This window comes from Mchenga conophoros, linkage group LG1 (genome assembly GCF_057382185.1).
Source record: "Mchenga conophoros isolate Kocher_MC1m ecotype Shallow Benthic linkage group LG1, M_conophoros_male_GT1.1, whole genome shotgun sequence".
Classification (NCBI taxonomy): domain Eukaryota; kingdom Metazoa; phylum Chordata; class Actinopteri; order Cichliformes; family Cichlidae; genus Mchenga; species Mchenga conophoros.
The window spans coordinates 28,190,687-28,419,895 of NC_140526.1; the positions used below are offsets into that span (position 1 = coordinate 28,190,687).

At 39.8% G+C, this 229,209-nt stretch overlaps 10 protein-coding genes and 1 long non-coding RNA gene across 31 annotated transcripts; 6 read left to right on the forward strand and 5 right to left on the reverse strand.

Moving 5' to 3' along the window:
- The first annotated feature begins 2,100 nt into the window (after positions 1 to 2,100).
- Positions 2,101 to 58,524, forward strand: nhsb (Nance-Horan syndrome b (congenital cataracts and dental anomalies)). Of its 6 annotated transcripts, XM_085272933.1 has the most exons (14): positions 2,101 to 2,702; positions 47,723 to 47,875; positions 47,961 to 48,097; positions 50,027 to 50,074; positions 50,305 to 50,349; positions 50,475 to 50,516; positions 50,877 to 50,939; positions 51,755 to 51,947; positions 53,005 to 53,136; positions 53,489 to 53,641; positions 53,921 to 55,570; positions 55,664 to 57,109; positions 57,323 to 57,464; positions 57,622 to 58,524. In XM_085272933.1, exons 1-14 carry the CDS (start codon positions 2,423 to 2,425, stop codon positions 58,253 to 58,255), a joined length of 5,118 nt encoding a protein of 1,705 aa, XP_085129059.1. In that variant the 5' UTR covers positions 2,101 to 2,422; the 3' UTR covers positions 58,256 to 58,524. The 6 variants fall into 6 exon arrangements, with proteins under 6 accessions (XP_085129059.1, XP_085129035.1, XP_085129042.1 ...); XM_085272909.1 differs by having other exon boundaries at positions 53,921 to 57,109; XM_085272916.1 differs by having other exon boundaries at positions 53,921 to 57,109; positions 57,341 to 57,464.
- A 6,226-nt stretch (positions 58,525 to 64,750) lies between these two features.
- scml2 (Scm polycomb group protein like 2) lies at positions 64,751 to 91,667 on the reverse strand. 3 transcript variants are annotated; one of them, XM_085272969.1, is made up of 14 exons: positions 91,582 to 91,667; positions 87,896 to 87,969; positions 87,562 to 87,630; positions 87,069 to 87,139; positions 84,917 to 85,151; positions 84,280 to 84,368; positions 83,742 to 83,985; positions 70,571 to 70,875; positions 70,169 to 70,301; positions 68,896 to 69,102; positions 67,971 to 68,144; positions 67,481 to 67,696; positions 67,062 to 67,216; positions 64,751 to 66,785 (listed from the first exon to the last, which is right to left on the reverse strand). In XM_085272969.1, exons 2-14 carry the CDS (start codon positions 87,915 to 87,917, stop codon positions 66,660 to 66,662), a joined length of 2,046 nt encoding a protein of 681 aa, XP_085129095.1. In that variant the 5' UTR covers positions 87,918 to 87,969; positions 91,582 to 91,667; the 3' UTR covers positions 64,751 to 66,659. The 3 variants fall into 3 exon arrangements, with proteins under 3 accessions (XP_085129095.1, XP_085129103.1, XP_085129087.1); XM_085272977.1 differs by having other exon boundaries at positions 67,062 to 67,213; positions 91,586 to 91,654; XM_085272961.1 differs by having other exon boundaries at positions 91,586 to 91,654.
- A 2,353-nt stretch (positions 91,668 to 94,020) lies between these two features.
- Positions 94,021 to 136,005, forward strand: cdkl5 (cyclin dependent kinase like 5). 6 transcript variants are annotated; one of them, XM_085273005.1, is made up of 21 exons: positions 94,021 to 94,561; positions 97,259 to 97,628; positions 102,360 to 102,394; positions 113,053 to 113,098; positions 113,177 to 113,313; positions 113,700 to 113,820; positions 114,102 to 114,161; positions 115,063 to 115,153; positions 117,550 to 117,652; positions 119,981 to 120,067; positions 120,530 to 120,610; positions 120,748 to 120,923; positions 123,299 to 124,137; positions 124,360 to 124,700; positions 125,988 to 126,089; positions 126,416 to 126,521; positions 126,671 to 126,803; positions 128,481 to 128,586; positions 128,977 to 129,138; positions 130,571 to 130,828; positions 132,276 to 136,005. In XM_085273005.1, the coding sequence occupies exons 2-21, from the start codon at positions 97,592 to 97,594 to the stop codon at positions 132,684 to 132,686; spliced, it is 3,432 nt and encodes a 1,143-aa protein (XP_085129131.1). In that variant the 5' UTR covers positions 94,021 to 94,561; positions 97,259 to 97,591; the 3' UTR covers positions 132,687 to 136,005. The 6 variants fall into 6 exon arrangements, with proteins under 6 accessions (XP_085129131.1, XP_085129124.1, XP_085129115.1 ...); XM_085272998.1 differs by having other exon boundaries at positions 94,021 to 94,537; XM_085272989.1 differs by having other exon boundaries at positions 94,021 to 94,357.
- Positions 136,006 to 136,044: 39 nt separating this feature from the next.
- rs1a (retinoschisin 1a) lies at positions 136,045 to 141,558 on the reverse strand. Its single transcript, XM_085273042.1, has 6 exons — positions 141,342 to 141,558; positions 141,097 to 141,122; positions 140,754 to 140,874; positions 138,588 to 138,729; positions 137,913 to 138,108; positions 136,045 to 137,205 (listed from the first exon to the last, which is right to left on the reverse strand). The coding sequence occupies exons 1-6, from the start codon at positions 141,430 to 141,432 to the stop codon at positions 137,053 to 137,055; spliced, it is 729 nt and encodes a 242-aa protein (XP_085129168.1). The 5' UTR covers positions 141,433 to 141,558; the 3' UTR covers positions 136,045 to 137,052.
- An 866-nt stretch (positions 141,559 to 142,424) lies between these two features.
- Positions 142,425 to 142,961, forward strand: LOC146583533 (uncharacterized). The gene is made up of 2 exons (XR_014893155.1): positions 142,425 to 142,614; positions 142,710 to 142,961. It is a non-coding gene; the product is annotated as an uncharacterized LOC146583533 (long non-coding RNA).
- A 982-nt stretch (positions 142,962 to 143,943) lies between these two features.
- Positions 143,944 to 166,448, forward strand: ppef1 (protein phosphatase, EF-hand calcium binding domain 1). Of its 5 annotated transcripts, XM_085273084.1 has the most exons (19): positions 143,944 to 144,075; positions 144,339 to 144,493; positions 145,775 to 145,957; positions 150,239 to 150,366; positions 150,449 to 150,509; positions 151,903 to 152,066; positions 152,157 to 152,271; positions 152,712 to 152,758; positions 153,082 to 153,248; positions 153,358 to 153,394; positions 153,515 to 153,664; positions 162,535 to 162,686; positions 162,804 to 163,044; positions 163,149 to 163,334; positions 164,358 to 164,500; positions 164,660 to 164,766; positions 164,874 to 165,037; positions 165,446 to 165,530; positions 165,622 to 166,448. In XM_085273084.1, the coding sequence occupies exons 2-19, from the start codon at positions 144,439 to 144,441 to the stop codon at positions 165,849 to 165,851; spliced, it is 2,415 nt and encodes an 804-aa protein (XP_085129210.1). In that variant the 5' UTR covers positions 143,944 to 144,075; positions 144,339 to 144,438; the 3' UTR covers positions 165,852 to 166,448. The 5 variants fall into 5 exon arrangements, 3 of the variants coding, with proteins under 3 accessions (XP_085129210.1, XP_085129200.1, XP_085129180.1); XM_085273074.1 differs by lacking the exon at positions 145,775 to 145,957; XR_014892422.1 differs by lacking the exons at positions 143,944 to 144,075; positions 144,339 to 144,493; positions 145,775 to 145,957; ... (13 more) ...; positions 165,446 to 165,530; positions 165,622 to 166,448 and adding an exon at positions 154,506 to 161,094 and having other exon boundaries at positions 161,297 to 162,677.
- Positions 166,449 to 174,113: 7,665 nt separating this feature from the next.
- On the reverse strand, positions 174,114 to 191,375 carry phka2 (phosphorylase kinase, alpha 2 (liver)). Of its 4 annotated transcripts, XM_085273097.1 has the most exons (33): positions 191,078 to 191,375; positions 190,868 to 190,957; positions 189,055 to 189,213; positions 188,190 to 188,237; positions 187,843 to 188,011; positions 187,614 to 187,696; positions 187,154 to 187,234; positions 186,956 to 187,054; positions 186,724 to 186,870; positions 186,566 to 186,619; positions 186,294 to 186,416; positions 186,085 to 186,180; positions 183,062 to 183,169; positions 182,774 to 182,852; positions 182,232 to 182,366; positions 182,030 to 182,139; positions 181,776 to 181,920; positions 180,484 to 180,562; positions 180,259 to 180,410; positions 179,996 to 180,166; positions 179,270 to 179,379; positions 179,033 to 179,169; positions 178,778 to 178,940; positions 178,222 to 178,301; positions 178,061 to 178,139; positions 177,847 to 177,976; positions 177,627 to 177,728; positions 177,279 to 177,397; positions 177,016 to 177,039; positions 176,506 to 176,559; positions 175,449 to 175,682; positions 175,172 to 175,372; positions 174,114 to 175,091 (listed from the first exon to the last, which is right to left on the reverse strand). In XM_085273097.1, the coding sequence occupies exons 2-33, from the start codon at positions 190,943 to 190,945 to the stop codon at positions 174,918 to 174,920; spliced, it is 3,723 nt and encodes a 1,240-aa protein (XP_085129223.1). In that variant the 5' UTR covers positions 190,946 to 190,957; positions 191,078 to 191,375; the 3' UTR covers positions 174,114 to 174,917. The 4 variants fall into 4 exon arrangements, with proteins under 4 accessions (XP_085129223.1, XP_085129242.1, XP_085129234.1 ...); XM_085273116.1 differs by lacking the exon at positions 176,506 to 176,559; XM_085273108.1 differs by lacking the exon at positions 177,016 to 177,039 and having other exon boundaries at positions 191,078 to 191,374.
- A 2,292-nt stretch (positions 191,376 to 193,667) lies between these two features.
- LOC146583536 (AP-1 complex subunit sigma-2-like) lies at positions 193,668 to 199,494 on the forward strand. The gene is made up of 5 exons (XM_085273147.1): positions 193,668 to 193,854; positions 194,308 to 194,486; positions 196,350 to 196,458; positions 196,602 to 196,739; positions 197,447 to 199,494. Exons 2-5 carry the CDS (start codon positions 194,308 to 194,310, stop codon positions 197,492 to 197,494), a joined length of 474 nt encoding a protein of 157 aa, XP_085129273.1. The 5' UTR covers positions 193,668 to 193,854; the 3' UTR covers positions 197,495 to 199,494.
- Positions 199,491 to 206,275, reverse strand: zrsr2 (zinc finger (CCCH type), RNA-binding motif and serine/arginine rich 2). The gene is made up of 11 exons (XM_085273133.1): positions 205,968 to 206,275; positions 205,416 to 205,495; positions 205,234 to 205,321; positions 205,017 to 205,125; positions 204,063 to 204,149; positions 203,631 to 203,669; positions 202,032 to 202,162; positions 201,068 to 201,281; positions 200,899 to 200,954; positions 200,698 to 200,807; positions 199,491 to 200,613 (listed from the first exon to the last, which is right to left on the reverse strand). The coding sequence occupies exons 1-11, from the start codon at positions 206,009 to 206,011 to the stop codon at positions 199,835 to 199,837; spliced, it is 1,737 nt and encodes a 578-aa protein (XP_085129259.1). The 5' UTR covers positions 206,012 to 206,275; the 3' UTR covers positions 199,491 to 199,834.
- A 673-nt stretch (positions 206,276 to 206,948) lies between these two features.
- Positions 206,949 to 213,248, reverse strand: LOC146583538 (transmembrane 6 superfamily member 1-like). Its single transcript, XM_085273180.1, has 10 exons — positions 212,820 to 213,248; positions 212,606 to 212,709; positions 212,287 to 212,388; positions 212,105 to 212,204; positions 211,840 to 211,922; positions 211,544 to 211,662; positions 210,787 to 210,891; positions 210,597 to 210,689; positions 210,381 to 210,500; positions 206,949 to 208,336 (listed from the first exon to the last, which is right to left on the reverse strand). The coding sequence occupies exons 1-10, from the start codon at positions 212,909 to 212,911 to the stop codon at positions 208,145 to 208,147; spliced, it is 1,110 nt and encodes a 369-aa protein (XP_085129306.1). The 5' UTR covers positions 212,912 to 213,248; the 3' UTR covers positions 206,949 to 208,144.
- A 1,900-nt stretch (positions 213,249 to 215,148) lies between these two features.
- On the forward strand, positions 215,149 to 222,073 carry LOC146583539 (BTB/POZ domain-containing protein 1-like). Of its 2 annotated transcripts, none has more exons than XM_085273160.1 (8): positions 215,149 to 215,737; positions 216,938 to 217,094; positions 217,937 to 218,042; positions 218,134 to 218,331; positions 218,486 to 218,678; positions 218,771 to 218,858; positions 221,027 to 221,173; positions 221,268 to 222,073. In XM_085273160.1, the coding sequence occupies exons 1-8, from the start codon at positions 215,322 to 215,324 to the stop codon at positions 221,424 to 221,426; spliced, it is 1,464 nt and encodes a 487-aa protein (XP_085129286.1). In that variant the 5' UTR covers positions 215,149 to 215,321; the 3' UTR covers positions 221,427 to 222,073. The 2 variants fall into 2 exon arrangements, with proteins under 2 accessions (XP_085129286.1, XP_085129295.1); XM_085273169.1 differs by having other exon boundaries at positions 215,150 to 215,737; positions 218,549 to 218,678.
- Positions 222,074 to 229,209: the final 7,136 nt, after the last annotated feature.

The following is a 229,209-nucleotide window of genomic DNA, read 5'->3' on the forward strand; positions in this document are numbered from 1 at the left end:
ATTGATTGAATTGGTCGCCATGACAAATCCTGTCTCATTATAAATAATAATAAAGGATATAATGCATAACTGTATAGGGAACAATTGTAGCATTCTTGTCTTCTTGGCAGTTCGGAGAGAGAGGCCCGTGACAGGTTCCTGTTAATCTGCACTGCCTCAAATTTGCAGCAACAGCAAGTTTACTGCACACGTCCATATACAGACTGAGCCTAGAGGCTATAGGCTAATCACTGTGAATGAAACAGACAACGGGCAGGCTTAGCATCCTGGAAACAGAAATTCAGCAAAAAAAGAAAAAAGGAAAAAGAAATAGGTTGACAGAGGATCTGCTGTAGTTAAACTTTTTGGTGAGGTGTACAGGGTTAACAGTTTATGAATTTGGAGCCTCAGTGCATCATGAGAAGATACTGTGCAGTGACGTGTGCATTGCAAACATGGTCACACAATTTAATTTTGTAGTTTGTGAGTTTATATTCATTACCTACTATGTCCACATCATCTATAATTGTGGTTTTCAGTCTTTGCATGCATTTTTTTCTTGGGGGGCGGGTATCAGAAAAACAAAGCTTAACTGTAACTTAACAACAACTCCAGATTACAATGACATAACAAAACACCATGTTCTTTGTTTAATGGGAAATATAGTTTGATACTAATTTAAGACACAAGCTAGCAGTGTACAAAGAGACACCCAGACCTCTCTAGGTGCACCCACCTCCTTTGGCTATTCTGGGGGGACACGAAGCTGGTCCCACACTAGCTGAGAGGTATAACCTCTGCACAGAGGTCTTCTTGTGATAGGATATCCCAAAACACCTCAATTCAGAGGCGCATGCACCACGTCTGCCGGCTCCGCAGGAATAGCAGCTCTAGCGCCTCTTCACAAACAGGAAGCTCATTTCCGCAGCTTGCATCCACAATCTTATTCTTTCTGCCAACATCTAACACCAGTGGCCACAGGCAAACGTGGCAGAGCCTCAGAACTGGTGCTAATTCTCCCCCCAGCCGCTCCACACTCAGCTGCCAACTGCCCCAGTGTGAGCTGGAGTTCACTACCTAATGGCACCAAGAGACAATTATATTCCAGCTATATTTGGGGTTTAGAGAGTTGTGAGAAACATTGTGTTAAAAATCAAACGCAGCTAAAGTGCTGAACACACCTCAGTCAGAGGAGCTCCATCCAAGCTTCAATTTTACCACCACCTCCAGTGTCAGATCCTAAATCCTATCACCACTGAGATTCTTCTCTGCCATGATGGGTCATCTGAGTCTAATTGCCAAATACATTAATTTCTCTATCTCAATAAATCGAGTTCAATTCTTCCAAGTGATCTCTCCTTATTGAATTGCTTTTGGCCCGTTTAATGACACTGTATGTAAATGAAACTGTTTGCTCAGTACAGTATAGATACTTAATTAGTTATTTAAGTTTGTAAGATGTTCTCATAAAATTAGAAAAAGCTGTTTTCATGAATAATTAGAATTGTGTCAGTACACCGGAAATTCTATTAATTAAAATGAGTTTAGAAATTATATCAACTTGTGTCCCCAGCTCCGAACATCCCCTTCAAGAAGTTTTGGATGCTGAAAACGATCTGTTTTCCCCAGACTTACCTGATCACCTGCATTTAGGCCAAGTAAGACATTAATATTTTTCAGAATTATCCTCTTTCAGTGTCTGCTGACAGGCACGACTGTCACGACCATTCCCCATCTACTCATATCTGTATCTCCGGGTTTTACCTCAGTCTTCTCCCTCATCTTCTCTGCCTGCACATACTTCAGGCCACGGAGCCAGGTTGCATCAAATACCAGAAGAATTACCGCAATATGGGCGGAAAAACAAGGGAAGGCCTAAAAAATAAAAGCTCCAAACGCGGAGATCGGTTATGAAGTAACCTTTGTGTATTTAAATACAGGGCTTTGCAAGACATGTTTTCACTTTTTGTCGTATCCACCTCTGTATCCTGTGTAATTACCATCAATTTTGACGACACCTCTTCAGTGATTTTCTATTACCGTCGTTGTCCCAGATTCTTATTTTGAAACCTTTCAGCGGCATTTCCTTTTCGCTCTGGCTGATTTGACGCTGGACGGAGGCAACCCATGATCGCAGACGCAACACGCATCCTCACACCACTGACCTGGGCTTAGCTGTGTCCTGCATGTGTGTGCATGTGTGTGCGTGTGTGAGCGGGAGTGTGAATGATCCCCAGAAACCAGCAGCAGGATGGAGGATCTCAAGGAGAATCTGGGAACTTTGGATTGACGCCCGGGGATAACGCGCAGACGGCCTGAACCTCATCGGGCTTCTCGTGGATTTATATATTTGGATGTTGTCCGTTTTACCCTTTTACCTTTTACTTCTAGGCAGCGGGATTTTACGCTTGGCTTACAACCCTTATCATCTTTGGCGTGCAAAATGCCATTCGCCAAAAGGATTGTGGAGCCGCAGCTTCTGTGCAGACACCCGATCCCCAATGATGATGGTCTGCTTTTCGAGGACCTGTGTGCCATCAGTAATGTGGTTCTTTCCCGGACCTTGCGACAGCTCTCCGACCTGGCCCGACACGCCTGCTCCTTATTTCAGGAGCTGGAAAACGACATCATTAGCACCAACCAACGGGTCTGGGTCCTTCAGAATAAAATAGGCCAGATACAGCAGACTGCCAGTGCCCTAGACCCCAAAAAGGAGGCTGTGCGTAAGTAGACGAACACATGTGCATACCCCCATATTATGGGGAGAAATCGCTCCATGATTTAAACCTGAGCGTTTTGGCTTTGGTTTCCATACATTAACATCCCTCATGTGCCCCCTAATGCTTCTTAGTGTCCCTTCCTCAAAAAAAAAAAAAAAAATATATATATATATATATATAAATTTTTTAACACAGCTGCACGCGCGCCCGTCGTAGACTCGGTCGCGCTCGCACCCCCACCTTCATTGAAATGTGTCACACGAGTGCGTTTGCACATTTGCCCATCCAGATGCATGTTTCACAACGCAAGATGTGTTGACTGCACATTTATGTGGCGTTGGAGACTCGGATGCGCGCGTATGTGTGTGTGTGTGTGTCCTTCGACGTGGAGGGGAATCTGTGTGTGTGTCTGTTGACAAGCAGGCAGCGAGAAGCGGAGCGGAGGGGCGTGTGTTGCCGCTGCATTGGCTCAGCATCGCAGTCTCGCTACTGCGGGAAGCGCACACCTGAAGCATGTTCAGGCCGTGTTTCCCGGTCCCCCAACAAGGCCTCCTTCTCTTAGAGAGGGTGTGAACAGGCCAGTCTGCATGAAGTTAAGGTTCGAGTATCTGTTAAAAAAAGGGGGGGGGGGATACGTGTGTGTTTGTCTGTGCTTTTCTATCTGTGTGTGTGTGTTAGAAAGAGAGAGAGATGGGTTTTTCGTAGACGACTCCCCGTGCGCCAAACCCACCCTTTCCACATGCAGCAGCACCAACACAGCATCAATAATGAATCCAGATGTCCATGTTGCAGGGTAAATGTGGAGCGATCGCGCCTATATGTTTAGGCGTCGCATTCATTTCCAGCTCCCGCGGATCTCACAAGAAAAAAAAAACAGAAAACAGAAAGAAAACCCGCCTGATTGGCAGCGATGAGAGAGCCTGCAATTGACTGTAACAGAGCGTTCTGTGCAGCAGCTACATATTATTTATGTTCTCTGCAGTGCCGTCAGTATACGTCTTGAGATTTTAGAGGTTCGTTTCAGAGATTTTAGGGCAGTTCTGTACGCTGGGACTCATCACTGCTGCATGTTATCATAGTGTGGGGACAATAAGAGCTTCTTGGGGGTGGGTGGGGGTCTGATTGTAGGAACATAAGCACCCCTCTTCAGATATAACCCCCTCAACACACATCTCTGAGCGTGTGGTACGGCGGCCATGTCTGTATTACATGGGAATCTGTTCTGCTGTGTTGTTTTTGTTAATAAGGGTTGGTTGTCTCACATTCAGCAAGACAGAAAATATGTTCAGTTGTGCCACATGCAGTAAACAGTAAACTCATCTCTCCATAATGGAAACTCTTCAGACCTGACACAAGCAGCACTAAACCCAGAAACCTGTCACATACTTGTTGGGCACAGAAGACTGATTTGTTTAGTGGATTGGGCTTTTTTAAAAATCCCCCTATCCAGTCAAGACATCAAACACAAGTTGTTGTTTTTTAAACATGCACCACCGTCAGAGTTTTGAAAAGTCTTTGCACTCATGCTGTCAACTAGAAATTCTCTATTGTGAAATGCTGTTTTACCCTTTCTGGCCCTTTAATGTTCTTTAAATCTGACAACCTGAGATGTTGACATCAACTTTTTACATGCTGCAATTTTAGGCGTCCAAGAGAAAAAACTAAATTGCTGCTCATATGTGCATACACTATAATAAAAATATAACTTGAGCTCCTCTTCCCCATTTGAATTGTTGTTGTTTGAGAATTCCAGTGCAATGTGGACAACTTTGGCAAAACAGGAGAATGATGCCATGCCGTATTCTATTTTTTCTTTAACTGTCCTTCGTACAGTGTTACATGCCTACAAATCTATCACACAATTAAAATGTTAAAGATATCTTTCCCAGTTATATACACTATAAAACATTTTCCCCTTTCTGATCCTTAGATATTTAATTTCCCACAAGAGTATTGTTTTGAATTTACCTTTCACTGGCATCATTTATGATCATATTCTTGTTATGGAGAGAGTATGCAAAGAAGTGGCTCCATGGTCTGAAAACTCCCCCCGGTTCAGAACTGGGAGGAGACACAAATCTACCCTCTGGGTGTCAAGCTACTCTTAGTGCTGGTCCTAAGCCTGGATAAATGGGAGGATTGGATCAGGAAGGGGCCCTGCGACAGACTGGCGACCTGTCCAGGGTGTACCCTGCCTCTCGCCCTATGACAGCTGGGATAGGCTCCAGCGCCCCCCGCGACCCTGAAAAGGATAAGCGGAAGCGAATGGATGGATGGGTGGATGGATCAGGAAGGGCAAAATATGCGCCAAATTAAACGTGCAGACTCATTTGCTGTGGTTAACCCTTGGGAAATAAGGGAGCAGCTGAAAGCACCTTCTAATATGGATACAGAAAGAAAACTTTGCTTTTTACGGTGTCTTTTAATGCAAAAACACTTAGTGCTGGAATATCCTGTGAGTGGTGGGGATAGAGTTAATGTGGCACATTTTGAAGACAACTGACAAAATGCTCTTTGACTTCAGATTGGTTGCAGAGAGAGTCCGACTTCTCTTTGGTGAATGCTCATTGGATGAACACCAAAAATGTTGCTATTTTTATTCAGCTATCAAAAGGGCTATTATCTTCCTGTGTGCTGATAAACAGAAGCAATAACCCCGAGGATGTAAAAGTCACTGTTTAAACACAGACGGAGATTCAGTGTCGCTGACAACAGTTTCCCCACCTGATGGTGGAGCGTATCAAGATTCCAGGGAGTCAATATGGTGCTAACTTGGATTGATCCTGAACATAGCAGTGGGCAGTCTTCAGACGGCGTTCAGACCACCTGCGTTGTGTGAGACACTGATCAAAACATAATTAAACAGTCTGTACTTGTTGTCATCTGTTGGCACTAGCACATGGTGTTAATGTACAACTTTCTTTTGTTTGATAATGCGTAACGAAAAGCAGGTGACCTACAGCTCAGTGCTGCTTTTCCGCACTGATAGAGGACTGAAAGTCCCGCTGCTCTGATAATGCGCTTATGATACTCCTTCTCTGTACATATGGACTGAGGGATAAGCCAATCATGCAGGGGAACCTCATGGCAAATGTATGAATATCATAGAGGAGGAAATCAGTGGAGATGTGACAACCAGAGATAACAGATTGTTGTGAAATTTGAGGATTTGTAGCAATAACAGGACAAACAATAGCTAGTGATGGGAAATGGGCACTTATCACTTATTTAACTTTGAGGTGAGCAAAACTAGGCGTGAGAACTACTGTTGACTGACATGTGACAGGCTGCGAAATATACCAGAGGGTTACGTAAGCACCCACGCCTGGAATATCCAGTAGCAACTAGATGTCAGCAGCAAAAGGGATATCACTTTATATGGGAACACGGTTTAAGGCTGAGGGATATTTTTACTGTTGGCCATCAGGATGTCAGATTGGAGTAACGGCTGTCTGTACTTTCCTGGGACTCAGGGTGCCAGATTTAAGTATCTCACTGGCAGCCCAAGGCTCAGTGATACTCAGTGAAACTCAGATACAAACAAATAAACACACACACACACCTCTTTGTGACTGCTTTCGTCAGTAGCAGATTGATGTAGTCACTTGTAGTTTGTATGGAAGACACTGCAATCACTTGGCAGATAATTTCCAAGTCTGAGTGAAACTGAAAACTCCAACACAAACAAGAGATGGAACGCACTGGTTGCAGCGCTAACACACAACTTTTACTTTGAAGGCAAATTCTCTTATTTCTGGGTTGTGTCTCATTTTTTAAAGCTTTAATAATCTTTGGCTGGTAGTTACTAAGTGTTTGCAGACAAATTGGTGTCTTCCATAGGAATTTATAGGTGACTACAGCAATCTGCTACAAAGGACAAGGCAATTCATGGTGCAGCACCCTCTTTGCAATTGATTTCACCTAGTGACAGCCAGCAGCCTCCAGGAACCCCATTTTGCCCCCATGATCAGTGGTTGTATCTGATCTAATATGCCAGACAGCTTTTGAAAAATGTGCACATGATGTCATGTGAGAAGCCAATATAAATTAAGTCCCCTTTCCTATACATTTTTATTCTATACATCTTACACTTGTCACACATTTTTTTAATACACCTTTTTGAGGGGTGGCAGGGTAAGGGTCTTTAGTGGCATGATCGTTCAGCAACTATATTCTGTTGACAGAATATAGACTACCTTTAATTACCAGTTAGCAATAGCATAGTAATTATACAACAAGGGTCATCGAAATATCAAAAATATACTGGTCAAGTAGCTGAAGAAGTATTGCCTGTCTTAGTCCAAAAAACACTAACACATTGTTTGTATATTGCCTTTTACAAATCAGTTATCATTCCTTGGTAACCCCCCAAGCAAAACACACTTCCATATCCAGATTCTTACTCTGGATGGCATTACCTTGGCCTCCAGTAACGCTGTGAGGAACCTTGGAGTCATTTTTGACCAGGACATGTCCTTCAATGCACATATTAAACAAATATGTAAGACTGTGTTCTTCCATTTGCGCAACATCTCTAAAATTAGAAATATCCTGTCTCAGAGTGACGCTGAAAAACTAGTTCATGCATTTATTACTTCCAGGCTGGACTACTGTAATTCATTATTATCAGGATGTCCAAAAAACTCACTGAAAAGCCTTCAGCTAATCCAAAATGCTGCAGCAAGAGTCCTGACAGGGACTAGAAAGAGAGAGCAGATTTCTCCTGTTTTGGCTTCCCTTCATTGGCTTCCTGTTAAATCCAGAATTGAATTCAAAGTCCTGCTCCTCACATACAAGGTCTTAAATAATCAGGCCCCATCTTATCTTAATGACCTTGTAGTACCATATCACCCTATTAGAGCACTTCGCTCTCACTCTGCAGGCCTACTTGCTGTTCCCAGAGTATTTAAAAGTAGAATGGGAGGGAGAGCCTTCAGTTTTCAGGCCCCTCTTCTGTGGAACCAGCTTCCAGTTTGGATTCAGGAGACAGACACTATCTCTACTTTCAAGATTAAGCTTAAAACTTTCCTTTTTGCTGAAGCATATAGTTAGGGCTGGACCAGGTGACCCTGAATCCTCCCTTAGTTATGCTGCAATAGACGTAGGCTGCCGGGGGATTCCCATGATGCATTGAGTTTTTCCTTTCCAGCCACCTTTCTCACTCACTATGTATTAACAGACCTCTCTGCATTGAATCATATCTGTTATTAACCTCTGTCTCTCTTCCACAGCATGTCTTTTATCCTGTCTTCCTTCTCTCACCCCAACCGGTCGCAGCAGATGGCCGCCCCTCCCTGAGCCTGGTTCTGCCGGAGGTTTCTTCCTGTTAAAAGGGAGTTTTTCCTTCCCACTGTCGCCAAAGTGCTTGCTCATAGGGGGTCATATGATTGTTGGGTTTTTCTCTGTACCTATGAAGCGCCTTGAGGCGACTTTTGTTGTGATTTGGCGCTATATAAATAAAATTGAATTGAATTGAATTGAATATCCCATATCTAACTCTGCCTTTCTGCAGTAGTTGTCTTCTACTTTCTTTGGTACTTGTGGGCTTTAATCTTTTTCTTCTTCAGTATGTAAGGATAGAACACTCTTTTAGTACTGGAAGAACTGCTGCCTTGATACATATGCTGCCTGATATAAAAAAATACAGTTACTGTTGCATTTTTCTATTAAACGGTACTGTAAGCATTGGCTATGGTGACATCTCTATATACAGCAGGTTGATTATTTCCCTCAGTGATCACCTTCGTCTACATTTTGATGCCAAACGGTGTTATCAGCCAACCAATGACGCTCTCTGTGGATATATATCACAATAAACAAGATGTGATTGGCTGATGCCTGCAATGGTGCTTCAACAGTTTTCAACAGTTTCAAGCAAAGCGACGGATCCTTAATTCACTTCAGCATTGTGAGACACCCCCCCCCCCCTTTTAAAGTGAATGAGAAGCAAAAAAAGTCAAAGCCCAAAATGCTTTTGTGTGAATCCTCCCTGAGACAGTATTATCTTTCTAGCATAATGATAGTGTACTTCAGGTATATTGTTTATCACTCATCAAAGCTTCCCCAATCAAATTTTCACATTAAAAAAATAACTCAAATGTCCGTGTGAAATCTCTCACAGCTTCCACAGCCAGCTGAGCAGCTTCGGACCTCTTGTATCTAATTTTTCAGATATTGCTGTTAAATAATTCTGTATGGTACAACAGTCTTACTCTGATTAGCCCCATTTACAGTACAGCAGGTGAAGCAAAAGGCACTGAAACTCTTTAATACTGTCAATGTAAATCACCTGCCCAGCACACAACATCAGACTTAATCAGTTATTAAGAACTAATATAACTGGTCAGAAAAGTGATATTAAGAACAGACAACATCTATACAGTATTTTCAGTTAATGGACTATTTAACAAAATCTGTTTAAAAAAATAACAAATTCCAAATTAACACTTACATATTTGATACAAGTACAAGCATTCGGGGTAAATAATGGAATAATGTGTGAATGCTGGCAGACCAGACTTATTAAATAATGCTGTGAGAATTGCAGTTAAGTGCAGTTCACCTCTGTAAGGCTCACATACCCTGACTGGTTTGGATTCAGGATCTTCTGTTAAGTAGTAATCTACACCATACACTCTCCACTGAACACACACACACACACACACACACACACACACACACACACACACACACACACACACACACACACACACACACACACACACAAGGTGGAAGGGATTTTAATGTGAACATATTGGACTGTGGGGACTGTGGCAAATATATTGTACTGCTCTGGCAACACTAGTTTCTTTGTGGTATGCCATTAAAGCAAATTTGACTTTGAGTTTCAGAGCGTATGGCCTGTGGCAGCGGGAGGCTGCTCTATCTCTCGCTAGTCTGCATAGTAACAGAGGACAGAGAGGGAGGCCTGCTTTAACCTTTCAGCTGAGTCAGTCCCTTTCTCTTTAATGCGTGTCGTACATTTTAAGTCGCTAGTCGTTCTAACAACTAAAACTAGGATCGCTTCTGAAGCAAACAGCATCTCTTTGTCTGAGATAAATTGAGGAGAGCGATTGACAGAGAGAGAGACTGAGAGCCTGGCAGTACACAGTAATTCTCAGTGGTTTGAATGTGTATTTATTATTAACCAACTCATAAACAAACTAGCAGAATGAACTATTATCTGTGGAGAAAAACATAACCAGTCTAGGAGAGGTATGTCTTAGTACGATTGGATGAGTTCTCAGCAGGGCTCAACATTGATTGGTTCAACTTGGAAAAAGTGCCATTTTTGAAAACAAGCAATCTATCAGAAGCTAGATGATAAAAACTGCCATCAATGACTGAAAACTTGGCTCCATTGTCTTGTTTGCTGATGTTGTTGTGGTCTAACAGATCTATGGTTACAATCATGCACTGTTTTGAGATGCATCATGGTTGAAACCTTTCTTAAAGCTATCGTCACCCCACAAGTCCGGTGGCCTGAATTCCTACAATGGAAAATCACCTACTTAGAGATATTGACCAACGTCATAGGGTGCTACTGGTTTACAGGCTTAATCCATTCAGTGTGTGGTTCTCGGAGCTGTGCAGGTATTTGGTTTCAAACACGCATTGCACATCAGAATACTCTGCGTCTAGGCACCGTTTGTCTGCCTCACACCTTACCACAAACAACCCAAGTCAGATGCATCAATTCAGATGTTCCCAGTTCAATATGTGTGATGATTTGTGTGCAAAGCTTTTAGAGACTGTCTCCTTGCCTCTCTCATTCCTTTTTTTTCTGTCCTCCATCTTTTCTTGTCTGTATCCATTCTCATCCCCCTTCTTCTCCTTTGCTTTCTCCACTCCATCTATACCTCTTTCCTCACTGCCCTACTTTCACCATCATCGGCAGCATGGAGAGTCTTCTGCCTCTTGACAGCATATTTAATGTTTAATGCACTTTGATTTTCACGCAGACACTTACAAGCCGGAGAGGAGAGGAGAGGAGAGGAGAGAGTTTGATAGCTAAAAGGAGAGATGAGGAGAAATCAAAGAAAATGATGACAAATTCTTAATAGCATTAATTAAGAGTGTCCACAAAAATGGGAGACATGAGTGGTGTAAAGTTATTAAAGTCACACTTTTATTATGGAAGTATGCTTGTATTGACAATGCCGGCATGTTTATGAGCGTAATTTTTAGCATATTCATATGGTGGTTAAGTCAGAGATAAGCTACAGTTGGAAGCTGGCACATTGTAAGAAGAGGGTACTAAAGATGCTGTCCAGTTGCTTGAATGAAAATTGTTTTCCTGTTCCTTGGTTTGCATCTATGTTGCAAGATCCACTACAAGTGTGCTTTAGCGTGTCGGCCTTCTACCCCAACCAGTCCTGCTAGGGTCCAAATATTTTTCATACAAAATTCAAGTTCTTAGAAGCAGAGTTTATTTATGGGGCAGGCGTAGTGTAGCATTAACTGTTTAAACTAAGATTGTGACATTAAAAAATGTCATTTTCACAGTCAAACCAATTATTGCCAATATGCATTCAAAAGAGATTATTCTGGGAGAGCATCCAATCAGTGCAGCAGAAAGACAATGATCTGTATGTGCTATGGATAAGCAGCTTCAGCTGAAACAAACAGGCCTACTTCTGTAATGTTTAAGAGTTGCATTTGAGCATGCATATGAAAATAGTTCATCCCTCTCGTTTAATGCACATTAAACGAGAATCACTGTGCTCGTTTAATGTGAATTAGTGACACAGAACCTACAGAAAGCTCATTTTTTTTACACATGGACACGTTCATTTCAATCATCAGTGCGAGGACAGGTAGAAACATAAAAGATCTTAAGTGAAAAGGAGGCTTCAGAGAGGGAGGATTTCATAAAATTACTAATACTGTTAGATAAAGACCTTACAGTACCTTACAGAAAACCCCAACAGTTATGTGACCTATGAGCAAGTGCTTTGACCTCAGTGGGAAAGAGAAATTCAGTTTTGACAGGAAGAATCCTCCAGCTGGCCATCAGCCACGACCTCTTGGGACTGAGGGGAGGAAGACAGGATACACACACGCTGTGGAAGAGAGCCAGAGATTAATATTAACTAATGATTAAATACAGAGTAGTATAAAAACACATGGTGCGTGAGAATAAAAGGTGAGTGAGATAGGAAGAACTAAGAAAGAGAGTCAGAGATACACACGAGCTACAACAAGTAAACCAAAGCATATGGTCAGCATATGTCCACTTATGTTGCCACAGAAACATGTGGACACGACATGTGGGGAAAGCACGAGAAAGGGATGTGACGCCATACTGTGTTGTTATTACTATCTGCACAAGACAACAGAGCGCCCGGCTGTCCTCGACTTACACACGCACACACAGACACACACACATACAAACACAATGTATTTTATTCAACTCCTCAGAGTCTCTTATGTCATGGAGAGTAAAATCACCACTGCACATTTTCTGTTCTCGTGGCCCAATTACCTCTATGCTAATTTTGGCTGGAGTGATTCCGTTGCCTCGCGCACAGTAGCACACAAACACACACAGACATCTGTCACAGTTTTGGATCAGCCTTCCTATGCTAGCTGGTAAACACGCACATACAGCTGCATACAAAAATAAGCACAATTAAACATGAAAATACATGCACACTCTCTCTCACATGCACACACACTGGCATAACATACACACCTGACCTGCTGAACTCTGAAAGCCTCATCGTCTTCCCCTCATGTTATCATTTAAAATTCTGCTTTAAGTGCCTGTGGCTCTGCTGCCATTGCAGCCGGCGATAAAACATGTATGTAGGACTTCTAGGTCTATACAACCCAGGAGTCAGCCAAGTGGATTCCTGGCATGCCGACTTCATGAAGGTGATTCTTCACATGTGCACACTGATCTCTGGCGTATTCATGTTATCACAGTTATGCCTGAATGTGGACATGAATGGTTGTTTATCTTCATGTGTTATCCCTGCAACAGACTAGCAACCTGTCTAGGATATACCCCACCTCTCACTGGGATAGGTTAGGGTTGGATGGTTGGATGGATGGATGGATGGATAGATGGAAGGATGGATGGACTTATTCACAGATATTGCACATAGAGATTGGACTGTAGGGTAGAATGTAGAGTAAAAATGTGACCCAAGCTAAAATATTTTTTGCAGAAAATAGAACTATTTCCACAAGTGAGCAGACACTATACTAACTTGATGCCATTAGTTATCAGTCAAAGTAAATGTTAATATTGTCCCAGCATTATTTAAATCAGATCAGATTAACCAGTTTCCTTCAACAAATGACAACTGAAACCTCAAAGGACTGTTTTCTTTTTTAAAAAATGTTAAAGCGATCATTACAGGGAGTGCAGAATTATTAGGCAAATGAGTATTTTGTCCACATCATCCTCTTCATGCATGTTGTCTTACTCCAAGCTGTACAGGCTCGAAAGCCTACTACCAATTAAGCATATTAGGTGATGTGCATCTCTGTAATGAGAAGGGGTGTGGTCTAATGACATCAACACCCTATATCAGGTGTGCATAATTATTAGGCAACGTCCTTTCCTTTGGCAAAATGGGTCAAAAGAAGGACTTGACAGGCTCAGAAAAGTCAAAAATAGTGAGATATCTTGCAGAGGGATGCAGCAGTCTCAAAATTGCAAAGCTTCTGAAGCGTGATCATCGAACAATCAAGTGTTTCATTCAAAATAGTCAACAGGGTCGCAAGAAGCGTGTGGAAAAACCAAGGCGCAAAATAACTGCCCATGAACTGAGAAAAGTCAAGCGTGCAGCTGCCAAGATGCCACTTGCCACCAGTTTGGCCATATTTCAGAGCTGCAACATCACTGGAGTGCCCAAAAGCACAAGGTGTGCAATACTCAGAGACATGGCCAAGGTAAGAAGGGCTGAAAGACGACCACCACTGAACAAGACACACAAGCTGAAACGTCAAGACTGGACCAAGAAATATCTCAAGACTGGTTTTTCTAAGGTTTTATGGACTGATGAAATGAGAGTGAGTCTTGATGGGCCAGATGGATGGGCCCGTGGCTGGATTGGTAAAGGGCAGAGAGCTCCAGTCCGACTCAGACGCCAGCAAGGTGGAGGTGGAGTACTGGTTTGGGCTGGTATCATCAAAGATGAGCTTGTGGGGCCTTTTCGGGTTGAGGATGGAGTCAAGCTCAACTCCCAGTCCTACTGCCAGTTTCTGGAAGACACCTTCTTCAAGCAGTGGTACAGGAAGAAGTCTGCATCCTTCAAGAAAAACATGATTTTCATGCAGGACAATGCTCCATCACACGCGTCCAAGTACTCCACAGCATGGCTGGCAAGAAAGGGTATAAAAGAAGAAAAACTAATGACATGGCCACCTTGTTCACCTGATCTGAACCCCATTGAGAACCTGTGGTCCATCATCAAATGTGAGATATACAAGGAGGGAAAACAGTACACCTCTCTGAACAGTGTCTGGGAGGCTGTGGTTGCTGCTGCACGCAATGTTGATGGTGAACAGATCAAAACACTGACAGAATCCATGGATGGCAGGCTTTTGAGTGTCCTTGCAAAGAAAGGTGGCTATATTGGTCGCTGATTTGTTTTTGTTTTGTTTTGTTCTTGAATGTCAGAAATGTATATTTGTGAATGTGGAGATGTTATATTGGTTTCACTGGTAAAAATAAATAATTGAAATGGGTATATATTTGTTTTTTGTTAAGTTGTCTAATAATTATGCACAGTAATAGTCACCTGCACACACAGATATCCCCTTAAAATAGCTCAAACTAAAAACAAACTAAAAACTACTTCCAAAAACATTCAGCTTTGATATTAATGAGTTTTTTGGGTTCATTGAGAACATGGTTGTTGTTCAATAATAACATTATTCCTCAAAAATACAACTTGCCTAATAATTCTGCACTCCCTGTATACCCAAATAATAAAACTGCATTCTCCTTCATTCTTTTAGCACTATGCTCTAACCGTGCTGGCACCTGCCATTGTTTTCATTGCTTTGCATTATGTGTGTGAGTTCATTATGATAGCAGCCACATTTGTCCAGCAGAGACCTGCCATAGCAAAAGCTGCCACGGCAGCTGTTTTGATTGTGTTGTATCTAAAAGTCTATTTACGACAGAGGCGGTCAGCATGGCAGCGTCACGCTCTGCAAGGTGGATTCACAAAACTATACAGCAGATTGATATGAAAATGAAGGATTACTTTAAAGATCGGTACTCACGAGTACTGAGTACTAGTATAATAATGTAGTAATGACAGCATCATTAATGGATGAGCATTACAGCTGATGTGCCACGTTGCAAAATCTGCTAAACTGAACCTCTTTGCATGATTATTTTGTCATAAAGTATAGTGATGGCAAATGCTGTCGTAGAGACAGCCCATGTGTAACAGACAGCAATTGTAGCAATCTCATGTCATTGCAGCTCAGTCAAGAAAAACTCGCCTGTGTGTATCCAGTAGCTCTGCCCATGCATAACTCTGTCCCTGATGTGTGTATGTGTGCCAGCCTCCTGTGACATGCTAAACTGAACTGTGCTGACCTGTTGTCATCTCTGTCTTGAGACCCCATCATCACCACCATTCACCCAAAATCTTCGAAAGATGGCCGGGGACCAAAAAAACAAACAAACAAAAAAACAACATAGTCAGCAATCACTCTCTGCTCTGTGTGTGTGTGTGTGTGTGTATTTTAGCTTTGTCAACAAAGCTAAAATAAGTGGACAGGCATATCTACCAATGACAAACCTTTATTTTTGTGTAACATATAAAACTGAAGACAGAGAAAGTTTCAGAATGATCAGATTTATAAAGTGTTAAATTATCAGTTTCAGTAGTTTTTTGCTACAGAAGGCAGGAAAATTTTATAGGAAATATATTATTTTCTTATAAACACTGTAAATAGACCTGTGATAATCACTGGGTTTCTTTTCTGAATTTAAATATTTTCTGGCATCCTTGCTCTTATACCACTGCGAACAGAATTTCTTGACACTCGACAAATTTCAGTAGGTGCTTGTTGACATCCTACCAACCAATGAGCCATCATAATGGTAATATGTAAAATGATATTGAAATAATTTGTGATCAAATTAATCAGCAAGAATGTGAAAAGGAAAAAGTCTCTGTTTAAAACGTATCAAATTAGGTTTTGTTTTTTGTTTTACACCACAGAGAATTTTGTCTTTGGTGTTATTAGTATTCAATGGGAAGAGAAAAGTATTTCCATAGATATAACATCAGCAACATAATGTTTAATATTTTATCTGCTTTTAAAATAAAATAACAGTGATCGTTTCATTGTAATGGCTCTAATCCAACAGAGGAAAAATAGGACAGCAATCTCCTTGCGACTAGCAAGCAACCAGGTGGTCACCCAGAAGTTAAGCATGCAGTACCTTTAACCTCTAAGCAACCACTTTCAGTTGCAAGGCAACAGGCCCGATCGCCTTCCAGGAAGACTGACTGACTAACTGACTGACTCTCTGGTGTAGGTTTGCAAACGATCACCATCTGATTTATAAATTCAGACAGACTGTCAATGTAGCAATCAATCTGAATGAGTCTGCACCAGTGAGTGAAACTCCTCTGCGTTATATCTCGTTGCAATAGACCATTTGACTCATCTGGATGCCAACTGGTTGTATTCTGGTTTTATTCCTGTTTAAAAGAAATGTTGCTGGGACGTTCGCCATTTTGATGTTATGCAGCATCTTTTTCACTTTTTGTGAAGAAATTTCTGTTTCAGATGTATAAGATTCTGGGTAAGTTCATAGCACACGATTTTCCCTGGTGTCACTGTTACATTAAAGATTTCTCTACATGCTGTTGCAGATCATTTGTTCAATTAACGTCAGTAAAGGTGTTTGAATTGGGAGATCTTTTTAGTGTTTTAGAGATAGAGTCAGTTATTGCAGAGCTTGTGAAACTCTTTCATTGTCTGCACCACGCTTTTCTATGCCGGGGCTCTTACAAACAGGTGTGGTATTGGGTTGGGGTGTTACTGGAGGAGCTGCCATGTTACAACACAGAAATAAAAAGATAGCTGGTGAAGAGATTGGGGAATATGAGACTATGTGGGGAAAATTTGTTAATAATGAATGAGCAGAGTTGAGGGTTGTTCAATTATCCAGAATGCTCTTATGATGAGAATTGTTAAACTGAGCTTGTTTCATGTATACTGCTACTTTCACCTACAAGTTTTGGAGAGTCCCCAAAAGAGACTTGGTTATTCCTTCCTTGGCTCAGCGGGGCTGTTAATACTACTATACAGCTCCAGTGATCAGAGCTGTCAGTTGTTGTAGTCTTGTATTATCAGATGGCAAAAATAGGATGGGAAGCCAATTATATCAATAATGTTGTGACCATGTGCTTTACTCATGCTCAGAATATGGACAACAGAGATTATGGGTATCAACTTGGGATTTAGGGGCAAAGCATGGCAGATGATTTTCAAAGGAAAAACTTCTGGAGAGACTTAGTTGAATATCAGCATAAAAATAGAAACAGATGGAGTCAGAAAAAGCTTAGTAAAGGTTGCCTGGTGCTTGTTTTAAGGACTGATCTGCTCTTAAGGAGCTCCCTAGAAACAGATTGTCTCTGTAAGAACCTTAGCACACCGTAAAGACGAACCAGCCTAATTGGACTATAAGGAACCCCTGCCTTGAAGTCAACATGCTTAGCTTCCTGTGTGCATGCTCATGTATGTGTGTGAGATGTGGAGCAAGCATTAGCACGACAGGTAACGTCACTGAAATATGCAGAGAAAATTTTAAAACGCGTCTATAAAGAAATCTGTGCTCTGTGAAACAAACTTGCTTTTGGTCAAATTCCACAGCCAATGCGGTGCAATCGGGTAAGTTAAATTAATCCAATTTCACAGCGGGCTGGTGAGAGGTGAGGACAGCCCAGCCATAGCTGCACTAATTAGCCGTGTATCTGTCACTATCAATTGTATCAGAGAGCATACCAAAGTCTACCGTTTTGCAAACACATGCATATCTGTATGCAAAAAAGTGCAGTCCCTCACAAAGTGCTACTTGTCTTCCTTCACAGATGAGTTCTCATATTCTTTAATTTTTAAGGAGTCTGTGATATTTCATATAAGATTGAAAGAAAAAGTCACCCTATAAGCATAAGAAGTTCTTGTAGGTTTTGCATGCACGTTGTGTGTTCTGTGGCTTGCTCGATGAGTGTGCTAATGTACCTCTGGATGACAGGCCAGAGATGCGTTAGCTCAACGCTGCAGGCAAGCACAGCTGTTACAAGGGAGAGGAGAGCAGAGGAGACGAGAGTAGAGGAGATACGGGAGAAGGAAGATGGACTGCTGCTGAGCATTGAGTAATGTAATAAGATAAAGAGACTGCGCACACAATACCTTCTCTGTAACGTCCTACTCTACTTTTATCGTCTTTTGTAGCTTAACAAAAAGTAGAGCTAAAGAAAACATGTCAAATCAGGTTAATTGTTGCGGTTACATAAAAAGTTGAACACTGACCAAAATTGTTACAGTTAATCCTGAGTGAAACTCTAATCTTTGAAGTAACAGTTGTAGTGTATCCAAAACATGTCACCCAATTATCCATGTTTTAATATCCTGAGAGGAGACATTAAGTCACCAAAGCCAATGGGATCCATCTTTAGGGAATCATTGATGCCCGTACCAAATTTCACAACGATCGATCCAGCAGTTGTTGAGCTATTTCAGTCTGGGCCAAGTGTTGGACCACCTATCAGACAGAAGCACTGTCACAGGGAGAAATATACAATAGGAAGGAAAATTGATGTTGTTTATCCTTTTTTTTCAGTAATAATACTCCACATACAATATGTGAAAAATAATTACAGTACGCTGACAGAATCTGCTCCCTGTAATTATCACCACACAGTCAAATAATTACAGTGGCAAGAAATTACAATTAACCAATTGTTTGACTTACAGGGGACTCCTCACGACGACTAGTGTGTGTGTGTGTGTGTGTGTGTGTGTGTGTGTGTGTGTGTGTGTGTGTGTTAGAGAGAGAGAGAGCCAGAGAGAGTGATTGAGCCTTACCCAGAAGATTACTCCAGTGAGGCCAAGTCCCTACAGATGAATTGTGATAGCAGATTAATAGCCTGTTAACATGTTAAAGCCACATTTCTTATTATTTTCCTTTGTATCAGCACCTAATCAATTATGCTACACTAACACTATGGAACACAGACATTGGAGACTTTGGCATGAATACAATTATTCTGAGCAATTAAGGTCCAGTGAACTTGTGTGTTGTTGCCTTAGAAATGGTTCCTTCGAGCACGGGGACCAGGCCTGTGACCACTCGCAGTCAGACGCCGTCTTCGAGTATGAGCATCATCTAGCTAGCCATAAAGCATAAAGGTAGAATGTTTTTTAAGTGTCAGGTAATTTCAAATCCAAACTGTTTGTGTGCAGTTTGTCGCACAGTGTGTTGCTAGCTAAAGATCCAGCTGCTGTATTTCACAAGTAGAGAAAGGAAAGAGAGCTAACTTCACTCACTCAATCCTGTACACTAAGGAAATCTATCTGATTCTTTTCCCCACACTGAGCCACTACAGCTGATTTTTAGGGTTCCCCACCTGCTGAATCCCACTTTAACCGTTCATTCATTTTCCTGTTTAGACACAAAGTCACCCTCTACAATGTAGGCAACAGAAACAAGCTATTTTTTCTCTGCTTATGTTCTACTTAACTGATTCAAGCTGAGTAATTTTATCAGAATTAAAATATTTAGACTAAAATAAATTTGAATTTCTGTCTACTAATATTATTTTATTATTACATTAAACACAAGGTTCGGTTAGCTTTGCATAAAAGTATGTGGTAGAAATGTTCTTAGTTACGTTTCCTTCCTGTACTTTTTCATTTTTACTTGAGTAAAGAAGTTGAATCAGTACTTTAACTTTTACTGGAATATTTAATATCTGTACTTGAACTTAAGAACAGAATGTCTGTACTTTTGCCACCTCTGCATTTAATCCATGCGTGTCATCCAAGCAGAGCCATATGGTTTGCAGTGGATCACAATCACAGTGATCCTGAGGATGAGACTGACCCAGCTGAACCTTTGTAGAGATCATTTACACAATCAGTGTTTATGATTGCCACATGGTCCCTGATGAACAGCTCTGATGTCACACAATCACACTGCTTGTTACTACAAGCAGGAAGCATGTCATGCATGTAGCTGAGGCTCTGTCAAAGATTTCACCAGCAAGAAAACATGAGACTAGTAATGTGCTTTTTCCTTGTTTACTAGTTTTAGAGTTAGTCTCTTTTTCTTTCTGCTGCATAGACTCTCTTCTTAAAAAATACCAGATGCTTTCTTCTCAGTCACAAGCATGCAGATAAAACATTAAAATGCAAATACACTTTAAATTAACACATCCACATACGGAGAAATGCTTGTATAAAACATTAGACAAGCACACGTGCACGAATCCATGACCAACACTTGGATGTCCCACAGAAACTGTCCCTCCTCTCATCATCAGGATGAAAAGGGAGATAATGCATTATACATTTTCTCCTCTTTTTAACAGCTCATTACGGTACTCATTTAGAGCCTTTGCCTAAAAACAGGCCGTTCCTAACGAGACAAGGTTTGCTATGTAAACCATTTTTATTCAAGTGTCGTGCTTGTTCTGGCATCAAACTGTTTCTGTTCAGCTGCAATGACCAAATAGTTTATTGTATTATTCGTATTTGTAAACCATTCACAACAGTGAGCACATTATTTGTTAACACATTAAGCTAAGTCTATGGACTTCCTTCTTGTTCGTTAAAATCCACTGGTGAGGTGAATCTAGGTGAATGCTAATAACTCGCAGTAAATCCATAGACATCAGCAAAGTCGCTGAATGAGGGATGGATTTTTTTTTTTGCTTTAAGATTATGTTAATGTAGATTATGCAAAAGCACAGACGATTAATTTTTTGTAACAATCTTGTGCTTTAAATTTGAATTTTTTTATAAGAGAACTGCAATCTGGACTGAGTTCTCAAAGTTGTTTAATGTCTGATATCTCTAAATCCAGCTAATCTGAAACCCTGGAGTTCAAAGTTTTAGGTCTATAGATAAATGACAGAGATTTATTAGAGGTTTGTTTAGTACTAAAAATATTTTAGGTGTTTTTGGGGGGGGTTTTCAAGTTCATTCATCTGTGAAATTGTCTGAACAAAATCTCCTTGGTAGCATGGTCAGGATATGTTAAAGGGGTATTTTTTTAATGAACATGGAAAAATAGCACCTTAAACAATTAAAGTGGTTGCCTGTAAATTATTCTGTAATTGCTGCCGCCAAGCTGGAATTTTCCCACGCAAAATCAGATTTGCTTTACAGCAAAAAGGAAAGGAAACTGCACAAACAAGTGCTTAGCAGCTAGCTAGTGCTAACGATTAAGATAAGATAAGATAAGATAATCTTTATTAGTCCCACGCGTGGGAGATTTGTTTTGTCACAGCAGTGCACAGTGCAAAGTTGCATAGAAAATACATTACATGAACAGTTATTGAAACGCGTCCTCCCCCCAAAAAAGAGCTGCTTTATGGAAGGAAGTGAAGCAAAAAAAAAGAAGATATTTTCACATTTTCTTAGTGTTTGTTTCTATTAGCATTAGATATGCCAGCTAATGCGACCATGAGGTTAGCGTTTTACTGATCCCTCTATGTGTTGAACATAGATAATTCCTGTGTGCTAATCATTCAGTGTGCTCTGTTGATAGTTGTGGCTAGGTTAATACACACACACACACACACACACACACACACACACACACACACACACACACACACACACAAACAAAACAGGAAAGTGAAGTGTTATGGTGCAACACTACATGCCGTAACATCAGTTAGAGGGCCAAAGATGATCTATTATAGGTCATAGCTTCTTTTTTCTATGATAAACTAAAAAACACGCGAAAGGTCATATTAAGGTTTCTCATCGCATTGCGATTTCCTCAAGAGTGGTTAACATCACATGATTAGTGGTCATTTTCCATTTGATAATGAAATGCTTTTAATTTAAGCTGCACAGAAGCAGGTTATTACCGAATATGACCGAGTATTCTTTCTAACAAAATACCCAGTTTTGCACTACAATATCTACGTGCAGTGACTTCAACAATATCAGACTTTTTATGATTAGGTTTCAGCAATTGCCGTTCTTAAACACAAACAAATGCATTGTGATGTTTTCCTGATGTCATCCAAGTTGTTTAAAAATAACCTTTGATGGGACTTTATATGTGAACCTGTCTGCCCTTTGTATACCTGCTATCCATCCCAAACATGCATTCAAAAAGTTGCCTCTAAATGCAAAATGTATATGCCATCAGTTACCCTCTAAATATACCCTGCAACTTGGAAAAACTATGCAAAAATAAAGACACGGTGAAGTACTGGTTCTTAAAGGTACAGTAATGTATAATGAGGCTATAGCTTCAAAGCCTTTAAACAGATTTAGACAGTAAATACCTCTCTTAACCCCATGGTAAAGAGATAGATTGGATACGACTAAAACTGATCTTGTTATCTCGTGTCCTGCTGTAGCAGATGAAGCTCCATGAAAGTCTATTGTGGGAAGTCTAGATTTTTAATTTCGAGAAAGAGCAGTCAAAATGTTTTGGGTTTTTTTTCATATATTTTCTTATTTAAACTCTTAGAACAAAGGAACACGAATTCTAATTTATACATGTCAGCACAGTAAGCACTATGTTTAATTCCTGTGCAACAAATGGTACCTATTTTAATATATAACTCCACCATTCTATAATAATGATTTTTTAAATGATGTAATTTGTGCTATATGTTTTACTAAATGATGCCCAAAAACCTGAAATGCATTCCATCAGATTATGGACAGAAAATTATTTAGGAGTTTCTCTCTCACAGGTCTGTGTTTACACACCAATATGCTCACTCTTGAGTCCAACACTGACATGATCTCTCACTTGCTGCTTGTAGCAGCTTGCTGGCCGTCACTAGGTAAAATCAATCACAGAACCTCTTTGCTTTGGTTTCCATTTTTATCAGTTTGCATTAAAGTTGCTGACTCGTCTGCAAAAACTCACCATTAACTCTCCAAGCGATAGTGAAACTTGAAATGGAAAAACAGAGTGCTCACCTTCAAAATAGAGATTGCGCCTTATTTTCCACTGCAGCCAACATATTTCAAAAGGCACACCATGTGCTTTGAAGGTCTCAGTCTCCATTTGTGATTTCTGTAGCACTTTTCACTGTTTCACTACAGCTAGCCAAGTCATTTGGAAGTGTTTGCAGACAAGTCAACATCTTCCTTGCAAACTGCTGGTGACCGTAGAAATTTATTATTAACCAAAGCAATCGCAAGAAGGTTTGCTGTACTGCACCATGTACCTTTTTACATACAGAATACAAAGATTTCCCTAGCAACCTGTTGTTTCTCGATGGTCACAGACTGGTCTCTAGTCCTACATGACTGGCGCCTAACATGCTACTGATCAAAATTTAAGCATAAAAGCCTTACACAATGTCAGACCTCGTAAAGTCTTTGGGCACAGGAGATGAACAAATAATCCTTAAGCGGGCCATGATAAAGAAATTCTAAACTATGGCATGTATGGCAGGTGAGAACACTATGAAGACAATGCCTGAGACTTTTAGGCGAATTCTAAATGTATGCATTTAAGCAGTTTAATAGCATCAAATGTTTTATCAAAACATTTCAAGCAGACAGCAGATGAAGACAGTTATAAAAATAAGTATTTCACTATAAATACACAACACAAATTAACTGATAAAATAAGAGACGCCTGCCCTGTGATGCCCGTGTGCTTTCTTTTTTATTTATATGAATCACCGTGGATATTGACATATACACCTAACCTGGGAAATACTTATTTATAAAGCAGTTTCACCACTGAGTCTGTTTAGTAGCTGTACAAAGCTTTTAGTTGTATGTTCTTCAGCAGATTGATTTTGCTCAGAAGTCCTGAAAGTTGTTGGAAAAAACTGAAAACTAAATTGAAAAGTTAAGTGAAAAATCCGGGTGATATTTTGGATTGTTCCTAGGCAGAAAAAAACTGTTTTGTTTTTGTGAGTGGTGTATGTCTGAGTCAAGCATGTGCTCCTCATCGTAACACCCCGACAGTTTGAGAATTCTGTGAGGAGCTTTGCTGAGCCTTGGCTGAGATTGGCTGTTTCAAACACGAACCGTAAGAGCCACAGAGTTTATTTGTTATAGATTATATTTGTTATATATTGTTATATTTGTTTTATGTTCAGTTTATTTTAAGAGTTGGGAGCTGCAGACAGTGTAAATTGGCAGAAGTTTTCGGTAAAGCCAACATACTCATTAGAAAGTCAAAATCTTAAATTTAGTGACAGCATGCTAAAAAAAATAATAGCATTTTAAATAGAAGCTCCACCACAGTCTGCTTAAACTCTGAGGGGATTAAATGCAAGCAAAATCCCCCACTGGGGGGTTAAAATCTGTGTGAGTATCTCCTCAATCTCTTCCCAGGCTCAAACTGCTTTATTTTCTTTTTAGCTCAGAAAAGTTGTGTTCTCTGCATAAAACAGCGAAACCTTTTAAACACTTGCCAAATAAGATCTGGCACAGATGAGGTATTAATGTTTAGTACATTGAAATTATTACTAAAAATTGATAATAGATTTTTTTAGGGATTATGTACTTTTTACTGAATTTGTCATTATATTATTGCGCTTGCTCTTTTTTTCTGCTTCACTTGTTTTTAATAGCCACAGAGATATATTTGCTAAAAAGCCTGTTAGCCCAGTAACTTGCAGAACACATCTGCTAAGCTTATGCTTCTAATAACTTTCTGTACACCTTAATCTTTATTAACAAGCACACATGGCTATGTATGTGATCACTTCATCAGTCGTGATGTGTGTTCTGACTTGACACACACCTCCTTAAGACTAGAAATTTGCATCAGGCCTAGAGCAACTGCAGAGATACTGCATGGACACCATGAGACATCCATTGTTGTTTGCATTGCTAACACCAGGATCTCCACTGCAAACAATGATTCTCTGTCACAACAAGTGATGAAAGAAAGCTCAAATATAATTACAAAGACGTCACTGTAGTAGTATCTCATTCATAGGAAAGAAATAAACTACAGTCATGCAAACAATTTTCACAGAACTCTACACGCCATGATTCAATACCCCCTTTTAACAGCAATAACTTGAACTAATCGTTTTCTGTATGGCTTTATCTGTCTCTCGCAGTCCACTCTTCTTTGCCACATTGCTTCAGTTTATTGAGGTCTGAGGGCTTCTGTTTGTCTGCACAGCTCTCGTGAGGTCCCCAGCATTTCAATCAGGATAAGGTCTAGACTTGGTTTTCGCAAAATCGTAATTGTTTTCTTTTTCGGAAATTCTGTACATAAGCAGATGGCTTCACACTTGAGTCTAGAATATTTTGGTATACAGAGGAGTTCATGAGCGAATCAGTGACTACATGGTGCCCAAGTCCTGTGTCTGCAAAACAAGCCATGCGTTGTACAGTTGTTTTCTTATTGTACTGTCCTGAATTTGAGCTAACTGAGATCTGTAAACTCTGGCATGTAACGCTGGTATTTTTTTTAAAAATTATTTGCAGTTCCTGCAAATAAAATCACAGGATTGTGCAGGGTCTTGTGAAAAAACTATGGAAAACGTCGAGAAATACTTTCCCTGGAAGAAACAGTCACTGTGGTCAGTGGTCATGAGGTCAAAAGGACTGTTTTTGAGATTCCGTGTTTAATTATTTTCATATTATTCTAAAATCCTGCAAGATCTCCAGATGCTTTTCACCTTTACCTAGATGAAAGAGGAAATCTCCAAGACAGATCTCTCATAAGAAGTCAGCTGAAAAATCCACAGAGGTAGCATCATCATCATCATCATCGTTTATTTGTATAGCACTTTAAAAACACACCAGGCAGACCAAAGTGCTGAACAACACAGATTATGCTAGTAAAGACATAAGGAAAAGCCAGACAGTAGCTCCTGGTATTTCTGGTACTGTTCTGTAGTTTACTTGTGCCGGCCGACATTTATTCTAGACATTGCTCCAATCAAATTTTCCATTTTTTTATTTCTTTCATAATAATTATGACTCAAATGGCAACATAATTTTCACCTTAGACTTCAGCTTCTCATGGCTTTACAGAGCTATACAGTTGCAGATTTCCCTATTTGCAGATTACAACGTAACTCCAAATTATTCGTGAAACATTTGCTTATGCACTGATTTTTTTCATAGACCATATCTAAAATATTTGCAAATTACTTTCATCAGGATGATAGTATGAGATATATTTGGTGTTTTTAGCATTTTTAGAGGGGGTCTCAGGTATTTCAGCTAATACCAAGGGTCATCTGTATTGTGAACTTAACCTGATTGTTAAACTACCAGTGTCTGTTTGGCTGCTGCAAGCAGCTGTTTTCAAAGGAAAAATCCCCAAAAGACACTACCTGCACAGCAGCAAACATCAGACACACAGTCTTCCACTAATGCATATGGCTGAGTCGAGCCTTCCACAAACAGCTGTTAATAAAGACTAAAGTAGAGTTTTCAGATTGCCGAATGATTTGATTTCCATTCATTAGGTGGACAAACTCAAATTCCATATGAATGCTTATTCAATAAAGACATCCTTATGGTGCAAATAATCATGTAACCAGTGATTTAATCTGCGATTCTGAGACCACTGGGTGCTTTGTGTCTTTTAACATAAACGCTAGTTGTTCTCTGTAAGCCCTGGATCATTGCCCTGAAGTGTACAAAAATGGATTAAAAGGTTTCTATAGAGCTTTCTTAATCTGTTAATCATTTTTGTTTTTGCTTGCCTAGTGATCAATGTGTGAATGAAGAACAATCTCTGTCATTACATGATCACATATTTTTATAAAACCAGAGCTAGTGCCATTCCCCGACAACTCACAGTTTCAGAAACTGGACTTATAATATCAATACTGTAACAATTTCTGCATTTCTACATGGAGTGCTCCTCCTGTTTGAATTTGAAGTAAAAGGTGTGATAGTTTAGATGCTGAATGGCTGATAGTGACCAGTATGTAGTCAGCGGAGAACATAGAGCTGTGAGCCCGTGATAATTAAAGCTAGCTTCCAAGATTCAACTGTGGTGGAATAATGGGGGGGAAAAGACGACAGATGGAGGGAGAAGGAAAGAAATCTGTAGTCATTGTACAATGTTGTATATGCGTGTGTGTGTGTTTGACAGTGAGAGACAGAGTATGTCATGTGTGTGAAGGGACAGCGTGGAAGAGAAGAGCAATAAGGCCAAGCTTCTTCGAGGAGACTCACTCTCACTGTCACATCGATCAGACTACGGCATCGTACACACTCATGCAGCCGACACCCTGCTCTTCTTGCACTCTCATTGGTGGAAATACAACATGGAAGTAAGGACAGGATTTTCTTATTTATGTAGATGTACTAGTCTAGTGAATAATAGCTATAAATCATTTATATACCTATAAATTATAGGTATAAAAGCTGCAGATTTTATTTACTAAACATCAAAACTATAACCTTGCAGCTAGTTGGTTTGAAGCAGGGTAAAAAAAGGTAGCCTCGTGTCAGCAGGAAGCAGGATCTGTAACATATCTGCCTGGTGGACTTCATGTGGCTGCAGAGATGTAATCAGCTGTGGAAAGTTTTCATCCAGTACAACAACACTTACTCTAGGAAATATATCTACATAGATGTAGTGCAGTCTGCCTCCTCAACGAACTGCTGTAATCACATAAAATTTTAATTTAATTATGCCAACTTATATTAATATTTGATTCATTTATGAATATTTTAAGCATTATTCTGTACATAGTGATGCATTTCCACGATGTACTTTGGTCCTGTTGACAAAAGTACACATATTGGCCACAGACACCAGACACTGAAGGGATAGTTAAAACAAAAATCCTTCACAAATAAATTGCATTAGCAAAAATAACGTCCTCATGTCACCTTCGCCATGATGTGTGGGTATATGATTTTATTTTTTTGACTCTACTCTCAGTGTAAAAAATAATGTAAAACCACAAATTCATTTGGTACAGATCGAACCCGTTATTAATTAGTCAGCTTGCTGGTGAGATGTGCTGGCAAGCAGATTTTGTTACTTTTGCACAGAGCCAGGCTTTTTGTTTCCCACCGTTTACAGAGAAAAGTTGAGCTATGCAGCTCCTGGCGGTATCATTATTCTCAACTACCTCGCATCAAGGTAGTAAATAAGTGTACATATACAAAATGACCCTGGAAGGCAAAGTAATCTGGCAGGCTAAAGTCAACAGAATTAGAGCAAGTAAATGAAGAAATAAGTGCATCAAATTTAAAGGCGCACACAGGTACACGGGCTTATAGAAAAGCTGCAGAGGTGCAGCGGTTATTTATAATGCAATGACAATATGGATGCGGAATGTATTGTTGTTGTTGTCTTTGTTCTCCATCGGCTCCCGGGAGCAGATTTAAAACGGGGGCAGGGTAGATGTAAAATAATGGAGGCAAGAATTTTTAGTTAAAAATGCACTAAATATATAAATAATCATAAACTTTGTATACACATTAATTTTATAGGCACTGGCAGGGACATGCACGCACACACACACACACACACACACACACACACACACACACACACACACACACACACACACACACAGAGGGCTACAGGGTGTGCCCAGCGTCAGCGAGAGTACTCTCTGTGTGCCTGCTCTCTTACTCCCGGTGCCCTTATTGGTTCTTGCCCAATCTGGCCATCCAATCGCAACAAGCGGAGCGATTCTGTGCACAGACTTGCAAATAATCTGCAGTTTTACACACAGCTCTCCACAAGCACCACAATTATCTTTGTTTTTTCCAATATTCATGGCTCATTCTGTTACCCTGCAGAAAGTCATGAACGTCACGTGATGAATGCAAATTACCTGCCAAGTTCCACTTCTCACAGCGACAAGTTACTTACATCTTTTGCCAATCCCTTTCCAAACTATTTACACTTCCTTTAATAGAGTAGTTCCTATACTACACACGTTATTCTATTTATGTGGCTTTCCAAAACACATCTGTGAAAACTGCTTTTTTTTCCCTGAGTCTGTTGTTTAGTTGAGTAGAGGCTTATGAAGCTGTAGTGAATTATTAAGCAGGGTGAATTATGGGGCTGGAGTGAGTGAACAAGAGAGAGAGAAAGGGAGAGAGAGAGCGAGGTCTGGACAAAAATAGGTCAACCTAGCAGTGGCAACCCAGGGAAGTAGAAATGATTCGTTCTCTGAGGAGGAGCTTTGTGTGTATGTGTGTGTGTGTGTGTGTGTGTGTGTGCAAGTGTGTGTGTCAGAGATGCTGTATATTTGTCAGCCGCTCGTGGTGTGATTCTAATTCATATTCTACAACAAAGCAGCTTAAAAGAAAAGGTTCACCCCTTGAGCCATGAAAGGGAGCCAAATGTCAATTCACATGTGAATCTGGAAAGAAATAGTGGGAAGTATCAGTTGACACAAATAATTTAAGGTGGGATACAATTATATAGTTTTTTTTTCTTTTTTTGGGGGGGGGGGGGGGGGTGTCTGTGATGGAAAATAAGCAGTCAGAGCATTTCTATAGCTGCCTGACAGGATTTAGTTTCAGATTTTTAAAAGTAAATGAGGCTGATTGTTAAAATTTCACCAGCTCCCTCCGCCTATCACCACCAGCACCACCTCTTTGCTACCTTATTCAACAGCACTGTCTTGCTGTGGCTCTTTGTCTCATGTCAGATGAGTAACTTCCCCTCTAGACATAGCTCTTCATTCAACAACTGACAACTTGTAAATCAAATCCTCTGCTGAGATGTGAAAACAAAAGTCAAAAATATGAATACACTTCTTTGTAGCACAGCTTTTTTCTTCTTTTCCTCATGTTTTTTTCTTTAATGTCTTTTTAATCATTACACAGTCCATCACATTCATCTTCTGAACCTTGAAAGAAATCCAATCCCAGGGTCGTGAACCGCTTGCTCTGACAGTCTGTGCATAAACGTATTCATTCATTAGCAGATGCTACAAACATTTTAATAATACCTATTGATATGTGATATGTGATTTGCACATGTCATTACTCTTTCATCCATTTTTGGCTTATATGTCCCTCCATCTGTATGACTCATGCACATCCATATGTATTTGTGTCCATCTACCTATCTCTTGAGGGAAATTCCTTCAAATACAGCTCAGACTTTCAGTTGAAACGATGGACTAATCAGATCTTGAAAGTCAAAGGTCAGTGATGAAGGTCACTGTGCGTGCTTGTAAATGCCATATCTCAAACACACCTGTTGTTCAAAGGTCACAATTACCCCTGAAATTAACTTTTGGCCATTACTCTAAAAATTCACGTGTCAGTTATTGCAAGATTTCACACACATTTTTGCTAAGTGGGATGAAATAATGACAATGATAAATGATGAGATTTTAGTGCAAAAGGTCAAGAACATAAAATTGTGCTGCAGAAACACATTTCTTGCCATTTTGCAGCAGCTTAGCTCGGGAAACGAATGGGAGATGTGGCCATGTTATTATTAGTCTAAACAACAAACACAAGTCTGGACAGGCAATGCAAGGCATGCAGCTTCAAGTTGGTCGATATGTTCATGACTACTTTACATTACAGATTCATTCTTTTAAAAGGTTTTGTTTTTTGTTGCTAAGGTGGGTGATGTTGCACTGTGGGGATGCAACAGCAATGCACATCCCTCTTCCGGGATTTAAACAATTTGATTTCTTTAATATGACACACAGCTATTGCATTATTTCCTAAATCCATTCAGACTGCTCAGTTTAGGGCTCTGATTAGTGCCTGGTATAATCTGCGGACTCCTACCGCTGCTCTTGACTTTAAAATCCTGCTTGTGTTATACAGACAGAAGCAGTTCAGCAAGAGTTCAGGATAATGTAAGTTTAATCATTTAGGTTTAGATGGATCTGGGCATCTTATGAAGTGTTCATCCTGTAGGGAAGAAACCCACCAGTTATTAACAGACAACCAAGAGCATTACCACCGAGCACAGCGTCACCCTGCCTCCAGTGAAAACCCACGAGAGTGTTGGGATGAATTCTGCATGTTTGCATTAGTGAATGTACGAGTATGAACACCTTTGCGTGTCGCTGTGTGCGTGTCTACTTATGTGATGAAAATACACATTTATCTATTTCCCGTGTATGTGTTCATCGTGTATGTGTTCATGTGTGAAGGGGTGAAGAGGTTTATGTGTGTGGAAAGGTAAGAGAGAGGGAGAGAGAGAGACAGAGAAAGAGAGAAGCATGACCTACATTTGGCAAAGCTCATCGTATGAAACTGCCTAACATCACCCCAGAGCTCCTCAACGCAGAGCCACACGATTGGCTGCTTTTAGCTCCAGCCTGACAACAGCACTGGCATCACCCAGGGGGAGGGGGAAGGGAGAGAGAGGGTAAGAGAGGGAGAGGAGGACATGGGGAGGATTCACATACATTAAATCCAAAAGAAGAATCAAATTGATGTAGTAATAGAAAGAGACAGAGAGTGAGGAAAACACTCTAATTACAGACAGCGATATTATTAAAGTTTGTGTGTGTGTGTGTGTGTGTGTGTGTGTGTGTGTGTGTGTGTGTGTGTGTGTGCGTGCGTGTGTTTTCTTCTTTTATTTAAGAGTATATTTGACATGGTTAGTGACAGTGTGATGGTCTATTTCATCGACGGCCAAATATTTTTTTCCGAAAAACTCGATAAATAGGGTTAGTAATTTGGTTGTAGTGGCCCTTTAAATAGCCCAGGAAGCCCCAAATCCCTCAACACAATAACACTTTAATAATTTTCTGCCATAAACTGATATATCTATGTAGGTTTTCATTCGGTCAGGTCATGGTAGCTTTAAGCACTTGAGCTAAAGGCAATTGGACTTCTTTTGTTTGGTTTACTTATCCTCGAGGCCTTGGTCTTTGATGCTGACAAAAATGTATCATTTTATGTTCAATTTCTCAATTTCAGAAATACTAACATTTCTGCCAATATAATGACAATTTATGTAACTATATTGTTTTCCAAAATTCCTGCAAAAATACTCCAGCAATAAAATAAAGTAGAGTAATAAAGTAAATTACCTACCAGTATGACCAAATACTTCAGTAATACAAATAAGCGGCTTAAATTTAAAGGAAGATTCAAGCATTATTTGGGTTTTTTGATCCAATTTTATGCAAAAAATCTTACATTTAATCCATTTTTAATGTTATAAAATGATATACGACCTATAAAAAAGTTCAAACATTATAAGACTCAATGGCTCAATCTATTATAATATACCTAAGTGTTGACACATAACTCTCCATAAAAAATGTTGTAAAAATTTGTGATTATTATTAATTGTTACTGTTTAAAATGTACATTTACGTATACATATAACGGATTACCCTTTTAGTTTAAAAGGTGATTTTGTTTTACAATTACAATAATTAGGACACAAAAAATTACATCTAGTAGTTAAGTGAAGGATACCTAAAACTTTAGAATGACACTAAACATGAAAGACGTCATGATCCAGGCTCAGAATGTAATTCGGTTTCCATGCATCTCTTGATTTGTGTTTGATTTGTGTTTGTTTTTATAAGAATCTCAGGGTTCTGTGTTTACGGTTAGTATTCTTCTTTATGTTATGTTTTTTAGTTTTTTATTCTTCGTGGTTAGAGTGTGATTTCTGTTTATTTGATAAATCGCTATGGTTCTTGGTTTCATTCTTGTTTTTCATTCACATGTACTCAACAGTATGTGTGCTCAGTTCCTATCTGGTGTTAATTACTTTAGTTTTCTGTTGAATTTACTGGATTCTTCCTTTTTTCTTCTCCTGTTTTTCTGCTGTTAAGTTCACCTGTCTGCAGTGTTTCGGATTTGATTGTCAGTCGCTACTTTGTTAGTCACTGACTCTAGTGTCTGGTATCTACTTTGTACTTTCTGTCTCTTGATTGAGTCCGACTGTCTGACGTCTCTACTTCAGGTGTCTCCTTTTCCCTCATTACTTCCTTTGTATTTAAAGTTTGTGTTCTTTGTCAGTGTCTGTTTCCTTGTCTACTTTCATGACTTGAATCCTGCTGGGTAACCCTGTGAAGCTGGAGGTAGTTAATGAACTTAGAAGTAAGATTTTTACAGCTAGTACCAACAATTACACTTCAGTAAACGTTAGTGTTTTCTCTGTTCTTATAAGTATTAGACTGCAACTCAGACAAGTTAATTAAATAAACTGTATTTTGTATTTCATTGGGATTTTTTATCGGTTAGTGTTGATGCTGAAAGAACATGCCTCATGTTCAGACTCTGTGCAGGTTTAACAAAGGTCCATGGACACACATATTCTTTTATATGTTGCCAGATTTGCTGGCAATATTGGAGAGTGGCAGAATAATGAGAGCTTGAAACCAACAATTTTTAAATCTTGTATGATTAAAGGGGCTATAAGTAACAAAGTCTACAGTGAAACACAAGTCTCTTTGTGTTTGTGAAATTTCAATGCCAGACAGGCATTTTAAAACATTAGGAAACGATGACAAAACACTGGAAAAGTGATCTCTAAAAGCACTCCAGGTGGAATATCTCAGAGCTTATCAGTTTAACTGGGTAGCAATGAATTAGTATAAATAGGAACTCTTGTCATTCTTCCATAAAACTGGACTAAGAGCGATGTTACGAGGTTACTGGGTTGGACTTATAATATTTACATAGTACTTTCACTTACAGCACCGCTAGCTCTAAAAGTGAGTCACTCTCTTCCTTCCCTTTCTCTTTTCCTTTCCTTGAGATCCCCAGGCACAAGGCATTATGGGAATCACTCTGGCACAGCTCTCACTCTTCGCAGATTTAATCTTTAAGTTGTTTCCATAGAAACAACTAAATTCACTCAGCTGATAACTGTTGGATCATTTCTAAAGCCATAAATGAATGTCTTCATCTAACATAAAGCGCCTCTACAGCCCAATAGCACAAGATTGTCTTAGTCACTGTTATTCACTGATTATAAGGAACGGAGAGTCAGTGCTGATGACGGTGTGTAGGACAAAAAGAAGTCCAGTTGTTAAGGGTTTTTTGTTTTGTTTTCTTGTGTCTTTTGGGGAGATTTTTTTCAACATTTCCCAGTATGACCACTGCCATATTTTTGTAATTGGTGAACCCACTTCCTTAGATTTGGTTATTTCAGGTTAACATAGCTGCAGCAGAATCCCACCTGTCGTCTTCTACAGCATGTTGGTGTTTCTTCAGTCACCTCAGAAGCCCTCTCCTCTCTCCCTCAGTATCTGCCTGTCTCTCTTTGGTCTCTTCTTCTGTCACACTCTTAGACTTGGCATGTCATTAGAATTACAGACAGACAGAACACTAAAAAGAAAAAGAAAAACATAGCCCATTAGTGTGACTGGAATAAAGACCAGTTGAAAACAGACTCAGACAGACACACACACTTGCGCATGCATGCACACAGACACATACCCATTCACGCTGTGACCAGGGTAGGAGTCTTCCTCGGCACGTGCACAGCAGGAGATCACCCACTCCTTGCAAATGTGCCGGTTTCCATGGAGACACACAGTTAAAAATAACATGGGCGATGGCTTGTCTTGTGCCATTCCACTAACATGGCTGAAGCGCTCTCACACACACACACACACACACACACACACACACACACACACACACACACACACACACACACACACACACACAGAGAAATGTTGGCAGCAGTGTGTCTGACAAGCACACAGAGAACAATATGAAATCACACACACATACGGCCACAGTTCTTACAGTATGATAGTGGCATTTATTCCCACCCTCCTGCCGCTGGCCTATACAGAGGTGATCTCTGATATTTTTGGAGAGAAACAAAGACACACTTAACTATGGTTACTGTATAAAGCAGATGGTATGAGTACACCATTATAGTATATAAATCTACCTTTACATTAACAGTTAACTTTAATTCTTTGGGGAAAAGTCATTCCGTTACTCATCCAGCAGATACACACCAACATAAGTGTTTATTGTTTTCTTATTACTTGAGGAATCTCCAGTATTTGATCACTTTTTAGAGAAATGTGACTTTGTACCTGATGACACACGGTGCTAACAGTGTGTGTCTCCCACTTGGTAATGTGCAGGTACTTTATTAAACATTTATAAGAACTTTTCTCAAGTTAAGCAGTTGCCTGCTTTGCCAAAAAAACAAAAACAAATTATCTATGCATAATTTTCTCTTGATAATTCTCTATTCATGTCACATCAGGTAATTTCTCCTAAAATTAAACTACCTGTAAGTGAAGCTTTACAATTGTTTTTTACAGTTATAACGAACGTTTTTGTCCCTAGTCTGGTTAGGGATGCATTAAGGTATCATGGATCACTAGACACAGTGATGGAAGATGGAACAACAGACAGCATTAAGACAGGAATATGAAACTAGGATACTAAACAGCATCAGTAAATTAAAAAAAAAAAACAGTCAGATGACACAATTTGTAAGAGAAGTTCAGAGAGTCTTGAAACAGAGTCACTGAATACAAATTATTCTAAATGACTAACATCAGTTAAAAAGACCACTTTCCTTTCCTAGTTGCTGTCTCTTACACAAGTTCACCTATCTCCAGTCTGCACAAAGGACTCAGCCAATACTTTTGATATTATAAAATGACCATCTTTATTCATAAAGGTCTTTATAAAAAACATGCAGATAACATTTTAAGCATGTCAGGTGTTTGGTAGAAAAAATACAAAACATGTATTTACTTATATATTTACTGAGGCACCGTGTAGACTGCCATGTGATAATTGCCAACATTAAGAAACAAAGCGTACTTGGCGTCTGGTATAGAAATCCTTTGATGACATATATCTTTTTTATGCCTTTATAACAATTGTGCATGAAGTGAATGTTTGTACAACGCACCCCAGTAATAAACTCACCATAATTACAAATACACAACATTGGCTCTCACTCTATGTAGTGTTCATGCAGTACCACTAAGGGGCAGCACAGGAGCTTTCCACTGGTGTCTGTTAATACTGAGCAAACAGCAAGTACAGAGCCAGGAAATAATCCCTTGAACATTTAACCTGCTGTTATATTGTTGATATTTTCTCTGGCTCGTCTGACCCATTGTGACGTAGTGGATGCTATAAATAAGCCTACGCCTGTATTGACAGATGCTCTGCCTCATCTCTGTTTGCCATTACGGCCAAGTCCCACAGCCTTATAGAAATGGGCATGTAGCTATGATAACATGAATGTTGTGCAGGAGGGAAAGAACAGAGGGATTGAGGAGGAGGGAGACTGAACAATGGCGCAGGTGTGCAGCTTTTGAAATAGGAACAGAAGCAGAGAACAGCAGTAAATGTAATGATTTGAGAAGATACACACTGGAAGCAAGTCACATTATATGCCAGCGCATTGAGATAAATTACACTACAATTCCATCAAAATTTTTTAAAATCTAGCTTTGGAAATCTTATCAGGGACTCATAATTCAATTTCAAAGCATTTTGTGAAGTCCAATAAATTCTAAACTAGCGACCTTTACTATTTTGTTATAAATTCAGTGAAAGGATCTTAAAAAGTCTACCGAGCAAGATGGTTCTTCGAACATAGCTGTTCAGCACTTTTGCCTTTGCAAATGACTTTGGACATGGAAGAATTATGACATACAAAGTGGTTTATTCTTAACCTCCTAGGACTTGGCGTCCACATGTGGACATCACATTTTGGGTTGTCTAGACCAAAATATAAAATTTTGCTCTACAAGGGCCCGATTTCCACTTACGAGGATGTTATACTGCCACTGTTCTATCGAAATTTAAAATGAATGTCCTCATATGTGAATAGATCTTTTCTCAGAAACAAAAATCTGGTAAAAAAAATAATCTGTTTTTACATTCATCAGGTCCCAATCAGCCCAAATAGCAAAGAGAAATTAAAAATACATGCATGTCTTAGGAGGTTAAAGGTAGCAAGTACATTAGTGAAAGGTCGGTAGTGCTTACTGTTTTATTTTAAATTTCAGCTTTAAAGAACTTTTAGCAACATGACGTTGCTGCTGTTGATCATACATTATATTAGCAAGTCAGTCTCAAAAACAGTGTGTATCTTTTGACAAAAATATATACAGAAGTAGTCATTTATATGGTATCAGAGTTACAATCATAATCATCAAGCTAAGAAAATGCAAGAGAAAAATACCGAGCGTGATCCCTCCATTAAAACAAGTCTGTAAAAGCTTGTTTTATGTGACTTAAAAGATGAGACTGATAAAAGTGATTTGGTTAAGCTTCTCAGGCAGAGCAACCCATTAGGGTCCTATCTGAGAAGCTCAGGTTACGAAGCAGTTAATATGTGGTTGAAAGGTCTCTGATCTTGCACTGATGTTTCATAGATCACTCAGTACCACAGCCCCTGACAAACAACCCCAGGGACGCCAAGCTATTAAGGACTTCCCAGCAGTCCTGTTTAGGAAATGTGCTGTAAATAACTGAGGCAACCCACGAGCAATGTCTGTACATTTAATATTCGGAGCCATGTGCTCTCTTTGTCTGCATATTGACCACTGCGGGGAAGCGTGCAGGGACACGTGGTGGCTTTAGATGTGTGTTCAAATATTGCTGGTGTGTCTCCCGGGCATGGCAGGAGGCTGAAAGCTCCTTGATCAGACTGCCAGCTCCACCAGCTCTTCTCCAAAGTCAGAGCTCCAGATTACAGCAGATTACCAGGCGGGGTGCGCTTACACTCTCTCTTTCTGTGAGTGCGTGCTGTTTATTTTACACCCACATGGGGATCATGACCCTGATAGTCAGTTCAGACAAAGACAAAGTTTCTCTAAAGAGGACACTGCATTATTGAAAAAAAGCAACAAAAAAAACCACCATTGAGCTCAGATTTTCAAACTGTAAACTCAATTTTTTCCCCTCTTCTTCAGTGTTGCAAAGTTCTTCAAATATTTGACTGCATCAATGAGAGATGTTATAACCGCACAGCATGACTTTTAGATCACGGCCATACATATTCCCAGCATGTGGTGGATTAATACATTAATACGTTGACGCTGAAGCCTCCTTCCACATATTACCGCATCATAAAGAGATTATGGTCAGGGACAGCCCATGCCCAGGCAGGAATCTACCATCTGATACAGGCACATGGGGGTGAATCACAGGGACAACAGGGATGGCATACAGACGTGTAGTCCTGTCACTCTTTGTTAGTGTCATGAGGCTGTCAGTAAAGCAGTGGAACAGCCACATATTCTGTGGACAAGAAAGAAATAGTCCTTTATAGTGATATGTTGGGTCAGCTGAAGGGAGGAGAAAGCAGGGATAGCAGGCAGGTGGGTGATGATGAGGAGGAGGAGGAGGGAGAGGTCTGTGTATGCAGATGTTGTTAGTTGTTGTTAGATGTTGGGCTTGCACAGGAATGGTTTATAAAGGTCTGTAGCTTTAAATAAGATGTTATTACTGAGAAACAGATGATAAGGAGTCTAAAAGAGAAAGGAGGACCAACAGACGAAGACACAGAGGGAGAAAAGAAAAAGAGGAACTATACAGCTGCTGACTATGGCTTTGGCTTGTCTTGGTCTAGGGTGCGTCCCTGTGCGATCCAGAGGTACTGTCTCCAACGTCAAGTGTATCTTAAACTTCTTTCTTCCTGTTTAGTCCTTATTTTGATTGTCTAAAATATTCATTGGATTTTTATTAGGACAGGACCATTCTCCTGTGTTGATTTTATATCATTTGTAGAATCAATGTAGAATATTGCCGTATCCATATTTTTGGGAGGGAGTGGTGTATTAGGCTGTATATATAGAGTGCTCAAACACAGATATCCATTTAGTGTTAATAATGCATAACTTTAAACCTTTGTGTATACTGTATTCGCAAATTAATTTATCTGCCTTCAAATTCATATAAATTTGAGTGACATCCCATTCTTAATTCAAAGGGTTTAATAGGATGTCGGCCCAACCTTTGCAGCTATATCAGCTGCAACTCTTCTAGGAAGGTTAATTCAAAAGTTTTAGGAGTGAGCTTAAGGGAATTCTTGACCATTCTTTCAGACACTGATGTTGGATGAGAAGGCCTGGCTTGCAGTCTCCACTCTAATTCATCCCAAAGGTGTTCTATCAGTTTGAGATCAGGGCTCTGTGCATGCCAGTCAAGTTCTTCCACACCAAACTTATTCATCCATGTCTTTATGGACTTTGCTTTGTGCAAAGTCTATGTTGCACAGTCATGTTGGAACAGGAAGGGGCCGTCCCCAGAATGTTCCCATAAAGTTTGGAGCATGAAATTGTCCAACATGTCTTGGTATTCTGAAGCATTAAGAGTTCCATTTCTTCTGGAACTAAAGGACCCACCCCAACTCCTGAAAGAGAAACCCACACCATAATTCCCCCTCCATCAAACTTTACACTTGACACAATACATTCAGACAAGTACTGTTCTCCTGGCAACTGCCAAACCGAGACTCGTCCATCGGATTGCCAGATGGAGAAGTGTGATTCGTTCCTCCAGTGCTCTAGAGTCCAGTGGCGGCGTGCTTTACAATGCTTTCCATTGCACTTTCATATAATGTGATGTAAGGCTTGGATGCAACTGCTCGAACATGGAAACCCATTCCATGAAACTCTTTATGCACTATTCTTGAGCTAATATGAAGGTCACATAAGGTTTGGAAGTCTGCAGCAACTGACTCTGCAGAAAGTTGGCAATTTCGATGCGCTATGCACCTCAGCATCTGCTGACCATGCGCTGCGATTTTACGTGGCCAACCACTTTGTGGCTCATTTGCTGTCACTCGCAAACGCTTCCACTTTGTTATATACTATTAACAGCTGACTGTGGAATATTTAATAGTGAGGAAATTTCACAACTGGACTTATTGCACAGGTGACATTGTTTCACGGTACTACGCTGGAATTCACTAAGTTCCTGAAAGTGATTCATTCTTTTACTCGTGTTTGTAGAAGCGGTCTGCATGCTTGATTTTATAAACCTGTATTGTCTACCAAGCATTTTGTCACATAGTGATGCAGTGGTAGTACTGTTGTTTTACAGCAAGAAGGCCCTGGATTCAAATCCATCAACTGGTTGGGGACTTCCTACATAGAGTTTGCATGTTCTCCTTGTGGGATAAATGGAAGAAAATCTATGCATGTGGTTAGAAAAGAAAAGAATTAAGTCCTTTTCAGTTGTCAAGATCAGGGAAACTAGCGATTAGAGAACCAGGAAGAGATAAAAGCAATTTTTTTGTGCCAAGGTATAAACATGTTTATTTCTGCCATGAATTTTTTGGCATAGAAGTCAAAGGGACTGGCTTTTAAGCACTTCCATGTTGGAATCTAAGTTGCCACTTTGTATAAACATTTAGTTGATTGAGTTTTGTACTGTTGGTCACAAGTTTAAAAATATATATTGTATGCCATTGTATATTGTTTAGATTAATAGACATTAATCAATAAGTCAACCTAAAGATGAACTGATTCAATTAATTAGTTTTTATAACAATAAGCCTTGTACAGCAAACGATTATACTGCCATTTTATAGGGGTTGGAAAAAAATTGATACAGCATATATAAGTATATTTTGTCTGGCAATATTGTATTGATACAGTCACACAAAATATTGATATTTTATTCTAATAAATTAAAATATTCCAGGAATACTACAAACAAAAGGGCCCATCTTGCCAATCTCTCAGAGAGATTGGCAAAGGTTGGCAAATAATTGGTACCTCATTTATAAATGTAGACAGACTGCCAACATGTTGACTAAGTATTTGTAAAATGAGCGCAACTTGAGGGAACAGGGAGGTTGCTTTGAGTAAATGTTAAAATTAAATGTGAATTTTTGTCTATGTAGACAGCAACAGATATGTGATTTTTGATGATTAATCACTGATATTTGCTGTATTATCAGAAGCTGATTTAATTTAACTGCAAACTTGATCCCATTCAATCGCAGACTGGTGGCAGTCTTATGACAACATTTACGGAACCTTTTAGTGACAAAGAGATATGGAAAGTTTAAATTGAAGGACATCATTTTCCCAAAAAAACTTTGATTAAAAAAAGTTTGATAAATTGCAATAAATGATGATGCAATACTCATATAGAAAATCGCAAAATGTTAATATTAATTAATTGCAATAATATTGTATCGGGAGCAGTACTGGGGTAAAGACTCAAGAAAAATAATGTATTATACAATACTCGTTATTTAAGTAATACATTTAAGTTAAGCAGTATGTTACTTGGTTACTCACCGCAGAAAGTGATTCATTACACTACTTATTATTGTATCATTACTCTATAAAATTACCTGAAATTATTACATCATTACCAGTTAACAATATAAACCTATAGGCTACAGTCCCACACACCAACACAAATCCCTACCCTAATGGTGACACACGTAGGATCTTTCTTTAGTATTTGCACATGAAAACACAGCCGGCAACACAAAGCAAAGATGAAAAGCAGCCCAAAGAGACTTTAAAGCAATCGCCACAGTGATTCTACTTTAGAAACATGAAAAGGTAGAAAGAGACTACAAGTCTGAGTTCTCATTCAATTCAATTCCACTTTATTTACATACAGCGCAAAATCACAACAACGTTCAACTCAAGGCACTTTATACTGTAAGGCAGAGAGCCTTCAATAATAGAAATCACTCCCTTTGCTACCTGGTGAAGATCAGGGTCTGGCTGCTGGGCAGGAGACAGCAAACACAGCGATAAAGTCACTCTGGATTCTTTGCTAGCTTTGTGTTAGCATGCTGTCTGTGCAGCTGCTTGCAAAGGGCTAAAGTTGTATGAGCAGCATAATGTAGCTGGATGCCACTTCAACTTTACCATCACACTCTCATCCTATTGTGCAATAAAAATTAAAGTAATTTCCGTATCTCCACTCCTCAAAAGCTCTATTGCTGTACCACTGTGCCATTTTTCTCTTTCCACACATGAAATAAAATCAGCTGATCGTAGCTTGTAATTGTAACTGTAATGTAAATACAGTAACTCTTTACATTACTGTGCTACTGAAAAATATCATGTAATCACAGTAACGTGTTACACCCAGCAAAGATCCTGAGTGAAGTATTGTGATAATATCATATCGTGGGGTGTCTGACGATTCACACCATTTACATCTTTATAGTCATTTGTACTTACACTGACCACTCAAAATACTTTAATACAGTACACTATTCCATGCATGAGCATATTATCTACCTCACATTCTCAGCCGGCTCAGAATCACCAGTTACCCACAGAGACACAAGGAGACCATGCAGATTCCACAGAAAAAGGCCACAGTGGACCAGGAGGAGATACAAAACCAGAATCTCAGAAAATATGAGATGTTGCACCGTTTGAGTTGCCATACGCTCACAGTGCAATTTTCCTAAGCAGAACTGGCTGGCTTGTGTTTCTTATATAACAGCTGTCTACTATGACAAGATTCTGCAGCTACTGCCTAGGGTGTATACTGCCTGACCCAGATACACCCTAATACATTCTACTAATGACTTACATTCACTCACATCTGCACAAGAGAGATTGAAAGAGATTTAAAAAAAGAGAGATACAAAATCTGTATATATATATACAGTGGGGCAAAAAAGTATTTAGTCAGCCACCGATTGTGCAAGTTCCCCCACTTAAAATGATGACAGAGGTCAGTAATTTGCACCAGAGGTACACTTCAACTGTGAGAGACAGAATGTGAAAAAAAAATCCATGAATTCACATGGTAGGATTTGTAAAGAATTTATTCGTAAATCAGGGTGGAAAATAAGTATTTGGTCACCTCAAACAAGGAAAATCTCTGGCTCTCACAGACCTGTAACGTCTTTTGTAAGAAGCTTTTCTGTCCCCCACTCATTACCTGTATGAATGGCACCTGTTTGAACTCATCATCTGTATAAAAGACACCTGTCCACAGCCTCAAACAGTCAGACTCCAAACTCCGCCATGGCCAAGACCAAAGAGCTTTCGAAGGACACCAGGAAAAGTATTGTAGACCTGCACCAGACTGGGAAGAGTGAATCTACAATAGGCAAGCAGCTTGGTGTGAAAAAATCAACTGTGGGAGCAATCATCAGAAAATGGAAGACATACAAGACCACTGATAATCTCCCTCGATCTGGGGCTCCACGCAAGATCTCATCCCGTGGGGTCAAAATGATCATGAGAACGGTGAGCAAAGATCCCAGAACCACAGGGGGGACCTGGTGAATGACCTGCAGAGAGCTGGGACCAAAGTAACAAAGGTCACCATCAGTAACACACTACAACGGCAGGGAATCAAATCCCGCAGTGCCAGACGTGTTCCTCTGCTGAAGCCAGTGCATGTCCAGGCCCGTCTGAAGTTTGCCAGAGAGCACATGGATGATACAGCAGAGGATTGGGAGAATGTCATGTGGTCAGATGAAACCAAAGTAGAACTTTTTGGTATAAACTCAACTCGTCGTGTTTGGAGGAAGAAGAATACTGAGTTGCATCCCAAGAACACCATACCTACTGTGAAGCATGGGGATGGAAACATCATGCTATGGGGCTGTTTTTCTGCCAAGGGGACAGGACGACTGATCCGTGTTAAGGACAGAATGAATGGGGCCATGTATCGTGAGATTTTGAGCCAAAACCTCCTTCCATCAGTGAGAACTTTGAAGATGAAACGAGGCTGGGTCTTCCAACATGACAATGATCCAAAACACACCGCCCGGGCAACAAAGGAGTGGCTCCGTAAGAAGCATTTGAAAGTCCTGGAGTGGCCTAGCCAGTCTCCAGACCTCAACCCCATAGAAAATCTGTGGCGGGAGTTGAAAGTCCGTGTTGCTCGGCGACAGCCCCAAAACATCACTGCTCTCGAGAAGATCTGCATGGATGAATGGGCCAAAATACCAGCTACTGTGTGTGCAAACCTGGTAAAGACCTATAGTAAACGTTTGACCTCTGTTATTGCCAACAAAGGTTATGTTACAAAGTATTGCGTTGTATTTTTGTTATTGACCAAATACTTATTTTCCACCCTGAATTACGAATAAATTCTTTACAAATCCTACCATGTGGATTCATGGATTTTTTTTTCACATTCTGTCTCTCACAGTTGAAGTGTACCTCTGGTGCAAATTACTGACCTCTGTCATCATTTTAGGTGGGGGAACTTGCACAATCGGTGGCTGACTAAATACTTTTTTGCCCCACTGTGTATATATATATATATATATATATATATATATATATATATATATATAAATAAATAAATATAGCTGGACCAGTAATAGAAAAGTTAATGCTAAATCTGGGACATGTGTAGTTGTCACAGATGATTATGTCTGGTTGTAGTCCTGCTTCATACAACCTTGATACAAGTATAGTTGTGACACTGTGTAAAATGGTAATAAAAACACATTTTTAGATCATTTAGCACATATTGAATCAAAAGTAGCACAAAAAACAACTTAAAAAATGTTGATTATTTTTGACAGATATGTTGAATTTGCTGGTAAAAACTCTTAAATGAAACAGTGATATAAAGGCAACAAACAGTTTTGCAGTTCTTAAAAAAAAACACCTGGTGAGACATCTCACAACTAGTTCATTAATAAAGCTTACGGATCAGTTTATTAAGCCAACAGACTTAATAAACTGATCCGTAAGGCCAGCAATGTTGTGGGGATGGAGCTGGACTCCCTCAAGGTGGTGTCGGAGAGGCGGATGCTGTCCAAGATAAAGACAATGTTGGATAACACCTCCCACCCACTCCATGACATGTTGGTCAGTCACAGGAGCTCGTTCAGTGAGAGACTGAGATTACCGAAAAGCACCACTGAACGACACAGGAAATCATTCCTGCCTGTGGCCATCTCCCTGTACAACGCATCCACTTAACACACTGTTTGCTGCTACAACTACACATGTTTCTTTTCCAAATATTTATTTATAAGTGACTTATGTATGTATGTATGTATGTATATATATGTATATATTGTACTATTCTTAGTTAGTGTATTGTCTGTCTTGTCTTAATGTTGGTTTAAAATGGAGCACTGTAACAAAAAATAATTTCCCCCAGGGATCAATAAAGTATTCTGATTCTGATTCTGATTCTGATTCTGAAGCTCTATTAATAACATGACTGAGTCTAAAAAGAGCATCCCAGATAGGCATGGCATCCTCTTTCCATCCCTTTTGTTTCACAGATTACGAATACTATTGCCAAATCTTTGATCAAATCTATCAGAAGTGGGAATAATTTATGCTGAAGTTAAACATCTGAAGTTTACATCAAGCAAAACTGGGAAGACAGAAAAGATCTTTTTCAACTACGGTAAAGCAGCTCTGAAACAGAGTGCTGTTAAAAAAATGATGCAACACTGAGGTAAACATGACTTGAATGAAACATGTTGCCAGTATCAGATTTAAAAGCATGTATTTCAAAGAGTTAAGTTTCATGATTTCTAGATTAATAAGCTCTGTTTGTTCGATTTTCATTTGAATTCAATTCATTTTTAATTTACTAGGATTATTTATATTTAGAGTTTTTTTTTTTTTTTAGGTTTTTTTTTGGAGTGTGCCCCAGCTCTCAAGCTGTTATAAGTGCCACCAGACCTCCTGCAGATATTCAGCACACCCAACATGGCGAGAGAAAGGAAACTGCATGTGGCAAAACTGTGTTCATCCAACACTGTCAGTGTAATAAAAGCAGCTGTTTGACATATAGGTGCTTCAATTTGCTGTTTGGTTAATTGCAGTGTTACAGCATTGCAACTGGGTTGCCAATTTTGGGGTTGTAACATCTGAACACACAATAATTGTCCAGTTGAAACAAACTGACATTTTTCTGCCTTTAAACTTAGATACTGTTGATCTAAGAGTTGATACAACATAAAATGCTATCTTTTTCTCATCTGTTTGTTTTCTCTGTTTCTCATCAATACTTTTTTTTTTGGGGGGGGGGGGGTATTGAAGTTGTTCAGCAAATCGTTTTGAGATCTCTCTTTACCGTCTGCATGCATTTATCACAAAATTTTGTTTGATATTCTCAGGCATTTACTCTCTTTTGTACTCTACTTTTTTCTTTCATACTTCCCCCTCTGCAAGTTGCTGACACTGCATCTGCAAATGTCACAGTTTGGGGAAACAGAGACTTAAACGTAGAGTAAAAAAGAGAGCAATGATGGATAAAGAGAGAAAGTTGGCAAGATACGGGACTTTAAGTCAGCATTCATGCTTTCAGTTTGTTCAGTTTAATCTGACTTGATTAAGATCATACCACACTTTATGAGTACTCATATAGAAATGCTGGTTGTACTAAACAGCAACAATGTACCAATTTAATGGACATAATGTGGTCAGCAATGTACAGACACTCAACTTTTCTTCCAGCTTTGGTCAATATATTTTGCTTGTCTGTCCTACTTGTAATGAAACTAAAATATATTTTCGTTTCTCTTAAAAAAGTTCAAGTTCTTTTCTTCGGCTGTGTGAAGTCTTGTTATATCTTCAAAAACATTATCTTTATGAATTATACAGATGTGAAATCTAAAAAAGTGACTTTGTCTGTAACTGTAATTTGTAATGGTTTGCTTGATGTCACTGAACGGACTCTGTGTTTTTTAACCTTGTAGTTTACATGAGCCAAATGCTGTCTGATTATAATTGGATGCAGGCACATATAAGGAAGGTTGCGTGGCTACTGACATACAGTGTGGCTTCCAAGGATGCAAGTGCATTTTGAATTATGAGTTATAAGACAATTGATTGCATAAGTTAAAGAGCTTAACAGCCCGTATCGGTCATTCTTTCACTTCTTGTGTGAACATCAACTTTGAGAATTATATACAAATTATATATATATATATATATTTATTTATATATATATATATATATATATATATATATATATATATATATATATATATATATATATATATATCTTTGTTGCAATAAATACATGAAGGACTGCAAAATTTACAGTGGTCTGTTGGTATGTTCAGAGTTTAAGGTGTGGGTTTAGCTGCCACCTGCTGGTGTGTCAGGGCTTTGTCTCGTGTTTTCATCCACAAGACATACAGACTAGAGACTGGCAAATTCTGTCTGTAAACAGATTTGAAGAAGGTTCTGGCTGAAGTCTTTCAGTGTGGAGCCTGCATGTTCTCCCTGTGCCTGCGTAGGATCTCTTCGGGCACGCCAGCTTCCCCCTGCAAGCATGTCTAAAGACTTACTTGTTAGGTTAACTGGTGATTTTAAATTGGCCAAAGGTGTGAAGGTGGGAGTGAATGATCGTCTTTTTGTCTGTGTTAGTCCTGTGATGGCTGGAATAGGCTCGAGCCTCCTAATGACCCTGAACTGAACAAATAGTTAAGAATATGGATCGAAGGGTATACTTGTATGTGTGTGCGCAAAGCACTCTGCAAAAGCCCTTTCTTCTAAAAGTAAATAGATATTGCCTTCAAAACTATTTAAAATTCCAAAAGTGAAGTTATTTATGAATTAATGTCATATTGATTGAATGAAGACTACATTATATCTACATTTATTGTGCTGGCCTTCAGCACAACAGCAGCTTTCCTAATTTTATGCTAAAGTATTTTATGGACAGGTTTTTCAAGCATCTTGGGGAGCTTGTCATAGTCTTTCTGTGAATTTAGTGCATCTCTCTCCTGTTTCTTCACATGGTCCTCGATGATGTTGATCGCTTTTCCTTCTTCTCCTCATCATCAATTCATAGAATTGTTGTTTTGCTTCAATTTTTTTGGAGACAATTTTGATTTCTGCGCGTCCTGTTTATTTATGATGTAGAAACCATATTTTAGTTTGTGACTGTACATGCAAATTCAAGAGTCCCAAGTTAAAACTTAAACATGGATAGTCATATCAAAGATTCTATTTAAGAGAATTAATTCTGTCTCTCTCCTCTCATCTTAGCGGTGTCAAACCTCGACATAGAGAGCAAGCTGTCGGTTCACTATCAGGCTCCATGGCACCAGCAGCACAATGTATTTCATCCTTGCACCCGACCGCCGTGTCTGGAGGAGCTGCACAGAAACGCTCAGCTCAGTCTCAGAGCTCTGCACCGAGGTGAGAGAGGCAAAATCAGGGGCAAAGTTGCATTATGTACAAAGTATGGATTGGAAATTTGTACTCGTGTGTTCGGTTTTCACAGACGAACAACAGCGGCAGCGGTCCACGAGTCGGGAGAGAAACAGGGTGACCATCTCTATCTCAGTGGCGCCCCCCATGCCCACCTTCCCTTCGCCCCACACCATCCGGCGGCAACAGAGGAGTCGCCTGGCAAGAGCGGTAAGGACTCACTGAGAGTAACATGAACTAAGAGTATGTTACGTTTAACAAACAGGGTGGAGTTAAGATGCGGTTCACCGTAAATTACAGCAACTACGCCAGGGACTTCCCTTGCTTCATAAATCCTCGTTTAGGACTGTGCATCTTATCAGTGGTCAGTTAATATCTGTAGCAAAAGTTGTGATAAAATTTGGTATTTGGCATCAGTATCTCCAAGATTCTTCTTCAGTCAAATGCATGTATTTTGATATTGCACCTTAACACTTATTGTTGACTCCTGTAAAACAAAATAAAAGGAGATAATATTTTCATATACTTACAGTGTCAGAGTTCCACCTCCCTCCACCCATATTTTGATTGCGATTCCTATGCAACACAAGTAATCAAACACACAATAAAGAAAGTTAGAGATTAATTAGATTGATATAATTTTTGCTGCAATCACATATTTTTATAGCGTGATAAAATTATCATTGTGAGTTATTTTGGCCATGATAGTTGTGTAAACCAGTCTTAAAACAATTCTGCCGTGTGGCTCCAAGTAGGAGAAACTACTCCATGCTCTGAACCAATATAATGTTTGCATCTGTGAATGTTGTGTGTGGAGCTCAGATGCAACAGATCCACTTGTCAAATCAGTAACAGTTTTGACAATTTTGAAAACATAGCTTTTAAGGGAACTAAAAAAAACTCCTAATAGAACTCTCAGGTCAGCTGATAAGTCTAGTTGTCCCTAGAAGCAGGCTAAAAACCAGAGGAGATCGGGCCTTTGCGATTGCTGCACCCAAACTTTGGAACAATCTGCCTCTTGAAACTAGGATCTCTTCATCACTTGACATTTTTGAAAACCCGTTTAAAAACACATAATTTAATTGTGACTGAGTTTTGTTCTTTGTGTGTGTTTGATCTACTTTTTACTTTTTTGTCATGAACCGGGCCTTACAGTCATGACAACAACAACAAAAAAAATCCAGACATGGTTAGGAATGTATTCCAAGCTGCTTTATTCTTTTAAATAAATAAAACAGAAAAGAAACCCTACTGTCAAAAACAAACAGTGGTAAGTGTAATCAGTACCATCAGTAGTGTGTGAAGGGATGTATGAGTGGAAGATGATGCATCTAATAGTGTCAAAAGTAAAACACCAAACCTAACGCAGCCAAAGTCCAACCTGATGTCTCAGAGCCAACCAAAACTATGCCCTAAAGGCTTTTTATATAGAGTCCTGGCACACTGGCCCAGGTGTTGCCAGTGTCACTGATTGTAAACGGGAACTCTGCCTCTCCAGTGCCTGCAAACAAGACACACATGAGCCAAAAGGAAGGCAGGGTGCAGTGGGTCATCACAACTATGTACAGCACTTTGGTCAACCTTTGTTGTTTTTAAATGTGCTCGTAAATGGCCTGTATTTGTATAGCGCTTTACTAGTCCCTAAGGACCCCAAAGCGCTTTACACTACATTCAGTCATTCACACACTGGTGATGGCAAGCTACATTGTAGCCACAGCCACCCTGGGGCGCACTGACAGAGGCGAGGCTGCCGGACACTGGTGCCACCGGGCCCTCTGACCACCACCAGTAGGCAACGGGTGAAGTGTCTTGCCCAAGGGCACAACGAGACTGTCCGAGCCGGGGCTCGAACCGGCAACCTTCCGATTATGAAGACGAACTGCCAGCTCTTGAGCCACGATCGCCAACATAAATATTTATAAATAAATTGATTGATTGATATGAAATCAGAAAATTGCTTACTTTGAATTCTGTGTACAGGTGACAATAAGCTGCTTAGATAAACTTAAAGTGTTTCCTTAACTGGTTCAAATTGTCGTGTGGTGCTGTTTGCACAACTTTTTGTTGGTTTTTATGAAATCTGTACTTCGTGTCTTCCAATAAAATGATAAAATATCTTATTCTAACTTTTGCATGCAGCAAGAGAGAGCAGAAAGGGAGCGAGACTTAGACTATCAACCCAGGAAGGTAAAACAGAAATTTGTTTGTGATTTTTCTATTGACACATGCTAATGTGAAATTTATGTTATATGCACATTTGTGCACAGTTAAGGCTGTGTGTCTGGAACTACATGTTATCATGCTACATCTTTTATACCACTTCTATTTTTTTAATTGCTTTGGAACTTTTTTGTGTAGAGGTTGTGTGTTTTTAATTACACTCGCTCTACTCTTTCTTGTTTTGAAAACTCTTGAAGGAGAGGCCTGTGAAAGAATCAGAAATCCAGACCATACAGAGAAAAGTAAGAAAGAACATTTACACTTGGCCAAAAATTGATCATTTTCAGTCCTGACAGACTTTACAACATTTGCCTGTGTGTGTAAAAAAAAATGCTTGCTTTTATGTGCGTGTTTCTTTCTACTACAGGAGAGGCCAAGAGAAGCAGATGTTCAGACGATCCAAAGAAAGGTAAGAAAGATGTGTCAGAGTGACATACCTGACATCTGATGTCAAATATTTGTACACCGTTTTTTTTCTTTTCTTTTTTTTTACAGCTTTTATGTTAGGAGATAAATGCAGGATTGTTACTATATAACCTATGTTAAAAAAATTTCCTGGGTTTTGGGTTGAAGAACAGGAACATGTAGCAGCATCGATTAAATATCTGTTGGGGAGAAAAGGTTGAAAAGAGTGCACCGCCTTGTTCAGTTGTCACCTTTTGATTTTCCTTTAATCTTTTTTATGTGGAATTACTTTAAATCTTTTGGATTTCACATGTCACTTCATCGACTTAATTAATTTATTTTTTGTTATATTTTGTGTTCTTAGTTTGAGTGCTTTTACTCACTTCACCCTATTGAAAGTTGCATCTTCATTCCATGGAATAGAAAGGTACCAAGCTTTTTCGTTTTGATTTCTTTTTTTAATCTTCCTATCATATTACTTGTTTAGTAGTTTGAGTCATTCAGCTACAGCTTTCAGTGTGGAGTACTTTGAATTAGACTTAGCTATTGCATAGATTCATTGGACACATCATTACGTACGCCTTACTAGTACTGGATTGGACACTTTTCCCCTCAATTCTTCATATCATAGATTCAACATGGTGCTGGAAACATTGTTCAGAGGTTTTGGTCTGACAAGCTAAACTCACAGTTGCTACAGATTTGTCAGCTACATATCCAGGATGTAAATCTTCTGTGCCACCACCACATCCCAAAGGTGATCTATTAGAATGAGATCTGATGACTGTGGAGGTCATTTGAGTACAGTGAACTCACTGTCATGTTCAAAAAGCCAGTTTGAGATGATTGGCGCTTTGTGACATGATATGTTATCATGCTCAAAGCAGCCACCAGAAGATGGGTACACTTCTGTGACCAACAACCAAACCACATTCAAAATCACTTCCCCATTCTGATTCTTGAATTTCATCTCTGTTGGGTAATTTTGACAATGTCTACAAACCTAAATATCTTGAGTTGCTGGCATGTGATTGGCCGAATAGATATTTGTGTCATTCATCATTTGAACAAAGTGTACCTAATGAAGTGTCCATGAGTGTATATGATATTGTTAGAAAAATTGTAAAAAAAAAAAAAAAAGATTCACCTCACCAATGTAAGTAGTTACTGTTAATCTGTAACTTTCTCAAATTAAATCCTAACGCACATTTAATGCTGCCAATATCTGCCTGTTTCTTACAGGCTACCTCTACAGGGGAAGGTGAAGGCGGTGAGGTCTTGGGAAGCAACAGAGCCCAGGCCTCAGCCCCCAGTGCACCTTCAACCCAGGATAAGCAGACAAACTGGTCAAAGGAAAACGTCCCACCATCAGATCACAAGTCATCTGGCGATTCTCATGCTATCTCTTCCTGTATCATCCCGATCAATGTCACAGGTAAGTTAAAGAAGAAAGAGAAAATAAAGTTGAAAAATAAACAGCATTTAAATCAGTTGATAATCTGAAACATATAATGCACAGGCCTTATTCGGTATGTGCTACAGCTCATTCATGGGTTGTTACTGTTAAACATATCTGTTCTGTTATTTGTAAATGTTGGGATCATAAGCTTTAATAGCTTAAGCTCTATTTAAGAACTACATACAAACTACATAGTTACTAGTAAATATGAATTTCAACACTGTTTTAAAGTACACGTTTGAACAGTCACTAAAAGAGGAAAGGGCAGTACTTTTACCATTTGCAATAGGTCAAACGCTTTAAACCGCACATTAATAGCAATAATAGGAACTTTTAATTGTAAGCACAGAAATTAAGATGCAACTGAAGTGGCAAAGAAATATATTGCCTCAAAGAAAAGAACAGCCAAACCTGCTGTTTGCAGCAACTACTTGCGGCCTTTTACAACTATCACGGTTCTTTGGCCATACCATGCACATGTCTGGAAAGATTCCCCTTACTCTGCAATCTGTTGTGACCATCGCTCACCCATAATGGTATAGAATTGTACCGGATAGAAAATAAAAACTTGACAATTCTTATGGCTTAAACTCTACGGTGACTATTAAAACGCAGGTGTAAGGAGCATATGAACGTGCAAATGTTAGATTCTATTTACATGCATAGAAAAGGTGTAACTGGCCTCGATTGTGCAGTTTCTATATACACATACACAGAAAAAGAAACAGTGCATTTTATTTGAAGTAAATATTCTAATCAATTGCCATATAGATGTTGTGAATCTTGGTACCCTAGGCAGTTTATAGGGTAAGTTTAATCAAGATTGAACCAGTCATCTTGGAGGACTTCAGGAACAAACATACAGCCTACGCTAAAATCATTATAGCACGATGATGATGACTTTTACTGGCCTTTGTCAGGACGCAAACAGAGACTTTCTCATCTAGATATTCCCGAACCTGGGATCATACCAGATAGTTTCTTTAAAAAGATTATTAAACAACATTTTATATATACATTGTTGTTATTACAGGAGTTGGGTTTGACAGGGAAGCAAGTGCTCGATGCTCTCTAGTCCATTCTCAGTCAGTTCTTCAGAGGAGAAGGAAGCTAAGGAGGAGGAAAACCATAACAGGAATACCCAAAAGAGTACAGCACGATATGGGTATGTTATAATAAAATCCTTCTCACATAGTATTTTACTATACTATGTATTTTTGTACTTTTGGCAATAAAAAAGATGACATGTATTTTTTGCAAACAGCTAATTTGGTTCTCCATTTTTAAAGAGGCTTAAATGTGAATTATTTTGATCATGAGTTAAAAAACTTCACAATTATGTGTAAAGTTTAAAGATGCGAGCCAAAAGGATATTAAAAAACAAAGTTGTTGTTTATTTAAGGGTTCGTCTTCCTGCGGGGTTGTTTGTGGATATCACATTCTGAAGAAAAACTCAGATGAAAAAGTTAGCGCAGGATATTTCCGAAAGTAAAGACACTTTGATTCTTTGCTTTCAGATTCCGATGAATCACCTGTGGCAAGAGAGCGCACAGTGATTATCCATGCCAATCCACATCAACTCTCGCTCTGTCAGGAAGAACTCTCAGTCAGTGGTCGCCTCCATCACACTCGTGACTCTGGCTGCCAGACAGATGATTTTCTTATAGCATGTAAGTTTCTGATACTGGAGGAGGTTCTTTAGGGTGAGCACTTTTACCACACATTACAGCACGGTTCCTCCTTGATTAATCTACTCTGTTTTCAAAGACCCTCTAGATCCCATTGCATGAAAATTATCTCGAAGCTGCTTATCTACTTTCATCCCTAAACTTGATTAATTGATCTGGAATTATAATTAATTCTTTTTTGCAGTTACAATCTACAGGCCACATGCATTAAGAAATATCTCCATCTGTTCCCCTCTCTCTTTTCTGTTTTTTCATTTTCAGGTACAGCTGCTCCCTCCAGAAGGCGTATTAGAGCTCAGCGAGGCCATCAGGGAATTCCTGCCTCTTTGTCCCATTCAACAGGAAATATTTCTTCTCTTGGTGACCAATCAGACTCAACATACACCACAGCCACATCCCATGGTGGGCGATTGCGCTCCCGTAGCCTTCCACGAGAGGGTGGACGTCTGATGGATAGTGATGAGGATGACGATGACAATTATGACGATGATGATGAGGATGAAGAATTGTCACCTTACGAAGCAGAGGACTTTATTCCAGCTGGCCCCAGTCCAAGAATGAAGATGATGATGATGAAGGATGAAGAGGAGAGCACAGATGACCAAGCAGCTCCAGAGCCGCTACAGCTTGGAAGCCTAAAAAGGCTGCAGCGAACTGGGGAGAGAGACAGAGGAGGTGGAGGAGGTGGAAGCCCAGAGCATAGCTGGATGGAGAGGGGTCGTTCACGGTTACCACGCAAGGCTGACATGGGCAGCTGCGAGATCTCGTCAAGCTCAGATACGTTTAGTAGCCCTATTCATTCAGTGTCTACAACAGGAGTCTTAGGCAGCCATGTGGATCACAAAGAAGACCACCAGTCATCCAGCGGGAACTGGAGTGGTTCTAGTTCTACCTGCCCCTCACAAACATCTGAAACCATCCCGCCACCCTCTTCTCCACCCTTGACAGGCTCATCCCACTGTGATTCAGAGCTGTCACTCAACACCGTGCCCAATGCTATTGATGAGGGATTCTCCCTCGATCCCTCATATCACTCTGACCTCAGACCCCAAGGCCAGGGTCACAGATCAAGCTCATTCACATCCTCAGCCACAGACCAGCTGGATGATGCAGGGGTCAGTACAGCCAGTGAAGGAGAGTGGACATACCCTCCAGACCAAGATCAGACTGACCAAGATCAAGACCCTGACCAGACCCAAAACCTGAGCCAGAGCCATGGGGTAACCCAAGAGTACAGCTCTAAACATAGCCTTGAAGACCAAGCTGGCTTCAGTGACAAAACGAGCAACACTGAAACAGAGCCTGGCTCTCATTACCCATCTGATACAGAAGGTTTCTATTCCTCCTCTGTGCATATCAGAGAGTGTAATCAGAGTTATAGAGGATACATGTATAACTATGCAGACCAAGGGCCTGACTGTGGTCAGTCCAACACTGTGGCAGCACCACTATCACATGGAGTTTACCCTGAGCCCTCAGCTGACTTCAGAGCAGGCACTCTAACCCTGGGGAGGACATCTCGTTCATTAAGGAAACCGAAAGTCAAACCTCCACCACCCAAACGAACCTCCTCACTAAAGGAACCCAGTGGTAGTGTTGATGTCGGAACGGACACACAGGCAGATCAGGATCAACCAAAGATGGTTATTGAGCAGGAGCTTACTTTGTCTTCCACAGATATGAAGCTGGAACTGGACCTAGAGCTTGGAGTTGCTCCAGAACCATTACAGACATCCTGTTTAGTGGCAGAGCCTTTGGGAACATGGGGAATGGGACTGGGGGAAACCGTGGACATAGTAGAGCCCATGTCTTTCAGCTCTGCAGATACACACTCATTTAAAGATGAAGGTGCTGTGCAATCTGACTATGCAGACCTTTGGCTTCATAACAGTGAACTGAAGTCCAACAATGGTGAGTACACATCCATGTCCAACTCAAGCACCGCCACAGGCACTACTGTCATGGAGTGTATCAAGTCACCAGACAGCTCTTCCTCTTCCACAGAAACCCAAACCCAGGCCCCTACCCAGGCTTCAGACACCGTGGCAACTAGTTCACCACTCCCACCTGAAGACTTCAAACTAGGGTCTCCTGAGAAACTGGCTGGTCTGGCTTCACCATCAAGTGGTTATTCCAGCCAATCAGAAACACCTACATCAACCCTGCCCACATCTTCGGCAGCATTTTTCCCAGGACCATTGTCTCCTTCAACTGGCAAGAGGAAGCCCAAAGTGCCAGAGAGGAAGTCTTCTCTCGCTTCCCTGCAGCATTTCCCCAGAGATGGAGCTTCCATTTCCTCTTGCTATAAGAGAGACCCAGACTTTCCACCTCCACCTTCTCAGCTGGATCTCAGTATCCTTCATGGTGGCTATGTCAGACACACGTTATCCCACCGGACTTACCACATGCACACATTGCACCATAGCAAACACAGAGCTGCAAATGTTTTAGCCACTGGCACAAAGTTGTTGGCTCCTGAAGCATCAAATACCAACCCACCACCAAGTTCAAACTCTACATTAACAATTCCTAGTTCAAATCTGTCAGCGATAACACCGTCTGCTCTTCGATCAGTGCAGCTTCATTCTGTTAGCCAATCTGCAGATCCACAAATTACTTACACTACAGACCAGGAAACACCAAGTGTAACAGAAACTGCTACAAGACCCAAATGTCCTCCTAGTGCTTCTACTCTGGCTCCGCCACCTCCTAACACTAGGCCTCTCCCTCCTCGCAGACCTCCTCCTAGACCACCAGGTCACGAGCACACCTCCTCCCCTGAGCATGCACAACCAACACCTCCTGGCCGTCATCCTGATGGGCCTCCATCTTATGAAAGCCTGCTACTTAGACAGGACCGCTATGGACCTGGAACTTTCTGGGCTATGACTGCCTTCCGAACCCGAATGGACCCATCATCAGACCTCTCTGAGGACAGCTCACCTGTGCATCGACCTGTCCCACGTGCTCCCCATCCATCTCCTGTGGATCTACACACACATATCCATTCTCATAGAGAGTTCAGAGGGCTCACCCACTCATCTCGTGCACATCCTGAGTTTAGGGTTTTAGGAGAACGCTCCTTCTCCCAGGATGATGATGATGATGAAGATGAAGAGGAGGAAGAGGAAGAGCACGTGAAAGAACCCCCTAGACCTGTATGTCCCAGAGGAGGTATGCGATCAGATCATCCTCCACCCCCAGCATATGAGTTTGCTGGGGGATCCCACTCAGACTCAGGGCCCTGGGCTAGTCCAATCAAAGTGCCTGGTACCACAATGGAGACATTGCATTCTTACCTAATCAGTGACCCAAGAAATAGAGGACACGAAGAACAGGAAGAAGAGGAGGAAGTGACATCAGGTGCTACCAGAAGTGCCCAGCAACAACAGCCACAGGAAAGCAAAGATGACTCCACGACTCCTGACACTGAGGATTACTTCAGTAAAGGTATGTTTCTAAGCAAAATACCACTTCCAGAAGAAGTAGGGTATTATTTTGTAAAAAATAAAGAAAATCTCACAAAATGCCATGATGTTTATTAATATTAAGCTGTTGTATCACAAAACAACATTAAAATTCTAAAAAAAAAAGGCAGTTTAAGGGATGGCTATTTCATCAACTGTATACTAAGTGATCAGACAGCCAGATGACATGTGTTAGGGATGTTGTGTGCTACAGATTCCACACCCAGTGATAATTCGCTCTCCCCTCTGATGGATGACACCAAAGTGGATGATGACATCATTCTCACGTCACCCAATAAGACCCGGACAACTGAGGACCTGTTTGCCATGATACACAGGTACTGGTCAATATACTTAATTACAATGTCTATGCAGTGTTTGTAATATATCTATTTTCTAGATTATTTTTTGTACTGACTCTGCTACATGTTTATGTTTTCTGTTTATTCCTTGTCTTTACTTTAATTGTGACTGTATTGTGATTTCCTTATTTAGATCCAAGAGAAAGGTCCTGGGTCGTAAAGATTCTGGCGACTTAAATGCTAAGTCTCGTCTCTGCCCTCCAGTACCAGTGACCCCCAGCAACGTGTCCACCGTCATTATCCCTCCAGCACCTCCTCTCAACATTCCAGCTACCTTAGCCACTGCTGTTGGGTCACAACGAGCCCCTGTACCAATCTATCGCAGCGCCAAGAAATCAAGTACGTCGAACGAGGAATTTAAACTCTTGTTGTTAAAAAAGGGAAGCAGAACTGATTCCAGCTATCGCATGTCAGCTACAGAGATTCTGAAAAGCCCTATTACCCCTAAAACACCAGGGGAGTCTGTCCAGGAAGGGCCCATTAGACAGGGAGAGGAGCCACCCTCTACGCTCCAGGAGAGCCCCATTTCTGGCCTCGACCCAATCCAGATACCAGGTCTTTTTCCCAGAGCCAACTCTGAGAGTTTTGCATCGAAAACCCTGCCTATGTCAGCTGCATCTCGACAAGGACGTTCTCGGATACCCCCTGTAGCCAACAGTAGTCGCTACAGTACACGCAGTCGCCTCTACACAGCCCCCATGCAAGCCATTTCTGAAGGGGAGACCGAGAACTCAGATGGGAGCCCCCATGATGACAGATCATCCTAAAGCCACCCGATGCGTGATGTCCTCTATTCTTAGCTGTGCCCTGCATTTCAAACGGTCCCTTCTACTTTTCTTGGATGGCTGTGTCATCGAGGCCAATGGTGTAATTCTTATGACACACAAAATCTGACTGTTGCAGAAATAAATCCGGTTGTGGATATTTTATTCTATACAAAGGTGTCAAACTGTTGTGAGGATTTGAACCATAAAGGTTATGAAAAACTATGAAAAAATAGTGTATTAAATAAATAATTCCCTCATCGAAAAAAAAATGCAAGACTTATTTTGATTGAACTATCTTTTTAAAAAAATAACGAAAGAAAGAAATAACGAGTTCAAAATGTTTGAAAAATTATAAAAAGAAATTTTGTGGAGTGTAGACAAGGTGCGTTTGTGTTTGCATGAGCAAGCACATGCAACATCCACTGATATTTCTACTTCTTGTGTTGTGAATGATGTGGGTGTGTGTATGTCATTGAGGAACTGCTTTCTTATTCAATTTAAAAATTCTTATGACAATTAATATTCTTTTAACTTGTGGTGCCCAAAGCATCAACTTCCTAGACTCCATATTCAATATTCCTGCCAACCAGCAAGGTTTGTCTCATTGTGGAAGTTATCTCTCAAAACAGCATTGACTTATTAGACTGGATTTCCATCTGCAGACCTGGCATAGAGAGTATATCACACAGAGCCAATCATATATTTCTTCACATAAATTATATCCAAAAAGATGACATGATGCATGTATTTTTGTAAAATTGCTTCTCAGAACATGATGATAAAGTTTCACCATGTTGCATGAACCTATATGGAAACATCCCCTGGATCCTGGTTTCTGTTGACATTTTTGTGGTTCTTTTGTATTATATGAATCTTTCTCTGCAGAAAGATTTGGTTGACATTTGTACCACATTGCCGGTGATCTAAACTGATTCGTCTTGGATTTGAGTGTTTAATAAGAAGGAGCAAGGGCTTGCGCCTATTTGTCTAAGATACATGCTAATTCTGGACAATCGCACAGTGGCCTTTCTCTACCAGAGGTGGTTTTAAGCAGGGAATTTGTAAATCTCTGCATGTATACATGGAGCTGTGCCATGTTTCACCAAAAGTCAACCATGAACCCAACCCTGAAATCTAGTATGCTTAGACTGATTAAAGATTTTCCAGCTGCTGGCCAGTCTTGCTGTGCTGACTTAAGTGGAAAAAAAGGTACATTTCAACCAGATTTAAATACACCACTGAGTGCAGATGGTGAAAATGCTTTAGATGGTTCTCAATCGGTTTGACTAGAGGTTCATTTGGAAAGGTATCAACTTCGCTTTTGCACTTCATGATTATTCAAGAATATTCCTTGAAAAGAAAATATATCTTATAGTGAAATGCATATGTATATTTGTACTGAATATAAAGAAAACTCATATCTATATAAAATGACAAACAGAAATTTTATAAGGAATCAATCTGAGTGTAGCAAAGAACAGGTCTCACTGAAAACATAACACATAAATCTTAGCAATGTACACTGTTCTCCTCTCCTTGTTGCCTCTCCTTCATTTGCACTGACCCAGTGTAGCATTAGACAGGTGAAAGCTCAACCCAGTGTCAGGTGTACACCATTTTGTCTTGCACTCCAAACCTCATATATTTCAAAATCTGAACATAAGGAGGCAAGAGGAGGAAAGGACTGCATACATCCAGTGTTCAACAGTCAGCAGGGTACCGATTGCCTCGCTGCAGCCTTTTCTCTCCCACACCCGGTTTCGAGTGTGCTGTGAACTCTCTCTCATCCTTCAAATAAACATTACACAGTGTTTTACAGAAGCAAACTATCATCAGTGGAAAGCTTGAACTCTCACCTGCCTACCACAGCAAACGCAACACATACACGTCTTACATTCAGAGACCGTACTTCAATTGAAACCACTCACTGTATTCTGTGAATACCTCAGCAAGCATATTACTGTTTTATTGTAAATGATAGATAGATAGATAGATAGATAGATAGATAGATAGATAGATAGATAGATAGATAGATAGATAGATAGATAGATAGATAGATAGATAGATAGCAAACCACAACTGTTTGATACTCAGCGAATATCAATTGCAGAACTGACACTGTGTAAGATGGAGAGAGTAAAAAGCTGTGAACTGATTACTTTGACATTTATCATACTCATACTGCTGAAGCGCACCTGTTCCTGTTCACTGTTTTATTTGTTGTGTTTTCTGTCGCATGCAATAAGCAACAGTGGGGGGTGGGGGGGGGGGGGGGGGGGGGGAGAAAAGGACACCGCCAAATCATTATTTTTATCTGAGGGATGTCTCCATGAGAAGAGATTTTTGTATTTTCTGTTCAAACGTCAAGTTCAATAGTGTGTTCTATAGATGTACAAACTGTCTGGCTAATTCTGTTCTGTATAGTCGTGAACACAAACAGGGGTTTATCTTGTACTGTATATCTACTCACTGGACAATCATAGGTTATAAGAGACTGTAAAGAAAATTATCTAGAATCTGCTGGGAGGGAGAAATCTGAACACTTTCGGTGCTGGGTCCTAGTCCTGGTGGAGCTGTGGAAGTGAGAGAAATATTTTCCAGGAGAAACTGCTGATTATGTTTAAAGTGCATATGTGTACACGCCAGTTTCAATACAATGTACAAATAAAGAGTAAGCAAGGAAAAACATGAATTCGTAAATACAAAAAACTAGTTTGGATTTGATCAGAGTGTCACCATCTACTTTTGACTAATAGCTAAATATTTTGTTTCCCACTAATATTATTACTGAATAACTGAAATAAAGAAATAAAATCATTTGTAGGGCTGTAACAGTATTAAATGAAAAATGCAACGCGACTGTGAATTGCCATGTGAAATTCTCCAAACACTCAGTATTTGATCAGTTAAGTATTTGGCCTTTAGTTTAGTTTGTGATTTTTCCGTACTGTACCTGGCACTGATGCCTTAAAGGTATTCCAAGACTGTTTCTTTTATTTGTAAGGAGTGGACAGAGGGGTTGACACATTTTGTAAGAAAGAGAAACTCTTGAGGTTGCCATGCAGACTCTAGTTTAACACTCTTTTCGCCCTCTAAAACCTCAGCAGCTTGGGAATACAACAAAACAAGAATCTGTAACCTTTATGGATTTTTTTTTCAATCTGTTTCCAATATCTGCACGCAAGGGGAAGTTTGATGACAACCACTTGATATTTTTATTCAGAAGTGTACAGTATGGAATAACACTAAACAGACTTTTAAAAAAAAGTGACATAGAGGAGAAAAAATAAACACTGAAAACAAACTGTAAGTATTTAAAAGATGCTCCATGCTTAAAACTAGCTAGGACTTATCAGATTTGAATCACTTTTGTATTTTTGTATAAAAATGTAAATACGTTTTTAAAGGAAAAAAAATGTTGCAAATTCTTTCTTTTGTAAAATAAACAAATAAAAAAATTAAAAACAAAGAAAGTTTTTTTTTTTCAAAGTTTACATGATTATTTCCAAGCCTTTGTATATTATGGAGCTGTGCAACACCTTCAGTCTTGTATTTATTTTGGGGGGACAACATTGTGAAAATTCCATTACTCTATATCTAATTCATTTTAACAGCTCATCGGGCTGCTTAGTAACTGTGCGTAGAAAAAAAGCCAATAAATGTGATTGCAATGAAATGAAAGGCCTATTGTGTGACACTTCATTTCAGCCCCGTCAGATCCAAAAGCACTGAGAGACTCTTCCCACTAGATGGTAGTGTTTTAACGTTCAGGCTCCTAGCTGCTATTCAGATTTTTCATGAGAAGGACCCAGCATTAACTAACTTTCCTTCACTATGGTTGGACCTCATGCTTGAATCCAGTCATACTAAATTAGGTACTGATACTTAGACAGTCTTCATTTTAAAATGTAAGGAGTAAAAAAAAGAAAAGAGAAAAGAAAGAAAAGAAACATTGCCATATCTGTTCTGACCAGTAAACCTGACCACACTTTCCATACAACAGACCTTGAATATTTAGTTACTAACCCAATGCAATAAACCGGCAGTCTCAGTCTCGAGTCTGCAAATGACTATTAACACAGCCGTGAAGAAAAATATTAAATTTTTAATAAGAATCTTAGACTAAAGGTGATGTACACAAGCTGAGATCATTTAATCAAAATTTGCACTTGTTCAAAAGATTTTGAAAGAGTAACTCAATACATTTACTGTATTTTTCGTTTGTTTGCTGGTTTGTTTTTCGGGGTATATAATTGTACATTGTCACGTCTCAAAATCTACCAGTTGTTGCCTACTGTCCATATTTACAGTGTCTCTGGTTATAAAGAAATACATGCATTATGTTATTTTATTTATCTGTTTAAAGAGCTTTTATTTTCTCCAGGGTTTTGTTTTTTTTTTTTTTTTTTTTTTTTTGTCTTCTATCCCTGGTCCACAAATAGCCTGCTAATTATTGAATAAATAATTAATATCTTATCTCTCTCTCTCACTCAGACTCCATATATTACCCATTTTCAGTCCCTCCAGCTGCTCCTTTCACATTTATGAAGCTGTTAATAACTAATCGTCATGTCTTTATGTAGCTATAGTTACGATAGCTTAGCTATCTGACAACTACAAAGAAAGTTTGAAAAAACAAACTGTGGCCTTGGAAGGGGTATTACCACCATTTATATACCACCTATTTACAATTACTGTTTCAAAGGTAAATATTATAGTTTTACTTTCACAACGAGTTATAGTTGCTTCTAAATCTCATACTACAGCACATTTTGTCAGTGAGTGCAGTGTGAACTGAACTTTCTCTTAGGGACCCAAGTCTCAAACAGCTCTTTGTTTACATATCTTGAAGCTAGCTGTTAGCCTCTGCAGTTAGCTAATGGTTAACTACCCATGTGCTCCTTCCTAACCAACCCCCGCCGTTACGTTATGTACTTAACAATTTTCCCTTTACACAAAAAAATAAATGAAATAAGATGATTTAAACTTTAAAAAAAATACCCGTATTGACGAGAACTATACACTGACACTGACTACTTCAGCCCAACTGAATTAGACGGTAACATAAAAAAATAAATACATACATAAAAACACTCGATATCATTAATGTTCTCAGTGTGATTTATGAATGTTACGTGATTACTAACACGCAAAACAGACACATCACCTGTCGGGGCACTGTTTGGGTTCAATTTGAGTGTAGGAACACTCGACGTCGTCAGGACTTAAGCATTCCCATTTTAGCGACCATGTTTAGCATATGCGTGTATTTCTGTTTGCAGTTTCCAGCAGCAATGTGAATTGAATGTGACTAATTCAATTTGCACTAAATAAAGAAGAATTGAAGTGTTACTGAATATTTTGAAGTCAATTTATCTGAGTACACACTGTTCATATTTATGATCTCTGTAATTATGAGAAAACCTATTACATTTATCTTCAGTGAATTATTTGCTTCAAGCCAAGGGCATTTGTTTTGGGGGTTTGTTTTGTTTTATTTTTTTAAACCCTGCTCCACAAATAGCCTGCATATCTGTTTGATTCACTTTAGGGAGCAAAGTGCTCTCTGAGGGCAGTAATTTATCTCTATTGCTAATTTTTAACTGTTACTTCATATTAAATATATTGACTGATTTCCCCAGATAGCCATGAGAAGAATATGATGTGTGTGTGTTTTTGTTTTTAAAGATTGTTTCTCACATAAATAACTGTGAATGTGAGACTGTAGCCTCCATAGGGGGTCATTGGACTCTGAGCACACAACCAGGAAGCAGCATGACTCCTCAAGAAAGAGTACTGCTGTTGAGCTATTTGAATTTCTTGATCTTTTTAACAATGACTCCTATTGAACTGTCACTTTGCCTAAACGAGACATCCATGACCATTTGACCCTTAAATCACACTGCTTGCTAGAAAGACACATAAACACAACCAACCAAATCTAAAAATGTTTCCATGCTGTTTGGTGTTTTCAGTTATGGATTATTTTTTCTGTCTCTTTATTCCCCACATTTTTATCGCAGGAAGCAGCTGAACTTACTTGGAGATTGGTTGAAAATATGAAGGCCAAAACACGCTGCAGTTTCACATGAGGAAAGTGCAGGGCTGCAGGATGATTAACAAGATGGGAGCAGGAAAATGCTGATATCCTACACAACAATTAAAAAATGTTGCTTTTCCTGATGAATTATTGACAGTCTTCTATGCAAAGTGATTCAGAAAACAAAACTAAAGATCTCTTGGAACTGCTGGTCGGGAATCACCAAACTAGAAGATTTAACCCTCTCAAGGCAGGCGTTGCAGATTTGCAACAGTTAAACACTAACAACCTGATTACCCCACATACATATTTTATGAGTTTTTTTTACTCAGAAGTACCACTGCAGGACGTGGTTGTGCATTAGCAACTAAAACTTAATTTGAGCCTGAGAGGGTTAATAAACCTGTGCTTGTAGCTGCCCTGCAGGCCTTGTCCTCAGACCTCAAACACTAAGATGATGTAAACAAATGTTTAATCGTGTGAATACATATCAAACATATTTAACAAACATCTTTTGTTGAACATACAGTAAAAAGTCGTGTATATATCTATATATATATATATATACATATGAAATGCTGCAAAGCGAGATGACAAGGCATAGAAAATATACATGGTTGTTGTGCAGTCCCTCTATGCTTTAGCAATGAACACAAAATTCTAATGATGTAAAACATCTAAGAAGAAACAAACCTTACTAAAAACCTGAGTTTCACATTAAAGCAAGAACGGTTTCAAGTATCAACTTGTTACCACTACAGGAGAGCAACAGTGTGAAATGCAGCTACAAAAGACATGATTTGGTTCGAAAATTGTTCTGAAATGTTCAGAAAATGAGGATTTCTGCCATCAGTAACAGATAAATACTTTGAGACTTGTGAATAATTACTCAGACACAATATCTTCCCGTACGTAGTTATTTGACAGTGCACACACACACACACACAGGAAAAAATAAAAAACAACAACAAAAACTGTCAGGCAGAAAGAAATGATTACACTTACGCTTGATACACTTTGTTACAGTACAAAAATCATATTTTAAAAATCAACTTTTTAGCTCAACTTTATACAAAACAGTTTCTCCATCTTGTGCTCCACCAGGAAAGAGCACTTTTGACTCCCTGTACAGCGCTCAAGCTTGACCTGCTTGCATTTCTATGCCAAAACACTTACAGCCTTCCAGTCATTGTATGTCTTCTGTGTATTTAATGGGTTTGACTGTCCAAGCATAATACAATCATATAAACACATCAGTGTTCAAGCTGAGACTAACTAGCTTGAATGTCCTGCCGCATACTGACAAACACAAATGAGAGAGAACTAACTCCTCGGTAACCGTTTCGTCTTGATCTACAGCCTGCGCTGTAAAAAATGAGAGTCAGCATTTAAATAGGAAGTGTACCCGCTCTGCAAAAATGATATTGTTACCTAAAAGATTATAAATGAGGTGTTTAATAACTTCAGAAAACTGGGCTTCTCCAATATTTCCACGTTAATTTACATAAACTAACTAGGGCGCCCCTGTTGATCAGTACCCATCAATAATGCTCATGACTTCCTACATTCACTACTGGCATGCACAAAACTAAACCCGACAGTCTGTAAGAGATGCAGTCATTCAGAAGCTTTTATTGCCTTGTTAGAAATTATGCAGCGAGACGTTCACTGCCAGTACCTGAACTAACCTTCCACGTCTTTTGTGCAGAGCAGCCACCCTGAAAACCTGACCAGGGAAAGAAAAAAAATAAGCCAGACAGTAAATAATAAAATAAAATAAAAACAAAACCTATAGTGTACATCCGTGTGTATCTGTAGAGGTAAGTTAATAAAGACTGACAAATTATGGCATCCAGTTATTCAAAATAAGGCAAAAAGGACATAAACATAAACACAATGATCTATGATCAGATATCTGACACTAATTACAGCTATGTAAATGTTGACTTCATGTACTAAGATTAACTTCATGTACTTTGTAAAGAAGACGCCGATTTCAAGTTAAAACAGTCCACTGGGGGAGTTTTACTACAATTCAGAATTGCTTCGTTTTTTTTTTTATCATTTTTCCTTTAAGTGTTTAGACTTTTGCTAAAATTTTCCCCCAAATTCACAGCCGCTCAAATGCTGCTTCAAAGTGTTTTCCACAAATCCTGAAGTTCTGACGGTGAAATCCTCGGCACTTCCATTTTTCAGGTTTCTAAAAACGCCTCAGAATTCACAAGACGTAAGGCTAACATGATCTCAGTGTCCTCGTTAGTAGCTACAACCGTGGCTCGTGTGGACTTCACTGCATCCTATCACTGCAGAATAATGCTTGTTTGTGTGTGTTTGGTTGACAGTGATCAAACAGACGTTCATCCTCTACTGCTTGGTCTGCTTCAGCTTCTCGATGTGATGACAGAGCTTTAGCGCAGGGCCCAGCTTCAGACCCATGTACTTCATAATGACGTCACTGCGCAGCAGCATCAGTGCCTTCCCATCAATCTCCTGTAGGGATAAGAGGATGTTTTCAGCTTGGTACGTACTTCATACTTTCTCTAAAACCGTCTAATAAAAATGTTAATGACTTTAACCAGACAACTTCCTTTAGCACAGCAAAGTAATGTATTGTGTATACTACTGTAGACCACAAGAGGAAGATCAGAGGTCGTCTTCGTCCATAATGTATGTTACTTAACATTTCAGTGCATGGCTGTTTGTTGAATTAAAATAAAATGAATTTTTATAAAAAAAGAGTGAGGTTAATTTAAATGAAATACTCACGTGTTTCCTGAACAGTTCCACATGCGGCCCGAGAGTGTGGGGATCGGCTTCTTGGACAAACCGTATGACATCATCAACCGACCAGGAGGAAGCGCCGTTTCCGGAAGCATCTTTGTCCTGTTTCATGTGGTCTGGACCTGTTGTTGAGCTAGCTGCTGCGAAGAATGAGAGCAAAAGGAAGGAAAAATAAATGAAGAATTATCAGAAAGGAAAGAAATGATCCCTGCAATAGTTTGATGTTAGGGTGAGCTGTTAACACGGCCTTGATATTTGTCTCAAAATTTGTAAAAAAAAAAAAAAAAAAAATTGGGTTCACAATAAAAGTAAAAGGGAAAACAAAACCCACGAGGCGAATATTTGTCTGTGTAGTGGTTAAAGAAAAACCTGGTGTGTCTGTGACTGTGTGTAATTAATCCTACCCTCCACTCGTCTGTGTGCACACACTGGGCCAGGTTCAGTGGGGTTGGAGCTAACTCGTCGGAGAGGCGGCGGCGTCTGTGCGTGTCCGGGGTAATACGGACGCTCCCTCTTGGCTGCTCTGTAGTCTGGCGTGTTGTGAAGAGGGCGGGGGCTCGGAGTGGGATCCTTAGAGGGATCGTTGTTAGGCAGGCCGTTCTCAGCAACACACAGTGGTTCTGTTTCAATAAAGAAAGAGGAGGAGATTAAGACTTCATGAGTGCAAGAAGAAAACTGGGGGAAAAAGCACGATGTACACAATGACACGTTGACAGACTCATTAAACAGCAGCGTGTCAAAAACTTTACACTACAACACACCACACTCCATCAAAGCTCGTAATAAATTTGAAAGCTTAAAAGCTCACAACCTTTAATCTTTCTCTTTAAAAAAAAAAAAAAAAAATTAAAGCTCTTCACTTTTACAGTCAGTACATGCACACATTTCCCCCACCTGACTTGGCCCTATTGTAGAAGCGAGAGTTGTTGGTGTAGGGGCTGAAAGGCTGCGAGCTGAAGAGACTGTCACTCTCCAGATGTTGGCACATGTTCTCCAGGAACCGCAGCACAGAAGAAGCACTGGAGGCAGAGGGCAGCTTCACATAGCGGATACCATGCTCTGACCGCACTGGAGGCAAAACATGGCAGCTATTAGTTTGCATCTGAGTGTGCGTGCGCGCACACACAAACACACACACACACCACACAATATGCATTCACAGCTAAAGAAAACAGCAGATGGTTTTGGGTTAGCAGCACTCTCCATTTATAAACCTGCATATTTCACCCCATCCCACACGGCACAACACCCTCCCATCCAAGCCAAGCCTGCACAAATCCACAAATTAAAACCCCTCTCCCCACCCAACCTCTCCCATAGCCTTCCCGATCCGACCCCCCGAGGGAGACTCAATCCCAGAATCCCAAACCAGGTTAGACACACATGTCACTTCTTATTACAGACACAGTGCTCACATCAGCTGCTGCCACAGGCACCATCTTTTATTCCACCTCTCTCCTGCCTCTCTCTCACACACACACACACACACACACACACACACACACACACACACACACACACAGTACATTCACATGTGTTTAAACCAAGTTCACTGGGCTGATTGCCCATCTAGGACGCACAGTGTTGGAAACTCGAAATTAAAGGCGCTGTTTTATAAGATGTGATAATGATTGTGAAAATATGCTCTTGACAATTAAATACTTAACCATCATTTTTTTGTCACTTTTTGTAACAATTACAGAAAAAGGACAAAGCATTTTACTCAAATACATGTTAGATGTGTCATCGACCTTCAATGATATCGATTATTAGATATTATATTGTTCACATATTATTCCATGGTGTTCTCCTGATTTACCTCTAATGACTTCTCCTCCTGTATGGGACTGGCTCTGCAGAAATGACAGCAGTACAGAGGGCTGGTATGTGCAGTCGACGCAGGCCTGAACAGCCTGCTGAAGCACTGCGTTGACTGGAGCTGGACCGAAGTGGTCTGGGAGTTGCTGCACCAGTTTTCGATCAAGATGCGGGCCGTAGTCACCGTGCTTGTTCACATAGACACACACTGAGATGGCACAAATACAGGAAACATTTGCAAAGAACACAAAAGAATTAGACTTAAAAAAAAAAAAACAGATAGCAGAATACAAATTTTAATTGGAGTTTGATCGAGGCTGTTGTTACTAAAACTTAAATCGACAATTTATATATAGACTTTAATTTAAAACAGATACATTCGTTTCCACTCCGTAGCACATTATGATTGGCATGTTTTGACAATCTGCAGTCTCTCATGTACACAATCCTTGATTTAGTCATTTGTAGGAACCTATTTGAGTATTCTTGGTTAAAGCTCTACACGTACAAACTGCAGACAGACATGCCCCAAAGCTGCTTTAGCATTGCATTAGTTGAAGGCTCAAGGGCATTGTAATCCTGAAAAGTGAACCACTGATTCACTCTGTTTTTTCCAAGAATTTCTCTGTATTTGGTTGGATTTTCCTTCCCTTAGTTCCATAGTCCCCTCTTAGCATGCTGAAGCATGCTTCCTCTGAAGGGATGGTAACCAGATTAACCAGGTGATGAGTAATGGCTATGGTTTGTAGAAACAGAGAAGAGGTTTTTGGCAAAACTTCATAATATTCAAGGTGCATGGCAAAGGAGCATAAAGTCTGAAGTGGTTCTGTTGTATAAAGAACAACGTGACTACCTTCATCAGGGCCAAATAATTTTTCCATTGGTGGCTCATCAGAGAATACTCTTCCTCTTACTTACATCTTCCTCTTCTTTGTTATGTCCTTTTAGTGCCATTTGGTCCAATTTAAAAAAAAATCATGAGAATAGATAATTCATGCTACAATCCATCAAAACCCCAACATACTCTAATCTCTGTAAACAGAGTAAATGTAATCAGTTCTGCTCATTTCAAGCTTCTTCCATTTCGCACAAACCAGGTTAGACCCATTTCGGGTTTCTGTTAGAAGTATGATAGGGAAAGAAAAACAATCACAATTTCATCTAATTCATGTTAACGTCTACAAAAATAAAGCACACAAAATCATTTGATCAACCTTCCTATAAATATTTAGTATTGAGGCATTAAAATCTGTTTTGGTTTAGGTTTTTTTTACCTGTGCAAACTACATTTGTGCTGTTGTTAAGGTTGTTGTTGTCCGCTGAGACGTGGCTGATACTCAATCTGGTCTCTGGAGGTGGAGCTGTAACTGATGACGCCCCCAGGGACTGTACCACCCGAGGCTTCTTCTGAACCAAAAAACAAACAAAGCCTTTCTCAGTAAATCTCAGTAACCTACCTACAAAGGCTGTTAGATAATCATTTATTAACTGTCTCTTTTAACTCTTCTTCACATGGATGGCACTGCATACAGTGGCTTTTAAAGTAAGGACATTTTTACTTATACTTTCTTTTTTTTTTATCAGTAATCAACTTTTGACTATTTTCTCTTTCTCTAAACCATTTCTGACATGGCAGAGTCACTGGCCAAGAGACTGTGGCTCTGGTGACATCTCACCTTGTTCTTAGGCTTAGGTCCTCTCTTCTTGTGTGGTCTGGGGGCCAGTTGAGTCTCAGTGCTAGTTCTGGCCGGGCTTTGTGACGCTCCATTTACCGCTGCTGCTGCTGCAGCTTCTGCCGCCGCTTTCAATAAAGCGATAGTCTGGGATTTGGGACGACGACCGCGGACACCCTTGCGTACAGGGAGGGGAGGCAAGGGGTTTGGCAGTCGGTACGAGGTCTGCATGGAGGAGGAGTTAAAAGACGAGCGACGTGTAGATGAGGTGGAAGAAACAGGGGCAAGCAGGGCACCAGGGAGGGTAACTGGAATAAAAGAGGATATGGAGAGACAGAATAAGTACATGGAAAAGATCTGAGAGATATAAGAAATCAAGATACTTCTCATTACTAAAAAGATGACATTCTAAAAGCTATTGGGCTGCAATTAGCTGCATCTCTTTCAGTTAACTTTTAACCCCGTAAAGCCTGAAACATGAAATAATTACTAGAATATCCTAACTTTTTAAAATTGTGTTTATTGAACCTTCTGACCTTTGAAAAAAATGAAGTGAAATATTAATCAGCATATGTGACTTTTTGTGCACATTTTTGTGCAATTCATTGCTTACAGTAGTTCATGTCTCTTATTGGATGCGTCAGGTTTTTTAAGGGGAAAGAAAAAAATCACACTGATGATGTAGAGGTGTCAAAAACTCATGTATCAGATGAGCTCCGTTTGGAATTACAAGGTTAACAAAGTCATCTTTATTCAGATTACTTATGAAAAAAAGGAAAAGCATCAAATAAGAAGCTAGAACCAGCAGATTTACGGATTTTGTTTGTTGCTTAATTAAAATGATTATTTAATTATCAAAATATTTGCAGATTGACTTTTATTCAGCTGGCCAGCTAATTATTCAATAACTGATGGTGCTTTACACACAGCAGCGCCCTAATCATATTTACTCTCCACCCATACAGAGGCTTTAAATTAAGATGTGCAGAGAATCCACTTTGCTGTAGGTCGTTGAGCCAAAGCGTGGAAAGCAAAAGTTAAAAGAAACACAAAAGCTGCGGGAAATGAATAACTGAGTCCTGCAGAGGAGATTTGTTTTGATTTTTCAGAGTCCCCTGGGATTGACAGGTCCTTTGTCTTCAGCTCCTCCCCGTTCTGAAATCAAAGTCAAAAGTCACGAGTCCCCAGAGAACCGCCTGAGTTTCCATTTTCATTTCAGTTTCACTTTTCAAACAAACAGAGAATTGTATGATTCTTTGTTATTTTGTGAGTTGGGACCATAATCTTTTGGCTACTTTCTCAAAAAAAAAGAAAAAAACAAACAAAAATAACAAACGCAACGATACATCTAACCTATATCTGAAATATTAACCTTAGGGGAAAAATAATTAGCAAAGAATACTATATTAATAAAAATAAGACATATATAAATATACAGTTGTAATGTTTAAGGTTTTCAATGGCTTTTCTTATTACTTAAGGATGTTGTCAGATGTTGTGTAAACTGTAAAAACTAGTCACTGACATCAGTATTGTGAAATGTTAGTACTGCACACAGGCTGACATCCAGCATGGGATAAGCTGGGGTCACGTATACGTGCTTCCCCAGAACAGAGACTCATGATCTGGCCTTCATCCCTTATGTCAAAATAAAAGACTCCACCTCCTCCAACCCAAAACAAATGAAAAAGAAATGTTGAAAAACAATCTTAACAACTCACATACAATTTCCAACTTAAAACGCTTTATTTGAATATACCTGAAAGAAATAACAGGTACTTTAAATTCCAATCAGCAGGTGTTAAAATAGTAATAAAGTGACAAGGAAGTGAGAGGAAAGGTAACAGCCCCTGGTACACAAAAATATGACTATGCAGTGGCACCAGCAGCCCTTTTTCATTTTTCATTAGCCTCAGCATGACACTGTGATAAAATCATATAATTATCAGAGTAAATGTGTGAAAGAAATGTAGCCAGATAACAGAAAAAGAAAGAAAGAAAGAAAGAAAGAAAGAAAGAAAGAAAGAAAGAAAGAAAGAACATCTCCTATTTCAATACAAATGTATAGCTTAGTGAGAGCAGGGGCTTGAGAGTGCATGTTAAAGCTCTCAAGGGGCGAAAGCTTTCATTAGAGCCCTTGACTGAAGCAATATGGAGCGACTATGGAAGGTCTACGGTATTCTCTGAGGGGCCAGTCTGGGCGCCCTGAAAGCTGCTTAATTGGGAAATGACTGAAAGTGGGCGTAGAAGAGAGCAGTGTCTTATTTCAGGGGGCGAAGGCTCACTTGCTCACCAGGAGCGGTCACACAAAGCGAGCTCAGAGAGCGGCGGCGATACCAACCTGCACGCACAGCGGTACGCTCATTCACGCTGAACTCAGAGTAGAAACCCTACAAAGGCAGATCAAAATATCTTTGCAGGGTACCAGTCAGTATCAGCGGGTTTAATTCACCGTAGGGAATCTCGGTTGGGGCTCTTCTCTGATCTTTCCCCGCTGCAAAAAAACATAATCCGGTCACATATGTGACAGCTACCGACGCCACACGTAACATTTCCACACTAGTGATTAATGTCATATCCTAACACATCCTGGTTTTGTTGTCACATTAAAAAAAAATGATTGAGCTTTTCAAAAAAATTTAAAATCTGCTTATGAAGTACTTTCATTTAATGCTGTCACTGTGGCAGTATCGCATCATATTGGCTGTCTCAGTCTGTTCCAGCTGCACGGTGAAGCTATATGTTTACACTGAGCAAAGCTAACCCGATACCCTCACACTGAAGGTCATTTCACACCCTGTGGATTTGAAGTTTCACTGCACAGACTTAATGATGCTTCAAATTTAGGAGGCTGCATGCAAAAAAGGCTTAAACAGTAACTGCTGTATGTCCACATGTGAAGACAATTCAGTGCTGTGCTGGGAAGCTGTGGGTCCTTGCCTTTATTCGGATTTAACTTTGACTCGAGCAACTCGCGTAAAATCAGGAAGGAGTCAACAGATTACGATAATTAGCCCAAGTTATTCACCTAGCCCCAAAATCTCCCAGCTCAAAAGCCTAACCCACAAAACTCAGACGACTCAATGAGCCAAACTACAAACACTACAGGACACCACCAGAGGTCAGAGCTGTTTGGGTGATCCACACAATATTAGACACGTGATCTTGAGGCTAATCTGTGCTGTTAATGCATCACAAATCTATCAGATGTGTCTGTAACAAAGCACTGTTCCTAGATCCAGCAATCACATTACAGCCACTAATCGCACATAATCACATCTCCTGCATTACACCAATTCTTTAAATATCTGCATAGCAATTAAAAAAAAAATCAGTGTACCTTTTCATGTGCAATCAAAATGCCTTTATCTGGGTTTGTGTACATTTTGTAAGTGTGTAGATTTGTATATTTTCTCAAATTCATTCCAAAAAGAGACAAGAAGATTTTCATAATATAGTTCCCTATTTAGTGGTCTCATAGTGGGCATGTGCAAGAGTAAAATTATACTGTTAGTTGAGTTTTACACCTTAGCCAGTGATGCAAAGCAACACAAAGCGTAATACAAGAAGTAGTGTCACGGGTTAAATATGTAAAATAGCACTTTTTTCATTGGTTTTAATAAGTAATGTGTATGAATACATTAAAAAACCTGCGACTGGTAAAAGTCTGGCTATTCTAAGGTGACAAATCTTAATGAGACAAGGAAAAACCTTTTTTTAATTTGTTGTTTCGGGGTTTTTTTTGTTGTTGTTTCTGTATCATATGAAAATCAGTAAATAATAAATACATAAAAAGGCAGGGACAAAAAAAGCAGCATGGCTTGCACAATGGCTAAAAGGGATTTAAAAATAAGACCAATAATAATTTTGGTTAAAAAACAAAGGCAAAACATCAATTTCAACAAACAGAAACAATAACAACAAGCAAAAATAAACAATCCCAAGTTTTCCAAAAAAAAAGCAACAATTCTTTTTAAAATGTCTGAGCAACACATGACTAGCATGTATACAATGTAACCAAACCGAGCCATATGGTACTGATCATGACTATATAAGTCCAGCTCGACCCACTGACCTGTGTAAGAAACCGCCTGAGGAAACACGCATGTTTGGCGAGAGTGTGTGTGTGTGTGTGTGCGTTCGTGCACGCATGAGAACGGCATCACGGAGCGAGAAGTGTGTCTGCTGTCTGGGGGGTGGGGGAAGGGGCCCCACAGAGTTCCCTCTCATCTAATTACACCACAGACACACACACACACTTACATGTAGAGCACCCTCAAAGCAAACAGTCCATTCACACACGCACACACACACACACTTACAGGCTGTTCCTTTGAGTGAATTTATTGCAGTGTAAAACTCATCGGCTGCAGATTTAACTGTGATACTGTGTGTAGAAAGCAGAAGGGGAAGTTGGTTGTGTGTGTGTGTGTGTGTGTGTGTGTGTGTATAGTCCCAGAGTCTTTGTCCACACACACACACAAAGTCTTCATCTTCAAAACACACAATATAAAACAATAAAATGAACTGACTGCATGATTACAAAAGTCAAAGACAAGTGCACATATAACAGATCTGATGTGCATTAATCGTTCCCGGAGCCTTCTGCAAACAAAATCCTGATGCCTTGCACACAGAAAGACATGATCAAAAACACATGGAGCTCTAAACTTAATTACAGCCAACAATACTGTTAAATCCTCAGACTCTTAGTCAGTCTGTCTGGCAGCAGTCACTGGTCTCTAACAATGAATGTGAATGAATGCAAAAAGACTCAAAAAGTCATCAAGCTAAACAAAGAAAGCAGCTTGAACCCCTCACACCAAACAAGTCCTCTACACTTGTGAAACAACTTTTCTGTGAAATGTAGGATCACTTTTCACTTCCTTTTTTTTTTTTTTAGCTTTCGATACAGCAACACCATAAAGGGAATCGGGAGTTTTCTAGTAAACTACACAATCATTTCAATTATATTAACAAGAAATTATATGAACGCACTTCTACTACCACTACTTCCTGTTTTGAGGAAATTCATGATTGTGTCCAGCATTGTTAATTTGTTAGATTCTCAGACATGTTTCAGTTAGAAAACAGCAGATTTGTAAAACACAGTGAAGCACAGCGCACTCAGAAACATGTTACTGCTCCAAAATCAGACAGCAGATCACTATGTGTGTGAAACTGTAGCTCACATCAACCTCACAAGAAGTTTTTCTTTCATTTGCACAAGCGCAAAAAGAATATTAACTTGATAAACAAAGGCGACTCACCAGGAAATCCTCGGCAGGGAAACGAAGAGCTTCACTTCTGCAGTTGTGGCTTTCGTAGTAGTAGCAGTATTAGTAATACTGGAAGTTAAGGCAGCCGCTAGCCGATAGTAACAGTAGTGTGTATAACAATACTAGTGAGTGAGAACAGCTGCTTCCTGGTTCTCTCTTTGAAGCAACTCTTTATTCTTTCAGCCTGTTGTTGATTTCTGTCCCAGCCTGTTATTTCCTCTTCTTAACTTTCTCTGATATCCTGTCTTCATCTGTACTTTGTTGTCTATTTTTTGCGCCTCTATCAGCTGCTTTCTCAGTTTGCCTCCGTGGGTCTTTCCTCTCTCCGTCTCTCTAGCTTTCTCCCGGCAGAAGCCCACAACAAAGCCCACGCTGCTCCTGCTTTTGCCATTGGTCGAAGCTGCTGCAAAGCTTCCCTCCCAATGAATGAGCAGGCGGGGTGAGGGGTGAGGGAGGGGTGGTAAGATTTGCATAGGGGTTTTGGGAGGAGTAAAGAAAAGGAGGGAGGGAAGGAAGAGTGGGTGTGTGGAGGGAACTGAGTTGAGCCCTTTATTAGTGTTATCTGTAGGCTATATCGACAGTCTACATCAGTCACCTGCTTCTAAGCAAGCCTCTCGGGGAGGGGGGAGATGAGGGAGGGGACAGGGGTTAATGGTGGGGCTCCGGAGCGGATGGGGGATGGGAAAGTAGGGGTTGTAGGGGGGGAAGAGAGGTTAACCTGGATCAGAAGAGTCCTGATTGAGACGGGTGAAAAGGGGCAAACTCTTGGAGTTGGCGCACACACAAGCAAGCTCACACTCAACATAGAAACACACACACACATACACTGTCGCAACCAAGGAGCACCCACACCCCCCACCAGTGTAACCCTAGCCTATTCAGACATTCCCTGATGAAAGATGGTCAGGTCCAGCATCAGGAAGCAGTGGCATAGTCGGATAGCACCCTCACTCTGGAACAATGCGGAACAGAGCAGCCAGAGGAAGCCAGCATGGGAAAAGTCCCTTCAGAGACAACTTAATCTGTTTCTAAAGGGAAAAAAGGAGTGCTGATGTTGCAGATTCAAGAAAAAAATATTTTCTTAACTCTACAGCACTAATAGACCTATGTTCATTTGATAACATCATTGTTTTTTATGTCTGCTTTTGCAAGAATGCTTTCTTTCCTTTGCACTGATTGTTACTGAATGTCTAAGTCCAATATCTTCCTGCTTGTGTGCCCATTAAGCATACTGCGGGTATAAAGTGAGACTTAGAAATAATTAAAGATGTGTAAATCCTGTGCATAAGAATCTAAGACGACGAGAAGTATTAATTTGCCTCAAAACAAACAAAAGATGACTGCCGTGTGTCAACGTGTGTCAACGTGTGCTAACATGGCGACGAGCTCTACCCTTCATGCATTATTCAGAGAGAAGAGACAAATAAACTAACACAAAGACGCATCACACCAAAAGTTTAAAAAAAAACAGGCATAATGACAAATACTTACAGTACAAAAAGGAAAATAATTACACCCAATCTTGGCGTCCCCTGTAGCTTCTTTCAAAAGTATGTAGCAGGGTCGCAACAGGAGAATTTTGATGAAAGCTAATGAGAATTTTTAAACGTAGTAGTAATTACAGAGTCTCTCACTCCTGTTCGCACATGCACAGATAATTATCAGCTCATTAACACCTCAACCAAGCCCTACTTATTCACTTATTCGCATCCAAACATGGTAGCTGTCTAGTGGTTTACATTATTCTTTTTTCTCCCCCTCTTCAGAGTGCACACAAAGGGAAAAAACCTCACGCACACACAGACTTGGAGATAGTTTCACAAAGAAAGGCTGAGACTCTGGTTTTGATCACACTAAAAACAGATGTTCAAAGCAGACGTTTTCTCTCTAAATACCTTTTTTTTTTTTGTTTTTTAGTTTTTGTTCTTACCTTCTGTTTTCATTCATTTTTCTAGCATATCCTGTTCTATTTTAGTCGCTGGTTTAGATTGTTTGTGTGGGCTTGTTAGTGTCACTGTTTGCGTAGCAGCGTTTTACCATTAAAAAAGCAGCACTAATTCACTACAAACCGTGAGTAAATCAGGAGCTTAAACAATGGCTGGCGGAGCAGCACTGTTAAATCACTCAGCTGTATTCATTTCAGATGGAAAAAAGAAAAAGTCATCTGGAAGAATTCAGGAGTTACAATGACATTTCACTGGAAGAATGCACAAAGTCTGCAGATGAGGCTTTCTCTGTCCTTCTGTTAACCCGTCTGTCACACTCAAAATTGCTTCCAAATGGAATAACTAACAATGGCCTCATTGCTGTAAAACTGAAGGGGACTGCTGGATGTTCACTCACTTGCTTAAACACACTAAACCACGTAATAAAAAGCCAGGTTTTGTCAGTTCGGGAGGGGGGGGGTGTCACTTTTTTGTCACTTTCTGCAACTTGTCAGAGTTCATATGAATCAAGACGATTGCACACTGGCTGTTTGAATTCAGTTCAATTCAATTCAATTCAATTCAATTAGCATCATTGTCAATGCCACAAAAACGACGAGACAGCGCAGCATCTCCATAAATTACAGCAGCAGTTAGGTGCGATATTCACACCTAAGAGTTCACGTTATAGTTTCCAGTCTTCTGAAGGTCTTTTTAAGTCTTTGGACATTGGCCGCTTTTCACTCATTTTCCATCTAGTCCTTCTACCTGAACATTTTCACATTTATGTTTCTTTTGTCATTGTTTAGTCACTTAACTAACCAGTGAATCATTCAAGCACCTAACTCTAACCTAACCAGTTTATGTAATGTTTTTCTACACATAACATAAAACTTAATCGAATTTAACAAGTTTTCTGTTATGTGTAGACATAAGACAGGTGTGTTGTGGTTATTGTAGGTACTTTGTTACTAGCAGGCTTTTATTTAAAAAAAAAAAAAACATTTCTTTGGTTGAATTAATGAAAACTGCCAAAGATAACACAGTTTGACAGGAATAAAATAGCATTTTTGGGCCATCAAAGTGATTCCCGAAGAAATTTTGACTGAACATGTTGCATATCTAAGCATGGTGTGCAGTGTGTCCTTAAACAAATTGAGGAAACTGTTCAATTATAGGACAAAAGAAGATGTGGTAGGCCTAACAACTACCTACAGCAGATAAACAATATTTGAAAGTCATGTCATTAAGACATAGGAAACAATCCAGCAAAGACTTCTGGCCCTTCAGTTGATCCGTCCAGAAATGGTCTCAAGAGTGGCTGCCAAAGAAAGCATTATTAAAGAAAGGAAATGGGGAGAAAACGATGAGGTATCCAAATTACACAAGAACTGGACTGAAAATCATCGGCAGCAGATCTGAAATTTGATGGTAATTCCATGGTTCTGCCATGGTGTGGCTCTGTATTTCAGCCTGTGGTATTGGAAAGCTTAACAAAATTGACAGAATTACGCACACAGCCAAGCACCACCAGATTCTGATCCTCCACTCAATACCATCTGGAAAGCATCTGATTGGCAAAAGCAGCTGGCATCCAAGAGCATCAAAGGTCTGGAAATCTCCTTCAAGAAACCTGGAGAACTATTCCTGAAGACTAAGAAATGACAAGCTTACCTAAGAGAGTTGAACAATAAAGGTGATCATACCAAATATTAAATTTCAAGCAGATATAGAATTGTACAGACTCTGTTTTTGCCTCATATACTGTATTTTCATTAACGTCTACACACATTTCAATAAATTGCTGTGCCCATTTCACACTTTTGTAGCAAACTATGAAGAAATGAGGGGGTGGCTTTCCCCAGAAATAAAGACTGTGGAAAACTCACATGGAGAACGTTACGTAACGATGCCATTTCTCACCTTTGGTGATTAATATTTTGCCAGCTTGAGTGTAATTCACAGAGCTACAGTGAGATTTAATATCTTTTTAGTGGACAGAAACACAAACAAGCTGCAAACGTCCCTGCCCCAGGACTGCAAACATGCTCTGACATGGCACATAACTGTTGTCATCCATCAGTTATGTGGACGACCCACAAAAAGACAAAAAAGAAAAAGACACACACATGCACACACCTCCCTATTAATCAAGATTCTTGCTTTATTCAGTACCACAAGCTTCTTCAAACAGGGAACACCAACAAGTGGCTAAAGGCGAGGAAACTGCTAGATGGGAGCTGATGACCTTAACAGCAAACATGGGGAGGATTGATATTTATTACACCTGCTAAACTTTGTTTAGAAACCCCAGTTTCAGAGTCAACAGACTACCTCAAGAGCCATTCGTCAACATGATTTTGATGGATGGCAAGTGTCTAAATAGCAGCCAAAGAAACTAAACAGCTGAACTCTGAGCATTTTGCACTGGATAAAATCACATGGAAACATGCTACGTAACTGCTGAGTGTAATTAGCACGTAATGCACGCTGATTGATAGTTAATAGCTCAGTGCTGCCCTCACACTAATAATAGGAACGGAAGCTCGAATTCCCACAGACTCACACTAGGACTGTTTTGTCCCACATGCCTCCACAGAAAAACGACACAGTACTTAAAGAAGCAGCACAGTGTTTTTCTGTCTTTAGATGTTTCACACAAGCACGCGCATTTGACAGATCTTCACATAGTTGGCGAAGCATTTATAAATATTTTAAGTATTTTAACAGATGAATTTCTTGCCAAACTTTGCACATCATTAGAGCAGTCTGAAACTTTGGTCTATGCCTCTCACTATCTCGCGGCCATGTCTACTTTGCAAAATTGTCACAGGGACTTACAGTACCGGATTAAATGCAAATGTTTTCAGATTTAATCAAACAAGCTTTCTAAGAAGCTCCCAGCAATTGAAAAAGCATTTTTAATAAGAATAAAGACTACACAAGTACTGAAAACTCATTAACAATAAAAATAAAAAAAAGCTACAAATCCACAAGATAGATCTTTAGTTTAAGTGGACGATTAAAGACACATAATTATTCAAACAAAAAATAATTATAGGCTTTGATAAAGATCTTCAACATTAATGATCTTTATGTTGTCATCTCCTGTGATATTTTTCCTCTCCAGTGTCCAGAGACATAAGCTCAATTTTCTCCACATACGCTGCACTAACGTTTAAGGCATTAGGTCTCATTGTACATACTTAATTCAGCAAAACAGGACAAATAAGTTCCCCCACATACAAAACCTTTCAGAGGATTATAAACTGAAATGTGTTCTTTCCGAGCGTACGTGACCAAAAACTGTATCTCCGTGGAAAAAATCAATGATTGCCGTTTTGCTCTAGCTGCCACACAACTTTGTCACGTCTTCAAAAGGGCAAGAAGGAGGAAAGAGCAGACCGAGCTACCGCACATTAAAACAGCCTGCAGTTATGGAAAGCAGCGCTAATGTATGATAAAAAGATCAGAAACTGGAATCTGCTTAAGCTGAGTCTTCAGGGAACTCTGCAGACTCTGTGTGGAGGTCAAAGCGGTGGGTCATAACCCCGCCAACCGAGCCAAGTCAACACACACAAAGAACAAATACAACTGAAGCCTTGACATTCCTAAACTGGTTAGCTTTACAGATTTTTTGCACTTTTGTTAAACAACCTTGACTACGGACCAAGACAGTCCATTGTCTGAAAAGCTTCTGGTGCTGCATAAACTATATTGATTACATTCTTATATTTATTTATTACAGTTTAATACATTATTTCCAACTCCTGCTGCTTGGAGCTGACTAAAATAATTATTGTGAAAAGGCTCTGCAAGCACCGCCTGCTATATGATTTTAGACAAAGAAACCATCTTGAAATATTTGACCTGTTATAAAAACTAAATGAGTAACACTTAAGAACAGGGAGCAGTGATTATGACATCTTTTACTGGTAATAACATCATCATAATAGTGATACTTAATCCGAGTATTTACATTTTATTTTATTTCAGTTATTTTTATAATCTCATTACACTTTAACTACAACTTAATCACACCATATGAGGCTAAAGCTTCACCTCAACTGGCTCATTAAAACTAATAATAGCTGATTAATAATGAATTAACTTAAAGCATTTTGCTCATAATGCTTGTGTAAAGTTACTAGATCAGGAATTATAAATATTGGACTGTTTTAAATTAGGTTTTGTTGTTTGTTTTTGTGAAGTATCTGAATATCCTTATCATTATATAAAACACTGTAACATCCTTAATGTAAATAATCAACCCACTGAAGGGAGTTTTTTTGTGATTGTTCTTAACTTCTGTTTTCAGCCATTGTGCTTCTCATATCCTGTCCTGTTTTAGTCACTGTTTCCGACTCTTTGCGTTGGTTCATTTGTCTGTGTTTATTTTACTGTTAGCCTCACTGTTTTACCATAAAAGCCTAACCGGGGGCAACATATACAAACTTGTGGCTACAAATCCTACGTAGCCTACATAGCACAGGTCCATTTATTTTCTTGCTGCTTATCCGACCAGGAGTGCAGCGGGACTGCAGTCTATCCATGCTGACACTGGGCAAAAGGCATAATTCTTAATTCCCTTATATGGTTTGCAGCATTTGAGCATTTGTGAGAATAAATAATAAGACACACACACAGAAATGCATATTAGCTGTAATACAATCAACACAAAATGCATCTATTCCTCACAGAGCTGAAGCTGACGGACCAGCTCACTCTCAACGTTCACACCACAACAAATTGAGTAACTGAATAAACGCAGTTAATTTCACTTAATCAAGTAAACGACTCGTTGCAAACTTAGCACCCTCACAGTTTGCCACAGATGATTTTTTATTCAAGATAATCCTGTTTGCGTCCCTCTGCACGTCTATGTAAATGCAGGGTACTGTTCCTGTTGTACACAGTGAATCTCTTACTAACCAATAAATAAAATGTCAGCAGAAATATGAAGAGAATATGACGCTAATCTGACTGAAAGAGTTTCAAATGTTTTCTGATGCAAAGTAAAAACTGAAGCTCTGACAGAAAAATAAGGCACTCCTATTTTAAGACAAAGCCTGTCTGTCTTTAAAATGGCGAGAGCGAGACTCGCGCTTCTTCTCTCTATTTAAGCGAAGTAAAAACCTCAAGCCTATTTAAAGAGAAGTGAAAGCACACAACAACTAGGTCAATACTTTGGTTTTTACAACCATGTTTCACGCACACAGTTATCTCTGCCACTCTGATCTCAATGTAATGCCACAGCTCCGACACACGTCAGCATTTATGCTCTGCTGCTCTCTAGAGGCCAAAACGTGTAGTGCCCGAGATCTGACCAAGATTACCAACCAGGAATAAATAATAGAAGGCTTGGTAATTAATTCCGTAAATTTGAGCCAAACTTCTCACATAGGAACCTTCCGTTCCATAATAACATGAATCCCATTGCTAAGATAAAATTACTGAACACAACAAACCTCTGCCTGCGTTTGTTTTTGTTTTGTTTTTTAATTTCACAAAAAAAAAATATAATTACAGTGAGTGTTCAAAACATCTGGAAATTGTCCATCTGAGGACCATTCACAGAGAGCCAATTTATGGTGTGAAGTCAGTGGACACAAAGACACTGAAAGCTTCAGTGATCCAGTGGCTTTGAAACCAGGACCTTCTCGCTGTGAACTGTTAGCATCTCCCCCCCCCACCAGCCACCTAGTAGATACACCTATGGTATCAATTTCAAAATCCTACGTAGCCTTGTTCTAAAGTTATCGCATTCACAAGATTTTCAGGAAACTCAACCTCTGACCTAGAGGTCGAGGTCACTGGCATTCAAATAGATATACTTATGGTATCAGTTTGAATATCCCATGTCACCTCATTCTCGAGTTATTTATTTTAACTGTTTATTCACATAAACAGATTTTTTAAAAAGCCCTAAAAATGCATGAGAAAAAACATATGAACCAAAGCAGCACTCACAGAAGTTTCCGGGTGGCTGCAGGTTGTGTTTCGTCAGGGCACACCAGCCGACAGGGAAGATGTCTCTGGAGTCGAAGGGGCACCAGTAGTCAAAGGCGCCTCGCCAGCCGTCGAACATGACAAAAATCTCCTGACCTCTGACCTCACCCACTGTGGCGGGACAAATCAGGTAAGGGTTCTTCCTGTCCACTGCCTCTAGCTTCATACCAGGCTGAAAGTAGTTTTTGGCAGGGCTGGCAGGTTCCTAAAGAAACACGTAAATATACATGCAAATAAAATGAATCCTGCAAATCTAATGGAGCTTTATTTTAATGGCAGATAAACTGTGCAGAAGGTGAAAGTGAACCACGGAGCCCACATACGGAGTAAGATTTCATTGTGTGATTAAAATGGACAAAATTAACTTAGTAAAGGCCGTGCTGTTGTTTGAGCATATAAAAAAAAATCCCTAAAAAACTGTTTACTATTACAAATTTCTATCCAGTTTTTAAACATTATTTTCACTAAACATAGCTGCCCTCTTCTTTTTTGTCATTACCTTCTTAAAAGCCGAGGCTGGGGCCATCTCTGCACCGCTGAGCGTCCGTAAGAGGAACATGGGCCAGGAGGAGGCATTCATCCTGAAACCTGTACACAAGGCCAAAACAATTCAGTTTAACCTGATTGTTAATGCTGCAAATTACTGACCAGGACTTCTCTTCACGTTAACACTGGATTTCTACATGGTTCTTCCACAAATATGATGAAGCACCTTTAAGTGCAGGATATTTTTATTCTGTTTATTTTAAAATAGGACTCAATGTCACCAAACTGCACTTAAAGACGAAAACATTTTCAAGGAACACTTGTGCTTTTCCTACTATTACAAGTCGAAACACACATACAACATAACATACACCCTTTTCCAACATACAGTCACTGGGAGAGTTCAATTAGGCAAATTAAGTACAAAATTATTTTGTGTATGCTCTAAAACCAAATAATACCGATCATAATGTTATGTTTTCAATGCATTATGTACATGCTTCTCATATTTTGTTAAATATATTTGAGTAAGTTTTTAGTTTCTAGGAACTGTAATCATTCAGATATTTCAATTTACAAACAAACACTGAACGTTACATGGAAGTCTTAATAATCCAAATTGTTCCCGGTAACAGCAGGAAGGCACCCACCGAGCGGCGGCTGCAGCATGTCTCCGTTCCTCTCGCAGGTTCCTATTGGCTGGATGTCCAACGAGTCGACCAGCCGCCAGAAATCGTTGGTGTTGTCGCTACCATCCAGACGCAGGCGTAGCCGAGTGCCCATCATCCCCATCACCGTTGCGATGCACACCGAGTTAGAGTTGCGAGGGTCCCGTGCTTCAAGTTTCATACCTGCCTTGAAGTCATTGGTGGGGGGGACTCTGGACTGCAAAGGGATACCAACAGACCTTCAGTCATCGCTCCTTGAACATGAAAGATGAGTCTGCTAATATTCCTCGAATGTGTACTGGCAATAACAACTACAAGAAAAACAGTTGTTAGTAACCGTCTTAGTTTTTTGTGACTTTTGCAGCCTGTGTTATTTAGCCCATCTGATTATATTTGACGCGGTGCCCGAGAACCACTTTATGTCGTTCAGTATACAGTACTGTGCAAAAGTCTTGAGCCACTTCCATTTCTTTTATTTTTCCTGGAAAACAGGAAAGAGGTGCAGCAATTTTTTGAAACATGTGCACACACACAAATGGAAACACAGTATATAAGACAAAAACGGAGCTTTTACAATTCTACCAAGCTGGAAAGCTAATAATTGGTATGACCACCTTTATTCTTCAGTACAGCCTGAACTCACTCAGGCAGCTTGTCATTTCTTTAAGTCGTCTTCAGGAATAGTTCTCCGGGTTTCTTGAAAGCTCTTCCTTGGATGTTGGCTGCCTTTTGTTCTGTTCTTTGGGGAAGGCAATCCATGACTGATGACTGAAACACTCATTGTTGTACCTCTCTGCTGAACTCGTCTGTACATGCTGTAAATGAGACCTCTTGCCACTGATTTTCAGTCCACTTCATGAGTAGTTTGGCATACCTTCTCCCTGTTTCCCTATATTAAGAATGGCTTAACAGCCATTGGATCTGAAGGCTCAAGTCCATCTCTCAGGCTCTATGTCAGGTCCAGAATACAAAGAAATGAGAGGCAGAGGGCTCAGGAACAATCCTGTTGCACACATCCAGGTGATATGGATTGTGTGTTGCATGTAGATTGTGGTGTTTTGATCCTCAGTGACGTTGCTGCTGCTGCCACAGCGCTCTTTGATATTAATGCATGTAATGTTTGTAACTGTGATGTCTTTTTAATTATGGATGTATTTACTGACAGCTGAGGAAAAACACAGAAAACTTTCAAAAAGGATAACAAATGTTACAAACTGAGGAAATATTTAAGGTAAAAAGCCAGAATTAACTATTAAGGTTCATATTACAAATTGTGCTCATATGTTTGGGAGCCAGTCAAGGTTTTTCTTACAGTTATGTCTGGAAGGTTACTTTCAAGATGTAATACTTTACCAGTTTTTCATTTTTCTCAGAATTTTACTTATTAGATTTTGATAACTTTTTATTTTTCTAACAATTTAAACCGATGACATAAAGCTGAAAAATCCTTAAACCAGTGGGGTAAAGCTCATAAAAATGGGAGTTGTGCAAAATTCAGCTCTTTACTGGAAACCAATTCACTTGTCATGCATACGGCACCTTAACATTACATTTCGAACAATTCTATACTTTTAACTTTGTGGGAACAGTCTGGAGAAGGCCCTTTTCTTTTCCAGCATGACAGAGCCCCATTTGCACAAACAAAGGCCTTTAAAGGCATCGGTTGAAGTTTGGTGTGGAAGAACTTGAATGACCCTGACCTTAACCGCATCAAACACCTTTGGGATGAACTAGAACAGCCAGGCCCTTTTGCCAAACATCAGTGTCTGACCTCAAAAATGCTCTTTTGGATGAATGGCACAAAGTTCCCACAAAACACTCCAAAATCTTGTAGAAAGCCAGAAGAGTGGAAACTCTGCAAATAGGGACCAACTCCATATTAATGCCTATGCTTACTTCACAACACTGTGGATCATTGCATATGAAACAAACTCCACTCACAACACCGTGTTGACTGAAATGTTTCTTGTAAACAAATACTATATGTGGGGGTTTTTTTTAAATACACTAATCAGGAAGTACCTCTTTTGTCTGAAATCATCACAGAAAGTTTTTGTGCCAGGAAAGAAGCAATATGCTGAAAAGGGAAATTAATGATATGGCATCTTAAAAAAGCTTCTTAATGATCAAGTACCTGTTTGAAGCAAGAGGGCGACGCTGCAGTGGAGGACGTTTCTCTCAGATATTCCTCCCAGCTGAACGGTTCTGGCACAGAGGACGGAAACAAAACGCAGATCAGTCAGATACAGAACAGGTCAAAAAAGTGTAAAAAAAATCACGTGTTAAAATAAAACCAATCAACAAAAAAACCCTTGTAATAACACTAAGGCTAATTTAAGTGAAAGGAAAAGAAGCAATCCCCACTTTATATTTATAAAAGCAAAGTAAAGCTTAGTCTGCGCAGGATGTCAGAAATACACAAAAGAACGTGAGTAATACTGTTAGAAAAGCAGGGGTGCTTTTGTTAACCTACCCCGGAAACTTACTAAAAAAAGACATAATGAGTTACTAACTGTGGAAGTGGTGACACTGCAGTGGCTGGATTAATTAAAAAAAAGGTTTAAATTAGACTGATAATGAGAGGGTTAACAAAGAGGAGTGACAAGGCAGAGATCTGCACAGCTAACCATTAGACTTGTCGAGAGCAGAGCCCGCTGTGATGCTGCTCCGTCTCTCCTTCTTCTCCTCCTTTTGATCTGAAATCAAAGCGGTGATTGAACGGCTCATCAGAATTATGGAGCTTCTGATATACAGACTTTAATTACTGTGAGAATGAAGGCATTGTAACAGTTCTCAAACTACCTCAAACATACCAAACATAAAAGACTCCAATCGTGTCTTTGTTAAAAAAACAAAAGAAAGAAAAAACAAAAGAAAATCAGCGAGGATTTTGTTTTGGGATGTACCTTCTAGTTTGGGGTTTTTGGATCAAATTGGCACAAAGGCACTGTGCAGGCTTACCTCTGTGTGGCGTTCGGCCCATGATGACTGTGCTTCTTCGGGTCAAGTCAGGCAGGCAGCTACCCAAACAGATGCTAGAAATAACACAGTCAAAAGAGTTCATCTCAGTAGAGATCAAATGTAACCACTTAATAACCACAAGCAATTTCCGTTGAGGGTTTTCATGTAACATAAACTTATACTTACGACAACATTAGAAATTTGATTATTTCAGATAATTAAATGGAAAATACTCTGTACTAAGCCCACGTAACAACATTAACAGATTATAAACTTATTTTAAAAATGCGTCCACTTGTTTTTCCACTTAGAAAGCTGACGTTCCTCTAGTTTCCAGAATATTGGAGAATTTACTTTGGAATACTACTGCAGCTTTATAAAGCACTAAATAGTTTAGAGCTAAATTACATTTCAGATCTGCTGCTACATTATGAAAAGTCCAGACCTCTCAGATTGTCTGGAACATGTCTGCTTGCTGTCCACAAGATTAAAACTATACACCGCAAGGCAACATTCAGTTTCTATGAATTACAAACTGAGGGGGAAAAAAGCTTTTTTTATAAAATTTTCTGTCCGTGTAGTAGTCCACTCTAATGTGTAATTTCCTGTTTAGTCTGTTTTATTTTATCTTGCACTCTGTTTCGTCTAAATCTTGTTGAAATGTCTTTTTAAGTCGTCTTTCGCCTTTTCTGTCATCTGTAAAGTACACCCATTTACCTCGTTGTTTAAAATTACTTCACAAATAAGCCTGCTTGACCTTTTTCAAAAATGCTGTGATATTTTGCTCACTCTCAACAAATCTCAGGGAAAAAGACCAAAAATGAAAAATGACTCTATCCAACTGTGTAGCCAAAGCCTACTAACTTACTCCTCTTATTGTGAATTACCTAAAAGCATAGTGAGCCGTGCTTTTGCACCAGGCGACCGTTTGTAACCATTACTTTGAGTCAAGTGCTTCTACAACCAATTGAATCCAAACATGGCTAAAAATAGTACCTACCAAACATAGCGTCCACACTTGTTTGAGTGCCAATTGTGGCACAATACAGACAAGTTAGGGAAGTACTGACAGAGCTGGATTAACATGTTTTAGTCATTTTATAGGATGAAAATCAGCCATTTCTCAAAGCCCTCTGTGTTATTTTTCTAACTGTAACCTATAATTTAACTAAACTTTCCACATTTAAATTTCAGGGGTCGTAGAGGATGCGCAAGAGCTGTTCATTGTGCAAAACAAACAATGAACTTCAAGCAGAGGCAAAGAGGTAAAACATGTCCAACAAATGCTCACTACCACTCATTTTAACTAGTTCAATTCCATGTGAACTCATCTGCTAGCAGCTTTTCAACCATTATTACTCCTTTTTCAAGAAAATCAAACTGTTACCACACTGCTTAAGCTCCGAATCTGGTCCAAAACCGAGGATCAATTTTAAGAGAAACTTCAGCACAGTGCCACTCCATGCAAATTCTGTACATAGCTACAGCTCAAACTGAAGAGAAGAAAAAAAATAATCCACAGCACACAAAAGAGACAAAAATACAAATTAAATCCACAAATCCAAAGGTTTAGATGTCTTCAGAAGCCTCACAATGTCTCCTTTCTTTGTGCTTCAAAGTTTTAGCATCTGCAATGTATTGTGGCCGACCCTCCCTCTGAAACCCCCCTCTCTCTAACCCCCCCTGTGCAATGAATCCCACTGAGTCAGAAGAAGCCATAAAGATTCCAAGCTGCCATAAAAAGCCATTAAGACGTGTGGAAGTGGGACGTCTGCTGGCAGACATGAAAAGGATTCCAGCTCCAGACCAGTTCAGTGTTTGCATTGGTTTGTCCGCCTTCCTCAAGAGGGTCAGACAAAACTGCCCCGCAGACCAGGAAGCACTTAATTTTTACAATCTCCATTTCCACTCATGCAGCCACTGATCTGGGATTAGTGCGACGTTCACAAAACGGAACAGTGAGAAGACGTGAAAAAGCCGTAACTCTCACTCAACAGGAGCTGTCAAAGTGTTTGTCACTGATTTTATTTTTATTTTTTTATAAGGCACACATGTTTAAATAAAAAAAAAATCTTTCTTATACTACAAACTGATTTTTGACTGTGTTATGTTCACTGGTCACTAAATTATTGGGATTTCCAGTTGTGGAAGAAAGCTAGCAAAGCAATAACAGAGGAACACAGAAAGGTTGTTTTGTTTCTTGACCAAAGATAAAAGAGGCCAATAAAACAAATCTCAGTCATCTTCCCCCAAAAGCTTTTTCTGACTCTTAATTAAGAGTCAAAGATACCTTGTTTATTTCTATTAATAATTAATCTAACTTCTTTTTTTATTATTAATATTTTTGTTGTTCTTTTTAGTTTGGGAGTGAAAATGTGGGAAAAAATGCTAAAATAAAAAACAAAGAAATAAAAAGTTTAAAACCAAAGAGTAATGTGGCGTAAAGGTTTGGGTTCTTATTGTTATTTTACTTTTAATTTTGAAATAAAATTTAAAGCATCACAAAAGATAAAGAGGAAAAATAAACGTGAGAGCAAAAACATAGTGGATTACAGTGCAGTACAGTAACGCTACACGTTCTTAACTGTAAACTGAGCATCTGGTAGTTTTGATTATTTCAGTTTTAACTGCATTTCAGAGACAAACAGAAAAAAATAAAGTGAGAAATTATTTATCTGATGAAGAATGAAGACGGTTGCGTGGACTCTCAACGACCAAATGGGGGAAGGTGACTTGCTGATTATTAGATAACATAATAACACCTTTACTCAACTGTTGAATAATAACTTGGTTTTTTAATTATGAGGGATGTTTATTGACGCTGCATCACTGTCTTCGCTTTTTTTTTCTTCAATAAAATGTTACAAGAGTGAGACGAGCTTCCAAAACCGGGTTTGAAACCACGCTCTCGGCCTGGCCTGGTGTTTCCTCTGTGAGGCAGGACAGTTGGGAGACAGGACGGTGAAGGGATCACATTACTGCTGCTGGGAGGCTGAGGGGTGTGTGAGCCGCTGCAGGGCGTCACCTCCGCGATCATAACTTGGGATTCTTTCAGACCCCATAACTTTAACAGCAAAATATTTCTTTTCTTCTTTTTTTTCCAAGTCAAACTGTTTTCGCAGCACCAGCATTAAAGATGAGTCGCATAAAAGCTTTGAAATGGAACAGCATGCAGGTTTAGAGGAAACAATAAATAAAAAAAATTAAACGTGCATTGCTCTTTTTTTTAAATTTGCAGCCTGTGAGGAGGGAGGAAGTTAAATAAGCTGAAGGTAGAAATTTAAATGTGAAGAAAAGTCTGTGACGCATTTTCATTTGGGTTATGGTCACATTTAGTGGGCGGGACAGAGCTCCTCACACGGGCTAAACACTGCTAACGATACACTGTATCCACAGCGGTGTAACTACAAGGCTGCAGGATCGCGCTAAACGGGTGTTTTTCTTTTCCTCCTCAGTTGCAGAGCAATCCTCTGCATTAGTCCAGTAAACAGAAAGCAAAGGGAAAGCTGCAGAGTTCTATGTAGCTACTGTAGGCAGCACCGAGCTGCCCGTCTGCACAGACTACAGTATAAACACGCTCCGCTGTCCGACACTGCGTGCGCTAATAGTAGGAAAGCTGAGCGCTTTTGACCGCAGCACGGAAAACAAAACAACACACGAGACTAATAAAGAGGGATGAGCCGTACCAACCGTGTCAACTGGGTATTTTGATGCGAGACTCCTCACTTTCTATCAGATGCAAGCCGCCATATTCGCTGCAGCTTCGCGCATGTCCACCGCGCAGTGCTGTAATTCATTTTTTCTTTTTTTTCCCTTCTTGTTAAAAAAATAACCAGGTTAGAGCAGGGGAAATATTAATTAGGCCTTGTATTAAGTAAGTATTGATTCATGTTGGGTATTTATATTAAACAGCATGTCACGTGGAAACGAAAATCTTTTTCTTTATGTGTATTTTTGTTATTGTGGCATGCTAATTATCACACAGGGGGTGATGAGAATAGAGATGACATGAAATGTGAGTGACGGAAGGTAAGCTGTGTTAATAATTAAAAAATGTTTTTAATCAATAAATTAAATTAGCTGAAAAAACAGACACGTAATCTGTGTTACAGTAACAACAGAGCAGTTACATTCAAAATTTACAATTTTGAATTTTGAATAATTTATTAATGTAAAACTATAAATGCGCTTTCGCGAAAATCATGCATTTTAAATAGTAAAATCAGCAAATGACAATGATGTGATTTGTGGTATATTATCAAAGCTGATATAATCATGGCTGGTTGAGAAGGAGTTCATTTTGTTTGCTTTGTTACTTCAGTTGTAACAACGTGTCTGTTTCAAACAGTTCAGTTTTCTAAAATTGCATTTTAATTGATTGTAACCAATATAATTAGGTAACATTTTGTATGTTGTATTTATTTGTGTAAAAAGTATTTCTAATAATGCTAATTGAACATTTGTCACTTTTTTGTTTTGCTTTTTTTAATTTCATGGGTATAAAAACGCCTTTTGGGTTAATTCTAGTATATTTCCCCCCTTTTTTTTTCCTTTCTCCATTTATTTATTCAGTGACTATAACAGCACCATACTATATAGGAGTAATGAATGAACTGTTTCTACCTGAAATGTAATGGAATAAACATCCAAAGTAGTATAGAGTAACAGAAATACTCAACTAAGGTTCCTCAAGTATGTTTTGTGTACAGTATTTCAGTTAAATGCATTAGTTATGTAACACAGCTACAGATTTAAAAGATAGCTACATAATAGTCTAGAAATATTGTCACATGGCAGTAGTTTATAAGTGAAGATCCTCTTCCAGTTGTGACACTGTGGCAGAAAACAAACTCTTTCAAATCTCAGTATATGAACAGTAATTACTTTTCATAGTAATTGTGGTATGAAATCCAAGTGGCAAAGTGTTTTTTTTCCTTTGTAAAATGGTTATGCACATTCACCAACCAAATGACACCACACAACATGTAACATAATAGTCAGTTGGCTACTGTCCATTAAAACATTTATAAAACTGTACTGTTTGAAACTGACACTTTGTCACATATCAAGCAACAAAGTAATTCAAATGTCATCTTTCTCCACAGTAATAAAGCCCATGTTAATGACTGGGGTTACTAATCCAGTCATAATGTGCTAAAACAATGTAATGTGTTAAACCAACATATACGGTGCTGCTGCAGCAAACTGCAGGGCTGGAATTTAAAATTGATTTCATGTTTGCACTTTTACTTCTTTGTGTAGCAAAAGAAATGAGCTGGCCATTTATCTGGATGCTATTATGTATTCAGATTTAGTATAGACATAACAGTACAGAGAAACCTGTTTGTTTGTTTGTTTTAGTTTAATAGTTTATTGTAATATCTTTTTCTTTTACATAAATTTAGAAATAATCTCAAGCCTCGTGCTATAATTATTGTGGTATCTTGTTGCATTGGGAATTACTTTAATAGGTTTAGATTTTAATAAACAATCACCCCACACACTGTGATGCACTGGCAGACAAAATGATCCAATACAGGCACAGGTAGAGCTCTCAGTCTGAAAAAGGACAACTGGGGTTTGTAAGTCATTAACTTTTAGTATAACAAATGTTGCTCAGACAAAAAGGTAAGTAATTTTTTAAGGTACATTTAGCCTATATTTGCTGATATTTGCTACAGTTTACATAAATACACGCCTTAATGGCATTCCTCTTTCTCCATAAACTATTCTCCTAATGGCTACTGGACGGAAACTGAAAAAAACATTTATCTTATGAACACGTTAACCACATTTCCTCAGAAAAGATAAATCACACCTGCCAAAATGAACTCGAGAAGGTCAAACCGAGACCAGAAGGAGGTGTGTGTGTGTGTGGGGGGGGGGGGTCACACACAAACAAAATAATGCAGCATTTAATGTGCACCATCTTTCTAACACCTGCTCTCATTACGAAGCCGGTCGATGCAGTGTCCGTGAGTCCAGTGGATTCACACCGATTTCGCCAATTAGTGCATTGGTGGAGGGGAGGTGTAGGTGAGAGCGAGTGGAGAGGAGCTGCAGGAACATTTTTAATCAGTGACACAACATGGGTTGACCAAAGGGGAGGGGAGGGAGGCAGCAGCAGTAATTAACAGTGTAAAAATCTGCGTGCTGCTGGAAGGAGACGATCACCGGGCTTATCAAACGCTCAACAAACAGTGCGCTGGACTGCATTTCCATCCCAAAGTTTTATTTTATCTCGACTCGCTGTGGATCTTAAACCACTGCTGGAACGCGCAGACGTCCGTGTTTCTATTGGCTGTGCGCAGCGTCGCTCAGAGGAATGACGATTTTGCTGCTATAACCAGCTGATGCTGAGGCTATGAACGCGGAGCCTCTGAAGAACTGTTGACGGTACATTGACACCCCGTCATCGGCGTTATGCCTGCGGATTCGGTCTACCGTCCGTCCAAAGACTGAGTGAGTAGGACATTTGATCGTGTCACGACGCACAGGCCCGGGTTTCCCCCCTCCTCCATCTCCTGTCGCTCCACATGATGTTTCTTCGTCTTCCCACATCATCATTTTCATGGGCATGATGCTCCGTGCTTCACAGATTGAGCTTTCTCACCTCGTACAGGCGTCACATCGCATCTGCAGGTAAACCTTCGCGTGGTTTAAACGGTGAGGTTTTTTACTCGTTATCTCGTCGGATTTGATTTGATTTCATTTTTGGTATGTGTTGGGAATGATGTCTTACCACGGGTTCATGAGTGAAGGCTTTTTTTCTTCTTGAATTGTGGATGTTGTTGTGCAACATTGTCGTGAACGTGGACCGTTATAATGTATGCACTGGTTGCTGTGTAGGCTGAGAATCGCGTGGACAGCGATGGAATGGTGGTGCGCTCTGCAACGCAGCGACGAAAGAGACGCAGTTTCGGTGCAGAGAGAGCAGCATTACTATCCTCCCCCCACCCCCTCTCTCACCTCACGCAAACACACATAGTCTCGTGCACGCGGACGCACGCACCTGCCTATTAAATTTACACTCCCAAACTCACTTATTGCCGAGGTTTCTTTGCAGGCAGACTCCAACGAGCCTCAGTTGCAGTGTCGTGTTGCCGTCCATTCTATATTCATTCAGTATTTTCTGGACCTTCACGGTGATGTTTTCACCTTGTTTCCATTTCGTTTTGCAAGGAGAGGAAGCAGCTTATCAATAAACCGAATGCATGCTGTATCCATTTTATTTCCTCCCTAAAGTATGAGCTCTAATGTCTCATAGATCACTCTTGTCGCTGGCGTATACCTATTAAAATGTGCACTACGAATTAATTCACTACCCACTGTCCTTAAATGACAAGCCATGGGTGGCCTTAACGTCCACCTTATCTCTTCCCCTGGAAAGACTTAGCTGTGTGGAGCGTACACTGCATAGGAAAACGCCCACACAGGCACATGAGCCAAGTCAACATTAAAGTGTTTTTTTGCACTGCTGAATAAATCAAGTGTTATACAAATGAAGTTGGACTGATACCGTGAGAAGCTTTGATGGTTCCTGTCCAGCAGCATTCACATTACAAAAGAGGCATTTAATATTCGTGGTCAGTTTTTGGATGTGTGACAAGAGACAGTCTGCCTTTAGATGTAATTGTTCTGGGGCTTTTTTTTCTTTGCTTTGCTTAAACAAAATAATAACAATATTACTTGTACATAGATGTATAATAACCTCACAGAAAGATTGAGGGGTAACTATAAGCAAAGAGGGAGAATGTTAAATCTTTACATCAACCATCTCGGCTTGACAGATTCAGAGTTCTGCAGAGACAGCGGTCACTTCACAAAGTGTAACTGTTGCTGATGTGAGAGTGGTTTTGGAAAGTAAAACAACTGTTTTTGACCTAATGATCCTTTAGCTTAAAACCCAAGAGGTCACCGGGATTGTTCTAAATCCTCCTGACGCAGACGTGAATTTACACATCCGCTTTCCTTGATTGAATTTCACCCAATAATTCTACAGATGATCTGGGTGTTGTCACGCTGTGTGATCGAGTGCTCGGAGCTAAGTTCAAGTCTGACGCCACACCTGAGAGGGTATTGCTGAGGTGTAGGTTGTAATGATGACCCAATTCTTACCCTAATGCTATAGTTTGGAGAAAGACAAAGCAGACCTATTTGAGGAACTAATGAGAGTAGATTTTGATGTTTGTCATTTAGAATGATTATTTTCTTTGTTCTGTGATTGCTAAAACTGGGAGAACAACTCATTAAAAACCATAATTACATATTATTTTTGCTTGTTTGAGTTGTGATGACTTAGACCTCAGAGGGTTAACTTGCTAATACCAAGAATGTGTCATTTTTACTGTGTTCAACATCCAGTTTACCTTGTTAACACTTCCTTGTTAGCCCAAACACAAAAACTGTTAATAGTTTTGCAATATTTAGGTGTTATGTAAAATATCTTGATGCATGCATCCAGGTAAGGAAATCCCAGAAAGCTTGATCGTGTTCACCTGGATGTCGTGTTTACAGTGGGAGAAACGTTTAATCACTCATCCAAGTGACTTCTTCAGTCACTATCACTCAATTGGATGAGTGACGAAACATTTCTCCCACCAAGATGATGAACACAATCAGCTTTCTGGGATTACATAAAGTACTTGACAAATTTTTTTGGAGTTGACGACAGGAAACACGAATGACGACACAGAATGTGATGGTTAATCAAGTAGAGACCTTTCACTGAAAACCACAAACATCACTCAGCTGGCGCCTCCAGAGGGAAAGTCAGGCCGAAATCTGTGGGCTATATCATGCATCACTGTTTGTTACCAAAATTGTGCCAACCCATTTAGTAAGTGCGGAGATGTTTTATCGGATAAGTGGAAACTTTGACCTGCTGATGGTTGCCGAGTGCTGTAGGCAAATTAAAGAGGATTCATTCTCCTCGCACCATGGATATTAAAGCACTCCATCCAATGGCTGTCAATAACTTTATTAAATAGCAAAAATCCCTTTTTTTGTAGGGACGGTAGAGAAAAGGGTAGGGGATCACTCAGAAGAATCCTCTTCTGAGGATCTTCTGAGCACCTATGTTGTTGACATGCTTCCTGCAGCATCCTCCATGTTGATGTATAGCTAATTAGAATAGATGGGATCTGTGTGGAAGTCATGCTTAAGCCATGAGTTATTTAAACATGTCCTCAAGGAAATATTGTCTTTCTGTATATCTACATGTCCTACTTATTCACTGTCTGTGTCAGGAAGACTAAGAGCATGCAACTCCCTGTGCAAGGAATGATGGGATATTTGGACCTTCAGAGAGACCCTTTGACAACATATTTAATTGCATCTTTGTTTTTGTCTCTGGTCTTCCAGGTTTGCCGGCATGTAGTGTTGGATGGAAGTAGAAGAAGGACATCAGCACATGGAATAAAGGGAGCGCAAAGGACATCTGAATACACTCGACTCAGATACCTAATAATTACAATAATAAGAGATATTTTTAAAAAGTCCAGAAAAGAGGCAGAGAGAGGGAAAGAGAGAAGCTATGGTGTAAAGGGAGTGAAGATGGGCTGTGGTCAGACGCTTGCAATGTTCCTCCTGGAGTCCACAGTTCACTCCACCGGCTGGTCAAAGCAGGAGTCTCCTCGCTAAAAACCCGAGCAGCTCATTTCACCCGCTGGAGGAGCCCTCACTCTCGGTGATGTAATGAATAAGTTTGAAGTCCTTGGCATTGTGGGCGAAGGTGGGTGGATTTTACACGGCAGATTTCACTGCATGCTTTAAAACTTGAAGACTTTATGTACTGTTGCTGGTAACACTGGGGTCATAACCAGTGTACATTTTAATGGGATTCAGGTGTCTTACACTGCACAGCTGAAACCTACACACATAGCTGTTGACAGAGAGTATATATCCTACTTTAGCATTTTTGAGCACAGGCAGATTTTAAAGGGGCGCATGAGCCTCAGAGTGTGGTGAAGTCTCCCATGGAGTAATGTCTAATTCGTTATAATAATAGCTTTGGTCATTAGGTCGCCATATTTATCTTAAAACAAAATTGTTTTGGGTTTTTTTGTTTGCATGTATGCCTGTTTGATAAGAATGCCTTTAAAGGTTTTACTATGAAGCCTCGCTCTTTCCCGTTTTGCAAATTGAAAACATCCCCTGCATATACCTGTTGTTTGGATCCTTTCCACAGCACTAATTTAATCAGTATGTTAACAGTCAAGCATGCTCACCCCTCTGCTGCTCAGTTTATCTTCTCTAACAGTCTCTGTTTTTATTCCTTAATCACGTTCAGTTGCTTCTATTCTGTGTGATTATCATCATCATCAGTGCAGTCCAACCCTTCTTGGTCTTGGTGCAGCAAACAAAAATATGAGTATGAATATGCAGAATCTGCAGGCACGGGGACAAGATTTTTGTTTAGACCAAACATGTTTAAGAAGGTGTTGTTTGCATACAGGTAAACAGCCAGTCCAAAGAATTGCACATTTTTATTCAATTAGATTTTTTCTTTGAATTTGTCTGCATTGTTAAATGATAACTTTCATGTGGGATAGGAAGTCTGGCTACTCCGGAAGCCCCAAAATGTTATCAGATGATAGCCAATGGGTTCCCATGCCTAAAGCCTTTAGTTCAAAGGGTAGGATCAGCGCCTTCCTGGCCAGAAAGAAGTGCTGAGTTTGATAAGCACTGCTTAGAAAATCTAGTTTCAATTAAAATTACTTATTGAATTAAAAGACACTCCAAACTCAAGAGCAAGAACTGATTTGTAGTGCTGATGAAACTAATATTGCTTCAATCTATAAAACGCTGAATTTGCCATGTACAGGTAGTTCTAACTTTCAATGCTACTCTAGCCTTACTTTGTTCTTGGTTAGTATGAGATGATTTAATATAATCACTTGTTTTACTGCTTAGGATAAAATTAGCAGTGCCTGTCTGACAAAGACATCCTGTTTATAGATGAGAAAAGCACTGTATATGGTTTTGGTTGGAAGTGTTTAGCTTGGAGGATGTAAAATGCCTTATTAAGAAATCGTAGAAACCACACATTTTTCAGCACCATATGAGTATTGCTGAAATGTTGAATATGCATGTAAGTAATTCTTGCAAATCAACTTTGTGAAATTTTCAACAGCATAAATTAGTCTTGGTTTTTCGGAAAAGCTCATCCTTGATTCTGCTATTTTTATTCCTAATCGTACTTTTCTTTAAGGTTTATATAAATAAAATAAATAAAATTGCACTTTTAGCTGTGAGTGACTCTTAAGTGAGCCACACAAACGCCCTTTAATTAGCAATCCGTGTAGCTTCTGCTTCTTGTAGCCAGCAGCGTGATTTGCAGCTGATTTGACTGAGCTGGATCGACATGTATTCCTGCCTTACTGTAATGTGAGAAGACAGAGTAGCCAAGTGTTTATTCTGCTGTTGGTAATTCTCGCAAACTGTGATCTACACCAGCACTCGTTACTACATCTATCAAAAAGTTATGTACACAACGAACCGCAATAACAGTTTTCATACAGTTTTCTGTTTGTTTGTTTTTCTCATGTTAAAAGCTCTGTGTGTACACATTTTTCATACTTTACACAGAGTATGTTTTATATATACAGTGTAACCCTGGCGGCATATATTAAAGTTAACTGTTGTCTCTGCCAACTCGCTTTTTTATTGTATTGCCATTTTTCTTCAGCGTTGACACAGATGGGTTTGCTGTATTTTAAATGTATGCTATCACTAAAAATTGTTTCATCTTTTTCTTCCAGTGAAATTGTGTCTTTTTTTCTCTAAATACATCCTAATACCAATGTATTAGGGGTGCGATGGTACTCGTGTCGATGTTGAACGTTCGATACAGTGCTTTCGGTTCGGTAAGCATATGTATCGAACAATACAAAATTTTTAATTTATTTTATCAACTTTCCTTCTGACGATGCTGTCTGTGTTGAGCGCTCGACAATGCAGCCTAGGCAGAGTAGTCGAACGCAGATTCACTGAGCGCAGGGCAAGCTAGCGAGACAGAAGTTAAGCTCTCCTTGCAAAATGGCAAATTGAACCTCCCCCACCCTCATTTAGATCTGGCGTTTGGAACTATTTTGGTTTTCATGTGACGTATGACCCTGAAGGTAAGCGTGTCATGGACTAAAGTAAAACAGTATGTCGGATGTGTCACGCAATGCTCAATTACATTTTTGGGAGCTAGTGTGTTAGCACAGTTTGCTGTTAAGGTGTTGGCCGTCCAGCCCCATGCACAGGGCGATCCACAGTAGCTCGTTAACGGAGATTTGCGGTGTTGTGGAGTTAAAGTCATTTCAACGAGATTAACGCTGACAGCACTAGTGGGAACACAACGAATATGACTGCACATTTACTCTGACATCATCCTAGTGCAAAGACAAGTGGAAGCAGACAAAAACAACAAGCACTGCTACAAACTTTACCGCTGTTAGCACATGATTCTCCTTATGGGGACCTGATATGTTTAATATGCTGCTGAGAATATAGCCCAGAAGAAGCGTATAGTATAGCTTTTATTTTGAAAGAGCCATTTCTCTGTAATAAACTCTCTTTTCCAAAGATGAGTGATTCCTCAATCAGATATATTTATTTTTTATTACTTTTTTGTTTCAGCAACATTAAATTTAAAAACTGTACTTTTGAGTTAAAATATATATTTATAATTTTAATAAATGACAAATTAAAAAGGCATGAACATTTTTTTTTGTATCGAAAAAATATCGAACTGTGACACCAAAGTATCGAACCGAACCGTGAATTTTGTGTATCGTTGCACCCCTACAATGTATGTAAACTTTAGTCAGCAAAACTATAAAGAAGATTTTTTGTCATACTCATGAATCAGAGGTAAAGCAACTTCAGAACATTTTGTTCTTTGTAGACAAAACTCCTTCACAGTTGCTACATGTTTTTCAAACGTGACAGAGAATTTAAAAAAAAAAAGATCTGAATAAACAGCTGCTGCATTTTTAGCTTCTAATATTTTTTAAGTGTTTCCTTTTAGAATGCAGTTAGCTAAACAGGGAGTTTGAATGTTGTAAGGATCTTTCTTAAGAATCTCCAAAAGTTGATTCTGTTCATCTGGACGTAGCGTTTTGTGGGAGAAACTGCAGGTTTCCCCGATCTTATAAACAGTACATTTGCATAATGACTGAAACCAGCCCAGTGAAGGAACAATGGGTTTAAGAATGTTATTTAGGAGTCACCATTCTCTCCTTACTGCTTATTAACACATTCATGTTCCTGTGATTTATCAAAGAAACACATTTGTACGTGTACTTGTAATACTGCTGGGACATTAAATACTCTAACTAGCACCACTCACCTATCGTTGTCCATGGAGAAAGTAAGAAAGGAATTATGAAACAACTTAAGTGGGTTTTTGAAATTCCCATAATCATGTAACTCATGCACACGCTTGTGAGAGGTCTGTGCCATTTATTGCCAGCAATTTATGTGTATTGATAAAATGTTTGTTTTACCATGTAAGTAAATCAACTTTGTAAAACTCTGGAACTGCATAAATGTTACCACAGAGACCATTTCTACAGTTTTTCTGTAAAGACAAACTATATTTCTACAGGCTTCTCTTCATATCTGCACCTCTTTCTGCCCCTATAGCAAACAGATAAATATTTGAATGAATCAAAAATCTTATGATAAGAAATATCATTATAAAAAAATAGGTTTTAATTGTTGTTGTTTTTAATTTCCTTTCACAAAAAAAAAAGAAAAACAAGAAAAAAATAAACACTGAAAGTAACTCCGAAAGCAAGCTAAGTGACAGATGGTGTCAAGGCAAAAGGGCATCATTCTCCGTAAGACTGAAGCTATAAAAATCTCTAAAACTCTGCACAGAAATCAGGCCATTGCCACAAAAACAGACCGATTCTGGCAGAAAGACAAGCAGCATTACCTAACCCATTACGTTGCATATGTGATCTGAACAGCAAAAAGAGCAATTTGGAAAGACGTGGAAAACATTAACTTCAGCAAATGCGAGTCCAGCTGACATCCTTGCAGGACAGAGCCAGAGACTCGACTTCTGAAATATCAGCCATCATCCCAGTCTTGTTAAACTGACACAATCATCTGTCTTAGTAAAGACAGGAACAGGGACACGGTGTGTGTGTGTGTGTGTGTGTGTGTGTGTGTGTGTGTGTGTGTGTGTGTGTGTGTGTGTGTGTGTGTGTGTGTGTGTGTGTTACTTGTGAAAGGTATAGCTGTGAGTGTGTGTTGTGTGTGGGAGAGCGAGTATGCATGCCTCCGCCTCACCTATTAACGGCTGTTTCTCTGGTGGTTCTCACCTACTGTACTTCTTTTTCATGAACCTGTTTGTTTGAGGTTTGGAGGTCAAAGCATAATTAAGATGTCAAAACTTTAACACCACATCTGAGTCTCACTTTTTTATTGAGCGTTTGCATCTTTCTCTCCATTTCTTCTTGTCCAGGAGCATATGGAGTGGTGCTCAAGTGCAGGCATAAGGTAAGATAGTATTTCTGATTTCTCAGAGTCTTACAGTATGCCTGGTTTGTTTTATTGTGATGTAAAGTGTTTGGATGGTGGCAAACTTTCACTGAGAAGAATGGTACGGTGATGAAGACTGAAACAAATGTGACTGGTATGATGGTTAAAATACTCAGAAAACTACAATGTCAACAGTGATGTTTCATCCCTATTTCATCCCTGAAATGTTAGCTAGCGTGTTTTAACCCATTGTAAAAGCATACAGTAATGGAGGAAATCCTTTGCTTGGCTCTAAGTCGATATACTATGTAGACAGAAGTGCTGAGCCACCTACACATTATCAAGAGTAGCTGCTCAGTAATGGAAACGGATACCCTGAAGCTCCCAGCTCCCAGTTTTGTGCAGATGTTAATGCCGGAGAAGGTTTGGATGTCTGTAGAGCACTAGCAACTTTTACATACTATGCATCTCAGCATTCAGTGACCCCGCTCTGTAACTCCAGTGGTCTGACCCTTTGTCGCTGAGTTGTAGTGGTTCTTAGAAACTTCTCTTTTGCAATGTTATCATTTACAATTGAGGGAGGGAAGAAATTACAACCAGTGAGCTCTGTAGAACAAATCATTCTTTCACAAATGGTTGTAAAGCCAGACTGCATGGCTATGTGCTGGATTTTATACATCTGTGGCAATGGGACTGAAAACAGCTGAAAGATTACCACTACTTTTTTTTCCATATAAAGCATCTGGTCTGTATTTTAACAACCATATTTCTGTAGCTTACAGTAGGGAGACAAGCTGTATAAGTACAGCTTAGACTTACAGGTCTAATTCATTTAATAAGGAACAGATCTGCTGTTTTCATAGAGAACATTTATTGATGGCTTAGTTTGGAAGATTCTGCTATTGCACAAAATCGACCAGCGAGCAATTATAATGCAAAACGAAATAAAGTTCATTTCGCTTTTCTAACACACCCACAGTTGGTCCATTTGTTTTGCAGACAATGTGCGTGGTCACAAATTTTGAGCTACAGACCACTGTGCTCATTGGCAGATGGCAAAATTTACCTCATGCACACCAACATTTGCAGCCTCACCAAAAGCACATCTCAAAGCTGTGAGGCTATTTGTGCTAGGGTACTTATACTTGCAATGCCAAGCAAGTGTTTATCATGCAAGTTATTATCATTTGCCAATTGTTATAAAACACAAGGTAAAGCTGAGGCAGATGGAACCGTTAGTATTGCATTTATGTCCTAAAAAATAGTGGAGAAAGTGGTTTATTTATCGGATGATGGGATGGATGAATAGACAGGGAATCCCTTTAGAGTGAAAGAATGGTTACAGCCACCTTAAAGGTAGATTAGAAACTTTAATGTCACCACTTGTACATGTGCACCCTCATATGAATCACTTACTTGGTGCTTACTCACTGTGTCACGCTGTAAGCATGAGTCTGAATGTTCTCTGACAGACATTGTTAGATCACGTTGGATTTTAGCGGTGACTCTTAAAACAAAGTTATTAAATGTGAGCCATTAATGTACTTTGTATGCATGAATGAAAGGGCTGAAGGTGTGACTCATCCAGCTGTGTCTTACTTAATATAACGGTGCGGTTTCAAGCTTATCTTTAGCTGTTATATGGTCCTATTACTTGTTTCTCTGCAGTCTGTTTATAAAGTAAATGAATTTTCTCAACATGTGAGAACTTTCCAAATCAAAATGATTACATTACATTGTTTGTCTTTTTGACTTGTAATGATTGGGAATTCTCAAACAAAGCTCAAAGACCTTTTTTACACTGTTGAAATTTTGGACTTTAGTCCAAATTTATTAAAACTGCTCTGCAAAACACTAGTGCACATGCAACCAAAGACCGCCTGCAGCTGAAGGACAAATTTTCACAGTGTGACTTCTAATAAGGCTCGCATGTGAATACCAACCAGTCAAAAGGAAATGAGGCAAAATACAAAGGGCCAGTTTTGTAATATTTGAATAAATTTTAGGAATGAAACATTTCCTTCCCAACCACGTCAAATCTCTCCTTTTTCTCTTACTGCCATCATGTGTTTAGACTCTCTGCATGGGCTTGTGGGCCAAACAGAAGAGTTGTGCAGTTGGATATGAGGGCAACTGGGTGACTGGGTATTTTGTCGCCATGTCAGGTGGGCGACATACACACCTAAGTTTGTGAATGTGATGACTCAAGAACAAGGCGACATGGGATTTTGAAAGTGATACCATAGGGGTGTCTGCTCGTAGGCTTGGTGGTAGCACTGGTGGTTGCCAGTATATTTTTTAATTAATGCCACAATTCACTGGAATATACGACATGCCTCAGGAGGATATTGTCTGATAGATTTTATTGGACCCATCCTACACAATGTAACATTAGGTAAACTTGCATGATGATTGCTGCTACGCTGTTGAAAGTTATCTGCAAAATAAGTTGTAAGCTAACACACTCATTCAGTTAGCACCTTTTATCTCTACTGGTCATGTTAAACGTGTGCAGTCAGTTATCTTTATTAGAGTTTTTATATTGTCAAATCTGAAAGGCCCCCACGTAGTTCTGTGGTTTGGCATCATGCATATCCATTCAGCATTGTTTCTGTTGTTTTCTATTAGCGCCAAGAACAAGTATAGCCTAATAGTCAAGAAGCGTGAGCAGGTCACAGTGACAGCACAGCACGCTGCTACCTGTGCATGTTGCTTATATGCTGTGAATTTTGAGGGTAAAAAAATGTAACAAATTTACCAAAGACATATTTAATACCTTATTAATTCAGTTAGTAGGAAGTAGGTTGTTATTTCATCTTTCAGAAATAACAAAGCTTTTTGCTACGTGATCATAATTAGCAGCTAAATGTGCTTAAACTTACAGAAGGTAGTTGTGTAGATTAACCCCCTTCTAATGAAATTCTGTCCATTTTTGCAAAGTAATATGTAGCTATAGCTTTCAAGTCAACGTAGAGTTGTTGTCCGAAGTTTACACACATGGACATAGAAGTCATGGTAACTTTTAAATTTGAATGATTTCTTTAAATTGTTTTTTTTCCAGGGTGAATGATTGTTGTTGCTGTATGCTTAATGACTTTAAAAAACAATTTAAACTTTCTCTAATTGGCTGAAGGACAAAAGTATACATACAGGCTGAACTATAGGTTTCTGAGTCATTTCTAAACAACAACAGAGTCCAAGAAATTCAGTTCAAACAGTTTACATAAGTACAACTTATTTGGATGTGTCAACACTTCGCCAGGGTCTGAAAAAGGACCCAGACTTTTACCCTCCAATGAGAAGAAATGTGCAGATGTTCAAAAACAACCCAGGAACTGCTGAGTCTCAAGGCTGCTATGAACTGGAAACTGCTGAAACACCAGCGTCGCTGTCCACAGTAAAGCCAACGAAGAAAGAAGCTGCTCAAATGGACAAGCCAAATACCTTCTGAAGAAAATTTTATGGTCACACGAGACAAAGACTAAGATTTTTGGACACAGTGACAAGAGTAAAGGTGAGTATCTCAGGCCTAAGAAGACTATAGCAACTATCATGCATGGTGGTGGTAGCATCATGCTTTGAGGGAACAGTGGATGGAATAATAAAGGCAGACTACCTCCAAATTTTTAAACTTCAGCCCAAATCAACAAAACTTGGACATAGTTGTATGTTCCAACAGGAGGACAATGATCCCAAACACATCAAAACGGGTTCTGGAATTAATAAATCATTCACGTTAACATAGGCTTCTGGAATGACTTTCCCAAAGCCCTGACCTCAGCTCTACTGAGAATTTTTAGAATATAACCAACTAACTGTGCCAAGAAGAGTGGTCAAATATCCAGCCTAAATATGCAGCGTTATTGAAGGTAGTTTATGGCTACCAAAGCGTCTGCTTGACTTACAACTTGCTAAAGGATATTTAACCAAATATTAATGTGAGTGTATCCATATATATGTGTGAGCCTGTATGTATACTTATAACCCTTTGTGGAGGAAATGCAAAAGAAATTCAAACTGCACTCAATTTCTTTTTTTTCCTTTTTTTGGTGAATGTGGTGACTGTGAATGTATGACTGCAGCTGTAGTTAACGAAAAAAGTTCAATATTTGCCTCTTAAATAAAGCAGTACTTAGTGTAAAAGCAAATTTTGTTACTGTTAATTCAAATGATTACGGTAATTTCTTATGAATGACAATTGTGTTACGTAGTACTTCGTTCACAACCACTAGTTATTCATTTATAAAAATGGCACCTAATGTCTAACCCAACTTTGTCTAAAGTGATGAGCTTGATGTTCAGAAAACATGATTTTCAGTCAGTGGTTTTAATTAGTTTTAGTTAGTGTGATTGTTTATTTACGATTTTTATTTATTAAACCTTTAAATTCACAATATAGTCTTCTCCAATAAATCTCACCTCTTTTTACATGGTGCAGTACAATAAACCAGACAGCCCATGTGAAAGTACGATACAGACACAGTGGTTTGGATTGATAGTCAAGTATTTTCCATTCGTCTTTTCAGATTTTTGTATTTTATGTGTTCATTGATCAGGCTTATTTAGGGCTTTTCCAGGCTTTTGAATCAGTCTTAGGCAAGTTGACTGCCGGTATGCTGAGTGGAGCACTGATGTTTTAGAAAGCAGGAATAATGCTGTCAGCTACAAACAATGCAGCTATTCAAGCACATTAGTCAATAAACTTGGAAGCAATCTTGGAATATAAAAACATCTGTGGATGAATCAGCATGTTACAATTGAACACACACACACACACACACACACACACACATTGGTATCCTGGCTTGGTCAGAGAGGAATGGGGTTAATGGCGGATTACAGCAAATATGAGCCCCTGTATTCAGACATTCATTAATAAATAGACCTTAACGAAGAGCTTAATTACACTGAAACTAACAAAGGGGGCCCTTTTTGATAAGCACTGATGTGGTTTACATGTGAAACAGATTGCTCCACACTGTGCCTGTTGAAATAAATTTTCGGGGCTTTCTTCAATATAAACACTAAAGCAAATTTAAAGATTAAAGAAGCTAAATTGCACATTGTTTTTAAAGACACTTTACGCTTAGATGTGCAGAAACATTGAAATTGCCATCTGTTTAGTGACAGTTTAAAGTTACTTGACCTCCTTATGTGTTTGGATTCTATGTGTCTATAATTTGTACTTTTTTGATATTGTCAGTGCACACAGAATAGGTTTGTGGCTATTTTGTGATTTTTATTTTTGTTTTAATTGTCCTCAATGTTTCGGTTGTTTTTAACAGACAGATAATTGAATGTTTTTGATAACTGAATGTTTAAAGGCAGACTTAGCATTGAGTACTCAGGATTGGTTGGTGTTTTCCCTGTAGTCTATTTTCCTACATACCATACAGTCTGAGCATGTTTCATCCAATATATCCTATCATTATGACGTCCTTACTTTGCTGTGCTTCATAAAACTTTCAAAAAAGCCATAAATTATACATATTGAGTGACATTCTGAATATGCATATACTTGCATTCTGAGAACATGAACAAAATGACACTGTAAGTAGAACACAGTGGTTAGGCAGGAAGTTGAAATTCAAAGAGGGACAGATAAAAGAGAAGCTAGAAGAAAAATCTGGGAACCAGATGTATTAACATGCAGGATGCAGCTGAATGTAAATTTGGACAGCGCCTCATCTCTTAAGCATATTGGCCTGTTGTGGAGGAAGGCTTAAGTTTTTTGGCTCTTTGTACTGTCTTTGTGCTCTAAAGATAAACCCTGCATTTGTGAGAGAAATGTTTGTCTACCCGTTATGGCAGAATCCTAATATGTCTAAGAGACACAGAGAAATGCCAAAGCATAGTAAATCCCAGTCAAATTAAAATAAATCTTTTTGGTGGCTGTAGCTAAAGAGGTAAGGCAGGTAATCTACTAATCAGAAGGTGACTGCTTCAGTCCGCATGCCAAATATTTTTGAGCAAGATACTAACCCCAAGTTGCTCTGATGCATCCATCAGAGTGTGAATGTTAGAAAGAAAGCACTTACGTATAGAAAAAAGCGGTTGGGTGAATGAGGCGAGTTGTATAAATGTGCTTTGAGTGCTTCAGTAGAGTAGAAAAGCACTGCATACAGTAAGAACCAGTCCATTTACCATTTACCAGTAAATTACTTTCCAGTGGTTATTGGTACTGTTTGTATTATTGTATGCACTTTAGTCAGACACAAAGTGAGAGACAGAGCAGGAGAGCAAAATACCACTAGAGCATAACCATTACTCTCCAAGGTTTATTGTACTGTATTGATTACTCCATAAAAACCATTCTGAGTCATTAACTTTTAATTAAATATGATGTGCATAAAATATCTGAGGGACTAGTGAGTGATAATAGTGACTTTTAAATTCCAAGCGTTCGATATGCATTTTTTGGGTGGTAGAAAACAAGATATGAGCTTAACAGTAAAGGTGACCCTAACTTAATGCACAGAGGTGAAAATACCACCTAACTTAGCTAATATTTTAGCTTTACCATCAGCGTACTCGTTCTGCTGTCGAGTCTCATTGGCAGGCTTGTTCAGTAACAGAGCTCACCTCACAGTATGCCTGCCTACATAGGCTATGACAATGTTCAGTCTTTATATTAATTTATTATAGCCATGATTTTAAAAGATGACCTTTCTTTACACTGTGGTGTGTGTGTGTGTGTGTGTGTGTGTGTGTGTGTGTGTGTGTGTGTGTGTGTGTGTGTGTGTGTGTGTGTGTGTGTGTGTGTGTGTGTGTGTGTGTCACAAAGTCCACTCTGGCACAAGAACAGTTAATATTTCCATGCTTGCATAGCACAAATGAAACAGCTAATAACATAGCATATCTTTAAAATTCAGTATTTTTCTGTCACAGACTTTTTTTTTCTTTCTCTGGACCACAGATTTGTTGTTTTCAGCAAATCTCCATTTCATAAGAAATTAAATACCAGCTGTCAAAGTGTGGGTATGTTAAACTGGGTATTGCTTCCCTTCCTCTGGGTTACTAAGAAGTGACATGTGACATGTTTCTCATTTATATGACAGTGTAGGGATTCATTTTCACACACACTTGGAGCCAAAGATTCAGACCATTGCAATAAAAGCTTTTTAGCTTTGCTGCAAGAGAGCAGTTATTTTTACTTTTCTCAGCTGGAAGCAGGGCAAAAGAGAAAAGGGTAGCTGAGGGAGAGAGACAGAGAAGCAATGTGTGAATGTGTGTGCGTGCACGATGGAGAGGAGATGCAGAGGGATGTATCGAACAGGGAGACTACGCTGATGGTAAATGGGTCACCCTGTTAGGAGTCTTCAGCAGACCTGCGTGTAGTTAAGAGAATCATGCCTGCAGGCTGTATGTGCTGGGCTAAAACCTTACCCGGTGACACAGGAACTGTACAAGGAAGGAATTAAATGCATTTTAAATGTATGTTCATTTGTAAATTATATATGCTTCACCTCACAGTATGCATTTGATGGCACATATAATTAGTCTAGTGAACGTGCGCCAGCGTTTGTGCAATGTTCCGTCACTTTATGCAAGTGTTTTTATTAGCGTATGTGGGTGTGTGCATAGAAGCTTGTGTTATCTTGAATTTGTGTTTTTGGAGTGACAATAGCACAACCTACACAGCCAGTGTTTCCTGGTGCCTATACAGGATCTCAGTGCAGTGCTGGAGGGCTGAGAGGACTTGTTAATTAATTACTGGTAGGCGACCAGCAGAAAATTCATCAGTGACTCTTTGATAATTGATTACTTGTTTAAGTGGTTTGTCACATTACAGTCCCATTCATTTACTGGTTATAGATTCTCACGCAGGTTTTACTTGAATTTCTTGAATTTGGTTATTGAGTAGGTCTTATTTTGAAAGGCCAAATTTTTTAAACATATCCTGCTTAAACCACTATGGCATCCACACAATAGTCCATTATATTCATGCATTACTGTAGCGAGTTTACATCACAAAATGAAGTACCTTGAGCCAACTGTTGTTGTGATTTGGTGCTATATAAAAGAAAAAAAAGAATTGAATAGCTCATTATATACAGAAGAGCCAGCATCATTTATGAGCCCCAGCAATTGGCTGCAATATTTGTTGTTTGCAAGCTTTTATTATGAAGGACACACTTTGCTTAGAGTCTGATTTTGAAGGTGAATCAAAATTTAGACAGTCTGGATCATCTTCCCTCTCTTTGCCATCCTTACAGCAACACTTATTCAGTCCAAATGACATCCTGATGTCCTTGCTGTAGATCCTGATGAGATATATCAGTGAGTCAATGTCTCACTTGCTCCTGGCATACAGCTTGATGCCATCCATGTACAGGAGGTGGCAGATGGTCATTCAACTCCTGAATGTGTTTCTATAACCACTTGCTGTGATGAGCTGGCTGAGGGTGTTGAGGCCTATACAGCACAGCAGCAGGAACAGTGTATCACCTTGATGTAATCTGAACTTTGATGGTGACTTGTGCAGTTAGCATGGAGTTGTTGTCTTCCAGAGATTCATTCAGTACCTGATGAAGGCTATTAGTACACCATTAATCTTTTATAGCACCAAACACTCCCGTAGTCCATGTAAGGCACAGGCTTTCTTGCAGTCAGTCCAGGCAGTGCTCAGGTTGGTCTGCCTGGTCTTAGAGTCTCTGACTCTATCGGTGAAAGGGTCTTTGGAGAGCAGGCCGTTTGTTCTTTTGAACTCTGCTTCTCTGCTTTATCTCTTCAGACTAGTAGCCAGAGGTGTGAGACTCTGTTTGGCAGTTTTGAGAGCCTCAGTTACGGAAATTTTGTACTTATCCATGGGCTGCTGGCAGTGGAGATAGTAACTATGGCGGTGTTAACATCGTCAGATAGGATTTTGTTAATGAGCCCCAGATGTTGTACAACTGTCTTGAGTCTGGCTAGTCTCGACTACTGCTCGGTATTGTTCCTTTTGAGTTGTCTCCTCGGGATCCTCAGCTCACTAACTGCTTCCTTCTTTTGACGTTAAAGCACTGAGCTATCGGCTGCTTCTTGGTCAGCATGACCTTCTGCTGATCCATAGGTTGTACCTCTTGGGTCAGGGGGGCATTTAAGCTTTGCTTTTTTATGTACTTTGTGTGACTTGTTTAAATCAGCAGCAGCAAATTAGCAAAGGTGAGGCTATTTTGGAGTGTGCTGACATATCTGTGGTTTCAAAGGTAAATCAGTGCAGGTCAAAGAGCCCACACATGAGCACAAGTATCATCAGCGCTTTAGATATTGCTACCACAGAGCTCGAAATGTCCCATATGGTGCATGGCTGCTGGTGTGTGTGTTTTTGTCTGTCTAGTAAACACTGTAAAGCTCCCAGTTTGCTCTTCAGATTTTTCCCCCCTTGGCTAAAATCTCTAACTTTACTCTGAGGATTAAGTGCTGTCAGAGCTGTAAATCCTTGTTGTTTCATTTCATTTGCCTCTCATGTAAAAATCTCTAAACAGACAACTTTGTACTGAAAAAACGCACAGGCAGTCAAACGATTTGTTTGTGTGAGCAAAAGCACTACAAATGACGCGTAGCTCATCATCACGCTGGCTTTTCCCCACACTGAGGCCGATTCTGTTGCCTATTCCACAGAAAACAAAAGAACAATAGCGGGACACAAGAGCGGCCAAGGACACTGCCCAGTATGTTGTAATTCTCGTAGAGCCACTGGGTATAGCATCAACACCAAATAGACAAACAATGTCATGTTGACTGCAACAAGACTTTTTGCTTTATGTTGTGACATGCACAACATTTGCTTTGTATCATCTTATATGAGGTAACACATGTTGAGAGACACTGTATCACTAGTAGCTTTAGCTTCAACACAGACGCTAAATAAAACAATTAATGCATGCAGCGAGAAGGACTGTGCTAGAGTCATGGAGATTCCACTTAGTCCTAAAATTGCTACTTTCTTTCAACAAAGTAGGCCTGGTGTTTGATTTTCAGTGAAAAAAGTCAGGCTGTTGCATTATATGACTGCAATATTATTGTATGTAGGGGAAATGTAATCACCTAGCATCAAACAAGCTGGCACACATGTAAATCACTGCGTTTACCTCTGAAAAATCATGCATTTTCCATCCAATAGCATGCTCCAGTCCATACAGTACAGAGTCAAGTTCCTATGGTATAGACTGAGGGTCCATCCTTTTGCAGTAGTTGCTAAGAGGCTTTTTAAAGTGTGCTTCTGCTGGGCCATGGCAGTCTAGCAGCAGCAAAAATCTGCGCTTGTGTTGTAAAAATTCAGCAAGGTCAATCAAGCAACCTGCAAGAAGCTGAAGGAGGCCTAAGAGCGTTTTAGCTATGCCAAAGAAGTGCTGTTTTGTCTGTCCGTGTGTATGTGCGGACTTGTGTGCATGTGTGTGTGAGAGAGATAGCCCTGAGTAAAATAACTGAAATGAGAGCACCAGCATCGCTCTTGTTTTGGCACTGCCACGGCAACTTTTCCTTCTTAATGTTAGGAGTGGGCAGGAGTGGAATTTAAATGTCCTCTCTCTTTCTTTTTACCCTTTTTTGTCGTTGTTGTTCTGCAGATACTTTCTATTTCTTACTTCTTCTTTGATCTTAATGGTCTTGTGTCGTATAGGTCTGGTTGTTGAGGTGTTTGTCTTTGTCTTGGTAAGTGGCTTGATTTGACTTTTATCCTCATGTCTTCACAGGAAACCAATGAGCTGGTGGCGATTAAGAAGTTCAAAGACAGTGAAGGTGAGTGGAGTGAGCCAGGAAGTTAGGAGAGAAGAGAGGAGCTGCTGTCTAATTTCTGCTGCTTTAATTTCCGAACAGAAAATGAGGAGGTCAAAGAGACCACTCTTCGGGAGCTGAAGATGCTTCGGACACTGAAGCAGGACAACATCGTCGAGTTGAAGGAGGCTTTTCGGAGGCGGGGGAAGCTCTACCTCGTCTTCGAATATGTTGAGAGGGTCAGTTCAGCGACTGCGTCGTTATCATTTGACTTCGCACACGTTCCTCCTCTCTGCTCTGCCGTATCTAGATTCCTAGCCTACTTCTAAGTTTCAGGATTTTGAGACTGCTCACTTAAGCATTAAAAAGTGTCGCCATGGCAACATATGAACTATGCTGTTGGTGAGTAATGGTATTCCCCACTGTGTTGCCAGGGTACCCGGCCAAGTGTTTATTTTATGACAGGTTTTATTTTCATGCTGTACTCTAGTGATTTAGCATGGTGTCCCCTCTCACCCCCTGTCAGGGCTAAAATAAAAAAAAGAAACAAAAAAGAAATTAAAGGTTAACACCATTAATATTTTTAGAGCACACTTTCTAACAGGGAATTTCTTGCACCTTGCAGAATATGCTGGAGCTACTAGAGGAAATGCCCAACGGTGCTCCACCTGACAAAGTCCGCAGCTATATTTACCAGCTCATCAAAGCCATCAACTGGTGTCACAAGAATGAGATTGTGCACAGAGGTGAGGAAGTGTCACCCGGTCTAATGTCACATCTGGAAATCACACTTTTGTGATTCAATAAGGATTCAAAAAGGAGGAATTCAGTTCAAATTATGTGGTGTACATGAGCATGTTGGTTGAGCCTTTCCACACATCAAGAATAGTTTGCTAAGACAAAGTACTGTCATAGGAGGGAAACTGAAGCTGTAAAAAATGTATATTGTTGTCTTGTATTCATGTTACGTATTCATGTAGTAGGACAGCATTTGAAGCATATTGTTAATGCCTCGTTTTTCTTCCAGATATTAAACCAGAGAACCTCCTTATCAGCTCTGAGGATGTTCTCAAACTTTGTGACTTTGGTGAGTCTTCTTCGGTTTTTTACAGCAGCCAGCCATGTGTCACGGTGCTGTAAGGATTTAGAGTCTGTGTGCAAGGCAGTAAAAACTCCCAGACCATGCACATTTCGCTGCTCGAGTGATGATAACTGCTTTTAAAATCAAGCAAACTCTTTAACACAGTAAATCGCTTTCAGCTGCCGATTGATTGTGATTATTTGAGTTTTTGCAGTTATGTCTGTGATTGCATTGTGCCCATTTTGGTTTTTTGGGCTTAGTTTGGTGTGAAAAATCCCACCTTTAATTTGTCACCTTGTAAGTTGTATATCAGAAGGATCAATTCTGCCATTTGGGAAGCAGCCAAGCAGCATTTCAAAGTGCAGCCTGCTGGGTTTTAACACAATTAATCCGCCAAAGAAGTCCAATTAGTGAAGCACCTATTTTCTCTGTAAAACACTAATAAAGTGCATTGATATGACACGTCTTTGCCATTTTACTGTTTTCCAGGTGTGTGTTTTACATTAGCGTCAGTATCAGCAGGGTCACATGGTTAGTTAGCGTTGCATAATTGGCTAATGCAATGCTATTTAGTCAGCTGGGGTGAGATTTGTTTGTTATTCACTGTTGGAGCTGGCGTTCTGTTTATTGTGACTTTTTTATGATTAAAATGGACTCTCTGTACGACACTTTTCCAAAGCACAGTCTCCAACTGCCTGCAGTGACATAACTAATTAGTTTGATCACATGGGAAGACCGTGTTGTTACTAAGCTGTCCAAATTACTTGAACACTGAGAGTCCTTTTTTTGTTTTTAATTGATCTTTGAAAGAGTCTAAATTGTATATTATCACACTTCAACGTGATGGCTGTGTAACATACAGAATCAGGTGTACGTGATTTATTGAATATCTGTTACTCTGGCTCAGGTTTTGCTCGTAACCTGTCTGAAGGAACAGATGCCAACTACACTGAGTATGTCGCCACAAGGTGGTACCGCTCACCTGAGCTGCTGCTGGGGTGAGTTCCTGTGTGTGCATCTGCGTGTGCATGTCTGTGCATACATGTATATATGCAGGAGCTGAAGTGAGAAACATGAAGTGAAGGAAAGAGCACACAGCACAAGATATGTTTCTGTGTTTTTCCACAGAGGGTATCAGCTTTTCTCTTGTGATACCACCGTACCTTAAACAAAATAACACAGTACTGGTCTCATTTTCTCAGCTAATACTCATTCATTTTTGCATTATATGTTTAATGTATCCGCTCGTGCCTACAGCCTGACACGAATAAATGCAAGTTATAGCAGAAATCTTATTATATCAAAGCAGCTTTAAATAGAGATCTCATCTCATTACAAACTGAGGCCAAACTTTCCAAAGATCCCAAAAATGTCCAGCTGCATTTTCTGGAATAACACGAAGAAGAAGAAATGAACACGATTTTAATCTGTTTAAACAGGAGGCCAGTAAAAATAGACTTAAAGTGTCTGGGCTAATGTGAGACTTATTTTATTGCATATGTACCAGCATGCATTCATCAGTATAAATAAAATGTACCAAGAAAATATCCCCGACACCATTGACAGGTAGGAAGGATCCATGCTTTCATGATGTTTATGCCAAAATACTACAATCTGAATGTCACAAATCAATCTTCTGTTCTAGTGAGTTCATGTGAACTGTAGCCTAATTTTCTTGTTCTTAGAAGAATGACAACCAGTGTGGTCTTCTTCTTCAAGATTCAGCATATTGTGAGGTGTTCCTCTGCATACCTTGTTTGTGGTTATTTAAGTTACTATCAGCTCTAAGCAGCCTTGCCGTTCTCCTCTGGTATAAACAAGGGGTTTTTGGTGAGAGAGCTGCTGCTCAGCATTTTTGGACCACTCTGTAAACCCCAGAGATGGTTGTGTGGCAAAATCCCAGAAGATCAACAGTTCCTTAAACATTTTTCCCCCATTCTGATGCTCAGTTTGAAATTCTGCAGCTCGCCTTGACCATGTCGACGTGCATAATTGCATTGAGTTTCTGCCATGCGATTGGCTGATTAGATATTTACATTAACAAGCAGTTGAATAATTTTTTTTCCTAACAAAGTGGCTGATGAGTATGTGTAAAAGACACTGGAACTATAGATTTTTTTCCTTTTAGAGTGAATCTATTGTCCAAGCAGCAGGCAAATCAATAAATATGAAAATCTTGTAAAATTACTCTTAAAAGAAAACTATTAATGGATGTTCAGAAATGAAGTCTGTGCTTTCACTGTGTCTGCAAATAGGCTGTTTTTGTTTCCTTGTAAAAAGCGGGCTTTCTCTCAAACAGCTCAAAAACCGTACTGAACACGATTTCATCTTTTTAATTCGTCCTATATTCTTTTATAATTTAATGAAAATTGACAAACCAATTTCATTTTTAATTAGTTCACTACTGAAAGCGATGTATTCATTCCGTTCAGTCTAAGAGACCTCAGCTGTAAAAGCTAGTTAAATATGATTCGACATGCTCTATATCTGGACTTTTACATGACACAAACACTCCCAAATCCCCAGTAAGTCTAACTGGATTGTGTTTATTTGGGTTTTATTACATCTGGGCAAATATAATAAACATTACTGCATTATGCTGAATAAAAGTTGACAGAACACAAAAGTTGACTGATTATTGCCTGTATGATAACTGTCACCCACTTAGTGAGCTCTAACTGCATCTCTGTGTGTTTTTGAGCACGAAATTAAGCTAACAAACCTTTTTTTAATGTAATTTCACTGTAAAAATTTTCATTTCATTTCATTTCTTTAATTCAGATGGCTGGAAAAACAGTCAGTGATTCATCTGCTGCATTATGACATGAGCCACCATGCACACACCATACCCACAGATCAAATTTCACTTTCCTCGTGGACTTCTCTTGCCGATGTTGTTTTGGTGCTTTTGCTGCATTTAATGTCCATTCTAGCTTGGAGACAGCTGAACGTCATCTAGCCTCGGTTCTGTAGCCTGATTTAGTAAATGCCCTGGAACATTTATTGAGACAGCGTTTGAATGCCGCCCACTCAAATACTCTCTCCCTCCAACACCACCTCTCCTCTGCTTCTCTGCTGCCAGATCTCTCACCATTTCTCACCAGACTTCTCAGCTCTGTTCCCTCAGAAATGACCATCTTCTTTATGAGCTTCTCCATCAGAAACACAACATCGATCGTTTTATTTTAATTGCACCACCTCCGTGAATTCTATCACCCCCGCCTCGCTGTCACCCCTCTCATAATCGTCTCCTCTTCATTCGGGGACTTGGTTTTTACCCTTTTTCCTCGCCATTTTCATTTCCTCTCTCATTATTATCACCCTACCGTCTAATTAACGAGGTCTTTTTGCTGTATTTGATGATTACATATTTGTCTGTTTTTCTCCGTCTCAGGGCTCCTTATGGAAAGGCGGTGGACATGTGGTCGGTGGGGTGTATCCTCGGGGAGCTGAGTGATGGACAGCCCTTGTTTCCAGGGGAAAGCGAGATTGATCAGGTTGGTGAGCCGAAACAAGGGTGAAGCGTATAGCTAATTAAACAGGCTGACTGAAAAACAGAAATAGCTTTTGATGTAAATAAATCAAAACCTCACATTTCAAAGTCCTACTGTGTGATGTTTAAGGTGGGCTGACAGGTTTTATCTATTTATTTCAGATTGTTATAAAGGGAACAGGCATTCATAATATTTGACGCTTATGCACCTGACAGAACGCCCACTTTGGTTTCTTGTCTGATATAATAAAACAAAAGAAGAATTACTGAGAGTCCTCGTGTAAAAATCACAGTTACAGGGGCTTTTTTGGACTTCACACCTGGGCAAGAGAAATTTCAATTGTGTTGTCGGAAATAAAGCAACTGGGAGACAACAGAGCGAGCGGGGGGAGATCTCAGAGATGGTGATGAGTGCTAATTTTGGAAATTTAATAGCAAGTCAAATTAAATTTTATTCATCCCCAAATCACAAGTTTGTCCAACAGAGCTCTGAGATCTGAGATCTGTGCACCAGAAGAAACTGTCTCTCTGTTAGCTCGCACACAACCCATCGATATATCGAAGAAAGAAAATGTATTAACACAAATAATCTGTCTCAGGCCTGCCCTCAAACACTTTATGGATTATGTGCCGTTCCAACAAGTTTAGTAGGAAATTTATGGAAACAATGTGCATCACTTTCAGGTCAGTGCACCTGGGCTGGTGCTCTCATTTAAAGCACTTTCGTTGATTGGACAGCATGCTGTGTTTAACCATCCAACAACAGGTGTATCATTTATGACACTGTGGTTTTGAGTTTTTCTAACCTCTGATGAAGATCTAAATAAATTGTACACAATAATTCTAAGCAATAACACCCAGAAAGAATTGTAAACACACATATATATATATATATATATATATATATATATATATATATATATATATATATATATATATATATATGAAGTGTTATACTGTGTGAAATTGAGACACATATAACACAACAGATGACCATGTCTTAATGATAAATTTCAATCACCAAAAATGAAACACGGACTTCTTGAACAGGTTGTTCCAGCCAGTGTGTTTTATAATTTATGCAATAGTTCCATTGCTCCGAAAGGCACCAACACCACAAACATGGCCAACAGGTCAAGTTCGGTGAGTTGAATTATCAAAGGTGAGGCTTAGCAGAACGCTATCAGCTGCAGCTGTTGCCTATGTTAGCAAAACAGCTATCATTTATAAAGTGGACGGTATTTTATCCAGCTCCTTTATTCACCGTAACCTGACACAACCATAAAGGGATTTGTCTCCTCCCAGGATTGAACTGGGAAACTGTGCTTATTAGACAAATGAGTATATTATTATACCACTAAATATTTACCACACACAGTTTTTAAGAAAAAGCATTTTTTTTATATCAGGGTGTCAACATGCTTTTTTAAAAATTGCTGTTAAATTGAGTTTTTACCCAGGACTGAAGAGAAACTAAGATGCACAACTTGTTTGCAGATAGGCAGGTAGGAGAGCAAGGGGCAGGAAGAAGAATCACCAGCACCATTATAGTCTGGGAACACGGGGCCCCGGGGGCCCAAAGTTTAATCAGGGCCCAGAGTGTCCCAGCAGATCATCATATGCGTCAAGATGATCAAAATGATTCAAATCACCTGTCAGCTGTATTGCAGTTGAGCAGTGTGTCATTTAAATGTATGATACTGTAAAATATAAATCCATGATATATGGCTTTACAGAGTGTTTCTCCTGTCGGTTTGATTTTACAATTCACATCTTTAATGTTTCGCTTTCACCACTCACGTGAACATTATTTTACTCGGCAGAAAGCAGCTGCTGAAGATTGTGCTGAATCAGGTTGACGAAGAGTGTGATTGGTTTAGCAGAAGTTCACCCCTCCAATGAACGAAAACGTTCCTCCTTGTCTTAAATGTGCACATCGTCAGATTTGTTAGGTAATAAAACATCGCTGTTGGAAATGTGTAACAATAAAAAACTATAATGGAGAACAAAATGAGCTCATCATCTGTTCCCTAGTTGTTCTGCCACCTTCGATCGTGTTACATGATTTTCATCAGTTTGCCCGGCTGTCACAGAAATGTGCTGTAGATGCTCTGCACTTTTTCTTTTTCTTTTTTTTGAAGCTTTGGAAACTCCTTGTCCACAAATACATCTTGAAGTGAGATTATTTGAAGTGGGATTAACTGCTGTTTACAGAATCAAGAATGAACTTTGATGCTTGAGATCTGCATATATCTTTTACAAACTTGCGTAAATATTAAAAGAAAAATAAAAGGGTGTTTTTAATGATATTTCTCTCTTTTTTTGTCTCCAGCTTTTTACCATTCAGAAGGTTTTGGGGCCACTTCCTGCAGAACAGATGAAACTCTTCTACAACAACCCTCGATTTCATGGAATCAGGGTACAAAATATTAACTGTGCTTGAATTCTTCTCTACTTTTTCATCTCCTTTCTCCTCGCCCTCCTCTTCTGTTTTTTTTTTTACCTCCTTTCCTTCTATCTCAGCTTTGTGTCAAATCTCTCTCTCTTTTGTGGCAGTGTTCCCAGCACCATGACTGAGTGGATTGCTATGACTCATGAGATAGGTGGTTGGTGTTCAGTTTAGCAGCAAGAGAAAATGCCCCAGAGGGACGATCAGGACTTGTGTGTGTGCTTGTGTGCATGCGCACGCTTTGTAGTTTGTTCAGCGTGATCCGCTGATAGATTTCTGTGTGATTTGAAGTGAGAGCTCCTTTTATTTATTTATTTTACTGGCAGCTACATAAACTGTGCATTGGAAATCACAATAGTAGTCTTTAATGCACAGAAAGTTTGCGTTGGTTATGAATTTGATCCAGTGTTTGTGTCTTTGTGCTTCTGCCAGTTTCCATCAGTTACTCATCCTCAGACTTTGGAGAGACGTTACCAAGGCATCTTGAGTGGTTTGATGTTGGATTTGATGAAGGTAAAATGCCAAGAAACATTCCAACTCTCACACAAGAATAAGAATTATTGATTAGACTGCTATATCATATATGAAACCTGAGACAGGGGTCACTAAAATGCATCATTCCCTTTACGTGCATGCCTTTTTCCAATCAGAATCTGTTGCTGCTCAACCCTACTGAGCGTTACCTAACAGAGCAGAGTTTGAACCATCCAGCCTTCCAGCCTCTGAGGCAGGCAGAGAGAGAGAGGCCTCCGCCTGCTTCTCCCAACCCGCCACGCTCCTCCAAGAGAAAAACACACCATCATGGAGAGAACACGGTTCCTACAAGGTTAGAAAGCAATCCTTTATTTCAGGCTTCTGCCAGAGTGTCTACATGCGGTCGTCTTACAAAGCCCAGATTGGATGTCTCTGTGTTAACACTGGAACTAATGCTGTGTTATAGTGACGGACTTTTCATCACATCTAATGTCAGATACTGTTTGTATCTGATTACATCAAGATTTAGTGTTTCTTTATTTTTTTAAAACCAATGCCATTTTAGTGTTTGTTTTTGTTTGTTTTTTTCATTTTAATATCCCAGCCCAAGTTGAAAGCTGCAAAGCCAGTTTAGCTCACTGAGTTGAGCAGGCAACCACATGCCATATGGATGAGAGTGACCAGCCTGGGTTCGAGTCTGACCTGTAGCACTTTGCTGCATGTTTTCCTCCTCTCTCTCTCTCCCTCTGCTTTCCTGTCATTTCTTCACTGTATCTGTCAATAAAGGCCAAAAATAAGAATTTGATCAGAACCACTGACAGCAAATGCAGTATTAATTTATGCACAACTCTCTTTAGTTCCTGCATTCTCTTTTCAGCCATTCTGCTGAAGATTTGCTGCTGTGCTTGTGGTCGTTGTCATGTTGGTTGACCAGGTTTGCATCGGGCTTTAGCTATCAGACCTCAGGTTTGACTCCTGATTACTTTAGTATACAGAGGAGTTCATGGTTGTTAAGACTGTAAAACAAGCTCAACAAGCTCAAATCATCACCACTACACCACCGTGCTTGACAGTTAGCATAAAGTGTGTTTGGTTTTCGTCAAATGTGGCGTTGTGCGTAACAACTAAACATCTCCACTTCGTTCTTCTCTGTCCAAAGGACATTGCTTCAGAGGTCTTTGTTTAGATGCGACTTTTCAAAGCAAAGCTGTGCTGCCGTGTTATTTTTCGAGACAGGAACCTCGATCTTGGCACCATTTCCTGTTCAGGCAACTATTCAGTCTGTCTAATTGTAGTGTCGTGAACTTTAACCTGCTCACAGAGGGCTGTAGAGTCTAAGATGCAGCTCTTGGGTTTTCTTGAAATTCTCTGAGAACTGCACAGTCTGACCTTAGAGTGAGTTTGCTGGGATGTCCACTCTTGGCAGCCATCTGAAATGTTTTACACTTGTGAGTAATCTTTCCCACTGTGTAGTGATGAAATTCAATTAGTTTGGAAATGGCCTATAAACTTTCCAATACTGATGGCCAGAAACTGTTGTTACTCTAAAATAACGCATACGCTTAAATGCTCGCACCTTCTGATGTTCAGTTAATCAAGTGCATGTCATTAGACCCCGGCTGCTACTTACCCTACGAATTCCTATGGAAGCAGTTCGAGTGTATTTGGCTTTTTGAACACTGTATCTGCATTTTGATTTAGTTTTTCTTAAACAGATAATGACACAGTGTCATAGGCCACATGCTCTAGTTCATCTGGGTTGTATTTATCTAATTTTAGCTATTTTTTGCTGTAATTTAATATGTTTGTCGAAAACGCGTCTCTCTCGTAAATGAGACATTGAGTCTCAACCTGTGTTCATAAAAGTTCAATTAAATAAGTAAATGAAAACCTGTCCTGATATAAAACACTTCACTGGCTTTCATTTTCACATGACTGTATTTTATAACTATATAAACAATGCTTTTGTGAGATAACAGAATATTTTCTTTCAACGCGTCTGCTCAGATTCTTTCCTCGTTGTTCTCTTCTGCTTCTTTTTTTTTCTTTTTTTCATTTGGGACTCAAAAAGATACATCAAAAATAAGTTATTATCATTATTTTGACTCACTTGTAGATGTGGAACTGAAAAATATTAAACAAACTGTTGGTCTCAAATTGTATATTTTAGATTAAAATGCTCATCTAAGGCTTGATAAGCTCGTAACATTTTAATGAAAGAAAGGGTAAAAAACAGAATCAGAGTTTGCAAGAATAGTTACACTTTACGTAAACTACTTTGGTTCTGACACCATGCTGACAGGAAAATCATATAGATTGATTTAATAAGATGCTTTCTCTGGTGCTTGAAAGTTACACTTTTAGTTCTCTGACCAAGATACAGCTCTCGATGATGGATCATCAAGGCTTGTAAAACTGCATCAAACTAATAAGCCACGAATCAAGGTCTTAGAAACCGGACAGATCAGTGTTTTTTTTGGGTGGTGGGGTTATTAAAAAAAAAAAAAAATTAATATATTTTTAAAGTAAAATACTATAGCTATTTTAACTTTTTGTAATGTCATATAGGAAATGCTTCCACAAGCACTTTAATAAACGGTTGTAATATTTGTATAAGAGATTATTTTCAATTTAAAAACATAGACTGTCATATCCAGATGGTGTTTTTGGTTTACAGCAGTAAATATTAGAACACCATGCTAAACGGCCCTCCCTCTGCTCCTACAGGAGTCACACTAAGAGTTCAAGCCGTCGTTCCAATAGCAAAGAATGTTCCAGCCTCCCTCGCCACGGAGACCTCCATCACCTCGGGAATGAGAGTTTCCTCAACGGCAACAAACCGGCACCATCCAGTTTAAGTCCGACTCTGCACCCCAAGGGCCAGTACATGTCCCAGACTCTTAATCGTTCTATCTCCTCCAGCAAAGATCTGGTTAACAACAACCTGCCACACCTGCTCAGCCCCAAAGAATCCAAAAGCAAAACAGAGTTTGATTTCAACTTGGGACCCTCCCCGAAGTTGCCGGACCAGGGACATGGGGTAAAGTATGGCCACGGCAAACCCAGCTCCTCTCGCTCTCAGCAGCAACAGCAGCAGCAGCAGCAGGTCAGTCGGCACACTTTCCTGGAAAACAAAACTAACACCCTACAGTCTGGGGCAGAAAAACAACACAGTCGACACGCCCACAGTATGGCCGACTCTGCCCACGGATCCATGTCCTCATCCTCTAAGAGCTCAGCGTCTTATCTCAGTCTGTCCAAGAGCCACAGCGGACTGAGCGATGCCAAATCTGTGGGGAATCTCAGCGACGGTCGACTCCACCCGGATGACCCAAACTCTAACACGACAGCTGGGGTGGGACCCAGTGCCCGCTTCTTCCCTGCCAGCTGTTTAGACCTCAACACCCCTTCAGGTCCTTCTGGGCCTCCTGGCAGCCCCTCTACTCGACACAGTGATCGATCTGGACACAGCCCCGCCTCTCGTAGCAGCGGCAATGCCCGCATGGAGAGCAGCACGCTGGACTCTTCATCCAGGCACAAATCCAGACATAAATCTTTAGTGCCAGGTAGGTTTCATTCAAGTCTATTCATTTTACACTTTAAAAGCTTTATAAAAAAACAAAAAACAAAACACATCATCGCAGTGGATTCCAGCAAGAAGAACAAACAAGAAAATAAAAAAGATCGGCCTGATCACTTAAATTAGTTTGGACAGTTAAATAGTAGAACACTTGTAACTGTTCACTTCTTATCGCTCTGCTAACTTTGACTTCTTTTCCCGTCTCCAGAGGACGCTGGTGCGCCGGAGCTCTTGGACCCAGGAGGACCTGGGATGCCCTCCACTCACACTCTGCCTTCCCCTCACGAGTCTTATCATTACGGCCTCGGCTATACCTCGCCTTTCTCCTCTCAGCAGCGGCCACAGCGCCACTCCATGTACGTGAGAAGGGAACGCCACCGACCACACGGAGTGGAGACGGCGATGGCGGGCTTGCCTCCGCCGGGGCAGGCGATACCAACACGAGCCAGTAGCCTGCAGCTCCTCTCCCCACAGCTGCAGCACAGGACCACCCTCGCTGGACACTCAGTGAGTTCTTCGAGGGAGGACTGCACGGACGACATGACGAGGGTTAGTGGCAGAAAGTGCCTCGAACGTGGCGGGATTGAGTCTAAAATAGCAACAGACACACAATGAAAAGCTTAAATTAGGGTGCATTATGTTGAATGATGACAGCAGTTTTTGTAGTTCCCCACACACTTCCCCACCAATCTGAAAAACCAACACCAGTCATCGCTCATAAGGATTTCTAAACACATTGCCATTCTTTTTGCCAGAATTATCTGACCAGGATCTCTCCACATTTTAACGACCCAGTCCAGAGTCCTCCAAAATTAAAAAGAACTAAAATTGTTGTTTGCCCCACTTTTAAACCCATTTGTCCTCATGCTAGTACAATTAATTAAACAGCAAACCACAAACAAGGTCAAATGGTGCATTTCAATGACATGAATTAGTTCAGAAGTCCGATCCAAGTGGCCATTCGAGGAACTGTTTTTGGTGTTTCCAAACAGGCTGCCGCTTACTCATGCACAATAGAAATAAGTCATAAACACAAGTAAAATTGCTCAAAACACGCAAAATTTCAACCTCCACAGCAATAGTGGCACAATAACGCATAAATGATGTGTCAAAAAGTCAAAGGAGCTTGCAAAGAAAAGCGTCTGGACTTCTTTAAATTGCTTGAAGACGTCTTCAAGCAACTTAAAGAAGTCCAGACGCTTTTCTTTGCAAGCTCCTTTGACTACCTGGATGACTGAGAACCTTCACAGACGATGTGTCAAAAACGTTTTAAAAGGGATGTTGACGGTGATTGGAAAGCACTAAGGTCAACAGAAAAGGCAGGTGAGGTGTTGCTCATTCGTAAAAGACATTTTAACTGAATTTCTCGTGAGATAATGGGAGGTGGGTGCAGCGTCAATGTTTTAACTTTTCAATAAGTGCTTGAAAACCTTTTTCTGTTTCCCAAACACGATCACTAAAGCTCTGCGTCTGCAGTTTAAAAGCCCGTCTGAAGGCAATAATAACTGGGGCTGTTTTCTTGGAATTGTTCTAAGTTACAGAAAGATGATGGAGGATGAGGCAGGTTGGTGAAAAATCACACAGAGACAAAATTACAGTTCCTGAAATGTATGAAAGCTCATCCGCGGAAGATATTAAACAATGGAAGCGGAACAAAGGGTGAAATGTTCCTTTGTTATGTGCACTGACTGTCTGTGTGTGTTTGTGAGTATGGGTGTTTCATGATTTGATGTGCGTGTGTGTGTAGGAAGTGTCACTGTCTCGCATTATCATTGCCACTGCTTCATGCTGCTTCTCCAGTCTGCTTTGACCTGCAGCTGTCCGTCTTCTCAACAGAGTGAGCAGTCCCCTAAAGACATGAGCCACCCTTGTGCCCCCATCAAAGACTCTACGCGGGACAACACTGCTGCTTTTCTTACACAGCGCTCTAAAAACGAGGTCCGACCCCCCGACTCCTCCCTGTCTCCAGCCAGTTCAGCAAACACAGAGAGTAGCTCTTCTGACTGCTTTTCTTTTTGTGTTCCTACTTAAGCCAACAGCTTCACTGCACGTTGTCGCTGGTATAAATGTAGCCTCACTGAAAAGCGCTAAGATGTCCTGAATGTTTGTGTTGTAAGCCAGAAAAGACTGCGATAGCTAATGATAAGGGATGAAGTGAGATTAAACAGGAATGTCGCTTAAAACGATAAAGGCTGAGAAAAAAATTGTATGTTCCTGTTTCCCTGTGTGTGTTCGTGGGTCTGCACGATGTGTGCACTATTTAGGTTGGCATGTACCACGACCCTCACGTTGAGGACGGAGCTTCCTCCAAGGAGAACCGGATGATCTTCACTGAGTCCATGCCTCGGAGAGTAGGGAGCTTTTATCGAGGTAAGGAGCAAGAAATAACAGTAAAACCTGTATGGTTCCTCTTTCTTTTGTTTATTATTCCTTTGACACAAAGAAGATCAAAGATCACACATTCATCATATTTAAATGATCAAAAACAGTCATTTCCACCTCTCGTTGTTTCTCCTCAGTCCCTTCTCCCAGGCCAGATAACTCCTCTTTCCACGACGGCGTCGGCCAGGGTCGAGGGCCAGTCGTACCCATTGTACCCGGAGACCCTGTCGCCATGGCCAACCACTCCAAACGCCAGACAGCTTTTGACTGGTGAGAGTTCATTTGTAGTCTTTATGTGGCATGTTGAGGCAGCAGTGCAGTAAATGTAGGAACAACAGTGGATTAAAGAAACATGAACAACTTTTAAATTGTTAAGCCTGCTGTTAGAATTGTGCACGTCCAGTACAGAGTGTGTCAGACGTGCAGGACATTTATGGATGAAGACGTTTTGTTTTGGTTTTTTCTTCTTTATAGTTTCCTTCCCCGATCTGAACATCATCCCTGCTGTTAAAGTGTCTGACTTTTTTTTTTCTCGCTGTGTCATTAACACCAATTAAGATCTATTGTTCAGACTCTGTGCTGCTGCACTGAATACATATAAACTCTTTATATATATATATATATGATGGGTTATTCCATAGATAATAAAATCAGCCAATCACATAGCACCTTAGTGAATTTAGGCATGTAGATATGATCTGCTTAAGTTCATACTGAGCATCAAAGTGAGGAAAAAAGATGATTTAAGTAACGTTGAATGCTGTATGGTTGTTTTTTGAGCATTTCAGAAACTGCTGATCATCTCAAGGGTTTACATAGATCCAAAAAAGAGAAAATATCCAGTGAGCAGCAGCCTCTGGGTGAAAGAGCCTTATTTGTGTAAGAGGTCAAACAGCTTCAAGGTTACTGGAAAGCAACAGTAAATCAAAAAAAAACACGCTTTACAACCAAGGCATGCAGAAGAGCATTTCTGAACCTTGAAGCAGATGGACTACAGAAGCAGAAGACCACACTGGGTGCCACTCCTCCCAGCTAAGAACAGGAAACTGATGTTTTCATAGCCTTACAGTTGAAGAGTGGAAAACGCTGCCTGGTTTGATGAGTCTTAGTTTCTGCTGCAACCTTTGAATTTTAGGGTCAAACTTTGGCATAAAAAGATGAAAGCGTGGCTCTATCCTGCCTGTCAATGGTTATGGCTGCTCATACTGGTGTAGAGATATACCAGATACTAGTATAGAGATATTTTCTTGGGACCCTTATTACCCTGAACTAAGCATTGTTCAAATGCCACAGCCTATCTGAGTAGACCATTTCCATCCCTTTATGACCACAGTGTACTCATCTTCTGATGGCTACTTCCAGCAGGGTAATGTGCCGTGTCACAAAGCTCAAAAAATCACAAACTGGTTTCTTAAATATGACACTGAGTTCATTGTACTTAAATGGCCTCCACAGTCACCAGATCTCAGTCCAATAGAGCATGTTTGGGATGTAGTGGAACCATAGATTCTTATAATGGATGTGCAACCAATGAACCTGTGATGCTATCATGTCAACATGGACCAAAATCACAAAACTGTGTTTTGCTTTGTTTATTCTTCAAGTGGACTGTATGTGGTGGCAGTGGCTGCAGAAGAAGCCTGAGTTCCTCAGAAAGAGTATATTGTTTTTTACGTAATGACTTTTTTATTCAGATTTTTTATTACAACATATTTTTTTAGATTTTCTGTTTCAAAGCATGAATAGTTTGATTAAGTGTTTCCATTTTCACATGCAGCTGGTTTGAAATTGTAAATCATGAGGATTATTAAGTTAGACTCCTTTACTGTGCTGCATGTGTTATTTCATAGTGTATGGTTTTTATGTATTACTGTATTATGTATTTTGTTTGCTCCCATGCACGTTATAATCCAAGTTAAATGAAACGTTTCCACATTTGCCATGCAGGACTACTGCAGAAGCAATGGTCATGAATCCTCCAGAGCCCGCCAAAGAGAAGGAAAAGCAAGGCTTCTTCAGAGCCATTAAAAAGAAAAAGAAGAAGTCACAAATAGTAAGATTATTAATGACTTTTTATTAATAAGATTATTCTTGTCACCTGGTTTTTCAAATCAACTATTTGTATTTTGGTTCCATGTGCTGTGCGCCTTTTGAGTTTAGCACGTACTGTTTGTAAGGCAGGATCTGCAGTGTCAATATTTTCTTGCAAAAATTTTTCATATGAGCTTAACACTGACATCTAGTAAGATTAAAGGGAAATTCGATTTTATTTGAAAGCTCTTAAAATTGTCGAGTATATCTTAAAGCAAAAGTTGCTCTGAAGTTTCACCGTCTCTTTTTTGCTTCCTGTTTATCACATATTCCTCCTCCTCTGCAGTTGTTCTTCTCTTAGATGTCAGAGATTTGTGTTTAGAGTTGTGGCTGTGCATCTTCTGCTCCACAGACCGACATGGAGGACGGGAGGAATCCCAGCATCAAGAAAAGTCTTTTCCCCCTCTTTAGCTCTAAAAATAGCTTAAAGCACAACTCAGCTGTCAAAGTCCTACCTGTAGTCGCCTCGCCTATGGTACAACACCAGCCTGCCGCGCCCTACCCTGCCTCACCAGTAATCTAACCCCGACGCTGTGGCTGCATGTTGACTTATTTTGCACTCACTGGAATGACCCAGTTTGAAATCCTCTCAGTTGACTGATTGATTGGCTAAAGAAAATTTTTTGCTGAAAGGATTTCAAACACAAACATATATATATTTATATATTTAATGCTGCACGCTGTTTTCACATCCATTTTGTCTTGCTATAACGTTTGTCAAATGCAGTCACGTTGCACTCACATTGCATCGTGAGACATTTCAACGTGCAGTGTGCTGTTTGTCAGGCCAGCGTAAGGCATCATTTCATCATGAGAGGGTCATTAACATGTTCAGCACATGAACACACACTCCTGCTGTAGAAATTACTGGTCTCTTTGCTATGTTGTGTAATAATGCTGAAATCATGAATAGTTATTTCATAAAATGTGCTCCTTTAGCTCCTTTCTGAGAGCTAGATTAGGCTAACTAGCTAGCTTAGCAAGGCTGGAAACAGGGAAAATGGCAGATAATTCAACTTATCAGCACTTCCTAAAGGAAGCTGATTATGCTTTTCCTTATTTTCTGTTTCTTTACTTGTAGTGCACCTGGTTACATTTTCTGATAATGATGCTGCTATGTGCAAATAATCCCTATGAGGTAAAAGCTTAGGCTAAACTTCTTTAAACAAATACTTATAGAATGTTTTTTTAAAATTGTTTGATCTGTTCTTCTTAGTATGGTCAACTCAGCTAGACAGATCTGGCGGTAAGCACAGTAGCCCCACCCATTTTTTTTTTTAAAGGATTTTTGTTTGTAAAGGGCGACCAATCAGATGAAAGTTGTATTAAACTGAGGCGGAGTTAAAGAAGGAGGAGCTAAAACAGATTGTTTCAGACAGTGGATGAATAGAAGGGCTGCACGAGTGTACAATATACAATGAAATACTTTGAAGTAACAGTGCAAAACTACTCCTTATATAGTCCAAAAAATACAGAACTGGAATAAGGAAAAGAAGTACACTTTAAGTAGTTCTTATGTAGCCAACTGGTACATGAAGCTGAGTAATTGTGTATGAAGCGAAAAGAAAAAAGGCCAAAGATTTACTAGTTACATTTTACCAACAGTAAGAATTTGCTGTTTGTCGCTGGTTTGTATCATTTTTCTTTTTGACCTTTTATGCAAACAAATGACCAACTATCAAACTGCCCAGTGATGATATTAATTATTAGTTGCATCTCTAGTTTATATTAAAGCTTATCTAAACACACTCAGACACCAGAGCAGAGAGTTAAGCATTTTTTAATAAGACAATCATCATCGCCACTTTCTTGTCTCATGTCTGTTTCTGCCAGAGCAGTGCATGAAGGGCTTCACCGGGATTTTAGTGAGATGTGCGATCATCATTTTTATGTATTTGTTTTGGATTAAAAATAACACTTCCATATTTCTATTTCTGAAACGTCAGGTTCCCGGGAACGGACAGGATCACTTGTCCCTGCAGAGGAGCTCCAAGTCGTCCTCTCACCACAGCAGCCGGCGGAAAAACCGCGAGCGATCCCGAGACAGAGATCGAGAACGGGAACAGAGCCGGGACAGAGACCGGGACAGGGAGAGGGAACGGGAGCGAGAACGAGAGAGAGAAAGGGAGAGAGAGAGGGAGAGAGGGAGGGAGAGAGAGAGAGTCACTGACTGGCCGGACAAACAAGTGGACTCACACTCTCAGGTATGTGCCTACTTTAATCTGCAGTTTCGATTTATCTGCAGATCACAACCCAGTTTGAGTCTTTCATCTGATTTTTTTATTAGATTTTTAAAAAGAACAATACTTTATCTTGTCATACATACTTAAGTTTTCCTATAAATTATATACTGAAGTCACAAAACTAGAATATATAGCGCCGTGCTCATAAAAAGTGTCACAATAAAGCTCCCAAGACTCAAGGCCCAAAGAAAGGGAAACTGTATAATCTATAAAAGGTCAAAGGTTTTTATTAAAACTGAACCTTAAGAAGAACCTTAAGAATGGGGGGAAAAAAACAGGCCTTATAGAAGCACATTTAGTATTAATGCCATTCTCGCATTATTCCTACATTTACTTTCATGCTTTTAGGAGTACGAAGGAGGAAGCTATTTTCACACATGCAGTGTAGACCTGAACTTTTCCAGACATTACCCAGCAGTAGGGCGCCCAGGTGTCCCACTTTATGTAGGACAGCACAGTGTTTTATCCTCCGTTCCCCCAACCCACATAGTGAGACAATGCCCCACATTCTGATTTAGTGGAGTCAACACGTGTTAGTCTCAAAGGAAGCAAGTGGTTTACTCAAACCCAAAGATGATTAGCAGGGAGAACAGCAGCTGGAATAACCATTAAGGTTTAAATGTTATTGGGACAGAAAGGGAATAAATGAGTGAAAGAAAAGTACTCAACAAAATCAAACCTTAAGCTTGAATTGAATTTTTATTGCATTTATTTATAATGGGACTTAAAATGTTGCAATTTGTTCTTCACAAACCACTAGTTAAAATCAAAGTAACCGAAACATTAGTAGCATTTCCTGCCTTGTCCCACATAAACATACAGTTTGACCCACAGTTAGCTTTTGGGATCTGGTCACCCTACCTAACAAAAGATATATTAAAACACAAATGTCTGATATTAAAATCAGTTTTATCCTGACAGCTAGTTACTATTAAAGCAATTGTTTAATTTAAGAATATAGCTGGTAATGTTGCTGGGAAAGACTATCTCCTGCTGTATAGTGCATGTGAGACTGACCTAGATTCTCCCAACAGTGTGTGAGACTGGCTTTAGTACTCGGCAGACAGAAAACATTGTTTTCACCCATCAACTCCAGACAATGTCAGGAGAATCAGGTCGGGGTTTTGTCTGAAGTTGACCTTTCTTTCATGTGTCACACAGCAGGAGATAGTCCTCCTCAGGTCCATGCTCACTAATCGAAATGCACATTTTAGGCAAGATAGCTACCTGGGGATAGCATCCTTGAGCCAATGTGAATTCAACAGACAGTTACCTGCAATACTGTCACATGGCCTCAGCACATGTGACACACTGTTGGGCTTGGTCATGGGATTTGTAAACAATAACAAAAATTTTGTTTTATTTTTTAAGATAATTCATCAGTGGTGTCTCTTTCCCCCCCTGCCAGAGCCAACCACTCAAGTCACTACGTAGGCTCCTTCACCTCTCCCCTTCTTCCTCAAATCAAGGACAGGCTCCCCCTCCTCCTCCTCCTCAAGACCTGCGCTTCCAAGCCCCCATGCCCAACCCTCCTCAGCCCTCCTCCAAAGCAGGCTACCCCGAGGGTCGAGGTCATGCCGACAGCAGGGGGCACACTGGGGTGAGCAGCTCCACCCAGGCTAAGAGCCGCAAGGCCAGCTACCCCCTGCCGGGACAGATAGAGTCCAGCTGGCACGTATCTGCTTTACAGCGGGCAGAGGGGGCTCAGTTCACCCCTGAACAGCTGGGCATCAAACCGGGTCAGAATGGACCCACTTTTACCCGAGCCTCCCGCACCAGGATGCCAAACCTCAACGACCTGAAGGAGACCGCCCTCTAAAACCTCTCAACCACACCACCTCCGATGCAGCTCCATCCCGGAAGCACCTGCCAGAATGCAGACATCGTGGTACTGCAGTAAGGGTCTACACAAGAGCCTTTTTCACTGGATCAAGTCCTAATTCAGAAATGTAGTAATCTGTTGATGCTCATGCCTCTGAAATCTAAAAGCCTAGACGTTGATCGGCCAAACACCTGGGACAGTGTGGTTTAGGGAAGCAAAGATAGGGAAGGGCCCATCCTTTCTTGAGATGCCAGTACTGTATCAGCTCTATATTATTGTCTGTCTCTACTTGCAAGGTTACATCAGAACAAGCTGATCATCCCTGTCAAGGAGACACTGCCCATGTGGCCTCTTTGCTGCCATCTTCTGTTCACAGGACGCTACTGCAACACATTAGACAGCCGCTGTCACAGCAGTGGCCAATAAACTCAAATGTTTTTCAAGCTCTGATATTTGATAAGAACATAAAAAATGATTTATATTAACATTATTTATGAAATATTTATTTGTTTTAAATTCAAGGATATAAGCTATAAATGACACAGTATGTAGGTTATATGGGAATATTATAAGGTAATATAGAATTAAATGTGTAATTGCAAGAGCTTTAGTTTCGACACAAAGAAATGCATAGATATTTATGTGTTGATAATACAATATGTCACAAGGAATATTTAATAATGGTGAATGTCTTTTTTTTGTTTGTTTGATTTGATATGTTATTAGCAGATTATCATGTTATGTTGTTTTTACCCTTTTTTCTGATTGTTTCATCAAAATGTAAAAAGAAATACTGACAAATATATAAAATATCTGATATTACAAATAGTGCAAATCTGCCCATCACCCTCATGACATCAGTTTTGACGTTTTGTGACAAGTTGGGCTATTTGTTAGCAGGGTTTGGTAGCAGAACAGCCAGAGTGAGACTGTTAGGCTCTGTGCTTCACATATTGTAATTGTCAGGTCATTTTATCTTACATTCCCATTGTCGCAGTTTTCAAATTTGCCCATTTTTCAGTCCCTCAGTTCGTTTAGTGACAAACAGCTTTCCAGCATCTTGTTGCTGCCATGTTGGTTTTGTCCACAGCCTTAAAAACCATTTAACGGGCATCTTCGCCCACATCACCACGCAGCTCTAGTGAGGGAGGTTTACCTAACATGACATTGAAAATTTAAAGTGTTTTGAGACGGCAGGGAAGCTCTCTGCAAAAAGGCATACCTCACCTGCAACCTTTAAGATCTTAAAGGATAAGTCTGGTAATACTTTATCTTTATCCATTTATTTATTTATTTATTTATTTTGTCAGAAATTCCAAATGCATTGTCTGTGCAGCCAAAGTGGGGTGTATGTGCTCTAAAAATCTTTAGATTCATTTTAATTTGTTATTGAAATTTGTTATTAACTAAAGTAGAGAATATGCTCATTTTAATATAGTAAGTACAGTACTTGAGTGAATGTGGTTACTTACATTCCCCCACTGGCTGGGTGTGGGCTTTTCATAGGACTTTGCTGACGCCATGAATTATATGAAATAACACCAGACTTATCCTATAATATGTGTTTACATTTCCTGTGTGCATTTTAAAAGCTTGTGTTATCAAGAGTTTTGTAAAAGTCTTTTGTAAATCTGAATTTGATTTTCCAGTTTGCATTACTATTAACATTAACAGTCATAATCAGGGATGATTTTACTTAACTTGATTGTTCATTAAAGCATTTACTAATTGTCTTCTGATCTGTGGGCAATGTAAAGCTGAGGTGTGTAGAATGAAAAACATTTTGTGGCCTAGGGGAAGTATACAGCATTGTTTTCCCCCAGTTTTTCCATTATTCTTCATTCTGTCCTCCTTAATATAAAACAGTATTAAGGCCGCTGGGGGGGAACAAAAAACAAAATAAACAGTCTTGTTGCATTATTCTCAGAATTCTGATTTTAATTTGAGAATTCTGGCTTTTTCTCAAAAACCTGACTTCAGTTGCATAATTCTTTAATCTGACAATTCTGACTATTTTTCCAGACATTTTGCTCAAACATCTGACTTGTTCTCAAAAATCTGGCTTTAATCTAAGAATTCTAACATTCTCCACAAAAATCTGAATTCAATTGGGAAATTCTGACTTTTTTTGTTTTTCTCAAAATTCAGATTTTAGTAATTCAGGCTTTTTCCCAAAATTCTGGATGTAATCTAAGAACTGTGACATTTTCCTCAAAAATCTGACTTTAGTTGCAAATCTCTTTTTTTTCTTCTTCTTCTTCTTTTTTTTTTTCCTCAAAATTCTGATTTTAGCAATTCAGGCTTTTTCTCAAAAGTCTGTCTTTAATCTAAGAATTCTGACCTTTTCCTCAAAAATCTGATCAGTTTTCTCAATGTCTGTCTTTTCTTCAAAACTGAATTCTTCTCAAAATTATGATTAACTCTCAAACAAATCTCTCCCTCAGAGAATTCTTAGTTTAAAGTTAGACTTATGATTTTGTTTTCCTCAGGATTTTGAAGGGAAAAAAAGTCATGACCTCAAATTTCTTTCTTCAGTGGCCTTAATTCCCTTTCATACGTTTGTGATTTGAAAGCATAAAGCAAAAAAATGCATTCCAAATGCCATTACAGACAAAAGGAACAAAGAACAGAAGAATGGTCCATGAAAAGTTTGGATCCCCATTTGGTGAAAATAAGAATCAATCACAGTAACTTGATGGTTGACTGAAAGCAATAACACTCACTAAAAGACTCGGAGTGATGCAGATTGTATTAGCCAAATCGGCAGCTAGATGGATTTGAGCCAAATATAGCACAAAGAAGGATTTCCTGCAGGAGACTGTGATTACAGCGTTGGCAACTGCTGGTATGTGACATCACATCATTCTGCAATACATTTTTTACATTTTTCTTAAGTTTATCCCACAGAAGGTAAAACTGTCCCATGTTGTGGGCTTGTGTACAAAATCCTCATTGCTAATGATTGTAAATGACTGCTGACATGGGTTTGTTTATATCACTAATGGGACAAAGTGATGATGAAGTTTACCTTGCTAGTGACCCGAAGCCTTACGTTAGTTTATCGACTCAACGCGTCAGATGGAAATGAAGGCTTCAACCCTCAGCAGGTCGCACACGCTGAAAACTGAGATGAGAAGAAGACTTTTTGTTCAGAAATATGAATGTGTTTCCTATAACATCAATTCTCTTTTTTTGTCATTAAGCTGTTTCCCACTTCTGACAGGGTGTAAATAAAAAATAACAGAGTATCTATACTGACCGTTCTACTTTAAAAATGATAGGGTCTCATAATAAATGCCAACTGTACATTTTTGAATGTCTCAGAGTTTGTTTTGGAGCACAGACGCAACATAAAAACAGACACATATTTGTTTATTCAAGGACATGGTTTAAAAATACAATAAAGAGAACATCTTCAGAGCAATTCAGCTCTGCAATGTATTCCTAAGTGTAATGGGAAATTCAAATATAACATTAAAGAAAGCAATCAGGAATTTTTAACAACAGCACCAAACAACAACAAAAAAATCAAACAAGAAAACAGTAACTCAAATGAGGCAATAAGACCAAAATAAATAAATAAATCCATATTAACAAATTCATTGAAAAGACTAAAGACAGCAGTCTGTTACACCTATCCGATTATCTAACAGCTGTGCACAAAATCTGGTGGTAACTGGTGTTTAAGCTGCAGAATAATATGCATTTGTTCTAATTTGACCCACCAGATGATAAATTATGTATATATGACTGTTTACTATATATTATATTTGGACAAATAATTAATTAGAAATGTAAAAAAGCAAAACAAACATTCAAAATTAAATAAAGAAAATATGAATTTTAAAAAATGCTGTAAATGCAAACAGTAATTGTAATTAGGATGACCTTGTTGTTGTTTTCAGTCTTTTCATGGGATTTGCTGAAAATATGAAAAATGCAGACTACTACCACACCGATTCATTAAGGTAAATAAGGAGGGGAGACTTACTGTGTAAATTCCCAGCTACGCTCAGATTATCAGGAGAAGCAGACAGAATTTTATTGACCTATCACAGAACGATTTGGATTTCTAACATGAGCGCAGATTCAACCGCCATAGCAACGCTACCTCTCCCTCTCCATGCCTAATTACTGCTTTCAGTTTATGCCGTTTCATTGCAAATGGAGCAATCTATTGAGAACTCCCCAAATTGAAGTCCCCATAGTGAGACTGGTTTAATACAGACAATGCAGAGTGGAGTGAATGAGAGCTCATTGTACATATCAAACAAACCTGGTTTAATGCATTTATGTAAGTGTGTTTTAGCTGTTTTGTTTGTATTTTTTAAAGGGGTTGGGGGGAAGTGGGGGGTGGGGGGGTTTACATGCATTTGTTCATGCAGAGCAGCAGCTCCAGGCGCAGAGCGATGCGTGTGTGCCATCCCAGAGGGAGGATGCGAATGTAGCGAGCAACGATGGGCGGCCGCAGAAGGTTCTGCACAGACGAGGACCGGTCAGAGTTCCCATAAAACACCTGAGGAAAGACAGAAAGGCAAGATTAAGGTGTAGATTAGTTAAAACCGGCCATTGCATTAAAGCTACTATTTCTAGAACCACATGGTAGTTGACTTGCAAACAGTTAACGTTCAGTTGGTTTTCAATGACTGATTAACAGTTTAAATCACTTCTAAAATATGACTTCTCATGATGTCAGTATCAGGCAAATATAAAATGCCTAATGTTTCATGCAAAGAGGCATGGACAAAGAATTATGTAGCCTCATTCTTAGCCTAATCAAAAAGAAACCTCCGGTGTCTGAGTATGAAGGGCATTAAATAAAAACAATTTCAATAAAAAGAATAATAAATGGCTCAAAAAATAAATTTAAAAACCATTGAATACATAGAAAAAATATATTTAAAAAATGTTGGCAGCAATTAAATTCGCTGACATAAATGTCTTTTGAATTAGGTTACTGTTATATTGATTCCTCTGTTTATTTGTGTTCCATTTAATTTAGTATTTTATTTATATGCAACTGTCAAATACTGCATAAATACATTAAAAAAAAAAGATGAAAAAATAAAAGGAACTGTAGGTCAATTAATACACACTCCTTATTTTTATATATTATATTTTCATACATTTCATGTCATATTATTTATTGATTTAGGCACTTTCAGGCCTCCATACTTGAAGTGCTGAACATTATTCAGTGTATCCAAAGTGCACTTAACTGACCCTGTTGTTTCCAGTCTGGTCTTTGTAATAGATCCAGTTGAGCTTCTCATCTGTTCTGTACTGAACACTGTACTTGGTAATCCACTCATCGGCATCACAGCGGCCCTGAGTGAGAATCCCTGACACCACCGTCACTTCCCTTAAGTCAATCTGCAGCCACTGACTGCTGTCCTGGAACTTAGACAGCCAGGCGCAGCTGGAGGAGAAAGAAAAACATTTAATATCAGCACTGATTTATACAACAAATATCATAGTTGGTCACGACAGTTTAGCACAACGCAGGACAGAGAAATTTACTGCTGTTTTTACAATATCTTCTCTAAAGATAAAATCCTGTTGTTTTGTGTTCTGAGGAAACTGACAGTTTTTAACATCCGATATGATGTTTTGTTTTCGGAAAGAGAGAAAATGAAAGAAAGGATTCAACTTAATGCTTAAAAATTACAATATTTAGCATTTTTAAAAAGTCCTACTAGATTCTGTATGTTTTTTTCCCCATTTTGTCTCATCTATATGGTTTTTTAAGCAAGAGCATTTTGGTGTGTTTAAGTAACAAAATATACATAAGGAGTGTGTTTACTACACTTTTCCTCACAGATGATAAGAGCCATGATCTTTTTTTAAAAGAGACACAACAGTTGGCTGTGTGGTGCTGGCCTATATATATATACCTACCCAAAGCCCTGGCTGTTGAGTCGCGCCTTACTTGGTACCCATGAGGAGAACCAGCCAGTGTACTGGTCCTGGTTGGAGCAGGTAATCTGTTCTTGACTCACTGATCCAGCCTCAAAGCCAAGAGGTCTGTGGTAGGGACACTCTGCAAAGGAGATCGGAGACAACTTAACATGAGCGCTCTTAGTTTCAGGTAATATTTCTTTCGCTGAAAGTTCTCGTGGCCATGAGATTTTAATATCGTCACCCTGAGAGAAGAGAATACAAACGGCTAGCTTAAGCCAAGCAGTGCATCACAAAAATATATATATATATAAAAAGACCATCAAACCACTAAGCCTCTCCTTAATTCTCCATTTCGGCATCCTTTCCTCTCTCCTAACCCCTGCAGATTCCCATAATCACACCCTCTCGCTCCCATGGCCCCCACTGTTAGGAGCCTCTGTGTGACCCATATCCCATCCTAAAATCCTGCAGTTTAATTCTCCGTGGTGAGAGATCAGTGATGTCCATTAGGGCAGCAGACGGACAGATGGCCATGTTCTGCTCTCCGTGGCTTTGGCTCCGTGTTGTTCTCTCGCTTCCTTTAAAATCACACGAGAGCCACTCCTTTACTTGGTAAATAAAGCCTTTAAATATGTGAATGAGAGAGAGAGAGACAGTGGTACATGAGTGAGAAAAACATCAGCTGTGGACACATGGAACAGAAACTGTAGTAGAAGTAGCCTGCTGCTCTTTTGTTTACTACTGGCTTAAGCCTATCTGGCACAGGGTTGCATCCTGTCTAATCCCAGCATTACAACACACCCGGCAGAAACGTCTGTGTGAGTCAGGAGATAAGTGTTTACATAACAGTAATGCAAATGCCTCTGTAGTCCTCCCTAATGTGTTTCCTGACTAAAACAACACATATTCAGATGGCTGAATCAACAGGCAAACTGCGAGGTGAGACTCAGTGGATTGAGGAACTCTGCGAACCCTGACGCAGAGCGGGCAGGAAAGTCTTTCTCACTCATCAGTTCTCATCCACGTAGCGGTAATTGCTGGTTTCTGTAATTGTGAGATCAGCATGGTCTATTATGAGCCCCGTAATCTCCGAATCATGCTCTAATATAATGATAGTCGGCAGAACTTCTTCCTCCTATCTGTTTCTGGTTGCCATGTGATTTGCGGCTCAGCTCAAACACACTGATTCACTCGTTTGTCAGCTCCTCTCCTCATCGAGTCAGACGTGATTCAGATCTGATCTTTAGCTCTCAGGCTCAAGTGAGGCTGTCAGAAGACCTTTTTTATAGTTTCTTTGTAGGAGGTCCAAAAAAACAGGAAAACAAAACAGGTTTACAGATTTCACTGGGATTTAGTTTAAAAGCTAAATCCCAGGCTAAGTTGGCAAAGTGAGAGAGCGTTCAGTTTGAGGATGAATATGGTACGATTCAAAACTCAAGATCAGCTATTATTGGGCGCTGCAGTGAGATTATTTTTTGAGTGTTTCTGACAAACATCCAAATGCAGGTTTCCTGTTACTGAAACGGGAATTCTGGAGGACTGTGCAGTGTTATCACAGGTAGCTTCTGTTTCTTCACATATCCCCCCCTCTTCTTCCCTTTCTCCAAGGATGTCCAGTGAAGCATGTCCATCCACCCTGCGGCGTCAAATCTGGAGCCTAATGCGCTCATTGCATGAACACAAACTATAGACACACAATTGTGCACACACTGAAACTGTCCATCTACTTGTATCAGCAGTGATAATCGTTTGAGCAATTTTCAAGCAAGAGTCCCAGAAAATTAAAGCGTTCAGCTCCTCAAATATGAAGATTTGCAGTCTTACTTTGTCTTCAGTTGAATTGGCTTCAATTCTCTGATTGTGCAGCAGATTAATCAGTAATAAAAATCACTGTTAAGTACAGACCTTTCAGTTTTGAGCAGGTTAAACAACAGTTAATTCTTGTCTATCTAACACACCCTTCCCTTCTCCTTTTAAGAACTATTATCACTTTAGTGGTGCAATTGTAGATCAGCAAAAGTCACATAATAAATCTCATTAGTAAATAAGTCTTGACACAGGGGGTTAAAGCACACTGATGTTATGAATAAATTAAGTAGTGATTGAGATTTAAGCTACTTATATGATTCATGTCCACTCAGAGTGACGTTTAATGGCTCTCACCCGGCATGCAGTCCACTCCTCGCACCAAAGATGAGCCAGACCCAATGGAGTAAACCTCCGTCTGCGATTCGCCTCCATCACAATCACATTTGCAGGACTTGTTAGTCCACGCCCCAGGGTTCTTATACAGACACACATAAACAACATTTATTAGCTGAAAATTGACATAGAGCTCATTTACAAATGATAAAAGGAGAATAATTTAACATAATAACTCTGGTCTGGCTGTTATCTGTGTTTTGCTGTTGATGTTGTTTTTCTTTCTTTTTCTTTACAAGCAAATCCTGACACTGTGACAGTTAAATCATCTGACATTTTGCTGGGTTGCTGAGATTTTTCATACCTCCTGAGCATAAATACCGATGAACACTGTTCAGCCAGATGGACAGGAGGGAAAAAAAGCCAGTTGATGAGGCACAGAAGAAGAAGAAAAAAACAGGACTGTTAGGGCATCATAGTCACCCTTTCTGGATACTAAAATCTGTGAATCAATCTGTTAGTTTAACCACATTAAGAAAAGGTAAATAAACACAACACACACTGGTAATAAAATATAATATCAGTGCAACTGTAAGAGTGAAACTGTACCGTTTGTTCCCAGGAGAAGGAGGCCCAGCAGGAAATGTTGTATGATGAGAGCCATCTTCCAACCCGCTCCAAACCAGACCAGACTGACCATAGACTGAGCATTCAAGCTAGTAGTGATAGGAAGGCTGGATTACAATAATCCACGGGACACTAATGGCCTTATCTAATGCCATCCTTATCTAACAAAGCTCCTCCTCCAGCTATTCACCCATCACCATTAATGCCATCATACCTGGAAAATCTCCATGCGGCCACAGAGGTCAAAAAATCCTGCATTAAAAAAAAAGAAGACACCAGCGCACCCAATTGCCACACTAGAGTTGTGTGTGTGTGTACAAGAGTGAAAGCAAGAGAGATGGTTGCTGGTGGTGGCTGATGCTGGGCCTAGTGATCCATATGATTGGACAGAAGGACCTGCAGTTGGATGTCATCCTCAAATGTTTGCAGTTCTCTTCTATACTATCACGTTAGGTTTGAAGGAAGGAATGAAGGAACCTGGTTTTTAATACTTGGTTCTTTGCTGTGATGTAGTGACATAAAATTGTATCATATATATTGTTTTATTTTATTTTTATTTAAAAAATGTTTAAAAAAATAAAAAACAAATTTAAATTAAGAAATTAAAAAAAAAAAAAGAATTTGATTAAGAGTCTAAGTACAGAGATGATATTACTATTTCACAAATGTATCAATGTACTATTGTTTAATCATAAACCATTTTTCTGTAGGCAAAAGTCTCTCATAAACATACTCTGTTTTATTAAAAATGAATGCATGCATTGTATATATTGCTTATAGATCTATTTTATTTCATGTTATTTAGTTATTTTGTTTTTGAGGGGATTTGAAATGCTGCAGGTGACAGGCACGTGGATAATTATCATCAGAAGCAACTTTTAAAAACAAAATAAGCGAGTGTCCTGTTCCTGTGTTTGTTTGAGCGTGGCATTTCTCCCGCCTCCCACTGAGGGTTTTAAAGCCAGGTGGGTAAAAATAATTAAGCCTAATCAAGCAAAGCTGTTGCCAATTTGTGCTGATTAGAGCACGAGTTTCACTCCCTGCGCGCCCTTTTGCTTTCACCAGTGGCCTTATAAAAGAGATTCTGCATGTTGCACTAGGTGATTTTGCTTCATGACAATTTTTTTTTCCCCCCTTCTAGGAACTTGCCACAGCAAACATGAAGGTGGCTATTCATGCAACGCGTAGGATCCCTCCATGCACCAAAAAGAGGATTCGTGCTTACTCCACTCTCATCTACAGAGCTCATAAAGAGGTCAGAATGCACACTGTAATTGTCTGGCCTGTACATGTTCCTATGTGATGAGGGACTGGTTTCACATGCACTTTCTTGGTATTCTTCTTCTGCAGGTTAGTCCTGTTGGACTGAGAAGTCCTGAGTTTCTGACCAGGAGGCATGGTGTCCCCAGACCGATCCTGCTCAGGCTTGTAGGCTTAGAGGCTTCTCGGCTGTCCAAGTCAAACAGGTTGAAAGTCATCACTCGGCGAGAGCTCAGTGCTGCTGTTGCACACGTACAACGGAGGATTCATGCAAGAGCCGCTGCATGAAGATATAGACTTTAAAACAAAATTTTATTTTTATTATTAAAGGGTTTATTTTAATCTTTGCCTCTTTATTAAAGTAAAACTATTAGGTAATTAACCCTAACAGCTGGTAGATGAAAGACTAGGACTGACAGAAAGTGTGTACGCTCAGATTTATGGTTGGAAATGTGGTATGTCAGGGGTGGGCAACTCCAGGCCTCAAGGGCCGGTGTCCTGCAGGTTTTAGGTGTGTCCTTGAGCCAACACAGCTGATTCAAATGGCTAAATGACCTCAACATGTCCTGAAGTTCTCCAGAGGCCTGGTAATGAACGCATCATTTGATTCAGGTGTGTTGACCCAGGGTGATATCTAAAACCTGCAGGACACAGGCCCTCGAGGCCTGGAGTTGCTCACCCCGTGGTATGTGGCGAGATCACTATAACACTATCAGTGTTAACGGGCTTCAGGATCACTGACTACAAAAACAAAATGATACTGTTTTGTATGAACATCCTCACACTGAAGCGGCTTAGAAACCCAGAAGTAGGTTTTTACAGCTGCTTTCTCAGCCCAATCTGAAGTTTCAGGAGAGGCTGGATGATTCAACAATATGGTTCAAACATCAGTAAACTTAAAGGGAAAAATCCATCCTTTGAAATGGCGAAGTCATGACCTTAACCCTGGGGAAATGCTTTGGCATGACCTTAAGTGCAAATGTGTCTTGGTGGGGGGGATTTTTTCCAGGCTGCCCCCAAATAAAGGCTCTCTTGTCATAACTAGGATGAAAACCAGACTATTTTGAGTAAATGCATGTTTGTTTTCAGGAGGACAGAAGTTAGAATACACACTGTTTTCTTATCATACTTGGTTAACAAGCTAATTAAACTGCATCTGAAAACTTAAAACGCTGTCAAAGGAAAAACGAGACTTCCCACTCGTCAAACACCGGCCCCTCCCGGGTTGAGGTTTCACTCCACCTGATGCCTCCGCCTCTTCTGTGAGCTCTCCTCCTGCACCAGTAGCTCCTGTTGCATGTAGAGCTGCTCCGGAAACGCTCCAGTCCTCATATCGACCTGTTTTTACGCTCGAATCGATTTCATAAGCTATTAAGGAAATTTAGAGCGCAACCGTATTTTATTATTATTGGTATGAATGAACTGCATGACCCTGTCGCGCGGATAAGAGCTACAGGTAGGTTTGAACTGATGATTTTTGCCAAACAAACACCTCGTTGGAATACGATGCTGTCCTAAAAGGTAACGCGCAGTAAGACAATGAGCAGCGTTTTTATTTTATTTTGGTATGATTTGACTCGATTAACTAGCAGGATAATTCCTACTGTCGCTTTTTTGTATTGTTTTATTTTTGTAAGTTGAAGCCAATCCTGCACTGTTTGAATACATTGAAGGCAACGTGATAATCGAGTACTGCTTTAACAATGTGTCTTTATAAAGGGAGCACGTTCTCATATCAATCAGTGTCACCAAATGCCACCAAACAGCTTTGGAAGAAGCGGCTAATGTGAGCCCTTCTGGACCCTCTCTGTTAGCCATCATGGGATGTGGCACCTCTGTCGCCACAGAAAAGCAAGGGGAAACACTGGAGCAGGGTAAGCATGTGTAGATGGTTTAATGCTGGAGTACACCGGACATTGGGATTTTTGTTGCGCCCCCCCCCCCCCCCTCAAAAATATACTGTAAATGGACTGATTCTTATATAGCGCTTTTCTACTCTCCCGGAGTACTCAAAGCGCTCTATACAACATGCCTCATTCACCCATTCACACAAGCGCTACATTCATACTAAACTAATCATCTAAACTACATTCATACTCCGATGAAGGCATCGGAGGGCAACTTGGGGTTAGTATCTTGCCCAAGGATATTTGGCACGCAGACTGGGGGAGCCAAGGATCGAACCACCAACCTTCTAATCAGTAGCTGATCTGCTCTACCACCTGAGCCACAGCCACCCAATACTATCCCCAGAGAGATTTGTTCCTCCTGTGAAAGGTGGGAAAAACCCACATGCAAAGACGTCACACACACAAAACACTAATTGGAAAGCAAAGCTCATGTGATGTTAAACAGCATATTTATTCGTGCTGTGTAATACTGCAAATTTTGGTATAGATCCAATACTAAGTAAACACTGCCAATGTTACCAATACTAATACTTTTAACTTATAAAGAGCTTATGTAGGGAAAAGCAGCGACTTAGCAAATGATTAACATAATTCAGTGAGCTACATACTGAACAAAGAAGATTGAAGCAAAGTATCGATCCCATCGTGCTTGTACCAATACCGATACCAGTGATGATATCGATTTTTTTTCTTTTAATGGATCCACCCACCTCTACTGTTTCTGGGCCCTTACAGAGACTTTTATTTCCCCTTACTCGAGTACAGGATAGTGTAATAAAGGATTACACATCAGGCACATACAGTTGCTCCTTATTAAAAATGACTGCAGTCAGTTCACCTAAATTGCAGGGTGTACTCCAGTTGTTACTGAGTGCTTGTGTTTATGCAAAGGCATTTTGTAATGCTAGTACTGCTACTACTATGCTTTAGTAAGTTGCTAACCTGTTCTGCTGCAGCAAGGTGATGATAGCTATTTTTTTGCTGCAGTAAATGTGCCTCTGATTTTGACAGATGATCCTTTCCCTCCTTTGCAGTCTGTCTTTTCTTCTCTTTAATGAGTGCTGCTGCTCCCAGAAGCTTGTTTAATTTGCTTAGTTTTCCCAATCCCACTGTTGCACACGACCTCCCTTGTGTCTTGTTATTTCTCATACCGTGTGTGTGTCTGTATATGCTCATTTGCACACAGTTTTATTCAATTACACGTTTCACGTTTTCTCGCTGAATTGTAGTTTTCCCTTCATGCAGATGAACCAGTTAAGACTCCCAGCCCGGCTCTGAGTAAGACCCCGCTCATCCTTAACTGCCAGGCTTTTACTTATGTGGCATCTGTGTTTGTGTGCTTGTCTGTCTGCATTTTTACATTTTGCAAGAGTAACGGAGGATTCCTGTGGCCTGTGGAGTTCTGTAGAACTAAAAAGAAAACAATGGGTAAATAACAGCTAAAGAGTCATAGGCATCTGAGGTATGAGTTGTTGAAGCAGTAGTATGGTTTCATGCTATGAGTGAGCGCTACAAATGGGATGTTTGCTTTGAGTGTGCTGGTGGAGATGTATGGGGAGGTCAGAAGGAGCTTCACTTTCTCTTTGTGGATCTAGAGAGGGACTGTATGAGGAAGTAAGGAGAGGCAGAGAAGTATGTTAGGGTGGTGTAGGAAGGACAGTGAGATGTGGAGTAGGAGTGGCACAAGGGTTCAAGGTAGGGGTAGGATTACAGTGGGGCAAAAAAGTATTTAGTCAGCCACCGATTGTGCAAGTTCCCCCACTTAAAATGATGACAGAGGTCAGTAATTTGCACCAGAGGTACACTTCAACTGTGAGAGACAGAATGTGAAAAAAAAATCCATGAATCCACATGGTAGGATTTGTAAAGAATTTATTCGTAAATTAGGGTGGAAAATAAGTATTTGGTCACCTCAAACAAGGAAAATCTCTGGCTCTCACAGACCTGTAACGTCTTCTGTAAGAAGCTTTTCTGTCCCCCACTCGTTACCTGTATGAATGGCACCTGTTTGAACTCATCATCTGTATAAAAGACACCTGTCCACAGCCTCAAACAGTCAGACTCCAAACTCTGCCATGGCCAAGACCAAAGAGCTTTCGAAGGACACCAGGAAAAGTATTGTAGACCTGCACCAGACTGGGAAGAGTGAATCCTCAATAGGCAAGCAGCTTGGTGTGAAAAAATCAACTGTGGGAGCTAGAGCAGGGCGATATGGCCAAAAATATTTATCACGATATATATTTGAAAATTTGCGATAACGATATAACCGACGATATAATTGATGCGAGACAAAATACAATTCCACAACATTACTAGCGCAAAAAGACAACCTTCCATTTATTTTCACTTAAACAAGAAGCTGGTTTTTATGTACATTAAAGCTTTATAAAAATGTAACAGTGCAAATGCAAATTCCTTGCTGAAAGTTTAACCAAAAGGCATTTCCAGTAGAAATGGGCTGACATATCCTGAGCATAACCATGTATAATATCCACTGAAGTTAAAAAGAGGTGCTTTGCAACATTAAACTGCAGTGTGCAGTACGCATTTTTCGGACCATAAGGTGCACGGGATTATTAAGGCACATTAAGCGAAACAAAGCAGTCAGATAAATCAAACTTTATTAAACTCATTCTTCTTGCTTCCTCCACTTCTGTACCATTGATTCATTAATGTTGAATTCTCTGGCAGCTGCTCTATTCCCATGTTGTTGCAGTATATTAATGACTAACCTCGTATTGTGGATGGATTATCTCAGTTGTTCTCCTGACTGAAGTTTGGTCCGTTTACAGCATCCTGCCATGCGATTGCATTTGTCTCTAACCATGAAGAACCTTCACGTTAACTTTTATAAGTGGAAAAGTGTTAGTGTTCGTCCTCCAGCTTCACTGTTTATGTTATGCTAACATAGCTGTGTCGCTAGCGATCACGTAGCACATCATTATATACCAGCTAGCCCAACTTCAGTAACCCTACAAACGTCAATGCTGTTTAGTTTCCTGTCTTCGTTTATGTTGGAAGTGATAGCAGAGCTGCACGTTTGATTTTTTTCAGAAATCTCTCCGTCAGAACATGCTATATCATGCTTAGGTAACTAGCGAAACTAGCGAGCTAACTTCCGCTAGCTTCCTGCTAACTTCTAACTCCGTTAAATGTAATAACTTTTGTTTTCATGGATGCCTGGAAGTTAAACTTTATAGTTACACCTGGTAAAGCAGCAATGCTGATCGTTTTATTAAAGATGAAAGAATTTAGACAGTTTTTAACTCTAAGTGATGCTGCAGTGTTGTTTGACCTGAAACATACGGAGTTTAGGACCCAGATTACTCCCAGATTTAAGAGCATCTTAGTCCGACAAATATGACAATAACAACGGCCGCTTGCATGTTCTGCAAAAAAATGTGCTTTGTCGTGTATCTGACGGACAAACACCAAACCAGTTCCACATCACTGAAGTTGCACCATTTTTACAAACCAATTCTGGTTCATCTGTTTCACTCAACAATCGGCCATGTGCGTATGAAAACAAAGGCACTGCGCATGCGCGTTTTACTCCCATTCTATCGCGATATTTCATTTTCCTATCGTTGCCTAACATTATACCGGTATTACCGTGAACGGTATAATATGGCCCAGCCCTAATATGAACTGTGATGCGATATACAAATCGGTGAAGTCAGGCTGACATGGTGTTTAGACACGTGTTGCTTTCTTCACTGACACATGCACCCGTTACAATTTTAGACTGCAGCAGATGTTTTCTGGCATCTGAGTTGCGGCATGGCTACAACAGGTGAATGGATACCATGGCAAATATAGAGACTGTACTTCAACTGCTTAGAGGTTAGCGGGTCAGCAGTCAGTGTTTTTCCATTTGTGTGTGCTTTTTACATTTGCATGTAAATTATTTAGTGAACAAAACTTTATTTGTAACTGGGGAATGAAACGAGTGAGTTGAGAGAGGCAGCGGTCTGCAACTATTTTATTTAAATCAGTATCACAAAGTAGTGGAGGTCTTTTGCGTGGAGCTGAATATGCAATAAAGACTTTTGCAAATAGCTCAACCTGATTGCTGGTGTATGATAAATCCTTAACCAAACCTGATGTTAATAAGCTTTAGGATAATTAATCCTGGATAAATGGTAGTGTTGCATCAGGAAGGTCATCCTGTGTGAAATCTTTGCCGAATCAAAGGTGCAAATCCATCTTCTGTTGTGACCCTTTAAACATTAAGGGAACACATGAATGTCCCACACAGGTTATTGGAGTGTATTAAAAATGGTACGTTTGATTCACGCGACAATGTCGAAACTTTAAAACTCTGGGTTGACAAAGTGTTTGCTATTCAGCATCCTAAATTATAAATGTGGAAACCTTGTATGCCCTCTGGTTTAACAATAATCAAAGATTAGTACTCTTTAAGCTGTGAACACATAACTGTTATATATTTCAGAGACATGCTTATAAATCTGCTTTTTATATGATTTAAGCAAAGCAATGGACAGCGCACAATGTCAGGAGTGATTTGTGGCCTGCTATGATGTATGGTTTGGAGACGGTGGTGCTGACAAAATGACAGGAGGTGGAACTGGACATGGCAAAGTTGAAGATGCTAGAATTTTTATTAAGAGTGACAAGATTAGAAATGAGTACATCAGAGGGACAGCTCAGGTTGAGTAGAGACAAGGTTGGAGGTGAGGATGAGATAGTTCAGACATGTTCATAGGAGGGATGGTGGATATATTGGATAAAGTTGAGTATGGAGTTGCCAGGCAGTAGGAAAGAGGAAGACCACAGAAGGGTCATGTATGTAGTGAAGGAGGACATCCAGAGGGTTGGTGTGACGGAGGACGATGCTAGGGATGGGGTGAGATGGAGACAGCTAAAAAAGACGTTTTCATTTTCATCTGTTTTCATCTTTGTTTGCTACTACATACACTCACTGGGCACTTTATTAGGTACGCCTTTTGCCCTCAGAACTGCCTTAGTTCTTCATGCCATAGATTTAACAAGGTGCTGGAAACATTGCTCAGAGATTTGATCCATACTGAGATGATAGCATCACACAGTACCTGCAGATTCATCTGCTACACATCCATGATGTGACATTTCTGTTCCACCACATCCCAAGGGAGCTGGGATTTGAGCATTTTGGTATGGTGCGCTGTCTTCCTGGAAGCAGCCATCACAAGGGTACAAATTTTAGCCCTACAATTTGAATGTTTCAGCATGTAGCATGTTGCTATCATACAATTTTTGTGATCCTTGAATTGTAGCCTCAGTTTCCTGTTCCTAACTGACAGGAATGCCACCTGTAGCCTGTCTATTTCAGAGATGCTCTTCTCCATACTTCGATTGTAACCAGTGGTTATTTGAGTTACTGTTGCCATCCTATCAGCTCAAAGCAGTCTGGCCATTGTCCTCTGAGTTCTGGCATCACCCAGAGATCAGCAGTTTCTTAAATACTCAAACCAGCCCGTCTGTCACCAACAACCATAGGATGTTACTTACATCACCTTTCTTCTCTATTCTGATGCTCAGTTTGAACTTCATCAGGTCATCTTGACCTAAATGCACTAAGTTGCTGCTATTTGATTGGTTGATTAGATATTTGTGTTAATGAGCAGTTGAACAGGAGTACCTAATAGAGTGGCTGGTATTTTCTCACATGCTTAGCCTGTAAATAAAAAATACAACATTTTGTTGCAGCTATGAAGGCAGCTGTTTTGATCCAGCGATGGTACCGGCGCTACATGGCCCGTCTTGAGATGAGACGCAGGTACACTTGGAACATTTTTCAGTCTATTGAATACGCCGGGGAACAAGACCAGCTGCAGGTGTCTCTCACTACAGGCATCTATTTTGCAAATTTCAGAAGTATCATAAAGCTTAAACATGCGTTTCTTTTTGGTTTTTCAGCTCTCTAGTTTCTTCACTTTCATGCTGGACAACTTCACTCAGCTGAATGGGAATGGGCCAGGTTAGGGGAGAGAATTCTCATATCTACAGCGTAAAAGGGTGTATTATTATTATTATTATCATTATTATCATTATTATTATTATTTTGCATGTCTAAAACTTAGATTTTTGCCTATAATATTTGGAACTGCTGAAGTAATGTTTGCTTCCTTTTGAAATAAAATATAATTTCCTAGTCCTGCTATGTAGACAGGATCTCACTGGGTTTTAATGTATGCAGAAACGACAAACTTATCACACTGTAGCAGCTAAATAAATGTGCCTAATTTTAAGAAACATTCGTTTTCTTATCAGTTGGTGTTTAATGATTGTTCTTTTTAACTTTTCCAACACCCCTATTGTTTAAATTAACACCATTTTGTTTGTTATGCCACTGTACTTTAGATATTTTGATCTAGACGAGGAAACCCATTGCGTATACCCTGTTGCTTAGCAACTACTGTGAATGTGGAGGCCAATGTGTCGGTGTGGTGCACTGAAACAGCTGTGGCTTAAGTGTGTATTGACCCGCTCTTCCAGCTCAAAAGCATAATGTTTCATTGACAAGCTAATCCTCAGGGAAACCCTTTTTTTGCTCATCATCTCCTGAACATCCTCTTCATGGGTTTTACGTTAAGTCTACATAAGGGATGCAAAGAGGCCAGACTCTGCTGTCTCTGTTTACTACGTACAGGATCTGTGTTTTTATATTTGTTTGTCAGGGACACTATAGAGGAAATAACACAATAGGAGAGGGACATGGGCCTCTGGGTAGACATCTGTCCCAGCACTGCTTGTTTGCATAATTTAAAGGCTGTTGGGATTTGTTCTTATATTTGAAACTTCAGTGAGGTCTCAAATATGAGAAGAATATTTAGTATAGTATAGCACCTGTATATGAGATTTTTGTAGTTTAAGACTACAAGAGAGAGGGGGAAAAGCAACAATACACTCCCAGTACAGACAAAATAGAAATTATTGATGATAAGCTTATCATTGATTAAGTCAGAAAAAGAAGAGCTGTGTGGTGGGTGGGTTGCAAAGCAGCTTGCAGATGTGCTGCACCTATAGTCGTGTTAAAGCAGGTTAAAAAGCGCCACCTAGAAAACAGTTTGCACTGGGGTGCTTAGAAGGGCATCAGCTAAGCCATCATCTCTCGTGAGCTGGCATTAACAACAGTGGATTTACCAGGATTGATAGCTGAGGTTTTTTAAGCTGTTATATAATTTTTTCATATAACCAAATATTGTGCATTCCTGTTTTGGATTTAAAGGATGTAAAGGTGAGGATAGAGGAAAAGGTACAAGATATATACCATTTACTCTTTTTTTTTCTTGACAAAGATAAGATTTCATGTTTGTGGACATCTAGCTTTCATTTTAAATAAATTATATGATATGTAAATTGCGTTTCAGACTTGATCTCCCAGCTGCTGGATCCAGTGGTGGACCCATGGTTAGACAGAGAAACCTGCTACAACCTGATCCATGTTCCAGAGTCCTACACCGGACCTAGACTATCATTTCCTCTCTCCGTCGCTGATACAAATGCGCTCCTGAGTGCGTTTAAGGATCAGCAGGTACCAAATATGAGCCTTTCACTTTGTCTCTTAAACATCTGATTGTCTGGTGGTTTAGATTTGGAGTGCTCACTGCTTTTTTCCACACAGACTCTCCATGCCAGATATGTTCTCCAGCTGCTGTATGAGACCAAAAAGCTCCTCAAACAGATGCCAAATATAGTTCACTTGTCGACATCCTACTACAAAGAGATCACTATATGTGGTGGGTCTCAGTGTCTCTTGTTAATTTAAGGTTCAAAATTTTCAGGACCATAAAAAAAATTAAAAAATATATATTTTAATCTCATTGTAGCATATGCTACACTGCGCAGACCAAATAAATGATCTCTGTAGTTTTTAAATGAGAGATGGTGCCTTGTGGTTGTTTAAAAACAGTTGATTGTATCTTACTGGCAGCAAGGTAAGTCCTACTTATTTGCACACTGATCAGCCACTTGACTCCTCTTGCACAGCTTTCCTCCTCCTACCTTTGCATGTCATTAAACTCAAGAATACTTGAGTAACAAAAATGAAAAAACACACACTCATAAGGCTGAGGTGGAGCAATCCTTATGATTAGGGAGTTTTAGTCTGCTTCTGTAAACCCATAAAGCAACAGGACTTCAGTTTCTTGATTGCAGTGACTTTTTTCTTTTGGTACAGGTGATCTGCACGGGCGACTTGATGACTTACTACTTATATTTTATAAGGTAAGGCTGCCCGTACAACAGCTTTCTTAGGCATCATTTGTGCATCATCTACCTCATAGCAATATCAGATTTCATGTAGATTTTTTTATAAATAAAAGACTGAACCCTCTGCAGTTAAATCCTAAGCAGTCACTATATGTAATTTTTATTTTTTAATAAATTCTTCTGCCCGTCAGAGAGCAAAGAACAACTAACTGACACGCATCAGTCATTTTTTAGACTGTAGGGTCATTGCAGGGGGGTTTTCTATGACAACAAACCTCAGATGGTTAAATAAGTAAAAGCTGAAGGTCTGACTGTTTTCATGTTTTGGTTTTTCTCAGAATGGCCTTCCCTCTGCAGAGACACTGTACGTGTTTAATGGGGACTTTGTGGACCGTGGAAAAAAGTCAGTTGAAGTGGTTATCCTGCTGTTTGCCTTCCTTTTGCTTTACCCAGACTACATGCACCTGAACCGAGGAAACCATGAAGACCACATAATGAACCTCAGGCAAGTTTAGAAAAGGGTGAAGTGAAAAATATTTACCTGTCTAGGTTCACCACGAACACGAGGAGAATAGCGTATCAGGGTTTAAAGGTTTGTGGTTTTCTTTTTTCAGATACGGGTTCACAAAGGAAGTCATGCAGAAGTACAAGGTAAAGTCCAAATACATGCCGTCAGTCTGATTTTATGTCCACAACTCAGTAAGCACTTTGCAGCTTGGTGACTGTCACAGCTGATTGTTATTTTAAATTACTGTTCTCGCCTGTTTGCAGACTCATGGCCGTGAGATCCTTCAGCTGTTTCAGGATGTTTTCAGCCTCCTGCCCATCGCAACAGTTATAGACGGAAAGATTCTGATCGTTCACGGAGGGATTTCAGACCAGACTGACTTAGACTTCCTGAGCTCCATAGAGAGACACAAGGTCAGCGGAATCAATCAGCTTTGGCCACCAGGGGTCAGAAAAAACAACTTTTTACATGCTGACACACTCATACCCACCACACAACAATGTAGCTGTGTGCAGCGTGGAAAAAAGTGGTTTGTAGTTTTATCCGGCAACAGGAGTCAGATTCCTGAGACGCATATCGAGACATGTTGTAGATTTGGTTCAGCAGCTTCTCGGTAACAGCTGCAAGGCTCAGTTATTGAAAAGTTATTAGAGTAGCTTCTTTCTAGGTCTGCTACTGTGTGAATAGGGGTTAAAATGGGATTTGGCAGGTGGGGAGACCCTAAGGTTGGGTGTCGGAGTGCGGTGTGGGGAAAGGCATCACTTTCCCTACTTCTCAGTAGGGGTGGCTGTGGCTCAGGTGGTGAAATGGGACTTTTACACACTGGAAAGGTAGCGGATCGATCCCGGACTCCTCCGGTCTGTGTGCCAAAGCATCCTTAAGCAAGATGCTAAACCCTGAGTAGTGTGATTCTGTGTGTGATATGTATGTTAGATATCAGTCACATAAGCTCTAGTTAAATTTTATTTGTATGCTACCTATAATCAGCTGGCCTCTGCTACTGTTCCAATATTCACTGCTCCATGTGGATTTAGCCAACTGAATTCATTAAGATCTAAGCAGATGTTTGTGAGCTGGTTGGCTGATTTCCAACCCCTAGACAACATAAAGCTGGTAAAAAGTAGAAGTTAAAAAAAGTGGAATTTGGTGAGTGAATCTAATCAGCACCATAAATCTGGTGTCCTTGATGAAACCAAACACTGAAAACAAAAGCAAAGTGTGCTTTGCAGTCCAACATACAGCATCATTGTGGCTGCCGTCAGCAGCAGTTATGCAATTTGAGACAATTTTATGGTTCAAGTTACAATGAATAAGTGAAATACCTTATTGTTAATATATGTGTGTGATGTAATGTATGTTGTTGGCTGGAAATACATTTACAAGGGTTACAGAATGTTTCCGGGGTGGAACCAATGTTTAGTCTGTTGTTTGGGGTGACAATATTTTCAGTTACACGCCACACTCGGTAGAGCGCAGCATGCTTTTCGTCTCTCTCTGGTGGTGGTAGAAACATGTAGACGTATGCAACGGAGTGTTCGACTATGGGAAAGAGTGACACTACAAGAAGCGTTTCATTTAACCCCTGCAAGTTAATGCGGCCAATGAGGTATGCAATTTGTATATGTTGTGATAGAAAATAAGATGTTTGTTTGTGATAGAGCGAGCGAGTTTATGGTAACCACGTGTATATGTTAGCATTTTGTGAAGGTAAATTGTAAGCATTTGTGTTGTTTAATGATGTACCTTATTGTTTATTCTCTATGAGAACAATGTACGGCGGAAATTGATTATTTTATGTTGTTGTACAGTTCTCACGGCATCGTTACGGCATCTCTGGTGGCATCGTTGGTGGCGCCCGTGTGCAATAAATGCCAGTAAATCAAGAACGCCTTGTGTTCGTTTTTCAACTTGGAGGGAGTTACAGTGAGAACTCAGTCTGCTCGGCATGAGGCGAGGAGACGAGTAGCGGTGTCGTCATCCACTGAGCAAGAAGAAATTCATCGCACGCTAGCATCAGACAGATAAGACTATGCATACGCCAGTTAACCTAAGCAGCAAACAGTTGAAGTTTACATGGACGATCCTTTAAGTGATGCATTTAAAACAAGTTAAATGTTAAGAAGTGGGTCAACTTTGACGACTGTTTAACGGAACACTGTAAGAACTGAAAGTAATCTGGTGCTCTGCATATCTCCTTTCTAAGTTCATGGTTCTGTCTAATAAGATTTTTTATAGGTGAAGTCATTTTACCTATTCGTGTTATTTGGATGCTAGAAGTGTTGTAGAATTAAGTGCTGCGTCGTATGTGTTGTTGGTTTAGGAACAAAGTTCACCATATTTATACGACTCAAGATGGTATTCATTCAGATATTTTATTAAGGTTTAAGGTGTTGTAAAATCTTGAAGGTATTATCCATTCTTGATGTTTTGGACAAGTTCACCTAAAGACAAGGTTAAGCTTGTAGCTATTAATATTTCAGGCAATTGAGCTGGTCTGTTGTTAAACCGCATGTCTGTTAAAGGTATAGCTAGAATTTATTTTGTGCCAAGTAATAAGTAAACATCGCAGAATGGATCAAACAACTGAATATGAAACTAAGAACGGCGACGTACTTGAGGATAGTAGTGCCACAAATGTACAGCAGTCATGTGAAGAAGAGCCACGAAGAAGTCAAAGACCTCGAAAGCTTACTGAAAAGGCTCAGCAACTGCATGATGATAAGTCAAAAAAACTTCAGCATCGTTTCACTACAACTTATGATAAATGGAAAGCAAACGCCAAGCAAGCTAAGAAAATGATAAAGGGAGCCCCCTCTGTTGAGGTTGTGAAGGATTTGATGTGTAAGTTAAGTTGTGCATCAGCAGATGTGAAACACGCATATGAAGATTTGCGCAAATGTGCTTCCCCAGACAGTGAGATCCGTCGTAGGGCAGACACCTGTGACGCGGTATCCAAAATAATCTTGGACAATGCAACCACTTACCTTCAGAATAAAGATAACGAAGACGTTCAGATAGAGGATTTAGTCTGGCCTGAGTCTAGTTCAGTGTTTTCATCTTCAGCTTCTCAAGGCATAAGTAAGGGCTCTCAAAGAAGTCTAAGCTCTGCAAGCAGTTCCAGCATAAAGTCACAAAAGTCAAGCCTTTCCTCCATTAAGAGACAAGAGGCCGTAGCAGAGCTAGCTGCTACACAAGCTGCACTAAAGGTCCTGCAAGAGATAGAATGTGAGCAACAAGAACTTGAAAGTCTTGAAGAAGAAAATCGAAAGAAGATTGCATTACAAGAGGAAGAAAATGTGGCAAGAAAGAAAGCACTGGAAGAGAAACGCAGACAAATAGAGCGCTTACAGACTGTTAAGGAGCTAAGTGCGGCGAAGGCACGACTCCAAGTTTATGAACAAGACATAAGCTCGGATGAGGAAATAACAGAGTTACTTCATAACCACGCAGCTCAACAACATAGATCTCCAGGAGTTGTAAGGAGTCCACGTGAGCATCCCGTGATACACCAAGCAGATAGTATCACAGTCCTCGCTGAAGCAATAGCAGAGTCTATTAATGTAAGCCGTCTCCCAACACCTGAACCATCTATCTTCATGGGTGATCCACTAAGGTATAGCGATTGGAAGATGTCATTTCAAACCCTGATAGGTAGGAAAAACATTCCAGTAGGGGAAAGAGTCTATTACCTTCGTAAATATGTTGGCGGACCTGCAAAAAAGGCCATTGAAAGCTACTTCCTATTAGGAACGGATACAGCTTACAACTCAGCATGGGACATCCTGGAAGAAAGGTTTGGAAGTTCATTTGTGATAGCTAAAGCTTTCAAGGATAAGCTTGCCGCATGGCCCAAAATCGGACCCAAAGACAGTGTTGAGCTGAGGGATTTTTCAGACTTCCTTAGAGGCTGCCAGGCTGCAATGTCCCAGATTAAGGGTCTGGAAGTATTGAACGACTGTGATGAAAATCAAAAACTTCTAACAAAACTGCCAGATTGGCTGGTGGCCAGTTGGAACAGGAAGGTGACCGAGGTAGAAGAAACTTGTAATGTGTTTCCTACTTTCAGTCAGTTCGTGGAATTCATCACAAAGGAAGCAAAAATAGCTTGCAACCCAGTGACTTCTCTTCATGCCCTGAAGTTTAATGATGGTGAAAAGGTAAAGATAACAAAGGCACGAAACATTGGTGCAAAGGTGCTTGCGAGCAACTCTGAAGAGAATGCAGAACGTAAGAAATGCACTTTTTGTGAAAGATGCAATCATGGCATACAGACATGCTGGAAGTTCAGGGAAAGACCAGTTGAGGAACGCGTTAAGTTTGTTCAGACAAGGAAGTTGTGCTTTGGATGTTTACAACCAGGACATCTCTCAAGGACCTGCAAAAGAAGGAGTCTTTGTGAGACATGTAAGGAAAAACACCCAACATGTTTACATGAAGACCGTGAAAGAGCAACCAGAAGAGAGAAAGGCAGTGATGAGCATGGGGAGAGTGTAAAAAACTCGAAATATGCTAAGTCAACGGAAGGAACAGAGAGCAAACATACTCCTGAACCATCAAATGAAGCCACGTCAAACAGAGTAGTGCAAGGTATGGACAGCATGTACTCCTCTACGGTTGTCCCAGTTTGGCTATCTACATCAAGTAACCCAGAGAATGAAATTCTTGTATATGCACTACTTGACAACCAAAGCGATACCACATTCATTATGCAAGATAAGGCAGAAGCTCTGGAAATGAAAGGGGAGGCTGTGCAGTTAAAACTCTCCACACTTTCATCCAGAAATACAATCATCCCGAGTCAAAGGTTAGTTGGACTGCAGGTGAGAGGTTTCTATTCATCAAAGAAGATTTCTCTCCCTGTAACCTATTCAAGAGAGTTCATCCCTGCCAATCTAAGTCACATTCCTACACCAAGAACGGCAAGAGCTTGGACACACCTAGAGCATCTTGCAGAGGAGATCGCTCCATTGATTGAGTGCGATGTAGGGCTTCTCATAGGATACAACTGTCCACAGGCTTTGCTGCCCCGAGAGGTCGTCCCAGGTAAAGACAATGAGCCATTTGCTCAAAGGACAGATCTTGGATGGAGCATAGTCGGTTGTGTTAGCCCATGTGTCGACTATGGTGATGCTATAGGAAGCAGTCACAAGATTGTCATGAAGTCAGTGAAACCTCACCTCCAGACATCTAAGAAGCTCACAAACGAAGTGAAATATATATGTCGAACCCAAGTCAAGGAGTTCATTTCACCGCCAGATGTGCTGAGGATGCTTGAGTCTGACTTCAGTGAGAGAAGAGTAGAGGATGCTAATCTATCTCAGGAAGACTTGCGTTTCCTAACCATCATGGAAGAAGGAATCAAAATCAAGGCGGATGGTCACTGTGAAATGCCGCTCCCCTTCAAGAAAGATCGACCAAATCTCCCAGACAATAAGACGTGTGCAGTCCATAGGCTTCGATGTTTGAAAGGAAGATTTGAAAAGAACAAACAATATCAAAGGGACTACACGACCTTTATGAGTGAAATCATAACAAATGGGGATGCAGAAAAGGTCCCAAGAGGAGAAATTAACAACAGTCCTGTGTGGTACATTCCTCATCACGGGGTGTATCACCCACACAAGCCAGGAAAAATACGGGTTGTATTCGACTGCTCAGCAAGATTTGAAGGCGTGTCACTAAATGATCACCTTCTTACCGGACCAGAATTAACGAACAGCCTGATAGGTGTTCTCTGTCGCTTTCGCAAGGGACAAGTTGCCATAATGTGCGATATCGAGCGTATGTTCCATCAGTTTCACGTCAAAGCAGAGGACCAGGACTACTTGAGATTTCTCTGGTGGGACGATGGAAACTTCCAGGCTCAACCATCAGTCTATCGCATGCGAGTGCATCTATTTGGAGCTGCCTCTTCCCCTGGTTGTGCAAACTTTGGGTTGAAACATGTTGCTGCCCAAGGACATGGTCACTACAGTGAAACGACCATTCAGTTCATTGAACGAAACTTTTACGTGGACGATGGGCTCACAAGTGTCGCAACCAAGGATGAAGCCATTAAGTTAGTAAAGGAAGCAAGGCAACTCTGCAGTGCTGGCAAACTGCGAATTCACAAATTCATTTCTAACGATCATGAGGTACTTGCATCCATTCCAGAGAGTGAACGTGCAGATTCAGTACGAAACCGCAACTTGGTTCTTGGTGAGTCCCAAATTGAGAGAGCTCTGGGAATCAAATGGTGCATTGTTGCAGACCAGTTCCATTTCAGAGTGATTGTGGATGAACGCCCACTTTCCAGAAGAGGAGTCTTATCAACTGTGGCATCCATCTATGACCCTCTCGGCTTTGTGGCACCATTTGTTCTGGTTGGAAAGCAAATACTCCAACAGATGTGTCAAGACAAGGTTGGATGGGATGAACCACTGTCAAAAGAGCTCAAACCACGGTGGGAGTCTTGGCTATTGGATTTAAGGAACCTGGCTGACATCAAAATTCAGCGCTGTTATCTCCCAGAAGGTTTTGAGAAGGTCGAAAGATATGAACTGCATCATTTCTCAGATGCGAGTGTTAAAGGGTACGGTGAATGTTCTTACTTGAGAGCAATCAGTGTTTCAAACCAAGTCCACTGCTCTCTAGTTATTGGCAAAGCCAGGGTGACTCCTACAAAGGTCACCACAGTACCCAGGCTTGAGCTATCAGCAGCAGTTATTGCCGTGCGAACGAGTGACCTGCTTAAAAGGGAGTTGGAAGTTCAAGCCAAAGAATTCTTTTGGACAGATTCGAAGGTTGTTCTTGGATACATCAACAACGAGGCTAGAAGGTTTCACATATTTGTGGCAAATCGCATTCAGCGTATCCAAGAAGGTTCCGATCCAGACCAATGGAGATATGTGACTTCTGAGAACAATCCCGCTGACCATGCATCACGGGGTCTGACAGCAAAGGGACTAATTACTTCCAGCTGGTTCACCGGTCCAGATTTTCTCTGGCAGGATAAACTTCCTGCTGATGACATTAAGGTGGGAGAGTTGGGAGCTGAAGATCCAGAACTTCGTAAGACTTTTGTCCATAAGACACTGACCACAGAAGATTCGTTGCTCAATCATTTCTCAAGATTCTCAAACTGGACAAGGCTAGTTAAAGCAATTGCACGACTCAAGCGATACGTCAACGAGCTGAAAGGTCTGACGTACAGAACAAACGAAGTCACCAGTCTTGAGGAGAGGAAAGAGGCAGAGCTTTTCATCATAGCTACTGTCCAAAACGAACTGTTTTCTGAAGAAATCAAAGATCTGAAATCGAAGCAGACAACAACAAGAGATCGTGCAAATAGGTTGCACAAACTGAATCCTTTTTTGGATAAAAGGGGTGTGTTAAGAGTGGGAGGTCGGCTGGAGCATGCAGATTTACACCCACACATCAAACATCCAATGATCTTGCCTTTACAACGAGGTTCAGTTGAAAAATCATTAATGATTTGGTGGGAGTGTGGCTGCCGTCAGCAGCAGTTATGCAATTTGAGACAATTTTATGGTTCAAGTTACAATGAATAAGTGAAATACCTTATTGTTAATATATGTGTGTGATGTAATGTATGTTGTTGGCTGGAAATACATTTACAAGGGTTACAGAATGTTTCCGGGGTGGAACCAATGTTTAGTCTGTTGTTTGGGGTGACAATATTTTCAGTTACACGCCACACTCGGTAGAGCGCAGCATGCTTTTCGTCTCTCTCTGGTGGTGGTAGAAACATGTAGACGTATGCAACGGAGTGTTCGACTATGGGAAAGAGTGACACTACAAGAAGCGTTTCATTTAACCCCTGCAAGTTAATGCGGCCAATGAGGTATGCAATTTGTATATGTTGTGATAGAAAATAAGATGTTTGTTTGTGATAGAGCGAGCGAGTTTATGGTAACCACGTGTATATGTTAGCATTTTGTGAAGGTAAATTGTAAGCATTTGTGTTGTTTAATGATGTACCTTATTGTTTATTCTCTATGAGAACAATGTACGGCGGAAATTGATTATTTTATGTTGTTGTACAGTTCTCACGGCATCGTTACGGCATCTCTGGTGGCATCGTTGGTGGCGCCCGTGTGCAATAAATGCCAGTAAATCAAGAACGCCTTGTGTTCGTTTTTCAACTTGGAGGGAGTTACAATCATTGTGAAGTTCACCTGTTTGTGTGTTTGTTAAACTGTTTGAAAAGTTGCATTTGAAATTCCCTGCATGATTACTCTGTTTATGCTCACTCCTCCTCTATAGCGCTGATTAGATTCTGAATTAGGCCATCATGAACAAACTTTATTCACATCTGCACCTTAAACACATCACAGAGATGAGAGGTAAAACAGGTTGTGTTGATGGTGTAAGCAAGGCCATTTAATTGCTCATTAATCTAAAGTGCCTCAATGCCTTTCCAGACACTTCCAGCCCACTTTAACCCCAGTTTGTGGGCTTTTATTATGGTATCAATCTGCATTCAAGATTGCTACTCCAAGTCCGATTAATGGACTCCTGCTTTATAAAAAAACAAAATATTTATCCTGACAAATTTTGAAGGTTTCTGTGACATTGCAGTGTTTCACGGTAGGATTAGCTGAATAATGAAGCAGCAAACCGGAGGCCAGGTTTCCAGCAGAAGGGTTACAAAAGTAGGAAATTCATGCACAGGGATTAAGAGAAACAAATTGTGAGGGTTCACCTTATTTTGCAGGACCCATACAGAGTAGTTTGACTTTGCTTCACTGTTTGATGCTCAGGTGATGTTCACTAAGTTTCAGTTTCACAGAGCTTTTCTTCTGGCGTGTCTCAGACAAATGCTAAAAGATGTTTAAATGCGTCTAATATGGCAACCTTCAACACTCTGTCCTGTACCTATGCTATTTTATTGTTTTATTATTATTTATTATTTATTTTTATTTTGAATGATGGACTCTTGGTTTTGAAAGAAAATGACACAAAAATAAAATTGTATTTGAATAAATTATTGCATTTATTCTCTTAAAATGCAGAAAGCACAGAGCATGAATGGTCATCACAGGTATTTCAGAGAATGCTTTAATATGTATGAAAGTTATCATTAAGGTGGATTTTATTGATTTATTTGTTTATTTTTTACATTAAAATACTCCTTTAGTACTTGCTAAGCACTGCACTAAAGATGTGTGTATACCTTTTTTTTCACCCTTTTTTTTTATGTTACTTTTCTGTCTTCACGTTTTGCTGTTTGTCAGCACGATGTTTCCACCTCACTGCTACCTCCCATTCCTTCCTCTTGTAGGTGAAATCAGCCCTGAGATTTCCCAGGTGCAGTTTGGAGCACCTGGACATCAGTCAGTCCTGCAGACAGACCAAAAGAACGAGATCCACAGACAGCTCTCGTCCCAGCAGCAGTCGCAGTCAAAACAAGAACCAAAGGACACCCAACACGAGGTGTGACCGCAGCCCACAGACACTTACATGTGTTTTTATGTAGTAAGGTCCGTGTGCAGTTAGCTCCTGTTAACAGCTACAGGGCCTCTTTTCTACCGCCGTTTGTTTTTTCTCTAGGAAGAAGCGATGCAGGCTCAGCAGACAAGACAGCGCCGCCTCCACCTCTTCCTCCTCCTCGTCTTCCTCGTCATCCTCTTCACTCTGCTCTCCTCGAACCCCATCCTGCCTCTCCCCGCATGCTTTTCCATCTTCTCCTTGCATGCCTTACTCTGTTAATGTCCTCCAAGTGCCTTTCCTGGACTCCCTGTCCTCCGTTCCCCTCCCATCACCTTCGCAGCATGAGCAGGAATGGAAGCAGGTGAGAGGAGCAGAGAACACATTAACACTGTTTAATAATCCACTCATTTGATGAGCTCCTTCTTTGTCTTGGTCAACACTTTTATCTGCTTTACTCTGGAGCAGATAGTGGATATATTGTGGAGTGACCCTAAAATCCAAGATGGCTGCAGTCCCAACACCTTTAGAGGTGGAGGCTGCTACTTTGGCCCTGACGTCACCCAGAGACTACTGCTCCAACACGGACTCCAGCTGCTCATCCGCTCACATGAGTGCAAACAAGAAGGATACGAGTTCTGTCACAGTGGAAAGGTACACAAGGTGCAATCATTTCATTTAAATGTGTCACTAACACTTTAAAATACGGCCAAGACTAAGGGCTTAATTCCCCTGTAATTAAATGGAATTTCACTGCAATTACAATTACAGTTAAGTGTAGGTACCCTCGGGTAAGAGGATAATAAGTAATATTTTTACACAAATTAAAGAAATAATTATACTCTAAGCAAATATAAGTACTCTTTAAATAATTATAATGAATGTCTAAGTAATTTTAAATAGCGCATGAGGAACTTTAAACTTTGTATAACGTAAGGTATTTTATATTAAAGCAATAATTACAATGTAATTACATTTAAGTAGTGCATAAGTAATTTTAGTAGTGCCTAAATTCTAGATATAGTACAGGAAAGGAGATATAAATTACACTGTATGTTATTTTAAGTACTTCTAAAGTAATGTTGTACTGCATCATTTCTTTAATTTTGCTGAAAAACAAACAATATTTTCCCATCTTACATTGTACAATTTAGGGGAACCAGCCGTGTTATGGAGTGGCTTAACTCTGGCTCCATCATAAGGTCACGTAGGCCTGAGAGTTTTCCTTGTAAGTCGTTAAGGCGGAACAGTCATTTCATTTATATTGGAAAAGTAAAAGGACAGTTGAATAATAAAGCATTCATCATGAGCATCAACATTATGAATACTGAGTAAAGATGTAACAAGACGAGATTAATCCACTTCATAATACCGCCAACACCATGAAAAATACAACATATTTACAATGTAAGATGAGGAAATATTGTTTGTTTTTCAGATAAATTTAACAGTACTTACATTTGCTTACAGTATAGTAATTTCCTCTGAAGCACTGACTTGTTACCTCTTATTCTAGTGTGCCTACCTTTAGGTATTTGTAGGTAAATATAATTACATTATAATTTCAAAAAGTACATTGAAATTCCAATAAATTAAAAAAGAAATTCTGAAAAATTCTAAAAAATGTTGTTCACTGTCTAAAGGTTTTGCCTTGTTGAGTCTATTTCCATATTGTAGGTGATCACCATCTTCTCTGCGTCCAATTATTACGAGGAGGGAAGCAACCGAGGAGCCTATGTCAAACTGGGGCGAGAGCTGGTGCCCCGCTTCTACCAGTACCAAGTCAGCCGGACTACTCGCAAACTTACTCTGACACAGAGGTAACACGGGTGTCTGGTGTGTCTGTGTACTGTGGGGGCGATGAAGCAATGCTCAGAGTAGTAGCACTGAAACTAATCATGACAAAATCTTGTGCATAATTATATAATTCTATTAAATGTGTAAGAAAGGTTGGTCTAGGTTAACGTTTGTGTCTGCAGAGTGCGAGCCGCTGAGGGCTCTGCTCTCAGAGCCTTAAAGGAGAAGCTGTTCGCTCACCGCTCCGAGCTGATGGCCGGCTTCCAGCAGTACGACCAGAATAACACAGGTGCTCTCTTCTCACTCCATTTTCTTATAAATGTCATGTTTTAATATTCAGGTTTGATTCCCAGGCTGACATGGAGAGTTTTTACATTTGCACACGCCTTGCTTCAGGTCGTGTGTCAGTCTGCGAGTGGGCTCTGGTTCTGGAGTCTGTACTGAGACTGGACCTGCCGTGGAGGACGCTTCGTCCACACTTAGCCCGTCTGGCACCAGATGGCAGCCTGGAGTATCAGTCCTGCTTCGAGGATATGGGACCAGGCATTCCTCTGCCGCAGGTCAGAAACAAAGGGGTACAAAAGAAACACGTACATTCGCTCGAGAAATGACCTTAAAGGGAAAAGGAGATGAAGGAAAACCCTTAAAGGTCACTGTTTTCATCTGAAGTTATACGCTTAATATAAACATCCCTTTGTCTTATTATACAATACTCCAGTCACAAACATCCAGATTATCGAAAGGCTCTTCACAGCATTTTTTTTTACATAGCAGTTCTTTCTCATTTGCACTTTTAAAACGAGTCCATTTTACTCCTGATCCTGTTCTTTTGTCTACAATGTCGAACTTGTATCTGCGAGGAGGGATTTTGCCCCTAGTGGTACAGTTACTTCTAGCTTCGCAGTACATATTCCCAGCGCTGCTGCTGTTAAACACAGCTGGAAGGACTCCTGTTTTTTATCTTTCAGGTCACTCCAAATTTGGCTGAAACTCTGTTCAGATACAGGACAGACATTGAGATAATATTCAACATCATAGACAAAGATCATTCAGGTAAATGAAAAGCAAAATATCTTTTTCGAGATAATGTTTCAAATAAGCCAAAACTGACTTGTACGTGAGTGATGTTTGTTTTAACCTGTAGGTCTGATTTCCATTGAGGAGTTTCGTCAAACTTGGCGTCTTTTTAGCGCTCACTTGGGAGTTGCCATCGACGACAGTGCCATTGATGACCTGGCCCGGAGTATTGACTTTAATAAGGATGGCAGTATAGACTTCACTGAGTTCCTAGAGGCATTTAGAGTGGTACACAAACTGGACAGCAAAGATCAGCAACTGCATGAAAAGATGGATGGAGAGAAGAGGACAGGCTGAATACTAAACTGTGGAAGTACCAATGTAGGATACTGTAGGATATAACAAAGGACAGCATATACATCTCAGAATACTTGAAGACAATACCACTGGAAGTGATTAGGTCATGATTCATTAGCAGATTTCTCAATTGTGGTTTGTGGGTTAGGGTTAGGGGTATGGCTCTGGGAATGCCGATATCTAAGGCTGATTTAAATAAAGTGATATATCCCTAATTTTATTATGTCTTTTATTGCACCACCAGCTTTTTAGAGGGGCTGACTGTGGAGAAAAAAAAACGTCTTAACAACTGCTGGCTGTAGTAAAATGAATATTTCAAAGAACAGCACAATAGAGTTAAAAACCTTTACAGTGAGCTGATTAAAAAAAATCAGCTACAAAATCAGAAGAAGCTCTGGAGGCGTTGTGTACTTCAGGCACTGTTTGATTTACTTTTATTCATTTTCTTCCACAGAAATTAAATTGAAAAGTATGCTGCGATTGAAAACGATTGTACAGCTAATAAAGTTGACTGAATGTAGGTTTACAAGTATTGGTGTAAAAGATGCTTTTTTTTTTTTTTTTTTTTTACTTAACAAAATAAAAATAATATCTGTGTGTGTGTGTGAGTGTGGACAGGTGTCTAAGACAGAGTGTATGTTCAACTCTGTTTGGCTCATAGCTGATAGAAAGTTCAGCTGTTGAACTTTAATCCCTGTGCTCAAGAAATACATTTAGAAAGAGGAAGAAGTCCCTGGGATTTTCAAAGTAAAATAAGCCCACTGAATGCACTATGGAAAAATGTCTGAACCTTTCTGTGTTGATTGTTACATCAATTTAAAATTCCTCTAAAGTACCTAAGTGCTTTGGAGAGAGGCGCATTTACATTCCAGGTCTCCAAAGAACAAAAACAAAATACACAAGAAGCTGAAAGATGTGTTTTGTTATATTAAATAATTATTGTTGAAAGTAAAACCCACTAAAATGTTTTCAGAATTTGCAAATTGATGATGATCATTCATCTCATGAATCACAACACACTGTTCTTCCCCCACACAAGGTTCTCTTCTAAGTTAAAGATCTTGTTATTGGCATTATTGGCTGTTTTTATGTGGTGTGGTATCAATACTAAATTTTTCAGTAACACACAGCACTAATTAGAAAGTCTTGATGGTCACTCTAGAGCAGGCCTCAGAGATTTCAAATCTCCACTGATGTATTAATAATACACATTTGACTGGATTGATAATACTCCAGGGACCAGGAGATAAAAGGAACCGAGATGTCTTGACTGTGGTACTTGTGTTACTGCATTAAAGTGGACAGATTACAAGCACCTTTACTGGAGAGTTTTGGCTGTGGGTGGGAATGCACAGAAATATATTACTTCTAATTCCTGACCTTGCTCCCTGTCACTTATAGAAAATGGATGTGAACTTGTTGACGTCACCTTTGAAATGTTTTCCTGCGAGTGTCTTAAGGTTTACCAGTGCAGCAGCACTTTAGATTATATTTAGCAAGAAAACTAAAAAGTTGAAAAGAGAGCATGTTGAGTATACCGGAAGGATTTGGGACAAAACATGAAGCTCTGATGGGCGAGTAGTTTGTGTCTCTATGAGGGATTGGAACATTGTTACTGCCTACATGTTTAAATTATTCACTCATGCTCACTGGAATGACACTGGCTCCTGGCTATGTCACAAAATGAAATGCTGAAAGGAGCTAGTACCACACCCCAAATTTAAATTAAGACAGATTTAATAGTGTCCACTTGTAATAAATTAGCAGGTCTCATTGTTCACCTTCAAGACTGACATTTTTCAATACTGTTAGAGTAAGAAAAAAAAAACAGTTGTTTTACTGGCTACAATGTCCTTATTTGTTTGATTAACAGACTACTTTTGGCTGGGCTCCTCCAAAGCAACCTTATAAATTTATGATACGAACATTTTTAAACAATTTGCGTTTCAGTTTTGTTAGTGTGTGTTTTTTTCTAATGGTTATGTTCAATGTTCCCTCTAAGCTGCGCGCGTGCGCAATTGCGCACTACTGGCACGGTCTCTGCGCACAGAAAAACTGTGTTGCGCACACAAAAAAAAATCTAACCAGAACTGAAATTAAGATTAAAACTTTGCAGTGTTAGTCAGTAAGTGACTGGCTGCTCCCGTCCAGCCAATGATGCGATTCACATTCGTATATACGCAGCTAATCAACGTCGTTGACAGACTATGACAGCGTCCTTATGTGCCGACATCAGTGTTTTAGCTAGCAAAGCAGCGTGGCTGATGTGGTGTGAAGCCACGTTAATGACAACGTGTACAACCATTGGAGATGTGAGCAGGACAGACGGAACAACTGACGGAAAAAGTGTGGACTTTATACCAGTTGTGTTGATAGCAGGGGCGGAGCGTGGGGGTGGCTTACTGGGCTTAAGCCCGGGTTGTTTTGTCAGAAGCCCGGGGTCTTTTGGAGTGTAATTTTTTCATAGATGCCTGGCTGACAACTGTATAAAACAAAAAGTACACACAATATTCGAAGCACATAGTGCACACTTGGGGGAATTTACGACTGTGCGTGAATCCCCCCTGATATTGGTATGATCTGAGCTCAGGCACTAAGCGACTGAGCGAGGGGGCGGGGCAGCTGCTACCTGTGTGCGCTGTTGGAGAAACGGAGCCAGCCATACCAAGGAGAGCTTAAGTTTGACCAGGTACCAAAGCAAATCATTCGTACCGTACAAATAATGTAAATATGACGGTGCATCACGAAAGATTGATATCAAACTGATCACTTGACCAATATTACGTTACTTGCTCTTCGAGTGAATCAACAAATGGCAAAATGAAAAGCCGAACAAATGCTATTTTTTTAGAGAGTCTTAGCTTACGTGTGTTTATTTCATATTTTCAGTTCTTACCCTCCCCGACTAAATCGGTTTCAGTTATGTACTGAAATATAAGAATGGACATTAGAGGGTTCTTTCAAAGAAAAAACTCTGATTGATGTTATTTTATATATTATGCTTTGCATGTTGTTCAGTATATTTCTATGCAAAACAAGAGGGATTTCAGTACACAGCAGGATATTCACATTTGTAACCAGATATTTACATACACTTTAGGGAGAAAACATAAAACATTTTTACTGTACAACATCAATTTAGAGTAAACTTTTGTTTTAGATAAATATTGAAATATATTTTGAATTAGTTAAATGTCAGAATAAAGAGAGACAGAGATTTCTGTTTTTTATCACTTTCATCAAATTTAGGAGTACATGTACACTAAGTTTATTGTTAATTAATAAGAAAACTCCAGACGATTCCATTCTGAGCTGAAGAAGCTTCTGATAGGTTAGTAGAGTCCATGTGAGTAAACTGGTGGCACAGCTGTGGATGCATATAAGGCAAAACACAGAGTCTGTTTCTTTGACATGGGAAAATCAAGAGATGTCAACCAAAACACCAGGAAAATAATTGTGGAGCTCCATAAGTGTGGCTCAGTTTGAATACAATTTGGTGCCATTTACAATTAAGAAATACAGATAGTTTCTCTCTTTACTCTTAAAGTTAACAAATATGTTTTTTATATTTATCAATCTAAAAAATAAACATTTAGTCTGATTTGATGTTACAATTATAAAAGTGTTTTGATCTGAAGAGTTTGTAAATATCTGGTTTCAACTGTATATTTGATGATTGTCAGCACAAAGAGGGAGAGAGAGGAACAGAGAGGGAGAGAGAGGAGAATGAGGACAGAACAGAGATGAACAAGAGCAGGTGAGACACACATGTTAGTCAAATGGTTGTTTACCAAAAGTATCACTGTATCATAGGTCCTCATGTATCTCGTACCTAGTGTTTCTTTTTAGGTTTGTTATTTTTCAAATTCTATATTTATTATGTTTTGCAGGCTTGTTTGCACAACAAGGCTAAATAATTATATAAACTTTTCTCAATCTAAATAGTGGACTTTGGTAGAATTAAAAAAATAAGTGTAGTGCAGGTCTATGATGATTTTTAGTGCTGCTATCATCTAGTTCTGATTCTGGTTCTGTCTTGGTTAAGTCCTCAGTAGTCCTGATTTTGAACTGTTGTAGTCCTGTTTTAATTCTGGATCAGTTCTGGGTCTGGTTGAATTGGGGTTTAGTCCTCGTGTCTTGATACAGCCCTGACCTTGTTCTGCCTTGCTGCCTAATTAAAAAACTAGTTTTAGGTGTCCTGCATATGATATATATTTTTCCCTATATGAAGTCATTCTTCTTTGAACAAAACTCAAAACAGAGCCAATTAATCTTTCAGTCATTTCTACCCCCCCCCCCCCCCCCCCCCCAAAAAAAAAAAAAAATCCCACATGCATACTACACTTTTTGGCTAAGCCCCGGGTGTTTCAAATGTCTGGCTCCGCCTCTGGTTGATAGGCCACGTAAAACCAGAGTTATGATAAAATTATATGCAATGTTTGGTTTTCTTCCTGAATACTATCATTGTTTATATTTACTGTGGGAAGAAACAGTAAAAACGGCGTTTTATACGGAAAACGCTCGAAAGCACTCCCCTTATGTGAGCAAAACATCCCCAACCCTGTCGTATTGGTCGAAAAATGTACCATGTCAACCAATCAAAAAATGATATGGCAACATGGCATTTAGTTGTTTAGGGAGGGGGAAGTTTTAGGAGTGACGGCGGTGTTTTGAGATGTGAGAGATTTGCGATGTTTAGCGCAAATCTTGTGTAGTTAGTGTGTAGTGTAGTCAATAGTTTTGTTGTGTGTGTCAGAACAATGAGGCGACTACTGAATGTTACAGGTGTTACAGCAGTGATACATCTCCTGTTGTCAGGCCTGCAGGTATCAGGCTGTTGTTCTCCTTTATCTCATAGTGGACAGAAATTATTTTTTGGAGTGGCACAAATGATTTGTGTGGCATCAGATTTGATGCAGAACAGCTGATTGTTCTGTAAATAGTTTGAAATGTTTATTTAAAAAAACGCCTTGGCTGCATTTTTAGGTTAAACAGCTGCAAAAAACTTTGTTGTTTGCAAAACTGAGTTACTTTTTTGAAGAAGTAACTATATAATTAATTGCCCAGCATTGGTCTTTATATACTGTATTTTGCAGAAAGAGAGTTACAGGACTCTCTCCTAGACCACAGACTCATAATACAAGTCAGAGCAAAAAATAATAATAATAAAAAGTTGTGTTTTCAAAGTTGGAGTTCAAGTTATTTTTACTTCTAATAGTGTTAACATACTACACAGGTCATGAACAAGATGTTTTTAAATTTTCATTGTACGTGGGATAAAGCAGTTAATTAAAAGTAGTCTAACATAAATGCTGTAATTTGATTATTTTAATAAACCATGTAACTTGGATGGATTCGATGCTGGCGTGACCACAGTGCACGCATCTGCTGTCGCTCACAGTGGTCCACGGGATCGCTCAGGGAGTTTGTGTGTTCGCTCAGACACATAAAAAATTAGAGGGAACATTGGTTATGTATTCGTTAAATGTCACCTTGGCACACTATAATACTATGTAAAAGTTATATGAGCGCTGTTAAGTAATCAGTATGATTTGATGATTTTTTTATTATTATTTCTTAAATTGTAAAATATAAGTGTCCAGTGGGAGGTCCCTAAATTATTTGTCTAAAACTATAAGATGTTTAGTTAAATGTATTCTTGTCTCCACCAGAGTCCAGAGATGGAGAGTACGCTAGAAACTGATTTGGCATCAGTTGTATACACACATTTTCTCTTCATTTACTAGTTGGTCTAAATAACTATTGTTGGGTTTATCTAGACACAAACCCCGCTGGAAAACGAGACACTCAATAACTGCACGACAAAAGAAGTCAAGACAGAGCTCTGTTGTCTTTGTGGCTCGCGAGGGAAGTCAGCCCAGGCCTTCACCTGTCCTTAGCCAACTTTGACTGATTCCTTCGCTACAGCCCTTTTTATTGTCAACAAGCAATCATTCATGAATATGCAATTACAAATACACGTGACATTCTTAAGCAGTCATATCTGAACAACATCAGTGTCTGTATTCTGTGTGTGTAGGTGCATGTATGTGTGTGTGTGTGTTTCCAGCCATACCATACATACACATATGACCTTTCAATGAACTTAAACTGTGTGTATGAGGTATGCAGAAAAGCAGACATAAGCGTCTTGCTAAACATAAAAACAGGGACTTGCAATAGGTCATATCTCAAATGAACATTTAAAGGTGTGAAGTCTTGCACCTCAAGAAACAGAACATGGTCCATTCCAAATGTAACATAGCTCGTCTCTGCACTAAGCTGCACTCTAAATAAAGAAAGCACATTTTGTCAGCACAGACACAGATAAAGGAAATGTTAGATGGTTGAAAATAAATCCTCTGACTGTCCGGCCTTTTCTTCATAATGATAGCCATATTAGGACACATAAAGGCAATGATTATATATCTATATATTTTAGCACAAATGACAATATAAGAAATATCAATTCCAACAACTATAATTATAGAAAAAATAAGGAGTGTGTATTTTTATCATCATAATTATAATTATAATAAATTATTATTATTATCATACTTGCTTAAATTTGAAGCAATTATATGGTAAAAGGAGAGCGCTTGAACGCACCACGGTAATTTGACAGATTTTACACACAGTATTTGAAAGCAGCACAACTGTGTCGACAGAGCAGCGTTCAACTGCATTTTAGAAGCAAACAACACACAAAAAAGCTAATGTTGGTGAAGAAGAACAGGGACACAGGCCATAGATCTTTTCAGATACCAGTGACATGGGATTTGTAGTGTGCTTATCAGACCGGTGCTTATCAGACCGGTCTCTGGTAGCAGTTAGCGAAAACCTTTACATCACAGTAGCACTGTTATGCTGCCATCTTTCGGGGAAATTATGTCATTACACCGGTATGAGGTTGGGTATAGGTGGATTTGTTTTTTTGCTCGTGAGTTTTTGCAAACAGTCAGAAATGTCCACGAGCTGCAGTGAGTTAACATTTTGCACAAATGTTATTCAAATCCCAATGTTTGTTTGTTTTTTTGTTTTGTTTTTATCACATCTCAGGATTTTAGCCCCTGTCTGAACAACAACATCCTGGTAACGTTTTTATTTTTTATTTTATTTTTTATTTGAATCAAATAGATTTTTTTTTTAACAAATGTTTTTAACTTTTTCTTGTTTTTTTAATGCTTTACAAAATTTCAGTTATGAAGCACTTTGCAACTTTAAGAAAATAGCTATATGAATATAGCAATTTGTAATACAATATTTATATTTTCAGTTAATGCTTTATCTGGCAAGGAATCGTAAACAGTTCCTTGATTTGCATCTTAACAATGACCTTTTTTTTTTTTAGGAAAGATAAAAGGTAACAGTCTTGTAATATCCTCCAGTAACTCTCTAGGGTTGTGAAATTTGCCGTGTGCAAGCATTTCAAGTTCCCAGTAAAAGGTTAAAAGCTGCAAAATAACAAACTTAGTAGGTCTGAGATGGTCTGACTTATGTCTTATATTCAAATCGGGCCTGCATATGACTAGGACAATTTTGTAAGTCTCTAATAAAAGATGGGACTGTTTTGGAAAATGGATATGGTTCTGGACATGCACACTTTGAGTCTTAGATCTTTATGATGCCAAAATGCATCAGCAGCTACACTCCCTTGCTGTTCAATTCAATTTTATTTATATAACGCCAAATCACAACAACAGTTGCCTCGAGGCGCTGTTCAAACCTGTTTGCTAAGAGAAGTTGCTCAAAAGGAAGTTGACTTGGAGGGTGATATAGAAGCTTGTTATAGAGAGTGAATGTGCACGGGTTGCACCAAAGTTCAGTACAAAGAATTACTGTCAAACGTGAATCATGTAATCATGATCTAGTAGTCCATGAGGATTTTTATAGAGTTGGAAATTAGCACAATAAGTCTCCCTTAATCTTTAATGTAGTTTTTTTTTAGTTATATCAGTTCTTCTGTTATACAGAACTGACACCCTAATAGTGACACTGAGCCATCATTAACTGCACATGTGGTTACTCTACTGCGCTACTATTGCAGATAAAAATGTCAGCAAAAAGAGGCCTACTATCATTTCAGCAGCTGGGAAAACAGACTAGACACCCACTGCTAGTCTATGCCAAGGAAAACACCTGGCCAACTTCCACCTGTTGGGTAGTCGTTAACTTACTTTTGCTGTAAATTAATTACTACATTGCAGTCCTTTCTGTGAAACAGGAAAATGGATGTGCATATTAAAAAAGACACATGAAAGCTTTTTTTTCTTTCTTTATTTCACACTAAATGAACAAACCTTTAGTATATGTTGAGGTAAAGTTGACCAGACATATCAGTAGCATAACCCTGGAGATTTGCAGAAATAGACTGATTTTTATCTTTATACACACAACACAGATTTTTAAAAAACTGTTCCCAAACAGAGTATTGTTAGTACTAAAACATAATTGGCTGCAATGAAAACAAAATAATAAAGAACATGGAAACTATCACACTTAAAAATAAATACATGTGTTGTTATGAACGTGGTCATGTGTGAGTGAAAAGCTAATCTGTGGCACAAGTTGTATATTTTACTTGTTTTTCCCACATATCTGGGGAATTATCTCATTAATTACAGCAGAACAATAAATTACGATGTTACTAAGTAAAAAATAGAGAATAACAGCAGAAATTGATTTATGAGGAATAAGTAGTGCACATATGATTGACATTCCTCTGGTAAATGCTGAGCCTGAATAGAACTGTAACATACGATAAATTACAAGACAGACAACAGAGTAAGATTGTAAATGTCATAAACATACGTCTGAGCAGCACGTTCACAAAATAAATAGGTTTACGGTCTAGACTCACAAAGACGAAATAAACTGAAATACAGAGGTCTGCACTGGCAGCTAAGGCTACGATGTTAGAACAGTTATATGAGCGCTACACAGCTTATTAAAGAGTATACTTACAAGCACCGCATGAACAGTATGAGGTGATAAAAGTTAGTTTTATGAAACATGCCTCTTCGGGTGTTTATAGAGTCTGTTAGTAAAACACACCAGTCTGCCCATTCACTGCATCAGGCAGCTGGAACTTGGCAGGAAGTCCTGGACGTAAGTGACTGCTGCTTTGGAGAGATAGGTCATGGTGCCATAGCTACCACTAGGAGCGCTGTCGTAGAAAAAGTTGCAGATTCCGGTTGCTGGGTCCTTCTCAAGGAAATACTCACTGGCGCCGTGGGATTTCTAAAGATGAAGAGGTAACGCAGAGTGAAGCTCAGTGAACGAATACTTGCAACAGACCAAAAACCTTTCTCTGTTAGTACCTGGTCACTGAGGAAAAGGTCATTGGCCAAATGCAAGACGCGATCCACGTGGATGATGCCGCCGATGTTGTCCACGTCTACGTCCGCTATCAGGCCCACAACCATCACCGTCTCCACTAGCAGCTGCCGGTACTCTGGCTGAGGGACGTGGTTCAGCACAGATTCAACCTGCACTGCAAACTTAATCTCTCCTGCTGTCATCTAAACAGAAAACACAGAATTTAAACACACACATATGCAGGAAGTCCAAATCTGCAGCAGGTCTGCGAGTATCTACCTCTCTTGTGGTAGAAGAGGGTAACACGTATCCGTCGATGGACAGACCGTGGCACTTCTGCAGGATCTTCCACACCTTTTGGTAGAAACCCATAGGTACTCTGTTGATGGCACCATCTAGCCTGCGTCTCCTCAGCCACTGGCCTTGCCTCTCCTCCCAGTGCAGCTGGCCGTCTCCTGGACAAGTGCTCACCGGGGACAGCATTCCACTGGGAGTGGAAGGGCTACTGCACCGCTGTGGCGAGCCAAAACATGTAAAAAAGGTTGAAATATTGGAGCACTTTTTTTTTAGCTCACCAGACCACGAAATGATAGCTTTTCCACCTTTCATGCAGTTATCCATGCATACTGACACTCCATCAAACTTGGCAAAAAAGCACTTTAGTATATATGCTGAAGGACAAGGCTGCTATTATTATATTATTGGTGTTAATGATAAATACTCTAAAGAGCTTACTAACTAGTGTTGTAGCCGTAGTAACAGCCTGATATAGCTTGTGCCTTTACTAATTATCTTCCAACCAGAAATGATACAGTATAATGTTGCAACAGCTGCCACATTGCTTCATTATGATAAACACACCCAGGGTTATTTTTGCCAAGCTATTATAAATGCAGACGTCTCCCAGACCCAGAGATTTATGATCACAAGCTACCCCAGGCTTCGGCCACAGTAGAGCCCGTGCTGATATGAGATCAAATAAAAACGTTATGTTAACGTTGTTTTTAACATAATGCAAAGAATTGGAATCTTGTCTTGATATGTACTGTTTCATCATTTATAAATAGATGAAAGTTATCAATTGAGCTCTAACACACTATACTTGTTAGTTGGGTACATTTGTGAGCGCTTGCTTTCTCATTAAAACCGTTGTTAATAATAATAGATTACAAAATAACAGCATCCTCATCCTTAAATAGGTAAAGCCACGAGTAAACTGTAAGATATCTACATAAACTATGAAATCCGAATGGAGTTTGCTTGGTCTACACATACTTCCTATTGCAACCTTAAAACAAATAAGGTGACATGAAGCAGGCGAGGTGAAATGGTTTACCGTAGAGCGAGGCGATGTGACATTGCTACTCAAGGAAAAACCGCCACTGAAGATCTACACATGGATATGGATGACAGATGACAGAGAACAGTTTGAGATGGTTCACACGGCTGTCGCACTGCAAATATGATGGCGCTGGAGCCACACAGAGCAAGGGCATGAGTAAAAATGACAACAGAGCTGCGAAAATCAGCACACGAGAAAGACTGCTGTAAGCAAAACGATAGCTGGACAGGGCTGATCACAACAGAAATCCTTTAACAAACAAACCATGCCAATCCATGACCAAATGCTATAACAAGATGGGTTATGGGGGTGGGGGGAAAACAGCTTAATGAAGGTCTGGACTGGTTCATCAAACTGCAGAAAAGTTATCTGAAGTCCAAGTCTTGTTCTCCTACTGTCATGGGATGGGATGAGAGTCACTCCAGCTATGGATTTAGACTGATTTAGTCATTTAGACCAAGGTCAGAAAAAGTCACATGCTAGATATTATTAAAGCCAACCCACACTTGTAGGGCGAGAGTCATCCAGCTGCAAAAAGAGAAGAACAGTGTCATTATATTCACAGATAGATAGATAGATAGATAGATAGATAGATAGATAGATAGATAGATAGATAGATAGATAGATAGATAGATAGATAGATAGATAGATAGATAGATAGATAGATAGATAGATAGATAGATAGATAGATAAAAAGGCACTTGAAGCAGATTAAATATATATACTTAAATTACAATACTTAGAATTCTATGTCCTATTATTCCCACCTGTTTTATCTCACTCTTTAGCTTGTGTATTCCTGTGCGTTCAGTCTTTGTAGCTCCTGTGTGACCTAGTTCATGGATGGATATCGCAGGGCTAGTGGCTGCAGACTGGATTGGGCGCACTGATGGGAAAAAAAACAGGAGTCACAGATCAAAGATTCAGGATTGTTTAAGGGGAAGTCAAATAAATTTTTTCCTGATTAATCATTTTAAGTAACAAGGTTCCTGATCTGGTGTAGAATACATAGACTCTGTGTGAGAGCAACAAAATATATGACCATGATTATTACAAAGGTGTTCAGCTGTTCCTGAGGGATGAGGGATGGATGCATAGGGAACAACAAAACTCACTGCTTCTCTCCACCCCAAATTCTTTGCCACTGAGGATGTGATGCAGTAGGTTCTTCATGCCAAATGGACTCAGGCTCATCAAACTCTCTGACGCCTCCTCCCCTACAAAGACATTTCAAGCTTTTCATATTGCACACTCTGCAGACTTAATTCCTTTGCTCAACCACTCGGTTATGCGTGCATGTGCATGTGTACGTTGTGTTTGGGTGTTTTTTCCTACCAGAACAGTGCAGGCTGCGAGCTAACTCAGTGGCCATCACTTGCATGATGAGTCCTATCCTGAGTCTGAGCATGTCCCCGAACAGAGCGGGCTGGGAGCGCACATACATGGCTAGATACACCATGATTTCCTACATGACAGACACACACAGTTCAAGGCTGTAAGATTGGTGTGTGAAAAAATTATCAGTCAGTCCAAACGGTGACTGATTTACCTGAGTGACCACTGCTACACTGATGTCCTGACCACTGGCTTCGTAGATGAGGTTGTTTAACTCATCTGGCGGAAGAGGGCTGAAAAGAATCAGGACAGAGACCTTGGATTATTATTGGAAGATTTCTTCAGCCACACTGTTTTACTGCAATAACGGCTTACACTGTGATCACTCTTTCCCTGGGTTGAGGAGGTAGACCTACAGTCAGCTGCTTGTGATGGGAAATCAGATCTGTGCAGGCCTGCAGAAAGGACAAATACATGTGGAATGAATTATTAATAAATGGCCATGGACACTGTTGATCCTGTTCAAAACACACCTATTAGGAACTTCCTAAATCTTACTTGTAGCATGAGTGAGTGACTGAAGCTGTTTGTTGCAGGAGGAATAGGGTAGGTCAACAAACAGTCAGCAATGATTCAACAACACTGGATCAGAACAAGTCCAGATATCTGATCACAGTGACTGATCCACATGGAAGATACCAATGACATGGATAAAGACTGAATATATAAGTATACATGATTTATGATATATGTTTGTAAGGTCAATTTGTGGCTACATGTGGAATGGCATCATCATGCTGTTGGTGGTAGTGCTGTCTTACTACTTAGGTGTCCAAGTCAAGCACATAATCTCTGCTGCAAGTTGCTGACACACTTTGTTTAAAATAATCTCCAACCAGGTGCTAAGCCACCTTTTTCCTAAGACACTGACCTCAGCGAGGACCTCCACCCTCTTGCGCAGTATTCCAGAGATGTACCTAATGAGCCCCCACTCTTTACAGGCTCCGGCTTCTACGTACAGCTCCTCCAACAGTGATCGCACACTGACCCCACCCTGCCCAGGACCTGACAACTCCACCAGCCAATCAGCTCCTCTGCTCAAGAGAACAAAAACACACGACGGGCAATTACAAAAGCAGCATTTTTTAATCAAACGTTTGCTCTACTTTTGTCTTGATAATCATACTTCATCACATAGAGAATGTAGAGGATGTCAGCCTGGTCCTGAAGAGTGGGGCATTCTTTTAGCTGCCTGACCAATGCTTCAAAGTCTGTGTTGCCCTGAGAGTCTCGCGGCAGATGAAGATCAGCAGCAGAGTGTGACTAGTAAAGGAAAAGTGCCAGGGTTAGACAAATGTACTCATAGCAATACTGACGTCATGAGAGAAGTGAGTTTGCTGGTGGAAGGATGTGCTGTGCCTACCTTGTGCTGTTTCGCCTGTGGGCCGTGCTGAGGATGAGGAACATCAAGAAGGTTGAGAGATTTGCGATGTTTGCTCTTGACCGGAGTCACAGGCAGATACATGGAAGACTCTGAAAATACGTGTCATTAAAACGGAGCATTAAAAAGAGAGTCTCTGCTTTTTAACACACTGGCAGCTTATTACAAAAAAATGCCTTTTAAGGTCTCTGCTTTGCTGTTAAACAGGGACCTTTGCTTATTACTGGATTATTATTAGAAAATTCCTTCAATCACAGTTTTTACTGCAGTAACAGCTTGCACTGTGATGACTCGTCCCTTGGGTTCAGGAGGTAGACCAGACCTGTGCAGGTTTGACAGGCTTGACAATGGCTTAGTGTCAAAAAAATCTAACATCAGTCTTATTATATCATTACAGACTCCTTATAAAAGATGGCTGTGATAGGAGGGTGAAGCCAGTGCTCGAGTGCCATAAACCTGCCTGTCCTTCTAATGGCCAGCAGGGGGTGAAAGTCCTTGCTTAATGTGTGACCTCAGCAAACATTTTCAGTCACACTGACACTGTGCTTGTCTCAAATAAACAAAACAACCAAAACGCTCAAGACAAGGCTTCACAAAACAATTGGTGGCATTGTGGTGACCACATCCATCTTTTAAATACACACTATGGTTAGTGTATCTGCACTAGCATGAAAACTAGCATGGTCATTACATTGTTGAGAAACTCACTGGGAACGTTCAGGCCCTGGACCTGCGCCATAAAAGACAGGATGTCTCTTGTGGTATGTTCTGGACTGAAGACATGGTGCTGCCCCCTCTGGATGGGAGGAAGATGGCACTTGGTAGTGGTGCTGTGAAGGAGCTGGGTGAGGTACTGGTCAAATACATCTTCTGAGTCATCTAGAGTTAAATCGAATTGAACCATGTTTACAAACAGGACAAATTAATTGTGCCACACAACTGCTGTACAGTCTTGGACAATAAGTAATTACCCGAGGGACGACAGATATTATACTCCTCTCCATATCCATCATCATCATCGCCTCCATCCTCAAGCAATATGTCATCATTCTCTTCATCCAGGAAGCTGAGACGAGTGTGAAAAGAAGTGGTCTGGACACTGGAGACGTCTGACATCTGCACCCTGTAGTGGTCAGCCACAAACTTTATACAAAAGTCACATCATCTGTTGTTTTAAGCTATAGAGGGAAACAAACCTCGCTCCAGCAAAATAGCCATCCTGTAGTTTCCTTAGAGTTGACAGGATACATGAATCAATTGTTTCTCCATCTTCATCTAGACAGAAAAAAGATGGACATTCATCAGGTAAAAAATTAGGAGCTACTCACAGTTCATGTGTTCAGCAGTGACATCTCCTGTTTGAACATGCAGTCTAAACATCTAAGTTTATTTTTTATATTAGCTTAAAAATACAGTACATTATTAATAGGGGCGGGTTTTGATGATCGATTTATCGATTAAAATCGATTCTGGCTTGGATAACGTGATATCGATTCATTCAAATCCTGAATTGATTTTTTAATATAAATTTATTTTGCCCGAAATACCAGAATCTCAGTTTCAACAACCACCAAAGATGAAAACAGTAACTGAGAGCAGGAACAGGCTTCTGCACAGAGACATAAACACAAAGCTCGACCCGCCGACGCATCAGGATCAGTGAGCTGTGACTTTCTCACCGACGGCACGGACACGGTCGGGGCTGAAAGCCGACAGCTCGCTGACTCTGTCGGCGGGTCGAGCTTTGTGTTCACGCCCTTTTTGCGCTGATTCTGAAGCTGTTAGTTTGATCTCTCTCCAAACAACATTGACCGAACCAGCAGCAAAAGAAGATCCAAACTACGCTTCACACAAACATCGTCATGGATTCACTCTGACTTTTGCTGTTTTGCTTCCACCAGGATAAAGTCACACTTCATGCACATTCTCTGCCGTTGTTTACAGGCTGTCGGACGCTGTTTGTTTCCTTTTACTTACTTCCGAAAAGAAAAACCTAATTTCTGCCGTTCAATACTGAACAAATTTAAACTTTTTAAAATGATACAAAATGCAAAACGCTGTGTCTGTAATAAAACCGCTGTAACTTCAGAGGTGATGTTCATGTGCTGATTAATTGTTTTCTTTCGTTTTTGATCGACTGCAGAATATTTTTATAAAATCCAGAACAGGAAAATCTGCTTCATGTTTTTCTGTTTTATCTTCAGCTGCTTTGACACAAACGCCTCTGCTGTGACGCTCACACCTTTGATAAAGTCTTGCGTGTGTCAGCTTCCTTTTTATAGGTACAAAAATATGTAAATGTGCTGATCTGAATTATAATATTTCTGACTGTCTGAGGCAAAATTTCCCAGATTTAAATCGAATTGAATCGATTCGGGACCTTGTGAATCGGAATCAAATCGATTCTAGAAATCAGTCACGATACCCAGCCCTAATTATTAATTATATTATGTAGAACAATTACAGACTGATATGCTTTGGTTATTACCCAGCATGCTACGGGTGATTGGGAATGTGAGCGTGGGCCGCCCTGTCATCCTCCAGCAACAAGAGAGATAGGCCAGTTCGGTCCGTAACATCTCCACAATCATCTGGTTGTCCAGAGCCAGATAGAAATGGTGCTGATCCAGAAACTGAACAAAGGGGGGGCCAAGCAGAAATATAGAAATTCAAATATTTATTGTTCAATTATTAATGTTAATGTGGCTAACATAACAAGGTCACAACATGCCCTAGTTTTACCTGAGGGGTGAATATGTAAGAGCGATTTCGGATCTCGTAGAATTTGGATGTTCCCAGGACACCAATGTGTCTGTACGGCCGCCCACTCAGACTCAGCTTCTTGCTGTTCCCTGTGGCAGAGACACCAGATGGTACTCTTATTTATTTTAATATGAACACACATGCACAGGTGTACACTGTAAGGAAAAGAGTGCTCGTTTACCCAGTCTAACATAGACATGGCTCAGGATGCGAGCTGGCATGACCCTGATGGGCAGAACTTCTGCCATCGTTTGTACCTCGATCCCCAGATCTCTTAACAACTCCTGGATCTCCTCCGACTCTGCTAGAACACAAACTAAAAAAAAAAAAAACATATAAAAAGCAATTTAGATATTTAAAGATTTTTAAAATATATTAAAATGTTGGTAGTTCAATATCTGGCTGCTCCAGTCTGGATGCCAAATATCCTGGGGCAAGTTACTAAACCCAAGTTGCTCTCCGATGCATTTATTGGAGTGTTAGATAAAAAGCATTTAAGCATAAAAAAGTGCTTGCATGAATTGGTGTGCACAATGGTGCAATGGTGTGTACAAAAATATGCTGACTTTAGAACATCAGAAATGACTAATTTCAGAAATGTGACATTGGTTACTGAAGCTGAAAGTCCCTCTATTTTCAAAGCAGTGTTTAGTTAATATCTTGCTTAATGTACCAGACTTTAACTCTCAGCCCATATCAGTTTCCTACAAATTAATCACCAACCTTGTACCACAACATCTGGTTTGAAGCTTGTAGAGAATCTCCTGTTGAGCGGATCTATCTCTCCTGGTGCTAAAAAACCCTTAATCCGAAAAGAAAAGGCAAGACGAAGCAGAAGATTTATAACATTCGTTGAATGCTTATACGTATAAAAAGTGAGGTGGTTTTTGTGTATTGAATGTCTGTTCGAATACTGCATTATTCCCAATTTGTCTGCCATACACACAATGATAACAAACAGTTGCCTTGTGGCTAGCTAACATTTAAGCTAGTGTGTAGCTCAGGACCTACCTCAGCCAGAAGGCACCCCAAGATGTAGAGTGACTGTCCCCACATGTGTGGCAGCTGACCCATGGCTACCCTGTCTACTGAGTGAGGATTGCTATACTCCTCCTCAACCTGCAAGAGGTACATATTTTTTTGGTATCTTAATAAACAGATATATACACTGAAACAGTCCCTGTCTTTATCACAACAGGTAAACAGAACAGCAGGGAGCAGACAGAGTCTGGAGCTAATATTTCTACCCAACAGATTGACAATGTATGAGTAAAATTAGCAAAAATAACCCTTAGGTGAACAAAACTACAACTTTATAGAATATAGATGATGACAAAAAACAGGGAAAAGAGTATTAACCGCAGCAATTAGCTAATTAGCAAATGCTAGTATGCTAATGTTCCCTAATTAGCGCTAAACCATCATTAGTTAGCTAATTTTTCCACTTGTCTAAAATTTGTCATTAAACAAAGTTTAATGACTTCTACAAACTATATAGAACAAATAGTAAATATATAAATAATAAATAAAACTTTTTTGGCACAACCATTTTTTTACCTTTTGATTTTTAGAGGACAATGCAACGAATTATGGTTAAACTTGATACTGAAAAAATATAAAATAATACACTACAATAGCATTGCACATGTAAAAGCTGCTCCTATGGCATATGTGTCATATTACAACAGACATTTTAAAAGTATTCTTCATGAAAGACTCAATTTTGTATCTTTGATTAAGTTTCTTTAGACTAATTTACAGCACAATCTTGAGTCCCCCATCATTTTGTATATTTCACTAGGAAAATGGGAAATAGGTGCAGTGATTTAATTGAAATATATGCCAAAGAAATGTAGTAGACAAAAAAAAGCTTCTTTCGTCCTCCCCAGATAGTAACAAAATGCTTCAAGATATAATTTATCTTTCTTTTTTTTTGCCAAGTTGTCTGTTATGTGTTGATACAACACAGGTTCATCCCTTGAGTTATTTGCCTTTTTATGCCAGAACGATTCACAGGTCAGTAACAACAAACCATAAAAAGCATTTCTCTGAAAATGGTCAGGTATGAGGACTGGACTGAAAAAGAGGATGCCAATGACCAAAGACAAACTTCGAAAGATCTTCAGAAAGCTTAGAGAATTACTGCTCAAGACCGCTTTAAAAAATTACTGGTCTAACAAAACAAAGCAATGAAAGGTGGATTAGGTCAGACCATGACACAATAATGTAGCCCTTACTATGAGAACGGGTGCATACAGTGGGGCAAAAAAGTATTTAGTCAGCCACCAATTGTGCAAGTTCCCCCACTTAAAATGATGACAGAGGTCAGTAATTTGCACCAGAGGTACACTTCAACTGTGAGAGACAGAATGTGAAAAAAAAATCCATGAATCCACATGGTAGGATTTGTAAAGAATTTATTCGTAAATTAGGGTGGAAAATAAGTATTTGGTCACCTCAAACAATGAAAATCTCTGGCTCTCACAGACCTGTAACGTCTTCTGTAAGAAGCTTTTCTGTCCCCCACTCGTTACCTGTATGAATGGCACCTGTTTGAACTCATCATCTGTATAAAAGACACCTGTCCACAGCCTCAAACAGTCAGACTCCAAACTCCGCCATGGCCAAGACCAAAGAGCTTTCGAAGGACACCAGGAAAAGTATTGTAGACCTGCACCAGACTGGGAAGAGTGAATCTACAATAGGCAAGCAGCTTGGTGTGAAAAAATCAACTGTGGGAGCAATCATCAGAAAATGGAAGACATACAAGACCACTGATAATCTCCCTCGATCTGGGGCTCCACGCAAGATCTCATCCCGTGGGGTCAAAATGATCATGAGAACGGTGAGCAAAGATCCCAGAACCACACGGGGGGACCTGGTGAATGACCTGCAGAGAGCTGGGACCAAAGTAACAAAGGTCACCATCAGTAACACACTACAACGGCAGGGAATCAAATCCCGCAGTGCCAGACGTGTTCCGCTGCTGAAGCCAGTGCATGTCCAGGCCCGTTTGCCAGAGAGCACATGGATGATACAGCAGAGGATTGGGAGAATGTCATGTGGTCAGATGAAACCAAAGTAGAACTTTTTGGTATAAACTCAACTCGTCGTGTTTGGAGGAAGAAGAATACTGAGTTGCATCCCAAGAACACCATACCTACTGTGAAGCATGGGGGTGGAAACATCATGCTATGGGGCTGTTTTTCTGCCAAGGGGACAGGACGACTGATCCGTGTTAAGGACAGAATGAATGGGGCCATGTATCGTGAGATTTTGAGCCAAAACCTCCTTCCATCAGTGAGAGCTTTGAAGATGAAACGAGGCTGGGTCTTCCAACATGACAATGATCCAAAACACACCGCCCGGGCAACAAAGGAGTGGCTCCGTAAGAAGCATTTGAAAGTCCCGGAGTGGCCTAGCCAGTCTCCAGACCTCAACCCCATAGAAAATCTGTGGCGGAGTTGAAAGTCCGTGTTGCTCGGCGACAGCCCCAAAACATCACTGCTCTTGAGAAGATCTGCATGGAGGAATGGGCCAAAATACCAGCTACTGTGTGTGCAAACCTGGTAAAGACCTATAGTAAACGTTTGACCTCTGTTATTGCCAACAAAGGTTATGTTACAAAGTATTGAGTTGTATTTTTGTTATTGACCAAATACTTATTTTCCACCCTGATTTACGAATAAATTCTTTACAAATCCTACCATGTGGATTCATGGATTTTTTTTTTCACATTCTGTCTCTCACAGTTGAAGTGTACCTCTGGTGCAAATTACTGACCTCTGTCATCATTTTAGGTGGGGGAACTTGCACAATCGGTGGCTGACTAAATACTTTTTTGCCCCACTGTATATCTGTCAAAATGTGGGACCATGTTTAAAAATGGCTGTAATTCCTACATAGCTAATGCAATACTTTTGTTAATACTCTTAAAACACACATTCATTTTAAAATATAACCCATACTATGGTGGTGTACAGAGGTACTAACTGCACTAACTGTATCTTGTGCTCTCCGTGAGTCTAGGATACCTTGTCAGGAGGAACAGAATAAAGTTCAGGCACCAACTTAATGCCATTCTTCCCTCTGATTAAAACACCCTCCAGTGCTTCACGGTACTCTTGCACCTGTACAAAAGCAAATTTGTTGTTATTGTTAAAAAAGCCATATCCAAAGTGACTCAATGATTGTGTGAGTACAGCAGAAAGTGCATATGGACCAGTGTCTTTGGTTGCTTTACCTGAACTTGATCACCAGCAAAAATACCATCCAGGATGAGGTAAGTCCAAAACACAGGCCACTCACACTCAATATTCTCAAATAGCTTGAGCTCAGCAGGATCATAATGCAGCCGAGATGGATCCTAGAGAGAAAGATCAGGAGCTTACATAAGCTTTCCTGCAAAAAAACATAGACATCTATACTCTTCACTAAAAAAGAGCACCTCCTCCCTGGGTTCGCTGCTGTAATGCATTTACATGTCCCATGAGCCTTAATACTAGAATATATCACCTCTTTGGGACAACGATATCCGTCCCTGATAAAGCGACAGCAGCCATAGCGACCCTGAAATAAAGCAAAGAGTAGAATTTAAAGAGCGCAGGTCAAAATACCAAACAATATACTTTTCCTTGGCAGAAATGTCCAGCTTGTTTATGCTTTGACTTCACCTGCAGTTTGCTTATGATCTCTGACTTCGTCACGGCCACCAGGTCAGCATCCTCCACAGCAAACGCAGGGAAAGAAGTAATGGACAGAAGACCAGCATCTATTTCCTTTGAAGTTGAAGCTCTTGGCAGCATGGAGCACAGAATAGACTGAAGGGGAAAAACAGCACGCTGAATACAAGAAAGACAAACAGAGGTGATGCTACCATAGCTAAAGGCTAATTAAAAATGATACCTGACAGTGTTCGACTTCATCAGGCAACACATGGATTACTGACTTTGGCCCTCCATGAGCACCAAACAGATCCAGCTCATCTATAGCTTCAAGCGCTGCCTGCAACGTGCATATGCAGATGAATCCCTATATCCATGAATGGACAGTACAGTGTATCATAAATGCTGATAATTATTAAATATCACATATCCTTTGTACCTTAGCCATTCCTACAGAGCTGGCATTGAGCTCAGGAATGCCCTGGTTAGTCTTGTCACCTCGTTCCCACATTCCATAGTCCTGCAGTGGTAAAAATGGTCATGGCTTCATTTCTTTATAGCAACTCTCCAGTACTGAAACTCATCATGGCACTGAAAAGCCTATTCCACTAATTTATCATTAAACTATGATAACAGAAACAAAACAAACAAACAAACAAACCTCTGACTTTTTACTAATAATTCTTTCATTCATTGTTTCAAAAACCTGTGGTTACACTCCTCTGAAGTCAGTCCAAAACCCAGAAGTGTTTCCAAACATCTGGACGTGTTACAGTAGAAGACTCGACATGCACATACTTTGGGAGCAGCTTTTATTCTGTGTCTTTTCATTTAACTACTCATATGTCACCCTCCAGACACCACATACCCAAACAAGACCTCTAAAAAACATTACCCACCGCTACTTTGTAGGCAGCCTCTATGTAGAAGACCAAGTTTTGGATGAAGGCTACCTCGTCCAGGTTGGAAATGATACGAAGACCTGCGGGATAAGATAACAACTATGTTCAGTTCTGTTTGAACAAAGGAAAACTCATTCTTTAATAACATGATGTTACAACACCAAGGCAAAGAAAAGGCAAAAATTATATATATACATAAAAAAAGCAGTCTGCATCACTATTGTACCTGAGGCTGTCATCTGTGCCAGCATCAGCAGGTAAATCGAGGTGGCGTCCACCTGGAGATGACCCCACTGATCATCTCTGACCACTGTGGCACAAGTGGGAGTATCATATTTGGCATGCAAGCAATCTTTTGTACTCTGGGTGTGTTTGAACTTCTCCACCTTGGCCACCTGGAAACACATGACCAAAGACTCATTGTTTTTTGTCTATAGCTTTAGCTAAGTTTATAATGAGTTTCTTCATAAGCTAATCAGCAACGTCAATAATTCCACAGTACAAAGCGACGTCATCAAGTTGTTTGTTTTGTTTGCCCAGCAGTCCAATACTCAAACCCAGGGTATATCTTACCTGTCTCATCATGCACTGCAGAAGCCCCTGCATCAGTTTCACCACACTCTGCCAGCAAACAAAAACAGCTCTATCAGTAAACGGCAAAAATCTCACCGTGATGCAATTTACTTTCTATTTCTAGCAAGCTGGAAAGGAAACAGTTACAATCATCTCTTGTAGCTCTGTGTATTTATTCTCACATTTCCCACAAGAACCCGTGGAGGGGGGCTCAAGACTTTTGCAATCTGCTGTATTCTATCAAACAGGTTAGCAAATTTATCAGCTTGGACTATTAAACACTGACTCAAAGTTACAAGAGCTAAAAATGTACTTAAAAAATTCTAACAGAACTATGAATTGGGGTTTTTTTTCATACACATTAGATAATTTTTAGCAATTCTTTTAATGAATCTTAATCAGAAACTTTTATCAGTGCTGGCCTGATTTTAAAGTTAGACATTATAACACCTTACTCTATAATTAGGGGCAGAGTGCTACTTGTTGATTGATGGCACTCAGTACATGCACTGTAGGTTGTATGTATGGGTGAAAGCCTGTGCATGTTCAGCATGTGCACTATGTTATGTCAGAATGAAATAATCCTTTCCTCTTTCTTTAATCCTCTTCTTTCTAAAGCCTACTAAAACGTTATGATCGCAGTGCTGACCAAAACAAATGTGATTCTTTTATATTCACTTTCACTTTAAGCTATTTAAGAGTAAAACAATATTTTATGTTGAGCTAATGTGATACTTTAGCTTAACTACAGCCCACATTCATTAAAGTTTTACTAAGTATTGCTATCCTCAAATATTTAACCCATCATAACTGAAAGAATGCACAGGCCCCTTTTTCACTCGCTCTATTTATGTTGCAAACACACCTGCTCCAGTTCATAAGCTTTGGCCTTGTCTTCATCGCGGTCTGCATTCTTCCGGTAGGCCATTCCCAGCCCCCACACCGCCAGGACACTGTAAACATTATCCCTCACCCAGGCATCCTTCTTCTGCGCACTGGCAGGAAGAAGTCCTGTCACTGGATTCTGAAACCAAGACACATGTGACATGTTAACTAATAGTAAAGACAGGGGTGGTGTGAAGGATACAGTTGTGGTCAATAGTTTACCTGCACTCATCATGAGCCTGAATGTGATCATAATTGTGATTTAGGGTTTTGTTTTGTTTTGTTTTTTGAGAGTTGAATGATTGTACCACAAACACAAATCTTTAACATTTCTGAGGTCAGGGCTTTGGGAAGGCCTTTACAGAAGCTCCATTCCAAAACCAATTCTGGTGTGTTTGGGATCATTGTCCCGTTGGAAAACCCAACTGTGTCCAAGTTTCAACTTTCTAGCTGTTGATCTGACGTGAAGCTGAAGAATTTGAAGATAGTCATCCTTCATTATTCCATCCACTTTGTGCAATGTACCAGTATCATAAGCAGCATTACAGCTACAGAGCATGATGCTACCACCACCATGCTTGACAGTTTGTAAAGTGTTCTTAGGTTTGAAAGCCTCAGCTTTACTCTTCCAAACAGCTCAATGTTTGTCTCATCTGACCATAACATTTTTCTCCAGAGAGTATTTGATTTATCCATGTGGGCTGGTGCAAATTTTGGTCAAGCTTGAAGGAGCAGGAGCTTTTTTCTATAATCCATGTGTGAAAGATCCACGACAAGACACACAGCTGCAGCTTTTTAGCTAGCTGCTGAACACTCCACCAACGATTACAACGCACAGACAGGACCCAATACACACTTTAAGTCGACGAGGCGTGATTCTTCTTTGGCTATCACAGATTCATAGCTATTATTCTTATATGTGTTATTGTGATCTCCTATGAGCAGAGCTGAAAATGAATGAAAGCATGGTCCCACTGATTACAATTCAAACTGAAATTGTTAAAAAGTATCAAAGTCCTTTGACTGAAAGTTACTGAAAGTTCATGTGTGCCCAATAACAATAATACAGCAGTTGCAGTTTATATTTGGAGGAGCCTGAGACATCAGTGTGTCACCCCCTCCTCTCTCACTAAACATATACCCCGACATATCAGTATATGCTATGCCTGGAAAGCTGATGCTGTTTCCTATCAGCTGAGTACTCTCTGGGTCACAGTTTAGCATAGACAGCTGTTGATGGTGCCTCAATGTGAGCTCAAGAGCCAGGAGATAACAGTACATAGCTTTCCAGTCCTAAGCCTGTTCCAGTGCCTGAACTTTGCCCACACTTTGTTTATTTCTGTGCAGCTCACTTTTGGCTGAACTCTAACCTATATGGGCTGCAAAACATGTCCATACCTAGAATGCTTCTGAAGGAGAAATCAAGGATATGTGCATAACTGAAATCCATAACACTGGGTCCTGGTGTTGTCTCGTTTAAAGTTTACATGACTTAAACGTTCAAATGGACTATAGTGTCTGAAATAATGTATGAAAGTATTTCATATACAACCACGTACATTCTGCAACATCTAAACTAGTACACGGGTAGTAACGCATCAGTAACTGTAATCACAGTATGCAACATACTTCATTTTGAAATAAGTGCTTCCACATTTAGATCTTGAATTATTGCTTCATTCAAACGTTTCTCAGTAACATTGCGCAAAAAGGGGCCCTTACTCCACTCCACCTTTGCGGAAGTGCTCCAGCTTTACTGCGCTGCCTCGTCTCTGGTGCATGTCTGAACTCACCTGATGGCACAGGATAGTCTCCTGGACCAGCCGGGCATAGCCGTCCAGCCGCACTCCTGAGTTACTGCGACTCCTCATCCTCTCTGATCACTGCACACAAAACGACAGTTTAAGTCTCAGCGACCGCTTAAAGCTCGGCATTTACTTCTTTGTAAACGAAGCTTCGAACACCACCGGCTCTCGCTTAATAAATTAGGTAGGCTGTCTTACCAGGCAGCGACCCATCCTCCCACTCCTGTTTCGCCGACTCGATCCCCGCAGAGGCTGCTCTGCTAGCGCTCGCTAGCCGGGTAGCATCCAGCTGTTTTTTTGACGATATCAACACGTAACATTAAGCTTGCAGCATGAATTTTCAGGCACACAGGACCACACGGCCCGGTCAAAGCGCCTGATAAGACGAGTCAGGGCTCGCAGAAGACAGGACGTGAGGTCTCACAAACACAGAGAGGTTGGAGGGCAGAAACGTCTGTGAGCGGCTGTACATCCAATCTGTAAAAGAAAAATACATTATGTTCTTGTTGTTTCCCTGCTCGACGACAGGGGGCGCCAGATCACTTTCGTTCCTTCCACTCCAAGGCTTTAAGCCGCGTATTCACTTTATTTAGAAATGGGGAAAACTGACCGAGTATCCTGCTAGTTTATATGGCTCGTATCACAAACAATAGATTTATTACATGTACTGTTGGGTTTTGGGGGGTTTATATTTTATATACAAAATGTAAATAGTTTAAGTATCTAGCTATTAAATGCATTCAGCTAGAGTTTCCCTTTATTTCCCTCGATTTTCAAGCAGCATTAAATGAAAACACTCGTTGAGTACCACAGAACTGTACTTTTGCACATTGCTTAAAATGTAATTCATGCATTGTTCTTTGTCCTTAAAGTCATCATCACTATAAAGAATATACAGTTGGTGTATTGGGTAAATGTTGACAGTATAGACGACTTTTTACGTATAATCTGAGAAAGATATACCAGCAGAAAAAAACACAAACAGACATAAACTTCCCTTGTTGTTTATTATTTATGTATACCAGGACTATATTACTGTGCTGTAGTGCAGATTCAGTATTTTAGTCCAGTACTCAAGTAAATGTATCTCCAGTATATCTTGATTTCAAAATCAGGGAAAGTAAAGAACAGTTAAAAGTACCATTTAATTGAAATATACATAGTTAAATGCATAAAAATATGTGGTCAAAAGATGTCATGGTAATTTGAGGCTTTTTATGATTTCTTCAAATCATAAAAAGTTGTTTTTCCAGGAATGATTGCATAGCGTATGTCTCTAATGGCTGTTAAAAAAGAAAAAGAAAAAGAAAAAACAAGAATTGGGTGTACAAGTTCATAATGATTTTGGATTTTCTGGGGGGACTGGAGTCTATCCCATCTGCCACAAGGCAAGGTGGAGTACACCCTGGACAGCTCACCCATCTGATACACAGAGACAGAAAACCATTCACACACATATAACACCTGTAGGCAATTTAGAATAACTTATCAACTTAAGCCACTAATTTGCAAACCAGCATATCACGCAAACACCAGGATAACATGCAAACTCCACATAGAAAGACCGAGACAGATGATGGATTTGAACCCCTTTTGAACATGTTTTACAGAAAACTGCTCCAACTGTCAAGCATGGTGGTGGTAGCATCATACTCTAAAGCTATTTTGGAATAATGAAGAAGGACTACTTCCAACTTTGTCAACTTCACCTCAATTGGAGATAAATTTATCTGAATTTCAGGACTGGGACCACATCTCCATACACCTCCCTTCTGGATCTCTGTCTAAATATGACCCCCAGACACTACAAGCTGCATTTTGTGTGCCTGACCCTCCCTTCCATTTTCAATTTATATACTTGTCATTAGTACATGGACATCTGCGTGGCTCAGGAGCCACCACCAGTTCCCTCTGAGGCAAAACAGTTCCCCAAACTGCAGCCTCAATTCATGCTCAAGCCATCTGCCATTATCTATTAGAAATGCTGTCAAAACTAAAATGAGGATGTAGTTACAGATAATGAAATCAACAGCTAGACACAACTGGGTATTCCAACAGGACAATTACCCAAACACACATAAAAACTGGTTTTGAAATTAATAATGCAAGCTAACATTATCCTTTTAGAGCGGTCTTCCCAAAGCTGTGACTTCAACCCTTTTGAAAATTTGTGGACTATGCTTAAAAGCTGGATCCGTGACAGGAAACCAACCAATTTAAATTAACTCCACTATTTCATATATATATATATATATATATCTTCATATATTTGAAGAGTGTTCAAATATCGAGCCAAAATAATGCCGCATTGTTGAAGCTTGTTAATGGCAACCAAACGCATCTGGTCAAGCTGCAACTGGCAAATGGATAACCAGATATTAGTGGGGGTGTAAGTATGTATGTGAACATGTATGTATACTTTCCACCTTGTGTGGAATTGAGAAATTCAAAATAAATTAAAACTTGTGCACCAGTTCTAGTTTTTTAAAGTAATAAAAGATGCACGCCGTACAATCATTAAACCCTGGAAAAAGAAAATTTCAAAGAAATCATCAAAAATGTAAAAATTACACCGAATCGCAACTATGTTTAGAGTTGGGTCATATATATCGTGAAAACAGTTACTTGGATTAATATACGCTCTTTACTGAACAAGAAGTAAATTTGACTGAGTGGTAACTTTACACACACAGGCAGCCATTGCTGTTTCCTTGTAATAACGTAACGAATAACGGAATCTTTAATCCAATCAAATTTCAGAGCTGTGGCTTTTTAAACCAATCACAGCGCAGCCGTCTCAATCGCTGCTTACCATCGACCACTACCCGCTAGCTAGTTTAGCAACAAGCTGGGTGAGGGGCTAAACCGCAGATACACAGAAGCAGCTTCTTCACTCGTTTTTTTTTTGTGTATTTCGCTGGGACATAGTGAAGTTAGCAGTCATCCGAGTGATTATCTTCACGTTTTGGTCGAAGGTAAAGACTGGTGTTTACTTCTTGTGCATGCTTTAGCTAGATAACCCTTCGCAGGATGGGGCGCAAATGACACGAGACGCGTTGTTGAGGTTATTATGTGGCCGTCAATTAAGATTAGCTGATATTAGCTAATGCAACTTTGTATTAAAACCTCTTCAACGTAAAATATTTCAAGTTGGACACATTCTTAACGGGCGGCTAGGCGGTCGTGTTATCATTGTCAAGAATGTGTGTATTTCCTGTTTGGACGTCTCTCCTTATTGTTGTGACTAAGTCAACTGGGTTATTCAAAGTTTCATACCATGCCAACGTGTTATTCAGTAGTTGCCACAGGCTTGCTGATTGCACCCCCTCTAGCTATTTTAATTTCTCCTCATCTTTCTCTCTCATCGTCAAATAACTCCTTCAGTCGGTGTTTATCTCACTCTTGTATAACTGGACTTCCTCCCGCAGATGCAGTTCATGCTGCTGTTCAGCCGGCAGGGAAAGCTGCGGCTGCAGAAGTGGTATGTTCCTCTGTCAGACAAGGAGAGAAAGAAGATCTCCAGGGATCTGGTCCAGACTATACTGGCCAGGAAGCCCAAAATGTGCAGCTTCTTGGAGTGGCGAGACCTGAAGATTGTGTACAAAAGGTAGGTGTATAATGCAAGTTGTGATACAGCTGCACGCTCTCCCTTTCTATCACAAGTGGCATTTGCACTCAGCTTTTGGTGCAGTAGGTAAGAGTAGATCAGATCCTCAAATGCAACAGCACAATATTGCCCTTAAAGATTAAGTAATGCTTATTAGCACCAACATTTGTTTTCTACAAAGTAACTTGTATTGGTTCACTTGAGTTGAGAAATGGTCAAAAAAATTATTTATTGGGATTTTGTTTTTTAGTGTGCCAGTCGTCGGTTCTCCTCAGGAGGGAGGAGAGTAGTGAGAGGAATTAAAGCAAGATGCGTGCTCCTCTAAATCCCAACTGGTGGGAGCAAACTCCCACTCCCTTCCAGTGCTTCTTCCCTTAGGTTGTGGATTCCAACACACTACACCTAAAGGAGAGAGAGTAATTCCCAACATTAATTACCTGTGTTAATTAGACTCCCTCTCGCTTCTCCCCTGCTGCCTCAAGCAGCACCAGACTACCTGTTGCCATATTTTGAAGCAGTAATCCGTGCACTACAAGTTGTGACTTAAATAAACAGGGGAAAAAAAGTAAATTTGGTGTGAATATTTGTGACTTAAATAAACTGAAGTAGAAATTCATTAGGGAAGTCAGGATTGAGTGCTTTGCCAAGAGATGTCCATATTGGCACATGTGGGATGGGGACAGTTCTTCCAGGGTGAAACAGTGGTGCCTGATATGTGGACTCAGTGCGTTCCTGCTCGCTGTATCATAGCTGATCAAGTGTACTGTTCATGTCAGGCCAAAATGGCTCTCGTCTGACGGCTCCTGAATGGTTGTCCCTCCTTGTTAGCAATATAATAAGGGCTGGTACTTGTGAAGTGCCAGTTTCCAGGTGCACATACTAGTTTTTTTTTCATTGTTTCAGTTTGCGTCTCAGCAGCAGATGGAGTTGGCTCGTGGAAAGGTGTTTTAACTTGTATAAAACACTGTTCACATGACAACAGACGTTTATAAGGAAGAGAACTGCGTAGTTTCAGTTCCCGAATTCATGATGACTGTGGTGTGGTTGAAACCTTCAAAAGCCATTAGGAAGAGGATCGTTGACTTCAGGCATTTATGTTTAACTTGTAAATGGCCCAGATAAGCTTCACTCCGACTGTTGTGTAATTTCTTTAGGTCAGGGTATGATCTTATCAGTAGGATGTGTTAACGTTTGGTTCGTTGCATCACTGGTAAATCTGTGGTGGTTTGTTGGGGTGGTTAATGGGAGCTGGTGATTCAGTGATTATTTTGTCAGGCGCTGAGATTTCTGGCATCTAGAGCTCACCTTCTGGTGTGTCGTGGAAGCCAAAAACACCTTCTTTTCAAATAATAACTGCCAAAAATCAGAGTAGATGGGGAGATTGCCTGATTTGTCATGAACATATGACTCATAAGTAATGTAAATGTCCACTTTATCAAGGCAAAACAAACAAACAGTTCAGCCACATGATAGTGCAGTATTATACACACACATGCAGTTCAATACACAGGCCTAAATGTGTTGTATTCGTAACATGTGATTGTCTGATCAAATATTTGCATGACGGAGCATTTGAACAGGTGTATCAAAAGAAAAGATTGTGAGTGTATTATCTCAGCATTAACTTCCTGCCCATTTTTAAATGCCCTGCAGACACTTGCTGGGTTGTGATATCGCTGCATGCTCTTTCTATCACATTCTGGACCAGACATTAGACATTTTAGCTTGGTGTCTATGCTTCTTTCTTTTTTTTGTGACTGACTTTTATTACCAAATATACACTTAACAGTCTTAATGCATTCCTTAATACTGCTGATGTCACAAATATTGATGCTTTGCATATCTTCTTTCTTCGTGTACTAGATACGCAAGCCTGTATTTCTGCTGTGCCGTCGAGGATCAGGATAATGAGCTGATCACACTCGAGATCATCCACAGATACGTGGAGCTGCTGGACAAATATTTTGGCAGCGTAAGTCGTGTCAACATCACGCACATAACATGCTGATCGATGGTATCAGAAGGGGAAATCTGTTAAAATGTTACTGCAAGGATTTTTAGTAGGGACAGTGTCTCCTCTGATCTGCTGCTATTTGTTGTTTTGTGGACTCTCAGGTGTGCGAGCTGGATATCATCTTCAACTTTGAGAAGGCTTACTTCATCCTGGATGAGTTCCTGCTGGGCGGAGAGGCCCAGGAAACATCCAAGAAGAATGTGCTGAAGGCCATCGAGCAGGCTGACCTGTTGCAGGAGGTACGCTCAGTTCTTCTTCAGCAGATAAATAAATCCATTTGACCTGTAACTATGAACAGGGGGTTGCAATGACGAAGTGTTGATAAACCTATCATGTTTGTTTGGTTTTTGTGGGGGATTTTTTGTTTTCTTCAAAAATCTAAAGGTGTTATCTTTACTGCCAAGTAAGACAAGGAAAGCTAGCAGTTCTTCACATTTGATAAGCTGAAACAAAAACAGACATAAATCCTTTCAAAATGAAACATTGCCAAAATTCAGTAACTTTCTGTTGGTTGCTGGAGCACTGACTTTGTGAAAATAGAATTAATTTTACTCAACAATTCAAGTGTTGATCCAAACAGAAGGCTGGCTTTCTCCACCTTACACTCACCTGCACCTGCTATCATGTTTATTCTTAGGCTGCAGGACTTGATTAATACCTCTTTCTATCTCTTGTGCCAGTGCACTAAAGAACGTTCTGCCTAGGTGGCTGTTTCCAGTGGACAGATTCAGTGCTCTTTGATTTATTTAAAGCAAAGCATGCAGCACTATTGTTATAACAGGACTGGCTTTGCATGCCTGTAACTCACTGTAAAGCCCCTCTGTTCCCATCTTAGATTCAGCAGCTAGTAATTATGACTCATGCACTATTAATTATGTTTTGTAAGAGGTACTTAAAGAACCTGACATAACAGCTTTAAAGAGCACTTGTCTGTCTTCTTCTGCAGGAGGCTGAGGCACCACGGAGCGTTTTAGAAGAGATTGGGCTGACATAGATCAACGTGTTTCTGCCTTGTTTGATTCTCACCTCCGTGTGTCGACTAAGTCCTCTCCTGTTTACCGTGTCAGTGTTGTGTGTGTGAGTGTGGTCACCATCTATGTACTGTACTATCCTGTATTGTCCTTTCAGTGTAGTGCCAACTGTGGTTCTGATGTGTTCCCTATGTGCAAGCTCCCTCACTGTATTCAGCAGCACTTGGCGTACTTCACTCCCTTAACTTAAAACTCCACAGAGAACAATGTAGCACTGACATGAACTCCAGCACCATTAGATAATCCATCATCACCCACTGCAGAGCTGTACATGTTTGGCCTCAAGTGCTTGTTAAGGTGTTGTGGCTGCAGCTGGTGCTTCTCATGTTTTACCATCACATAGCAAAGAATCATGAAAATACAGCACTGCAAAAAATCTTGAACTACCCCTCGATTCTTTATGCTTTGCTAGGAAAATTGAATATGGGTGCAGTGGTTTATTGAAACATGTAAAAACATATGTGGAAGTACAGCCTGAAAAATTCTGTTTGGTCTAATCATCTTGAGTCTGCAGCCTGAACTCTCTTAAATCAGCTGTGCAAGAAACTAGTGTTCAGGAATAGTTCTGAAAGGACATTTAAAGCTCTTCTTCAGATGGTGCTGTAGATCGTTTTGTCCAGTTTCCTCAGTTTTAAGGCTCCACTGCACACTACGCCAAGATAACAGCTCTTTGGGAATTGACTTGTTGCTGCAAAAGTGCAGTTTTCTGTACTTCAGACTGTTATTTCTGACATTTTTGAGATTCAACTGAAGAAATGGCGAAAAATGGTGTTTGGGTTTTTTTTATGGGGTTACAGGCTCCTAGTGCTTAAAGATAAAATTTGAAATTGGTCCTTTGCATAGTTTTTTTTTTTTTTTTTTTTTTTTAACACGTGTAGAGATGATGCTGGTTCATCCCATGATACCTTTTTATGCCTCATTGTCTCACAGCCAGTGTTAAGTGGCATAACAAGTTTAAAAAAAACAAAACATATTCATCTGAAAATGTTCAGGTACAAGGGTTGGACTGAATGAGTGAACAAATAACCAGTTCCTATGTTGCATGCTCATATGTAATGGTAATGCATCAAAGCCACCAGCTGGGGCCAGTGCTGTTAAGGGAAACACAGACACTGTTACAATCACTTATTCATGGCTAAACTGAACCCAGTAACTAAAATTACACATTTAATAATCATTGTGTCTGTGTTAACACTTAATACAGGTTTATTTTCTGTGATTCTTCTCTTCAAATGAATCATTTCATATTCACATTTCCAGACTAATTGTTTGCTATATGTGGGTGGTTTCTGTGTAACTAGTGTCACGTTTGCTATACTGTATTTCTGTAGTGTTTTTGACCATCGACTTATTGTCCTTACAAAAAAAACAAACAAAAAAAAACACTGAGGTTTGTAAAAGCCTCTGAAAGTATATCTTAGGTCCAGTTCCTCCCTTAGTGCTGAATTAGGTTAGGATAGTGACCCAAATAAAACCACTATTTTGTGTATTATATAGCTCTGGCTTACTCTTAACGACTAACATATGACCAAAGAACACTGTGTTTTACCTTCTCAGTGGTGTCTATAGGAGGCTAAAACAGCAGAAAAAAGGGATTTATAACTGCAGGTTGATGTCACTGGATGTGGGAATTATTTGGCTACAATAAACCAGTATTATGGAATTACTCCAGTCTACCCAGACATGTTGATCATGACTTTCTTCATGGAGTGGGAACATAAAAACATGAACTGCAGATATCAGGTATATCATTGTAATGTGCAAGGAAACAACTTCTAAATAGTTACTCATCTCAAACTGTATGGAAGTCTTTTTTTCTTATCAAGATCAAAACTGTTGTCGTTGAACACTCGTATTATCAAACTTTGATTTGTGCAAAAGAAATCAGTTTTTGTATTAAACACTGACAACACATTTTTCTTATATTTGAAAGATATTAAAAATAAATGTATTCAAAAAGCAAGGGTTTTTTTGTTTTTATATTTTTACGTAACATGTAGTGCCACAATGAGCATCTTGAAAATATTCACATATGTACACAAAAGGTGTTTACAAGTGCCAATGTTGAATACATTAAAATCATTGCATTTTAAACTGGATTAACGCATACAGTGATCTCAGGACTCACAAACTGCAATGCATCCCTTTTTATTCATTTAAAATCCAGATCGGTAAGGCGGAGATGTATCTCAGTGTGCACAAATTTCTAGAAGTTATTTTTAGGAAAATCTGATTTGTAGATTTTAAAATGTGCGCTACAAAAAGAGCATATTTTCAGTGAGGTCACCTCACATTTCCTCGGACTATTCACTTTCACTGTTTTTCTGCGTTCGCTCCATCTCATTTCTCTCTCCACCGGGACTTGATGTTGAAAGGTTTTCCACCGTCTCCTCCCCTGACTCCTCTTTTTCTGACTCTCCAGATGAAGCTGTCTCTTCAGGCAAATGGCTTTTCTTCTTGCTCTTCTTCTTGCTCTTCTTCTTGCTCTTTTTGGAGTGTTTGTGGCGACGATGTGTGCTGCTGTCATCATTAGACTTTTTCTTACTTTTATCAGGTGACTTGGGGCTTCTTTCTTTACTTCTCGACTTTTCTCTCGTTCCCATGTGAGCGACGTCATTCGTGCCTCTACCGTTTCTCTCTTGATCTCTACCCCTATGCTCCTTCTCTCTGTCCCTACTTCTGTTTCTCCGCCTGTCTTGCTCGTCGTCTCTACTTCTGCTCCTTGACCTGCCTCTACTCCTGCTCCTTCGCCTGTCTTTCCACCAGTCACTGTGTCTGGATCTGGACGACCGTGTGTCCTCTCTGTTGTGGTATGACGGCCTCCTCTCTCTGCTCCTGCTCCTTCGCCTGTCTTCGTCTCGTCTCCTTTCAGATCTCTCCGATCTCACCGGGCTCCTGCTGTAATGACGCTGCCTCCATGATCGGCTCGAATGCCACCCGTCTCTGTGACTGCCCCTTACACTGCGGTCAGGGGACATGTGCAGGTCCCTGTCAGCCTCCCAGAATTCATTCCCAGGGTTTCGAAATACATGCAGAAAGTTGCAGTGCTTCCCTTTAGGGCACTTGTGTCTGTCAAACAATCCTAAGAAGATAAACAAACAAGCTAAACACTGTGGGAATGTCTTCAAGTGAAACTGCATGCAGTCAGCATTAAAAAGTAGCTCACCACATATGGCATTCTTCCACCGTGTAACAGGTGATATCTCACAGTGAAGCTGCCGGCCTGCATACCACCTCCCATTGAATTTGATGAAGGCATCTTTGCATTGCTCCTCTCTGGAGAGACAACAAGTCAAAGAATGATGTGTTTTCTCTGAAGTGTTACTTCAATTGCAAAGAGACGGGAAGTGGCTGAGTGACTTCTTACGTGTCAAACTGAACATAAACGTTTCCTCTCAGGTGTGGTTCATAGTTACAGCTGACCTATTAGAGGAGAGGAATAGGTGAAATCTATAAATGTTTTTAAGGGGAATAAGTGAGTCTGTTTTACAACACAGACAGGATGACGGGAGGAAAGCTTCTTGATGTCATCTCACCTTAAACTGCAACACTTTGCCGACGCTCTTGAACTCTGGCAGAACATCGTGGTAGAACTCGAGGAAGGACTCCTGCATCTCCTCCTCGCTGTGCTCCAAACAAGCATCGATGTCATAGTCATCACGGCGCGACTCTTCCATACCGAACGTTCTAAACATTCCGCGGATCATCAGCGTTGGACTGGTTTCAGGATACGTATGTTTTCGAGAACATCTGGATTCATAGAGAGAAGACATTCAAATACATGGGGAAAGGCCACTTTAGTGTCATCGTGTAATTTAACCTAACATAACATTCTTCTTGACAGACTAGCTCCTATTGAAATCACTGGACGCACTCCGTTCATTCAACTGAAAAATTCAAATTCCATCAATTTCCAGTTATTACTGGAGTCTCCCAGGTATCTGTCCTGAGCCGCCTTTTTTTCTCTCATCTCCTTCCTCTTGGTCAAATCTTCCATAAATCGGTTTCCATTGTTATCCCAATGACACCCAGCTCTACCCACATGCCAAACTACCAGCACCTCCCACTCACTGCCCTCTGTGTTTGCCTCCAGGAAATTAAATCCTGGTTCTACTGCAACCTTCTCAAACTACAGTGATAAAACAGAGGTTCTTCTCACTGTCCAAACGTAACAGCTATTCATTCCCTGTTGACAACTCCTTAGTTTCTCCCTCGCCTCAGATTAAGAGTCTGGGGGTCATCCATGCCAGGACGCTTTCTTTTCAAGGGCATATCAGTGGCATGTCAAAACGCACCTCTTTAAACTAGTTTATTCACTCTGATTGCAACTTTGCTCTTAATTTTATAGGATTTTTTGTCTATTCCTATTGTTCTTAACTCTTCTGGGTGAGGTAACCTTGAGTGTTTTGAAAGACACCTAAAAAGAAATGTATTATTATTATTATTATGGTTATAATTATTATTATCAACAACTCAGAAGAAACCAAAACCCATCAGTACCTGTCTCCAAATCGACACGCTCCAGTCTTGAGGAAGAACGGACAGTTGGCTACGTCACGCTCCGTTCCAAAGTTCTCAGAGTTCACTGTCACAGGAGCCTCAGGGTTCATCCACGGGCCACCATTATCCAGCTGTAAGACAGGCCATGAGCAATATTTAAACTGTCTTAGTTTTCAGTCTTTTATTAGATTTAGAGATGTTTGCAATGACACCAAAGTGCCGTCACACTAGTTAGAGTAAACTGAATTGAAAGAATTTAAATGCGTCTCTAGGTATAAACAAGTGAAATAAAAAACTTCAGAGCTTCTAAATACCACTTTGAGTAAAATTTAAGGCCAACCTTGTGACAGAAAAGCCCATGAAAAGTCATCAAAATGAACAGTAGGCTCAAATGAAAGTATCTGGCTGAGTTTAAAAACATTGGACAACAAGGCCTAAAGCTTTTATTTGTACACAGCCAATACAAACACTAACATTTAACAATATTAAAATAATATTTTGTCATTAAACCAGGTCTGTTCCAAATCTCTATATTTGGTTAAACAGAAAAAGAAAAAAATATCACACTCCCTGATGATTTGATAGAAAAGCAATTTTTTTTAAAATAAAGAAATATATTTTCCATTTCCTGAGAAGTAACTACAAGTCTTACTGCTAGGGCTGTGCGATATGACCAAAATGTCATATCCCCATATAAGACATCTATCGTCCGATAACGATATAAATCACAAAAATTTTACATTTTCTGTAAATTCTGTGAATCTCGGGGAGCTCGACTTGCGTGAAGTGTTTCCAGCTGGGCGTTGTGTACCTGGAGTCGAGTGTTTTAGTGCTGTTTAGTTAGTTTAGTAATGAAACTATACATTTTTAGACATAAGTTGTAACAGCCGCCGTTTTCTTTGTAAATATTTATTACACAGTGTGCTGCGGGGAAAAGCCTGTTCTAAAGTTTGAGTCTAAGGTTTATTTTTTAGCACCTGACGGCTCTTTTTTGCTTCTCATCTGCAAATACTCTGCATACTCTTTCACGTGATTCTGTTTATTTTGAAAAGTCTCAACAGGATCTTGAGCTTTATTGTGAAAGGTTTATGTGGAAAATAAACAAGCAGACAGGTCGCTTGTCCGTCTGTAGTGTGGTTATATTAAATATAAGAGAAAGAGAGAACTTTAAGAAGTTATAGCCACTACAGTGACCATCAAAACGATGAAAAGATATTGCCGTAAACAGTTTATTTTACGACACCACGAAACAAACGACAGCGTAAAATGAAACGATAGACGTTTTTATATCGTCATCCGATATGTATCGTTATATCGAACAGCCCTACTTCCTGCTAATCTGCACATATACAAAATACAATATACTGGAAATGAGTTACTATCATTCTGCGTCTCATTTATTTTCAAAGTTTATTTCTGAAGTCATGATGGCTTGGGAGAATTTCCACTGTTAGTGGCATTTAACTGAACTTTATTTAACTGATTCAAGTTAAGTCCCATTAAAAGACAAATACCAGTAGTATATATGTACTATATGATACTTTGGGGGGTTTGTGGCTAAGACAGACAGTTTTTACTCGTGTTTGTGTGTGTGAATACCTGATTTTCAGCTTCATCCAACATTTTCTGAACAGCCTCCTACAAATGGTGTAAAGACACGGCTGGTGAAAATGTGTAGAAGTCAATATAACTGCAGCATATCTGCTTTCTGTGGGTTAAGACCACGTTCACAGAGACTGAGAGGCACAAAAAAAGTTGTTAATGGGAGGTATCCTTTCAACACTAGTGGAGCGATTTCACAGCTTTCACACAATATAAAAGATACATCCTTGTTGTGAGAGCTGAGGGTTTTCTCTTTGAGTGTATCTCAGTTAAGGAGTAAAATGGTTCAGTCAAGGAAAAGTTGCACAAACACGTTACAAAAGAAACAATCAGTGGGTGAGACATTAAGCCGGTTCATTAGCTCTCAAGATTATGGAGAAGAGGATATATATGTCTTTTTTGTTTCTATCCTCCTGGAGCCCATATCACCTCTCTGTCTCGCTTCTCCTGCTGCTTCTGCTCTTTTTCTTCTTGTTCTCGCCTCTGTTGCGCTTCCCATTCCTCCTTTATCATCCGCTACAGACACAAAAAGACATAAAGACAGTTATTTGGAATTCTTATTGCAAATCATTTCCACTGATTCCACTGTGCTGTCATTTCCATTTATTTTGGTGCCATGAATTGCTTTTTTCCATTTCACCACAAATGCAGCTCTTTTAAATCAAGCTGGTATGGCCATCATGCCTGGACTGTCTTTATCCAGTCAGCTGTACTGGGCATTTATCCCATACAAAAGCGAAATGAAATATAATGTGTTTTTAAATGTAAATAATTAAAAATGCTCAGTAAAATTCTGATCTGAACTGCAGTTTGTAAAAGCCATTACTCAAACAGAACAATGGATTTGCTGGGATCTCCAGTCAATATTTACAGCAGCAGGATGCTGTGCGCTGGACTGAGCTAGACTAAACTGGTCATGTTCACCAGAATAATGACTGAATGAAACAAGCAAGATCAGGCACACGTGCAGAGCTTTGATCATAACAAAGGGGAGAAGTGCCTCCAACATGCTCAAACATTTGACCACACAGTTAATTTGCACTACTGTAATGTCTTTGGTACGCTGCTTAGCGACGGTGGCGACTCTCGAGGGGAAACTTACGGCACAAGCAACATAAAACTTCTCCAGATCATGTTGATTGTAATATGTTAGCGCCATACTGTATGAATAATCTCCATCTCGTATTAACATTTAGTTGACGAGGTCTGCCAGAGTGAGACTGACTCAGAGGCTCTCTCATATACCTTTAGCTACATCTGTACTACATTTTATTCTCTAACTCAATGAGAATTGATTAGAGAATCGATAAGGAATTAAATCCATAATTGATATTGATAACGGAATAAGTAACGCTAAATTCCTGTCAATTCCCATCCCTATACCTCCTCCTCCTCTTTTCTTTTCCTTGCTGTTTCCTCCTTCTCCAAACGCAGTCTGAACTCCTCTTGGGCAATCCGCTCTCTTTCCAGCCACTCTTCATGAAGATGCTGTCTAAAGGTAAATAAATACAAAATCAAACACATCCAGCATGTGCAGCAAAATGGTCTATGCTGCTATCAATGAATGAGCAGCTTCAGAGCAGCGTCAGTATGGCCCTACCTTTCTTCCTCTGCAACATCGTCATCCTCACCGTCTTCATTTACTTCGTCTTCTTCTCCAGGAGTAGGGCTTGCTCCATTTTTTAAATCTGTAACAGAGAAATGGTGGTGAAGAATTTGCTTAACAACCGCAACTAGACAAATGAGAACAACACAACCTGGACTCATACATCTATCACATACCTCGTTCTCTAGCATGGGCGAGAGCCTGGCGTTTCCGTTTCCTCCTCTCTTTCCTCAGAGCAGCCCTGCGTTGCTTCTGACTGAAGTGAAAGAGATTGAAAACAATAATCACAACAGAGGAGCAGATGATGGGAGACTAAGCCGGGGCTTGCACAGCTCTTACAAGAGAGTGCACCTTAAACAATAAAAGCCAGTGTTCACAGCAGACCCTGTGCCCTGTCACACATAATGATCACTGAACTCTTCCCATCACTGGTGCTTCTGAAGAAGACAGACTTCATGTGCCATTTGCTTCAGTTAGCCATATTACACCACCTTCTGCCTTTCCCAATACTAAAAAAATCTCACTATCTGCAAAGAAAAGGCTCAGGCATTCAAATCGGTTTCTTTAGTACCACCAGACTCATAAAAATGTATCTAACCTAAGGCTAAATTTGTACGATTACGGCGTTTATTTAACAACACTTTAAATGCATGCAGAAGCCACTGTTGTCTACGTGTCTCAAAATCATTACATAAATACGTTCAAAAGACCTACAAAGAAACACAGACCTTAATACAGGAGCTGAAATCACTGGAGGAGTGGACGCTGCCATTGCAGCTAATGGGAGCTAGCTGGTTAGCTTCTTTGGCTAACCCTAGCTGCCCAGTGTAATTCTGCCCGCGTTGTTTGTTCTCGCCAGCATGTAATTAGAAACATTAGAGAAAATCTTCTCTGCTTATACGAAATATTTCCCAGGTGGAATAATTTGTCAAGCTAGAGGCACAACTAAAAAAATGTTTATTGTAAATGTTAGCTACATGCGGAGTTGTTTTGCCTTCTTTATCTTCTTCTTTGTGGAATTCCGGCAGGCAGGACGGAACACAGGCGTATTGCTGCCCTCCTCAGGTACTTCCTAAATGTACATCAAGGATTAAATCCTTACGAGTAGTCCATTTGGGTGCAGAACTTTAGATTAAAAAAAACCTTTAAAACTTCCTAATGATACAAGTCGATTACTGGTTTTAGGAGAAAAGTCTTAATGTTTATAATATTTGTCTCAATAAAATAGCTGGAGCAGTCCATCAAAACATGCTTAACAGTTTCCATTTCTTCACATGTGCAATTTCCACAATCTGACCTCCTCCACCCACTGCAGCACCCATACCATAGCTATAAATTCTGCCTTGTGCACAGAAAACCCCTCGGTCAGTTATCTAAGCTTAACTGTGCTACACATCTATTACCAACTGAGTCTTCATCTCTCCTCTACCACCTTAGAAAAAGCTAAATTAGCTTTTGCTCTTTTGTTTTCCTAAATCCTTAAATGAGGTTTTGGTCTAAGACTAAACCATGGTGCTATGGCTATCCTGTGGAACTGGGGGCTAACCCCACTTTCTCCACTCACAACTTCTCCACCTTCTTACTTAATACTGAAAACAAAACTCCCCTCTGGTTTAAACTAAATACTTTGATTTTTAAAAGGGAATAAAAGGTCTGCTCTCTATTCAGTATAATCTATTTTTTTAAGTCTGTGTACAAAAAAAGTCTGTCTACAACTTTATTAACTATCATCAGAGATCATTTTATAGAGCATCTTGATTAACAAATAACAAAATACAGGCCAAATATAATAACACAGCATGTAGCACACAAGAGGATTATAAAAGACGCAAAGGATGAAATAAAGAGGCGGTGCAATGGCAGTACAAGGGCAGGTTTAGATTTCTATTATTTTTTCCATAACTATTATTTCATTTCAGTGCTATGCTTTTCTTCATCACAATTAATCCCATTAAGATGAAAGCAGGATTGTATGAGGGCTAGAGAGCGCCTAAAAGTGGGATGGTGGTGGTGTCAGATATAACGGATGTAACTGTTTAATGCAGGGAGACAGTGCTTGTGAATTAGAACTAGATGTTAAAAACAACAACAACAAACAAACCCCATTTTAGTTAACAAAATAAAAATAAAAACTAGACCAAAAAAATGAAATTAAATGATTTTGTGAACTTGGAAAAGAAAAAAATTAATAGAAAATATCCTTAAGTTTAGTATTTGTTAGTTTGTTACAGATTTCATTGCATTAGCTGTAAGGATTTTCCTAAATTTTGCCCCTGGCATACAATAATAATTAAAATGTAATTGAGGAAACTCAGACTAACAAGGAATCTACTAAAAACCAAACTTAAACTAATCATTTTCAGACAATTAAAACTAAACTGAATCAAGGGAACCCACTCTGCAAACTGACTGAAACCACACTGAATAAAAAAACAAAAAGTTAAAAGAAATTTTAAAAAATTGCTATTAGCTAATAAATACTGTGAAAGGCACAGTCACATTAATTTATTTGCCAAGTAGGCACTGTGCAGAAATCTCAGCGACAAACGACAGTTTTGTTTTTATACCAAACAATGATTATTGTGAGTCATATCAATCTGTTACACAACTCTAACGCACCATTGCCTGCAGTGTAACATTGTGTGTGCCTTATGTGGATGCTGCTGCTTTACACAGAGATTTTCAATAAAAAGCGGCAGATCAAAAACAGTAGATGGCACAATTTCCATTTTTGTCCATTTCTAGCACCTCCACATAACCCCATGAAGTTTACAGGTGGCAGTTTCCTCTCTAAAATAGCAACCGCTAATAACTGCAAACACAGCAGGAATTTGCGAGTTCTTCGGGCCTTTATTTTAGGCATCTTTGGCATCTGTGGCACTCTCTCTGTCCCCCCGACAGTCTGTCATTCATTTTTCTTCTCTGGCGCTGTCCTGAGGAAGAAGGCGGGCTGTGTGCAGCAGCGGTAGCACAGAGCCTGAGGCACCAGCATGTACAGCACATTGACCAGCAAGAAGACAGGCTGGCTGTCCACAGGTACTCTGTATGAAAACGGTGTCCGTGTGTGAAGAGATGCACCGATGTGGGAGAACTGGGCCTGTGAAACGCAGCAGAGAGGGATAATAAGCATGTGCTTCACAGCTGGTATGTTCACCAAGATTCTTATATAACCACTATATGGACAAAGATCACCTACATATTACATCTGCAGGAGCTTGTTTCACATCCCACTGTGAATTCATAGGCATTACTATGGAGTTGGTCCCTGTTTACAGCTATAGCTTCCACTCTTCTGGCTTTCTACAAGATTTTGAACGGTGCCTGTAGAAATATTTGCCCTTTCACCCAGAAGGGCATTTGCAAGGCCTGACACTGATGTTGGACAAGAGGGGTCGGCTCACAACCTCCATTCTGGTTGATCCCAAAGGTGGTAAATGGGGTTAAGGTCAGGGCTGTGTCAAGTCTACTTATTTGACCAAAGCTTCATGGGCCTTGCTTTATGGCATGGTGCACAGAGATGCTGGGAAAGAAAAAGGCCCTTCCCTAAACTGTTAATAGTCAAAAATGTCTTTGTAACCTGAAACTTTAAGAGTCCCCTCCACTGGAACTAAAGTGTACAGGCCAGAAACACAAGCCCCAAAGCAATATCTATCTAGAAGGGAAGAAATTTCAGACACTGACTTGCTGCACTCAAATTCAGTGAGCTGTTTAGAAGGACCCATTCTTACACAAATGTTTATAAAGGGTGGCTGCACAGCTCAATACTGAACGAAACACCTGAATTCAGTCACTAAAAGGTGCTGCCCAATACGTTTGTCCATACCGTGTATCTTGGTCTTAAATATCTCTTACATTTTTAACAATATTTTGAGCTCATGATGTAAAAAAAAATGAATATTCAAAAGAATTCAAAAAGAATTATGAATTTTAGAAAACAAGATAGAATTAGATGTCAGCACCAGGGTTAATATAGTTAACTAAAACCAAACTAAAAACCAAAAGTAGAAAAATGTTAGTTAACAGAAATAAAAACCAAATATTAAAATAACTGCAATTGTTTTGTGAAGTTGGAAAACTAACAAAAATAAAATAAGAATATAGCAGAAATATCCTAACTGAAACTAAACTGAATTTAAAAAAAAAATCAAAACAGAAAATAATAGAAAATAAAAAACTATAATAACTAAGATTTTTAGTTGTTGTTTTGTCCCACAGAATCTCAGTGGTCTGGGATAGTGAGACATTTGGGCACATTATTGTCTTATTATCATGTATTAGTAAATTAAACATCAGTTCAAAGTCATAAATCTTATAGGAAATCTTGTGATGCTAAAGCCCACATTTTCTTGCTGGAAGCAATGATCTATCTACAATAACAGAGCAAGAAGGGCTTACACAGGAAACCCATTTGAAGCATACAAAAACAAAGTAACAGCTGTTTTGGAGTGAATTATTCCTTTACTGGACTGACGATGCCTGCATTCTGGCACCACCACTGATCTTCATATGATTTTCAATCTAATACACTTCTGTCATTTACCTTTTCGTAGAAAGCTGCTGACACATGACATGTTTCATAGCAACCAAGGCTGCCAAAGGATCAACCTTCCTATTTATATCCTGGCTGAACAGCTGACATTTAAGTGAATACCACCAATACCACCATTCCTCTTGGTCTGAAGTCAGCTTCTGCCCTTATCCTGCCGATGAGTGACGCGCCAGCCTGCAGCTCAAACACAATGGCTGCATTGTGCAGTGGAGATGTGATCAGCGCGATAGCCGCTCCCACAACTCTTCCCTTTCCATCTTTAGATGTAAATAGAGCCACTGGAGTCTGTCAGCTCTGAAGAGTACACTAAACAAAGACCAACTTGCAATCACTACAGAGGAGAAAGTTTACCGAACTGGCCAGAAGCCGGCTCTCAGTCTCTGTGTAACATTACATAATCTACCTGGATCTATGATGTCATGTGGGAAAACAAAAGACTGTAAACGACTCTTTCACATGACTTTCATTTTTAAAACCTGGCAACCCTTTCATCACTTACACATTTGGTTTCCAGATATTCGGAACAAGTTAGAGACGTTAGGTGTTTCTAACTTGTGAGGGGCCCCTCATTGTATACGGAGATCAACAGTACCTGTGCCAATGCTCCTGAGTGTACAAGAGTCAGGTCTGGCATCCAGTCACATCCTGGGACCAACAGCCCATACAGAGTAATGATGTAGTAGGGCCCAGAATACAGCATGCTCACCAGCATCTGTCAAACAGAGACACAGTTTACTTTTTTAGATATGTGGCTTAACATTACAGCATTAGAGTGACGTTTTTGGAGTGTTTACTGTCACCGTGTTACCTGTACTTTAGGGTAGGCTGAAGGGTCTTTGAGGTATGGTTCATACTGTTGTGTGTAGTCTTGGCACCATTTGCTGGAACAGTCAAGAACAACCTCGAACACATAACATAACAGTTTGATATGTGAGAGACACCCAACGCTAAGAAAGTAATCTAGAGCTGGGCAAGCCGATCACCATGAGGTTTCTTACCAGGCCTCTGAACACACAGAAAGCCAGCGCTGGAATGAGGTAGATGATGAATACCAAGTCCACAGGTCTGCGGAGCAAGCCTGCCCTGTGAGCCTCCTCGATGTCCTGAGAACACAACAGCAACACTAACATTTGCAGATGCAAAGTATGGATGTGTTTCCAGCAGATAAGACACTTTAACCCTTACCTTGTGGATATAAGGTAGATCGCAGTTATTTCACAGAGGCGGGGTACACCCTGGACAGGTCGCCAGTCTGTCGCAGGGCTAACACACAGAGACAGACACCATTCGCGCTCACATTCACTCCCACAGTCACACCTATGGGCAATTTGGATTAACAAATTAACCTATCCCCACAAACTGCATGCCTTTGGACTGTGGGAGGAAGCCGGAGTACCCGGAGGGAGAACATGCAAACTCCACACAGAAAGACCCCAGCCTGATGCTGATGCTGTGCGGCAGCAGTGCTAACCACCTTGCCACTGTGCTGCCCTTCAGAAAGAAATGTCACCAATAAATGGGCATCTGTTTAAACTTCAGTTATGTTTAAATATATCTACTATCAAAGACATATTTGCCTAACTTATAATGACTCTGAGAAATGTGCCCATACATTTTTTTTGCACTGTTTCTGTGGTGGTAATTACTCGTCAGAATAATCTCACAGACACCTGAGACGGACTCACTGATGGATTGGACTAAGGGCAATAAAAGTAGGTGTTTTCTCTGTGAGAGCGGCGGCGGTCAGGTTCTTACTGATAGCTCAACGTCTCGTGCAGAAGGCTGACAAAAGATGCGGAAGCAAGCCCACACTGACACTGAGATGTACAACAAATGGAGGATGAAGAGAGGGCCAACGTGAGTCCCATACTTTCCTGGGGAAAAATGAGGGGAAAAACTAGATCAGAAATGATCTAGTTTAAATCCCTGTAAGCAAACGGGATATAAAAGTCTCTGTGTGTGTGTGTGTGTGTGTGTGTTGTTGGGGGGGGGAATGTGGGTTACCCTACACAGGCTATCTAAAAGCATCCCATTATTTTTAGTGTACTTACCGACAGCATTCCCAAGAATGTAGACCATTGCACGCATGAGAAAAGATCCCACCCAGTAGAGTCCAATAGCTCTGTAATTGTCCCTGCCCAAACCATGTAACAAAGCCAGATGATCATATTGTAGTTTCAAAGAATTAGGTATATAGATACATTATCAAGCTTATCTTATCAAACAGTATAATATGGATGGGATTAAGTGGCAAATATTTTCCTTACTTAGTGATGCAGCTGTGGTGAATAACCTTGGAAACAAGACAGCTCTTACCCCCAAGTTATTGCAGCAATCATAAGCAGATACATGAGATAGTGCACGCAGCCATCCCAGTACGATATCATGTGCCCATGTGCTGTGTTGACATGTGGATCTGCCTGAAACACGATGTAGATTTATCAGTAAAACTGTGAGGAAGTGGGGGCATTCATAATCTGGACACAATAGAGCAACACTTGCCTCTTTGAGGTAAAATGTCACAAATCCATCAATGATGTTGTCTTGCTCCAGTCCAATGATCAGATTCACCACACTGAGGAATGCATGCACTGCATACACTTCACAGATGTATATTTGATATATTAATTTCTAATTAAAGACAGGACAACTTGCAAACATTACGTGCTGCTTTAAAAATCACTGCTTTCTAAATACTGCAACAGGTTTTTATAGGTACAATATGCAGAAAGTCCTAACTCGAGCTTTGATCTGTAATGAACACTTCCCTCGGTCGCTGTTGGTCAAAGCAAGAAACGTGCATTTGAGAAATCCTACCATAAAAAAGTGGATCTACTGGAGCCTTCTTTTTAAGCATAAAACGAGCTGAAATGGCCAGAATAAGAACTGTTGTGCACCAAGCGAAGAAGAAAGCTTCAGCACTGCATGGGGGGAAAAAAGCAGATAAATGATTCTCAGAGTAGCTACTCCTCGCTGCTGATGGTGGAAGTCGGAATTCCAACAGTTAATATGTGAACCAGTTTCCACGTACCTGTTGCTGTAAATGAGAGAATTGAATAAATAGCAGATGGGGATAGACATCAGGGAGAGCAGGAACACTCCCGTTCCCGCAGACGCGCTCATTGCGCACCGAGCGATTTGTCTGAGCGAGAACTTAAAATCTTAAATTAAACAAATCAGCCCCAGAAAATGTTCATGCTTAGCTTGCGAGTCACATTTCACAGGATGGGAGGAAAGTCACAGTGTTGCCGGAAAAAAAAAAGAAACTTTGAGCTCGGCTCCCGCATGCATGCTCAATCTTGTCTGGTCTGTCTGCCTGCTCTCCTCTCTCTCTTTCTCTGTTTACCTACACATGCACTACACTCAAACGAGCTTCAGCTTTCAGATGGTGGGGGCGGGCCCTCACCTGGAAAGAAACGTAAAAAAAACCCCGACTTTCTGCAGAACTTAATGTAGTAAATTAACAATTCTCGTGCCTTTCTCTTCTTCTTCTTTTTGAAACTTTTTTTTGCTTTTTTTTTAATCTCTGATTTGATGGAAGTGGCGATTTTTTTCATTCATTCATATTATTCTATACATCCAAATACTAAGCTGGAGGGAATAGTAAAATAATACATATAGAGGCTGTGCAAATGAATTTATATGATAGTCCATGAAAAATACAAAAAATTACAAAATAACAAAATAGGACAGGGACGCCACAACTTTATATTCGTCCTAAATGAAAAATTAAGATGTTTTTTCTCGGGCAGCTTCACTGTGCTTAACAAAAATATATATTATACCATCTGTGAAAAAACCGGTTTTGTTTGTTTGTGTGTTTGTTTTTAACGAAGAGACACTGACACCCCGCGGTCAACTGGAAAACGTCAAGCAAGGATGAGGAGGTTTATAATAGGAAAATAAAGAAAAGTGGATAAAACAAAAAAAAAAAAGCACAACATACTAAAACATACATTTGGTGTGTAAATTACTTTTGTTCTGAGACTAAATTTAAACCCAGTTGTTGAAAACAAGTATCCAAAGATATTATTCTTGAGAAAACCTAAATTGCATTTTTCACTTTGGCTAGTTTCTTGAAAACCAAATACATGTCAAATATACGATTTAAAATAAGTTATAAATCCATCATTTTGTTTTGTAGCGTCTCTTGTGATTTTTAAACCAATTTATTAAACATTGACATATTTTAAAGAAGAATCTAACAGTCCTGTTACTGAAACCTATTCGACCTGACAAAAGAATAGACAAGCAGTGAGACCATGAGACAACATGACAAAGATGAAGTGGCACTTTCATCCATGTGTTGATAGCTACCACTGGTCGACAAAACGTCAGTCTTCTTTGACATATTTAGCATTTTCTAATCTTTTCTGACTGGGTTAAGTGTTTCACTAGCCAAAAGAAGACAATTACATTTCAGCGTTTTATTTCTTTATTAGTACACCTGCATTTATTAATTCACAGTCTATTGCAATTCACAGCTGCATCTTTTTTCTAAGAAAACACTAATCGTAGCACCGATTTGTAACACTGTTACCATGCATATAGAACAAGTATTACAAACATGTGTTAAACGCATATAAAATATTATTAATCAGTATTTTGGTGGTCCTGAGTATTTATTTATGTCATTTATGTCATGAGCTACAAATAAAAGTAAGATACCCCTTCAGCCATATTACTCCAATTTCAACCCTTTTGGCATAACATTTATAATAAAGTAATCATAAATGATTCTCTTAGTTCACAGAGGGTTGATCTATATGCTTTGTAATTGTTTGAATAACTATAGTGAATAGGGTATTCAAGCAAATATTTGCCAATAAATACTGAATGAGTATTTAGTACGAGGGACAATTTTTAACTTTATGTTTAATAATTAAAAAAGGGTTTTAAAAATTATAGAATACAGCAGCTAATATCTGATAAAAAGTTTACAATTGATGCCTGACCTTTATAAATAAATTTTTAATGGCTTATTATTTGTTTTTTATAAATTACACATGTATTTATTTATTTGTTTACATTTTAAGTTTGAATTAATGCGCCAATTGTGTAATGATCAAAAAATATTTAAAAAATTAAAAAATAGAGTGTAGTGCCTCTTGCTCACACGTCCGTCCACGTTTGAATGTAAATGCTGCTTTTAATAAGAATTTTATTATTTTAATTCTATTCTATTTAACATATTTGCCGATTGTATTGTGCCCAAAACGGTCATATAGATAAAAAGAAGGAAAAAAATCTGTATGTTAAGACACTGTTCAAGTTTTTTCTTTGTTCGTTTTTTTTTTTTTTAATCTAGAAGTGAACAATAAAGTTTCAGGACAAAAAAAATATTTTGGAGGAAGTATACCCACGCCACTTCCGGAGACTCTGTAGCTAGCAGGTAGCTAGTGATGAGTGATGGCGTCTGCTGCGATGGATACCACGTAAATGAATAACAACAAAAACATTACGGCGAGTGCGTGTCTGCGTGTCAATAACGAGGCCGTTTCTGTGAAAGTACACTGAAAAACAGTGTGTCGTTATGGCGACCGGGAGCAGTGGTGGCGGATTGCCGTCAAACCATGACGGTCAGGAGGCAGCATCCAACTCGGCTCATTGCGGAGCACCAGCAGCGCTCTCCAACGTCCCAGCCTCCGCTCCTACCCCGTCCGGCTCCCCGCCCGTCCTCGGCCTTCACCGGGAGCCCATGTACAACTGGCAGGCGACGAAGAGGTCCCTAAAGGAGCGCTTCGCCTTCCTCTTCAACAACGAGCTTCTCAGCGACGTCAGGTTCATAGTCGGGAAAGGAAGACAGGCCCAGAGGATACCGGCCCATAAGTTCGTCCTGGCCGCTGGCAGTGCCGTTTTTGATGCCATGTTTAACGGTGGGATGGCCACGACCTCTGCTGAAATCGAGCTGCCTGATGTGGAGCCGGCCGCCTTCCTCGCGCTGCTCAGGTAGGACAGGTGAACCCCAAGCCCTGCCTGCATTCGAGACCACCTAGTACCACACTATTTCCGGGTGGTAAAAACCTCATGCATACCTCATGATCAAAGTGTACATAAACATTAAAAACAGCATTTAAAAGTTAATCAAAGTCAAGGCGCTTATGTGGCCCACCATATTGTTTTTAGGGGATTTCTCATGTTTAACCCTAATGAAAAATACGAAACCTCGCTCTAACCTACTCTATTAAAAACAGTTTATCACTTATTAATTTGACTTCCTGATTTTAGAGGTCTCACAGCAAAGTGACCTTCAGACCTTTTCTTTCAAATTAAAGAATTTGAAAGGTAAAAACTCAAATACGAACTGCTAAGAAACTAATAATTAGAAGGGGTGGGTGGGGGAGGGTATAGCGATACAGTACAGTTTCACGATATTGTATCGACGCAGGGACACCAAATATCGATATTTTATTAGATGAATGAAAATAAACAGATAAATAATAAGTACATGAAAACACCCTGTAATACTACTCTACTAAGAAGAGGGCTTATCTCCTGCACCACCATCCTAAATTATAATTCTGATTCTGATTTAGGATGGTGGTGCAGGAGAAAATAATGCTAGCCAAGCAATAAATGGGCTCAACTGAAAAAAAAAACACAACTATCACCACAAATGATGGACACACTCAGCTGGACAAAGTATATAATTGCCAACTTGACCCCATTCAATCACAGAAGGGCAACATTGATGGATGATTTTAGTGACATTGTTGTTATGCTTGACAATCTCATTTTGCAACAGAAAAATAACTGAAGCACATAACTTTATGTTATTGGATAAAATATATACTTTGATGATATATTTAGGTAATAAATAACTGTATATGTTATTGAAATACTCAGCTTATTGCAAAATGGTAAAAATTACAATTATAGCAAATCATGAGGGAAATATTGTGATAGTATCGTATCTCAGGGTGTCTGGTGATTCAAGCTAATAATGAGTAAAGAACTGTTGTGATTATCTAGAGGACCATTTCAGTTTATGCCAAATGAGTAGTGATGTTTGTATGAACTTGTTCCTTGTAACTCAAAATGTTGAGGCACCTCCATCTTAGCATGGCCTACAAATATTAAGAATTTACGTAGAATAACTATGAAAATGTAATTGTTCCCTTTGTTCTGGTGCCTGTTTCCTCTCTACAGGTTCCTCTATTCTGACGAGGTCCACATTGGTCCCGAGACGGTGATGACGACTCTGTACACGGCTAAGAAGTATGCGGTCCCTGCTCTGGAGGGGCACTGCGTGGAGTTCCTCACCAAACATCTCAGAGCTGACAACGCATTTATGCTTCTCACTCAGGTTACTTTCACTCTCCTCGACTATAGTGCATCCTTTACGTTAAAACTGAGAGATCCAGATGGCCTGGATTGTACTTTCGGTTTGTGAAATTTTTAATGTTGAAATATTCCTTTTAATTCTGCAAGTTAACTTGCTTGGTTTTGAACCATCCTCGATGGCACTAGATATAAATAGTCAGATTTATGTAGTCTACAAAGAGTCAGATTTCTTTAATGGCGGGCATGAATAGGGTTTTAATATCAGCTATGTGTATTTTTTTTTAATGCATTTTCCAGGCAATATGTTAAAAAAATCTAATGAAAATCTGGCATTGCTCTTACCGTCTGTTCAACAGCAGCTCTTACAGTTAGAGATAAACTGTATTTCTTTTAAGTGTGTGTGTGTGTGTGTGTGTCAGCACCAGACCACCTCCCAGCCATCGCTGGCAGGACTTTTACAACATTAGCTGTTCTATTTTTGGTTTATGCTGCCGTTTGTTTGGGTTCAGCATTCTGTTCAGTGGCTGGCTGCTGTGCCCTCAGGCTGCTACTGAATCTGATTGGGGGGTAGAAAAGGTCTCAGCAGCAACTAGAACAAAACTATAAACAATACTGTAAATAAGCTAAAGCAACCATATTCTGAGCAGTGTTTTCTTTATTAGCAGTGGTGGTTTGGGAGATTTATTCATTAGCATTATGAGGTTCCACCCAACTTGGATTGTTTTAGTGTTTGCATTAAACTTTCAGTTTTGTTTTTGCTTGTTCTAACGTGTTTGGGGGTAAATTCGATACCCTCCTTTGCTGCGTTCAAGATAAATGACCAGAATCGACACTTACATGGATACTTTTGTGGTCTTGTTACAGGCCAGGTTATTTGATGAGCCTCAGCTCGCCAGTCTCTGCTTAGACACCATCGACAAAAGCACAGCAGATGCAATAAATGCAGAGGGATTTACAGATATTGACCTTGGTATGTGAGCGTTTATGATCAGGTGTTTTCTTGTCCACGGTTTGCATGCGACTTGTTAAATATTAAGACTTCTGTGTATTTGCATGTGTAGACACTCTTTGCGCGGTGCTTGAAAGAGACACACTAAGCATCAGGGAGAACCGTCTGTTTGGAGCGGTGGTCCGCTGGGCGGAGGCTGAGTGTTACAGGCAACAGCTTCCTCTGACCGCGGAGAACAAACAGAAGGTTCTGGGGAAAGCCCTCCCGCTCATCCGCTTCCCGCTCATGACTGTTGAGGAGTTTGCTGCCGGTAAGTGAATCACAGAAATATGAGTTTATTTGCAATGCTGTGATGTTTGCAACACTCTTCTTACCAGTTCAGCCATCACTAAGCATATCCATCATGTTCCTCATGTACAACTCAAACCACAGAAACCAGTTTGATATTCTTTCTTGTGCAACAGGGCCTGCCCAGTCTGGAATATTGTTCGATCGGGAGGTGGTAAATCTGTTTTTACACTTTACAGTAAACCCCAAACCGCGGGTCGACTACATCGACAGGCCTCGCTGCTGCCTCAGGGGGGAGGAGTGCAGCATTAATAGATTCCAGCAGGTTGAGAGTCGATGGGGGTACAGTGGTACCAGCGACAGGATCAGGTGAGCGGAGGCTTGATGGTTGTTTTTTTTGTTTTTTAATTATTAACACTTGATTTTTCTCATTTTCTTTCCATCTCTTTCTCTCTCTGCAGATTCAATGTTAACAGAAGAATATCCATAGTGGGTTTTGGCTTGTATGGTTCCATACATGGACCCACTGACTATCAGGTCAACATACAGGTAACTTCTGGCACGGAGACATAATGAGGTTCAAGAAAAAATACTTACACTGCTGATGAGTGGGTTTATAACTTTTTAGTAGAACTCAGTGTCATTTCATTTTTATATTATTGCCAGCAAGTAAAAAACAAAACAACAACTTTGAAATATTAAAGTGAATAAAAAAAAAAAACACAAGAAAAACAACCTTTTCTAAAATACAGAGTTGTGGTAACACAAGCATCAATCCTCACTTAATATATCTTAGCTTTAAACTATAAGTTAAGTGCTCAGTGTGTAAAATCCCCCAAATTATTCCTCAAGGCTTTTAACTAAACTGCAGCCAGGTCTCTGTAGCTTGCATGAGCATACAGCATATGCTCAAACTAAGAGCTAGCATTGGCCAAAATAATGATGAGATATACATAAGACTGTCCTGCAGCTTTGTATACTGTGTGTCATGTCCAAAGAAATTGGGATGGAGAGTGAAATGTAAACAAAAACAGGATACAGTGCAAATCTCATAAACATGTAATTTATTCACAGAAAAACAGAGAAAAATGTCACATGTTTAAAATAAGAAATTTTTACCACTGAATGAAAAACATCAGCTCCTTCTGAATTTGATGGCAGCAACACCTGTCAAAAAAATTGGGACAAGGGAAACAAAAGAATGGAAAAGTAAGCGCTACTGAGTTCAGTAACATGAGAGGCAGAGTTTCACTGTTTTGCAAAAAACTGCAAATCTACAAATTGTGGGACAATTTCAGAATAATGTTCTTCAGTGTGAAAGCAAGCGAGACACCAGTGTATAATCTGTATGCCTCACTTCCTTATACCAGTATAATATTTATAGTAAGGTAACTGAACCCTGACATTACCCTTGGGTCTTCCTGTTATTTATTACGGTTATTTATGCATCAAAGCTTTTATTCTATAATTACAGGCAAAAAAAAGCATCGTTTTATATAATACACACATAATACATTAGTTACTGTTATTAATCCTCTTAGCTGTAGAGTCAATCTAGCTAGCTAGTGTTTCCAGTCACATCAGATTTTGCTAGCAGTACCATTAGCAGGAAGGAAAGCATACATTAGAAATTAGTGGACTCCATTTCCAATCTAAAATAGCCAGTATTGCTCAGTGTTGGTGCTGTAGAGGAATGGAAGAAAGAGACAAAGGCAAGGCGTTAAGGAGCGGGCAACTCATCCGAGTCCCTCACATTAAGGTTACTGCACAGGCTGCTGGAGGTAACCCAGAGCTGGAAAAGATCTTATTTTTTTAAGTAACGTTACAGTCCGCTCACACATTGGCAATAAAGATAAAAACATTGCTTTTATGAAAAAAGCTGAAATAATGTTAAAAAAATACCGGTAAGTGGGGAAATTAAAAATCTGAACACAGTAGTAATATCCTTTCCAAAATATGCAATAAAGATACCAAAAAAGGGTGTGCTGTCTAGATCTGCTTTATGGTAACCTCACTCTCTTTTATTGTGTAATTTATAATTCCTCTTTATATGACGGTTTTCTCTGTTTCCTGCTTGAACACAAGCTTTAAGATAAAACATGGCTGAAGATACTGCGATTGCTAAAAGCGAGTGTTCAGTAGCTGACCTTTTATCTCTGTCAAACACCAAGCCCTGACACGTGTTTGCCTTTCAGTTATTTTACTAAAAATGCGCCATCAAATGCCAACTGACTTGTTCAGTTCCCTGTATTTGTTAAAAAGTCTAACAGAAGCTTCTGTACACCAGTGAACAGCCCAGGTTCTTACAGTGCTCGGTAGATGTTCTGATTACAATCTGTGATGTAAAGGTCCAAGATTTGCATCGTCCCTGGATTTCAAAGTATAGCCTGGGGCCCTTTATGCGTGTGATCCCTCCTATCGCTGCTGCTCATCTAAACTAAACCAAAACCCCAGTCACACAGGCGAAAACGATCGACGACTGAATTCAGCAGTTTAGCGGTCACAGGCTGGTCTCTGTGCCTGTTAACTTTAGTCCCCAGTAAGAAGAGACATAGCTGAATATGTGCTGTGTAACAGTTTATTTCAGGGGGCTTCCACGTTTGTTACAGCTACAGAAATCCACCAGTAAACAGATGTGACACTGATGCTGCCAGCTGTGTAAAAAGTTGATTTAGTTGTTGTACATTCAGTGAAGACTTTCTCCTGTTCCTCTGTAGATCATAGAGAGCGACAAACGCATCACACTGGGACAGAACGAGACAGGTTTCAGCTGCGATGGCACAGCAAACACGTTCCGAGTGATGTTCAAAGAGCCCGTGGAAATCCTACCCAACGTCAGCTACACTGCGTGCGCCACCTTAAAGGTCAGCCCGAGGTCACTGTATTTGAAAACTGAATTGAAGGAATGATTGAAAATGAGCTTAATTTAACGTCTGTCTTTTTAATTTTATAACTCAGGGCCCCGACTCGCATTATGGCACTAAAGGGTTAAAGAAAGTGACCCAGGAATTGGCATCGGGGGCCAAGACAACATTTTTCTTTTTTAGTTCACCTGGAAATAACAACGGCACATCCGTGGAGGACGGGCAGATACCAGAAATCATCTACTACAGCTGAACTCGCTGCAGTGTCATTCAGGTACACTGAAACAAGGAGACCTCGGACTGCTGGGAAGACTGGACTGTTCTTAGTGCCTCACGAGCCTATGGAATAACGAGTGTGTGTGTGTGTGTGTGTGTGTGCTGTATGTGTGTATTTGTCTATACGATGTTGGTGTACAGGCATGATCAGCAATGTGGAAACAGCCTGAGTTGTGGAAAAATCACAGCTCTGTTGTCAAAAAAAAGAAGAAAAGAAGCTTTTCGGGGGACAAAGTGTATCATCGGCTATGAATGATCTAAATACAGACACATCCTGGAGACAGGCCTGAGAGCTGTCTGTTTGTTAACATGTGAATCTGAGCTACACGTCAGACTGCAGACAGTTACAATCTGTTTTGCTGATGCATTTATCCAAAGTACAATATTTACATTTTTTATTATTTTTTTTATTGTGCACTGTTTATCATGTATTCAACATGTGTCTGTTCAAGTACTTTGTTTTGGCATTGTAATCACGCTCCGTGTGTGTATGTTGTGTAACATTGCCAGTGGTACATGCTGTTATTTATGACTTCATGTTTGCTTAGAGTTAAAATGAAAAAAGAAGACGGAAAAAAAACCAGCAACAACAAAATAAACGTTCCAGTTTTATGGGGAAATAAATGTTTTGGTTTTTTTTAATATGGCTTAAAAGGTGAGTTTTTTTTTTTTCCTGTTCCAAACGCTGTGGTAAATATTTATGTACAGTTTATATCATTCCTCTTTGTGTCACTAGGTGATGCCAAATCCTCTACATGCATTCAGATACTACAAAACAGATTAGAGGAGGGGGTTGTGAGACGATCAAGGGAAGTAATCGGCGTCGTGGTTACAGTGTCGTCCTTAATCCTGACGCACATCTTAATAATGCCCAATTATTCTTTGCTGGATGTGCTCTGTTCTTACTCTGCCAGTGAAAAGAAGGCTGTCCTCTGAAAGCTGCGTCTACAGCTCAAAAGATGAAGTGCTCTTTAATTGCATAATGTGCACATTCATATGAAACAGGCAGTGCAAACAAGGCCACTTTAGATGGCTGTGAGTGGGCTTTGACGAGGAGAGTGATCCACGAAGGCTGTCAGGTGAGTCACCGGGACCTGAGAGCTTCTGCTGCCTGCCCACTTAGACGGCCCTCATAAGAGAGAACCAAGAAAATCAGTTTGAGGCAGCTTTTTTTTTTCTTTTTTTCACCACCCACGACACAAAACACTCAAGAACCAGGAGGACAGATAGTCCACAGCACTACCAGTCCTCTAATTTTTACCTGTACTTTGTTAAAAAATATATTTTAAAGTCTTCAAAGAACTTAATAAAGGCTTCCTGTTACGTCTGCCACAAACAGGCAAACATGGAGCTTATTGGGAATAACTCGGTCACAAGGATGATTTCTTGCACTTATTAGATTACAAATCCATGACAGGGATTTGTGGTTTCTCTGATGTGTGCGCTTGTCTTTCTAGATGTGTGGGTGGTGTGAGGCTGGTTAGATGGCAGATGAATGAGCCGTCTTTCACAGAGTGAGCCTGAACATGAACACTGATGACAGGAGAGGGGATTTTTCTCTCTGCTGTTTTTTGACAACAAATGACACTGACTGTACAGGACTAAATGGTTTATGTGGTGCTGAAGCATGATTATAATCAGGAACCCCACTTTTAGTACTCAGCCTAGAAATGGTTCCTCTAATTAGTGTGGCTGCAAAAAATGTTGTGCAGCAAAACTCTCACAGTACCAAAAAATGATGCTGACATATGAGCAGGTAGTATTACCTGCATGTGGTTCTTCTGTTGTGAAGGAAGTGAAGTGAAGCAAGGTCTTTACTCTCTTTTCTGGTTTTTAGCATTTTTATAAAAACACATTTTTGTGTTTGCCAAAGACATGCATCATATGTGTATGATGTGTCTGTGGTTACAGTGTGTATTTGTCATTTACATTATGTACCCAGATGTAATTGTGGTAATATAACACACCTAAAGGATGCACACACTCCTGTCTTTATCTGAAGACACAAAGCAACAACAGCAAAAATCACATCAGTGTCAAAACTGAATCAGGAAAACCTGAAATATTTTTCTTTTGGTCAAAAGCTGAGTGTGGTAAGTGTTACACCAAGCAATTTTTAGACTACATCAGTTGAGCCAATTTCCCAGACTTCACGCAGCTTTCTCTACACACAAAATACAAGGGGTTTTACACACCTTTGTTTTCACATTTGTGGCAATAGTCCCTAGGATCTTTTTGGATTTCCCTAAAGGAAATTCAGTTCAGTGATTTGTTTACTCCTATTGTGTCTTGACAATTGTGTTGATTAACTGAAACCACACAAAGTCATTTTTAAGGCTACATTTAGATGCTGATCCTAAAATGTTACCTGGGTCAGTCCAGGTCCCCACTCAGTCACTCATCCTGGATTTTAGCTTTATTGCATGTGCAGCCTATCCTTGTTTGTCAGTGTACTGCATCTTAGCACCTACATTTATTTAAATATTCTCGTCAAGATCCAGCTTTCTGTGTGTGTGTGTGTGTGTGTGTGTGTCCATCACGACTTAACCTGCAGGCAGAATGGATAGTGTGTGAGTGTGTTTGTGTTCACCTACTTGTCCAGCTGGTGGGAGTTATGTAATTTGTATTCCAGTGTTGTGAGACAGTTGGATAATTAATTTTATATATATATATATATATATATATATATATATATATATATATATATATATATATATATATATATATAGTGTTAAAGTCATATATATATATATATATGTATATATATATATATATATATATATATATACATATATATATATATATATATACATATATATATATATATATGACTTTAACACTATATATATATATATATACATATATATATATATATATATATATATATATATATATATATATATATATATACATATATATATATATATATGACTTTAACACTTTAACACTTTCAAGATTATTGAAATTGTGAAAACTCGACCTTCCGAAATGGTCAAGACAGCCGGCTGCTGCCTGAATTTAGTTCTGCCTGAAGTTTCATACTCCCCACTGCTTGCCAAGTGCTTGCTGACATATGACTGTGTGGTGAGCATCACTGAACTGATCCTGCTAAATTGCGATGCCTCTCACTTCATATTCTATTATACTGTACGCAGTGCACGTTTTAAAGAACTCTGAATTTGATGGAGAATACATGTCTGTGCGATTAGAGTGACAGTAGAGCGATCAGGCCGTGCACTCCTCATAGAGAGATGCTGAAGAGGAAAGGAGAAACCGAAATGACACACAACAGCCCAATTTATGATTTTTATATAAAAACTGTTATAAAAATTAAAATCAACATTTCATTTATTTTGAAATTTACATTATAGGGCGTGGTTTTTTTTTTTTTTCACTTAACAGAAATAGATACAATTGTTTTGCTATTTGTAATTCAAATATTTTTGGTTATTATCTCAAAATGTAACTTTTTAAAAGTTTTTTTTGCAGAATTTTTTCTCAACAATTCAAGTTTGTAAGTCCCAGACCAACCCAAACATTTACATCATTTAGAGGGTACCTCACAAATATTGGAGCTATTAAGCCAAATGTTTGACTTATTGATGAAAGTGGAAGAAAAAAAACCTGTCATAGGCATGTGCCTTCACTTGTGGTGCTAAAAAAAAATCAGTTAGTTCTAACAGTGAGTACTGAAAGTAAAAAATGTACACAAAACTCTCAATTTCACAAATTCATTGTGGCATCTCCACCATTCATGCCTTCATTTCGAACTTGTCGCCTTCATCATCAGATTTTTCTTGAAATTTTATGTTAAGTTTTTTTCCCTTTGCATATTCAACAGTGGAGGAAAATTAAGAGTGTCACTCATAAAAATAAAGATGGCACCCTTTTATTTACGTAGCTAAAATGATGGAGTGCAGCAGCATGCACAACACCAAGAATCAGAGACTGAAGTAGCTCGATAAAATAAATCCATATTTATTTATTTATTTATAACTGTGCATTTCTACCATGTGCTTTTAAAATTTTGACTCATTTTATAAGTATTTCATTCACAGTCAATCAGGAAAAGGATAAACAAAGGCATATTTCCTACATTTAGCTGTTTGGGCAACTGGTTTTAAACAAAGGGACATTTTCTCTATTCACAAAAAATCTGCACCTTTCCCTCTTGAATCTGACTTTTATTAATATTCAACAATGTAAATTATCAGCAGTGGTTCGATGTGCTGCTCTGTAGGACGCTGATGGTTGTCATCTTGAAGGGTAATTGCAGCCTAGACGGCAGTAAGCACAGGGCAGGTTGAAGAATGAGGGAAAATCGTTCCCATTTCGCAGACTGCTGAATCTGAGAATGTCCTTACCCTGAATGAGACAAGAAAAACAGATGGCTCAGATGTTGCATTTTTGATCAACATCAATTACAAACCAGCATCTTTACTGCAATGAAAAGGCTTTCGGTGTAGTTCTGTGTGTCAGCCTGTCCCTCGGCCAATCACTGGTTTGCATGAGGAAGACACAGATGGACTGAGCGGAGCATCTAAGGTTTTGGAAGATGGAGCCATCTTTGGTAACAAGAGAAAAGCCATTTCTGTCTGTATTCCCATGAGAGAAGAAATACATTGAATTTTCATGACCTGCATTTTATTTATAACATGGGAATTTACAATTTGGGCTTTCTACTACATATGCTGAATTTGATAATAACAGCATCAGCTTTTAATTCATGAGAAACCTTTTTGGCCTATGGTTGCTTGCAAAAAGTGGCACCAAAGCTGCTTCTTGTTATGTTTCACATCCACTACTGAATACATCTCTCACCAGGTTAGTAAAGGATCAGGTCTGAATGCTTCTTCCACCAAGTATTCCTAGAGCTGTCTATGTGTGCCACTAGAGTACCACCTGATATAATCAGACTAACAAGCGCTCCTCTGCACCACAGTCCACCGTCTTCACATGGATGACCTGGGCAGCTGCATGATTAAGTTACAGAGTGTGCATTCGGATGAGCAAAGCACCAGGGTGCATTCAAACCTCACTTTGCGACCTATTCTTAATTGTTAATTAAGTGCATATATGATCACGTGGCTTCTAGCTGCACGTGTGCTCGTGCACACAAGGTACACGTGTGCACAGTGTTGTTTGAATGCTGGAGGCATTCATTTCAACACAAAAGAGCAGAGCAGGAGCGCTTTGCCATTTACACACGCTACTCGCTACACGAACACTCTGCACTGTCTGCTGGGGGCTGGCTGGCCCGGACCAACCTTAGCCCCTGCACTCTCCAACACCAGATGTAGGTCGCCGAGTGCTCCGGGGGCTGGGGGATCCTGCGTGTTTGTGCGTGTTTCCGGGGAGGCTGTAGTGTATTGTGCGCACAAGCGCATGTGTGCATGCTCTTCCAAGAGGAGGGGGGGCAGAGTGATGATTGTAGTGGATGAGTTCATCATCAAGGACATGGCCCCCAGCGCACTGTCTCCATTGCTGTCACATTGCATCGTCACAAACAGGCCACATGAAGCCTGACAGCCCGGCAGACCACACCGAGGGCATATTCTTGTCGGTCCCTCACTGTGGCTCTCTCTATTGTTTTCCTTTTCTTACAATCTCCAAGTCTCATCATGCATTACCAGCGTAATAATTGCAATTAAAACATGATGGGATTGATTAGAGGGGGATTCAAAAGGTCTCCACCTGGTAGTCAAAGAAATAACAGTAAGCAGCACATTTATTTTCTTAATGTGTCAAAAACTGCTTAACCAGATGCTTTATGCTGCATTAAGAGATGAGTGCAATGAATGTGTTGGCTAAGGGATAGTACAGTCAACACTCTGTGTCACACAAAGGACCGGATTAACATGCTGACCTTTGGATTAATCTTTCTAGCTGTGTGAACTTTATGTTGAGTCTAGTTTCTGAGGATTTCAAAGGGGGTGTCAGTTCATCTCAATCTGACAGGCAGTCCTGATGTGATGTGTTAATATCAGCACCAAATTCTATACTACGTAAGCTAAACACATTCAAAGCAGGATTCGAGCACGAAGACCCACTTTTTTGACAATCCATGAAAAGCAAAAACTATCATTAGTGTTAGAGAAGGAAATGTCAGGGGAAAACACCAAATTCTGTATCATATATCCTCTATAAAATGCAGGCACTATCCATCCAGACTGATGACAGAGTGAACAACACTGTGTGGGTCCTTATAGAGTCTTTGCCAGCAATGCCATCCAGAGAGTCGTGCTATTAGCAGGGACAAACCATAAGAAATATGACTTTAGCTTACTCTTGTAATAACTTGAGACACTGGGAAGTGTTTGTTCACTGTGACCATAGTAAACTTCAGTAGTACCAGTTTACAAAGTACATCAATTAATGAGCTATATGTGTTGTATGCTCCTTTCATTTTCAAAGCTGTACAGTGGGCCAAACTGGAGTCTCTGGAGAGCTAAATTTTGGCAACTGGGCCTTATGTTTGACACCCATGCTTTAACACTTTCAAGATTATTGAAATTGTGAAAACTCTGTTTCGACCTTCCGAAATGGTCAAGGGAGCCAGCTGCTGCCTGAATTTAGTTCTGTCTGAAGTTTCATACTCCCCACTGTTTGCCAAGTGCTTGCTGAGTGTGGGTGGGTTTCTCTTTATAATATTGCATATAATTCAATATAATGTTTTTGTCATATATACTGTGTTTCCATGTAGGCTTAAAACTTTCCTTTTTGATGAAAACCTATAATAAGAGGTGGTTCCCTGAAAAATCCTTTTTTATGATGCTATAGGCCCTTCTTTTGTGGGACCTCCCACAGTGCACCTATCATCTTGGCTTTGCTCTCTTCTCGTTCAATGTAAATTAATTTGATTGACGACTATTGCAGGTCATTCACTTTGGATAGTTTTTGCATTGTCCCCTCTCTTTCCAGAGCCTGTGCGTCTGGTTCTGGAGCTGTGTGTTCCTAATCTTTTGTTTACTGGCACCACCAATCTGCTCAGTGTTTATTGTTTTTCAGCGCTCATCCTTTCTCTCTCCGCTCACCCCAAATGGTCAAGACAGCCGGCCGCCCAGCCTGAATTTAGTTATGACTGAAGTTTCTTACTGCCCACTGTTTGCCAAGTGCTTGCTGGGTGGTGATGTTTTGGGTTTCTCTTTATAATACTGCATATAAAATCTGCTGACCTTGATTTGTAAACTCTCCTCATATTATACTTTTATGATTTGCCAAAGCACTGATAACAAAGAAAGTGAAATGACCGTGAAAGATGGGAATATCTACACTCCTTCCCTGTGCCACGTAAACACAAGTCTGGAATATTTAGATATTTCTCTGTAAATAAACCCCTACTTTACTTACTGATCTACTCTGCACAAGACATCGCTGTGCTGTGAAGACACAGCAGTCTCGGGTGACAACTCTCTAATCTAAACTGATTACAGTGGTGATGGCAGCGTTCTCCACAGTGTGCCAGTTTCAGCACATCCCCCACGCACTTACGGCCTAACCTCCTCCCTCCCTCCCTCGCTTATCATCACAGCTGATTGCACTGCTGAAGTTCAAATGAACTGTTAACCCTGTCTTTACCAGGTCCATAAATAGAAAGCACAGAACTGAATCCAGGCAGTGATGAAACAGTGCGGCGATTTGCTTGCTGCTTCGCTGGAGAGACGGCTAATGTGTCCAAAGCCATCTCAATATTGGTTTAGCAAATTCACAGTGGTCCCAAAATCAAAATTCCTGGAATATACTGATTGGGTTATTTTGAA

Excerpts from the sequence above, each read along its gene's own strand:
- nhsb (XM_085272909.1), top strand. The coding sequence starts at position 2,423 with ATGCCATTCGCCAAAAGGATTGTGGAGCCGCAGCTTCTGTGCAGACAC. Across the intron at positions 48,098-50,026 it reads GGAGTCGCCTGGCAAGAGCG|CAAGAGAGAGCAGAAAGGGA; the intron begins GTAAGGACTCAC and ends TTTTGCATGCAG. Across the intron at positions 50,350-50,474 it reads TCCAGACCATACAGAGAAAA|GAGAGGCCAAGAGAAGCAGA; the intron begins GTAAGAAAGAAC and ends TTTCTACTACAG.
- scml2 (XM_085272969.1), bottom strand. The coding sequence starts at position 87,917 with ATGGGCCGAACGCCACACAGAG. Across the intron at positions 70,876-83,741 it reads GCAGCCACCCGGAAACTTCT|TTACCCTCCCTGGTGCCCTG; the intron begins GTGAGTGCTGCT and ends CTTTTATTCCAG. Across the intron at positions 70,302-70,570 it reads GACCTAAGCCTAAGAACAAG|AAGAAGCCTCGGGTGGTACA; the intron begins GTGAGATGTCAC and ends TTTTTGGTTCAG.
- cdkl5 (XM_085273005.1), top strand. The coding sequence starts at position 97,592 with ATGAATAAGTTTGAAGTCCTTGGCATTGTGGGCGAAG. Across the intron at positions 113,314-113,699 it reads TCTTCGAATATGTTGAGAGG|AATATGCTGGAGCTACTAGA; the intron begins GTCAGTTCAGCG and ends TGCACCTTGCAG. Across the intron at positions 120,924-123,298 it reads GAGAACACGGTTCCTACAAG|GAGTCACACTAAGAGTTCAA; the intron begins GTTAGAAAGCAA and ends CTGCTCCTACAG.
- rs1a (XM_085273042.1), bottom strand. The coding sequence starts at position 141,432 with ATGGTCAGTCTGGTCTGGTTTGGAGCGGGTTGGAAGATGGCTCTCATC. Across the intron at positions 141,123-141,341 it reads CCTTCTCCTGGGAACAAACG|TGTTCATCGGTATTTATGCT; the intron begins GTACAGTTTCAC and ends CTGGCTGAACAG. Across the intron at positions 138,730-140,753 it reads AGGAGTGGACTGCATGCCGG|AGTGTCCCTACCACAGACCT; the intron begins GTGAGAGCCATT and ends TCTCCTTTGCAG.
- ppef1 (XM_085273054.1), top strand. The coding sequence starts at position 155,822 with ATGGATCAAACAACTGAATATGAAACTAAGAACGGCGACGTACTTGAG.
- phka2 (XM_085273097.1), bottom strand. The coding sequence starts at position 190,945 with ATGAGGAGTCGCAGTAACTCAGGAGTGCGGCTGGACGGCTATGCCCGG. Across the intron at positions 188,238-189,054 it reads AAGCTTATGAACTGGAGCAG|AGTGTGGTGAAACTGATGCA; the intron begins GTGTGTTTGCAA and ends GTTTGCTGGCAG. Across the intron at positions 186,417-186,565 it reads GATATCGTTGTCCCAAAGAG|GATCCATCTCGGCTGCATTA; the intron begins GTGATATATTCT and ends CTTTCTCTCTAG.
- LOC146583536 (XM_085273147.1), top strand. The coding sequence starts at position 194,308 with ATGCAGTTCATGCTGCTGTTCAGCCGGCAGGGAAAGCTGCGGCTGCAG. Across the intron at positions 196,459-196,601 it reads TGGACAAATATTTTGGCAGC|GTGTGCGAGCTGGATATCAT; the intron begins GTAAGTCGTGTC and ends GTGGACTCTCAG. Across the intron at positions 196,740-197,446 it reads AGGCTGACCTGTTGCAGGAG|GAGGCTGAGGCACCACGGAG; the intron begins GTACGCTCAGTT and ends CTTCTTCTGCAG.
- zrsr2 (XM_085273133.1), bottom strand. The coding sequence starts at position 206,011 with ATGGCAGCGTCCACTCCTCCAGTGATTTCAGCTCCTGTATTAAG. Across the intron at positions 205,496-205,967 it reads ATTTCAGCTCCTGTATTAAG|TCAGAAGCAACGCAGGGCTG; the intron begins GTCTGTGTTTCT and ends CTTTCACTTCAG. Across the intron at positions 204,150-205,016 it reads AAAGAAAAGAGGAGGAGGAG|CGGATGATAAAGGAGGAATG; the intron begins GTATAGGGATGG and ends TTGTGTCTGTAG.
- LOC146583538 (XM_085273180.1), bottom strand. The coding sequence starts at position 212,911 with ATGAGCGCGTCTGCGGGAACGGGAGTGTTCCTGCTCTCCCTGATGTCT. Across the intron at positions 212,205-212,286 it reads ATTTTACCTCAAAGAGGCAA|ATCCACATGTCAACACAGCA; the intron begins GTGTTGCTCTAT and ends TGTTTCAGGCAG. Across the intron at positions 208,337-210,380 it reads ACTCAGGAGCATTGGCACAG|GCCCAGTTCTCCCACATCGG; the intron begins GTACTGTTGATC and ends TGCGTTTCACAG.
- LOC146583539 (XM_085273160.1), top strand. The coding sequence starts at position 215,322 with ATGGCGACCGGGAGCAGTGGTGGCGGATTGCCGTCAAACCATGACGGT. Across the intron at positions 215,738-216,937 it reads GCCTTCCTCGCGCTGCTCAG|GTTCCTCTATTCTGACGAGG; the intron begins GTAGGACAGGTG and ends TCCTCTCTACAG. Across the intron at positions 217,095-217,936 it reads CATTTATGCTTCTCACTCAG|GCCAGGTTATTTGATGAGCC; the intron begins GTTACTTTCACT and ends GTCTTGTTACAG.